This window comes from Lygodium microphyllum, chromosome 16 (genome assembly GCF_053477565.2).
Source record: "Lygodium microphyllum isolate KBCC chromosome 16, Lygodium_microphyllum_v1.1.10, whole genome shotgun sequence".
In the NCBI taxonomy this organism is placed as follows: domain Eukaryota; kingdom Viridiplantae; phylum Streptophyta; class Polypodiopsida; order Schizaeales; family Lygodiaceae; genus Lygodium; species Lygodium microphyllum.
In genome coordinates this window covers 132,875,301-133,163,658 of record NC_141150.1, presented here as the reverse complement: position 1 = coordinate 133,163,658, position 288,358 = coordinate 132,875,301, and the positions used below count along the sequence as shown (strand labels likewise).

At 42.8% G+C, this 288,358-nt stretch overlaps 1 protein-coding gene across 2 annotated transcripts; it reads right to left on the bottom strand.

Annotated features, from left to right (window-relative positions):
* Positions 1 to 52,118: 52,118 nt before the first annotated feature.
* LOC148023454 (uncharacterized) lies at positions 52,119 to 250,775 on the bottom strand. Of its 2 annotated transcripts, none has more exons than XM_087696424.1 (25): positions 250,550 to 250,775; positions 214,223 to 214,346; positions 213,989 to 214,051; positions 158,115 to 158,216; positions 151,777 to 151,945; positions 151,378 to 151,476; positions 107,928 to 108,077; positions 107,770 to 107,809; positions 89,016 to 89,076; positions 88,599 to 88,681; positions 81,929 to 82,027; positions 81,728 to 81,843; positions 59,934 to 60,064; positions 59,788 to 59,855; positions 58,847 to 58,952; positions 58,615 to 58,760; positions 58,133 to 58,291; positions 57,000 to 57,103; positions 54,507 to 54,682; positions 53,951 to 54,137; positions 53,770 to 53,869; positions 53,493 to 53,661; positions 53,192 to 53,274; positions 53,031 to 53,107; positions 52,119 to 52,933 (listed from the first exon to the last, which is right to left on the bottom strand). In XM_087696424.1, the coding sequence occupies exons 1-25, from the start codon at positions 250,619 to 250,621 to the stop codon at positions 52,762 to 52,764; spliced, it is 2,856 nt and encodes a 951-aa protein (XP_087552550.1). In that variant the 5' UTR covers positions 250,622 to 250,775; the 3' UTR covers positions 52,119 to 52,761. The 2 variants fall into 2 exon arrangements, with proteins under 2 accessions (XP_087552550.1, XP_087552549.1); XM_087696423.1 differs by lacking the exon at positions 250,550 to 250,775 and adding an exon at positions 247,145 to 247,251.
* Between the last annotated feature and the right edge of the window lie 37,583 nt (positions 250,776 to 288,358).

Here is a 288,358-nt window from a genome sequence, read left to right as displayed (position 1 = left end):
TAATTTCTATGGCCACCTTTTCCAAAGTGATGCACGACCCTTACCTTCTCTAATCATGCCCTTGCTGCCTCCCATTGCTACTACTACCATCGTCCTAAGAGAGTATGTGGCCTCCTCCTTGAGTCTCCACCAATTCTCTCTGTCGAACCACTCCAACTTTAAGGTGCCAGTCCTGATTGCCTTGCGTGCATCTAATCATCTATGTGGCATGTATGCATGTATAGGGCATGATTGGATGTATATATGACATAATTACACCTGGATCATAAGGACAAATGTGATTTCATTTGGTATATATGTCATATTCCCTAAATGCATGCATTGATACTTACAACATGGAGATAAACATTTTGATATTGAAAGACTAGGAAAGTCATGTCATGTTGATCCAAAAACAACCAAAAGCTAGCATCTAATCAGTTTAATTGTTACAGCGCGTTTGTCAGCGCGTGTAATAAGTATTATCTGCGCATATACATGCGCTTACAAACGCGCTATACAAATATTAATTTTTTTAAAAAAATGTTATGGCTTTCTTTTCAAACCAGTGCTTTCTTGTGTTTTTTGCACGTTTTCTGCAGTTCGAGCTCTACATCACTAATCATGTCTATCTATCACTTCATGAAGACAATGAGGGAAGAAAATAAGAGTAAAAAGAGGACAGGAGGAAGGAAGAGCCAAAGAGTAAAGAACAAGAGCCTAACAGCAAGGAAGAGAAGAAGATTCAAGCAACTTACCAAGGGAAGGGAGAAGGAGGACAAGGAGCTTGCAACCTAGCCGCCACCCATCAGAACAAGCAAAGAAGGTGAGTTCTTCTTCTCTCTCTCAATCTTGTTTGCTTTCTCTGTCTATTTCTCTCTTTCTCTCTCTCTCTCTCTCTCTCTCTCTCTCTCTCTCTCTCTCTCTCTCTCTCTCTCTCTACATGCTATAGACTGTCATTGCGCGTTTTTAAACCAAGTTTGAAAAAAATGGTCTGATTGTGCACGTCTATTAGTACGTCCAAATGACAGTGTAGACGCAGGTATAGACATGAAAATAGACGCGTTGACAGACGAACACAAAGACGTAGATATAGATGCAGCATGTAATATGTTTTATCTGCACAGGGTAATATGATTTTTCTTGTGTAGATATGAAATCCTGGATCTTCCAGCATTGATCCTGAGTTGGAATGCATAAACAACACCTTAGCAGAGTTTTCTAGAGTTGTTAGTAGCTTTTTTGAAGGTTTTCCAAACAAGGAGCAACTCATGGGGGACATGACCAATTATCTTGGTCGCCCTCCCACTGCAGAGGAGGTTTTCAGTGTGATGTCTGGGACATCTATCACATCTTTGCCTACACTGCCGCACAAACACCAAACCTTGGCACACCTCTACTAACAGGTGCTCCACGCACTATGCATACACACAGATAAGCTAATGCACAAGGATCAACTGAGGTACATGGATTGACCGAAGCACATGCATCGGCCGAAGCACGAGCATCTGCAGAAGCACGTGCATCGAGTGAGGTAGAGGGTAGTGCCCGTCGAGGGAGGAGGGAGAGTCGTGCGGGAGGACGAGAAGGTCGAGGGCTTTGTGGGGGTTGCTTAGGAGGTGGCTCTTGATCACCCTCACTGAGAAATGAGAGAGGTGAGCCTCCACAAATGTACTACTCTGTCATCACTGATGTTGGTGGTATCTTGCATGACTCTGAGGGGAGGGAAGTGATAGCCTACTTGAGGAGTGTCGTGCATGCCACATACAAAGATTGCATAATTCCCTTCAAGCACCAAAAAAATGGTTTGTGGCAAGAGGTGCTGCGGGCAGTACATAGAAGGTACTCTAACCCCGAGAATTCACAATTCTTAGATGATTGGGGATAGTCAAAGGTGAGAGATGCGCTTCATAACAAGAGGTCTCACCTTATGACACACACCAAGGAGTCACTGTGGAGACAAGAGCAGAGGCGTCCTGGATATGGACAACCACCCAATTGCCACCACAGGGAGTGGAAAGAGGCCAAGAAGAGAGCAGCAGAGAAAATGACAAGTCGCCAGCATGCAGAGGCATGACATATCCAGATGGCAACCATGGGATCATCGCATTATGGATCAGGTGGCAGGGAGTCATGGGAGGCTGAGTTTGTAATTATTATTTGATTGCTTTTTTAAAATTAAATTGTGTAATTTATTTCACTTCATTATGTAGTGTGTTCTAATACGTTGTATGTTCAAATTATTTTGTAGTATCATATCGTTGGTAGGATGCCTACTCCTAGAGAGGTAGGCTACCATCAAGGTAATAACTGAGCATCCACTTGGCAACATTTCTATGAGCAGGGACTCATCACAGAGGAGCAATATAATCGTGCCATGAGGATTCCACAACTAGAAGAGGTATGTTTTATTTTTTACATGAAAAGTATAGGTAACTCTAATTTATTGTTTGTAATGGTATTTATATACCTTAATCCTTTGTGTAGGCGAACCCTGATGCAATTGAGGATAGAGAAGGGGGGACTAGTAGTAGCGGTGGCGACAACGGCAGCGGCACAAGCAGCGGTGGTGATAGCGATGATGATGCCTCTTTTGAGGAGATGTAGAGGAGCCCCATGTATGCATGTCTCCCCTTGGCTTGTAGTTTTCATTTTTGATATGTATTACTTTCAGCTAGTGCTTGCGACCATGACCATGCTTGAGGTCACAAGCAAGCACTAGAACTCATCATGTAAAAATGTTTCATCTATATATATGAAATTTCGTGTTCTACATACATTGTTTTGTTTTCAATACAAAAATCTTTGAAATAATCTTTCTTTGTTTTTCCTAAGCATACAATTTGATGTTGATGGGGGGAAAAAAACCAGAGAGCATGTGGCTTGCAAAGCCACATGCTCTCTGGTTTTTTTTTCACACCTCTGTTTTGCGCGTCTATCAGCGCATCTAAATTGCAGGATAAATGCGCGTCTATTCTCGTAAAAAACTTGCAGAGTAAACGCTTTTTTAGACACGTAGATACATGCGTGTATAGACGCACAATATGAATATATCCACTTTTTTATAAGTATGATTAAATATTTGCGTAGCGCGTCAATACGTGCGTCTATATGCACGTCTATATGGGTGTGTAACTCTGACTATAAGTGCGCTTTTAGACGCAAAATTTTAGACGCAGCAGTAGACGCGGTAATAAATGTGCCCGACATTTTTTAACACAGTTCAAATATTGCGTCTACAAGTGCGTCTATGGAGCCTTTTTGTTGTAGTGTCTCTTACTCTTCCAATCCCCTTTATTAGTATCTCATAGCCCTTGCTTAGAGTAGCCTTGGACTCTCTTCCTTTTCCTTGCTTAAATATTACATTCCATTTCTCTAGGAGTACAGTCTAAGAGTGTATCTAGATTAGCCACAACTAGACTTTTTCAAATTATTTCACTAGTGTGACAACAAATCCAAGTCCATGTGATTGATTTATTAAAAGTAATAAAAAAAAGTTAACTTTAATACTTAATCCATTATGGAGGATATGATCTTAAAAGCAACCTCATAAATATTTTGATTAGAGCTTGAGGATTATTAGTTTTCTTAACTAGAGGGGCAAGGCCTTGGTACTATGATGAGAGAAAGGGAGGATTTCCTTTCAAAAGTTTTTTTTTTTTGATTATGTTAAGAGTAAGAGCCATAGTTTGAGATGGCTTATAACAATTGGCAATTACTGTAGTGATAACTACTATGGCCCATAATCATGAGTCCCTAGATTCAATGCCTATTCATGTAGTTGTCAGCCACTTTTCTTACAGTTAACAAAAGTTGGAAGCTGCCACTAATGGGTGAGGGCCACATAGCCACATGGCACAAGGTCAATTGACTTAATTCCTTCTAAAATATATTGTTACTAGAAAGGTCACAAATCTATAAGTTGAAAAGTCATCTTTTAGTTTATATTTCTCTTAGTGGTATTAGACTTAAGCATAATTGGTTCACATTTTTAGTCAAACCATAAGTGACCTTCAAGATACTTTAAGGTATGTGCTTATGATCCCTAAAACATAAATCATATTCTCTTTTTATACATTAGAGAGAAAAAAAGGTGATTTTGACAACTTTTGTAAATAGTGTGACTCGATGATGCAAAGTTGATGCACAGTATCAAGATGGATGGAAAATTTACAAAATTTGACACTTTTCAATCCCAAAATGAAAGAAAAGTAAGATCTTGAAAACTAGAAAAAATAGACGTTAAAAAAGCTACTAATAGCATGGATGGTGAAGGAAAATCCTAAGCCGCGAGTGCCAAAGAGGTAATAACAAATGCTATACTACTAATGTATGCCTTGGTAATGGTGGGGGAAGCTTGCATGTTGCCCCTTGTCATGGGCCTAGTCATAGATGCACACATGAGGTCTTCCGTCAGTGCCTTTGAGTTGATGAGGCAACACCCCAACACAGCCACCATGCTCCTCATCCCGAGTTGCTCTCCTCTATACTTTCGCACAACCAACTTTGGTTGGGGTGTCTAGATTGCATGATTGATGGTGTCATTAATGTAGAGTGAGGTAACATGTTTTGTGTCTTCTATGATTTCACCTTAATAGGCAATTTTAAAATTCTAATTGTGAATGAGTTGATCCTAGATGCAACAGTTGGCTCAAACAAACAAGTCAATGCAAATCATTGATGGGCGTGTCAGATATACGAACATGTAGTGGGTGGCATTTTTAATTGTGATGGGCAAGACTGCTTAAGGTTGAGGAGGGATGAGACAATGGGGGTCCAATTCATGTGAGGTTGATAGTAGGGGGCCATGCATGGGGAAACTTTCCAAGATGGGAAAGAGGAATATGGAGGAGATGGCATGGGGGTATATGTTTCGTTTGAGTACAATGCACTAGCACTAGGGCTGTTGCAGGGATTCAAAGCTAAGATGGTGGAGGTTGAGGTGTACTCTGTGAGCAACATAAGAAATTTTCTCCTTGATCACAACTCAAGATAAGCTAAGAGCATTCATTTTAGACCATCAAATCTCTCTCTAGTAACTCATTGAATAAGATTTCCAATGATTCCCACATTTTTTTCAAGTTTTGTATATCTCATAATTTGTGTTTCACACCATCACATCTCCCTCTAGTAAATCATTGGATAAGCTATCCATTGATTATTATATCATTATGATCATAGTTGGCCACTCACATGGTCTATGAATTTATTAGATTAGAGCTCCACATCGAATGCTAGTCACAATCTTTATGTATATTGAGCTCACAACATGCCACATTGTTAAGAGATCATGGAGCATTGTTTTATGGGCTTCAATTGATGCCATACTTCTCCATATTATACAGTCTATTGACTCATGATTACAATAATTCTCCATACAAAGTAGTCTACTAACACATTGCCTCACTAAGTTTGTACTAATATGGGCTACTATGTTAAAATAACATTAGTTTTTGAATTCTACTTTAGTCTGGTACTCTTCAAAATCAAGCTTTACAACTGAATCCAATCATCCATGATCTATTTTATTAGTAAAGCCCTATAAATGCTCCATGATGCAATGTAATATGAAATCATCATAGACCATAGAGTGAAATATCTATGCATGTAGAAAAATCATGCATATCTGATTCATAGATCGAGTTTTACTCCACCATATACCTATTGAAAACATGTGATTGATTCTTACCTCTAGAATACATGCTAGCTTTAGATGCATAACATTGTTAAGCATACTATATGCATTTGAGATCATGGACATGTTCACACTTCGTGCTATAAAATCCTAATTTGTGTATATATATAGTTTCAATGAGTGCCCTGAACATCAACATTTACCATGATTCTTAGAAAACAAAAATCATAAAATTTATATATATCCAAATGCACTTCTAGGTAAAACTTTGCATGTAATGGGAAAAACTTGAGAACATTCTCTTGGACTGCATCAAACTCCCTTGTTCAATTGACACATTTTCTTTATCACTTAATCTAGTCAACCAAATTTCTTTGAATAAATCATGTTTATGGTAGGCTTATGAAATCTTTTAAAATTTTGCATTTGTCTCCATTTCACAACTAGATGTAGTGCATCAAATCTATATAATACATGTAATGATTACATTATGACTTGAAACAGTGCATCAAGTTGTTACAAGAGTTTTATATGTTGCATGACAAGTTTAGCTAGTGCATAAAGTTGGTGAATATGTTCAACATGTCTTATGGCCACAAGACAAAAAATTACTACGGCTTCATGTTGTGCACAAGGTCAGGTCATTAGCTTGGCCAATATGGATTTTGGAAGCAATACGCTTGACAAATAAAGTCTACCATCTCTTCAATGAAAATGGATGTACTCTACTATGATTAATAGCCAATTACTTTAGACTAATGACTTAATAACTAATATCAAATATTTAATAAACCCAAGGAAAGCAAAAGAAATTGTTCTAAAGTTCAAGACTTGCAATAGCATGGTCTACATTTAGATGAAAGCAATGATATTATGGACAATAGTAAGGAGAATTCACATTTATGATTGAATACAAGTTAGTGAATTGCAACTTAAAAGGATGAAAACACAATGTGTGTTGTTATGAAAGAAATAAGTATTTACCATATGTGGAGTTTCCATAGGTCAAAAACCCAATAGATTTTTCATTTACTAACAATTTATCAAACTATCGATAGTTCACATTATGATGCTTTGGTAGGGTTTCACAATATCTTCAAATTTTTCTATACTTAAAAATATTACAACCTTCTACTATGAGTTTTTATATTTCATCTATGAAAACAAGACATTTTTCAAGAAGGGAAAAATCTAAAATTTGAAAAATTATAGGTTTTCATCCTTATTTTTGAAAAGATTGACTCAAATTTTTTTCTGAAAAATCATATGAAAATTTTTAATTTTTGATGGAATCTTTCAAAAGATTCCAAATATTTCTCCTAAGATGAAATATTATCCAAAAGGTTTGCAACTATGTTTTAGCATTGTATAGTAGTTCGAGGACAAACATGAGGATATGTGGAGTTAATATGTGCAATGTTAAATGTGTTGAGATGGGAGCAACTAGGTATCTAATCCCTAATCAGTATATTACACCCGTTTTAGAGGTTGTGGTAGTTAAGATACCAAGAGGAGTCTTGTTGTGATGTGGTGGCATGATCACCAAAGTGTTGGGAAAATCCAAAATGTTAGATTTGGGATTGGTAGTCTCAGTAGATAGTAATTAAGTCGTGCTTATGTGTATATGTGTGCTTATGGCTATACACACACGTGTTTGTGTATAGCCTATGCTTATGTGTATATGTATATGCATGTGCATAGAATATGCATATGGATATGTATATGTGCACACGTATATATACACATAGGCTATGCATACACATATACATATACGTGTGTGTGGCCTATACATATGGATGTGTGTATATACATAGCCTATATATATACACACACATCTACATTTGATAGCTTATTGGTATGTGTATGTATATATGTATATGCATAGCATATACATATAATGTGCATTTGCATAGCGTATGCATATGTGTATGTGTGCTTGTGCATAACATATGCATATATGTTTGTGTATGTGCATACATATATGCCTAGATTGTGCATAAACTATAGAGATTACTTTTTATCCTTCCAAAACCAAGACCCAAATGCATCGCAAGCAACCATTGTTGCAACACATTTGAGATTTGTAGACCATTGGGCTTGAGAAAGGATTAGAAATATATTTTCTAACAAAAGAAAGCCATGGTCAAATACAAGGTAGCAAAAAATAAGAGGATGTTAGAGCACGGCTTGGATCCTAAGCTAAAGTCAATCACTACACATGGTCAAGAGTAGATAGAAGTCCAAAGGAGGATGAAGCATGAGGTCTTTAGCCCATAGTGGAGAGAGACATGAAAAATGCAAATGGAGGGATTTGGTTTGTCACACTTTTGGATCAGGAGGCATTGACACATGGAAAGTAGACTTTGTAACTTTTTTTTCACTTTTTATGTGTGATTATTTAGCATTGATTGTATCTAATACTTGTGGTGTTTTCATTTTATAGTTAAGTCTTATTGGCTAAATGCCCACTAGCCACGAGACCACTTATATGCGTCTTCATAATAAGCTTGACACATGGACGCACTTGTGGCGACAGAGCATCATCACAAAGTAGCAATGGCATGAAATCATAGTATGAAGATTTTGTTAAGTGATTTCTTTTATTAAATGCATTGAAAGTTCTAAGTTATTTTAAGCTTGCATGTTTTACATCTATAGGGACAACAATGCAATGAGGTGGTTGAAGAGGGAGGGAATGGAGCAAGGGATGATGTAAATTAAAGCAAAGAGCACCATAATCAGGAGAGCAATGATGATGAGGATGATGAGAGTGACGATGCAGAGGGAGGGGGTAGTGGTGATAGCTCTTCACAAGACATATCATGAGCTTTGATGTATATAGTAGTATGTTAGATAATAGAAGCTACTATGTTAGATAGTAGAAGCTATACTAGCTAGCTTCAAAATCATGTACACAACTTTAATTTATTTCTGGTAATACCAAATATTCTTGATAATGTTTGTTGTACACATTTAATTGTCTCAATCTATGTTAATGTATGTAATCTTTTCTTGAAATGTACATTCAATTTGTAAAGTTGAGGCTCAACCCAATGAGTACACAACAAGGGTAGGAAAAAACCAAGGAGGTGCTAGTTACCTATAGCCATAGTTCTATTGAAAAAAGTTGTGTTTATATTTTGTGAAATAAATGTAAGTTTAGATGCAGATCTCCCACATAGTTTTTATCATGACTTTAGACACATACATATGTTTTGTTTCTCAATTAAGAAAATGCATTAATTTGGCCTTCTATGAGCCTAATCATTTGTAGAGTAATGCTTAATATCTCCTATCTCTATTATCCATAAGGATTGGATTCAAGATATTTAAGAGAAATACTTGATCGATGAGCATTTTACCACAATGATGCAAAAATTATAGCAAGCTAACACGAGTATTTCGAAACTTCAAGTGGCATAGTCAACTTTGTTATTTCAGAGTTAGAGTCTACTTACTACCTTAAACACTTTCAAGCAAAGAATACTTAAAGAGATTCATTCTTCTCATTTGGTGGGCCATCTTAGAATTTTCAAGACTTTTAATTAGATTCACAAGATTTTTTATTGAAAAAGACATTGGAAGGATGTAAAGATTTATGTTTCTCAATTCTTACCTTGTTAACAAAATAAAGATTTATCCCTTTTACCAAATGCTTTGACTCAACCCTTACCCATTCCTCATGGTAAGTGGACTAACACTAGTATGAATTTTATCACGAGACTTACTACCACCAAGCACATGTGGAATAGAATATTTGTTGGGGTTGGATAGGCTTACCAAATCAGCCCACTTTATTCCAACCAAAGCCTAATTTTCAGCCACATAAGTAGTTTGACCAATTCATGGAAGGAGTCTTTAAGCTTCATGCGTTACCTATGAATATTATATCTGATAGAAATACTAAGCTCATGGGCATTTTTTAAAAGGGTTTTTTTATTAATATGGGAACTAATGTTGACTCCAAGGATCGTTATCATCCTCGAATGGATGGCCAAACCAAAGGAGTCCACAATTGGTTGGAAGTGTATTTGAGGTGCTTTTGTCATGACACACAAGGCTCTTGCTTTCATTTCTTGATTTTCTTTTTGGAATGGAAAAAACCCAAATTGGAATGCCAAAAAAAATTGCAAAATGTTTGCATCTATGTCACATTTATGGAGGTCTTTAAAGTCCATATGAATACGAGTTTGTAGGCATGTTTAAATATAGGTCATGAATTCAAATGTGATAGTAAATGTGCCCCTAGATATGCATCTATTGAACACCCTTATGCTTCCACACACACACACACACACACTCTCTCTCTCTCTCTCTCTCTCTCTCTCTCTCTCTCTCTCTCTCTCTCTCTCTCTCTCTCTCTCTCTCTCTCTCTCTCTCTCTCTCTCTCTCTCTCTCTCTCTCTCTCTCTCTCTCTCTCTCTCTCTCTCTCTCTCTCTCAAACAAGTTTAAAATATTAAAGTCAATCCTTAAAGCCATGGTATTTTCTTTATTATGTGTAAAGAGAATGTATGGGCAATAATGTGTGTCAAAGAGAAGCAAGAAAAAAACCACAAAAACGCATGGAAAGTGGAGAAAGTAACTCTTACCTCAAAGATTTTGCCATCTTTGAGTCCATATGGTACTCTTATAGAATGAGAAGAGAAATGTATTTTTGGACATGGGTATGTTTCAGCAATGTTAGAATGCATGTTGGAATGTGCATTGGAATGTACATTAGAATGTGTCAATATATATTGATGGTCATAACAATGAGCATTTTGATACGCATTTAGAAGTAAATGGTAGCAACATGTATTTTAGCCACAACTCATTGGAAACGAACATTCAAATGCTCTTCATTTATTGCAGCAACACTAGCACGCATAGTATAGCCTAGTGCTCATAGATATGATTACCATATTTTGTTCAAAAATAAAATTATATGGGAGAAGCTCTTTGTTACACTTGGCTAACCATTTATCCACCTTGAAGTCACATAGATTAAGGTGTCCAAGGTACATGTATATTCTAGTTATGGAATTTAACATTCTCCTAACTAGGTCAAGCCCTTCTACTATCACACTCTAATTTGGTCTAGTATTGATAGAATTAGAAACCATGGGCTTCATACCCTAAAAGGATATGCATTTGAATTCTCTATCTTATAGCACCATAGATACTTCATCAAGTACTTTGATGCCTTATTGTATTCATGTGTATCCCTTTGGAGATGAAAAATTAGTGTCTTCGAGATATCATGGCCATCTTTGCTACACATTAAGGAAAAGATATTACTAGAGGTGAATGAGACCCATATGTTTCTCCCAACAAACCATTTCCATTCTCAAAGGCCTTGAAGTTGTAAGAGATATGCACATTATAGCCTATTTTTGCCAAAGGTTTGTCCATTGGCCATGTTCTTGAGCACTTATTAGTAGAGGAATCCTGGACTTTCATCCTTATGTACCCTTGGCCTAAGTTTTATTTGTAACCATATCATGTAAATGAGATATAGTGCCAATGTCGAGTGATAGACAGAGAGTTACAAAGTCCTAGAGAGAGTGATTGAATGAGAGAGAAGCACATGTTTCATATTGGTAATATTGATTAGGCACTCTGCCTAGTTTCCTCCCAATGCTTGGGCTAGCATGACACACCTCTCTCTCTCTCTCTCTCTCTAAATTTTTCAATGTCTTATTCAAAATCTTTTATTTCCTCTTTCTCTCTTTGCCCCCAAACTCTTTAATTCTCTAAATAGAACCACATGTATTCTTTTTGGGGCCCTGAGGGGCGGGGAGGGGGGGGGGGGGGGGAGGGTTGGTTTTGTATTTTGAAAAATGGGATGGGGGGTGTGCATGCAAGTCAAGGAGCATGTGGGTGTGTATGCATGAAATTTACAGGGGCATAGAGTTGGTGGGATTCACATGCATATGTGGGGTGTTTGAGGTGAGCAAGTGTCGACCAAGCGGGGGATGCGATGTTCACACCATGTGGTATTACAAAGTAAGAATGCGAGAGGTGATCTGCATGTGCCACACATGCCTCCCCCCTCAAAAAAAAAAAACCTCTCCTTAATATTTAGTATAGATAGATATTATCTTAATGTTATATAGTTATATATATATACATATATATAATGTATTAGTATATCTTATAACATGTTATTATAATACACACATATATGCATATATTTATATTAATTCATGTATACATGAAGACTATATAATAATATGTTAATATATGTGTATATATTCATCAATATGTTAATTTATATATATTATATATGTATTAATATATTATAGTTATCCTATTAAATAACATATTATAACTATACATATGATATATAATATATATGCATCGTATGTACAATATTTCATGTATATATAACATATTATCTTCATTGTTAATGAATTGCTATTAAACATTAAGCTATACTTTGGCTATAGAAAACTATATAAGCATTTTGAAGAATATTTTTTAGAACCATTGTTTTACATGAGCAATTCATTAAAAATGTGGCCAATATTCTTAAGACTTTGTGTACTTAGTCTAAAATAACTCAAATTCATGTTTCAAATTTTACTTAATTTGTTTGTTTATGACTTTTCTTTGTTATCTTTACTATAATTTATATAATCAAGGTAAGTAGATATCAAAATGCACAATAGTACATACAAAAGTAAAATAAGTAGATAAGCCGAGCGCAAAGCAAATTGCAATAAGGGAAAACATAGCTAGAAGAGATTTATGTGGATAGCATTGAAGCTATTTGGATTGAGAGAGCTGCTTGAAAGTGACTTGATTGTAGTTGCACAAAATACCATTTCTTGGCCCAAGAAATGTTTCTTTTTTTCTTACCACCATTAGGAATGGGAAGCCTATTTTTGTTGTTAAACCTTGGGTAAGTTACTCATGAATATATGTGTGCATCACGTGGGTTCAAAATAAGGTATTTTCAAAATACAATTTTTATACATTTTTTACATATAGAAGGGTGTAATATAAAGGGGTTATTTATATATTGAATAGAAAAGAGTTATGTTTTATTCAAGAAAAATTCACAGATAAGGATATTTATAAATAGGCATTGAACGCACGTGATGTAGAGGATATACATATAATAACTTTCTCAAGTGTTAAACCCCCTTGTGCCTCATTGCATATGCCATTTTTATCTTCATTTGATTTGCCAACATTCTTTGATTTCACATTTGCATGCATGCTACCATCATCATTGTCAATATAATGGTGTCTATTTTCTTCAAGGATGGATGCAATTGCCTTGCCAGCCACTCTTAAATCGACTCTATGATATTTGCACTTTTAGTTCCACTTGTGATGCCCTGGTTCTACATTTGCATCTTGCATTTTAACCCTTTTCTTCTTTCCTCTTAATCCCATTTATTTCTTCATCTTCTTTAACAAACTCCTACATGTTGGAATTGCTTCCTATGTCTTCAAAGATTTCCATGAAACTTCAAAATAATACCCCATCGCCTCTCTCTCTCTCTATTGTTGTTTGTGCACGTGGGCAAAGTGTGTCAACATTGCCAATATAATGGTGTCTATCTTCTTCAAGGATGGATGCAATTGCCTTGCCAGCCACTCTTAAATCGACTCTATGATATTTGCACTTTTAGTTCCACTTGTGATACCCTGGTTCTACATTTGCATCTTGCATTTTAACCCTTTCCTTCTTTCCTCTTAATCTCATTTATTTCTTCATCTTCTTTAACAAACTCCTACATGTTGGAATTGCTTCCTACGTCTTCAAAGATTTCCATGAAACTTCAAAATAATACCCCATCGCCTCTCTCTCTCTACTGTTTTTTATGCACGTGGGCAAAGTGTGTCAACATGCATGTGGGCCAGGGTGTTGGCACTACTCTTTCCTACTAGGTCTTCCTCTTTTACCTTTGCATGACCTAATTGTAGATCCTAGCTTCTCTTTTGATGCACATAGATGGACATTTCTCTCTTACATGGCAAGCATCTCATTATCTTCAATGTAAGTTTAACGATCATTGCATTTGCTGAAGTTATCAAAACAAAGTACTCTATACATGACTATTAGAAGAGGGTGAAATGCCCAAAGAGGCAGCATGTGTATGTTGCACAACAATGGTCTATCTCCGCATGGCCTTCTTCTCTATTGCTTTGCAAGCTTCTGTAGGCCTTCTAGCTCACATTCCTTCACATCAAGCAAGGAATGGAATCCCAAATGCTTATCCTTCCTCCCCTTGAGTGGAAACCTCTTAGAGCTCTTTGTCCCCTGTGTTTTCCCTTATCTCTACCACTCTTTGTCCCTTGCATCTACCAGCAATTTGCACATCTCCAAAGCTTTTGATGGATATCCTCTTGCACGATGTTTGGCAAGCACGACATTGTTGCTATGTTGACTATTGTTTATGAAGAGAGAGAGAGAGAGAGAGAGAGAGAGAGAGAGAGAGAGAGAGAGAGAGAGATTGGATAAAGTGATTGCCACCAACAAAAGGTCCTCCATTGGCTTCATCTTTACAATAGAGATAGAGAGAGAGACACTACAAGATATAGGCCTTATACCGACGTTAAAAGCGACGAAAATGTAAATAAAGAAAATTTACCCCGTCGTCACAAAAAGTGTTGTTATTGGCGACACCACAGAGCAGTCGGTATTAGCGTCGCTATTTGCATCGGTATCAGCATCGCAAATAATGACGCAAATACCGATGCAAATAATGATCCTGATAATGATGCTTTGCGACGCTAATAACGATGCCAATAACAACACATGCAGTAAATTTGCGACGCTAATAGCGACGGTAAAATGGAAAAAAAAAATTATGGCAAGACAGCATACAAAATAGTTTCTACACTATGTACAATGCTCGTGTACATAAAGACAAAGTGTACTTAAATCATAACACTGATACATGAAATAAATACATGATTGTATAATGAAAGCGACTTGTGCAATCATGGCAAGATACCACTACTACATAGAAAATGTCTACATATATCGAGTGACCAAAAAAGAAGGGTGTGTGAGCTCCAGGGATCCAAGGGTGAGCTATAGATCCTTGCCATCCGAAAGCTGGTCCCACCGCAAAGGAGCATCGAACGAACTCTGCAAAAAATGAAACAACTACACATCAGTCCACCATACAATAATGCATTCTAATTAAACATGGTAACTACAGATAAGAAAGATAAGTGACTTACAGGGCCGTTGCGTCCATACAATAAGTCAATCAATGTAGTGAGACCATGCCTCTCTGCATATCGAGTCTCAAGGCCAGTCGGATCGCGATTTGTAATGGAGTGCTGCAAAGGAAACAAAATACTAACTGTTAGAAACACGATTGTCAGTACAAATGATATTGCAAAAAAATAAGCAAGCAAAACAAAAGAAAAACTTACAAAGTCCTCCAGATATGTCCTGTGGCTGCCACTCCCAAGATGATGGATCACTCCGACCTCTAGTCGTACTCTCCCCGCCTCGCGCTGCTGACTCCAACATCCTAGAGAATCTGTAGCCTCCTCCCTCAGTCAGCGCCAATCGTCTGTATCTAGCCACTCGAGCTTTGTATCCCCACTCTTGAGTGCCTTGCGTGCATTCGATCGTCTATGTGATATATATGCACGCATGCACTCCATCATCTAGCCAGTAGAAAACCTATCTGCTGTGGCTGGTACCGGAAGAAACTCTTCATGCAAGGATGCTACTATGTAGTCCTTGCTTCCCTCCGATATATTTTTCCAATGATCCAAGACGTTGTGCCGAAAAACTTATTGGCACAACTCTCTCATGCAAGCCATCACCCTCCTCCCCTCATCATTCATGATGATGGCTCCTGACCTATCATCTACAAGATAGGCATACCCCTTTCGGGTATGCCTAAGATGGGTCCTCTCCCACATGCAACCACGCTCCTAGGTATATCTAGGAGACCCCTATACATCTGGTGTACTAACCGGGGTAGTATCTATCGGAGTAGCACCCATAGGGGTGCCACCTACAGACGGCTGAGCAAAAGCCGGAGTGATTGGAGTAGACCTCCCCACAGGTGTGACAAATACCAGAGGTGACATAACTCCAGCAGAAGGAAGAGACGGAGACACCGCGTCCGTACCTCCACAGCAACCACCTGAGCTATACTCTCTGGAACCGCCACGAGAGCTAGGATTAGCACCTATATCTTGAGCCGACCATGGGCTCACTACATCCGTATCTCTGCAGCATCCCCTTGACCCTGAAGCACTCCCTCCGTCTGGCCCAAGTCTGGAGCGTTGACCTTATCTACTCGAAGCTGAAGCATCTCATTGCGCTGAAGTAGATCTAATAGAGCGGCCTGACGATGTCTGAGATAGCTCCTGGTCCGCCATGTCTCTGAATCTCGCCATCTGATCTAGAGACATGCGTGTGAAGATATCCTGCAACTCCTTATCGCTCATCCCTCTACTCATCCTGATGATCTAAGTATTCATAAAGGTCATCTGCACAGACAAAAAAAGATGTTAGCATAATCAATTTAAATTATACAAAGCATAGTTATATAAATCTTTAAAAAATTATCTTACTTAAAATGCATACCTTATGTATCCTTATAAGCGATTAGTCAACGAATTGAGTAAGTGGATGCTCCAAGTATGAAGCATCCTATGGTTCCATGTCAATCTCCTGATACAACTCGGCATAAACTGAAAGGTCAATAGACATGTCACCACAAAAGGATGAGTCCATCTCATTCTCAAAGAATTCTTGGAATCCTGTATTTCCATCATTGTTACCCAATGCTAGCTCCTCTATATGCTCCAAGCTTTTGGTGGTCTCCACCCCTTGCAATATCAACCCCTCTATTTGCATATTATCCTCATCTATGCTCGGAACATCGCTTTGATCATACACTTTCACACTTCAGGGAGTTGAATTTATAACATACCACTATTGACGTTGTTGGGGGTTTGGATAGAAGATTACATGTTCATAAACACGTACAAGAGAGATTTAACTATTGTGACATGTACCATGCCATGATGCAATTAACAAACAAATGAGTTCATGCACATGTTCACAATGGGCCGGCAACACAAAGGTGTCACGCAAATCCGTCCATTTTTTTTCAGAATCTATTTCAAGAAATCTAGATGGACCTTGCCAAACTGTTCCTCCAGTTCCTTCAAGTACCACTTTGAACCACTGCATATCGAATAGTATCATGGAGAAGCTACGATAATCCACCGTAACAATACTTTATAAGTTCCCAAAATACTCCATCTCATCTATAACCGTGTTTGGATCCATTGCTCGTCGTCGGCTCTCTTGCTCGAACCTTGCCATGATACCACAGTCCGTTGTGGAGCGCATTTTGTCAATACGCTCCACGCGAAAATGCCATCCGCGCGACCATGCTGCACTATACATTTTGTACTATACATTGAAACACTCAATTAGTTGTCGCATATAAAATATAGATACAAAAAATCCTAAACATGTCATCACCTTTGGACTACATCCCCTCGAGAATTCCCACTCCTCGGTTAAGACCTCCGCCCCTTCGCGAGACACTACGGTCAAAGCTCGAAGCAACCATCGCGTTGACATAAATCACAGCATCTCCTCTATGCCCTCGGGATATCGAATAAGTCGATGGTGTGTACTACGTCGAAATTCAGATTGCGCTTCCTCTCGATCTTGCCTAGCTTGTTGGTACCTAGTAAGCCACATCTCCATAGAGGCATGGTGCAACATACAAAAGCGATTCACTTTCTCCTCCATTGCAGTATCCATTCTTTTTTTATCCCATTTTCAACCACATCTCCAGTCTGTCTGTCATCGTCCTTCAACGACCATAGCATACTGTTGTCTGGATCCACCGTTGGTAGCCATTGTGAAATATGCATTAGCGCCTCAGACACCAACCAACCTTTAGCCATGCTACCTTCTGGCCGAGCTCATTGTCGCACAAAGACTTTTAGGGTTTTCATGAAGTGCTCCAAGAAGAACATCCATTGCGTATGGACATGTCCAGCAATCTCCACTTCATCTATAAGATGCACAAGAAGGTGGATTTGTATCGTGAGCATGCTGGTAGGCAAGTATTTCTCAAAGAGATAGACCGTCTCCACTGCTCCCCGCCTCGCGGATTCAATAGAGGACGTCTTAATCTCCTTCTGTGAGATCCATTGCACTAAAGTCGACAATCTGTAAATGGCTCCATATATTTCTAGAGTAAGGCATCCTGCGATCGCGATACGTACTACAAACTGCCACAAATAAGAAAGCATTATGAACAATGACTAAACTCCAAATAGCAAAATGTATAGGCCACTTACAATCCATTCGTAGTACAAACTTGACATATCTTATACCAATCATGGAATTTTAGCCCTGATAATTGATCATCTTTAGAAAACACAGACCTGAGAGAACGCATCATACCTGTCAGAGTGCGGATAGACTTGATTATTTGCTTCACAATGCGTTCTTCTTTAGTGGAAAAAACCCAAGAAGCGCGAGGTAGCTACACGCAACCATCAGCACTCGACTACATCCAAAGCACCTCCATCTTGCCTACCTCCTTCAAATCCATTCGTGCCCCTATACTGTCTCTCTTTCTTGTGATGTGGTCGCATAGCAAGCTGCCGACATTCTTGAAAATATGCATGGAATCCAACAAGTAGTTGATCTATAAGTGGGTCCAATATGGCAACTCGTAGAAAACTAAGAACCATCACATTCTGTTTTGATATGACTTCGCGTGGACCATTTTTAGCTCGTACCAGCTTGCGACATTCATACGTGATGGAGGTCGTCCAAGAAAACCTTCCCTGAGTTCATAACCCTTTGGCAAGAAAGCGGCATGTCCTTGATATACTATCTTCTTCATGGTTCGTGATCTTCAGGAGTCTAATTGTGGCCTGCACAATGGATATGCATGATAATCCGAGGTAACCAGACATGTTCCAACACCTCTATCTAGTGAATACAAACTTGAACGAGATAAAATATAGATATTACCAATGAGAACGGAAGCCTATTTACCTGAACACTCTCCAAATCTCGGAAAGTCATGCATTGTCCACATGAGAATGGCTCGAATATTGGCAGACCGTCGACCATCGCGCTTGCTCATATCTTGCACAGTGATCCCCTCCTCCCACAAAATCTTAAGCTGATCGACTAATGGACGAAGATACACGTCCATATTTTTTATTTTGTAGCGGCTGGGGACGAGTAAGCTAAGGATGAGATGTCCTTTCTTGGTAGAAAGCCATGGATAGATATTGTAGTTGACAAGGACTATAGGCCACACACTGTAAGAAGTTGAGCACAGACCGAATGGGTTCACGCCATTCATTGCAAGACAGAGCCGAAGATTCCTTGGCTCTTGGGCAAAGCCTAGGAAGGTAGAGTCAATGTGGCTCCATGCGCGTGAATCCACTGATATTCATTGAGCTCCATCTGTAGACCTATTCTGTGCATACCACATTGTCAAGCTCGCCATGCCAGACGTATGAAACATGTGGTTTATGCGGGGGCTAAGCGAAAAGTGTCTAAGAACTTTTGAGGGATAGTTTGCTCTTGCAAGTCTTATCGATACCTGTGAGAACCACACTTTGGACATGTCTCCATAGTCTCGTATTATCCTCGAAACAGTATGTCTTCTCTCCCTCTCTCATTTCATTTTCTCTCTTCCTCTCCTCTCTCATTTCCTCTCCCTCTCTTTCTCTCTTTCCCTATTATGTTTAATGTTTTTTCTTTCTCCTCTCCCTCTCTCTTTCCCTATTATGTTTAATGTTTCCCTCTCTTTCCTCTCCCTCCTTGTCCCTCTTCCTCTCCCTCTCTTATTTCCTTTCCCTCCCTCTTCCTCTCCCTCTCTTATTTCCTTTCCCTCCCTCTCCCTCTCCCTCTCTTTTCCTCTTTTCCTATTATGTTTAATGTTTTTCCTCTCTCCTCTCCCTCTCTCATTTCCTTTTCTTTCTTTCTCTCTTTCTCTTATTTCCTCTCCCTCCCTCACCCTCTCCCTCTCTTTCTCTCTTTCCCTATTATGTTTAATGTTTTTTCTCTTTTTCTCTCCCTCTCTCATTTCCTTTTCTCTCTTCCTCTCCCTCTTTCATTTTCTCTCCCTCCCTCTCCCTCTCCCTCTCTTTCTCTCTTTCCCGATTATGTTTAATGTTTCCCTCTCTTTCCTCTCCCTCTTCCTCTCCCTCCCTCTCTCATTTCCTCTCCCTCTCTCTCCCTCTCCCTCTCCCTCTCTTTCTCTTTCTCTTTCTCTTTCTCTTTCTCTCTTTCCCTATTATGTTTAATGTTTTCCTCTCTTCCTCTCCCTCCCTCCCCCTCTCCCTCTCTCATTTCCTCTTTCTCCCTCTCCCTCTCGCATTTCCTCTTCCTCCCTCTCCCTCTCTTTCTCTCTCATTTCCTCTTCCTCCATCTCCCCCTCTCAATACACATGAATTTTAACAAAAACAAGTAAAAGAGAAAGAGAAAACACAAAAACAAAGCAATAAAGAACAATGCACTCACCGTAAAGGCTCAAAGAAGGGTTTGGCAGCTCCTCTTTACAACGGCGGCTCCTCTTTGCCGTCCGTACACTTCCTCCTCTTCTTCCGAATGGCGGCAGCGGTGGTGGTGAGACGCTTTTCTTCTCCCTCTTTCTCTCTTTCTCTCCCTCTCCCTCTCAAATGCAAGATGTTTGCTCTCCCTTTCACTCCCTCTTTCATGTATGCATGCAAAATAACACGCTCGGGTCTCGACTTGCATTTTTTCGTCTGAGTACCATCGTGACGCTGTTATTTTGTGTCGAAACCACCATCGCTATACCTCCATATCCTTGTAGAGAGAGAGAGAGAGAGAGAGAGAGAGAGATTTGCCACTATGAACAAGCAAAGGAAAGGGTTAAGGGTTAATGGTTTGTTGGTTCTCAAATAGCAAGAGAGTTTGATAGAGGAAAAATGGATTGCTTGCATAGTCATCCATGTACAAATCGAGAATCATGCACATTGAGAGAGAGAGAGAGAGAGAGAGAGAGAGAGAGAGAGAGAGAGAGAGAGAGAGCACAATTTCAACATCAATGTATCTTATACTTTATATGTTACAAATATTCGAAGAGAGTCCACCTTTAAGAAATCATCTATATAACATGTGTTCAAAGGATTTTAAGAAATAACCTTTCTTTACATGCTATTAGGCCTTCAAATGACCCCCTTTACTTCATTAAACTTACGATTTTTTTTAATTGTATATAAAATTTTCATTTTGTAAATATAATCCTATAGATTTTACTAAATATAATACCCTTTCTTTTGAGCTCACATGGTATCTTACATGTTTTATAAGGTGGACCCCCAGGGCAAATATTTGTGCTTAGATATCCAATATACATTTTGTTATTTGCCTTGCTACAAAGTCAATTATGCTTGAAAGTTATAGTCATAAATCTTGCAATTAAAAATAAAATTTTCTTGAAAATATGGTAAGTCTATTATAAGAAATATATAGTTTATTTTAAAGCAAAGTAGGCACTTCCAAGTTAAACCAATGCATCATCATCTTTGAAGAATTTACTAACAAAAATGAATTTTCATATTTTTCTTTCAAATATGGCAAGTCCATTATAAGGAACATATACTCTATTTTCAAGCAATCTAGACACTTCAATGCTAAACCAACACTTCATCATCGTTTAGGACTTCATTAAAGAAAAATAAAGATTTAAAAATTCCAAAGTTAGAAATTTAAGCTAGTATCACTTTCATGAGTGCATATGTACAAGGAAGTAAGCATTCTCCATTTAAACTTGAGATGGCAAGGTTCAAGACAAGTTACAAGTATTACTAGTTAGAAAGTTGGAATATTTGAAATCTTGGTTAGTATCACTTTCCTTTTCCACTAACTTCCTTACTACAATTCTCTATGCATGGAAGCATTAGATCTACCTTCTCCTAATTTCACACACACACACACACACACACACACACACACAAGATAATAAACAATATTAGTACATTGAGATACATGTGGCCATGTTGCACTCTGGAATTTGAACTTGTGAATCCATGTGTATGAATGATTATATTAGATATGATATCAATAAATGCATTTTCTTATTTGTCAAACTTGTTACCTTGCACCAAAGAGACATGATGTGACCAAGCACGTACTTTGGAATCTAGCTAGGCATAATTTGAAGAGCATCCATGATATTGATTTCCATAAGAATGATGCAATTTGCTTCTTATATTATAGATACTAACAATGTTTTGGAGTCCCGAATGATGGATAACAAAGACTTAAGGGGCATTGCGAAATCAATATTTTTAGGTGGATAAAACTATACGTTTGAAAGTAAGATTGAAATGGACACTTGAAGGAAGCTTGAAGCATGACGTAGGAGAGGGCAAAGACATGGTCAATCACAACTTGAGCCCTAGAATATTAGGAATAAGGGATCTTTCACCATCAAGGGTCGGCATTTTTTATCCTCATTCTTATATGGAGCTTGTGTGTCATTCTTACATGGATCCGGTAGTAGGGGTGGTACCCATATAAATAATGATACCCCCTCTCAAAGAATCTTGAAATAGAGAATGGAGTTGGCATGAATGAGAATTGTGAGTCGCGACTATCGAGATGTGTCATGTCATCGAGATTGTGATGTAAAGCAATCCTAACTGGACTTGTGTCGTGTTGCATGCAGAGTGTGTGTGAGAGAATTAGATGCCTTCCCAATCAAGTTTGGCGTTCTCGATTGTCCTTGAATAATATACATCATCGGATGGATAGAATGGGCCAGAAAGAAGAGCCAAACCAAAGGCAAGAAGAATAAGCGCACGGTAATGGTCTACCTGTTAATGGCCACGACTCCTACATCCCCTACAAGGTGGGTAGCAAGGCGGACGGTCATGTGTGTCCTTATCCCCTCGCTGTGAATACATCATACCTATAATAAGCAATTATTGCTGTAATTTCTTACAGTCGAGATCCATATTCCATGCTTGCTAGGCTAGGGAGACAAGGACTTGAGTACGTTAAAGTGGATACGAGAGAGAGAGAGAGAGAGAGCGTTTTGTGAGCCCAGTATCCATGGCAGGAGACATTGTCGATAACATGTAAAAAAGCACAATCTTCATATTGGCACACCCCCTTGATGTTACGCGACCAGTGAACCTTTCATACCTTGTGGGTACCCAAATTGGAGAGTTCTTATCCAAACCACCACCGATCAGTAGATTGACTATCTCTCTCAAAGCATCCCTCCGCAATCCAAACCAGGCCACTACAAAGATGGAAAATTTTCGCTATGGGAGGTTGGAATATCATGACTAGAAAGGAAGAAGACCCCATTTGTTTTCGTTTTTGCAAGATGTCATCCATCGCCTACCAAACCAACCAATTCATTAAGGCTTCACATCCAGTCACTATGCAGGCGTCATTTTATGATTATAAAGTCTCTAACAAAACTGGCATGCGTTTTTGTGTAATTGCACTAAAATTTTGTGAAAGTTGCAAGTAGAAGAAATCCTAGCATAAATCGATCATTCTCCGCTATAGAACAAGGTCAAATATTCAATCCCTTCTTGAATCATGTGCCAACATATACACAATAATTTAAAATGAAAGAATAGTACTACAATGATCATTCATAACATCCCTTAAATTGTGATAGCCATGAGTTTCACATGGAGTTGCACTTACACGTGTAGTTGCACTCAATAATGTAATACTTAATACAAGAAGACCATGGTGTGCCTAGAAGCACATAAAGTAGGATGCAAGATATACTTCACCTTCGTACAGAGCAAGGGGAGATGCTACCAATGTTCATTTTGTCAAACACTGCCTTGAAACAACTACCTTGAAATCGACCACATGTTCGACGATGCCCCCTCAAGTACTTATCATATGTTTTAACATGTATCTATCTAAATTTTTATATGCGCTTATACTTTTCCTATATGAAATTGTGGTTTTAGTGACTAGAACCCACATCGTACACCAAATTTTGAAACTTAGGTGCTCATTATGATTTTGGGGGCTCGAAATAGATCCCTTATATCATGTTGCGAAAATTGTCAATGATAATTTGCAGTGTTAATGTCCACATGATTGAACGAATATCTCATTTATGACTCACATAAATTCTAAGCCACACATTTGTTGTCTGAAGTTAGCTTTTCATTCTATGTGAAAAGACTAGTAAATTACTTTGCGTATTACGATGGACTTTGAAAAGGTATTGGATGAGCTATGATGACTATGGTTGATAAATATCACTGTGGTTGATGTGGTTAAGTTCTAATAAATATATTCTAGGGTAGAATTTCACCTAGACTTTTTCCCAATAGATTAGAAAAGGGTTTTCACATACGCCAGAGATTGTCTAATATGAACTGGACAAGAATTATTATCATGGATGTGATAAGAACATGGTTCACTACAAGGAAACTGAAGTACATTGATATAAGTTACTGACATTTTCATCAACATCGCTATAAGGATTGCTAATAGCATTGCTATTAACATCTCTATACAACTTGCTATATTGTATACAACAAAGAAAATGATCAAAATAGTCATGACATTTTGTGAGTGTTTCAAGCTAGAGAGAGAGAGAGAGAGAGAGAGAGAGAGTGTGTGTGTGTGTGTGTGTGTGTGTGTGTGTGCGTGTGTGTGTGTGGATGCGTGTGAGAGTGAAAGTGTAAAGGGAAAGTACAAAGGAGAAGAAGAAGAACAAGAACACTGTGAAGAAGAGCTTCAAGGGAGCGAGTGTGTATATTCAAATGTAGAGCTAATCCCTTTTGTCCTTTACTCCATGTTTTCTTTCTATATTGTGTTTATGGAGAGAGAGAGAGAGAGAGAGAGAGAGAGAGAGAGAGAGAGAGAGAGAGAGAGAGTATGACCATTAAGAAAAAAACAAGAGAGAAAGAAAGAGTTATTTGTTTATTTATTTTTATAGAGAGAGAGAAAAAAGAGAAATGGAGAGAGAGAAAGTGAGATAGTGAGTAAGAGAGAGAGACTTGGATAGCAAGGGTAAGTAGGAGATAAATAAAGAGTAAGTTGAAAATGCACACCTCGTGGGGTGCAACTACAAAAAATCATCTATAAAACATGTGCTGAAAGAATGTTAAGAAATACACTTTCTTTACATTAAGACCACAAAATAACCCCTTCCACTTTACTAAACTTATAGGTTTTTTTAAAATATAATTTAAAAATCTCTTTTGTTAATATAATCTTGTAAATTTTACTAAATAAAATACCATTTCCTTTGAACTTACGTGGTATCTTAAATGTTCTATAAGGTGGAGTCCCTAGGATGCATACTTAAAGAGAGAGAGAATAAGGGATTTATAGAGAGATAGAAAAAGGAAGAGAGAGAGAAAGATAAATAGAGAGAAAGAGTAGGAGAGAGAAATAAAGGATTAACCAAAGTGAAGGAGGTAAATCTCATTAGAGAGAATAAATACGCTAGCTTGTGAATACTACAAATCAACTCATAATGGAAGAGGAAACAAAGTTGTTAGAACTATTAGACAGAGAGTGAATAACAAAGTGATGGAGATTCTGGGTGAGCCTTTCCATATCAAGGGCAAGAAAAAGGAAGTTATATTCAATGAATTTAACAATATTTTCCTTGACTTGCCCACCCTACATTTAATGATTAGATTCTATGACTTCACTAAAAGAAGCACAAGGAGTGGCTAGATTTGTGGTTAAACTTGATGAAATTGAGCTTCTAAAATGTACAAAACTAGAGAGGGTCTCTATTACCTTGATGAATAGAGCACTTTCATCAAATCATTGCACTCACTCAATGTCATTTAGTGCTTAATCAAAGCACAACATCTAGTGGCTAGGAGCATTTGAAGTAGATACAGAGGATTTTGAAATATTGTATTGGGTTTTTCATCGAACAATACCTGATATTATTAAGAGACAACAAGCAGGAGAAGAGCTATTTATTGAAGGATTTGGAAACTATAAGTTTGAGTGGCACATAGCTGGTGACTTAAAGATACTTAAATGTATGTACAATGTATCAAAGAGAGCCAACTCTAGATCTCTTTGCCTATATTACATGTCCCTAGCAATAGAGTTGAGCTCAAGCAATTGGAATAGAGCTCCTTCTAGGCACAACAAGGATCCACAGTTTAAGCTGATCCTAGATATTCCTTCAGTGAATGCCCATATCTATACACTTCATGCGCTTTGTAGGATAATTGAAAAGCTTGTTCATCTTTATATAGGATTTGCATGGAAGCTGAAGCCATTATCAGCTAGAATAGATGTTATAACAAAGATTGTAAAAGTCTTATCTGTAATTGGTTTGCATGGTGGTAATGTCGTTATTGAACCCAATCTTCAAAAGTCTATGGCAATTGTGTCCCCAAAAAGTCATCTGTTGGTGGAGTGAAGGCTAGAAGGTTCCTAGACTTTCATGGGAGAATTGGTAAGATAAACTCTAGGAATGGTGGCTCAACTATTAGATACAATTAGTGGAAATGCTTACATAAAGCCAATATTTGGGAAACATAAGACAAATTATTCTTTTATTGTGAATAAAATTGAGTGGAATGATGATGATCTCAAAGACTTCAAAAACCAATTGAACCTTTTTAAAAAGGTAATGACAGAAGCTTGGGATAATCAACACTTCACTCACTATATGGTAAGAAGTTTGCATATGTATATCTTTTTATTGTCTGACTCATACAGGGTTTTCTAATTGAATTTCTTTATTTGTTAACTATGTAGTATATTTTACACAACCATGCTCCATATTTTATTAAGAAATATGGATCTCTATCTATCTAGTCAACCCAATGTATGGAAAAATCACATTATCAAGCAAGAAAAAAATACTTTAGACACACAAGATATGGAGGTGGAAGATACAAAAAATATAGTTTATTAGATGTCTTTCAATGGTTCTACAAACAAATTTGGCACAAATTCAAGCTCAAAGACACAACCGCATCATGTAATACATCATCTTCGGCATGCAAGGACTATATCCATTGTTACCCAAGGAAGAAAAGAGGATATTTAAACTCTTGTGCAAAGCAAAGATATTTAGAATGGTTGCAAACTAGACAAAGAGATGGAAAAAGATGGATTTCAACAAACCCTTAACAAGGAATCCTTTAGTCTGACTTTGTTTGCAGAAGAGTCTTTAGTTTCAAGCAGTTCACTAGGTCCTCTAAAGGAATGTTTTGTTTCATCCCACTCGATGAGACCTCTACATTGCAGGAACTCTTTTTTCCTCTAGCCTAGAAGGAGCTTCAAATTATTGGCATCTCCTACATGGGAGAGCAAATAAGAGCCAAGAACTCCAAAGTATCATGCCCTAGATCCACTGTATCCAAGCATGAAGCCAAAACCTCTTACAACTTCTTCCTTCTCCACCAAAATTATATTGTCTCAACCTCTATTGAAAGCTTGGGACCCAATCACCTTGGAGATAGGTTTCAAAGCCATTATTGGTAAGCTTGGAAAGCTTGACAACCTGCTATGATAAATTGCAATTGTTCGATTATTTAAGCTTCCAATATAATGACCAAGGCCTTGACTTTTGTCAAGCTTCAATGGCCTTGAGCCCTTGGCTCTTCCAAGAAAGTTGTCTGCATCTTCAATTTCTATATGCACAATAAACCATAATAGTATAAGATGTCAGTAGCTAAATATCCAATAATATTTTTCTATAATGCATAACATACTCTAATATAAATCACAATGGATATCCTAGAATTATCTTTCATACCTTAGGGTTTTCATCTTCTTCAAGAAGACTATCATCTTAAAGATTTATTGAACTTTTTGGTTTCTCCTCTAATGGAGATTTCAGTTTCTCTTCATACCCCGTGTTATCAATACCAAGTCTCTATTGAATTTGTAAAAACTCTTCCTCTATAGGTATCCCCCCCTTTTCATATTCCACGATCTGATTCATACATGAATGCAAGGCTACAGAGTTGTCCTAAAATTTCTCTCCCTCAACATCAAGAGTTGCTAGCAATTCCTCTTCATAACCTATAAAATTCTTATCATTTTAACCCCATGCTGCTGCAAGGATTGCCAAGCAATAATCTTCTTTAAGATCAAAAAGGTGTTGAATATCATTTAGAAATACATAGCTCTTTTTGTTGATGAGATAACTAGGAAATGTTGGGACACATTTAAGAGGACCTGTTTCAATCTCTACACTCAACTCTATCTCCTTTTCTTCCACTTTTATAATTTTTTCACTTTTAAACAAAGCAACATCAAATCCCTACAATAATTGGTTCTCAATATCCGAGTCTTGAAACATGTCCCCTTCTCTTTAAATTATTTATCTTTGCTTGCAATATCCTATATCTTTTTCTCTTGTATTATATCTGAAGAACAACTATCCATATATTGAATATATACAAGAAATCCAACATCCTTTTGTACAAGAAGACATTGATGTTGATTCTGATGAAAAGGAAAATCTACTTTTCACTTCTTGAATTCCTCATCAATAAGGCTAAACCTTAATTGCAAAGTTTTTCTAGCAGCATTGGTAGCTTTCGTTACATCACTATAATGGATAAATCCCTCAATCTCTAGGCCTTCCACATATCTATCATAAAACTCCTTGAAATCCTTTAGTTTATCTTTAATATCCTTCAAGAGATCTTGTAAATCAAAGGGAACATTGAGCATATATCTGATGTAAAAAAATCTAAATAAATTTCCAGTTACATGAAGAAAATCAAAGAGCTTTTCATCACATGTATCCTCGAGATCCTCTTCCTCCATTCCCTCTAAAGAAAACTTACTTTTAGTCATCCTGATTACTCACAAAACCAAATCCAGAAAACAACAAAGTAAATTTAGGGGCATAATATACCAATCCACATTTTCTTATATCTAGAAGACTAAAGAAAGATTGCTAGAAAAATTTAGTCAAACCCTTTATAGAATTTTTGACTACTTGATATTCTATCAAGAACACACTCTTAGCTCCAAAGTTTAGACTTATATATGACATGCTTACTAACAAATTCTAAGAAAATTGTCTTTTCTTCCTCCTCTTAAACCAACAAGCATAGAACAATGTTATCTTCCTCCTCTAAAACCACCAAACACAAAAAATTGTGTAACAATGATAATTCACTTCACTCATCTTGCATGTCTAAATCTCTAACATAACACACACGTTAAATTTATCGAAATACAAAAGCATGCCTTGTAAAAAGTGAAATTTTTCTTTATGCAATAGAGAAAGAATGAAATTTCATGTCTCATCAATCAAATTTTGTTTTATATTCATGACTCATGAAACATGACAACAATGATCCAAACTGCTTCACAGTTCATAAAATCATGTTTTACACATCACTAAATCCTAAAAACTTAATGAAATCATGTATCCAAAAAATTCGTCCAAAATAATGCATCTAAAACATCAAAACCACATTGTTTAACATGTGTACAAGATTAAACCAATATTGATAGAAAAACTAAGTAAAACTCTTTATAGAATTTTGAAGTTCTTGATGTATCTTTCTCCTCTTAAACCAGCAAACACAGATCAATGTTCAACAATAACACCTTATTTCATTCATCTTGCATGTCAAAATCCCTAAGATATTACACATGGTTAATTTATCAAAATACAATACCTTATAAAAAGTGACTTGACTACTTAAGCAGCAGAGGAGGCATGCAGTTTCGCGTTTCATTGATCAAGTTTTATTTGACATTAAGGACTCATGAAATGCGACAACAAACTTTCAAAACCCTTTACAAATGGTAAAATTTTATTTCATATGTTAGTGAATCGTTTCGCAGGAAAGGTTACAAATTTGATCATCTCCAATGCCTCGAAATTTAGAATTGCAGATAAAAAAGGACAAGAAAAAGTTTGATACCTAAGATTTGTAGTCCCTGCTCTGTTGAGAATAAATGGTTTTTTGTTAGGAAGAGCAGAAACAGAGAGAAGGACCATCCATGGGAGATTTGGCCTTCATTGAAGAGTTTCCAGACATCATCAAGTGGGAGATTGTGAAGAAGCTTCAAGAGTCGTGGTTAGTTGGAAGTTCACAATAACAAGAAGGAAAAGAGTTGGAATCTATTCGTAGATGCTCAATAGTAAGATACGTGGGATGCTTGGTGCACTGACAACCTTTTGTTTGTTCAATAAGCAACCCATTGGAAGTTAGTAGACAAAGTGTTATTCACAACATACACTGTTAAAACCATCAGAAAAGCTGGCATTACTATGATGATGGCACCACAATGATGCTCAGAAGGATAAGTTTTGATACCTTCAAAATCAAATATCTTCCCCTCTATAGTGGAATGAAAGCTGAATTCAAAGACTTTGAGAGGAAGAAAGTAGAAGAAATCTTGGCAAGAGAGTCCTCCAGAGATTGAAGCCTCTCTGATTCTACTCAACTGAGTACAGACAAACTAAGTGGAGCTAACTCCCTGATGAATGATATGATCAAGAGGCAAGCACTTGAACAAGTTCAGAGGTACATGAGAAGAGAGAATGCAAAAATCAAAGCTGAGAATGAGCTAGCAACAAAAGCCTTCTTTGACACCCTGGTGGAACTCTTTACAGAAGTCCCTATGGTGACTCAAGGTCCTATATCCGTCGTGGAAATATTGATGATAGGCCATCAAGTGTAGTCTCGTTGCCCATCTTTAAGGGAGAGTATAATGAAGACCCTGATCTTCATGTAATTGAGTTCATGGTAGCGTGTGTAGCCAACAATGCTAGAACCCTTGAGCATTGGTTGGTGATATTTCTTGTCACTTTCAAAGGTATGACGTTTCAATGGTATGAGAGACAAGTAACATGAACTTTTGGCACATGGAATGACGTGAACTTAGCCTGCCTCACTAAGTTCAGGCATGAAGGTTTTGAAGAACAGATGTGAAAAGAGTTCATGAACTTAAGTTAGTTCTCTGGTGAACGGGAGCAAGCACACGTCTTTAGACTAGAATCCATACTGAAGAGATGGCCCAACCATCACTTGGACGAATGCATCCAAAGGGGAGTTTTTCTTAGAGGCCTGCAACTTAAAGTTTGTAATTTTGTGGAATTGACAAGACCAATCAACCTACAAGCTATAGTGGAAGGTGCAAGACTGTATGATGAAGTTGAAGCAAGGTTGTTGATGACCTCAGGAAGAGGAGTCTTATCTCTTCCCATGCCAGGAATGGTATACCCACCAAATGTAGTCCTAGGGATAGTTTCCTACCCCTACCCTCAAATGCAAACAATGCCGTAGTATAGTGCACCAAATCCACAGTGGCCATTGCAAAATGTAGTACCTCAAATGATGGTTGAACCACAACAATAGTAGCCTCAAACAGTTCCCCCAATGGTGATTCAACAACAACAGTGGAACCATGTCAATTGGAACTAACAACCACTATTCTCAACAAGAGCTTTAAATCAGAATCAAAATAGAGGACCCTCTGGATCAACCCAATCAGTCTATGCAGTGATTACAAAAGCTTCCCAAAACCCTACTACAAGTACTCCATGAGGTAAAAATCTGAAGGACTACTTATCCAATTTAATTGTAAAGCATCAAGGAGTAGATGGATGTGATTACAAAATAGTTATAGACATTGAAGGTGAATACTACCAACATATCTAGTCTTGTAGAAGGTGAAAGAGATGTGATGAATACATGGTGAAAAAAGTTCCATTAAGTGAGATATTTAGCCACTGAATGTACCCAAAAACCAACCATCCCTAAAGCCTTATGTTCATACTATTTAAGGAAGAACCATACAAAGGATATCTGCTCTTTGAAGGAGATGCATAAAAGAAGGAAGAAAGATGAAGAAGCAAGATTCAACTTATTGGAATCCAAGATAACCACCCAGGATATCGAACCAAAGCCTAGAGGGTTCAGCCCTAATTTTGGCCCAAGGAGGTTTCCCTCTCAGAGTTACAGAGGATGACAGTCTAGCAATGGCTAGAGATGAGAAGTGGAGTGTTACAGATGTGGAGAAAATGGCCATATCTCACCAAATTATCCCAACCTTAGAAGGTCCATGGACTATAAACCCTTATGTAGTCAATGCAAAGGAGAAGGCCAGACTGCAAAAGACTATCCTAGTCTGACTCCTACGAAAGCTACCATCATTGATACCCAACAAAAGACCTAAGGACTTGCCTCTAACTTGGTGGAATAGGAAGTTGCCGCAATGACGTGTATCAAGAAAAGAGAACCCACAGTTCTAAAAGAGAATATTTCCTTTACCAAAACAGTAAAGTTCAATCTTCCCAAGAAGAAATAGAACAATACATAACAAAATGGTATAGTACAAAGTTGTCTAGCAGTACAGAAGGATATCGAGACAATTATAGAGATAGGACTAGAGGTCCAAAAGTTAGAGAATACCCAAGTATCCCCAATAGTAGAAGAAGCACAAATGTTGCCACTTCTAGAAGATAGAGGGAAGATAAAAGTAGGGGTTTTTCCATTTCCTAGTAGCTGATTGGAGAAGCTCATGGATCCTATCAAAGAGAATGACTTGGTCAAAGACTTAGACACCTTCAAACCAAACCTAACATTACAATAGTTGTTGATAGTGTCTCCTAAATATCGAAAGAAATTCAAAAGCATATTGACCACAAGAAGATGCCTAAGGATTGCTCCTATCATTGTCCCTAAGTCCAACAAGGCCCTAGAGCCTATAAAAGAAGTGGATGTGGCTAATGTCTTTCTAGATCCTGGGTAGCCCAGAGATCGATGTGTGGATTGAAGGATATTTTATAGCAGAAGCGTTGATTGATGGAGGTTCACCAACAAACATAATGGTGGATGTAACAATGAAGGATCTAAGCTTGCAAGGAATGCAACCTACACAGTGGCTTATTAGACTGGTAGACCAAAGTAGAATTAAGAATTTGGGCATTTTTCCATATGTGAAGAACCCTCATAGGAAGAGACTATTGGCTAACCTATTTGGTGGTAATACCAAATTGCTACAGAACTCGTATCCTCTGTTGCTAAGAAAACCATGGATTTTTGAAGCAAGAGTATGGATGAATTGGTTGAAAGGAATAACCCTAGGCATACGACCCAACAAAGTGGTGCTGAAGTTGTATGGTTTACAAAAAGATAATATATCCACTTCCATTGAAGTCTTAACAGAATCTTCCGATGAAATAATAGATGCCACATTAGGAGACAAAGAAGCTGTCAAACAGATCTTTCCCAAGAAAACAAAGGCAGAGTCCCTAACACTGGGTACTACAAGTCAACTCCGAAAGAAGACAAGTCTTTGTCAATGGGTGAATACCTCCTACCTAAACCAAAAATGACTTCTGAAGTCATTGATAGTGAGATAGAGGCATTGATGTATTGTTCTCCGTGTTATATGGCCGTAATAGAGATGGTAGCAGAGACAAGAGCAGAGATAGATGCAAAAGCGCTCAAGGAACAATTGGCTCAATCTCATTCTTCATAGAGTACTTCTGTGTAGCCAATTCCTTCCTTATCCCGTGCGAATTTAGTTGCGCTTCAAATAAATGCCATATTATGCCCTTTATACCAAGCCAAGGTAGAAAGGCTTTAGTCAAGAATGGACTTGTTATGGTCTTCATTTGAGTAGTTCCAGAAGTTTGTTCCTCGAGATCACTCCTTCTTTGTGCATTATCATCAACACATTGTCATTTTATATTAAGCTTTCTATGATAGATTTGCATTTTCCAGAAGATGGTTAGAGTGAAGCTTGGTCTTTTGATTTATTGACTGAAATGGTTAGAATGATTTTTAAGGATTTAGTGACTACAAATACCATGCTTATATCTTACATGTACCTACGAGGTGATTTGTTTATCCCAGATGATGAAGACTTGGCTTGGTATGTGAGGGATCTAATATTACAAGTTATTTTGTATGTTAAATATTTGGAGTTGTAGATAGATAAGATGTTCTAGATATATTCCTCCAAAGTGGTTGATTGTCCCTGATATTTCTTGGCATACGATGATTAATTTTGTGATCTTGAATCAGTGCTAAAACAAAGCTTTTGCTCATGTGCAAAATACTAATCAATTGAGGGTGGATCTCTCAGCCCATCTTTCCAAGAAACCTCCTTTTGATTCATCTTTCTTTGATGCCTATCATCGTAGATCTATCTTAGGTCCACCAGTGCCTTCTTTATCTTATTAGATAGCCCATAAATATGAAACCTATCTTTCACTTTATCAATGTAATCCAATGTTATTTTACCCCTTCTATTTTAACCCCAAGGTGCTTCTCAAATCCCTATTTTCACTCCTTATTCGTTTATTGAGGATCGTCTTTTTTCCCCTTCTCCTTATCCTTCTCCATCGACAACTATTCCTTCTACTTTTCAAGCATACTTGTTAACACCTTTTCCAATTGATTCCCCTAAGTTCTCAGCTAATCCCTCTTTAGCTCATTCTTTATTTTATGCTTTTGCTTACCCATCCCTTCATCCTCTCTTACTTGTTCATCTTCCCTCTCCTACCACTTCTATCCCTCATCCCCCTCAGCTAGTTAGTGGTTATACAAGCCTTGATTAGAAGATTCCTAGACAACGAGGATGGAGTTCAATAGATTCTCTTACAAAACCTCAAATAAATTAGCCATTGATTCCAAGGGAATGGATGACTGCTAGCCAAGATTTTCAAAATTATATGTATTTTGCTCAACAGTACTCTTAATCTTCAGATCCTTCAGTGAGATTGATTGCTCACTTTGCTTGGTATCTTGCATATATGCACGGGCATTTGCATAATGATTAGATGTCAATCCTGAAGTTGTGCACAAATGTGAATGTGAATATTGATCCCCAACAATTGGATATATTGTACTTTTGTGCCATTTTTTTGCCCAGCCAGTATCAATGGATAGAATGTGTTGCCTACAATTTTTCCAAAATCCTCCCACAACTTTTATAGATGAATCTCTATCCATGGATCATTTTCATAATCACCAAGCTTTTAAGAGGGATCATCTTCATTGATACCCATGGATTTATTTTTGATGATTCATAAGGATATCTCTCTTTTGGAGATGCCATTTAGATGGTTGTTTTTTGTTTAGTGTGTGTGTGATGGTTATTTTGTTCTGTGATGGGGTCGTGGTGGTTGGATATTCAACTTGTTCAAGAAGCTATCTTTTTGGAAATTCATGGTGGAGATTATGATAGATAGATAGCTCAAGATAAAGAACCTCTTATATTCTTTATAAGTTTTTCATGCTTTTTTGTTTTTAAGTTGTGTTAATGGATAAAGGTATTTTCCTTTCGTTGCATTCTTTATTAGATACAGGTTATGAGTTGGGGTTGTATTTGGATGATGTTTCCTAAAGATGCTATGAAATATCAAGTTGAGATATATTTTGAACTTCTATTCTCTTTTTCTAAGGTCGCAAAAGGACACTCCTTGATTAAGTATGGGGATATGTTGACTATTGAAATGACTTGATTTTGTGGCTAATTTTTGTTGTTTTTAAAGATTGAATGGTTGGTTTTTGATTGATTTTGTATTATGATTAGTTATTTTGGAATTTTTTGAGAGATTTTTGGATAAGGTTAAATAGGTTTAAGAAGCTCATGATGTTTTTTAGTGGAGATATGATGTGTTGAAAGGTTCTAATAGTGTCTGATTGGTTCTGCTTGAGTTTGTTGAGCTTCTATTTTGTTCTATTTTCTTTCTGTATGAGAGGTTGGAATGATGATTGATGGATTTTGAGAGAGTTTGGAATCTTATTAAATTATTCTTGATGGTTTTAGTTGAGCTAAATGCTTTTTGTGATGACCTTTTGTATGGTATTGTAGACATTTTGTTGAGTTGTTGAGCTTCTATAGAGTCTCTATCTCTGTTCTGTATGCCTCTATAAGTGTTATGTGGGATGAATGTGTATATTGGAAAAAAGTTTTAACCTTGGAAAGAGATGAATATAAGTTCCAAATATCTCAAAGAAGTGGAAAAAGTAGCTGTTGAAGACTCAAGTAAAGATTGAAGTGGCAATGATACTATTGAGCTACAAAAGGACACTGTAGTAGCTCTGGTGACCTTTCATAATTAGATATACCTCTTGGGAAGGGGGTCCATGATCAAAGAGAGTTTATGGATGATTATTCTTCATGATTTCCATGTACTATTGAGAGGGAGCATATATAAGAGAAAGAGTGTGAGAGAGAGATAGCTAAATCTATGTAAAGTAATTATCTATGAGTGAGAGATTATGAGAGAGACTATTAAGACTATGAAACTATTGAAGATGAATAATATGTGATGATTTTCATTCAAAGTGGAGCATTCCTTTGTGTTTTTTTGTTATTTTCATGAATAATATAAAGAATATATTGAAGTTTTGTTGTGATAAATGCATGGGAGAATAAGTTGTGTGAAGATTTTAGGAGATTTTTCTTGTTGTGGTTGATTAAGTTATGAAGAACATGCTTGTTGATGATACAAGATAGATTTTCTTACAATAGATTCCCCGTTTTCTTGGTGTTCCTCTTGGGGCCCCAACAATAGCCCGGGGCTTTATAAAAAGGGGTAGGGAACACTTAGTGTGAATTTTGAGAAAGAGATTTTATGGCCTTAAGTAGGCACCTATGGAATGGTACCATAAGTTTGATGCCTTTATGCATTCACAAGGATAGAATCCAATTATATGAATCTGTGTCTTTACATGAAGAAGGCTCGAGATGACAGCCTTATTATCCTAGTACCTTATATCGATGATATGTTGATTGCTGGAAGAGCTCATGGCGAGCTAGATACTATGAAGGCTCAACTCAAGAAACTTTGTAATGAAGGGCATGGAGCAAGACTTATACGTTCTTGGTATGCACATCATGTGTATTTACTCTAAGGGGGTCCTCTACCTATCAAAGTAGGCATACATATAGAAGGTGCTTGAGCAATTTTATATATAGGATGGTAAGCATATTGCTTATCCTTTTCCCATATGAAGTTGAGTTAGGTTGATTGTCCCCAATTAGATGGGTACAAGATCGATATGGTTAAGATCCATTATGCATCCATAGTGGACAATTTGATATATGCCATGATAGCTACTTATCTTGGCATAGCATTTGTAGTGGGAGTTGTGGCATACTAGGGTGTCGTGTTATGTTGGGAAAAGGGGAAGGGGGAGCATCGTATCGCGTCGTGATGTGTTTGGGGGGGCCTCTACATATTGTCCAACAATATGATCATGGGCCACTAAAACATCAATTGCCTATTTCCTGACTAGCTCTATAGTAATAGGAGGCTCCTAAAAGATCAACTTATGTACCTCGACTACTTGCTCAGGCTACTTATGCATCTTCTTCTCATGGAAAAAAACATCATGGTTATGGATGACCTTCTGAGCCTGTGGACCCATAAGCACTAGTCCATTTCACTTATATCCTTATAACCAAGAAAGATGCATTCCACTAACTTAGGATCCAACTTATGATGTTTATTATTGGGTACATGGTAGAAAGCCTTATATCCAAAGACTCTAAGATGCGCATATCAAGGAGGTTTTTCAGACCATACCTCCTCTATAACCTAACAACCAATAATAGTACATGGAGATATGTTTATCAAGTATATAGTAGTAATAACCACCTCAATCTAAAAATGTTGCAATAAGTATATCTAACTAAGCATATTGCAAATTCTTTCCTAAAAAAACCTCTTCATATGCTCAGTAACACCATTCTAGGGTGGGGTGTATGGGGTTGTAAGTTGACACTTAATACCTCTCTCATACTAAAATTGATCAAATTTACAAATATAGTCACTTCCATTGTCAAACCTTAGGGATTTCAGCCTACACCTAGATTAGTTCTCATAATAAGAGTAAACCAATCATAAAATGTAAATAAGATATCTAATTTCTACTTAATAGGATATGCCCATACCTTATAGAAATAATCATCAATGAATGCAACAAAGTACTTCATGCCACCCAATGATTGACAGGGAATGGACCACATACATCAGAATATACAGGAGTTAGAGGCTCACCCATGTATGTAATGCTAGCCTTCTTATGAGAACTGCATATATGTCTGCCATAAGGACAATGATCATAATAATAAAAACATTTATAATTAAGAGACAAAAGATACTACAAATAAGTATGTATTTTTATTTTCTTTAAGGATATGTGTCCAAGGTGACAGTGCCACAAAGACATATGTAGTATGTCAATTATAGCCAAAAAATGGCCAAGGGATCTAGATATAGATAAAGGATGTATGCTACCAACCTTGGCACCTTGAGCAAAAATAAGATTATGATAAGTAGTCTTCCATATATAATCACCAAAAGATACATAATATCATGCATTATCCAGTTGTCTAGCAGCTAGTAGAAGGCTATTGGTCAAAGCTAGTACATGGCATATATTACATAGAATAAAAGAGCTGCATGAAGGAAATTGTGGTCATACATTCCCAATGCCAATAATATCCAATGCCAGGTCATTTTTCAGGTCTCATAGAATATGTCATTCTGAGATAGGACTAAACCAATCCCTAGGCGGGGTAACATGAAAAGAAGCCCTCGTAGTCAAGCAAACAATACTGAGAATATATAGATGAAGCATCTGTATAACAACTAAGAAGCATTAAGAGAGGAAGTTACTAAGATATACTCATCATTTTACTCAGACTACACTACGTTTATCTCCTCAATCTTTACATTAGACTTATTAGGGACAGTGTTACGATCATTAGACTTTTCCTACACTTTGCCTTTGCCTTTCTTTCTCTTTGTGCTCATCATCGCACATCTTATGGCACTACAACCAAATATGACCCTTCTTCCCACAATAATGATATATGAGAGAGACTCTATGACCACAAGACTTATTCCAAGACCACTCGTGAGATTGAGACCTCTGTGAGTCTCTATCATGGTGATCATTATTGCTATTACCATCATGTTTTCCCCTTATAGTCAATGTATGAGAAATATGGGCTACATCAACATTCTTTCTATTCACGTCCTCAACACCCTCGAGTTTCAAGCTATCCTTAAGCATATTAGCACACATGGCAGTACACTAAGAATCCCATGACTCAAGAAGTGTCACTAGTAAGAACAAGGAAGGCAGATTATCCTTGACCTCAATATCGTGTGAAGTCAACTGATTAAAGATCAAATGAAATTCATTCAAATGCGAGAACACACTAGTCCCTTCTTTCACACAAAGGTCCATGAGTTGTTTTAACCAATACATTTGTGACGTATGAATTCTCTTGTTATAAACATTGCATATCTTTTTCCATAACAACTAGACATCATCCTCAAGTGCCACAACATTGAAATAAACTTGTATAGACAATGACAATATAAGGGAAAATTTATATAGATAATCTAACTCATCCTAGTCATCTTGACCCTTGCCTTTGAGGTTTACATTCTTAGTTTTCAATAGCCTAAATTGCTTCTTTTTCAGAAAAACCCACCATACTTGTGTCTTCCAATAGGTGAAAATAGTGCCACATCAAGCTTTTGAATATTAAAAATAGCATTATTATTCAAAGAACCAGTCATAATGATAGTATGGTATACCAATGCATTAATCCAAGAGAATGGGATACTATAAATGACTATAAATTAGCTCCAAAACTTAGCCAAAACAAGGATAGAATAGGAGGGAATGCCAAAATATAAAGGTGTCCACCAATTGCAAACAATAGATACCAAAGAACAATGTATACTCTGCAAGACAATGTTGAAAATTTTAATTATAACACTATTGTAATAAATGCAATAGGATGACAAAGAACTCCATGGGAAAATAATGTAAAAATAAAAAGTTTCCATTGCTAAGAATATCTAGGTAATAACTGAGATATATAAGAGCAAATAGCAATGAATAGGCATATAACTGATAGTAAAGGCTATCACAAACTCAAGGAAATTAGTAACCAATACATCCCATAGGTATAGACATCGTGTATGTAAGAGATATCAATATCAACTGCAGAGAATAGATGTAAGTGCTAGTATCCAAAGCATGTAAATCAAATCAGCCCACTAGAAGGTGTACCTATATCCAAGGAGTACCCAAGGGATCATGTACATAAGGTAAGAGTCCCACTGTCTCAATAACCAAGCTCAACTATATAGAAAAAATCCAAAGCGCTAATGCATTGTATCCAAGTAAGTGCAAATATCTCAAAAGTGCATCCATTGAAGTGTATTCAGAGTGTAAAAGAGCAATGCAAGACTCAATACATTAAGTACATAACATTTGGGTACCCAATAGACATTAGCCAATACATCTAAAAGCATAAAACCCAATGTGTCTTCAAATTGGTAAAATGACAATCACTAAACCAAGTGAAGCAAGGAGCCAAAGCTCCAAGACATCAAATATAACACAAATATGAGTCCCAAAGCATTCTATAACTATATCTGAGCTCATACATCAATGCTAAACATTAATACATTCAAGTGGTATATCTAAATTACATCCAACCTCAATAGGCATAACCTTCCAAATTGAAAAGCTTGCTATTCAAATAGCATTAAATATTAAAACCATGTACAAATGGATCTATTTGACCTCAAATGAAGCCAATGGCCACAACGATACATTAGCATAACAGCTAGGCATCAATGCTAATCTCTAGAGGTATCATATAAGTAATGAGAAGCTCAAAACTGTAAAAAATTACATGGCGTAGCGAACAGAATCTGAGAAAGAGATAGAGAGTACACAACAGATAAGAGGAGAATCGGTAAATTCTTTAGCTCCAAACAACTGATACAAAGATGGCTTTGTCCACCCGTGCGCTTCCACTATGTGAAGCTTAGATGGCGATCTAGACAGAAGATAGGTGAAGAGCTTAAGGCTAGCTGGAACAACAACTCTGACTGGGTGAAAGATGAATGATGGATGGTTGTGAAGGGGTTTAGCTTTTATAGCATGCGAAGGCCGTTAGGTCGGCCTGACCAACCTACCATATAAGCCTCCACTAGTCGGCTAGGAAATATTCTAGGGAATATTCCCTTTACCATCGGGCGGGGGGTGCTGCCCCCCGGACCCCCCCAGCCAAGGGCCACTTCCGCGGCCCCCGGACCCCAAAATAGAGGCCCCTTTTAACTCCCTTACCCCGCAATTCGATGCAATGCGCCTCGAGTTACTACCAGCTTAACCACTCCGTCTAACCCAAAGATTAGACCCACAACAATCACCTTTTTTCCATCCGGTCACATAGACCTCATCTGATATACAAGTCATGACTCAACCAATGTCCGAGCTCACATTTGGCTTCTCCTCATAATGGGGGCATTACAACTTTGAGCACCATGGATCATTGGTGGCACCTAATGAGGGTGGGGCATTGATCATATCTAACACCCCCCCTCAATGTCTACCCATAGGTGAACTATCTCCTCGGCCCAATGCCGAGTCTCTAAAGATGAACTTGAAGCAAATCCTTCGTAAGTGCTTTGGTGAAGATATCTGCTCCATTCTCCTCTATTGGACAGTAGACCAGTTCCACTATCCCATCCTCCATCAAATCACACACATAGTGATACTGGATCTTTGTATGTTTGGTGTGTGTATGAAACACTGGATTATTGGCAATGGCGATGCAACTATGATTGACACATCTCAGCACAGTTGGTTCTTCATCCTGCACTCCCATATGCCATAGAATCCTTCTCAACCATACTGCTTCACACGTAGCAAAACAAGCTACCTTGTACTCTGCTTTGGTAGAAGAAGGCAATGCCACTGTTGGCTGCTTCTTACTAGTCCAAGAGAAAATTCCTAAACCCAAAGAGAAACAATAACCAAAAACTGACTTCTTGGAATCACTGTCTCCTGCCCAATCTGAGTCACAGTTCCCCACAAGAGAAGTTCCGAAACTGTATGTAATACCATAGTCAAGAGTTTCCTTCAAGTATCTGAGCACCCGCATCCCAGCCTTCCAATGACTCTCATGAGGTTTGTTTGAGAACCTTCTCAAAACACCAACAGCAAAATTAATATCTGGTCTGGTGTTACACAAGTAGATCAGACTACCGACCAACCTCCTATACCTCCCAATGTCTGCTAGTGCTGATGCATCCTCGACGGATAACTTTTCATTCACCTCCATAGGTGTAGCTATCTTCTTGCACTCGGTCATGCCAAATGCCTTCAAGATCTCCCATGCATACTTCTTCTGAGAGATGAAGATCTTTCCTAGCTCTTGCCAGACTTCAATCCCCAAACAATAGTGTAGCAAGCCCAAGTCTATCATTTCAAACTCAGAACTCAAAGCCTTTTAAGTTTGGTTGATCATATCTTCATAGTCACCTGTAATAAGAAGGTCATCCACATATAGGACAATCACTACAGACTTTTTACCATCCCTGTAAACATACAAGTTAGCATCTGAGGCACATCTTTTGAAGTTTAGGTTTAAAAAGAACTTATCTATCCGTTGGTACCATGCTTTGGGAGCTTGTTTCAGCCCATACAATGCCTTCTTCAACTTACACACTTTGTTCTCAGAATGGGGGGCCTCAAACCCTGGTGGCTGAGCCACATACACCTCCTCCTTCATGTCACCATTTAAGAACGCTGACTTAACATCCATTTGGTACACTCGCCACTTCTTGTGGGCAACCACTGCAAGTACCGTACGAATAGTGGTCATTCTGGTAGTTGGGAAAAATGACCTTAAAAATCAAACCCTTCAACTTGTGAAAATCCTTGGGCAACCAGTCTAGCTTTGTACTTTTCTAAGTTACCATCAACCTTGTACTTTACCTTCCAGATCCACTTGGTGCCAATAACCTTCCGCTTTGCTGGTTGATCCACTAGCTCCCAAGTGTCATTCTTCATTATGCTGTCATACTCCGCTTGCATAGCAGCCTTCCATGATGGATCTGCAAGTGCTTCTTCTAAGTCAGTTGGCTCCTTTACTTCTCTCATAATCTCAACCATCAAGGCCATATTGACTATGTGAGCAGAAGCCCTCCTTTGCTCCTCTATTCTCTGAGACCTCCTTGGTCCATCTGCCTTCTCCTCAACAGATGCAGGCATAGGATTATTGTGGTCATAGAGCTACTTCACCCAGCGCGGCAATGGCTTTTCCGGTGGGGTGATGTCAGGTTGGTGAACTTTTTCCTCATCATCTGAAGATGATGCTTCCTTCTCCTTAAGGAAAAGAGGTATGGTTTGAGAAATGGGGTATAGTTAGCAGTGCGAAGGTGAAATGTGTCTAGCCTTTAATGCAAAAGACAATGCATCACAATTTATGTGCAAAACCCCTCTTTGATAGGCTTTCTCTAAAAGGATGTTTTGGTGAGGCAAAGGTAGTTGCTTTGATGAAAATGTTGATGGAGACAATGTCATACTGTCGTAGCAATGTACTGATACACATGGACTTGAAACATAAGAACCTCCTGTTTTGTAGCATAGCTTAGATATATCTTCTATAAACATGAATTCTTGTAAGCCTTCAACAGCACAATTATACTTAGGGAATAAACGGAGTCTAAAAAGTCCAATTTTAAATTTCTTAGTTGACACCATGTTTGCTTGCTCCTCCTCCCCTGTCACTTTAAGGATGGGATAACCAAGGCCATTTTCTTTGGTGTTTCCGCTTGTCATTCACTCTCCTTATGACATTGGAGGTCCATGTGTCCCTTATGGCTACTAATCTACCCAATTTGCATTGTGATATCAAGGGGTGGAGCCCACGATGAATTTTGTTAGCAAATGGAGAAGACATGGCCATAGGTAATGATTGGTATGGCCATTGATGATAATGATGATGGGGTTGATGCATCTCAATAACTTGTCTTAGGGCCATGGAATTTTGTGTATCAAGCGCTAGAACTTGAGAGTGCCTCTCCACCCACACACACATGCACACATAACTACAAGATTGAACGCTTGTATGCAAGTAGCACACCACCTATCATGGCCTCCACAAGCATCTTATTTAACTACTAATACATGTGTGCTATGTGTCTAACTATGAGATTTTCATTCATTCTACAACTTAAGCTTAAGCCTAATACTTACAATTCCTTACAAGGTGCACCATTTGATGTGTATAATTCGAGAGCTTTTGGATGTAAACATATCCTTTTAATGAATATATTTTTGTACAAACGGTTCCTCTTCTCTAGCTCTTTTCTTTACTTGGCTTCACATCAACATCGCAACTATTTATGAAACTTAAGACAATAAATATTGTTAGCTAAGCTAAAAAGTTTGAATGAAAAATAGATATTATGGAGGGAAACACCACCCCTTAATTTGGATTCTATATGCATGTGTTCTCTTAAAAGCAACATAGTAGAACATATTAAAACTTTTATTGAAGATATGGTAGGCAACAAAAAGTACTAGTACATGGGTGCTCATATGAAAATGAACACAAAATTTTAAAAAAATATAAAATAACAACTCATAGTTTAAACCAAATGGTTTGATCATCAAGGCCTACCAATATATTTGGAGCTAGGTTCAAAGGCTTAATGAGGTGAAGGAATTATATACCAATAGGCTAAAGTGAATGTTAGAAGTACTAATTAGATAAAGGGATTTAGATGGTATATCAAATCTTTAAAATGGTACATGATAAAACAATTCAATCCCCACATGCTCCCACTACCAATGCCAAGTGGTTGGTAAACAAACAACTTACCCCATTTGAGCAAATTGGAATACTTCTCGAAGTAATACAAAATACTTCTCTAAGTAGTATTATTAAGGATTTGATGTAGAACTTGAATGGTAATACATTTATTAATGCCCTTCATCTAAGCATTTACTAACATAGAAGTGGTGGGTATATGTTTGTGCATGAACATGAGTGTATACATATGCTTAGGTCTTCACATTTTGTGTGTGCATACTTTATTTTCTAGGATGCAAGCTTATAAATCTATAATTTGATTATATAATTATTTGTAGATAAATATAAGATATAGGTAGGGTAAACACATATCAATGTGTATGTGTAGCCTTGTGTATGTGTATGTGCATGTGTGCGCATGGTCACATGTTTCATGGGTATTAGCAAGTCATCTTTAGGAAACAGATGATGTAGATTGTAGAAGGGTCTATGTTGTTCCTCTTGGTTAGCTATCACAATGGACGCTAAATAAAAGATTAAATGTTGAGTCAAGTGTCAAAGGTGTCGATGCCCCCCCCCCACCCATAGTAAATCAAAAGACTTTGTTGCCAATGGGGTCGTAGCCTGATGGTTTAAGTGTGGGTTAAGTATCATGGGTATGTGACTTCGGACCCTTAGTTCCCCTTCCCATGTAGCTTATATCTATATTCAAAAGACTTTGTTCTTTGTCCAAGCTAATGTTGAAAAACGTATATTAAAATAGATACTATGTCAACAAACTTTGTAAAGATAAGGAAAGGGAACAACTCCTAGTACCAATCTAGAAAAACATATATATTTATTCTATCTAGTATTTACAAGCTTGCCTTAGGGATCCCGAACCAACTAGAAGCTCCCAAGCATATGTGGTACAATGAGAAGTTTGGTATTCAAGAAATAAAGAGGGCTTTATGTTGAAGGGTGAGTGGGAGTTATTTCACACACACACACACACACTCTCTCTCTCTCTCTCTCTCTCTCTCTCTCTCTCTCTCTCTCTCTCTCTCTCTCTCTCTCTCTCTCTCTCTCTCTCTCTCTCTCTCTTAATTGAAAATACATACCCTTTTTCTCTTTTTTAATTAAACATAGGATATGATCATGGAAATGGAAATTGTGAGCCTTTAAAAAACTATATGTGGCTTTCTATCTCTCTCTCCTTTTCTTAAAGAGACAGAGATGAATTTCTTTCTTAAATAGACATATGACATGATATGATATTTTAGTGGTTGAACATGTGCATGCAATGTGTAACGTACTCTAAAACATCCACACATGTACACATACTATAAAAGAATAGTTGAATTTATTTTTTGTTGAACATATAGGATGATGTAATAGTTTTAACGGTTGAGCATGTTCATAAAATGTATCCATCCTCTAAAATCACAAAATGTACATAGAGTATAAAAACACATAAATAATATATATACATATAAGCATGTATACATATGTACAAACACATTTGTATGTATGTATACATGCTCATATAGATGTAAACATATGAGTGAAAAAAACACAGAGAGAGAGAGAGAGGGAATGGATATACACTTAAAAAATACACACAAGCATACATACATGCACATGCATGCAAGCATATACATCCACATGTTGGGGGTTAAAGGTCACATGTGCCTAGTCATCTATATTTACTTATAGTTACTGCCGCATACCTCTATAATGTAAGTGGTGGCTGCTCATCGCTAACACTTTACTCTTTATTCTTTACATGACAATAAGATAAGAAAAGACAAGTCACACATTGTGACTATTGGAGTTCTCATATATCATCTTGCTCTCTATTGCTTAAACCTCCATAGCTCTTGCTTCTACTCTTGCTCCACCTTTCAACTAGTATTAGAGCAAGCATTTGAGGAGCTTCACCGACATTACATTTAGCCCGGGAAGAGAGCTTGAATTACAACTCTCATGGTAGCTCCATTTTAGTCCATTTGAGATATACATTGGTTTCCCTACCTTCAACACTTATTCTAGGCTAGTTGAGGAGCTCCCCATGGCCTAATTGAGCCTTGTTGAGCGCTTACTAAGTTGAGAAGCATCCATTCTATCAATTTTGAATGGATTCAGAGCACATTGTATAAGTCATGGATGGCTATGGTAGGGTAATACCACTTTTATATTTTGGCCATAACTTTTACATATGATATTGGATTAAGGTGCTCTACAGCTCAAAACAAAGAGCACAATGAGAACTAGAGATCTAAGCACTAAAGAGTCTATTCAATTCTCTGTTTTACACAAAATAGAATTGTTCTAGCTTGGATAGCAAGAACTCATAGTTAATGTCTTATGTATTAAATGCCTACATGATATTCAGGTATGCTACATGGTTATGTTGATGCTTGGGATTGTTTTTATGGCCGAATATGCTTATGTTGAGCTCTACAACTTGGACTTGAGCTCAATTGATTGCACTTGGGTAGTGGATATTTGGTTCATCGATTTCCACTTGTGAAATTGAAGACTTATTGAAGGGTTATGCTCTTGGATATATACATGATGTATGTTGGGTACTCAAATTCTATGAGCTATGCATTGAGCTTCCTTTGCTATTTTGGATTCTCTAAATTTACTCCATTGGAAGTACTTGGTATTTTTTGTGCAGATATTGGTCATTTGAGTTAGTGGTGGGAGACTCTCCTATGCTTTATTGGTTTATATATATATATAGTCATTGTAGATGTTTGTGACTATGGGATGATTTGCTTTTGAGCTTGGATATCTTGTGCTTATCATTGTCACTGGGTTTTCAGTGGTGAGTACATTTTGATATGCATTGTTATATGCGTCTATGTAAGTAACACTATGTATGTTTTGATAAATCTTGGTACTTGGTTGCTACACTGCTAGTTGTATTTTATATATCCATGTTGCTACCTATATATTTCTAATAATGGGGGTTTGCTTATTTGGTCATTTACCTACACATATATGGAAATTTATAATAATTTTATTGATAGCAATGTTGAAATTTATTTATGAGAAGTTTCTTTAAAGCAGATGCCTTGTTTGGGCACTCTAGTGTCTATTATTTGTGGATAACTATATACTCTTTTGTTCCCCATTTCTTGCCCTCACTTTTGGCTTAGTCTTGGGGTTTTTTTTATTGTAGTTATAATAACCCATACTCTTATAAATTTTATCCCTTTGCATACATAATGGTAGGTACTTCAAAAGCATCCAATGACAATGCTATTTTCAACATCCAGAAGCTAGATAATAGCAACTTCTAGTATTAGAAGATGCAAATATGGCAGCTATTAGTGCAAAAGAAGCAAGTTAGGCCATTAAAGGCGAAGGACATAAAGCCAACAAATTAGGATAAAGTTTATTGGGATGAGCTTGATAAGTTATGCAAGCCTACAATCATATTGTCTTTCTCTAAGCAAGTGTACTCCAATATTATTTGAGTGATGGTGGTGCATATGATTTATGAAAGAAGATATGTGATCTTTATAACAATCAAAGTCTTGTATCTTAGTTGTATTGGTTGAAGAGGCTTATGGACATTCGTATGAAGGAGGATATCCCTATGTCTACTCATTTGAATGAGTTTCACTCTATTTTTTACCAGCTTATCTCACAGGGTATTCAGTTTGAGGATAACATAAAGTCTTTGTTCTTGCTTATCATAGTATAAGAGTCATAGTGTACATTTTATACTATTATGAGTGCTAATCATCTTGAAGATGGTTTAAAATGTAATAATGTAGACAGTACTTTACATGTAGAAGAAGTGGACAAAAGGAATTTCTTATGCACTTACAATTAGAGATAGAAATTGTGAAAATGGAAATAATATCCATGGTAGAGACTCACAACCCAACAAAGGTAAGTCTCACTCTCATGGAAAATCTCATAGTAAGTCCCATGATCATAAGTTCTCCTTGACATGCCATTATTATGGACAGTAGGGTCACATTAGGCTACAACATTGTAAAATGCACAAAAATAGGCGCAATAAAAAATGCAAAGAAAAGTGTAGAATAATGCAAAATCTTCTAATGATCGTAACATTGTTCCCAAGTATAAAGTGAAGATAGAGGAGAGAAATGCCTTGGATTATAATTCCAATAATTACACACTTGTTGCTTCAGCACTTGGTGCTACTTAGTTGACCAATGCTTCATCCTCTTACTCTTAGTATTGGCTTCTTGATTTAGGGACTTCATTCCATGTTATCTCACATTGTCATTGGTTTCATAGCTATCATACTGTTTATTGGTTCTATTAGACTAGGAGGTGGCACTGCATTGAGTATCATTGGCACAGGTAATGCGATACTGTAGTTTGGTACTAGTGCTCCTTTTATGCTTCATAACGTATGTCATGTCTTGGCTTTGACTAAAAGCCTTATTTTAATTAGATAGTTGGATGATAATAGATACCATGGAGCTTTTGGTAATTTTGTATAAAAGATCACTCGTGGTAGTCTTGTTTTTGCTAGAGGTGCCAAGTTTGGTAGCCTCTATCCTTTGCTCATCTTTGGGTCTATTAACCATGTTTTGTTCGCTATGCTGGATCTTCCATGTGTACATTTATGGAATTGTCGCCTCGGACATACATCTTTGAAAGGAATTAAAGTACTTTCGTTTGCAATATCTTCCGTCTCTTGATTACTTATGTTTTGATTCATGTGATCATTGTCTTTATGGTAAGTAGGCACATAACTTCCATAAGAAGTCTAGTTCTATGCGTATGGGTGAGCCTTTGGCTCTTGTCCATTTAAATGTTTGTGGTCCCATACCATGTTAGTCACTGGGTGGTACGAAGTACTTTGTTACATTCATAAATGATTATTTACATAAGGTTTGGGCCTATTCTATTAAGTAGTAATAGAATGCTTTGCCTATGACTCAAGGCTTTCTTGCTACAGTTGAGAACCAGTGTGGGCATAGGCTGAAATGCCTATAATCTAACAATGGGGGTGAACATGTTTGTAAGACATTTGAGAAACTTTGTGAGACAAGAGTAGAGAGTACATGAATATGACTTTTTTAAAAAAAGTCCATAGCTTAATTATGTAGAATTACAATAATACTTTTGGACTAAGGCAATTATTACTACAGTGCATCTCATTAAAATAGATCCCCATGTACTGCTCTTGGTGGTAGAGTTGCAGAGGAGATATGGTTAGGTAAATCTCTCTCATATATACACTTGCAAGTCTTTGGATGTGAGGCTTTTTGCTATATTCCCAAAGGCAAGCATAGTAAGTTGCATAGGAAGTTCGTGAAATGCATTTTTCTTAGATATGGTGATATTGATAAAATGGGCTATCACCTTTGGGATTTGTAGGCTTAGAGGATTATATACAACTATGATGATATTTTCCATGAGAAAAATATACATATGAGACCAAAGCAAGGAATTGAAGTACACAAGGTGATCTTTCAAGAGCAACCTCTTGTGATGATCCAACCATCCCCACTTAGCCTATCGTTATAGTCTAGCAAATCCCACTTAAACAACCTACTGTAGCTACTAATAATGTAATGGCCCAAGATCCACTTATTGTACAAGATCATGATGTTGGAAAAAGAGTATATGCCATACAGGCCCCAAAGCCAACCTTGAGACGTTCAACTAGAGCTTCATGTCCTGATCGTTATTAGCCCTTTATAGACTATCTCATGGTAACAAACTTTGCTAAGCTAATTACCGATAAAAAGACTACGTGCAAAGGTGATTCCCATTCTTGGGAGAATGCCATATAGTTTGAGTTCAATTCCTTGTAGAAAAATCATACATACACAGGACTTAGTTTCCTTACCTCATGCAAAATGTGCATTGCCACATAAGTGGATATACAAGTTAAAGAATACCCCCAATCACCATTAGCCAACATATATTGCAAGATTGATTGTTAAGGGTTTTAAATAGAAAAATGCCACTTTGTTGAGATATTCTCCCCTATGGTTAAGATGACTACCTTATAGTTGGTATTGATCTTGGTTGCTCAATTGGATTTGCATCTTTATCAAATGGATTTTAAAACGTTTTTTATATAAGGACATATACGAGAATATTTATATCTAACAACCTAAGGATTTTGAGAAAATGACAAAAAAACACCTAGTGTACAAGTTAAGGAAGAGTCTTTATAAAACTTAAAAAGAACTTAAAATAAGATAACATATATTTTCTATTCTATTGTATTTATATGCACACTTTATGCTTTAACTTTTTTAAAAATTTTCTTCAAACTCAAGTACATTTATCTTTAAGTGAAAGATTGTTGAGGATTAAAAACTATCTATGCCTAGCCACCTACCTTTAATTGTACTTACTATCCACAGTGTTATGCCTTTTTTAAAAGATAAACATTTAATGATATTATATATATTTTCCATCTTATTGTACTTATATATATACTTTGTACTTTATCACCCTATATATGACAATAAAATTAAAAAAAACATGTCACATGTTATGATTGTTGAAGTTTTCACATCTTACCCTCTTGAACATCCATAACTTATGCTTCTTTTGTACTTCCACTTATGCTTTTACTTTTACTCCACCTTTCAACACACAAAGTTATACATATACATACATGTGTGTGTGCGTTAAATATATGAAATGATACGATATTTAATGATTGAGCATATGCACACAATATACTCAAAGAACATCCAAAAGTACACTATAAAGAATAATCGATTTTAAAAAAAATAAACATATATGATGAGATAACAATTTTAATGGTCGAACATATTTATGCAACATATATATACTCTAAAACCATACTCAAATGCAAATCATAAAAACACATGAATAATACATGTAAATAAACATGAATGTGTCAATATATATGATATATGTATATATGTATATATACACATTTGTAAATTCATACATGCTCATACAATCAAATATATATAATAAATAATAGAGAAAACAAAGAAAAGAAAATAATACACTTGTAAAAATGCTTTTACAAACATACATATAGACATCCACACAAACATATATATGCAATACAAACACACATGCATACAAATACATATTCATACACAACATGCATACATGAGAGATTAGATACAAGAAAAAGAAAGGGGTAAATAAAAATTATAAAAGAGCACATTTATGAGTCCCCATAAATAGACATACACATTAAACGCATACATGCACAAACACATGCATACACATATATGCATGTGATCATACACAAAGCATAGAAAAAACAAAAAATAGTGCAATGTATCATTTACACATTCGTGTGTATTATTAAATATATATCTTGTTATTAAGTCCCAAGGAAGTCACATTGCAATCTCATCACACAAAATATTAATCCTCTTTTTTTTCTACATTTTTTCCCACCCTCCCCTCAATAAGTAAAAAGGGTACATGCACATAACCCACCCTTCTTTTTCATGTTTTTTAATAGTTTCTTTTAATGTACTTGACTATATGTATAATAATTAGTGAGTATAATAATACAGTAATGTACTTGATTCTACATCAATTATTACTATTAAATTAATGTCAATTATTAATAAAAGATTTGTACTTATATTTTAGTTAGTGTATTATACATATATGTTATTACTTATAATTTATGAGAGAGAAGATGATGATGATGAAATCCTGAATATAATTTATGGATTGTCCTATTTCTATAATGTTATAAGGTCAACATGTAAGGATAATATCTATGTCATGATAGGCTCAATGTGAAAAAAAAATCACCATATATCAATGAGTGAACACAGCATCCTTATATATTTTATTTTCTAACATTCAACATTATATTAGTCTAAGTTACCAAAGTTGTTGAAGTTCAGATTAAGTTTTTCATATCAACTTTCCATGAACCCTCTTGCCACATGAAATGCGCCTTCGAATGCCAAGAGAATCTAGGCAAGGAACACATAATTACTTTCTAATATATGTAAATAGTCAATAAAAAGGACACTATATAATATACTTGATTTTGGGATGTGTGTATAATAAAAAATTTATAATTCGAAATAAAAAGAGGTACAATACATCCATAGACTCGGTAAGGATGAGGCTTGAGGCCAAGGTATAGATTCTATCATTATATAACAAGGTTGAGAAGAAACGGAGAAATTTATAAAACCGTAACAGGTGCTTCGAACAGTCAGTCATCCGGCACCTACCAATACCAGACACCAAGGCCTTCTTCCCTTGGGCAGGCCAGAAACGCAATACTGACATGCAGGCTAGCTCTTGTTAAGTTTGTTGGTGCCACAGTCCAAGCAAGGGAAAGCAGCAACGAGGAAGGCAATGAACTTTTGTTTACGACTAATGGAAACAATAAGTTACATGCCTGTGGGGAGTCTCAGTGACGCCAAAATTCTACTGATATGGGGTTTTCCATATCAGCTTCTAGCCCCTGCCTGCTACTTTTGTCTGTTTGTACTACAACGTGGATCAGAGAAGCCTGTCGAATCTGGCACAAGCTAGTGACGATACCGCTCGCTTCATCGAGTAACAACTCGCCTCACAAATGTCTACATCAAAATCTCTTTCCTTCCTCGAAAGGCAAGGATCACTACCACCTACCCGACAAGTCTTAGTTTATCTTTGGCTTTGCTTGCCTTGGCTTGAACCAAAGAAATACCACGATCAGCACAAACACCAGCCCGACGCCAGTGGTCACCTCGTAGCCCACCTCTACCTTCCGTTGCCGTGTACAGTGGATAGGATGCAGCTCTGTGATTGTGTCGTTTGTAGCCTTCACAAATCTATTCCAAACAGACAAGACCACCTTTGAATGTGCAAACCTATTATCAGCATCAGTCTATAAAAAAGGTTGCTGACAGTTTGTAATGAGATGCATACCGGTTGGTTGCATCCTCCAAGTGGCGGAGTGACCTCAGTGCATCTGCATAACGGAGGTCTTCCATACTGCTAGCAATCTACATCCAGATCCAGTTAAGCATCAGGTATTGTCTGCACAGTAACACTTAAGTTATGTTCAAAAGCTAAATTATTAAATATACCCGCTTCCAGATGCTGACTATTGTATTATAGTTGTTGAGGAGAATGTGCTCCTGCTTTCGGAATGTTTCAAAACCTTCTTTGTCTGCTCTGGTCAAGGACACGTGTACTAAAAGAGTTTAGTCAGCATGAGCGCCAAACAGCCAGTCCATCTCCCAAGCCAGTGTAAGCTTTAGTAGGATGCTCTTGTCATTCACCAACCATAAAGTTTACCCTTATCTTATAACGCTGCCCCATACTTCGACATTCAAAGCAGTTTTTTATTTGATGGAACACAGCATGCACAAACAAGTTAAAGGATACAAGTTGATTCTTTGGCAAGACGTTTGATGGCCTCATTCATTGTGTCGATTGACTCATCCAGCATAGTGACAATGTAGCTTCTTGCAATAGCATCAGACTGAAACAATGAAACTTTTGATCCCAATGATATGCTCGAAAAAACATGAGGGCCTGCGGACCATCTCCAATCCTGAAAAACAAATGATTGCATTTTCTAATATGGATTTTGCAAGCGAAACCTAAATGAGAAGTAGTTTTCCATGCCATGCTTTTACATAAGCTTGAAGTTTCAGTATACCTGATCCCCATTTTCATGAGCTTGATTATAGGTGAAATGCGAAGGCAGCAATCCTGCTAAATGTTCAGCTGTCGCTGCTACTGTGTCTTTCAAAGGGCGGCTGTGGCAAATGAACAAGGATACCAGTAGTCACTCTATGCCCAGAGATTTGCAGGTGAACTAGTGAAAGAAAAATACCTACCTGAGGTCCCACATTATTGTCTTGCCGTTGCACTGCAGATGGCTTGCCCAAGAGGCCTCACCTGATTGAACAACTAGAACCATGTCTGGCATAGCCTTGGCAGTGTAATGTTTGTCAATAAGAAGGGGCTCACCTTCTTGTACAAACCAAAATATTGGGACCTCCAAAGTAGACCTCTCATGTGAACCTGGCCATAAAATCACAAAACATGAAGCCATTTAGATCACCTTTAGAAGACAGCGACTTGAACCACCTTTAGTTAAATCACACACATTTTGCACCATGGAAAGCAGATGAAGAGCATGCAAGGGGGAATAAAAAAAGACTATCTTCAATGCATCAACGGCTTGCTTAGACAAAAAATGTGTGAGAAGAATAAGTTCTAGGAACCAGAATCCTGACTGATCTCATGCTATATTTTGAATAACATTACATGAGACACACTATGCGATGAATGCAGCACAAAATCCATAAGATGCATCAAGTCGTGTAGCTAGTCAGTCAAATTCAATTTCCCAAAATCTAATATATCATCCAACACAACTGAAATACATACTAGTCATTAAACTGGTTTCACTTATATGTTGCAGCTGGTGCTGCAGAATCAAGGAATCAACGTAAAGGCGTGTGGTTGTCCTGTAAGTTCCATTGACCAGAAGAATGGGAACAGCAGCAGCCCGCCTTGCTACTGAGAAGGACATTGACAAAGCACTGTCCTCAGAGAGTGCAAGCCTGCACAAACATGAGCAGAAATCCCTCAGGGAACTTTGCCATGAAACAGATGGTCACATGTACTAATTTAGAAAAAATCAACTTCCAAGGTATAAACTGAAATCACACATAGCTATCACTCACACATAAAATAAATCTATCCAAATATTGGGACCTTCCAAGGATTTACTAAGTATTTGGTGCGTTGAAAAACTGAACCTGAATTATCTAAATGCATTAACAACCACTCTTCTCAGAATCAGCACACCACACACACACAACCACACACACACACCCCACCCCCCTCCCCAAAAAAAACAAAAAACCAAATGCCAAGAAACGGAGGCAGGCCACTAGAGCCAAGATGAGAGATGATAATGAAGATGCCTCCAAAACCCCCCCAAACACAACCCATGGCTACAGACGAAGCAACCCAAGCTTTTGATCCAAGGCCACATCCCATCCCAGCCAACTCAGATCAAAGTAGGAACCAAGTGCACTTCAGCAATGGAGTCTCTGGCTACACCTTTGAACCCGGAGAGGCAAACCCTTATGAGCTTGGACAAAATGAGTCAGAGGACAAAGCCTCAAATAAGGGAGAGCATGAGGGAGTGCTCAGAATATGGTCCAATCAAGGTAACTTAGTGCCATGGAAGGAAACCTTGCTAGTTGAGCTTTGGAGAACTCTCCAACTCACTCTTAAGGTGAATGTCTTTGGACTATGGAACCCATTGGGACCATACTCAATGCTGACAAGGATTGAGATCTTGGCATTCTGGCCGCAAGCAGTGCAAGGAGTTGTCATCTCAATCCTATGGATCCGTGACACACCAAGCACCACACATATGGGCGTCACCCCAAGAACTTCAAGGATACCTCTACTTCCGCAAACGAAAATCCGGTCTAAGTGTGACGACTTAGTCCATTCCCCTCCAAGAACCTCAACTCCAAATGAGACTAAGAAGAGCTAAAGAGGTGCTATGCACCAAGACCGCACCTTCCATGCGAGAAGACAAGCTGAACCAACCGATTTATATAAGTACAAAGCGAGCAAGAAAGATCCGGCAAAGAGGCCAATGAAAATAGCCCAAGTTCTTGACTTGGCGATGAGGGCAAAGCGTCTTGGCAAACGAACCAAGAGACTCAAGTCCCCAAGGCCCAAGGAAACAACACAAAGAAAGGGAGGACGAGTACGAGGAGACACTCAATAGACTGCCTACCTTAAGGCGTGGCATAACATGGCGACAACCGCACCACCACGCCTTGACCCCAACAGCGCGACAACTTGAAATCGTGTTAAGACCCCAAGTCGTAGTGCAGCAGACACTAACCAGCTTGATAGAAAAGGCTGCATTAAGACCCCGCTAACGAGTCACTCCTAGACCGGTGGACACCTAACCAACTTGATAGCATAAGCTGTGCTAAGACCCCAGAATGAGTCAAGAAACCACCCTTAGATTGCTGAGGACAGCAATTCATTAAGCGGGGGTGAGTGTAAGGGTATGGGCTTTGTAGCTATACCATGGCATTGGAGCCAGAAATACCTATATAGGGAGTAGCAATGACTCTGAGCTCAGCTTGGTTTCCACTCTACATGTGATTCCCTATACTCAGTGGTGAACCCTCACATGCGGCGTCATGAGGGTGTAATCCTGAGATGTGCCTCAATGATATCATGAATACAAAGATTCCTTATTGATATATCTTGTGTGCCATTCCGCTGTGCCTTTTTGAGCATATCAGCATGAAAATCATAGAGAGTAGCATGCTTCCTTTTTGCTGCTCTTCTTTACTAGCAGCACTTTCCACGTTTATAACCAGTGACCTCTCTCAAGAATTACTGTCTGCTTTGGTTTTGGGTTCAAGAAATGGGTATGTTGAGCTTGCATTGAACAAAAGATGAAGCAAACCAAACAGCTTCCACCAATGAGGTAGGATGAGTTTTAGGTGACAGCACAAACTCACGCTATTGATTACTCATAAGATGCATACAAGAAAACCCTATTTATTAAGGGCACAGATCCAAAGATTACATAAGGACTTCAACAGCTGTTGATTAGGGCAAATTTCAATGAACCGTTCATGAATTTCCTGCACTTCATTTTTCTTCTCATTACACTATCTCAGATACAACATAATTGTAGCTTGCCAATGAAAAACTGTTAAGAATGTATTAAAGGTCGTTACATTCTAAACTTTTTCCTGTCAGTCAGATGGCAGCAACTAAATAAAACCTACATAGCTATCACTCACACATAAAAATAGAAGATTTGTGATCAACCCATGCTGCTTCTTAATAAAGAACAAATCACAACACTTGGCCTAAAAGTTTTATTACATTCGCACAGTATATTGTACTTTTTGACCGGGTAAAACGACTCCAGCAAGCATGGACTTCAAAGTAGGTACATCCAGAGGTAACAGATCAATGTGCTTTACTTTCTGCAAAATGATTCAGATTCGCAAAAGTAGTCAGTGAATACTACTATCTGAATGTCACCTTTAGTGTTCAGAGAGACTTGAGCCAGGTATGATTCACATTTAATAAGCAGAGTTAATACTAAATAACACCCAGTTCTTACTGCTTATCTTATTAATGCATTAACACATGCTTTTCAACGATTCAGGATGATGAAGTCAGAGGCAACAGGCTGCAGCTCTCTCTTCAGAATCTCTTGGGTGCATACTTCACAGATCATAGAGCAGTTTGCTTCAGGATGTCAGAGAGAATCTCACAAGCCCTTTTGCAGTCACAGAGATACTCTGTCCAATCTTAGGGCCATTCTTATAGCATAAGTCTACCGAAGTCCCAGAGACACTATAGTAAGATATCGTTCAGGGATACCTAAAGCACCCATGCACAGGAGTTGATCTACCAATGTGTAACGAAGCCCTCTGTTGCTGGCAGAACAGTGATGTATCATGTGAAGCAGTGAAGGCAGCTAAAGTAATTAGGCTCAGAAGACACACACTGACTTTATTCCCACTTCATTTCTGACACAGGTTTCAGGTAGGATATCATTGGCAAGGATGTAGCTTGGCATATCTACAAAGCAAGACAGACAGATGATTGAATAGCAGAAGAGCCACCCATTGATAATATCATTCATAGAGCCAGGCATCATGCATTCCTATGAAGCCATTGAGAAATACTGTAAGGACGTCAACAAGGATTCCATGATTCTTAAAAGAAAACAACCTTTCTTTCTTCACAAAGGAGGTTAGGTTCACTGGAGACATGGTGCAGAGCCATTGCAAGCTGATGGAACGAATGCAAGAATTGATAAGAAGACCACGTTCTAGGTCAATGGTAGCTACCTTGCACAACAAACTCCAGGAGGCATGGATTCATACTGACCAGTTAATGTCATCCTCTTTCAGTTTCCGTACCCTTAGGATGCATTATACAACATTTTTACATTACAGCATAAAAGAACCATTTCAAGAAGCATTGCTGCAAAAAGACCATACCTCTTGTGTAATGACATATATCTGGAAATGAACCTTATCATAATAGTGAAATGCCCCATCTGCTGTTGAAGGGGTGACTACATGCTTCATTGAGGACCATAATGTTGCACCAAGATTAGCGAAGAACCAGTCTCGAGCCACAGAAAAGTTATATATATGCTGCAAAACAAATGTCATTTTAGAAACACTCAAACATCATCCTTCCCTAGTTGCCTGTCAGCATACTATCCCAACTATTTTTTGATAGACTCTAATCATGCATGCAATTTTACCTCCTAAATATCAAGTACTGCACTTCGATTTACAGTGAACATAAGTGCACACACCCATGCCGTGTCCCCCAAAACACCCCCCCCCCCCACGTGCACACACCCATGCCGTGCCCCCAAAACACCCCCCGCCCCCCCCCTCCCGGGCCCTTCTTTTCCCCTTTCTGTTTCAACACCATAAGAAACAAAATTCATTGGCTTTGCAGGGAGGACCTTGACATCCTTAGCATCACTAAATAGATTCCAGTGCTCAATTCGCTTTAATGCATCTTCTGCTTTTTTCTGGTAAGTCTCATTGTTATCCTCTTGTTGTAGAGCCATAAGCTCTTCTTTCAAGTCCTCCAATCGTTCTTCCAGCTCTGCACATAGGCTCTAAAAACTGAGCTGAAAAGTTCTCATGAAAGACAACCTTTTCTGAATAATTATACAGTGACATGACTCTCACCTTCACAAAGTGAAACTTTGGATCTTCTCCCCACACAGTGTTTTTGTGCAAAAAGTTCATATATATCGATCTCTGCAAGTAGTGTGTCAACCGCATGTGGATCCTCCTGCATTCAAAATCACAAACCAGCACACTCACACAGTCAGAAAAGATCCTACATATTTCAGTAGATCTAAAAACGAAGTCCAATTTACAAAGCCTTCTAAGCTAAGTGGTGCTATCATTTGCAAGCCAACTGTTAGTAGAATCTCTTCTTTGGCAGGGAATGTTGCACATAAACTGTATCCACAGAAGCTAGTGTTACTTTACAAAAAGACCATATTGCAGATCATAGTAACCAAGCATTTTGCATACACGTGTGTTTCATTAGAGTTAAGCTTATTCCCCAGAGTTTGACCCAAAACTACTGTACTTTGAAGGTGCCCCCGCATGTCACTTACCCTCATACTACTTAGCCAGAAATGTCATACCCTACATATACATATATGAAGTGGCATCTAATGCCTCCAAATTCAATTGTATCACCGTGCCTTCAAACTTCAACTGCACTTCTTTATGTAAAAGCCTATGTCAAAGTTATGAAAAGTCCTTTCTTGGTAGCCAAGAGGACATTGATTGCAGTTGCAGCAATCAACCAACACTCCGAAGGAGGCCTCTTTTGTCATTCCAGATGTTTACCGAAAGGAGATAAGAGGGTTTAAATTCTCTATGAGCTTGGTTTTGTGAAAACTTGAATTTGCTATTGTCATTTGAAGGGCAAAGGCTCATCTTTTGATCTTAAGATAGAACTTTACAGGAGGAAAATCCCTGTAACAGATGTAAAACCTGCAAACCTTTTAAGTAAGCTGCTAAAATAACAGAACCATACATTAAAAAGCAGAGCTATAATTCATTTCTGCAGTAACAAATATAGCTCACCTAAAACAAAGAGCTAAACTTACCTCCTCAAATACAGAAAACCTGTCCTGAACAAGCAGTTGAAGATCCTCTTGAGCATCCTCTTCAGATGCTGCAAGCAAATAAGCAGGAAATATGAGCAGCACATCATCAACTCTACATTCAACTTGCACATGCAATGAAGGTTCACCTTCATCATGAACTGAAAAATTCCCCAGTAACTTATCCACAGAAGGAAGAGTTGCCTCTGTCCTGATACCTACTCCACCTACAGATGGACCCCATGAAAAAGGCCCCGCACTTAAGTCAACAAAAGCCCACCTGACAAGCCATGAGCACTTTCAATGCACATTGAAGCGAAAAAGATCCAGGAAAGGCAACACTTACTTCAATCTGAATTTTTGGAGTAAATCCAAACTAAACATTATGTAGCAGTTTTTTTAAAAATCAACTTTTAGTGTGCTTCTTAATTCTTGATCCTGATTCTTTTTCTTACATCTGAGCCAGTCAGTTTGAGAACAGTTTAAAGGTTAAACGAAAGATCATATAAAAATCATCTACCAATCACGACATGGGTAAAAAGCAAGCATAAACAGTTTTACATGTCTTGGAAAGATTTCTCATAACAAAACTATGTTTAGTACCCTAGAATACCTACGGCACAAACGTACTAGTGTGTGAGTGGTTTTCGTGATACATGTACAATACCTACACGGTATCTTGTACAGTCAATAATGAGGCTACCAGATGGGACGAAAGCATTGATTAAAAAATGTCTATCTTTTTCTTTTTGTAATTAAGTGGATACTCTAGTGGTAAGCCCGTTTCCAGGTTCAAATCTCCCTTTTTAATTCCTATACTAAATGACTGTGCAGATGTAGGAATTGAACTCAAGACCATCTGGTCACCATGCGTTGAACTTAACCAACAGATCTCTCTCTCTCTCTCTCTCCTCTGTAATAGGTAATTGTATTAATTACGAAAAAACACAAGAACAAGATTGCAAGATTACAAGATGCAGGATGGCTCTAGTCCCCATTGTGCATAAAAGATACAAAGCCACGGAAAAGGAACAATGGAGATTGCCGTATGCCAAGGAACTAAATTATCCCTGACCAAGATATCAGGATGCTATAGATGGTCAAGTGGCCAATAAATAAGACCCTTAAGCTTCACAACATGAATGCATTGCGAGTGACTGAAATATTTAGCTCTTCCAAAAACCCAATCAAGCAGACCCATCCTTGTGTCCACCACCACAAGACAAATGTCCAAGAGAAGGGCATGAAAAAAAAATTATCTTGGTTATTTTGGACTAAAGATGACAGAATAAATGTCTGAAGTCTAACTAGCAATGGTATTAAAGTATACAAGATGATTACTTGAGGGTAACATGCCAAAAATTCTATGGTATATGCCTCATGCACAATATGCATTACATTATTTAAGTTACAAGTATATAGATGGGACTGGATACATCATACATAATCATACAAATAAGACAAGTATAGGCTTGAGAAAGGTTGAGAGAGGGAGACTGTGTATGTGAGAGGCTTGATCACGAGAGAGAGAGAGGTTTGAGAGGGAAAGATGTGTGTGTGTGTGTCATGAGGACATGTATTTTTGAAACCTGACTTAACATGTGGATTAATTTTTAATCACATGGTTCAGTAAATATTGCACATGTGAGGTGTAACTGGGATTAGAGTAAACTTACAAGCCCGGGACCCGAAGAAATCACCGGATGTCAAAAGCAAAAGTTGATGTAAGTTATGCGGCATAGGTACTTGGTGGTATCTGGTGCTAGTTGGTTGGCCTAGGTCATTCATTTGGCCATAAGTGTCAATTGGTGACACTAGAGAAGTGGCGTTTAATGGTACCTAACGCCAATTTGATGGTCAAAGATGGCGCAGTGACATTCGGGAATGGAAGTTGCCTACCAATTTAATTATTGGCCAGTTTGATTATTTTTCAGCGCACTATTAGAATAACTTTCAGTATTTAAACACTAAAAATTAATATTTAATTATGGATAATGCTGGAAAAACCATTTGGGAAGGCTGCTACTTGTCCAAAATGCTCATGCAAGACTGAAAAACGTCTTTAGAGACTAGAGAGGCATTTTAGCGTATTTAGCCTTCAAGAGAGAGGGAGGAGATGCTGCTAGTCTGATTTGCAACCATTGGAAAACCTTCAGAGGCAGCAAGGGGCAGGAGAAGACCAATCAATAGCAAGTAATAGCATCTACAACTTGTTGAGACACGGCAACAGTAGTAAACGATCGATTTTCTTCAGTTCTTTGCATCTGCAAGCTGTCAAGATAGGGCAACAGCAGTAACTGTTAGATTTTCTTCAATTCTTTGCGAAGAAAGTATGAATTTTCTCTCTCCTCAGCATTTTCTCTTATCTCCTAGCCTTTCTACAACTTTGCTCCCAAGATTAAAGCATTGATATCACCAAAGGCTGAGAAATTTCAGATTTCTCTCCTATAAACCTTAATCTTCAACAGAAATTACGGTTTAGCAACAGCCTCCGGAAGCGTGCCAAAAATTGGAAGCTCCAAGACTTGGATTCAATAGGATTGAAGCCTTTTTTAGTCAAATTCAAGTGGAGGGACCAATAAATCAATGAATTTGGGAAATTTTCCATCTCCATCAAAGTGGGTGAAGACCAATTGACGACCTGAATCAAGGGACAAATCAGATTGAAGACTTGTTGGTCGTTTTGGACAGCAAAGGGAGTTGGAATACTGAAAGGAATTGGGAGAATCCCATTGTACATCAACTTTTTCTTCAATTAAGTTAAATAAATACCAAAACGGGTGTTAGTTTTGGAACCAACAGGGTGTCTATCGTCCAAGATTGTAAGTTAATTTGCATTTCTCAGTTTTATAATAAATGTTACTGTTGTAACTAAGTTGTAATTAGGGAATTACCACCCATCCACGGAATGAAGGCTAGTTACTTTATGTGTGTGTGTGTGTGTGTGTGTGCACGCGCGCATGTGTGTGTATGTGAGAGAGAGAGAGAGAGAGAATGTTCACCTAGCAAAGCAATGGTTCCTACCCTACATGCCGCCTAACCTGCTAATTGTTCCCCTATTGTCACCTTGTGCTTTGCACGCCACATGCCATCTGTGCATCTGTAGCTTGCTTGCCATGCTTGAGCCAAGGGCCGAGAGCCGGGGGGGGGGGGAGTTATGTCCACTTGGTCTACGCCCCCTCCTAGGGCCTTGTGAGATTGTATTCTACATCGTCAATTGTGAGCACCAACTTGGGTGTCCTATCGTGATTGCCACTTGCCCCTTCTGCACATACAGAGAGAAAGAGATTGAGCATGAGAGCAAGACAGAGAAAGAAACGGGCTGCCTGTAGTCCACCCTTGTTATGCATTAATTGTCTGCCCTGCAGACAAGTGTGTCTTCAGCACAGGACTTGTCTGCTCTACTGTGCCACCTGACAGGCTTGCACTACTCGTGCTGCGACTCGTCTTGCAGCAAATGTCTCATCCCGCTCTTTCATGGCAGACCTGAATTTGATTGATGGTGTTGCAGCCTTGGCTCCAGATATGGATGTGGAAGAGGATGATGTGGAAGAAGACATGGTGCACAGCACTAATGAGATGGTCCCACTCCCTACAAACGCTCAACAATCAATCAAACATAGCATCTCCATGATGATTCTATTGCCGCCCTGGAGACCTATGCCTTGGGGGATTCCCCACCTCACTCTTATGCTCACGTGGCTTCTACTTTGTAGGATTTACCACACCCCAATTGGGAATGGTTACCTGAGTTTGTGAACTCTCTCTTGGAGGAGTATGTTCACCATAATCATCGAGTGATTCCTGCTTGCGGGGAGGAAGAGATTTTGGATGCACAAGTCCATTTCTAAGAGGTCCTTTGCTCCTTCCGTGCTTTTCATGCGCAAGATGTCACTCTCTTTTCCACCAGTTGGATTCCCCTCCTAACTCGGATTCATCAGTGGCTAACATCTCTTCTTCAAACTAATTGTGTCAAGGAGATATTTGCAGGTCTGTGTGATTTCTATAAGGTTGTGCTTCTTTCTACTTCAACATGAGATTTTCTTCTCTATCAGCAACACCTTTTCTTTGATAAACAGTTGGTGCATATTGTCCCATGGCATCCAATGGCGCATTTCCAATGTTTGATTGAGCAAGCATGTCCATTATGGGTGGAAGTGGAGAGTTCCCCGGCTATTTATTGGGCCCTTCTCAAGGATGCAGTGGTTGTAGTAGATCATGTATTGGTGTCCCCCAAGTTTGAAGGCAGCACAGCAACCAACTGTGTATGCTATGGGGTACTGCTAGAAAGAGACCCAATACATTGTGCCTTCATTGTAGCAGTATGCGGCCTCTTTGGTTTCGGCTCAAGTAGGGTACTTTTGCTGGTCACTATTTCTCCTCTGGTCAATTGGGCCAAATGCCCAAATAAAAAGAGTATCATGGTGGGGCAGCCCATGGACAAGGATCACACCACACCTCTACCTTTTGTTGAGCGGCAAATTGTTAAGCTCACTCTATCCAAAAGCAAGCAATCAGCTCCTTTGAATCCAGATTCACAAGCATGGATGGAAGCTCGACACCGTAAGGGAAAAGCCAAAGGAGACTTCCGTGCCCACAACACCCGTGGACCCTTCTTCACAAGAAACAACAGGTAATATCAAAAAGAAAGTTTTCAAATATCCAATTTAAAGTGCTACAGGTAATATCGCAAAAGGTGCAATCTTGTTATCATAAGGTCGAGCATTAGCTTTTTGAGAACAAGAAACTTGATCGTGCACAACACAATTATTCTGATTATGAGAGGCCACTCGACTCCATTAAAGGCAAATGTCAACTTGACCCTGAATATTCCAAAATATGGAATACAATTATGGAAAAGGTGATCGAAATTAAAGGTCCTCCACCTAGAAAGTAGTATGAAGACTCTTGGCATATATATAGGTATCTTCTCTCCACTCTGTCATTCACCTCCATCTTGTTGGTGTTTGGTGGGGTAGCTTGGCAGGGGGGGGAGAGAGAGAGAGAGAGAGAGAGAGAGAGTTCTTGGGTGTTTAAACCTTGCAAAAGGCTTCAGCTAACCACGTTTATCATCTCATGATTAAGAATCATCATTGGTTGGTCGATGAAGGCAATGCGACTTGGGGTATGCATAAATCTAAGGTCTAGTGGAATATGAATATGATGGAGGGCTCGCTAAATAAGACACCCTTTAAATGCAAGGTCTTTCTCTGGTGAGTGATCATTGGTAGGCTGCCTCTCACCTAGGCTCTTTCAAAGCGCCGAGTATTCAATGGCAATTGCTTCTTTTGCACAACCACCGTGGAGTCCTCACGTCATCAATTTATCTCTTGCCCTTTAGCCAAGAAAATTTCGACTTTCTTGTTAAATATTTTGAGAACTATGGCTGTTGGTCCGTTGTTGTACCCCTCTGATTGGGCTTTTTCCTACTTAAAATACCCCACCCCGCTGCAGCAACATATGAAGCTTATGTTTCATTTTCTCAGATTATGCAGTTGTTGGCATAATTGGGCTACCCCGAATGCTTTTCATCTTTGACCCAACAGTAGCTGTTCAAGGAAAAATTGCTAGAATCAAGGGTCTCTTGCATTGGCAGTTAGATCTTATATTCTATATGCTGATCTTCTTCCTTGGGAGAATTTGGTACCTTGGCATACAACAAGCTCCTCTATTCAACTATCCCGACTTTGTATCTTTTTCTACATGATGGCCACGTGCCATCCTGCATATTGTAATCTTGTAATCCTATACTTTTTTCGTAATTAATACAATTGTGCTAGAGAGAGAGAGAGAGAGAGAGAGAGAGAGAGAGAGAGAGAGATTATTTTAATACTTAGAGAGAGAGAGAAGAAGAGAATCGATGGCGTCCGGTATGGCTACTACGACCTGACCCTTCGCGTTGATTCTGTCGGAGCCTGAACGCCTGCGCAATCCCGCTCTGCGTCAGCGTGCAGAGTCGAGGCAGCCACACACACACACACACACACACACACACACACACACACACACACACACACAGAGAGAGAGAGAGAGAGAGAGAGAGAGAGAGAGCAGAACTGTTTTAGGGTTTCTTTTTCATCTGTGCTGCTGTTTTAGGGTTTCGAATTCCTGTACAGACCTGTTTTTAGGGTTTCGAAATCGGCTGCAGAACTGTTCTAGGGTTTCGTTTTCATCTCTGCGTGACAGCAGCTGTGCTGACTCTGTTGAGAGAGAGAGAGAGAGAGATCTTCAGCGAGGCAGTACTGGAATTCTGCGGGTATAGACAGACTGTGGCAGCAGGTTTGTCATTGTAAACGTGACTGCAGACTGAAGACACCTGTGACAAAGGATGACAGCAAACTATTCATCTGTACCTATTTGTAAATACGCATACAGAGAGAGAGAGAGAGAGCGCCCTGCAAATAGCTTCAGATCTCTTGTTAAAGTGGTGATACAACATGGTTCGTCTGGACATGGCCTTTATTGACCAAACGGTGGCAGCCCTTGGTCCGGATTCGGAAACAAAGGAACCAGAGGATATGGTTCCTTGCACAAAGGAGATGCCACCTGGTCCTGACTTCCAACCTGCGGGCAAATGCACCAAGCATACTTCGGAAGATACAATGGATCATCAGGAACGTTCTTATGCTCAGGTTGCTTCTGATTTTGTGGATTCTCAAGATGTTGACTGGGAGCATTTGTTGGAGTTTGCCAACACTTTGCTTGGTGATTATGTTCAACATAATCATGAAGCGTTTTCTGACTCTGAATTTGAAGATGTTCTGGAAGCCCCTGTCGATCCTAAAAATGTTTTGCGCTCATTCTCAGTGTTTTATGAACGAGCTGTTATACTCTTCTTCACTGGTAGGATCCCAGTGATTTCCTATATTCGCCAGTGGCTGCAAAGTCTACTACAAGGGGAGTGTGTTGAAGAGATTTTTGTTGGGCCCCGAGGCTTTTATGAGGTGCTGTTGAAATACGAGAAGCATCGTGCCCATCTGTTGACTAAACTGCTATTGTTCTTTGATCGCCGTTTGGTCCATCTTGTGCCATGGCGCCCAATGGCAGATTTTCAGCGCTTGTTTCAACGCAAATGCCCGGTGTGGGTTGAAGTGGAAAACTGTCCGGCTATCTATTGGCCACTGTTAAAGGATGCCATAGTCGTTGTGGGCACTGTTTTGGTTCCCCCGAGCCTAAGGGCCACGAATCGTAACCGTTTGTGTATGTTATGGGACACTGCTCAGAAAAGGCTTGCTTGGTTACGTCTTAATTGCTTTGGCATGCATCCTTTGCACTTTCGTTTGAAATGGGGTAACTTTGCAGGGCATTGTTTTTCGTGTGGAAAATTGGGGCATTTTATGGCCGAATATCCAGCGAAGCAACAGACTTTAGATGCTGAGCATATTTTGCCTCCCATGGAAGATATGGTACTTGATGCTCCGTCGCAGGATGCGACCCAGCTACCTAAAGTTTTGGATAAAGGCAAACAACATGTTTCGGGTTTGGATTCCCGTGACAATGACTGGGTAGATGTGCGTGCCAAAAAAGGTAAAAGGTTTGATGCTGGCATGGCAGGTACTGTGCCTAATGCTTTACAAGATTCCTTGCGTACTTATATGCGCAGGAAAGACATGTTGTCTTCAGAGCACACTACTCATGCTATGGTTTCTTCTGCTCCTCGCAATCAGCCCACTAGGAAAGTATATACCGATGGTCTAAAGGGTCCATCCTCTAAGTTGGCTTTTGATGCTAGAGGTAAGGTGATTACCCCATGGGATCATCATGATCGGTGTTCCATCCCCAAGACAATGGATACACCGCCTACCTCTAAATCTGGCCGTCAGAACTCTTTTGCCGTGTTAGCTGATTTTTTGGATGAGGGAGTCCTTGGCATTCTAGCAGAAGAGGTTAAATCGATGCAAGCTTTGCCTCGTTCCTGATTTTCTCTTTCGAATACACATGAAGATAGCCACGTGGAATGTGCAAGGCATTTGTTCTCGCAATAAGCAACATGCCATGTGGAGTTTATTACATGAGAATCAGTGGGATGTCTTGTGTGCTATTGAGCAAAAAGTCACGGTGAAGCACGAAAAGTTGTGGATTGCCATGGGTTTCGCTTGTTTTATGCAAGGACACATGTCATGCATTATTCTGGTGTGCTTATGATTGTACATGAGAAATATCAGCCTGTTCTTATTAAAAATGATGTACATGGTCGTTTTGTGGTGATTGAAGTTTTATTTAAAGGAGAGACTTTATGGTTACTTGGGTTCTATGCTCCAAATGACCCTTTATCCCGTCGGGATCTTTGGAATACTTTGCAGACCTCCTTGTCACTTGGCAGACGGGGTTTTTTGATGGGGAATTTTAATATGTGTGTTAATCCTTCACAGTCCACATCAGAGCATTCGGTGATAGACGCTCCGGAAAGCTGTGCGTGGAATGCGTTTGCTCTTACTGTACTTAAGCAAGATCTCTGGTCATGGCTACACCCTTCTTCTATAGGGTTTACTTTTCATTCTGCGCAGTATACAACTACATGGTCACGGTTGGACCGCGTGTACATCATGCAGGATGATGCTTTTCTTCCTGAGATGCTAGAAATAAAAGTGTTGCAGCAATATGCCTTGTCGGACCATTTTCCTCTACAGCTTGAGATGCTTCTACAACCCATTGCACCTTTTAAGCAATTTCTGGATAGACTCCCTTTGCATTTCAACTCGTCTTATTTGAAGCATTCAATCTTTCAAGGTTATATAGAGCAATTGATTGATAGATTTTTATTAGACTTCTCCTCTGAGGGCAATGCTTCTTTTGAACGATTGCTCTCTAATGTGCAATGGGTTGTTCGGCAGTATGGGATCCATCATGCCTCTCTTTGTCGGCGGCATCGACAAGCAGCGGAGGAATTACTGGCTTTGGTTCGTTCTCTACTAGTGGAGACTCCAGATGATGTATTTCTGCTACCACTGGCGATGCGCTTGGCTGATCTTATTAAAGAGTTTCAGTTGAAATCATATCAGCAGGCCAAATTGCAAAATTTGACTACGAATTTGCAAGATAGTGCTTGTCAGTCTCATAAGTTCTTTCGAGCTCTACATGCTTCTCCTGCTCGAGAAAATATGACTAGACTCCAAGATCCAACAGGTCAAATGGTTGTTGATCCTCAAACTATTGTGAATATGTGCAGGAATTATTCTCTCGACCTTCTTGGTTCTTCTCCTTCACCTTCTGACCAAGCTACTCATGCACGTTCAGTTTTCTATGATTTTGGTCCGCAATCAGGTTCCACAAGACATGCAAATTACTTTGGAGACAGATATTCGTGAGGCGGAGGTTATGGATGTTTTGTTATACTTGCCCAAGGATAAAACTCCCGATTGGGATGGTCTCACCAATGAATTCTTTGAGGTTTTTGCTATCCGACTGGTAAAACCATTGACGCCTATGTTTTAGCAAGTTTGGGAAACGGGGTTCATGCATTCCTCATGGAAAAAATGACTTATCTAATTGCTTCCAAAAGTTCCTTCGCCGTCTATGTTGAAACATTGGCGACTAATTTCCTTAATGGGTTTTATGTATAAAATCTTTTCCAAAGTGATGGTGAATCGGCTGCATAAGCATTTTCCTGCCATTGTGCATCCTCTTCAATATGGTTTCATTAAGGGCCGAAACATTCTACATAATGTCTTAAATGTGCAAATGGCTATTGACTATGCAAGGCACTCTAATCAAGAGGTGGTATTGATTCAATTGGACCGGCAAAAGGCTTTTGATTATTTAGACTGGTCTTTCATTGCAAAACTTATGTCTACTATGGGCCTTGGTACTCGGATGTCTTGTTTGATCTACACCATTAGTGCTACGGCTTCATATCGAGTTATGCTGAATGGTGGTGTTACCGAGCCATTTGTCCTTGCACGCTCTGTGAGACAGGGTTGCCCTTTGAGTCCTCTCTTTTTTGCCCTTGCAACTCATCCGGTTCTTTCGATGTTATCTCATATGGCAGCTTCTACTAAGTTGGCAGGATTGTCTCTTCCTTTTGAACAGCACTTCATTAGTCAATCCTTGGTTGATGACAGCTTTATGATTTTGCGTACAGACAAGGATAATCTTCGCAAAGCATTAGATGTTTGGACTCTCTTTGGTCATGCTTCCGGTCTTCATATCAATGCTTTGAAATCAACCATTCTCAGTTGCACGGAGTCAGATTTGCAGTCATTGGACTGGCAGGGAATGGTATTTCCCCGTGGTTCCATTCTCAGGCATCTTGGGTACCCTTTGGGTGTTGATGTTTGGCCGAAGCAACTACTAGAGTGGATTTCACAGAAACTGACAGCTAAGCTTCTGTATTGGAAGTCAAAGGCTTGGCCCTTCCATGTTCGCGTCAAAGTGGCTCAGACAATTATGTTGCCAATGCTCACATATTTCTTGCCATTGTTGCCTTGGACTACTACTACATTGAATGTTGTTACTCAGTACATTCGTTTCATGTTATGGAAGGAGGACTCCTTGTATGCAGGCATTTCATGGATTTCTTAGTCGCATGCATGTACTCCCAAACGCATGGGTGGTGGGGCTATTTTGGATGCCAAAACTCATATGCTAGCACTCCGTCGGTCTCTTTTTCGTGCCATGTGCTTGGATCATCACCCGTGGGTCTTTATAGCCCGTTATTTTCTTGAGGATCACGGGCTTGTGCATGGTAATACCCAAATTCAAAGCTCCTAGTGGCATGTTCTTAATGCACACTCTCGGTTTTCTAATCCTTCATCATCCCTGCTTGCTCATTTGGTATGTTCTTGGAAATTGGTTCTCTAGAAGGCTCAGTGGCATCCAGCGGAGGACCGCTTAGCTACTAACTCTTTTCAACTGGAATTGTTGGCAGCCTCGCAATTACTTTCTTGGGAAGGCAAACATGAGCTCAGACCAAAATTTAACCGCATGGCACGTTTGGGCTTGACTTCAGTTGCAGATACCACCCTTGCCAGTCGCAATGTGTTGATATCGTTTCATACAGCCAGGAGGCTTTTCAGAATCCCTCGTGGATATTGTGATTTATGGGTACAGCTTTTGATGGTGCTCCAGAGCAGACAACCCTTTCCTGCCTTGCTTTGGATCGTCCCTGGCAGGACTAGGACCTTGCAGGCCGGCTGAATTTGGAAAAGGCCTCAGCTAACCAGGTGTATCATCTTTTGATTAAAGATCATCAATGGCTGGTTACTAAAGCTAATACTATATGGGGATTGCGTAAATCTCAGTCATGGTGGAAGGTAACTGTGATGGAGGGCTGGTTGAACAAGACACCTTTCAAATGTAAGGTCTTCCTTTGGAGGGTGATGATTGGTGGTCTTCCTCTTGCTTCACCCCTTTCCAAGCGTTGAATCTCCAACGGCAATTGTTTCTTTTGCACCACCAGTGTGGAATCGGCCCGTCATCGATTTATTTCTTGCCCTCTTGCTAAGATAATCTGGTCACTCTTGTCAGCGGTTTGGCAAGCAGTGGTTGGTTTCTCGCTAAGCCCTTTTGATTGGGTTTTTGTGCGGCCCAAATACCCCACAGCGGCAGAGTCGCATATGAAGATATTGTTTCACTTTCTCAGATACTGGGGCTGTTGGCAGAATTGGACCATTCGGAATGCTTTTCTTTTTGATTCAGCCTCTAATGTTCAAGGACATATTGCTAGGCTTAAAGGTCTCTTGCATTGGCAGATAGATCTCATTCGGCACTCTGACTTACTCCCTTGGGAGGACTTACTTCCCTGGCATATGGCAATTTCCTCTGCGTCTTTGCCATGACTTTTGTAACTCTTTTGCCATTTAGTACTTTATAAATATAACATCCATTACGTTTTATAAAAAAAGAGAGTCATTATTTTAAGAGAGATGGATCTTGCTGTGGGACCTGTCCTGGGTGGCGACCTGCCCTGAGTTGCGACCTGATCTGACCTGTACTGATTGACCTACCTACCTGCGTGCCTCCAAAATTATGGTCTCAGATCTGCGGATTAGGGTTTCGACTATCAGGCGGGATCTCTGTTCCAGCTTCCTCACTAACAAGCACAGGCTTCAGTACTGACGCAGACAGTTTGGGAAACAGCGATCAGTTCATGGCTTGACAGGGCATCTGTCCTGGGCAGAGACATGAGGACAGAAAGAGTGATGGAGAGAACAAGAGAGGGAGAGAGAGACAGCAGAAGATCATAGGTTGCTGCCTGCAAACTGTTGCGCAGAGAGAGAGAGAGAGAGTTTTTTACTGTGTCCCGGGAGGCGGAGGTTTGAGAGAGAGAGAGAGAGAGAGAGTTTTTTACTGTATCCCGGGAGACGGAGGTTTGAGAGAGAGAGAGAGAGAGAGAGAGAGAGAGAGAGTCACCATCAGATGGTGGAGACCAAGAGACAGGTCACTACAAAGGTGAATAAATTATGGCATATTAGGGATGGCAAAAAGAAGTGGCAGGAAAGGTTCCTTCAGCTTTGGAAGTCCAAGGTTCCCTATTAGGGGAAAGTCTTCTTGTGGAGACTGCTGATTGGTGGTCTTCCAACTGGAGAGGTGTTGCGTGCTCGAAGATTTCTGCCGGTCGTTGTGTATTTTGCACTACATGTGATGAAACATAGCTTCATCTTTTTGCCTCTTGTCCAGTTGCGCGACAGATCTGGTGTTTTATTTCCCGTGTGTGGCTCTTGGCTACTCAGCTACGCATAACAGCCCGTTCATGGATTATGGGAAAGCTGCCCTCCATGCCTTCTTTGCATTCTGATTATTCCTGCTTGTTCCAATTTTTGAGATGGACTGCCTTATGGCATATTTGGCGTACTCGGAATGCCTTTATTTTTTATTCGGTCTAGGGCATCCATGGTCATGTGGCCCATATTTGCGGTTTAGTGCTATGGCAGATTTCTTCTATGATATCAGCTGACCTTGTTCTTCCTGACATTGCTACCCCCTGGTTGGCTATCGTTCGCTCTACACTAGCGGTGTGATTTTCTATGTGTTAAAGTCTTGATAGTCTTTCATCACTTTCTTGGAGGACCTGATGGTCTGATGTAATAGAATGTAAGAGATTTAGTGAGAATGCTGACCAGATGGTCTGATGTATATATTCTTTGGAGAGAGAGTTCTAAGCTGACTTGATGGTCTGATATAAAATATTTACTTAATTCAATTACCTTCACGAAAAAGAGAGAGAGAGAGAGAGAGAGAGAGAGAGAGAGAGAGTCATCCCAAAAACAAAGAGAGAGAGAGAGAGAGAGTTGCGTTAGGTGTCAGGCATCAGGCGTCACTCTCGTTAGGCATCAGGCGTCAAGCGTCATTCGCGTCAACATCTCATCACAGCATCCCGTATCGCATCAGGCATCAAGCGTCAGGAGTCAGGCGTCAACATCCCGTCACGCATCAGGCATCAGGTGTCAACATCCCGTCAAGCATCCCATCAAGCGTCAAGCCTCAAACCTGCAGATCAGGGTTTCGACTGTCGGGCGCGATCTCTATTCCAGCTTCCTTACCATGAAGCACAGGCTTCAGTACAAACGCAAATAGTTTAGGGAACAGCGAGCAGTTCATGGCTTGGCAGGGCATCTGACTTGGATAGAGACAGGGACAGAAAGAGTGACGGAGAGGACAACAGAGGGAGAAAGAGATAGCAAAAGATCATAGGGTTTCGATCAGCCGCCGCCTTGTGCGCTTCTATCACCGTTGCATACTTTCTCGGCTCGATATATAATACCTAGCATTAACAGAACTCGATGCCTAGGCTGCACCATTTCTGACACCTCCTGCATCACCTTGGCACTCCCTGCACCTTCCATTTGATTCTGTAAGGAGGACTTCTCCTACCAGCGACGAAATGGAAAGCGACACTCTGGCTCTGCAATCTAATGGCATCGATATGGCCTTTCTCGATTAGTAGATCGGGCAAGGGAATGACAAAGACTTCGCCGATCCCGATGGTGATTCCTCGGCTCATGAACTCGAGCCATTGCAGGATAGTGAAGAGATGGGTAAATGTTGTAGGATGTCGGTCGAAGAACTGGTCTTCGGCCCGAATTTGTCTCAACCAGAGGTTCATGTTTGGTGTTGACAGCCTGATGGATCTTTACAGTTCATGTTGGCCACTAACAATCATTTTATGTCAGATTATGTCCATCTTAATGAGGATAAAGCTAACGCACTATTGGATGGGGATCAAGTAGTTGCAGTCATGGGAACCGACCTAGTTTTACAACAGATAGCTGCTTTTCATGAGAGGGCAGCCATATTTTATTTTATTGGAAGGACTCCTTTGATACCTAGAATTCGTGCTTGGCTACAGTCTATGCTTGCCAGTTTTGAACAGTGCTCCGAAGATGTTTCAGGGCGTATGCAGGTCCCTTTGGTGGAAGAGATTTATGATGGCCGAAAGGGGTTCTTTGAGGTTCTTTTTCGTTTTGCAAAAGTACGAGCTCTTATTATGCAACGCATTCCTTTGTTTATGGATGGGCAACTAGTTCATGTGGTCCCTTGGAGGCCCATGGCAGAGTTTTAGGAGGCGTTGAGACGCGTGGTGGATTTCCCTGCGCATCTCTGGAGACTCCTCCCTCTGGTTTTGAGAACCATTGGGGAGGTTTTGGTGGAACCTTGGTTGGCTTCCCACAATCGGAATAGGACATGTATGCTTTGGAATATATGGAAACCTTGCACGACGAAGATTTGTTTTGAGGTTCCAAGGCTACAAACGTTGGTATATGAGTTGAAATGGGGTACTTTTGCAGGACATTGTTTCAGTTGTGGCCAGTTGGGCCATTTCATTTCAGAATGCAACAAAAATACGGAGGTAGGGCAATGCCCTATGGACCCAGATATGGAAATGCAAGAGCACCTCCCTCAGCAGACGATTCAGAAGCCCGTGGCTCATCCTGAGCAGCTTTCCCAACATGGTTGTAATGAAGGCAAGAAGGACATTTCCCATGGTGATGGGGAGCGTGCTTCGCTTGCGGGTGGGCAAAATTTGCGTCTTCAGAAGGATTCTTGGGTTATAGTGGTTCGTCATAATGCAAGACAGGATTCTCGCTCCACTCTTGCCCATCCTCCGCCACCCCCTATCACTCAAACCTTTCAACGTAGAGGAAGGGGGTTTTATATGAAACCCCAATTTTCGCCTGCTCCAGTAATAGAAGATAAAAGGCCTTCTAATTTTGCTTTGCGCTTCAATGCTCATGGAAGGCTTGTGCCTCCTCGCGATGTTTTCTACTCCCAACAACAACACTTCTCTTTTCGTGCTTCCATTGCTGCCTTGCAGAGGGAAAATCTTGTTGATGTTATTTGAGGTGAAATGGAGAGATTCCAGGCTACCGAGGCTATTCATGTAAAAGGGAAAGGGAAAGCGGCGGTTCAGTAGTTCTTCTTAGTAGTGATTCATTATGAAAATTGCTCTGTGGAATGTGAAAGGTATTTCTTCGAACAAAGCAGTATCGGTTGTGGAAAGTGGCGCTAGCTAGAAAATGGGATGTTTTCTGTGCTGTGGAGCATAAACAGCACGCTTTGACTGGATCTTCATATATATATAAGGATTATGCAGTTTTCTTTAGTGGTCGTCCTCTGTACAGATCGGGAGTTATGTTGGCTGTCAAATTCTCCCCACAACCATCGTTGGTCTCTCAAGACCCTCCTGGGCGATTTTTGATTCTTGAAATAATTTATGAGGGTGAGGTTTTGTGGATTGTAGGGGTGTATGCTCCTTCTAATGCAAGGGAACGTCATCAGCTTTCAGAAGACCTGCACTGCCTTGCCATGGCTCGTCAAGGCTTTGTTATGGGTGATTTTAATGCCTGTATTTCTGCAGATCAGGCGACCTCTCCGCATTCGATTATGGATGGTCCTGAGAGATCAGGTGACCTCTCCGCATCTTTGAAACAGGACATGTGGTCCTAGATGTATCCAGCAGAAGCTGGATACACTTATCGTTCTTTTTAGCATCCAGACACTTGGGCTAGACAGGATAGAATATACATGTGCCAAAGTGAATCTTTTCTTCCTGCGGTCATCGATATGTGCGTGGAAACACAGCATGTTTTGTCAAATCATTACCCTTTGGTCCTAGAAATGAGCCACAGACCTGTTCATGCATTTAAGGCTCTCCTTGCCCATTTGCCTCTTCAGTTTAATCAATCTTTTTTTACAGCAAAATCAGTTTTTGGAAGGTTTTCAGCAATTGATAGCCTCTTTTAGCTCGAGGATCCTATCTACAAGGATGGCAGTATTGGCGGTTTTTAGGGATAATGTGCGAGCGTTATCCCGACAATATGGTATTCAGCATGATTCCTCGTTTCGAGCTGAATTGCAGCATGCTTAATCCTTTTAGCTCATTCCTTGTCTCTATGTGAGACTAGGGATTCCAATGATTACTTCCTCACATGCATTGAATGGCTGAAAGGAAGGGTCCAATCTCTTCAGGAAGAGGAATATGCAAAATACAAACTATTGGCCAGAGCTGATGTTTTATATGATAACAATTATCAAACTCATCAATTTTTTGCTCATCTACATCAGAAATATACCTAGGAAAATATTGTGCTCTTAAAGGATGGGCAAGGTGATATGGTGACCGATCCTACCTCTATTATTCGGATGACTATTGACATTTATAGTGCCCTGTTGGGTCCGCAAGAGATTCTTTCTTATGCTGTCCTCTCTGCTCGAACATATATTTATGACCTGGTTAGTAATTAGGTCAAACCAAAATGGGTGAATCTAATGGAGATTGATATTTCTGAAGATGAAGTGGAAGAAGTGCTATCTCACTTGCCTCGAAGGAAAAAGTCCAGGCTGGGATGGGCTTCCTAATGAGTTGTTTTCAGCCCATGTGCAACTGCTTAAGGACCCATTGACTCGCGTGTGTCACCAGGTGTGGAACTCTAGTATCATCCCTTCGGATTGGAAGATTGCTATCATCAGGTTGTTGCCCAAGGTTTCCTCTCCGACCTCTATGAAACAATGGAGCCCCATTTCTGTTATGGGATCGTTATATAAAATCTTCTCCAAAATTATTGCCAGCGGATTGCAGAAAGTTTTTCCGCACCTCATTCATCCACGTCAATACGGTTTTATTAAAGGTTAGAATATATTGCTCAACATTTTGAATGTTCATCTCGGAATTGACTATGCCAAAGCTTCTAGCCAACAGGTTGTTATGCTTCAGCTGGATATTGAGAAGGCATTTAATCATGTCAGCTCGTCTTTCTTGCAACAATTAACGTCTACAATGGGTTTTGGGCCCCTTATGATTTCTCTAGTCGATACCATCAATCAAGGTGTTGTGGCCCGTATTGCTCTTAATGGAGGGATTACGGAGAAAACTGCCTTATCTCGGTCCCTTCGGCAAGACTCTCCTCTCAGCCCTTTACTCTTTGCTTTGGTAACTCACCCCATGCTCTCATTATTGGATAAGTTGGCAGCCATACGCTTAATTCTACAAGGCCTTTAAAGGTCTCCCAGTTTTTTCTTCTTTATTATTGGATAGCTTCCTGGCAAGAGATGCTTCGTTTTGCAGTTTGGCGTCCCCCGGATATTTGTAAAGAGGAAAATTTGCTGCAAGGAGAAATACTAGCTTTCTCAAGGTTGTTGGATTGGCCATAAAAGGATTTGCAACGAGACAAGTTCAATCGGATGGCTAGGTTGGGGTTGAAGACAATCCGTGATGGTGTTATTCCTGGGCAGCCCCGTCTTTATTCCTTTAGGCGTATTCGTCAGTACTTTAGGGTACCTTGTGGATATAGGGTCATTTGGTCGTCCATACAGGAGAAACTTCAGAGGTTCTTTCCTTTGCCTGCGTTACAGCCATTGGATCCTTGGCGTGACTAGATGTTCGTGCTTCCCGATGACTTTGGGAAAAGGTCAACTAGTCAGATATATCATCAAATGGTGGAAGCCAAGAATTGGGCCATGGGGAAAGTGAATAGGTTATGGCATCGTAGGGACAGTAAAAAGAAGTGGCGGGAAAGATTTATCCAGCTTCGGAAGTCTAAGGTCACGTATCAAGGGAAAGTGTTCATGTGGCGGCTGCTCATTGGGGGTCTTCCAACGGGTGAGTGCTCTGTGCCCGAAAGATCTCTACTGGTCGTGTTATCTGCACTACATGTCATGAGACATTGCTTCACCTCTTTGTCTCTTGCCCCGTAACGTGACAGATCTAGAATTTCATTTCCTGTGTGTGGTTCTCAGTGACTCAGCACCGCCTATCGGTTCGTTCCTGGCTTATGGGAAATATGTCCTCTATGCCCTCTTTGAGTTCAGATTATTCGTGCCTATTTCATTTCCTTAGATGGACAGCCCTGTGGCATATATGGCGTACTTGCAATGCCTTTATTTTTTATGCAGCATCTGGCATCCATGGGCATGTGGCCCATGTGCGTGGAATAGGGTTATGGCAAATCTCCTCTATAATGTTAGCAGACCTAGTTCTTCCGAATATTGCTACTCCTTGCCTGGCGATTGTTCGCTCTACTCCAGTTGTTCCTTCTGTTTGATCTATTAGTACTGTTCATGTAATAGGTTGTTCTGACCTGATAGTCTGATGTAATAGAAAGTAAGAGATACAGAGAGAATGTTGACCTGATGGTCTGATGTAAATATTCACTATCTAATTCAATTATTTTCACGGAAAAAAAAAGGAACAGTTTTAGATTGAGCCTAGCAAGAGAGTGAGAGAGAAAGAGATAGAGAGATTTCTTTTATGGCAAATCTGCAGGTGTCAAATGGTATTGATGTGGCCTTTCTCGACCAGCATATAGGGCATGGGGATGATAAAGATTTGGTGGAACCAGATGGTGACTCGTTGGCTGAGGATTTTGGGCAACTGATGGATGGGAATGAGATGGGTAAACATCATAAGATGTCAGTTGATGAACCAGTTTTATGTGCCCCGAATTTGCCTCAGCAAGATGTTCATGCTTCATGCTCACAAACTGATGGGTCTCTTTAGTTTATGATTGCCACTGCCAACAATCTTATGTCGGATTATGTTCATGCCAATGAGGGTAAAGCGAGCTCTTTACCAAAAGGGGATCATGTGGTTGCTATCATGGAAACTAACCTAGGCTTACAACAGATTGCTACTTTCCATGAGAGGGCAGCCATCTTTTACTTTACGGGAAGGACTCCTTTGATTACTAGGATTCATGCTTGGCTGCAGTCCATGCTTGTCAGTGCTGAGGTGTGTCAAGATGATGCTTCAAGGCAAGTGCAAGCCCCTCTCATTGAAGAGATCTATGATGGACCGAGGGGGTTTTTCGAGGTCCTTTTCTGTTCCCCGGAAGTGCATGCTCACATTATGCAATGTATTCCTTTGTTCATGGATGGTCAGCTAGTACATATGGTCCCATGCACGCCTATGGCTGAGTTTCAAGGGGTAGTTAGGCAGGCATGCCCAATTTGGGTGGAGGTGGTTGATTTTCCTGCACATCTTTGGCAACTTCTAGCTTTGGTTTTGAGAACCCTTGGTGAGGTATTGGTTGAGCCTTGGTTGGCCTACCTCAATAGGAACAGGGACTGTATGCTTTGGGATACATGGAAACCTCGCCCAACCAAAATTCGTTTTGAGGTTCTCGGGTTGTGAATGTTGGTTTATAAGCTTATATGGGGCACGTTTGCTGGACATTGTTTTAGATGTGGCCAATAGGGCGTTCTCTAGATCCTCACATCGCATGGATATGCAAGAGCATCATCCCCAGCAAATGGTTCAGTAGCCAGAAGCTAATCCTATGTCTCTTGTCGAGCATGGACATGGACATGATGATTGAAATAAGGATGGTTCCCAAGCTGGTATTGAGCGTGCATCACTTCCGATTGGTCGGAATTTGCCTCCTCAGGATGATTCTTGGGTCACTATGGTTAGATATATACAAGCCTCTCAAGGCAGTCTAGGGAGAATGGGAGATAGAAGCCACGGAGGAGGAGAGTATTGCCACTTGGGGTTGCCTTCCTGCATCATTAAAAACTAATCATGACCATCCTATATACATAAGAAGTGGTGTCAAAGCTCCTCACGAGCTCGAGTCACCCTGCACATGATCCTAGCGGCTACAGAGGGAGCGGATGATCGAGGCCCAAAGCCCTACCAAAGTCGCATACATAGACAAGCACTTGTTGCCCAAAACCAACTAACAACATGCCTTCCAGATAAAGCCCTCGCTAGGTGCCACTCAATGGAAAATGTGGCATGCTCCTCTTTACACCAACCATGCTGCTTCACAAGACCAAAGGCAATGCTTTGGAGTTTGCAAGTGCTGCAATGGAAAAAGTTTGCAGACTCCCATCCTATTGCATTTGAACTAGCCAACTCCCAACTACCAAGCCTCCATGTGCCAACAACCATAGGAAATAAGACACCCTCCACGGCCTTCAGCTATCCCAAAAGCATCACCAAAAGGTTTGTCACAAGACCTCGGTATTGTTCCATTCTGCCTAATTTCTGATATGCGAGGGCGCCCAATCCATGTCCTCCTACATCAAAACATGCCTACCAATCCGTGTTGTGTAGGCCAAGACGACCTGGCACTTCTTGGCAAACGCAATGGCTAGGAAAGCCACTCCCCAACGTCCCACTCCACCTCATCAAGTGGCTGGCTCTCCCAACTCCATGGGTGCCATTCCCAAAACTCACTCCAAGGTACGTAGGGATCCAACAACCAAGTCTTCAACTGGAGTCCCCCACGAATTCTTCTCCAAGGTATAGCTAGTAGCTCCTCCTCCTATTGGCCTCTATCGAGGGCTAGCCTTCCGCGAGTCTGGACTATGAACAATACCTCATGAGGGGCACTGCCCACTCTACCTGCCACCTATAAGGGGATGCCTACTACTGAGAACCTAGATGTCTACACCTCAACAAGCAGCATTGGCTCCCAAACGAGGGGGTCCAACCAGTCCTGTCAGATTGCTCTATCAATCTCCCTCAACAAGCATCATCAACATCCATTTTCACACTCTTGACAAGCACAACAGTCACAATCGTGGTCATCGCAGCAAAGAAACATGTCTCTTTGCTTTCCAAACAAAAAGACTTCTTTTTTGACAGCCAAACAATCTTTTGCCCCCAAAAAAAGAAAAAAACAAAACAAAACAAAACAAAAAAACTTCCTTTTATCGTGCACATTTTCTTTGTGTGATATGAATGAATCATGATGTTTAAGGTCTGAATCATGGTATAGCTTGTTCAAAAATGAAACTTTGATACAAGTCAATAATGGATCATGGATATGAAACACATTATTCTCAATTGACTCTAGTATGTCATGCTTTATTACTTATGCTCTATTGGACTCTTTCATTTAAGAGAGAGTTCCAGAAGGGTTTAAAACCTCTTTTCCTAGTTTAAAACTATTAAAAAATACTTTATATGAAAATCGTGTTGCTTATTTTACCCCCTCTTGAAAGAAACTTACGGAATGTGTTTCTAACATTTTGTTTCCAAATGTTTCTGACATTTCTGGCTGCTATGCTTGTGGTGGCATGATGTGTTTAGGAAAATCACATGCTCCTCCATTCTTTTCCTCTCTGCCAATCAATCGCTGAGGTGAACTGCTTGTTTCCAGATGTGGTGCTTTCATCCTCTTCATTTCCCTCCAGCCAGAGAGAAGCACATACTAGATATTCAAAAAGGGCATGTTGATGATTTCTTTACAGTAAGAGAGGGCATTTTGCAACCACTCCTCTTACAGTATCTATTGTGGTTCTTGAGTTCACTACCTAGATCTGGCAGTTCATTGGACCTCTTCTATAGTGAGGGTTCACGGCTGAGATCTTGAGTGATGTGTTATCTCCAAGTACATGCATAAGTGTTTTGTATTTCCTGCTACTAATACCACTCAAGTTATGACCTAAAGTAGGAGCTCGACTAGTTTTAAATTCATATGGTTGATCCTACATCATAAAGAAGACATCAAAAATTGGCATAACAAAGACTAATAACCAAGTTCACATAAGCCAGTTGTACCTTTCAACTCCAACCCAAGTATCAACAAGGCAATCTGACTGCAGACCAGCATCTTTTTCCTGTCTCAGCTCTTTTTGAAGTGACAAGGCCATGTCAGAGCCTGTCCTCTGCAAAATCTGCACATAATTTCTTGTGTGCCGTATCAGTACAAACCAGCAAACTCAATAATAACATTGGGCCACAAGACACCTTACTTCATACCTCTTTGGCCTTTGCAACTATAATTTCCGCATGCGTTTTTCCCTGCAATGACTTGTCAAGCTCATTTAAAGCATCTGTGCAGATGTCAACCCAAGAATCCTGACATACAACACACATTAAAGAGCCATTATGAGCTTCATAAAAGGCCGAAATTACTCAGCCCTGGATAAAGCTACTTAGAAGATTAATTTTTCTCAAAAACCTTTGTTGGCAAATGAATCTATTGGAAATTTTTGTGTTCACTGTACCAAACATTACTTAGATTTCAAGAGCCCTTCAACCAATAATTCAAGACCACTAACAATAAAGAGCCCTTCGACCAATATTTCAGTGCTCAAAAACCTCTGTTGGCAAATGAATCTATTGGAAATTATAGTGCTCAGCACAGGACTAAGCAGGGATTTTACAGTAGTGTTTTGTGGTAAACAATGTTTAATTTTTCAGTGTGACATTTTACTGGTGTAGGCAGGTCTCTTGTAGCAGAAAGTATTTATTGGAGTAAGCATTTCCCAAGTCTCGCCACTAAATATGTCTGATCTTGTTGTTGCCTCTTGACATCCCACATGAGGCCTTGTGTTGGATTGGTATCAATCCTGCTTCTACTCAAGTGAGAATCATTCTAGGATCCCATACTCTTACTACCTCTACTCCTTTCCCTATGGAGGTCATTGATTCTAGTAGCTTTGTCTAGCATGTCATTAATGCTGGATTGATTTAGACCCAAATTTCCACTCATGGTTTCGAAGATATTTTCATCACAAATTCCCTTGATGAAAGCCTTAGTGACCGCCTTGGTAGTGGGTCTACCCACACTGGGAATTCTTTTGCACAAGCTCCTGCCCTTGGAGATATAATCTCTCATACTTTCCTCTTCTTGTTGCTTTGTGTTCATAAGCCAAAAGACAATCAAGTAGAGGTAATGATACTATGAATGCTCTACCTATATGAGTTAAACTTCCTACTAGCTATCATATAAGTTGAGACGAGAAGGATGCATCAAAAAACAAAATTGTATCTCATCATTATCCACCACAAACAACAACTAATCATTCTCCTAGCCAAAAATGGCTACGAATAGAAGATGGGGACCGGAAAGGCCAAGCCCATGGAACAGGGTCAGGGGGCAAAAATGGCATTCAAAAACATACAAATTGCAATTTATAACTATTGATACATTTTTAAATGTGGTGTATAAGGGACAGTATTTTGAAGTTTAAAAAGCCTCAATATGTTTTGTGTGTGTGTGTGTGTGTGTGTGAGAGAGAGAGAGAGATGATGGGGGATTTTAATGTGTGTTGATTCTTCACAGTCCACATCAGAGCATTCGGTGATGGACGCTCCGGAAAGTCGTGTGTGGAATGTGTTTGCTCTGCCGTACTTAAGCAAGATCTCTGGTCTTGGCCACACCCTTCTTCTACAGGGTTTACTTTCCATTTTGCGTAGTATGCAACTACATGGTCGCGGTTGGACCGCATGTACATCATGCAAAATGATGATTTTCTTCCTAAGATACTCCAAATGAAAGTGTTGCAACAATATGCCTTGTCGGATCATTTCCCTCTACAGCTTGAGATGCTTGCACAACCCATTGCACCTTTTAAGCAATTTTTGGATAGACTACCTTTGTGTTTCAACTCATCTTATTTGAAGCATTCAATCTTTCAAGGCTATATGCAGCAATTGATTGATAGATTCTTATTGGACTTCCCCTCTGAGAGCAATGCTTTGTTTGAACCATTGCTCTCTAATGTGCAACGGGTTGTTCGGCAGTATGGGATCCATCATGCCTCTCTTTGTCGACGGCATCGACAAGCAGCGGAGGAATTACTGGCTTTGGTTCGTTCTCTACTAGTGGAGACTCCAGATGATGTATTTCTGCTACCACTGGCGATGCGCTTGGCTGATCTTATTAAAGAGTTTCAGTTGAAATCATATCAGCAGGTCAAATTGCAAAATTTGACTGCGAATTTGCAAGATAGTGCTTGTCAGTCTCATAAGTTCTTTCGAGCTCTACATGCTTCTCCTGCTCGAGAAAATATGACTAGACTCCAAGATCCAGAAGGTCAAATGGTTGTTGATCCTCAGACTATTGTGAATATGTGCAGGAATTATTCTCTCGACCTTCTTGGTTCTTCTCCTTCACCTTCTGACCAAGCTACTCATGCACGTTCAGTTTTCTATGATTTGGTCCGCAATCAGGTTCCACAAGACATGCAAACTACTTTGGAGACAGATATTTGTGAGGCGGAAATTATGGATGTTTTGTTACACCTACCCAAGGATAAAAGTTCCACTTGGAATGGTCTCACCAATGAATTCTTTGAGGTTTTTGCTACTCAACTGGTGAAACCATTGACGACTATGTTTCAGCAGGTTTGGGAAACAGGGTTCATGCCTTCCTCATGGAAAGAAGGTCTTATCAAATTGCTTCTAAAAGTTCCTTCGCCGTCAATGTTGAACCATGGGAGACCAATATCTTTGATGGGTTCGATGTATAAAATCTTTTCCAAAGTGATGGTGAATCGGCTGCATAAGCATTTTCCTGCCATTGTGCATCCTCTTCAATATGGTTTCATTAAGGGCCGAAACATTCTACATAATGTCTTAAATGTGCAAATGGCTATTGACTATGCAAGGCACTCTAATCAAGAGGTGGTATTGATTCAATTGGACCGGCAAAAGGCTTTTGATTATTTAGACTGGTCTTTCATTGCAAAACTTATGTCTACTATGGGCCTTGGTACTCGGATGTCTTGTTTGATCTACACCATTAGTGCTACGGCTTCATATCGAGTTATGCTGAATGGTGGTATTACCGAGCCATTTGTCCTTGCACGCTCTGTGAGACAGGGTTGCCCTTTGAGTCCTCTCTTCTTTGCCCTTGCGACTCATCCGGTTCTTTCAATGTTATCTTCTATGGCAGCTTCAACTCAGTTGGCTGGATTGTTGCTTCCTTTTGGACAGCACTTCATTAGTCAATCTTTGGCTGATGATAGTTTTATGATTTTGCATGCGGACAAGGATAATCTTCGCAAAGCATTCAATGTTTGGACGCTCTTTGGTCAGGCGCCTGGTCTTCATATTAATGCTTTCAAATCAGCCATTCTCAGTTGCACGGAGTGAGATGTACAGTCATTGGGCTGGCAGGGAATGGTTATTCCCCGTGGTTCCATTGTCAGGCATCTTGGGTACCCTTTGGGTGTTGATGTTCGGCCAAAGCAACTACTAGACTGGATTTCACAAAAACTGGCAGCCAAGTTTCTATATTGGAAGTCGCAGGCTTGGCCCTTCCATGTTCGTCTCAAAGTGGCTCAAACAATTATGTTGCCAATGCTCACATATTTCTTGCCATTGCTGCCTTGAACTCCTACTACTTTGAATGCTCTTACTCAGTCAATTCGTTTCATGTTATGGAAGAAGGACTCCTTGCATGCCGGTATTTCATGGATTTCTTGGTCGCATGCATGTACCCCCAAACGCATAGGTGGTGGGGCTGTTTTGGATGCCGAAACTCATATGTTGGCTCTTCGTTGGTATCTCTTTCGTGCCATGTGCTTGGATCATCACCCGTGGGTATTTCTAGCCCGTTATTTTCTAGAGGATCACGGGCTAGTGCATGGTAATACCCAAATTCGGAGATCTTGGTGGCATGTTCTTAATGCGGACTCTCGGTTTTCTAGTCCTTCCTCATCCCTGCTTGCTCAGTTGGTATGCTCCTGGAAATTGGTCCTCCAAAAGGCTTGGTGGCATCCAGCGGAGGACCGCTTAGCTACTAACTCTTTTCAACTGGAATTGTTGGCAGCCTGGTGTTGCTATCGTTTTGTACAACTAGTAGGCTTTTCAGAATCCCCTGTGGATACCGTGATTTATGGGAACAGCTTTTGCTAGTGCTCCAGAGCAGACAACCATTTCCTACCCTTACTTTGGATCGTCGCTTGAATTTGGAAAAGGTCTCAGCTAACCAGGTGTATCATCTCCTAATTAAAGATCATCACTGGTTGGTTACTAAAGCTAATATTGTATGGGGATTGCGTAAATCTCAATCATGGTGGAAGGCAACTGTGATGGAGAGCTGGTTGAACAAGACACCTTTCAAATGCAACGTCTTTCTTTGGAGGGTGATGATTGGTGGTCTTCCGCTTGCTTCCGCCCTTTCCAAGCGCCGAATCTCTAACGGCAATTGTTTATTTTGCACCACCAGTGTGGAATTGGCCCGCCATCGATTTATTTCTTGCCCTCTCGCTAAGAATATCTGGTAACTCTTGTCAGCGGTTTGGCGAGCAGTGGTTGGTTTCTCCCTAAGCCCTTTTGATTGGATTTTTGCACGGCCCAATTATCCCACACCGGCATAGTCGCATATGAAGATCTTGTTTCACTTTCTTAGATACTGGGACTGCTGGCACAATTGGACTATGCGGAATGCCTTTCTTTTTAATTCGGCCTCTAATGTTCCGGGACATATTGCGAGGCTTAGAGGTCTCCTGCATTGGCAGTTAGATCTCATTCGGCACTCTGACTTACTCCCTCGGGAGAACTTACTTCCTTGGTATATGGCAATCTCCTCTGCGTCTTTGTCATGACCTTTGTAACTTGATGGTTTAGAGCCATCATGTATCTTGTAATCATGTGAACTTGTACCTTTTTTCGTAATTAATACAATTACCCTTTACGAAAAAAAAAAGAGAGAGAGAGAGTATTGGAAATCCCAGAGTTGGCCACTACATGTTAGACTAAAAGTGGCTCAATGCATTATGATTAGTATGATCTCATTCTTTCTGCCATTGCTTCCTTGGACTAAGAACTCCATTTTGGATTTGGTTCAGCCTATTAGATTTCTGCTCTGGGAAAAGAAAGGAAATCCTTTGGGGCAGGTATGGCTCTCTTGGGAGAATGTGACCACTCCGAAAAAGGATGGGGGGTGCAGCTTTGCTAGATGTCAATTTGCATATGGCCGCTTTGAGGCTATCCCTATTGCAGAGTCTATGTACTCAATGTCATCCTTGGTTAGACATTGCCAAATTCTTCATAGAAAAGACTGGCATCTCTCATGGTAGCACGGTTATTCATGCCTCCTGGTGGCATGCGCTTAATTCTACAAGGCCTTTAAAGGACTCCCTGTCCTTTCTCCTTTCTCCTTTGATAGCTTCCTGGCAAGAGACGCTTCGTTTTGCAGTTTGGCATCCCCCACATATTCATAAAGGGGAAAATTCGTTGCAAGAAGAAATACTGGCTTCTTCGAGGTTATTGGATTGGCCACTAAAAGATTTGCAACGAGACAAATTCAATCGGATGGGTAGGTTGGAGTTGAAGACAGTCCGTGATGGTGTTATTCCTGGGCAGCCCCGTCTTTATTCCTTTAGGCGTATTCATCAATACTTTAGGGTGCCTCGTCGATATAGGGACATTTGGTCGTCCATACAGGACAATCTTCAGAGGTTCTTTCCTTTGCCTGTGTTACAGCCATTGGATCCTTGGCGTGACTAGATGTTCGTGCTTCCCGATGACTTTGGGAAAAGGTCAACTAGTCAGATATATCATCAGATGGTGGAAGCCAAGAATTGGGCCATGGGGAAAGTGAATAGGTTATGGCATCGTAGGGACAGTAAAAAGAAGTGGCGGGAAAGATTTATCCAGCTTTGGAAGCCTAAGGTCCCGTATCAGGGAAAAGTGTTCATGTGGCAGCTGCTCATTGGGGGTCTTCCAACGGGTGAAGTGCTCCGTGCCCGAAAGATCTCTGCTGGTCGTTGTGTTTTCTGCACTACGTGTGATGAGACATTGCTTCACCTCTTTGTCTCTTGCCCTGTGATGCGACAGATCTGGAATTTCATTTCCTGTGTGTGGTTCTCAGTGACTCAGCACCGCCTATTGGTTCGTTCCTGGCTTATGGGAAATATGTCCTCTATGCCCTCTTTGAGTTCAGATTGTTCCTGCCTATTTCATTTCCTCAGATGGACAGCCCTGTGGCATATATGGCGTACTTGCAATGCCTTTATTTTTTATGCAGCATCGGGCATCCATGGGCATGTGGTCCGTGTGCGCGGAATAGGGTTATGGCAAATCTCCTCTATGATGTCAGCGGACCTGGTTCTTCCGGATATTGCTGCTCCCTAGCTGGCGATTGTTCGCTCTACTCCAGTAGTTCCTTCTGTTTGATCTATTAGTACTGTTCATGTAATAGGTTGTTCTGGTTGTTCTGAGAGCCTGCAGACCTCATGTATATATTAGTTACACAAAGAGAGAGAGAGACAGAGTATGCTGACCTGATGGTCTGTTGTAATAGAAAGTAAGAGTTACAAAGAGAATGTGATCTGATGGTCTGATGTAAATATTCACTATCTAATTCAATTATCTTCACAAAAAAAAAAAAAGATATGAGAGTCAATATGTATCTGTGAGAGAAAGTGTCCATGATTTCTTATCCCTGACGGGGGAGTTGCATCCCCCACCTGCCCCTGGGCCCCCATCCTCTAGCCAGGGACCATCTCCCAGTCCCCCCAATTTGGGACAACCTGAGTTCCAGACAGCGTCCCAGCATCCCAGGGGGCTGGCCCCTATCAGTGGCATCCATTATTTGTGTGTAAAGTATTGTGTAACTTTTTCTTGAAGGTTAAAAGGAAGGTTTGCAATATCATGAAATGCCTAGACAAGAATGAATTACAAACTAGATTACCATGTCCACAGTATCCACTGTTGTCCATGCAAACCGAAGCATAGGATGGCGTTGATAAAGTGGTCTGCGCCTCTTCTCCATGTCTAGCAAACCACAGCTCAGCCTCAGAAAATATAAAGATTCCCTTCACATAAGCAAGTCAACAATGTGACAGAAACTCACGCACCACTAGCTGTGTTTCAAGTTTGTTCACTTTATCTTATATAAGAGGAAGATCAATTTTAGATTTACGCAAAGAAGTCTCTTAGTTAATGCAGCTGAGATGACAATTTCAAATATGGAAGGTCCCTTGAATAAAGTAATTGCTTCAAACTACAGAGTGATTTCCAAAACTGGAAATGTAAAGCTTTTCAAGATGTCCATCAACACACATCATTCAGCTTAAAACGAAGTTCTCTCGCTTATTTGCATGTATACCAAGAGGATTTGGGGATTTCCTGGCCTTGAATTTTATCAAACTCATCCTAGCCTCTGCATCCTGTAAAAATGTAAGCATGACATAGTTTAATAAACCAGACACAGTTATGTTAAGAATGTTAAGACGTCACAACTTTCTGGCCCATTATCAGCAGCATTTCTTAGTGAAAAAATCTGTGAATCTTAATCAATAGATGACCTGAATTTTTGGCCCTAACATTACCTACTATGCACTTCCAGAGACACTTCTGATTGTTTAGCAGATATGATAAGCCCTTACTTTGCCTCTTTCCATGTATGAAAAAGATTTTCAGCTCTACAGACAATTAGCAGCAATCACAGGAGTTTTAAAAACCTCTCAGATTGTCACGTGCTATTACTCCTATCAATCTTTGTTTCAATCAGAAGCTGATGTTCCCCCTATTAACACCTACATGGTGTCACATTTACTAGGTGAAACATATTCCGCATTTGACCATGACCATATGAACAAAGACAGCCAACAAAGGACCCCAATCAAGGCTTCACTTTGCCTGACAAAAGCCCCCTTCCCCCAATCCCCAACAATGCCTGTGTAGGCAACCAAGCTCCCCAGGAAAGGGAAAGCAGAAGAAAGAGAAAACACTTATCTACACTTCTGAGCAGTTCACAAACGCTGCTTCAGGTCTCCAACAACCTTTAGAAGGTTCCTGAGTGCTGCATCTAGGCTCCATGAACCACGCGCCAAAAGACAAAAAGAGGTCCTCTACTGATACCAGATCTCCCACAATCCCCTCCAATGGTAACAGTTGAAGTGCTTCATGTACTGTAGACCTGCAATGCAGCCAATTCTCCCTGCATAACTGCAGGGTGTGTGGGTTTCATAATGTGGAGTGTTGTATACCATGAGATGACTAGAAAGTCAAACCTAACACTGCTGAATGGAAACCAAAGCACCAACAGCCTCAAATCACACCCCAACGAATACAAGTGGCACTGAACACTGTCTCCTGCACCTAATCTCCAGCCATATAAGGGAGCTGCAAAGGTGGACAGAAATACATCTGCAGCACAGCGATGATCAGTCTGCAGTGGACAGACCTGAGGGAGAGAGAGAGGCAGACAGACAGCAGGCTGCTGGAAAATTAGACAGGCAGAGTAGAGTCTGTACTTCGGTCTAGCCTGTGGGAATTACAGGCCTGCAGACATGTGACCAAGCTTCTGTGAGAGAGACAGTAACTGAGACTGATGGAGACCTGTGGCATCAATATGGATTTTCTGGATCAGTACTTGGCTGGGGTAGAAGGTAAAGACAATTTGGATTCGGATGAGGAGTCTCAGGCTGAGAACATCCCTGATGATGCTGAAAACAACGAAGAGGGAAAACGTTGTACGATAGAGAATAAACCTACAAATATGACTGTTCTGGAACCCCCGCAGCAGGGCAGTTACCCTCTTTTGCTGGAGCAAGGGGACAAGTACCAAGGTGACATGTCTCAGCAGGCCGTGTGTACCCCTTCCTCACAGAATTAGCAGACTCTTCAGTATATGCTTGCTAGCGCAAATAATCTCATGCATGATTATGCACATGCAAATGACAAAAAAGCAAGCTCTTTGCCAGATGGTGATCTTGTGGTAGCAGTCATGGGGACAGAAATTGTATTGCCCCAGATTGCTGCCATCCATGAGAGGGCAGCCATCTTTTATTTTACGGGCAGGGTTCCTTTGATTCCCAAAATTAGAGCATGGTTGCAATCCATGCTTCTGACTGATGATGCAAGTCAAATTGATGATTTGGGGCAACTGCAAACCCCTTTTGTAGAGGACATTTATGATGGTCCTAAGGGGTTTTTTGAGATTCTCTTTCATTCTTCAGATGCTCGGACATGCATAATGCAGCGTATCCCTCTGTTTCCGGATGGTCAGTTGGTCATGCCATCCCATGGAGGCCCATGGAGGAATTTTAGGATATCGTTAGACAAGCATGCCCAATCTGGGTGAAAGTGGTTAATTTCCCTTCTCAACTTTGGCGGCTTCTTCCTATTGTATTGAGATCTCTAGGTCAAGTCTTGGTGGAGCCTAGTTGGGCCTCTCAGAATAGAAATAGAGATTTTCATGCTTTGGGATACACACAAACCTTGGCCCAAAAAACTTCGTGTTGAGGTGCCAAGATTGCATATGTTGGTCTTCGAGCTAAAGCAAGGAACTTTTGGAGGACATTGTTTCAAATGTGGCTAGTTGGGTCATTTCGCCTTTGAATGTGATCATGCTCTAGAGGGTTTGCAGCGTGGTTTAGATGATGAGGTGGATATGCAAGAGTGTAAACCCCAAGCTGTGCTGCAACACTCCACTCCTCCCCCTACACCTCTGAGGAAACACAAATGCTAATACAAGTTCGCTTCATGTGGGGATTGTTCCTGAGTCACGTTCTACGTGTTAGGATCAAGTGCCTAAGGATGGTCCTTGGGTTTCTATGGTCAAATGACATGCTCGACAAGAAGCTCGCTCAGTTCCTATCCATTTGGCTTATGACAATATCACTCTGACCCTTCAACATAGGGGTAAAGGATTCTTCTCGAGTACCTACAACTCAAGTGGTTGGTAAAGATGTTATAAACTGTACTTTGAGGTTTGATACTTGTGGAAGGTTATTGCCCTCCCAAGATGCATACTGTGCTCAGCAATATTAGTTTCCCCCAAATTAGGGGATGCAAAAGGGAAAGTAGTGATCCAATAGATCTTCCCCTCTTTGTTCATCATGAAACTTGCCTTATGGAATGTCCAAAGGGGCTTTGTCACCTAGTAAGCAATACAAATGGTGGAGGACAATTTTTGCTAGCAATTGGGATGTTTTTTGTGTGGTGGATCATAAGAAACACTCATTGGCCGGTTCCACCTTTATGTGTATAAGGACTTTACGATTTTCTTTAGTAGCTAGGTTCCTTGTAAATCTAGAGTGATGTTGGTTGTTCGGTCTTCACTACAGCCTTCCTTGGTTCGCTAGAATGTGTCGAGTAAATTCTTAGTGATGGAGATTATGCATAAGAGGGAGGCCATGTGGTTGCTAGGTGCTTATGCACCTAGTACAACCCGAGACCACAGTTAGCTTTGGGAGGATTTGCAGTCTCTTTCCATGGCTCTTGTTATGGGTGATTTTAATGTTAGTGTAGCTATGGAAGAGGTGACTTCGCCTCACTCTATTATGGATGGCCCTAAGTATCAAGCATGGGATGCTATGGCCGCCTTGGCTTTCAAACAAGACATGCGATCGTGGTTACATTCTCATGAGTCAATTTTTACATACCAATGTCTTCAACACTCACAAACCTGGTCCCAACTAGATAGAATGTATATATGCTAGAGTGATTTCTTCCTTCCAACAGAGATTGACATATAGGTGGAGAGGCACCATGTTCTTTCCAACCATTACCCCTTGGTTCTAGACATGACTCATTGGCCGATGCATGCCTTCAAGGCTCTTCTCACCCGCTTGCCTTTGCATTTCAATTGATCTTTTCGTTTGAATGATCAATTTTTTGGGTACATGCAACAGATGATTGGTTAGTTTAGCATGCAGGTTCAGTTTGGGGGCATTAATGCATGGCCTATTTTTAGGAATAATCCACGTGCCTTGTCCAGACAATAGGGTATTCAGCATATCTCTACTTTTTGTGCTGCATTATGGTATTTCAACTCTTTGTTGGGACATTCGCTCAATTTGCAACAAGCTGGGGACAACTCTGATGATTTGGCCACATATTACAAATGGCTGAAAGGTAGAGTTCAAGCTCTATAAAAGGAAGAATAGGCTAAGTTCAAATTGCTAGTTTGTCTGAATGCTTTGCCAGACTCATCACTTTTTTGCTTGTTTGCGTCAGACAGAAAAATATTGCTTTGCATGATAACAATTGCCAGACTCCACACTTTTTTGCTTGTTTGCGTCAGACAAAAAAATATTGTGTGATTGCTAAATGAGCAAGGGAAAATGGTTGTTGAACCCTCATCCATACTTTAGATGTGCCTTGAATACTCTAGATCCTTTTTAGGTCCATAGGAAGTTCTTTTTGGTTTGGTTCTTTTTGCTCGAAGATACATTTGTGACTTGGTTTGAAATCAAGCCGGAATGGAGGGATTTTATGGAAACAAATATCACAAAGGAAGAAGTGGAGGAAATATTGTGCCATTTAACCTGTAGGAAAATTCCGGGTGTTGGGATGGTCTCCCTAATAAGCTTTTTTCAGCCAATGTGGAACAGCTTAAAGACCCTTTGACTCATCTTTGCCACCAAGTTTGGTGATCCAGATTGATGCCTGCAGATTGGAAACTTGCAGTTATTCGTTTGCTGCCCAAGGTTCCTTTCCCATCCACTCTAAAGCAGTGGAGGTCTATTTCAGTTATGGGTTCATTATGCAAAATCTTTTCCAAAGCCATTGCCAACACACTGTAGAAATGTTTCCAAAAATGATTCATCCCTGTCAATATGGGTTCATTAAAGAACCGAAAATCATGCATAATATTTTGAATGTTCAAATGGGATTGATTATGCCAAAGCCTCTAGCCAATAGGTAATTATGATCTAATTAGATATTGAAAAGGCTTTTGATCATGTCAATTGGTCCTTCATGCACCAACTGATACCTAGCATGGGCTTTAGTCCCTGCATGAGTTCTCTATTTGACATTATTAGTCAGGATGCAATGGCACATGTTGCACTTAATGGGGGATTCACAAAAGAGATTGCTTTATCTCCTCTTTGTGAAGGATGCCCTCTCAATTCGTTATTGTTTGCATTGGTCACTCACCCCATGCTTTCTTTGTTGGATCTTCTGGCTAAGAATGGGAACGTTGTCGGTTTTATCTCTTCCTAGTGGCTCTCAACTTTTAGGTCAATCTTTGGCAGATGATTCCTTTATCTTTCTCAAAATTGATCGAACTAATGTCAATCATGCAATGGAAGCTTGGAGTTTGTTTGGTTTGGCCTCAAGCCTTCATATTAATGCTCAAAAATCAACATTGATCTTTTGTACGAAGACAAATTTCCAAGAATTGGGATGACAAGGAGCTACTGTTTCCAAAGAAGATATTATGTGGAACTTGGGATATCCCATCGGTATGGAAGTCCCTCCCCGAGCACTACTTCATTGGATATCCTCTAGAATTCATGATAGCTTTATGCGTTGGAAATCTTAAGGCTGGCCTCTACATGTGTGGCTCAAAATCGCACAATCTATCATGATTGGTATGGTCTCTTATTTCCTACCCCCTCTTCCTTGGACTAGGACATTTCTCTTGGAATTGGTGTAACATATCTGTTTTATGTTATGGAAAAAGAAAGCCAATCATTTGGGCCAGGTGTAGATATCATGGCAACATACTACTACAATGGTTGGGTAGAGCTGCTCTATTGGATGTTAATCTTCATGTGACAACTCTAAGAATGGCAATTTTGCAAGCCCTTTGCATGTAAGTAAAATTCTTTATTAAGGACACTAGTATCTCCCAAGGTTGCACAGTTTTCCAAGCATCTTGGTGGCACGTGCTGAATTCTATAAGACCTCTTAAACTATCATAATCTTTTCTTTTGTGCCATTCGATTGCCCCTTGGCAAGAGATACTTCGCCTTAGAATTTGTGGCGTCCTCCAGATCTTCGAAAGGAGGCTAATTCATTATAGGCAAAAGTGTTGGCCACATCCAGGCTGCTTCATTGGCCAAACAAAGATTTGCAGCGAGGTAAATTTAATCGGATGGCTCAATTGGGGCTGCAATCAATATAGGATGCTTCCATTCCTAGGCAATCCCATCTTTATTCTTTCCGTCACATACACCAACACTTTCGGGTGCCTAGAGGCTATAGCCAAATCTGGTCAACCTTGCAAGACCTGCTTCTGCTCTTCAACTTACTCCACCATGGCAGGGTTGGATGTTTGTGAAACCTGATGCTTTTCAAAAAAGATCGGCCAATCAGATCTACCATAATATGGTAGAGGACAAGCAATGGATCATGGAGAAAGTAAAAAGCCTGGCATGCCTATCATAGCAGAGAGAAGTGGCGCGATAGACTTCTTCAATTATGAAGGTCCAAGATTCCTTATCAGGGGAAGGTCTTTGTGTGGAGATTGCTTATCGGTGGTGGTCCTACTAGGAATGTCTTGCATGCCGGCAAGATCTTGCGGGGCCGTTGTTTCTTTTGCACTACTTGCGATGACACACCTCTTTATCTCTCGCCCTCTGGCGAGATAGATTTGGAGCTTTGCTTCCCGTGTGTGGACCTGGACAACTCATCAGCAGTAGCAGAGGCACGTCTGTTCTTGGGTCTTGGGCAAGATGCCTTCATTGTCTTCTTTGCTTTGGAATTATGCCTGCCATTTCCAGTTCCTTAGATGGACAGCTCTCTAGCACATTTGGCATACACATAATGCCTTTATTTTTTACTCCATCTCAAGTATTCATGGTCATGTAGCCCGTGCTCAAGGATTACTATTATGGAAGATTTCTTCCATGATTGCAGTAGATGTTGTCCTCCCTAATGTGGCTGCTCCTTGGCTACATATTGTTCGCTCTACTCTAATTATTCCACAACTAGCATGATATTTGTGTTATTTTGTAGTAGCCTTGTGGTTTTGACTTGTGCTCAATAGGATTTTCTTGGCTGATGTGAGATTTATTCCAACTTTTATATACACTTTTTTTTTTGCAAGTAAAATGTGGCTGATTATATTACTCAAAAAAACTGATTACAACAGAGTGCTCATGCTAAACAGACTAGCTGGAGCTAATGCAAAGTCACCAATACATCATGTATACAAGCCTCTCATAGCAGTCTAGGGGGGATGGGGGCAAGAAGCCATTTGTGTGTGTGTGTGTGTGTGTGTGTGTGTGTGTGTGTGTGGGGGGGGGGGGGGCGGGGGGGGGGTTTATATCGCCAAATGGGGCTGGCTGGCTGCATCACAAAGAACAGACCCTGGCCGCCCCAGGTGCGCATGAAGTGACTGCAAAGCTCCTGACGAGCCCTGCACCTGATCCCATCGGCCACGGAGGGAGTGGATGATGGAGGTCCATAGGTCTGCTAAAGTTGCATGTACTGAAAGTCTCACTCCGCCGAAAGCCTCCTAGCACCACGCCTTTCATATATGCCATCTAGTAAGACTCCCTATGATCTCCCATACCTCTGAGTGGTCTGTTGTGGGCTCCAGTACCTGGCGGATGGGTAGAGCCTCTAGACCGACCACTGCGCATGACCCTGCTTCGATCATGAATATCGTGTCCTGCATCTCGGCCTCATACAGAAGGTGACAGCCCTGGCTAACTCCCTCCCAACAGAAAGCTCCCCATGATATACACCCAAGGCTGGGTGCTGTACATCGAAGGATACGGCATGCTCCTCTCCACACGGGTTGTGCCTCCTCACATGACCAAAGGCAATGCTTTGGGGTTTCCAAAGGCTGCTCGGTGCAGCGCTTACAGCCTCCCTCCTCCATCTGGGCAAGCCAGCTTCCCACTGCCAAACCTCCATGTGCCACCAGCCATAAGAAGTACGACACCCTCCTCGGCCTCCAACTATCCCATAGGCGGCGCCAGAAGGTCCGTCGGAAGGGCTTCGTTATGCTGTGCTCCGCCCAATGCCTGCTGCGTGATGGCGCCCAGTCCATATCCTCCTGCATCAGTACATACCTGTCGATCCTGACAGTGTACTCTAGGAACCTAGGTGGCTTTTTGGCGACCGCACAGGCCGGCCATAGCCACTCTCCTCGATCCCACTCCAACTCATCAAGTGGTCTGCCCTCCTAGATCCAAAGGTGCCACTCCCTAAGCTCCTTCTAGAAAACACACGGGTCCAGTCGCCATGCCTTCCCCTGAAGACCCACCACCCGAATCCTCCTCCATGAAAGGGTGGCAATCCCCTCATCCTGCTGCCCTCTATCAAGGGCCAGATGTCCCCCCTCCTGAACGGCGAAGAAAGTCCGCTGCGGGGCGCCACCCATGCCTGCTGGTGAAAACCTAGTTGCCCATGCCTCCCCGGGCTCTATCGGCTCTCATATCGGGGGAGCAAGCCATTCCGGAGGTATTGCTGCATCTATCTCTCTTCTTCTCAATTCAAATCCTCTCTGGCAGCCTGATACTCGCTGTAACAGCTCGTCCGCCATCCTGTACACCTCCCACCATGTCCTGATGGTACGAGCCGGGCCGGCCTCCCACCCAACCCACTGTATGTGGAAGCGATCACCTATCTGTGCCCCTTCCTGATCTTTGACCTGGAGATTCCAGATCACCGGCTGATGATCTATTTCCTCCTTGCAACCTGGGGGCTCCGGATTGGGCCCTTGCCGAGGCCCTACCACACGCGGAGTAGGCTGCGAAGGAAAGGTGATCTCGGCTGACGTGAAGATCCATCTCAGGGATGGTCTCCACTCACCACCAAGCATCGGTTTGCAATCCTGAAGGCCCTCTTGCAATAGGACCTTCCAGGTCTGCGCGCCTGGTGTGAGACGGCAAACAACTAGCTTTCCCAAGAGGGCCATACTCTGATACTTTGGGTCTATGATCCCAAGCCCTCCCTCTGACCTATGTCGTATGATGGTTACCTACCCCACCTTGGCCCTAGAATCTCTGGAGCCATCAGACCCAGACCAAAGGAAATTCCCCACTAGGCGGCGAAGCTGCACTACGTACGATGAGGAGAAACACCAACACGAGGCGATGTACCAGGCCGTCGCTAGGAGGACCTGGTTAACCACCAGGGCTCGACCGGCTGGTGAGAGGCGAACCGTGCTCCAATAGGTCAGTTTCCTCCGAATAGAATCGAGGACATGAAGAAACTGCTGGGCAGGAGTGATGTCAATTCCCACCTCGAACCCTAGGTATCGGACGGTCTGCCCTCTCCTCACCCATCTAAATCCCAGGTGGATGCCCCACTCCATGCTGGAGTCTAGGTCTGTGAGGAAACCAATCGACTTTCGCCAGTTGATTTTTGCTCCCGGTGCAACGCAGAACACGTCAAGAGCCAACCTCATTCTCTCCAGCATCACCTTATCATCCTCTATGTAGAGGCATGTGTCATCTGCGTACTCTGAGTCTTACAACTCAGTCTCCTCTCTCACTGGAAGTCGGAGGCCTCGTAATCCGCTCACACGTAACCTGAGGAGGTGAGACATCCCCTCTGCGAAGAGTAGAAACAGGTATGGGGCCACAGGACAGCCCTGTCGAACGGATCTCTCCAGCCGAAACTCCTCCCCTCGTCTTCCACCTATGAGAACCCTGCCGGTAGCCGGTCTGTACAGGCCGGAGACCCCACGAATCCAAGCGTGGGGGAATCCAACTTCACCATGGTGCCCTCTAGGAATAAGCTTGTCATAAGCTTTCTCGAAATCCAAGAGTAATACTGCCAGTCTCTGCCCACTGTGCTGAGCCCACTCTGTATTGTCTAGGATGCACCTATCCTGGACAAAGTCTCTCTGTGTGTTATGAATGATATCTGGAAGCACCGGGTGTAATCGCCTACCAATCATCTTTGCCAGTGCCTTATAGGCCACTAATATCTGTGACGAGGGATGGGATGTGATCCATACCAACTGTATACATCTTTGTCCTCTAGCTGAAGCTGTCTCCAGCTAGAAAAGGAGCGTATAATAGTCGGTGGCAATCTCCATCACCTCATCTGGGCTAGAACGGGTCCTCCCATACCGATCCCGAAGGCTGCGTATCTGCTCTCCCGCGGTGCGGGGCTGTTGCACCTAGAAGAACTCCCTGCACATCGTGTCCCCCTTCCGCGCCCAAAAGGCTGCAAAGGTGCGGAAAGAGAACTCCGAGGGCCTGTCCTCTAGGCCAGCAATGGCTGCACACGCGCACACCTCCTGTGCGCGGAGGGTGGGATCCCCTGGTGCCTCCTGCAATAATCTCTGCATGGCTGCAAGGTCCTGTCGGAGTGCTCTCTCCTCCTCCCAACACTGCTACCTGGCCAGTATGGCTGCCTCTTGGCAGATTTTGCTTGACTCGGCTAGGACCTCTGCAACCTCCTCTACTATCTGGTCCTCCTGTCCCACTCTCTGGTCCAAATCTGCTCTATCTATCTCGACACCTCCTCCCTCCTATAGATCGAGTCAGGGATCCGACAGGATCGTGTATCTAGGGCGAATGCTGGGGGGTTAAGTGTCAAGAGAACCGGGCAATGATTGGATAATGTGGTGCCTGCCAACTGCTCAATCTCGCCTCCACGAGAGCCTCCCCACTCTCCCACATAAAACCTGTCCAACCACTCTAGCAGGACTCCACCTAGCCGCCTGTATCCCCAGGAAAAGTCCAAGGACCTCTCCCTCCTGTGGAAGGTAGGGTCTTTCTAAGCATCACATGCTCCGACTGCAAGCAAAAAGACCTCCCATGCCTCTTGCTCCTCCCCAGCCATGCCCTGGTAGTTTCTTCCTCTGCCCTACTGGTCCTCCAAAGCCTCCAGGTTGTTGAAGTCTCCTCCAAAAATCCAGGAGTCCACCTCTGGGAGTCGAGCTGCAATCTCCACCCAGAACCTGCTGCGTGCCCTAACCTCCATAGGGGCAATAGACATTGAGGACTCCAATACACGAGTCCCCAATATCCAGTCTGATCCATAGAACCCTTCCTGCCAGTATCGTCCCGTGGTCTCGTAAACAAGTGGTGAGACTCTGGCCAATAGAGGTGCATACACCTCCACTCCTGCAGTAGGCAGCTATGGCGTGCTCCCAGTGAGTGCGAGCTGCCTAGAAGTACCTTCCCAACCCGCTAAGCCTGGGTGAGGGTGAGCTTGTGCTCCAGCAAAAGCAAGATATCGATCCGTCCGGCAAGGGCAGGCTGCAACTCCTACCGAACAATCAACTTGCTGGAGCCACGTGCCCCACTGTAGTGGAGACTTCACATTCCAGGATGCAAGATGTAAGCTCATGGGGAAACCTGTGACTGACCGAACAGGCATCTGTTCAGTGTGGATGCTGCAGATGAGGAGGTGAGACTATGAGGTATGCAAGTGCGCTTTGCCGCCGGTCTGGATGGTGAACTCCAGTCCCCCACCGTGGCCCTCGGCCGGACCATAGGGGTGATAGATGCTCCAAGTGGTACTATCAATGCATCTATCAGCCATGCTGAAAATCGTGACTCTGTACACTAGTAGAAGCGGGCCGCCTGTGCTGGGGGCCACTCGATCACATCCCTCGAAGCTCTCCACTGTGGAGGGGCTCGAAAGATAATGCTCAAGTGTGGGACCTCGGCACCAGCCCACCAATTAATGTCCATCATGCAACCTCGCCACTGTTGTGCAAACAGTGCTAATCCTTCATCTCCCATCCACTGGGACATGTGATCCGCCACCTGACTCTTCAACTCCTCCTCAGTCTGTGTAGTCGTCCAATCCTCTAAGTAAGAAGACTGAAGAAAAAAGGCATAGTTTGGTCTGAGGAGGTGGCTGCGCCCCCCCTTGCCGTCTCCCTCTCTGTTGTCTCTGGACCCGTGTGAAACCGTCAGTGTCCACCTGCGGACCTGTGGACGGAACTGCCTTGGCTCCAAAACGCATACAAACTGCTGCCTGCTGATGCCCAAAGTCGTGGCAGCGCAAGCACTACCCTAATTGCCTAGTCACAATGACCTGCTGCCTAAAGGAGTGCCCGCCTGCCTCAATGTCTAGGAACTGTGGGATATTCTATACCTCTTTCACTGCCACCCGTAGCTTTGGGACTCCTGCTGCTATCACTGCATCCGCGAAAGACACGGGAAGGACAATGTGAAAGAGCCGTCCAAAGTCTTTTACCAACTGGCGATACTCAATCGCCAGGCCGGGGAAAAGAAGGGTGACCGCGTGCCGAAGAAACCTGTTGTGGAGTGAAAACGCCTCGACAGTAAAGCCACTGTACCAAGGGACCATGTATATGACCCCCTTCGTGGATGCATATGGTGAACTAGCGAGTAGCTCGCGAGCTGCGTCTGCCGAGCTGAGCCGGACCGTGAAGATTCCTTGGCCCAATAGGACCGCCTCCATGATCTGCACTGTGCCGATGTGCAGCGTGGAGTGAAGCCAGTCCCGAAGCTGGGCCCTGGCTGGGGAATGTCCTACTACCTAACCATAAATCGTTGTTTCCATTAGCTCCAGCTCTTTAGCTCGGACGGGTAAGAGCTGCTCCTTGCGCGTCCCTTCTAGGAGAACCTATCTATTACGATGTTGTGCTATTAAATGGGGAGTTGCTGCACGGGGAGGGAGCAACTGGATGTTTGGGGGAGGGGGGGGCGGGGGGGGGGGAGGGGGGGGTGTTTTGATGGCGAAGGGGGAGATTTCTGTTTTCGATGGCGGTGGTGTGAAAGTCTGACAAAGGGCCACGCCTCCAGGCAAGACAGCACGTGGGGGGTTGGAGGGGAGGAAAAGATAGGCGGGGGCAGGGGCGACGGTAAGGGGGGAAAAACGTGGGTTGGGGGGGGGGGGGGGGGGGGGGGCGGCATAGGCGGCGCGGAAGACAAAGACAGTGGCGCAGGGAGCTGGCGAAGGTGAGGGGGATGGGGCGCAAGCGATGACGAGGGGAGTGGTGATGGTCCTGCCGATAGCGAGGGGGGTTGATGATGGCGATGGCGCTGATCCATCCCGCGACGTGACGGGCAGGAGAGCTTAGTTCTGAACTCGACCAAGCATGATTAAGCTAAACATTTATATACGCTTATTCACGAGAGAGAGAGAACATAGAGAAAGAGAGAGAGATTGATGGCGGATCGTAGTCGCAACCTGCTGCTTGCCCTGCTTCGTCATCTGTCGGCTGCTCCCACAGTCGTACTGACGGGGTAAGCGTCGCACGTCACTCGTTTGGCCTGGGCGCGGGGATTCCTCCCGTCACCCTTCAGTAACGTGGGCCCACGTCTCTTACATCTCGGGCCGTGAGCGCCGCTTTGTTTTGTCCCGCCGTCTGTCCCGCCTTGTCTACTGCCCACTCGCGCCACCACGTCTGCAATCGCCCCGTCTCCTTCACCTGTGGAGCTGTTCGAGGCTCCGCCTGTTTGTGATTCTCCTTTCCTGCAAATGCGCCCAGCTCCTGTAAACCCTAAACCTGACCGTCGTCAGAGAGGCAACGTCGCGGACAGCGTGCCCACTAATCTGTACAAAGAGAGAGAGAGAGAGATAGAGCAGAGAAAGAGAGAGAGAGAGAGAGAGAGAGAGAGAGAGAGAGCAAGGCCGGTGCCATTTCTGCTCCCCGTGAGCTCCTGGTTCGACTGCTGACCGGTACACGTAGTGATACAGCATGGCTGGTCTGGATATGGCTTTTATAGACCAAACGGTGGCAGCTCTTGGTCCGGATTCTGATACAGAGGAACCCGAAGATATGGTTCCGTGCACAGAGGAGATGCCCCCTGGTCCTGACTTCCAATCTGCGGGCAAACGCACCAAGCATACATTGGATGAAACACTGGATCAGCAGGATCATTCTTATGCGCAGGTTGCCTCGAATTCTGTGGACTCTCAGGATGTTGACTGGGAGCATCTCTTGGAGTTTGCCAACACTCTGCTTGGCGATTATGTGCAACATAATCAGGAAGCGTTTTCTGACTCTGGAACTGAAGATGTTCTCGAAGCCACTGTGGACCCGAAACATGTCTTGCGTTCATTTTTTGTGTTTTATGAACGTGTTATTATACTCTTCTTCACTGGCAGGATCCCAGTGCTTTCCCGTATTCGTCAGTGGCTGCACAGTCTGCTACAAGGGGAGTGTGTTGAAGAGATTTTTGTTGGGCCCAGAGGGTTTTTATGAGGTGTTGTTGAAATCTGAGAAGCATCGTGCTGATCTCCTGTTCAAACTGCCATTGTTCTTTGATCGCCGTTTGGTCCATGTTGTGCCATGGCGTCCAATGGCACATTTTCAGCGCCTACTTCAACGTGAATGCCCGGTGTGGGTTGAAGTGGAAAATTGCCCGGCTGTCTATTGGCCCCTGTTAAAGGATGCCATGGCCATTCTGGGAACTCTTTTGGTCTCCCCAAGCCTCAAGGCCATGAATCGTAATCGTTTATGTATGTTATGGGACACTACTAGGAAAAGGCCTGCGTGGTTACATCTTAATTGCTCAGGCATGCACCCTTTGCACTTTCGGTTGAAATGGGGCAACTTTGCAGGGCACTGCTTTTCGTGTGGGAAATTGGGGCATTTAATGGCTGAATGCCCAAAGAAGCCACTGACTTCAGATACTGAGCATGTTGTGCTGCCCATGGATGATATGGCGCTTGATGCTCCATTGCAGGATGCAACCCAGCCTCCTAGAGTTCTGGACAAAGGTAAACAACAGGTTTTGGGTTTGGATTCCCGTGGCAATGAATGGGTTGATGTACGTACAAAAAAAGGTAAAAGGTTTGATGTTGGCATGGCGGATACTCTGCCTACCGCCCCACAAGATTCCATGCGCACTTATATACGCAGGAAAGAAATGTTGTCTTCAGAGCACACTGCTCCTGCTATGGCTTCCTCTGCTCCCCGTCATCAGCCTACCAGGAAAGTATATATGGACGGTCCAAAGGGTCCACCTGCTAAATTGGCTTTTGATACGAGAGGCAATGTGATTACCCCACGGGATTGTCGTTATCCCCGTTCCATCCCCAAGACAGCAGATATACCGTCCACCTCCAAATCTGGCCGTCAAAACTCTTTTACTGTGTTAGCTGATTTTTTGGATGAGGGAGTCCTTGACATTCTGGCAGAAAAGGTTAAATAGCGGCAAGTTGTGCCTCGTACCTGATTTTCCTTTTGAACACACATGAAGATAACCACGTGGAATGTGCGGGGCATTTGTTCTCGCCATAACCAACATGCCATGTGGACTGTATTACATGAGAATCAGTGGGATGTCCTGTGTGCTGTTGAGCACAAGAGTCACCGCGAAGCAACAAAAGTTGTGGATTGCCATGGCTTTCGTTTGTTTTATGCAGGGACACATGCCATGCATTATTCTGGGGTACTTATGATTGTGCATGAAAAATATCAGCCGGTTCTTATTAAAAATGATGTGCATGGCCGTTTTGTGGTGATTGAAATTGTATTTGAAGGAGAGATCTTAGGGCTACTGGGCCTCTATGCTCCAAATGATCCTTTATCCCGCCGGGGTCTTTGGAATACTTTGCGGGCCTCCTTGTCACTCGGCAGAAGGGGTTTCTTGATGGCGGAATTTAATATGTGTGTGGATTCTTCGCAGTCCACATCGGAGCATTCGGTAATGGACGCTCCGGAAAGTCGTATGTGGAATGTGTTGGCTCGTAACGTTCTTAAGCAAGACCTTTGGTCTTGGCTACACCCTTCTTCTACAGGGTTTACTTTCCACTCTGCGCAGTATGTGACTACATGGTCGTGGTTGGACCACATGTACGTCATGCAGACAGATGATTTTCTTCCTGGGATGCTCGAAATGAAAGTGTTGCAGCAATATGCCTTGTCGGACCATTTCCCTCTACAGCTTGAGATGCTTGCACAACCCATTGCACCTTTTAAGGAATTTCTGGATAGACTCCCTTTGCATTTCAACTCCTCTTATCTGAAGCATTCCATCTTTTAGGGCTATATGCAACAATTGATTGATAGATTCTTATTGGACTTCTCTTCTGAGGGCAATGCTTCGTTTCAATGATTGCTCTCTAATGCGCAGCGGGTTGCCCGGCAGTATGGGATCCATCATGCCTCTCTTTGTCGATCGCGTCGACAGGCAACGGAGGACTTACTGGATTTGGTTCGTTCTCTGCAGGTGGACACTCCAGATGATGTTTTTCTGCTCTCACTAGAAATTCGTTTGGCTGCTCTTATTAGAGAGTTTCAGTTGAAATCTTATCAACAGGCCAAATTGCAAAATCTGACGGAGAAATTGCAAGACAGTGCTTGTCAGACGCATAAGTTCTTTCGAGCTCTCCATGCCTCTCCTACTCGTGAGAATATGACTAGACTCCAAGATGCAGAAGGTCAAAATGGTCCTTGATCCGCAGACTATTGTGAATATGTGTAGGAATTATTTCCTCGGCCTTCTTGGTTCCACTTCTCCACCTTCAGACCATATTACCCATGCCCGCTCAGTTTTCTATGATCTGGTCCGCAATCAAGTTCCCCAAGACATGCAAGCCACGTTGGAGGCAGACATTTGTGAGGCGGAGGTTATGGATGTTTTGTTACATTTGCCCAAGGATAAAAGTCCTGGCTGGGATGGTCTCACCAATGAGTTCTTTGAGGTCTTTGCTACCTAATTGGCGAAACCATTGACGGCTATGTTTCAGCAGGTGTGGGAAACAAGGTTCATGCCTTCCTCATGGAAAGGACTTATTAAACTGCTTTCAAAAGTTCCTTCGCCGTCTATGTTGAAACATTGGCGACCAATTACTTTGACGGGTTCTATGTATAAAATCTTTTCCAAACTAATGGCAAATCGGCTCCATAAGCATCTTCCTACCCTGGTGCATCCTCTCCAATATGGTTTCATTAAGGGCCGCAACATTCTACATAATGTATTGAATGCGCAACTAGCTATTGATAATGCAAGGCATTCTAATTAGGAGGTGGTGCTGATTCAATTGGACCTCGAAAAGGCTTTTGATTATATGGACTGGTCTTTCGTTGCGGAGCTTATGTCTACTATGGGCTTTGGTGCTCGGATGTCTCGTCTGATCTACACCATTAGTGCTGCGGCTTCTTCGCGAGTCATGCTGAATGGAGGTGTTACCCAACCTTTTGTCCTTGCCCGCTCTGTGAGATAGGGTTGCCCTTTGAGTCCCCTCTTTTTTGCCCTTGCGACTCATCCAGTTCTTTCGATGTTATCTCATCTGGCAGCTTCTTCGCAATTAGCTGGATTGGCTCTTCCTTCTGGACAGCACTTCATTGGTCAGTCCTTGGCTGATGACAGCTTTATGATTCTGCATGCGGACAAGGATAATCTTCGTAAAGCATTAGATGTTTGAGCTCTCTTTGATCAGGCCTCTGGTCTTCGCATCAATGCTTTGAAATCAGCTATTCTCAGCTGCACGGAGTCGGATTTGCAGTCATTGGACTGGCAGGGAATGGTTGTTCCTCCTGGTTCCATTGTGAAGTATCTTGGGTACCCTTTGGGAGTTGATGTTCAGCCAAAGCAACTCCTAGAGTGGATTTCACAGAAACTGGCAGCGAAATTTCTGTATTGGAAGTCACAGGCTTGGCCCTTCCATGTTCGCCTCAAATTGGCTCAGACAATTATGTTGCCAATGCTCACATATTTCTTGCCATTGCTGCCTTGGACTACTACTACATTGAATGCTCTTACGCAGTATATTTGTTTCATGTTATGGAAGAAGGATTCCTTGCATGCAGGTATTTCATGGATTTCTTGGTCGTATGCATGTACCCTAAAACGCATGGGTGGTGGAGCTATCTTAGATACCAAAACTCATATGCTGGCACTCCGTTGGTCTCTTTTTCGCGCCATGTGCTTGGATCATCACCCATGGGTTGTTATAGCCCGTTATTTTCTTGAGGATCACGGGCTGCTGCATGGTAATACCCAAATTCGGGGTTCTTGGTGGCATGTTCTTAATGCAGATGCTCCGTTCTCTACTCCTTCATCATCTCTGCTTGCCCATTTGGTATGTTCCTGGAGACTGGTCCTCCAGAAGGCTCATTGCCATCCAGCGGAGGACCGTTTAGCCACTAATTCCTTCCAACTGGAATTGTTGGCAGTCTCGCGGTTACTTTCTTGGGAAGGGAAACATGAGCTTAGACCAAAATTTAACCGCATGGCACGTTTGGGCTTGACTTTAGTCGCAGATGCCACCCTTGCCAGTCGCAATCTGTTGATAGCGTTTCGTACAGCCAGGAGACTTTTCAGGATCCCTCGTGGATACAGGGATTTATGGGGACAGCTTTTGATGATGCTACAGAACAAACAACCCTTTCCTTCCCTTGCTTCGGATCGTCCCTGGCAGGACTGGGACTTTGCAGGCCGGCTGAATTTGGAAAAGGCTTCATGGAATCGGCTCGTCATCGATTTATTTCTTGCCCTCTTGCTAAGAAAATATGGTCCTTCTTGTCGGCAGTTTGGCGCGCGGTGGTCGGTTTCTCGCTACGCCCGTTTGATTGGGTTTTTGGGCAGTCCAAATAACCCACACCGACACAGCCACATATGAAGATCTTGTTTCACTTTCTTAGATATTGGGGCTGTTGGCATAATTGGACCATTCGGAATGCTTTTATTTTTTATTCCGCCTCTAATGTTCAGGAACACATGGCCAGGCTTAAAGGTCTCTTACTCTAGCAGATAGATCTTATTCGGCTCTCTGACTTGCTCCCTCCGGAGGACTTACTTCCCTGGCATATGGCAATTTCTGCTGCGTCTTTCCCATGACTTTTTGTAACTCTTGGGTTGTTTACTTCTTGTAGCCAGAGAGAGAGTTCTTGCACGCGATGGCGTAGAGCCACTGTGTATCTTGTAATCATGTAAACTTGTACTTTTTTTTGTAATTAATACAATTACCTTTTATGAAAAAAAAAGAGAGAGAGAACATTTAGATAACACCATCTTCACCACCTCACCACAACCTGCTATGTGATGGTCAGAAAAGAACCTAAAAAAAGGGAGTACATGTGTGAAAGGCAATAATAAAGTCATACAGACATAAACAGGTCAGTTGCTCCGGCAGTGCCGTGCTATACATCAGTCTTTTGTTCACAAACCGTCCTTTTTTCATTCAATGAAAAGTCTTCATAACCTATACATCACTCAATATGGTGGGGGGGCGGGGCATGACGGAGAGAGAGAGAGAGAGAGAGAGAGAGAGAGAGAGAGAACCTCCTTCAAATATTGAATTTCTGCAGAAGACAACCCTTGCCTGCCAAAAACAATTCTCTGCTTAAAATTAAGTAGTCCATCATCAGGTAATGCCATAAGATTACTTAGGACATGGTCCTATGAATTCTGACACAATTTGAAACTTCCACAGAGCTCACCTATAGCCATAGTGACTACGATTTGGATCACGCTTTGGATTAAGAATAAAAATGTTGTACGCATTTTCAAGTTGCAAATAATGTACCAGACTTGTGAAGATGTATGAAACATCATCCACATCAACTTGCCACTGAACCTCAGAGTCAACCCTGTAAAGTCATATTTTCATCAACTTGCACTTTATAAGATGACCAAATTTGCATATAGACAAATTTCTTGAACAATGTAATACAGTTCATGATAGTGAATGATCTTTGTGTGGAAGAAGCATAAAGAGAGAGGCTGTGTTCAGAGGCAGATCAAACTAATGACAACAGCACAAGTTATGGGAATCACATTGAAAGTTGAAACATTTGATGAAACCTAGATCACACCATATATTCCAGAATATAAAAGCTTCTCAAGTCTCAGTCCTCTTAAAAGCTGTAGCTCTTTCACATTGTTCAACTAACAACTTCCTTTAGGCAGGTAACAAAGCAAGCCCATGCTCCAGATTTTATGAAAGGCTCAGTCAAAATCATAGAGAAATCACCACACCCTTTTTTCTAAATGAAGGGAACAAATTAAGCACAACCATACAAGCCAAGGAAGACACAAAGCATTTTCCAAGAACACAGTCACACTTGTACTACATACAGACTCGTCCATTCCATATGGTCCGTACCATATCGTAGAGTACGTATATGTACCAGTTTGCCTCTCTCTCTCTCTTTCTCTCTCTCTCTCTCTCTCTCTCTCTCTCTCTCTCTCTCTCTCTCTCTCTCCCCCCTTCGTAATGGGTAATTGTATTAATTATGAAAAAAGTACAAGACTACATCATTACAAGATGCAGGATGGCTCTATGCCATCATGCATAAACTTGCTGCACATAAGATTCAATAACTAAAGGAGTACAAAACTCATGGCAAAGAAGCAATAGAGATTTCTGTATGCCAAGGAGCTAAATCGGCCCTAGGGAGAAGATCAGCATGCTGTGCAAGATCTAACTGCCGATGTAGAAGACCCTTGAATTTGGCGATGTGTCCTTGGACACCCGTGGCAAAGTCAAAGAAAAAAGCATTCCAAATGATTCAATTATGCCAAAATCCCCAAAATCAGAAAAAATAGAACAAGACCTTCATATGTGGCTGCACTGGGGTGGGATATTTGGCCCTAGCAAAAACCCAATCAAAAGGGCACAGGGATAGACCAACAAGCACTTGCCAAATATTTGTCAAAAGAGTCCAAATTTTCCTAGCCAAAGGGCAAGAAATAAATCTTTTTTTTCTTTTTGCAAATACTCAAAAAAAACTAATTACAACAGAGTGCTCATGCTCAACAGACTAGGTGGAGCTGATGCAAAGTCACAAACACATCATGTATACAAGCCTCTCTAGGTAGTTTGAGGGGGATGGGGGAAAGAAGCCATGGAGGAGGGGGTATATCGCCATCTAGGGCTGCTTGCCTGCATCACGAAAAACAGGTCCTAGCCGCCCCAAGTACGCATGAAATGGCAACGGAGCTCCTAATGAGCCCTGCACCTGATCCCATCAGCCGCAGATGGAGTGGATGATGGAGGTCCAGAGCTTTGCTAAGGTCGCATGTACTGAAAGTCTCTCTCCGCCCAAAGCCTCCTCACAACGCGCCTTCCATATATGCCATCCAGTAAGACTCCCCATGATCTCCCATACCTCAGAGCGGTCTGCTGTGGGCTCCAGTACCTGGCAGATGGGTAGAGCCTTCAAAGCGACCACTGCGCATGACCCTGCCTCAATAATGAATATCATGTCCTGCATCCTAGCCTCATACAGAAGGTGACAGCCCTGGCTGACTGCATGCCAGCAGAAAGCTCCCCATGAGATACATCCAAGGTTAGGTGCTATACAGCGAAGGATGCGGCATACTCCTCTCCACACGAGCTGCGCTAGCTCACATGACCAAAGGCAGTGCTTTGGGGTTTCCAGAGGCTACTATGTGCAGCACTTACAACCTCCCTCCTTCTGGATCTGGGCAAGCCAACTTCCCACTGCCAAGCCTCCATGTGCCACCAGCCATAAGAAATATGATACCCTCCTCGGTCTCCAACTATCCAATGGGCAGCGCCAAAAGGTCCGTCGGAAAGGCTCTGTGATGTTGTGCTCCGCCCAGTGTCTGCTACGTGACAGCGCCCAATGCATATCCTCCTGCATCAGTACGTGTCTGCCAATCCTGGCAGCATACTCCAGGAACCTCGATGGCTTCTTGGCGACTGCAGTGGCCGGCCATAGCCACTCTCCTAGATCCCACTCTAGCTCATCAAGTGGTCTGCCCTCCCAGATCCAAAGGTGCCACTCCCTGAACTCCTCCTAGAAAACATAGGGATCCAATCGCCATGTCTTCAACTAAAGGCCCACAACCAGAATCCTCCTCCACGAAAGGGCAGCTATCCCCTCATCCTGTTGCCCTTTGTTACAGGCCAAATCCCCCCCTCCTGACAGGTGTAGAAAGTCCCATGCAGGGTGCCGCCCACTCTACCAGCCACCCGTAGAGGTATGCATGCTGGTGAGAACCTAGCGGCCCATACCTCCTCGGGCTCTATCGGCTCCAATATCAAGGGAGCAAGCCATTCCAGAGGTATTGTTGCGTTTATCTCCCTTCTCCTCAACTCCACTCCTCTCTGGTAGCCTGATACTCATGTCAGCACCTCCTCGTCTGCCATCCTGTACACCTCCCGCCATGTCCTGACGGTACGAGCTAGGCCAGCCTCCCAACTAGCCCATTGGATGTGGGGGCGCTCGCCGATTTGTGCCCCTTCCGGATCTCTGACCTAGGGGCTTTAGATCATTGGTTGACGGTCTATGTGCTCGTGGCAGCCTGGGGGGCTCTAGATTAGGGCCTTATGAAGGCCCTACCACACGTGGAGTAAGCTGCGTAGGAAAGGTGATATGGGCTGACGTGAAGATCCATCTTAGGGACGGCCTTCACTCATTGCCAGCCCTTGTTCTACAATCCTGAAGACCCTCCTGCAATAAGACCTTGTAGGTCTGGCCGCCTGGTATGAGGCCTCGGACAACTAGCTTTCCCAAGAAGGCCATACTCTGATACTCTGGGTCTGATCCCAAGCCCTCCCTCTCTGACCGATGATGTATGATGGTCGCCCACGCCACCTTGGCCCTGGAATCCCTGGAGCCATCTAACCCTGACTAAAGGAAGTTCCGCACTAGGCGGCGAAGCTGCACTACGCAAGATGAGGAGAAGCACCAACGCGAGGCAATGTGCCAAGCCGTCGCTAGGAAAACCTGGTTAACCACTAGGGCTCAGTTGGCTAGTGAAAGGCGAAGCCGTGCTCCAGTAGGTCAGCTTCCTCCAAATAGAATCAAGGACAAGAAGAAACTGCTAGGCAGGAGTGATGTCAAGTCCCATCTAGAACCCTAGGTACCGGGCGGTCTGCCCTCTGCTCACCCATCTAAATCCCAGGTGGACGCTCCACTCTGTGCTAGAGTCTGGGTCTGTGAGGAAACCAACCGACTTTCACCAATTGATTTTTGCTTCCACTGCAGAACAAAACACCTCAAGAGCCAGCCTTACTCTCTCCAGCATCAACTCATCATCCTCTATGTAGAGTGTTGTATCATCTGCATACTCTGAGTTTAACAGCTCAGTCTCCTCTCTCACTGGAAGTCCAAGGCCGCATAATCCACTCACACGTGACCTGAGGAAGTGAGACATTGCCTCTGCAAAGAGTAGCAACAAGTACCGGGCAAGGAGGCAGCCCTGTCGAATCGATCTCTCCAGCCGAAACTCCTCCCCTCGCCTACCACCTATGAGAACCCTGCTGGTGGCTGATCTATAAAGTGCGAAGCCCTCGCAAATCCAAGCCTAGGGGAAACCCAACCTCACCATGGTACCCTCTAGGAAATCCCAATCCATCCTGTCATAAGCTTTCTCAAAATCCAAGGGAAGTACAGCCAGTCTCTGCCCACTGTTCTGAGCCCACTCTGTCGCCTCAAAGAAGGTGAATACATTGTCTAGGATACTCCTATCTTGGACAAAGTCTGTCTGTGTGTCATGGATGATGTCTGGAAGCATGGGGCATAGTCTCCTACCAATCATCTTTGCCAATGCCTTATAGGCCACTAACAATAAGGTGATTGGTCTTCACTAGGAAGGCTCCAACCGGTCTCTCCCTTTGGGGAGGAGACTAATAAGGCCTGCCAAAAGATTACCTGGCATCTGTGCTGAAGTGAAAATCTCCTGGAAGGCCATCACTAGGGGGTCCTTCACCACTTCCCAGTAAGTAGTGAAGAAGGCCTTAGAGAGGCCATCCTCTCCCAAGCATTTTTGCCCGTCCTGTGTATGAAAAGCCTCCTCTAGCTCCTTCTTTATGAAGGGGCCTAGGAGGGATCGTCCCATCTCTGTGACGAGGGATGGGATGTGATCACAGACCTCCTATCTACATTGCTCTCCTCTAGCTGAGGATGTCTCTTGCTGGGAAAGGTGTCTATAGTAGTCAGTGGCAATCTCCATCACCTCATCTGGACTAGAACGAGTCCTTCCATACTAATCTCGAAGGCTGCATATCTGGCTCTCCTGAGGTGTGAGGCTGGTGCACCTGGGAAAACTCCTTGCACATCGTGTCTCCCTTCCGCGCCCAAAAAGCTGCTGTGGTACGGAAAGAGAACTCCGAGCGCCTGTCCTCTAGGCTAGCAAGGGCTGCTCACGCACGCACCTCTTGTGCGTGGAGGGTGGGATCCCCTAGTGCCTCCTATAATAATCTCTGTGTGGCTGCAAGGTCCCGCCGGAGTGCTCTCTCCTCCTCCCAGCAATGCTGCCTGGCTTTTCTGGCTACCTCTAGACACTATTTGATTCGGCTAGGACCTCTACAACCTCCTCTTCGATCCGGTCTCTCCTGGCCCACTCCCTGTCCAAATCTGCTCACTCTGTCTCGTCACCTCCTCCCTCCTGTAAAACAAGTCAAGGATCCAACAGGATCATGTATCTAGGGTGGATGCTGGGGGTTCAAGTGTCAGGAGAACCGGGCAATGATCGAACAACGTGGTGCCCGCCAACTGCCCAATCTGGCCTCCACGAGAGCCTCCCCACTCTCCCACATAAAACTTGTCCAACCGCTCTAGCAGGACTCCACCTACCCGCCTGTATCCCCAAGAGAAGTCCAGCGACCTCTCCCTCCTGTGGAAGGCAGGGTCTCTCCAGGCATCGCCATACCCTAGTAGTTTCTACCTCTACCCTATTGGTCCTCCATAGCCTCCAGGTTGTTGAAGTCTCCTCCAACGATCCAGGAGTCCACCTTTGGGAGTCCATCCACGATCTCCACCCAGAACCTGCTATGTGCCCTAACCTTCGTAGGGACATAGGCATTGAGGACTCCAAGGCATGAGTCCCCAATATCCAATCTAATCCATAGAACCCTCCCAGCCACTATCGTCCCATGGTCTCATACACAGGCGGTGAGACTTGGGCCAATAGAGGTGCATACGTCTCCACTCCTGCCGTGGGCACCTATGGCATGCTACCAGGCAGTGTGCGAGCTGCCACGGAGTACCTTTCCTACCCGCTGGGCTTAGGTGGGGGTGAGCTTGTGCTCCTATAGAAGTAAGATGTAGATCCGTCCGGCAAGGGCAGGCTGCAGCTCCTACCAAACAATCAACTTCCTGGAACCACATACCCCACTGTAGTGGAGACTATTCACATTTCAAGATGCAAGGTGTAAGCTCATGAAAAAACATGTGACTGACCGAACAGGCATCTGTTCGGCGTGGAGGTCGCTGATGAGAAGGATAACCTATGGGGCATGCAAGTACGCTTTGCCGCGGGTCTGAATGGCGAACTCCAATCACCCATGGTGGCCCTCGGCCGGATCATAAGGGTGATAGATGCTCCAAGTGGTACTATCAATACATCTATCAGCCACCACTATGGGGGGGCTCGAAAGATAATGCTCAAGTATGGAACCTCGGCACAAGCCCACCAGTTGATGTCTATCATGCAACCAGGCCACTGTTGTGCAAACGCTGCTAGTCCTTCTTCTCCCATCCACTAGGAGGTATGGTCCGCCACCTAACTCTTCAACTCCTCTATCTATGTCGACGTCCAATCCCCTGAGTGAGAGGACTGAAGAAAAAAGGTATAGTTTGGTCCATCCAGCGGTGCTAGTAGATGGACCTTGCCCCTCCTTGACTTACGAACCACGAAGATCCCCACCTCTAGAGGTAGTGGGAACTCTCTACACTCCGCAACTCTCAAGTAGGACGCGAAAAAACACCTATGGCAACAGGTGTGCCTGTCTCGAGAAAGTGTGATGGGTGGCAGGGGCAGATAAGCTGGTGGCTGTGTGGGAGGGAAAAGATTGCTGGTGCGAGGAAAATGTAGGTGTGTGTGGCTCATCACCTCCTGTGGGAGGAGGAGGGGGGGGAGGGGGGGGCTATAGGATCTCAGGTGAGGTAGTCTATGGCGCGGGTGGTGGATGTGGGGGACTGCGGTCCTGTCGGGTGGGATGGGCGGGGGAGGCTGGGCTGTGGAGTGCTCTATCGAGGGGGCATCGCTCGCCCTCGTGCTCCATGCTGCCGAGGCTAGGTCTAAGGAGCTAGCTGCTCCCCCCTGCTATCTCCCTCTCTGGACCCGTGTGAAGCCCTCAGCATCCACCTGTGGGCCTATATGCGGAGCCGCCTTGGCTCCGAAACGCATACACACTGCTATTGATACCCAACGTCATGGCAGTGCAAGCACTGCCTTAGTTGCCCAGTCACAATGATCTGTTGCCTAAAGGAGAGACCTCCTGCCTCAATCTCTAGGAACTGTGGTATACTCTTTGTGTCTTTCATGGCCACTCGTATCTTTGGGACTCCTGGAGCTGTCATTCCATCCACAAAGGAGGCAAGAAGAACTGTGCCGAAGAGCCATCCAAAGTCCTCCACTAACTCGCGGTACTCTACTGCCAATCCGGGGAAAAGTAAGATGGCTGGATGTCTAAGAAATCTGTTATGGAGCGCAAATGTCTCCACTGTGAAGCCACTATACCAGGGAACCATGTAAATGACCCCCTTCAAGGAGGCATAGGATGCACTCTCCACTAGCTCACGAGCTGCATTCGCAAAGGTGAGTCGAACCATGAAGATACCTTGGCCCATAAGGACTACCTCCGCGATCTGCGTTGTGCCAATACGTAGCATGGAGTGGAGCGAGTCCCGCAGATGGGCCCTCGATGGGGAGTGTCCAACGACCTGACCAAAGATTGCTGTTTGTTTCAACTCCAGCTCTACGGCATGGAGGCCTAAGAGTTGTTCCTTAGAGAGCATGATACGCAAGGTGTTTGATCAAACATGTGTTCCGGTGAGCAGAAGATCATCTACATAAAAACAAATGAGCAAGGATCCCTCCTCTTTGCACTAAAGAGTAGTCTCTAGTGAACTGCTAATGAATCCTTGGTTGAGTAAAAAGGTATCAATTTTTGCATTCTAAGCTCATGGATCTTGCTTCAAACCATACAAAGCCTTTTTCAGCTTGTATACCAAGTGTTCGAATCCTTCAACTACAAAACCCATGGGCTACTAAACATACATTTCTTCTTGAAGTTTTGTAGTTGCCCTTCAGCATATGAGGAGACATTTGCTCCTACTAAACATGCCCTCCTACTAAACATACATACGGGTTGTAGGAGCAAATGTCTCCTCATAATCAATGACCTTCTTTTGCGCATAGCCTTTTGCCACAAGCCTCGCTTTGTACTTATAATGGATCCATTTGCTTTTCTTTTCAACTTATAGACCCATTTAGTACCAATGGCTTTCTTTCCAACAGGTAATGTTGCTAAATCCCATGTCTGATTCTTCATGATAGAATCAAATTCAACTTGCATTGCTACCATCCAATGCACACTCTATTGTGCATCCTCCAAACAATCAGGCTCTTCATCATCGAGTGTATGTACTGCCATAACAAACTCCATTGTATTAGCATGATCATGCAAACGTGCTCAGTCTTCTAGTACGACCAACAAGAGGAGCATCCAAATTATTGTCTTTTAAAGTCTACAAGTACCATCTAGGCATATGTCTGGCCTCCTGATTATGTACATGCTCTTGATAAGCCTCAAGTTCAGTATCTTGCTAAATATTCAGATCAGCCATAGGCTGAATTTCTGCATTGTTTAATGTAGCAACTGACTGAACATTTTGTTCATTTAATGAGGCTCTAGCTATATCACCAAAAGAAATAGGCAGCATCCCTTCAAACGCATCATTTGCAGCCTCATATGTGTCAAATCCAATAGGAGCTAATTCTGATTTATCATCAAAAATCACATTCCTACAGACAAAGACTTTCTTGGAAACAGGATCATACAGTCTATACCCTTTGCTCTCACTGCTATACCCCACAAATATGCACTTAACAACCTTGTTGTCCAATTTTTTTCTCAATACTTTGGAAATATGAGCATATGCAAGACACCCAAAAGTACGAAAGTGGACAACCGACGGTTTACGACTATTCCAAGCCTCAAAAGATGTGACATTTTTCAATGCCTTGGTAGGGCACCTGATCAAAACATGACAAGCACACACAACTCCTTCCATCCAAAAACCATGTGGCAAATTTTAGCTTTCAGCATGCATCTAGCCATCTCCATAAACGACCAATTCTTCCTCTCTACAACCCCATTCTACTATGGCGTATATGCAATAGTATACTAATGGGCAATGCCTTTTTGCTTCAAAATTTTATTTTCAGCAAAGAAGACATGTATCCCCCCTCCCCCCCAAGTCCAAATTGAGAGTTTTCACCCGACAGCCGAATTGATTTTTCACAAGTGCAATAAAAGCAAAAAATACATCATATACCTCTGACTTGTTCATCAATGAATATACCCAGCAAAAGCGAGTAAAGTCATCTATGAAAGTGACGAAATAATATCATCCACCAATGACTTTGTCTACATAGGTCCACATACATCCGAATGCACAATCTGCAACCTGGCTGTTGCCTTAAAAGCAACATCACGAGAAAAAGAGAACCGATGCATTTTTTCCAAAATGCATCCCTCATAAATATGCTCAAGAGGTCTCTCCAAGAGAGGTAAACCATCTAACATCTGAGTACGCAGCATAAGCATGAAACTACCATAGTTAACATGCCCCATGCGAGCATGCCCTAACTCTGCTTGTGACATGGCAAGACTAATAGTAGATGCCAAATAGACTGACTAATCAATCGAATGAGCATCTAACTCATAGAGTCTATGACATAATATGCCAGTAAGTACCAAAGTCAAAAATTCTTTATCTCCAACCATGCATTTGTCATCATTAAATGTGACATGCATCCCACATTTTGCTAAAGAAGAAATAGACAACAAATTCTTATTTATCCCTAGCACATATAATGCATCTTGCAAACGGAGAGTAGAGCCATCAATGGCTTTCAAGACAATTCTCCAACACCTCTAACAAGGTAAAATGCATCGTTGGCACATTGCACAGATTTACCAACAAGAGCTGCAATAACAAAGATAAAAAAATCCATGCGGGATGTAATGTGCTTAGAAGCACCACTATCAAAGAACCAAGTGCTAGCATCCTCTATAGAGTTGAATGCTCTATTTGCCCAAGAAGAATCATAACTGCAAGTGTAGAAACAGTAGTCACAATCAACAACAAAAGATGCTTAAACTCTGTAGCAGCAGAAGGTGGATCAGAAATAGACATCCCAGACTCCTTGGCAATGCATTTCTTACAAAGCCTTCCTTAGATTAAATTTTCTCCTTTTTACCACCATCGTCTTCATTTCTCAGCATGATATGCCTTTATCCTATTTGCAGCTTATGATAAGGCTAATTCTGACTATGCATAATATCTCAAAAGCAGCTGAAATATCCAGTTAGAACAAGTCCAAATCTAAGTTTATGCATCATTCACAATTAGGATTATTGTCTAGTCATCATTAAAACCATAACCTTGGACAGCAAAAAACATGCCCATGTTGCAAAGATAACACACAAAAGGAAAGATCAAGCATCTCGTAAATTTCCCCTTCAGGAGCTCTAGTGTCTCATTGTTTAAGTCAAATCCCTTAAACCTGGAGAATCTCCTCCACAACATAGGTTCAATCCTGGAGTCCCTAGTCCTATGGATCCACCTGTCATGTATTAAATCGAAACCACTAAAATATTAGATATGTAGGTCCAATCAATATAATTTTCTTTGTCGATTCCCATTCTTTGGTCTTTCACGCATATATTTGATATTTGCTTAAGTAAGATTTCTTGGAGCAGCAAGAACCAACCTACTATTTTTTGGCTATGCATTTCACATCATGTTAACAACACAGTTAGACCTAGCCGGTATTGACAGGCCCGTACACTAGGTAGGAGGCCACCATCATGATTCTTCCCTCCCTCTCTCCGTTTCCCCCCCCCCCCCTCTCTCTCTCTCTCTCTCCCCAGGAAGTGTGAGAGGCAAATGGGAGGGAAAAAAAGCAAAGGACCAAGCATGCCAACTTATTGATAATTCTCTTTTTTTTCGTGAATAAGTGTATATTAATATTGAAAATATTTACATCCGGCCTTCAAACAAACCATACCGGAAGAAACAAGTCACATTTTTACATCAGACCATCAGATCAGCAATACAACTAAAATTCTACCACAGCTCTAACACAAAAATATCACCCAGAAAGAACAGTTGGAGTGGAGCGAATAATATCCAGCCACGGAGCAGCGATTTCAGGAAGAACCACATCAACTGAGACCATAGAGGAGAATTGCCATAACAGTAAACCACAAATACACGCCACATGACCAAGGATACCCGATACGGAATCAAAAATTAAGGCATTCCGGGTGCACCAAATATGCCACAAGGCTGTCCATCTAAGGGAATGGAAAAGGCAAGAGTAATCAGAATGCACAGCAGACGAGGAATGCATCTTTCCCATAATCCATGAACGAACGGATATTCGGTGCTTAGTTGTCGCAGACCACACACAGGAAACAAAGCTCCAAATTTGTCTAGCAACAGGGCAAGAGACAAAGAGATGAAGCACTGTTTCATCGCATGTAGTACAAAGCACACAATGACTAGTAGAGATCTTGCGGGCACGCAACACATCACTAGTTGGAAGACCCCCAATGAGTAGCCTCCATATAAACACTTTCCCTGATACAATACCTTAGACTTCTAGAGCTGGATGAATCTTTCCTGCCACTTGTGTTCGCTATCCCGAATATGCCATACTTTATTAGCCTTTTCCGTGACCCATCTCTTGGCCCACACCATTTGATGATAAATCTGATTGGCTAACCTTTTCTCAAAATCATTAGGAATCACGAACTTCCAATCACCCCAAGGAGACAACAATTCTAAGGCTGACAAAGGGACAAACCTCAAAAGCCTTTCCTGTATAGATGACCAAATATCATGATAACCTCAACGTACCCAAAAGTGCTTATTGATATACCGAAAATAATAAAGACGGGCCTCTCCAAGAATGACACCATCAAGAATTGTCTGCCCAAACGAGCCATCCGATTAAACTTATCTCTCTGCAAGTCTTTATGTGGCCAATCCAACAATCTGGAAGTAGCTAGCACTTCTCGCAACCAATTCTCCTCCTTGCGAGAATCACGAGGGCACCAAATTGCGAACCGTAAGATTGCCTGCCAAGAGACGATCGAATGAGAAAGGAGAAAAGACTGAGAGACCTTTACAAGTCTTGTGGAATTAAGCACATGCCACCAAGAAGCTTGAATAACCGTGCTGCCGTGAGAGATTCCAGTTTTTTCTATGAAAATTTTTGCAATCTCTGACTAGGGGTGAGTCTCTCTACATAATGCCTGCAAAAGTGGTAGCCTCAAGGCTGCCATATGCAAGTTAGCATCCAACAAAGTTGCTCCCCCCATCCTTTTAGGAGTAGTAATATGCTGCCACCAAAACCACACCTAACCCAAGCGATTTCCTTTCTTTTTCCACAGCATAAATCAGATAGGTTGAACCAATTCGAGAAGAGACTTCTCGGTCCAAGCAAGAAGAGGCAAGAAAAAGGAAATCACGATGATCATGATGCATTGAGCAACCTTAAGTCGCACATGAAGAGGCCAGCCTTGAGACTTCCAGTACATGAAACAATCATGAATACGGGATCACATCCAATCCAGCAATTTACGGGGAGCTACATCCACACCAATAGGATAGCCCAACTGTCTAGTTATGTTTCCCTTAGAAATGACAATTCCATGCCAACCCAAGGCCTGGAAATCATTCTCTTTGCAGGAAAGTAGTGTAGATTTGTGAGTGTTAATATGAAGCCCTGATGCGATAGCAAAAATATTCCATGCAACCATTGCACGATTGACATTCGAGTGATCAGCCTTAAGAAACATGAATGAATCATCTGCCAAAGATTGCCCAAAAGTTGGGCCCCACTAGAAAGAGTCAGACCACAATCTCCCCTTGATCGGTCAACTTGTCCAACAATGAAAGCATTAGGTGAGCAAGGCGAACAGCAAAGGGCTGGGAGGGCAGCCTTGTCGAAAAGACCGAGACAAGGCAATCTCTCCACGATGCCTCCATTAAGTGCAATGCGAGCTACAGCACCCTGACTAATAGATCCACAAGAGAAATCATGCGAGGCCCGAATCTCATAGTGGTCATTAGCTGTCGCAAAAAAGACAAGCTGACATGATCAAAAGCCTTTTCAATATCCAACTGAAGCATAACCACCTGTTAGGTTGAAGCTTTAGCATAGTCAATTCCCATTTGAACATTCAAAATATTGTGCATTATATTCCGGCCCTTAATGAAACCATATTGGCATGGATGAATTAACTGCAGATATACTTTCTGCAACCTGTCGGCGATGATTTTAGAAAAGATTTTATATAAAGAACCCATTACAGAAATGGGTCTCCATTGTTTCAAGGAAGATGGAGAGGGAACCTTGGGCAATCACCGAATGATAGCAATCTTCCAGTCTGAAGGCACCTCACCAGAATTCCACACTTGCTGACACAGACGAGACAATGGGTCCTTAAGTTACTCCACATGGGCAAAAAACAGTTTATTAGGAAGCCCATCCCAGCAAAGGCTGTTTCTTCGAGGCAAATGAGGCAGGACCTCTTCCATCTCCTCCTCTGAAATATCGGCCTCCATCAAATCGACCCATTCTGACTTAACCTGATTACCAACCAGATTGCAAATATATCTGCGAGTAGAAAGAACCGCATCTGATAGAGTCTCTTGTGGGCCCAACAGTGATTTATAAAAGTCAACACACATGTGAATAATGGAAGTAAGTTCAGCGACCATAACAACTTGCTCATCCATCAAACGCACAATATTTTCACAAGCATATTTCTAATGCAAGCGAGCAAAGAATTTATGGGATTGACATTCATTCATTCATTCTCTCTCTCTCTCTCTCTCTCTCTCTCTCTCTCTCTCTCTCTCTCTCTCTCTCTCTCTCTCCTTCCTTTTCATGAAAATAATTGAATTAGATAGTGAATATTTACATCAGACCATCAGGTCAACATTCTCTCTGTATCTCTTACTTTCTATTACATCAGATCATTAAGTCAGCATACTCTCTCTCTTCTTTTTTTTCGTAATGGATGTTATATTTATAAACTACTAAACGACAAAAGAGTTACAAAAGTCATGGCAAAGACGCAAAGGAAATTGCCATATGCCAGGGAAGTAAATCCTTCCGAGGGAGTAAGTCAGAGTACCGAATGAGATCTAGCTACCAATGCAAGAGACCTTTAAGCCTAGCAATATGTCCCTGAACATTAGAGGCTGAATCAAAAAGAAAAGCATTCCGAATGGTCCAATTGTGCCAACAGCCCCAGTATCTAAGAAAGTGAAACAAGATCTTCATATCTGGCTGTGCCGATGTGGGGTATTTGGGCCGCACAAAAACCCAATCAAAAGGGCTTAGCGAGAAGCCAACCACTGCTCGCCAAACCGCTAACAAGAGTGACCAGATTTTCTTAGCGAGAGGGCAAGAAATAAATCGATGACGGGCCGATTCCACACTGGTGGTGCAAAAGAAACAATTGCCATTGGAGATTCGACGCCTGGAAAGGGCAGAAGCAAGAGGAAGACCACAAATCATCACCCTCCAAAGAAAGGCCTTGCATTTGAAAGGTGTCTTGTTCAACCAGCCCTCCATCACAGTTACTTTCCACCATGACTGAGATTTACGCAATCCCCATACAGTATTAGCTTTAGTAACAGCCATTGATGATCTTTAATCAAAAGATGATACACCTCGTTAGCTGAGGCCTTTTCCAAATTCAGGCGGCTTGCAAGGTCCCAGTCTTGCTAGGGACGATCCGAAGCAAGGGCAGCAAAGGGTTGTCTGCTCTGGAGCACCATCAAAAGCTGTACCCATAAATCACAGTATCCACGAGGGATTCTGAAAAGCCTCCTGGCTGTACGAAACGATATCAACACATTGCGACTGGCAAGGGTGGCATCTGCACAACTGAAGTCAATCCCAAACGTGCCATGCGGTTAAATTTTGGTCTGAGCTCATGTTTGCCTTCCCAAGAAAGTAATTGCGAGGCTGCCAACAATTCCAGTTGAAAAGAGTTAGTAGCTAAGCAGTCCTCCGCTGGAAGCCACTGAGCCTTTTGGAGAACCAATTTCCAGGAACATACCAACTGAGCAACCAGGGATGATGAAGGACTAGAAAACCGAGAGTTTGCATTAAAAACATGCCACCAAGAGCTTCGAATTTGGGTATTACCATACACAAGCCTGTGATCCTCAAGAAAATAACCGGCTATAAAGACCCACGGGTAATGATCCAAGCACATGGCACAAAAAAGAGACCAACGGAGTGCTAGCATATGAGTTTCGACATCCAAAATAGCCCCACCACCCATGCGTTTGGGGATACATGCATGCGACCAAGAAATCCATGAAATGCTTGCATGCAAGGAGTCCTTCCATAACATGAAACGAATGTACTGAGTAACAGCATTCAATGTAGTACTAGTTCAAGGCAACAATGGCAAGAAATATGTGAGCATTAGCAACATAATTGCCTGAGCCACTTTGACACGAACATGGAAGGGCCAAGCCTTTGACTTCCAATACAGAAACTTAGCTGTCAGTTTCTGTGAAATCCACTCTAGTAGTTGCTTCGGCCGAACATCAACACCCAAAGGGTACCCAAGATGCTTGACAATGGAACCACGGGGAACAACCATTCCCTGCCAGTCCAATGACTACAAATCTGACTCCGTGCAACTGAGAATGGCTGATTTCAAAGCATTGATATGAAGACCAGAAGCATGACCAAAGAGAGTCCAAACATCTAATGCTTTGCGAAGATTATCCTTGTCCGCACGCAAAATCATAAAGCTATCATCAACCAAGGATTGACTCATGAAGTGCTGTTCAAAAGGAAGAGACAATCCTGCCAACTTAATAAAAGCTGCCATATGAGATAACATCGAAAGAACCGGATGAATCGCAAGGGCAAAAAAGAGAGGACTCAAAGGGCAGCCCCGTCTCACAGAGCGTGCAAGGACAAATGGCTCCGCAACACCACCATTCAGCATAACTCGCGAAGAAGCCGCAACACTAATGGTGTAGATCAAACGAGACATCCGAGTACGAAAGCCCATAGTAGACATAAGTTCTGCAATGAAAGACTAGTCTAAATAATCAAAAGCCTTTTCCAGGTCCAATTGAATCAATACCACCTCCTGATTAGAGTGCCCTGCATAGTCAATAGCCATTTGCACATTTAAGACATCATGCAGAATGTTTCGGCCCTTAATGAAACCATATTGAAGAGGATGCACAATGGCAAGAAGATGCTTATGGAGCCAATTCACCATTACGATAAGATTTCAACTGAAACTCTTTAATAAGATCAGCCAAATGCATAGCCAATGGTAGAAGAAATACATCACCTGGAGTCCCCACCAATAGAGAACGAACCAAAGCCAGTAATTGCTCTGCTGCTTGTCGACGCCGCCGACAAAGAGGGGCATGATGGATCCCATACTGCAGAACCACCCGCTGCACGTTGGAGAGCAATCGTTCAAAAGAAGCATTGCCCTCAGAGGAGAACTCCAATAAAAATCTATCAATCAATTGCTGCATATAACCCTGAAAGATTGAATGCTTCAAATAAGACGAGTTGAAACGCAACGAGAGTCTACCAGAAATTGCTTAAAAGGTGCAATGGGTTGAACAAGCATCTCAAGCTGTAGAGAAAAATGGTCCGACAAGGCATATTGCTGCAACACTTTCATTTCCAGCATCTCAGGAAGAAAAGCAACATCCTGCATGATATACATGCGGTCCAACCGTGACCATGTAGTTGTATACTGCGCAGAATGAGAAGTAAACCCTGTAAATCCCCCATCAAAAAACCCCGTCTGCCAAGTGACAAGGAGGTCTGCAAAGTATTCCAAAGATCCCAGTGGGATAAAGGATCATTTGGAGCATAGAGCCCAAGTAACCATAAGATCTCTCCTTCAAATAAAACTTCAATCACCACAAAACGACCATGTACATTTTTTTAATAAGAACAGGCTGATATTTCTCATGTACAATCCTAAGCACACCAGAATAATGCATGGCATGTGTCCCTGCATAAAACAAGCGAAACCCATGGCAATCCACAACTTTTCCTGCTTCACCATGACTCTTGTCTCAAGAGCACATAAGACATCCCACTGATTCTCATGCAATAAACTCCACATGGCATGTTGCTTATTGCGAGAACAAATGCCTCGCACATTCCACGTGGCTATCTCCTTGTGTATTTAAAAAAGAAAATCAGGAACGAGGCAAAGCTTGCCTCGATTTAACCTTTTCTGCTAGAATGTCAAGGACTCCCTCATCCAAAAAATCAGCTAAGATGGCGAAAGAGTTTTGACGGCCAGATTTAGAGGTAGACGGTGTATCCACTGTCTTGGGGATGGAACAAGGATAACGAAGATCCCATGGGGTAATCACATTACCTCTAGCATCAAAAGCCAACTTAGCAGGTGGGCCCTTCGGACCATCCGTATATACTTTCCAAGTGGGCTGATTGCGAGGAGCACAAGAAACCGTAGCATGAGTAGTGTGCTCTGAAGACAACATGTCTTTCCTGCGCATATAAGTACGCAAGGAATCTTGTGAAGCATTAGGCACAGTATCTACCATGCCAGCATCAAACCTTTTACCTTTTTTGGCACGTACATCTACCCAGTCATTGTCACGGGAATCCAAACCCGAAACATGTTGTTTGTCTTTATCCAAAACGTTAGGTGGCTAGGTCGCATCCTGCGACGGAGCATCAAGCACCATATCTTCCATGGGAGGCAAAACATGCTCAGCATCTGAAGTCGGTTGCTTCGCTAGACATTCAGACATAAAATGCCCCAATTTTCCACACGAATAACAATGACCTGCAAAGTTACCCCATTTCAAATAAAAGTGCAAAGGATGCATGCCAAAGCAATTAAGACGTAACCAAGTAGGCCTTTTCCGAGCAGTGTCCCTTAACATACACAAACGGTTACGATTCGTGGCCCTTAGGCTCGGGGGAACCAAAGCAGTGCCCACAACGGCCATGGCATCCTTTAACAGTGGCCAATAGACAGCCGGACAGTTTTCCACTTCAACCCACGCCGGGCATTCCTGTTGAAGCAAGCACTGAAAATCTGCCATTGGGCGCCATGGCACAACATGGACCAAACGGCGTTCAAAGAATAATGGCAGTTTAGTCAGCAGATCGGCACGATGCTTCTTGGATTTCAACAGCACCTCATAAAAGCCTCGGAGCCCAACAAAAATCTCTTCAACACACTCCCCTTGTAGTAGACTTTGTAGCCGCTGGCGAATATAGCAAAGCACTGGGATCCTACCAGTGAAGAAGAGTATAACAGCACGTTCATTAAACACTGAGAATGAGCGCAAAACATTTTTAGGATCCACAGTGGCTTCCAGAACATCTTCAATTTCAGAGTCAGAAAACGCTTCATGATTATGTTAAACATAATCACCAAGCAAAGTGTTGGCAAACTCCAACAAATGCTCCCAGTCAACATGTTGAGAATCCACAGAATCAGAAGCAACCTGAGCATAAGAACGTTCCTGATGATCCATTGTATCTTCTAAAGTATGCTTGGTGTGTTTGCCAGCAGGCTGGAAGTCAAGACCAGGTGGCATCTCCTCTGTGCAAGGAATCATATCCTCTGGTTCCTCTATTTCAGAATCTGGACCAAGGGCTGCCTGCCACCGTTTGGTCAATAAAAGCCATGTCCAGACCAGCCATGTTGTATTACCTCTTTAACTCCTCTCTCTCTCTTTTTTCAAAAAGGTAATTGTATTAATTACGAAAAAAATACAAGATTACTTGATTACAAGATACATGACGACAATCCAAGCCATCATGTGAAGAGGTTCTAAGTACTACAAGTTACAATGTCATGGCAAGGATGCAGAGGAAATTGCCATATGCCAGGGACGGAAATCCTCCGTAGAGGGCAAATCAGAACGATGGAGAAGAGCTAACTGCCAATACAAGAGGCCCTTAAGCCTTACAATATGCCGCTGAACATTATAGGCAGAGTCAAACAGAAAAGCATTCCGAATGGTCCAATTATGCCAACAGCCCCAGTATCGAAGAAAGTGAAACATGAGCTTCATATGTGGCTGTGCGGGAGTGGGGTATTTGGGCTGTCCAAAAACCCAATCAAAGGGGCGCAGGGCGATACCAACCACCCCGCGCCAAACAGCCGACAAAAGTAACCAGACTTTCTTTGCGACGGGGCATGAAATAAATCGGTGGCGGGCGGATTCCATAGTAGTGGTGCAAAAGAAACAGGTGCCATTGGAGATCCGTCGCTTAGAAAGAGCCGAAGCAAGCGGAAGACCCCCAATCATCACTCTCCAAAGAAAGACTTTATATTTAAAGGGTGTCTTGTTCAACCAGCCCTGCATCACAGTTGCCTTCCACCAAGACTGGGATTTACGCAATCCCCATAAAGCATTTGCTTTAGGAACTAGCCATTGATGATCTTTAATCAGGAGATGATACACTTGGTTTGTAGAAGCTTTGCTCAAATTCAGCCGGCCTTGTAGGTCCCAATCCTGCCAGGGATGTTCCGAAGCAAGAGCAGGAAAGGGTTGTCTGCTCTGGAGTACCGTCAAAAGCTGTTCCCATAAAGGCCTATATCCACGAGGGATTCTGAAAAGCCTCCTAGCTGTACGAAACGATGTAAGCACATTGCGACTGGCAAGGGTGGCATCCGCAACCGAAGACAAGCCCAAACGTGCCATCCGGTTGAATTGTGGTCTAAGCTCATGTTTACCTTCCCACGAAAGTAAACGCGAGACTGCCAGTAATTCCAATTGAAAAGAGTTAGTTGCCAAGCGATCCTCCGTTGGATGCCACTGAGCCTTTTGAAGGACATGTTGCCAGAAACACACCAAATGAGTAAGCAACGATGAAGAAGAACTGGAGAACCGCGAATCAGCATTAAGAACATGCCACCAAGAACTCCGGATTTGGGTATTGCCATGCAGAAGCCCATGGCCCTCAAGGAAATAACGGGCTATAGCGACCCACGGATGATGATCCGAGCACATGGCACGGAAATGAGACCAACGAAGTGCCTGCATGTGAGTTTGGGCATCTAAAATAGCTCCGCCACCCATGCGTTTGGGGGTGCACGCATGCGACCACGAGATCCAGGAAATACCTACATGCAATGAGTCCTTCTTCCATAGCATGAAGCGAATAGACTGGGTAAGAGCATTCAGAGTCGTAGTAGTCCAGGGCAACAGCGGCAAGAAATATGTGAGCATTGGCAACATAATTATCTGGGCTACTTTGAGGCGAACATGGAAGGGCCAGGCCTAAGACTTCCAATACATAAACTTAGCCACCATTTTCTGAGAAATCCACTGCAGAAGCTGCTTTGGGGGAACATCAACACCCAACGGGTATCCAAGATGCCTGACAATGGAGCCACGAGGAACAACCAGACCCTGCCAGTCCAAGGACTGCAAATCCGACTCCGTGCAGCTTAGAATGGCTGATTTGAGCGCATTGATACGAAGGTCTGACGCCTGACCAAAAAGACCCCAAACATCCAATGCTTTTCGAAGGTTATCCTTGTCCGCCCGCAAAATCATAAAGGTATCATCCGCCAGGGATTGGCTAATGAAGTGCTGTCCTGTAGGAAGCGACAGTCCGGCCAACTGAGAAGAGGCGGCCATATGTGATAACATGGAAAGAACTGGATGTGTCGCAAGGGCAAAGAATAAAGGGCTCAAAGGGCACCCCTGTCTGACAGAACGAACAAGGACAAATGGCTCAGTAACGCCTCCGTTCAGCATGACTCGCGAAGACGCCGCCTCACTAATGGTGTAGATCAGACGAGACATCCGAGCACCAAAGCCCATAGCAGACATAAGTTCAGCAACGAAAGACCAGTCCAGATAGTCAAACGCCTTTTCCAGGTCCAGTTGAATCAGTACTACCTCCTGATTAGAATGCCTGGCATAATCAATGGCCAGTTGGGCATTCAAAACATTGCGTAGAATATTGCGGCCCTTAATGAAACCATACTGGAGAGGGTGCACAAGGGCAGGGAGATGCTTATGGAGCCGATTCGCCATTACTTTGGAAAAGATTTTGTACATTGAACCCATCAAAGAAATTGGGCGCCACTATGTCAACTTAGATGGCGAAGGAACTTTTGGAAGCAGTTTAATAAGTCCTTGTTTCCATGAGGGAGGCATGATCCCCGTGTCCCACACCTGCTGAAACAAAACCTGCAATGGTTTCGCCAGTTGGGAAGCGAAGGCTTCAAAGAACTCGTTGGTGAGACCATCCCAACCCGGACTTTTATCTTTGGGCAAGTGTAGCAATACATCCATAACCTCTGCCTCACCAATATCTGACTCCATAGTAGCTTGCATGTCCTGCGGAAGCTGATTACGGACCAGGTCATAAAAAACCGAACGGGCCTGAGTAATTTGGGCTGAAGGTGGAGAAGGGGAACCGAGAAGGTCACGGAAATAATTCCTACACATATGCACAATAGTCTGTGGATCCAGGATAAGGTGGCCTTCTACATCCTCGAGTCTGGTCATATTCTCTCGAGCAGGAGAGGCATGGAGAGCTCGAAAGAACTTATGGGTCTGACGTGCACTATCTTGCAAAGTCTCTGTGAGATGTTGCAATTTGGCCTGCTGATACGATTTTAACTGGAATTCTTTAATAAGATCGGCCACCCCCATGGCCAGTGCAAGCAGAAATGCATCATCCGGAGTGTCCATCAGCAGGGAGCGAACCAAAACCAGCAGGTCCTTCGCTGCCTGTCGACGGCGCCGACAAAGAGAGGCATGATAGATCCCATACTGGCGAGCAACCCGCTGCACATTAGTGAGCAATCTTTCAAAGGACGCAGTGCCCTGAGAGGAAAAGTCCAAGAAGAATCTGTCAAGCAATTGCTACATATAGCCCTGGAAAATTGCATGCTTCAAGTATGACGAGTTGAAACGCAAAGGGAGTCTCCCCAAAAATTGCTTGAAAGGTGCAATAGGTTGTGCAAGCAACTCGAACTGCAGAGGGAAATGGTCTGACAAGGCATATTGCCGCAACACTTTTATTTCGAGCATTTCAGGCAGAAAATCATCATTGTGCATGATATATATACGGTCCAACCACGACCATGTTGTTGCGTACTGGGCCGAATGGAAAGTAAAGCCTATAGAAGATGGGTGTAACCAAGACCAGAGATCTTGCTTAAGAATAGCCAGAGCCAACTCCTGCCACATACGACTTTCCGGCACATCCATTACCGAGTGCTCCGATGTGGACTGGGAAGAATCAACACACATATTGAAATCCCCCATGAAGAAGCCCCGTCTGCGAAGTGCCAAGGAAGTCTGCAAAGTCTGCCAAAGCTCCCGGCGAGATAACGAATCATTCGGAGCATAGAGGCCAAGTAACCATAAGATTTCTCCTTCGAATAAAATTTCAACCACCAAAAAGCGGCCATGAACATCATTTTTAATAAGAACAGGCTGATATTTGGCATGTACAATCATGAGCACCCCCGAATAATGCATGGCCTGTGTTCCTGCATAGAACAAACGAAAGCCATGGCAATCCTCAACTTTTCCGGCGTCGCCGTGACTCTTGTGCTCAACAGCGCACAGGGCATCCCACTGATTCTCATACAATGCAAACCACATGGCATGTTGCTTGTGTCGAGAACAAATTCCTCGCACATTCCACGTGGCTATTTTCATGTATATGCAAAACACAATCAGGTACGAGGCACAGCTTGCCTCGATTTGACTTTGTCGGCGAGAATGTCCAGGACTCCCTCATCCAAGAAATCCGCCAACACCGCAAAAGAGTTCTGAGGACCAGACTTGGAAGTAGACGGCATATCTGCTTGCTTGGGGGTGGAACGTGGATAACGACGGTCCCACGGGGTAATGACGTTGCCTCTGGTATCAAAAGCCAGCTTTGCAAGTGGAGCCTTTAGACGATCCGAATACATTTTCCTGGCGGGCTGAGGACGTGGGGCGGAGGAAACCATAGCATAAGCAGCGCGCTCGGAAGGCAACATTTCCTTCCTGCGCATATATGTACGCATGGAATCTTGTGAGGTAGAAGGCACGGTACTCTCCATGCCAGCAACAATCCTGTTGCCTTTTTTTGCACGTACTTCAACCCAATCAGTGACACGGGAATCCGGACCCGAAACCTGTTGTTTACCTTTGGCCAGAACTTGGGGCGGGTGGATAGTATCCCGCGACGGAGCATCACATACCATATCATCCATGGGCGGAGCAACATGGCCCGCATCTGAAATGTGTTGCTGCTCTGGGCATTCTGCCATAAAATGCCCCAACTGTCCACCACAGGAAAAGCAATGGCCTGCAAAATTGCCCCATTTCAAACGAAAGTGTAACGGATGCATGCCAGAGCAATTGAGGCGTAATCAAGCAGGCCTTTTCCCTGCAGTATCCCATAACATGCACAAGCGGTTGCGATTCACAGCCCTGAGACTGGGTGGGACCAGAACCGTGCCCACAGCGGCCATGGCGTCCTTCAATAGCGGCCAATAAACAGCCGGACAATTTTCCACTTCTACCCACACAAGGCATTCACGTTGCAGGAGGCGCTGAAAATCTGCCATTGGGCACCAGGGAACCACATGAACCAATCGACGATCAAAAAACAAAGGTAGCTTAGACAGGAGAGCAGCACGGTGCGTCTCAGTTTTCAAAAGGACCTCAAAAAAACCTCGGGACCCAACAAAAATCTCTTCAACACAGTCCCCTTGTAGCAGACTCTGCAGCCATTGGCGAATACGGGAAAGCAGCGGGATTCGACCAGTGAAGAAGAGTATCACAGCTCGATCGTAAAACACCGAGAAGGAGCGTAGGACAGTTTCTGGATCGACGGAAGCTTCCAGAACATCTTCAGGTGCAGAGTCAGAGAAGGCTTCTTGATTATGTTGAACATATTCGCCAAGCAAAGTGTTGGCAAATTCCAGCAAATGCTCCCAGTCCACCTCCTGAGATTCCACAGAATCCGAAGCAACCTGCGCATAGGAGCGATCTTGAATAACACCTATCTCTTCCGAGGTATGCTTGGTACGTTTACCCGCAGGCTGGATGTCAGGGCCCAGGGGCATCTCTTCAGTGCACGGAACCATATCCTCCGGTTCCTCAGCATCAGAATCTGGGCCAAGTGCTGCCACCGTTTGGTCAATGAAATCCAGATCTAAACCAGCCATCTTGTATGAGGAAAAAAACTGATCTCGAAGGAGGACTGACCACAGTGCAGATCACTGTTGGCTTTTCTCTCTCTCTCTCTCTCTCTCTCTCTCTCTCTCTCTCTCTCTCTCTCTCTCTCTACAGATCAGTGGGCAGGCTGTCCGGGACGCTGCCTCTCTGACGACAGTCAGGTTTACGGTTTACAGGAGCTGGACGGCGTTCTTCAGGCCCTATGTGAAAACTCTCTGCACAGGTGCAGTAGCTGTGAACCATCTTCTGGCTGTCGCAGTCGTTCAGTGAGACGCCATAGGAAGGAAGGAGAGCAAACTGCAAGTCGACCAGTAGTATATTCAGGGACAGCAGGGGCAGGTCGCGTTTGACAGGCAGGGCAGGTGTGACTCTCCGCAGGACTGAAACGAGGAAGAAAGACTGTGCACGACCCCCCTCAGGCACTGTCGCTCCTGGTCTGTGACTGCCGCAGCCTGGTGCAAACACAGATCCCACACGACTGCAGGACGGCTAGGGTTGTGCAGCGCGAGGACAGGCAGAACACGATGGCGCACTGGCAGGCACGGGCGTCGACGGCGAGTTCTGCGCCTCCACAGGAAGACGCCCGCGTGCAGGAGGACGCCCGCGTGCAGGACGCGACGAAACAGGCGATTTAGGTCTTCGGCGGACGGCGCAGACACAGCACGCTAACGACCGCCATCTCCACGCCCGCTCTTCCCTCTCCCGTCGCGTCGATCTCTCTCTCTCTCTTTTTTTCGTAAAAGGTAATTGTATTAATTACGAAAAAAAGTACAAGATGACTTGATTACAAGATACATGACAACAATCTAAGCCATCATGTGAAAAGGTTCCTAAGTACTACAAGTTACAATGTTATGGCAAGGATGCAGATGAAATTGCCATATGCCAGGGACGTAAGTCCTCCCTAGAGAGCAAATCAGAATGCTGGAGAAGATCCAACTGCCAATACAAGAGGCCCTTAAGCCTCGCAATATGCCGCCGAACATTATGGGCGGAGTAAAAAAGAAAGGCATTCCTAATGGTCCAGTTATGCCAACAGCCCCAATATCGAAGAAAATGATACATGAGCTTCATATGTGGTTGTGCAAGAGTGGGGTATTTGGGCTGGCCGAAAACCCAATCAAAGGGGCGCAGGGTGAATCCAACCACTCCTTGCCAAACAGCCGACAAAAATAACCAGACTTTCTTTGTGATGGGGCAAGAAATAAATCGGTGGCGGGCTGATTCCACAGCAGTGGTACAAAAGCAACATTTGCCATTGGAGATTCGTCGCTTGGAAAGAGCCGACGCAAGCGGAAGACCACCAATCATCACTCTCCAAAGAAAGACTTTACATTTGAAGGGTGTCTTGTTCAACCAGCCCTCCATCACTGTTGCCCTCCACCATGACCGGGATTTACGTAATCCCCATAAAGCATTCGCTTTGGTAACTAGCTATTGATGATCTTTAATCAGAATATGATAAACTTGGTTAGCAGAAGCTTTGCTTAAAGTCAGCCGGCCTTGTAGGTCCCAATCCTGCCAGGGACGATCTGAAGCAGGGGCAGGAAAGGGTTGTCTGCTCTGGAGCATCTGCAAAAGCTGTTCCCATAAAGGCCTATATCCCTGAGAGATCCTGAAAAGCCTCCGAGCCGTACGAAAAGATATAAGCACATTGCGACTGGCAAGGGTGGCATCCACAACTGAAGACAAGCCCAAACGGGCCATCCGGTTGATCTCTCTCTCTCTCTCTCTCTCTCTCTCTCTCTCTCTCTCTCTCTCTCTCTCTCTCTCTCTCTCGCACAAGCTCTCTCTCTCTCTCTCTCTCTCTCTCTCTCTCTCTCTCTCTCTCTCTCTCTCTCTCTCTCTCTCTCTCTCTCTCTCTCTCTCTCTCTCTTTTTCGTAAAAGATAGTTGCATTAATTACGAAAAAATGTACAAGTTTACATGATTACAAGATACACGATGGCTCTAAGCCATCGTGTGTAAAAACTCAGTATGAAACCACAAAAGAGTTACACAAGTCATGGCAAAGACACAGAGGAAATTGCCATATGCCAGGGAAGTAAGTCCTCCCAAGGGAGCAAGTCAGAGTGCCGAATGAGATCTATCTGCCAATGGAAGAGACCTTTAAGCCTCGCAATGTGTCCCGAAACATTAGAGGCCGAATCAAAAAGAAAGGCATTCCGAGTGATCCAATTGTGCTGGCATCCCCAGTATCTAAGAAAGTGGAACAAGATCTTCATATGCAACTGTGCCGGTGTGGGGTATTTTGGCCGTGCAAAAACCCAATCAAAAGGGCTTAGCGAGAAACCGACCACAGCTCGCCAAACCGTTGATAAGAGCGACCAGATATTCTCAGCGAGAGGGCAAGAAATAAATCGATAACGGGCCAATTCCATAGTAGTGGTGAAGAAGAAACAATTGCCGTTAGAGATTTAACGCTTGGAAAGGGCCGAGGTAAGAGGAAGACCACCAATCATCACCCTCCAAAGAAAGACCTTGCATTTGAAAGGTGTTTTGTTCAACCAGCCCTCCATCACACTTGCCTTCCACCATGACTGAGATTTCCGCAATCCCCATGCAGTATTAGCTTTAGTAACCAGCCACTGATGATCTTTAATCAGAAGATGGTACACCTGGTTAGCTAAGGCCTTTTCCAAATTTAACCGACCTGCAAGGTCCCAGTCCTACCAAGGATGATCCGAAGCAAGGGCAAGAAAGGGTTGCCTGCTCTCGAGCACTAAAAAAAGCTGTTCCCATCAATCACAGTATCCACGAGGGATTCGGAAACGCCTCCTGGCTGTACGAAACGATATCAAGACATTACAACTGGCAAGGGTGGCATCTGCAAACTGAAGTCAAGCCCATACGGGCCATACAGTTAAATTTTGGTCTGAGCTCATGTTTGCCTTCCCACGAAAGTAATCTCAAGACTGCCAACAATTCCAATTGAAAAGAGTTAGTATGTAAGCGGTCCTCCACTGGATGCCAACACGCCTTCTGGAGAACCAATTTCCAAGAGCGGACCAAATGCACAAGCAGGGATAAGGAAGGACTAGAAAACCGAGAGTCAGCATTAAGAACATGCCACCAGGAGCTCCAAATTTGTGTATTACCATGCAGAACTCCGCGGTCCTCAAGAAAATAACCGGCTATAACGGCCCACGCGTGATGATCCACGCACACGGCACGAAAAAGAGACCAACGAAGTGCCAGCATATGGGTTTCGACATCCAAAATAGCCCCACCATCCATGCGTTTGGGGGTACATGTATGTGACCAAGAAATCCATGGAATGCCTGCATGTAATGAATCCTTCTTCCATAACATGAAGCGAATGGGCCGAGTAAGAGCATTCAAAGTAGTAGTAGTCCAAGGCAGCAATGGCAAGAAATATGTGAGCATTGGTAGTATGATTGTCTGAGCCACTTTGAGGTGAACATGGAAGGGCCAAGCTTGCGACTTCCAATACAGAAACTTAGCTGCCAGTTTCTGTGAAATCCACTCTAGTAGTTGCTTTGGCCGAACATCGACACCCAAAGGGTACCCAAGATGCTTGACAATGGAACCACAGGGAACAACCATTCCCTGCCAGCCCAATGACTGCAAATCAGACTCCGTGCAATTGAGAATGGCTGATTTAAAAGCATTGATACGAAGACCAGAAGCATGACCAAAGAGCGTCCAAACATCTAATGCCTTGAAAATATTGTCCTTGTCCGCACGCAAAATCATAAAGCTCTCATCAGCCAAAGATTGATAATGAAGTGCTGTCCAAAAGGAAGACACAATCCAACCAACTGAGTAGAAGCTGCCATAGAAGATAACATCGAAAGAACCGGATGAGTCGCAAGGGCAAAGAAGAGAAGACTCAAAGGGCAACCCTGTCTCACAGAGCGTGCAAGGACAAATGGCTCTGTAACACCATCATTTAGCATAACTCGCGAAGAAGCCGCAGCACTAATGGTGTAAATCAAACGGGACATCCGAGTACTAAAGCCCATAGTAGACATAAGTTCTGCAATGAAAAACCAGTCTAAATAATCAAAAGCCTTTTCTAGATCCAATTGAATCAATACCACTTCCTGACTAGAGTCTCTTGCATAGTCAATAGCCAGTTGCACATTTAAGATATTATGCAAAATGTTTCGGCCATTAATGAAACCATATTGAAGAGGATGCACAATGGCCGGAAGATGCTTGTGGAGCCGATTCGGCAGCACTTTCGAAAAGATTTTATACATCGAACCCATCAAAGAAATTGGTCTCCAATGTTGCAACATTGACGGACAACTTTTGAAAGCAATTTGATAAGACCTTTCCATGAGGAAGGCATAATCCCTATTTCCCAAACCTGCTGAAACATAGTCATCAATGGCTTCACCAGTTGGGTAGCAAAACTCTCAAAGAATTCATTAGTGAGACCATCCCAACCAAGACTTTTATCCTTAGGCAGGCGTAACAAAACATCCATAACCTCCTCCTCACAAATATCTGTCTCCAAAGTAGTTTGCATATCAAGTGGAACCTGATGGCGGACCAGATCATAGAAGGCTGAGCGTGCATGCGTAACCTGGTCAAAAGGTGAATGTGAAGAACCAAGAGGTTCTAGAAAATAATTCCTGCACATATTGACAATAGTCTGAGGATTAGTGACCATTCGACCTTCAGAATCCTGGAGTCGAGTCGTATTTTCTCGGGCAGGAGATGCATGCAGAGTGCGGAAGAACTTATGAGACTGACAAGCACTATCTTGCAAATTCTCAGTCAATTTTTGCAATTCGGCCTACTGATAAGATTTCAACTGAAACTCTTCAATAAGATCAGCCAAACGCATCGCCAATGAGAACAGAAATACATCATCTGGACTGTCCACCAGCAGAGAACGAACCAAAGCCAGTAAGTCCTCCGCTGCTTGTCGACGCCGCCGACAAAGAGAGGCATGATGGATCCCATACTGCTGGGCGACCCGCTGCACATTAGAGAGCAATCGTTCAAAAGAAGTAGTGCCCTCAGAGGTGAAGTCCAATAAGAATCTATCAATCAATTGCTGCATATAGCGCTGAAAGATTGAATGCTTCAAATAAGACGAGTTGAAACGGAAAGGGAGTCTATCCAGCAATTGCATAAAAGGTGCAATGGGTTGTGCAACTATCTCAAGCTGGAGAGGGAAGTGGTCCGACAAGGCATATTGCTGCAACACTTGCATTTCCAACATCTCAGGAAGAAAATCATCATCCTGCATGATGTACATGCGGTCCAACTGCGACCATGTAGTTGCATATTGCGCCGAATGGAAAGTAAACCCTGTAGAAGAAGGGTGTAGCCAAGACCAGAGATCTTGCTTAAATACAACAAGAGAAAACGCATTCCATACCCGGCTTGGAGCGTCCATCACCGAATGCCCTGATGTGGACTGGGAAGAATCAACACACATATTAAAATCCCCCATCAAAAAACCCCGTCTGCCAAGTGACAAGGAGGTCTGCAAAGTATTCCAAAGATCCCGGTGGGATAAAGGGTCATTCGGAGCATAAAGGCCCAGCAACCATAAGATCTCTCCTTCAAATAAAACTTCAATTACCACAAAGCGGCCATGTACATCATTTTTAATAAGAACAGGCTGATATTTCTCATGTACAATCATAAGCACACCAGAATAATGCATGGCATGTGTCCCTGTATCAAACAAGCGAAACCCATGGCAATCCACAACTTTTCCAGCTTCACCGTGACTCTTGTGCTCAACAGCACACAAGACATCCCACTGATTCTCATGCAATACAGTCCACATGGCATGTTGCTTATGGCGAGAACAAATGCCTCGCACATTCCACGTGGCTATCTTCATGTGTATTCAAAAAGAAAATCAGGAACGAGGCACCGCTTGCCTCGATTTAACATTTTCTGCTAGAATGTCCAGGACACTCTCATCCAAAAAATCAGCTAACACGGCAAAAGAGTTCTGACGACCAGCTTTAGAGGTAGACGGAATATCCACTGTCTTGGGGATGGAACGGGGATAACGACGATCCCATGGTGTAATCACATTACCTCTCGTATCAAAAGCCAACTTAGCGGGTGGGCCCTTTGGACCGTCTGTATATACTTTCCTAATAGACTGATTACGGGGAGTAGAAGAAACCATAGTACGTGCAGTGTGCTCTGAAGACAACATTTCTTTCATGCGCATATATGTGCGCATGGAATCTTATGAAGTATTAGGCCCAGTATCCGCCAAGCCAACATCAAACTTTTTACCTTTTTTTGGACGTGCCTCTACCCAGTCATTACCACGGGAATCCAAACCCGAAACCTTTTATTTACCTTTGTCCAAAACTTTAGGTGGTTGGGTCGCATCCTGCGACAGAGCATCAAGCACCACATCTTCCATGGAGGCAAAACATGCTCAGCATCTGAAGTCGGTTGCTTCGCTAGACATTCGGCCATAAAATGCCCCAATTTTCCACACGAAAAACAATGCCCTGCAAAGTTACCCCATTTTAAACGAAAGTGCAAAGGATGCATGCTAGAGTAATTAAGACGTAATCAAGCAGGCATTTTCCGAGCAGTGTCCCATAACATATACAAACAGTTACGATTCGTGGCCCTTAGGCTCGGGGGGACCAGAATAGTGCCCACAACGGCCATGGCAACCTTTAACAGTGGCCAATAGACAGCCGGGCAATTTTCCACTTCAACCCACACCGGGCATTCACGTTGAAGGAGGCGCTGAAAGTCTGCCATAGGGCGCCATGGCACAACATGGACCAAACGGTGATCAAAGAACAATGGCGGTTTAGACAGGAGATCCGCACGATGCTTCTCAGATTTCAACAGCACCTCATAGAAACCTCGGGGCCCCACAAAAATCTCCTCAACATAGTCCCCTTGTAGCAGATTGTGCAGCCACTGGCGAATATGGGAAAGCACTGGGATCCTGCCAGTGAAGAAGAGTATAACCGCACGGTCATAAAACACTGAAAATGAGCACAGGACATTTTTCGGGTCCACCGTAGCTTCCAGAACATCGTCGGTGCTAGAGTCAGGAAAAGCTTCATGATTATGTTGGACATAATCGCCAAGCAGAGTGTTGGCAAACTCCAACAAATGCTCCCAGTCAATATCTTGAGAATCCACCAAATCAGAGGCAACCCGAGCATAAGAACGTTCCTGATGACCCATTGTCTCTTCTGAAGTATGCTTGGAGCGTTAGCCCGCAAGCTGAAAGTCAAGACCAGGAGGCATCTCCTCTCTGCAAGGAACCATATCCTCTGGTTCCTCTATATCAGAATCCGGACCAAGGGCTGCCACCATTTGGTCGATAAAATCCAGATTCAAACCAGCCATGCTTCTCTCTTCTCTCTCTCTCTCACGCTCTCTCCCTCACTCTCTCTCACTCTCTCTCTCGCTCACTGTACAGGGGCAGATCAGCTCTGTGAGCTGTGTAGAGTCACAGTCGCGTGCTCCCCGACTCTCTCTCTCTCTCTCTCTCTCTCTCTCTCTCTCTCGCATGGACCAGCGGAAGGTCGCACGTGGGAAGGCAGCACGAGTCGCGAGGATTGGCAAGGGCAGGGCAGAACAGGCTGTGCACGCGTCAGAGGGGAGACGTCAGGCAGGACGCCGCGCAGTAGGGCACAGTCGCACAGCAGGGGGAGTCCAGATCGGAGGAAGGTCGCACGCGGGGAGGCAGCACGAGTGGAGAGGATAGGCAAGGGCAGGGCAAAACGGGCTGGGTACGCGTCAGAGGGCGACGTCGGGCAAGACGCCGCACAGTAGGGCACAGTCGCACAGCAGGGGGAGTACGGATCGCGACCTGATGGCCAAGGCAGAAGACGAGAAGGCAGCAAGCGAAACAGGAACGAGGCAAACCTTGCAGGCACGGATGTCCTCGGCGAATTTCGAGCCTCCACAGGTAGGCACCCGCGTGCAGGTTGACGTCCGCAAGTAGGGAACGACCACGCAGGCAATTCAGGGACAGGGCTTCCGCAGGCGACTCAGGGACAGGACACGATCGACCGCCATCTCGCCTCTCTCTCTCTCTCTCTCTCTCTCTCTCTCTCTCTCTCTCTTTTTTTTCGTAAATCTCTCTCTCTCTCTCTCTCTCTCTCTCTCTCTCGGAACAGCAACATGCACATTGCAGGCACCCACGGGCAGCAGACGCAGTGCTGATGGCTAGCGGGGCAGCAGATGAAGTATACCACTCCAGATTTGGACGAGAAACTGAGGCGTGTACGATTAAGATTGCAGCGGGACAGTCGAATCTGGTGGGTTGAGTCTGCAGCGTGGCAATGCGTTATGGGGTAGGAGGTCGGTGCTTCAAGACCTAGCTCTGTCTGACAGCCTACGCAGGTCCACGCGACGACAGAGAAGGTGACATGCAGATCAGATGTGCGGTGCTAGGGCCTGGCGCACAGGCGACGACATCTCCTCCATCCACTCTTTGTCTTGTGTTTTCCTTCTCCCTCCCTCCCTCCCTCCCTCCCTCCCTCCCTCCCTCTCTCTCTCTCTCTCTCCGTAAACAAGAGTATATTAATGTATGGAGATATTTACATCAGGCCTTCAAGCCAACCAAACAGGATCAAAACCACCATAATGAAGCCAGCAGGCTATCAGAACAACCTACTACATGAGTAGCACTAATAAATCACACAGAAAGGACAGCTGGAGTAGAACGAACAATAGTCTGTTAGGGAGCAGCAATATCAGGAAGAGCCAGGTCAGCTAACATCATAGAAGAGATTTGCCATAGCACTAAACCATGAATACGAGCCACATGCCCATGGATGCCTAATGGTGAATTAAAAATAAAGGCATTCTGAGTATGCCAAATATGCCACAGGGCTGTCCATGTAAGGAAATGAAAAAGGCAGAAATACTCTGAATGCAAAGAAGACACAAAGGACATATTTCCAATAATCCACGAACAAGCTGGTATGCGGTGCTGAGTCACCAAGGACCACACTCGGGAAATAAAACTCCAGATCTGTCGAGCAACAAGGCAAGAGACAAAGAGGTCAAGCAATGTCTCATCACATGTAGTGCAGAATACACAACGACCAGCAGAGATCTTTCAGGCACGTAGCACATCTCCCGTTGGAAGACCCCGAATAAGCAGCCTCCACAGGAACACTTTACCCTCATACAGAATCTTAGACTTCCAAAGCTGGACAAATCTTTCCCTCCACTTCTTTTTTCTGTCCCGAAGATGCCATAATTTATTAACTTTTCCAGTGACCCATCTCTTGGCTTCCACCATCTAATGATATATCTGATTAGCTTACCTTTTCTCAAAATCATCAAGAAGCACAAACATCTAGTCACGCCATGGATACAATGGCTGTAACCCAGGCAAAGGAGAGAACTCTCTCTCTCTCTCTCTCTCTCTCGTAAAAGGTAATTGTATTAATTACGAAAAAAAAGTACAAGATTACATGATTACATGAGTACAAGAGACACGAGGGCCCTAGGCCAACGTGGGGGAAATCCCCGGACTAGTATACTAAAAAGGTTACACCAATCATGGCAAGGACCCAGAGGCAATTGCCAAATGCCAGGAAAGCAAATCCTCCCGAGGGAGCAAGTCAGAGTGCCTGATGAGATCTAGCTGCCAATGCAAGAGCCCTTTAAGCCTTGCAATATGTCGCGGTACATTAGAAGCCGAATCAAAGAGAAAAGCATTTCGGGTGGTCCAAATGTGCCAGCATCCCCAGTATCTGAAAAAGTGAAATAAGATCTTCATATGTAACGGTGGCGGTGTGGGATACTTTCGGCGTACAAAAACCCAATCGAAAGGAGTCAGTGAGGACCCCACCACTGCGCGCCAGATTTGCGACAAAAGTGACCAGATATTCTTGGCGAGCGGGTAAGAAAGAAAACGATGTCGGGCCGATTCCGCCGTAGTGGTGCAGAAGAAACAATTGCCATTCGAGATTCGACGCTTGGAAAGGGCCGAGGCAAGAGGAAGACCACCAATCATTACCCGCCACAAAAAGACCTTGCATTTGAAAGGAGCCTTATTCTGCCATCCCTCCATCAACGTTGCCTGCCACCATGACAGTGATTTCCGCAAGCCCCAAACAGTATTAGCTTTCACACCCAGCCATTGGTGATCTTTTATGAGAAGATGATACACCTGATTAGTAGAGGCCTTTTCCACACTCAACCGGCCTGCAAGGTCCCAGTCCTGCCAAGGGCGATCCATAGCCAGGGCAGGAAAGGGTTGCCTACCCTGAAGTTCCGACGAAAGCTTCCCCCATAAATCACGATATCCGCGCGGGATCTTGAAAAGTCTCCTAGCAGTCCGACACGATGCGAGGACATTGCGAGTAGCAAGGGTAGCATCCGCAATCGAAGTCACACCCAAACGGGCCATGCGGTTAAATCTTGGTCTGAGCTGATGTTTATCTTCCCATGAAAGTAATCTGGACACCGCCAACAATTCCAGCTGAAAAGAATTAGTCTGCAAGCGGTCCCCTACAGGATGCCAACGGGCCTTTTGGAGCACCACTTTCCAAGAGCCGACCAAGTGCAGTAACAAAGAGGAAGAGGAACTGGAAAATCGAGAGTCAGCATTAAGGACATGCCACCATGAGGCCCGAAGCCGTGTGTTACCCTGGCGGAGCCCGCTGTCCTCAAGAAAATAACGGGCTATGATGGTCCACGGGTGATGATCCACACACATGGCACGAAAAAGAGACCAACGAAGAGCCAGCATATGAGTTTCCGCGTCCAAAATAGCTCCACCACCCATGCGCTTAGGGGTACATGCATGTGACCATGAAATCCAGGAAATGCCTGCCTGCAGTGAATCTTTCTTCCATAGCATGAAACGAATGGGATGAGTGAGAGCCTTCAAAGTAGTGGGCGTCCATGGCAGTAGTGGCAGGAAATACGTCAGCATTGGTAGCATAATTGTCTGAGCCACTTTGAGGCGGACATGGAATGGCCACGCTTGCGACTTCCAATACATAAACTTCGCCGCCAGTTTTTGTGAAATCCACTCCAGCAGGTCCTTTGGCCGTACATCCACCCCCAATGGGTATCCAAGATGCCTGACAATGGAGCCACGGGAAACCACCTGGCCCTGCCAGCCTAATGACTGTAAATCAGGCTCCGTGCAACTGAGAATGGCTGACTTAAAGGCATTGATGCGAAGACCAGAAGCTTGACCAAAGAGCGTCCAAACATCTAATGCCTTGCGAATGTTGTCCCTGTCCGCCTGCAAAATCATAAAGGAGTCATCAGCCAAAGATTGGCTAATGAAGTGCTGCCCCAAAGGAAGAGACAACCCTGCCAGCTGGGCAGAAGCCGCCATGGAGGATAACATTGAAAGGACCTGGTGAGTCGCCAAGGCAAAGAAGAGAGGACTCAAAGGGAAACCCTGTCGGACCGAGCGTGCAAGGACAAAGGGCTCTGTAACCCCACCATTAAGCATAACTCTTGAAGAAGCCTCAGTACTAATGGTGTAGATCAATCGGGACATCCGGATACCAAAGCCCATAGCAGACATGAGATCTGCAAGGAAAGACCAGGCCACACAGTCAAACGCCTTTTCCAAGTCCAATTGAATCAAGACCACTTGCTGATTGGAGTGCCGCACATAGTCAATAGCCATTTGCACATTTAAGATATTATGCAAAATGTTGCGGCCCTTAATGAAACCATATTGGAGAGGGTGCACAATAGCTGAAAGGTGCTTGTGGAGCCGATTTGCCAGCACTTTGGAGAAGATTTTATACATTGCGCCCATCAACGAAATTGGTCTCCAGTGTTGCAGCTTTGACAGCGAAGGGACCTTGGGAATCAGTTTGATAAGGCCGTCTTTCCAAGAAGAAGGCATGACCCCTGTTTCCCAGACCTGCTGAAACATGACCACCAATGGCTTTACCAACTGCGTGGCCGAGTGCTCAAAAAATTCATTAGTGAGACCATCCCAACCAGGACTTTTATCCTTAGGCAGGTGCAACAAAACATCCATAACCTCCTCTTCGCAAATATCCGCCTCCAAAGTGGCTTGCATATCAGATGGAACCTGCTGGCGGACCAGATCATAGAAGACCGAGCGGGCATGCATAACCTGGCTAGAAGGCAAGGGAGAAGAACCAAAAAGATCCATAAAATAATTTCTGCACATATTGATAATGGTCTGCGGATCAGTGACCATGCGACCTCCGAATCCTGGAGCCGAGTCATTTTCGCGAGCCGGAGAAGCATACAAGGCGCGAAAGAACTTATGAGACTGGCAGGCACTATCTTGCAATGTGTCAGTCAAGTTATGCAGCTTGGCCTGCTGATAAGATTTCAAGCTAAATACTTGAATAAGATGGGCCAAACGCCGCTCCAGTGACAGCAGAAAATCATCATCTGGAGAGTCCAGGAGCAAGGAACGGACCAAGGCCAATAAGTCCTCTGCTGCATGTCAATGTAGGCGACAAAGAGAGGCCCAGCAACCATAAAATCTCTCCTTCAAATAAGACTTCGATTACCAGAAAGCGGCCCTGCACATCATTTTTAACAAGAACAGGCTGGTATTTCTCATGGACAATCATCAGCACGCCCGAATAGTGCTTAGCATGTGTCCCTGCATAAAACAGACAGAATCCATGACAATCCACAACTTTTCCTGCCTCACCGTGACTTTTGTGCTCCACTACACACAATACATCCCACTAGTTCTCATGCAAAACAGTCCACATGCTATGTTGCTTATGGCGAGAGCAAATGCCTCGCACATTCCACGTGGCAATCTTCATATATTTTCAAAAAAGGAAGTCAGGAACGAGGCGCCTGTTGCCTCGATTGCACCTTTTCCGCGAGAGCATCCAAGACACCCTCATCCAAAAAGTCAACCAATACTGCAAACGAATTCGAGCGACCTGCTTTAGAGGTAGAAGGGAAATCCACTGCCTTGGGAGTGAGGCGGGGATAACGCCTATCCCAAGGTGTAATCACATTACCTTTTGCATCAAACGCCAGCTTAGCAGGTGGGCCCTTAGGGCCCTCTGAATAGACTTTTCTTGAAGACGGATTACGGGGGGCGGACGGGGCCCTAGTACACGCAGCCTGCTATGAGGTGACCGTGTCTTTCCTGCGCGTGTACGTGCGCACAAAATCCGGGGAAGCATTAGGCCCAGGATCTGCCAGGCCTGCATCCAACTTTTTACCTTTTTTTTGTCGTGCCTCAATCCAGTCAGTGCTAGGGGAATCCAAACCCCGGACCTGTTGTTTGCCTTTATCCATGACAGTAGGTGGCTGAAGGGTCTCCTGTGTCGGGGCATCAAGCACCATGTCATCCTTGGGCTGCACAACCTGCGCCTCCTCAAAAGACGGTTGCCGTTCCGGCCATTCGGCCATAAAATGCCCTAATTTACCACATGAAAAGCAGTGTCCGGCAAAATTGCCCCATTTCAGGCGAAAATGCAAAGGATGCATGCTAGAACAATTGAGGCGAAGCCACGCAGGCCTTTTCCTGGCCGTATCCCATAACATGCATAAACAGTTTCGGTTCATAGCCCTGAGGCTTGGGGGAACCAGCACTGTGCCCACAACCGCCATCGCGTCCTTCAACAATGGCCAATAGACCGCTGGACAATTTTCCACTTCCACCCACACCGGGCATTCTCGTTGAAGCAGACGCTGGAAGTCAGCCATAGGGCGCCATGGTACCACATGGACCAAGCGGCGATCAAAGAATAGTGGCAACCTGGACAGGAGCTCAGCTCGATGCGATTCCGATTTCAACAGCACCTCATAAAAGCCGCGAGGTCCAAGGAAGATCTCCTCAACACACTCCCCTTGCAATAAATGGTGCATCCACTGGTGAATATGTGAGAGCACTGGGATCCTGCCAGTGAAAAAAAGTATAACTGCACGGTCATAAAACACCGAGAAGGACCGCAAGACTGATTTTGGGTCCACCGTGGCTTCCAGCACATCATCCGCAGCCGCATCAAAGAAAGTTTCATTATTATGCTGGACATAATCGCCAAGCAGAGTATTGGCAAAGTCCAGCAAATGCTCCCAGTCAATTTCCTGCGAATCCACAGGATCAGAGGCAACCTGCGCATAGGAACGTTCCTGAGGACCCATTGGCTCGTCTGAAGTATGCTTGGAGCGTTTGCCTGCAGGCGGCAGTTCAGAACCCGGAGGCGGCTCCTCCGTGCATGGCACCATATCCTCCGGCTCCTCTGTATCGGAATCAGGGCCAAGGGCTGCCACCGTCCGGTCTAGAAAATCCATATCCAGGCCAGCCATACTGCTGTCTTTTCGCTTTCGCTCGCTCCCTAACCCCACCATTAAGCATAACTCTGGAGAAAGCCGCATCACTAATGGTGTAGATCAATCGGGACATCCGGGTCCCAAAGCCCATAGCAAACATGAGATCTGCAATGAAAGACCAGTCCACATAATCAAACGCCTTTTCCAAGTCCAATTGAATCAATACCACTTCCTGACTGGAGTGCCGCGCATAGTCAATAGCCATTTGCACATTTAAGATATTATGCAGAATGTTACGGCCCTTAATGAAACCATATTGGAGAGGATGCACAATAGCTGGAAGGTGCTTGTGAAGCCGATTCGCCAACACTTTGGAGTAGATTTTATACATGGAGCCCATCAAAGAGATTGGTCGCCAGTGTTGCAGCTTTGACGGCGAAGGAACCTTTGGAATTAGTTTGATAAGGCCTTTTTTTCCATGAGGAGTGCATGACCCCTTTTCCCAAACTTCCTGAAACATGACCACCAATGGCTTCACCAACTGCGTGGCCGAGGTCTGAAAGAATTCATTAGTGAGACCATCCCAGCCAGGACTTTTATCCTGCGGCAGGTGCAACAAAACATCCATAACCTCTTCCTCGCAAATATCCGCCTCCAGAGTGGCTTGCATATAAACTGGAACCTGCTAGCGGACCAGATTATAGAAGACCGAGCGGGCATGCATAACCTGGCTAGAAGGCGAGGAAGAAGAACCAAGAAGTTCCATAAAATAATTTCTGCACATAGTGACAATTGTCTGCGAATCAGTGACCATGCGACCTTCCGAATCCTGGAGTCTGGTCATATTTTCGCGAGCCGGAGACGCATGCAAGGCGCGAAAAAACTTATGAGACTGGCAAGCACTATCTTGCAATGTGTCAGTCAAGTTGTGCAGCTTGGCCTGTTGATAAGATTTCAACTGAAACACTTGAATAAGATGGGCCAACCGCCTCTCCAGTGACAGCAGAAAATCATCATCTGGGGAATCCAGAAGCAAGGAACGGACCAAAGCCAGTAAGTCTTCTGCTGCATGTTGACGTCGGCGACAAAGCGAGGCATGATGGATCCCATACTGTCGAGCAACCCGCTGCACATTAGAGAGCAGCCGTGCAAATGAAGGCAAGCCCTCAAAGGCGAAGTCCAATAAGAACCGCTCAATCAACTGCTGCATATAGCCCTGGAAAATTGAATGCTTCAAATAAGAGGCGTTGAAACGTAAAGGGAGCCTATCCAGCAATTGCACAAAAGGTGCAATAGATTGTGCCCGCATCTCAAGCTGGAGGGGGAAATGGTCCGATAACGCATATTGCTGCAAGACCTTCATTTCCAGCATCTCGGGAAGAAAATCATCCCCCTGCATGATATACATTCTATCCAGTCGCGACCAGGTAGTTGCATATTGTGCGGAATGAAAAGTAAACCCTGAAACAGAAGGGTGAAGCCACGACCAAAGATCTTGCTTGAGTACGTGCAAAGCAAAGGAACTCCACACCCGGCTTTCCGGCATATCCATTACCGAATGGCCTGAAGTGGACTGAGAAGAGTCTAGACACATATTGAAATCTCCCATCAAAAACCCCCTTCGGCCGAGTGACATGGAGCCCTGCAAAGCGAACCAAAGATCCCGTCGGGATGCGGGATCATTCGGAGCATAGAGGCCCAATAGCCATAAAATCTCTCCTTCAAATAAGACTTCGATCACCAGAAAGCAGCCCTGCACATCATTTTTAACAAGGACAGGCTGATATTTCTCATGGACAATCATCAGCACGCCCGAATAGTACGTAGCATGGGTCCCTGCATAAAAGAGACGGAATCCATGACAATCTATCACTTTTCCTGCTTCACCATGACTTTTGTGCTCAACTGCACACAATACATCCCACTGGTTCTCATGCAAGACGGTCCACATGGCATGTTGCTTATGGCGAGAGCAAATGCCTCGCACATTCCACGTGGCTATCTTCATGTATCCTTAAAGAAGGAAGTCAGGAACGAGGCGCTTGCTGCCTCGATTTCGCCTTTTCCGCGAGAGCATCCAGGACACCCTCATCCAGAAAATCAGCCAATACTGCAAAAGAATTCTGGCGACCTGCTTTAGAGGTAGAAGGGAAATCCACTACCTTGGGAGAGGGGCGGGGATAACGCCGATCCCAGGGTGTAATAACATTACCTTTGGCATCAAACGCCAGCTTAGCAGGCGAGCCTTTGGGGCCATCGGTATAGACTCTCCTTGGAGACTATTTACGGGGGGCAGACGGGGCCGTAGGACGCACAGCCTGCTGTGAAGTGGCCATTTCTTTCCGGCGCGTATACGTGCGCACGGAATCCTGGGAAGCAGTAGGCCCAGGATCCGCCAGGCCTGCATCCACCTTTTTACCTTTTTTGGGACGTGCCTCAAGCCAGTCAGTGCGACGGAAATCCACACTCAGGACCTGTTGCTTGCCTTTATCCATGGCATGAGGAGACTGAAGGGCTTCCTGGGGCGTGGCATCAAGCACCATATCATCCTTGGGCAGCACAACCTGCGCATCCTCCGAAGTCGGTTGCCTTTCAAGGCATTCGGCCATGAAATGCCCCAATTTACCACATGAAAAGCAGTGTCCCGCAAAGTTGCCCCATTTCAGGCGAAAATACAAAGGATGCATGCCCGAACAATTGAGGCGAAGCCACGCGGGCCTTTTCCTGGCCGTATCCCATAGCATGCATAAACGGTTTCGGTTCATCGCCTTGAGGCTTGGGGGAACCAGCACTGTTCCCACAACTGCCATCGCATCCTTCAACATGGGCCAATAGACCGCCGGGCAATTTTCCACCTCCACCCACACCGGGCATTCGCATTGAAGCAGACGCTGGAAGTCGGCCATGGGGCGCCATGGCACAACATGGACCAAGCGGCGATCAAAGAATAGTGGCAACTTGGAGAGGAGCTCAGCTCGATGCATTTCCGATTTCAACAGCACCTCATAAAAGCCGCGAGGTCCAAGGAAGATCTCCTCAACAGACTCCCCTTGCAATAAATGGTGCAACCACTGGCGAATATGCGAAAGCACTGGGATCCTGCCAGTGAAGAAAAGTATAACTGCACGGTCATAAAACACCGAGAAGGATCGCAAGACTGATTTGGGGTCCACCGTGGCTTCGAGCACATCATCCGTTCCCACAACAGAAAAAGATTCATTATTATGCTGGACATAATCGCCAAGCAGAGTATTGGCAAAGTCCAGCAAATGCTCCCAGTCAATTTCCTGCGAATTCACAGGATCAGAGGCCACTTGCGCATAGGAGCATTCCGGAGGGCTCATTGGCTCATCAGAAGTATGCTTGGAGCGTTTGCCGGCAGGCGGCAGTTCAGAACTCGGCGGCAACTCCTCCGTGCATGGCACCATATCTTCCCTCACTCTCTCTCTCTCTCTCTCTCTCTCTCTCTCTCTGTGCAGGTCCCGAAGACCTGCAGAATCAGGGAACCACCCGGCTGCAGCAACAGGACTGCAACAGGGCTCCTGTGGAGAACAGGACAGACACGCGCAGATGAACCCCTGACGAACAGGGCGTGTGAAGGCAGGCGAGTAGCTGAGAGCGCAAAACCAGGTGACTATGGAACGTCCGAGGGGGGATGTGAGGCAGGACTGCGTGCAGTGGGGCACCGTCGCACAGCAGGGGGCGAGCAGGTCGCAACCTGAAGACCACAGCAGACGACTCGACGGCAGCAAGAGACAGGGACGAAGCAGACCTGGCCAACACGGGCGTCGGCGGCGAAACCTGCGCCTCCAAAGGTAGGCGCCCGCGCGCAGGCGGACGTTTGCAGGCAGGAAGCGAGGACGACGGGCCAGACGGCGGCTGCAAACGGCTACGAACAGGCGCTGACGACGGCGGACTTCAGAGGCAGGCGACGGGCCTGCGGGCGACGGCGGCTTCAGAGGCAGGCGACGGGCCTGCGGGCGACGGCCAGACGGCGGTAGATAGCAGCAGAACAGGTACAGGGGCGAGGCGGCGTCAGATCGAGCTCCTCCATAGCCTTCCGCGACCTCTCTCTCTCTCTCTCTCTCTCTCTCTCTCTCTCTCTCTCTCTCTCTACACCCCTGGTTGGGAGGTGGTTAACCGCCAGTCATGGAAGGCCGTCCCTCGAACACTTGGTAGCCTGCCTGATCTTGTCCAGAACCTCCTTATTAGCCAATGTTGTGTGGTGGTCCATCAAACAAGACTTTCAAAGCGGTTGGCTGGTGCTTGTCACCCAGCATCTCCACCTCGACAACCTCTCTACAGCCCTCGCATGGATTCATAACCAGCATTGTTTATCAGAAGACACCACAGGCTCCTTCTCTAACTCAACCACATGCCATCAGGCCCTCGTAATGCCCAAGGATACTGCCCTCCAATTGGCAACATCTGTCCCTTGCCATCACTAGTATAGACTTTCATTTTCGGACTCTTCTTTGCAACTGCATTTTAGCTCCCTGTCTCATTGTTGGCCCAGAGGCCTCTGCCAGCTGTCTAACCTTCACATTGCCATGTAAGTTGTTCATCATTGGATTAGGTTGGGCCCAATTGTAGTCTATTGGCCCACCACAAGCCGGAGGCCTCCATCAGGAGTCGCCCACCAGCTCCAGTAGGTTCACATCATTAAGGTCACATTTGTGAATAGATTATAGACCCGTCATCCAAATGGTCCCACCCTGGCCTATAGTGTGTAATCAGACTCGTGTAATGTTCAAGACAACTTTCTCCACAAAAAAGTTTTTTGTTTTTCTCTTTCTCAAGTCTGTTCTAGGGCTGACACACCTTCTACCCTTTTACACACTTGTATTGCAATATGTGCCTTCTTCTTAGCAACCAATCACTACAAGATGTGTGTTCTCTTTGTGACAAATTTGGCATTCACAATATAGTGTCTGACACCTTTGGACATGGAGCCTCCTTGAGTCCTAACAACTTGTTGACTAAGCTGATTCCCAGCACTATATTTACGTTCACCAAATCTGTCCCTCACAGGGATGATGGATCCATGATACTATAATATTCCAATGCACAGGGATGACCAAAGGTATGATAGCATACTCAATCTACACACAAGACACATTTATGCATTATCCAAACAGCCACAAAGAGGTGAAAACAAACCAAGGATTCGATCCTGACTTGTACAAACAACAAGAAAAACTGAGCTCCTAGATAAATTCCCAAGCACTCAAACTGTATACAGCACAATGCTGCCTGACTAAAAGTCTGATACTGCTGAGCAGGCAACAGTGCACCTGTATATGCACAATGGCATGTATACCTGCATATCAAATTAGACTTTTTATTCGACCTAAATTGACCTCTGCAAAACTCAAATAGCTGCTTTTAAAACAAACTTATATCTGGCATTCCAAAAAAGCAGATTTTACAGACCAGAAACTCATGGCTTGAACTATGGATGTCTGAAAATGTAAAAAGTGAGGACTGACCTGGTGTCTTTGAGATCATCTTTCCGAGATAGAACTTTCAAAGCATGTTCAAACACAGCTTTAACCTTCTCTGACATCTCAATGGCATGCACAGAATAACTGCAAGGAGGTATAAACAATAATTGTGCATATGCCAAGATCATAGATCATAATATTAGACTAAAATTACTGCAAAAATACAGAAGACCAAATTTTCAGTTTCACAAATGAAATTTGTATAACTTTTTATGAATGAAGCATAATCAAAGGGGGTCTCTGACTATGTTTGCAGGAATCAAGCTTATGTTTATGCTTAGACTTTTTACATTTGTAGGCCATTACAGCCTTTTCACCTTTCAGAAACAAATTTCTACTATGGTTTAACTACATGGAAGCCACATCAAGTAAAATTTTATTTACTTGTAGTGAGAGTAGCTGATAAGTGGAAGATGGTGCCGCTGTTCTCCATCAGAGCTCTGTCTATAAAATGGTGTAAGAGACTCTCCAACTTGTGGAACTCGAGTGTGCTCCAAGACATGATCTATTTGTGTGAACCACCGCTCCAGCTCTTCCTGTCCCAACTTTAAATCTTTTCATCCAACCAAGGCCAGTTATCATGAAAGCTTGGTCAGCCACTGATCAACAATCTGATATCCAACAAGAAAAATATCTACTAGTAACAGGCTATAGTACAAGTTCCTCATAATAGACAAATATTTCTAGAAAGTGCCACAAGCATGTTGCAATGGAGATGTTTTGATTTACTCATTTACATAGGCAAGAAAGACTCCATTCATTGCACTCATTCATGATTTTAAAACCATGTTCCATATATGTGGGTGTTAGTTGTCACTACCCATGTTTCTGGGTAGAGAATTAGAGCATGTAAGATTCAAATAATACATTTGCTTTTAGAAAAAGAGACTGGAAGATTCCAATACTGCGCACCCAAAAGAACACACTTCAGTATTACAGAATCCCAATAACCATGTCAAAGATACAGATATCATGCTACCTTAATATGATATGTAAAGCTATAGTTAGTACTCCCTCCCAAAAAGGCCAAAAGAGTGAGGAAAGATGCTTATATTCACACTCTTAGGAGAGCAAGGAAAGATGCATGCAACATAGTAATTACTCTCAAAATGTTTCATCAATGCTTTTTAGAGGAGAAATTCCGTTCATCAGAGAAACAATTTTCATTGGTTAAGAATTTCAGCAAGCAATTGTCAGCCCTCCTGTAGTAAATACTTGAAGATATTTTTCCTTCAATTACAGATGGGCCCGTTCCCCCAATTTTTATGTTCTCATATCAATACTTTCCCACATTTTTTTCCTTTTCATTATTCTGTTAAACTGATAAAGTGGGATTAGGAGTATTGAACTATCTGCCATACAGCCACTGCAAACACCCCCAGCAGAGCTTAAGCTTTCTTCCTTATCAGAGGGAAGCAAGGGATATGAAAAAGACAACTAGAATACACTGCATCACAAGTTTACAGGTTTTAATTTTCACCTTTCCCTCTCCTAAACATCCAGACATAACTTGAATTTACATAGAAATGCTCTTTAGAGATACAGTTAAAAGAACAAGAGCACTGATGAAAAGTTACGCATTTAAGAAACCATTTTAAGTAAGAAAATCACTCTCTAAAGCCAAAAGAGCCTAGACCCCATAGAAGGTATCATCCTTATTCGAACCATGTAAAGATCGGTACAAGAAAGGTCCCATAATATAAAAAAGTTCCCAATGTTGTAGGGACTGCTAATGTACAAGACCCCACACCAAGAAGACACGAGATACCAAGAAAATAGGAAGAAAAGCAAGCACCACCACTTGTTGTAGGTTCATCATGTTGGGTATTTGACTCACGCCTCACTTACGCCTACGCTCATATGGGAGTGTCGATGATCAGTAGGACACTGGGGCACTTTTGCCTCTCGGTAGGAGAGGTTTTTTTCCCCAGACTTATAGTCTTATTGTCGTATGTGCTTATGTGCTTATGTTACACACTTATGGGCACTTAGTGTGTGTCGGGTGTGAACACCCCCTACAACCCTAAGGTTTAAGGGTTGTACTTTGTACTTTCTTGTTACACTCTTTCAGTATATTCTCTTGGGTGTCGTGCTTCACTCTGTCTCTCACTCTCACACTGTCTACTGAATCTCAGCTGCACCTCGATCCGTCCATCTCACATTTGGTATCAGAGCAGTCTTCAGTCTGCTGTCTGCAGCCCCCGTCAGTCTCGCCCTGTACCTGCGTGCTGCCGCTGCACCTGCAGGCACCACCATCTCAGCCAAGCGCCACTCTCTGCCCTGCGCCTGCACAGCGTGCAGCTTCTCTCGCCAGCGCGCAGCTCCAGCGCAACTTGTGGCACGCCGCTTGCCTGTGACACGTAAGTCGTCAGCACGGTCAATCGACAGCGCCCGCCTGTCAATTTGCCGCCAGTTGCAGACGTCACGACACACGTCCGCTCGCCAGTTGCAGCCGTCCTGTTCGTCAGTTTGCCGCCTGTTTGCCACTAGTTGCAGACGTCCTGTTCATCAGTGCCAAACGGCCCAAATGGCTGCCCGACTGCCCCGTCAGACTGTGACCCGTCGTGTCACCGTCTGCCCAGTCCACGTCAGCCACGGCCACCCATTTTCCTGTGCCGTCTGTCTAAAGCGACGCCAGCACCATCACGTCCTGTCCGCCCGCTGCAGTCCACGTCAGGTGTGTTTTTTTTAAAACAAAAATTTTTAATTTTAGCCCAGAACAAAGTTCTGGAAGAGGAGGTTCATATGCGGCAGGCACAGCACAGGATACATGCGATAAATTTGATGCAAATTTCTGGACTGGATCATCAGAAATTTTGGGGCTTTTGTGTATTTTGAGGACAGTTGCATATGAACTGCTAATACAGTCACAAAAAGACTGTTTTGACAGAAATTTTGGCAGAAATTTTGGGGATTTTGATATAACAATGTTGCTTAGCACTATTTGCACCTTGGGAAGCGTGCATTAAAAGACAGTTTTATGACAGAGTACGCCCTTTCACATTAATTGCAGAAGTGTGTTTGCTGCAATTTCTGGAAATTTGCAGATTTGCAATCCATACTGCTTTGGCATTGCTCATTTTGTCTTTGGAAATTTGTCATCATGGCAAATCAGGGAGGTGATGTCTTTACGTATGTATCCAAGGAAGACAGATTGGACGGAAACAATTATTCGCTATGGTCATTCATGATGAAGAATGTGTTAGTGCCCAAGAATTTATGGGATTATGTCAGTGGAGAGGAAACTGGACCGGGAGTTGTAGCTCCTGTTACTCCTCCCCATGGCGCACGTTGACAACGGGGACCTCAGCCCGCTCCACCTCAGCCACTTCCTCCAAGAACTGCAGCTCAAAAAGCTTGGGATACGCGTGATGCACAGGCCTTGTCGCTGATTGCTCTGGCAGTTCAGCAGTCCATTATACCTCACATCCGTTCGGCATCTTCTTCACGAGATGCATGGTTGACTTTGGAGCATATGTTTGCAGGAAAGAATGAGACTCGGATCTCTTTCTTGAAGAAAGAGTTGGAAACTTTGAAGGTGCATGAGGGTGATTCTATGCAGGATCACTTAAATAAGATTCAGGACTTGAGAGAGCAGCTCATGAATGTAGATGAGTATTTTTCGGATGCACAGTTGATATCCACCACCTTGAATTCCTTACCTCCTTCCTACTTGTCTTTTCATACTGCATTGAACCTCACCATGAGGATTGCTGACCACCCACTCACTTTTATTCAACTGGTTAGTTTGCTTCTAGAGGAGGAGCAAACAAGAAAAAATAGTAGTGTGGATGCTATAGTCTCTGAACAGGCTTTTGTGGCAAGTCAGAAAGGCAAAAACAGCAAGGTGAAAAATGCTCCACAGAGTTCTGGCACTTCGGGCACATCGCAGAATCAGACACAAGGGGGGACGCAAGCTAAAAAAGGAAAATGTCACTATTGTAAGAAGCCCGGCCACTATATCACTGAATGCAGGAAGCGCATTGCCAAAGAGAAGAAGAAGGAGTCAGGAATGTCTGTTTCTACTACTCCTTCCACTGCTAGTGAGTCCACGTCCTTTGTTGTGGACAGGGACTATTGTTTTTACACTTGCAGCTATGACATCTCTTGGGCCGATAGAGCACTTAGCTCTACAGAGGATGCTGACACTTGGTTCTTTGACAGTGGTGCTGGTTGGCTAACCAAGCGATCTTATAGCAAGTATCTGGCTACCAACCTAGAGGTTGCGTCCCCCCCCCCCCCCCCCCTTCAAAATCCAATGTTGTCTGGCAAGGTATGGGCAACTAGGTTCTCACTAGTAGGCATCCCCTTACAAGTAGCAAGTAGGGTGGGCAGTTACCCCCATGGATACTATTCACAATCAAAACTAGGAAAAGGCTAGCCCTCAATAGAGGTTAGCAAGAGGAGCAGCTACTACCTATACCCTTGAGGAGGATTCATGTCATTTGACTTGAGCAAAAGACTTGGCTACTAGACCCCTGCATACCCTCGAGCGAGTTCCGAGAATGGCACCTCTAGATTTGAGAAAGCCAGCCCCTTGATGAGGTGGAGTGGGACCCCAAAGACTGGCCGGCTACTATGGTTGCCAAGAAGCCCCAAGGCTTCTTGGCCTACACAAAACGGATAGACAGGCATGTCTTGACAAAAGAGGACATGGATTGGGCACCCTCACGCAGCAGGCACCGGGTAGAACATAGCAATACTGAGGCCTTCTAATGGACCTTTTGGCAACACCTGTGGGACAGCTAGAGGCCACAGAGGGTGTCGAATTTCCTATGGCTATTGGAACATGGAGGCTTGGCAATCAGGAGTTGGCTAGTTCACATGTAGCGGGATGGAATCTACAAGTGTTGTCCACTACAGTGCTTGGAAACTCCAAAGCATTGCCTCCGGTCTTGTGAGGCAATATAGTTGGTGTGGTGAGGAGTATGCCGCATCCTTCGTCAAGTGGCACCTAGCCTCGGTTTTCTCTCTCGGGGGACTGTCTTTGCAGGCAAGCAGTTAGCCAACCAGCCACCACCTACTGTATGAGGCTGAGATGCATGATAACATTCTTCTAATCAAGGCACATTCCTATACCCGTGGTCAGCTTGGAGGCACTACCCATCCTGCAGGTATTAGACCAAAGTGGCCGGAGGAATGGGCTGTTATTGGGAGCCTCATAATTTGGCACATCTGGAAGGCACGTTGTTAGTTCGTTTTGGGCAGCAAGTGCTTGTCAACATATGAGACTTTGGCAGAGCTCTAGATCTCAATCATCCACTCCCTCTACAACCATTGGGATCAAGTGCACGTGACTCTCAAGCTCGTGAGGGACTCCAACACCACTTCTTACGTACCTGGGGTATCCATGATCCGTTCTTCACGATAGGCGTAGGCAACGCGAGGTAGCGTTAGTCTCCTCCTACGTGGATTCTACCCCCAAACCGCCGTGAGAGCTTGTATATATGATTCCAGAATGACTTTATATCACCTCCAACTCGGCTATTGAGCACATGTACTTCATTGCAAAGTCTTCTAAGTAATATAACTAGCCACTTTTTTTGTGCGAAAAAAAACATGTGAAAGTATATGCAAAGCTACTATTTGTAGGGTTGGAGTATATCCTCCCGAATTCTTCCACCAAGACACAAGAGGAGCTAGAAAAAAAAAATTTACCTACCTTGCAACATGGATGATGCATACCATGTGATTCTATACACTGTCTCTCAATAACATGAGTCCATCTAGATATGAGTGTAGAACTTGTTTGCTAAAGCTCGAGAGTCCCTTCTCCACATGGGGTGTAAAATGTGTGCAAGGAAATGGATGGAGCAAAAATTTCATCTACACTCGACTATCCAAGACAATGGAAACTAGGTACAATTGAAAGAGTCCAGTCATGAATCGTGAATCAATTATTACAATTTTAGAGAGATTTAATTATCATGATTCATGCTGCATGCATCCCCATCAATTTCATGAATAAAACACAATGAACTCTGTCACATGTGAAAGACAGACTGAAATCTCCAAAAAAAGATTATTGAATCATAAAAGAGTGGAGCTCTGGTAATCAACCAGCACAAGCTTTTCTCCTCATAGCGACTTCAGTAGCAGGGATTTCTCAAAGTTGTGATGCAACCCTTGCTACAAGAACATGAGGCTTAATAAATCCAAGACCCATGCTAGTACAAACCATATGTTCAGTGCCAGCAACGCTAAACAGTAAAAATGGAACATCGTAGCACACAGCATCAGCTACTGATATGCATGTGCTCAGAATAAGGTTGGAGGTTATAAACCGATTCAGTTGTAAGGATTCTTTCTATGTGTGTGTGCTGTGCATGTCATTCCTCTTTGTAAGTTTCCAGGTAATTGTAACGATAGTAGAGTCAGCTGCATTTGTCCCACATATGCGAATTGGCAACTTTAAACTTGAGAGAACTGCTTTTTTTTCTAGCTTATGATTGAAAGACAATTCAATATCCATTGGTAGAATTTATTTTCTCAGATCAACAAGGCCAGAAAGGTATTTTGGCATCAAAGTTGCTCATGACAAAATGAGGAACACCTCTCCTAAACATCCACAGGCTTTCTAGCTCTATCATAGGATATCATGTTCACCCAAAAAAAACAAACAGACTACAAACATCATTTTGCCATTTACATTTCAAAGACTCTTCCTTGCTGGAAGACAACATACTACCTAATATGAACCCAAGAGTAGTGCAAGAACAAACCTTGGTCTCCCTTTCCTCCAAATCCAACAAAGATAAAGTTGACTGGAATAGGAAGATAGATGGACTCCACTGGAATTAATTTCAAGTAATCTGCCACAGATGCTGCAAACATTTACAACTGAAAGTTATAATCCACATTCTTCACATTTGGAGACAAAGCCAATGTCAACAGTCCAATAAATTAGCTCTTCTACTGGTAGTGTAAGCATTGTACATACTTCCATAAAATGAGACCCATTAACCATATGATATACACTGTTTGACTGTATTTATGGCCAGCTTTTAGCCTATCTTTATTCAGTAACAGAACTGAAGACAATCTTCAGACGCGTTCACCATAAATGGCATACATGCAGTGAAAGGAATTCAAATGTGAGGTTTCGTCAAATTCCAAATTGCTATGAGATATATCATCCACTAATGCATTGTAATGGTTGAGGAAATCAAAAGGAAGCTGCTAAGCCTTGTATGTACCATTTACAGAAACTTTATATAGTTGTCATCTCAGCACCACCAGTTGGGTCAATAAAACAACACATACTGTGCAGTCACTATCTTAAGTGCTAGTTAGACACATTGATTGCATGACTACCACACAGTGATGCAACACACAGTGATGCATGGCTGCTATTTATCACACTAGAAAGTGACACAGTCAGTTTAGGCTCCTTCAGCACATTAATGAAAACAGGTCAATAGAAAAAGGAAAATAAATGGGTAACATTTCCCCATTCGCAATACATCAAGTTCCCAAGAAAATCAAAGTTTTAGATCCAAAAAGGTATAGAAATTACTAAGTTTTGGACAGCATTAACTGCATTAGGTTTTGAGATTTCCCATATACTGCTTAACCTATAATAGTATCAGCAAAGAGTACCTATTCATTAGTGATAGGACAAAGAGGAGAAATGAGATGTTAAAGGTCACGAGAAAACAAAGTAGGAGCTTTAAGTGTCGGATGTGAAGAGAGCCTTTTTGAATGGTGAGTTGCATGAAGAGGATTATGTCACACTAGGCTTTGTTCAAAAAGGGTCAAAAGGAAAGGTGTGCCATTGCATAAGGCCTCGTATGGTCTGAAGCAAGGACCTCAAGCGTGGTATGAGAAGATCCATACTTACTTGATTGCTCTTGGTCTTTGCAACTCATCCACAAAAGTACACTACATGCTCGCAAAGATGGTGAGGATCTGTTTGTTAAGAAGACTGCTAGGGTTTGCACTGAGGACACACAGAGTGTACGACCATGACAGAAACACAAAGACACAGACACACACACAGAGGGCAAAACTCAAACCCTAAACGCAAAACTCAAAACTCAAACACAAACAGAAGAAGGGAGAGAGAGAACACAACTCTGAGGTGAATGAATGCTGTAAATGAATGTAAGAGTGTACAGTGTGCTCAAGGGCAAAGCAATGTCAGAGTGTGACGTCCACCGAAGATGGATCCCAAGTCTGTGACCACCAGTCGGAGTGTAGGAGTGTTGAATAGTGAATGGCAGCAGGCTGGTCACCAAAACGCAGTAGTCTGGAGGCTGGAAACTGGTAAACGCTGCAGTGTACCACCGATCAAGGGCTGGAAACTGTGCACAGTCTACTGTAAACAGCAGGCTGAAACAGTGTCTGAGAGTGTCAGGGCCTACAATGCTGAAAACGCAGGCTAGCTGACCCTGGAGATGATGGTCAGCAGGCTGAACAGCAGTCTGGGACAGATTGGAGCAGTTGCCAGTAGCTGAGAGCTGTCACCTACAGTAATGGACAGGCTGAAGATGATGTGGCTGCAGTCGATGATGGCTGGACAGTAGATGGAGGCGGGCTGCAGGCTAGAAACTGGGTGCCAACAGCAATAGAGGATGTGTGGGCTGGTGTAACCTGCAAAACAAGGATAATAGCTGAATGGGGGCAGCCTGTCTATTTATAGATGTGGAAGGACACCCCAAAAATTAGGGTTTCCACTAAACTTTCTTGAACCGCTCCGTGTTTTAGGGTTTTACTCTAAAAGAGCATTTTTAGTGTGTTTTGGGGCTGTTTAAGAGGTTAATCAGCAAGTAATGCATATTTTAGCTCAACACTATTGATCCTTAGTCCTTATGTGGACGACATGCTATTGACTTGACCGAATGAGTCACGCATTGCAACCTTAACTTGATTTGCACCAATCCTCTAATGTCACTGACTTTGGTCTCTTGCACTACTATCTTGGCATCAGTTTGCTTCAATTGAGGAGGAACTTGTCATGCATCAGTCTAAGTAAATTGTCAATTACACTTCATGATTTTTAGATGGAGGATTAAAAGCCCATCTCTAAACCCATTGAGAGAGGCCATAGATTTACACTTGAGGATGCAAGGAAACCAGTTGATGTTTCTCTTTATCAACAAGCTATTGGATGCCTATTGTACTTATGTAATACATGGCCAGATATTCAGCTTGGTATCTCCTAGTCAGCATGTTTCATGCACAACCCGAGCACAAAGCATTGGCACACAACCAAAAGTGTCTTTGGATATCTCAAAGGCACTCAAACATTGGGACTATATAGGTATAGATCAAAGTTTTCATGCTTACTTATACCCATGGCTTGGACATCAGACAAAGTAAGCAAAGGACTAATAGAATCATAAATATGTGTACCTTGCACAATTTCTTGTGGGATTGGATTGATTGGATTTGCAATAGCTTCCATGTCAATACATCCACTTCAAACTATAGGTTCTAGATCCTCTACAGCTTCAACTTCACACTATTGTTTATCTTACTCCGAGATGTAAACATGGTCATTCCAATGATACACCGGAGGAATTAAAGTCAGACCACAAGGGATTTTAAGGTGGAAGATTACTTGGCCCTTCTTCTTTTCACTATCTCTACTCCCTCCACCTCAAGGTCTCCCTGTGCTCTCAAGAGAGAGAATAGGAACCCTTCTCTTCAAGATATTCCCTTGTGTTTTTGGATAGATATTCATAGTACCACTCCCTTAAAGCCTGCAATGAGGGGAATATCAGCACCAATCCTTGGGTGAACAAAGAGAAATGTAGAATGTACAACAACACAAGAAACAAAGACCATAGAATGCTTAGTGATCATGAATGATATAAAGATGTAAATGATACAATGTAGACCTCAAACCTCCAGGCTCCATGTCTCAAGGAGCTAAGATGACATGATGTAAGAGTGGCGACAGAGACCCGAGAAGAACTCGGAGAGAGTCTTGTACTCATAAGCAAATCCTAAAATGAAGCAATAGTAGGCCATCAGTGGTAAGGATGTCATGGGCAATAGTAGAGGAAGCAAAACACAGTCCTCTGGACAGCAAGATGTTGTAGAAGACTCCAAGCAGCAAAAATGCAGGTATCCTGGCTGACATGGTAGCTCCACAAGCAGTCCAAATGATAATGATACCAGGCTGGCCACCCGGAGTGTACATGGCTAAAACTACAAAATGCAGCAGCAACAATGATGGCAACATGCTATGCAAATCCTTCTAAGTGCTGGCAATGCAATATGTGTTGAGGTAAAGATGCATTGCATGCTAAGCAGCTCTTTATTACAGCCCCAAAACATACTTATTACCAAAGCTTCACTAAATGACCACTTTCCTAGGGAGTGTCCATGTCCTATAAGCCAAACCCTAATTCCTTGTTGAGTACAACTAAAGTTTCACAACAATGGCTGCCAAATGTGTACTTGTAGGTGCAGCAATATGAAAAAGCAAGAAGAAGCTCAAAAAACTTACAAATTTGCATGCAATTGACAATGTCAAAGAAAAAGTTGCAGCTGAGAAGGCTACAACATCCCCGAATGTCAATGTAGAAGATGAAATTGGCCTAGGTGTCGATTTGGACAAATTTCACAAAAGCCCCAAAAATTTTTGATGGACTTTGGTGAAATTTGGGCTCAAATGTGAAAATGCCCAAATTTTTTATGTGAAATTTGGGCGATATTGCTCATCCAACACAAAGTCCCCAAATTTTTGGCAAAATTCAAGGCTTTTGGACAAAATCCCAATTTTCTCAAAGAAATTGAGGGAAATTTGTTGTCTGTTGCAAAAATCTCCTAATTTTGTGCTTCTAGAGAGGCTGCAAGCAAAAAGGGTTTTGTGGGACTGGCTGCTGATGAAATGACAAAAACAGCACACAGGCTGCCAGCTATGGGATGCAAAGAGTTGCCTACATGCACAAAAGCCATTCATCACACTTGTGGAGCAAGCTACAAGCAGATATGATCAGTCCAACAGAAGGAAGACCAAATGCAGCAGGCAGAAGACCAAGACACATAGATGCAGCTGTCAGGGCAGGCTGACGATAGGCAGTAGCAGCATCAGATCTGGAATGGGCAGGCAAGTTCACAAACAGGTAACATGGCTGCAGCCAGTGTTCAAAACAGAGCAGAATTTAGTCAAGTGACGAGCAGGCTGAGATGATCTATTTGATGAGAGGTTCTTCACAGCCAGTGTTCAAAACAGAGCAGAATTTAGTCAAGTGACGAGCAGGCTGAGATGATCTATTTGATGAGAGGTTCTTCACAGCCAAGCAGGGCTGAAGATGCCCCCGAGACTGAGGGGAAGAACTAGAACAAATATATTTGAGTTTAAGACTCAATGGTGGATGAGGCGGTACTGGCTTGTGAGCTGAGTGGTGGCTGGAAAGAGGCATGGCTTTGATACCACTGTTAGGTTGGGATTCAACAACATGCACACACTCACAGTGAACAAGTGAGCAGCAAGAGAGAGGAGAGTTGCTGGAAGGTCACATCCACTATGTGAGAATGAAAATGAAAGTACAATCCTTGAGGCACTAAAGTACCACACCCATTGACAGGTGTTCACATGGGATACCCTTCTCCAGCTAGAAGGTAAAAATTGCCCATGGATAAGGGAGTGTTCACACCATAATTACAAGAGGAACACAATAAGTGTAGCAGAGGCAGCCTCTCCTCTTAGCCTATCTTGTATTTTCAGGCTCTCCTTCAACAGGCGTCTACATCTCCACTAATGTCTACACCCCTCCATGGCGGATACCTCAATTCAGGAAGGTAATCAGCCTGCATCAACTCCTACCGATCACTCTCTAGCCCTCCTGACCTTGTGTTTGCTGCAACAGCAACTTTCCAACCTGTCCACACTATTTCCAGCCATCGTAATCAAGTATAGAGTCGCCAAACACTTGCCTTTTCTGCTGCCACTGTTAGATTTATTCCCGTGTGTGAAGCCGCATTATTGTGTGTGAAACGGCATGTTTAGGTGAGAACATCTTTTACACCACTTAGCATTTAATAAGGGTCGAACGTGTAGGTGGATACCTTAGCCTATATATTCAGGCCCTATCACTTGTACTTTCATCACAAACTTTCCCATCAATCAATTTAGCTTGTTGTGTACTTACAAGAGTTCTCTCTTTTTTTTTTTCGTAAAAGGTAATTATATTAATTACGAAAAAAATACACGATTACTGGATTACAAGATACATGATGACACAAAGCCATCATGTGAAGAGGTTTTCTCTTTCTCTCTCTCTCTCTTTTTTCTGATTACAAGATACACGAGGGCCCTCGGCCAACATGTGGGGAAGCCCCGGAGTAATGCACTGAAAAAGTTACACCAATCATGGCAACGACCCAGAGGCAATTGCCATATGCCACGGATGCAAATCCTCTCGAGGGAGCAAGTCGGAGTGTCGGATGATATCCAGCTGCCAATGCAAGAGCCCTTTAAGCCTGGCAATATGTCGGGGTACATTAGAGGCCGAATCAAAGAGAAAAGCATTGCGCGTGGTCCAAATGTGCCAGCATCCCCAATATCTGAAAAAGTGAAATAAGATCTTCTCATGCAACTGTGGCGGTGCGGAATACTTCGGGCGCACAAAAACCCAATCGAAAGGAGTTAGCGAGGATCCCACCACCGCGCGCCAAATGAGCGACAAGAGTGACCAGATATTCTTGGCGAGCGAGCAAGAGAGAAAACGATGTCGGGCCGATTCCGCCGGTGTGGTACAGAAGAAACAATTGCCATTCGAGATGCGACGCTTGGCAAGGGCCGAGGCCAGAGGAAGACCACCAATCATTACCCGCCAAAGAAAAACCTTGCATTTGAAAGGTGTCTTATTTTGCCAGCCCTCCATCAGCGTTTTGTGCCACCATGACAGCGATTTCCGCAGTCCCCAAACAGTGTTAGCTTTCTCTCCCAGCCATTGGTGATCTTGAACAAGAAGATGATACACCTGATTAGTGGAGGCCTTTTCCAGACTCAGGCGGCCTGCAAGATCCCAGTCCTGCCAAGGGCGATCCACCGTCAAGGCAGGAAAGGGTTGCCGACCCTGAAGCTTCGACGAAAGCTGCTCCCACAAATCACGGTATCCACGCGGGATCTTAAAGAGTCGCCGAGCAGTCCGAAATGAGACGAGGACATTGCGAGTAGCAAGGGTAGCATCCGCAACCGACATCACACCTAAACGGGCCATGCGATTAAATCTTGGTCTGAGTTGATGTTTATCTTCCCATGAAAGGAGTCTCGATACTGCCAACAATTCCAGCTGAAAGGAGTTAGTCTGCAAGCGGTCCCCCACTGGGTGCCAGCGGGCCTTTTGGAGCACCACTTTCCAAGAGCCGACCAAGTGCAGTAACAAAGAGGACGAGGGACTAGAAACACGAGAGTCAGCATTAAGGACATGCCACCAGGAGGCCCGAAGCCGTGTGTTGCCATGGCGGAGCCCGCTGTCCTCAAGAAAATAACGGGCTATGATGGACCAAGGGTGGTGATCCACACACATGGCACGAAAAAGGGACCAACGGAGAGCTAACATATGAGTGTGTGCATCCAAAATCGCTCCGCCACCCATGCACTTAGGGGTACATGCGTGTGACCAAGAAATCCAGGAAATGCCGGCCTGCAGTGAGTCCTTCTTCCATAGCATGAAACGGATGGGACGAGTGAGGGCCTTCAAAGTAGTAGGAGTCCATGGCAACAATGGCAGGAAATACGTTAGCATTGGAAGCATGATTGTCTGGGCCACTTTGAGGCGGACATGGAATGGCCACGCTTGCGACTTCCAATACATAAACTTTGCTGCCAATTTTTGTGAAATCCACTCCAGCAGGGCTTTTGGCCGTACATCCACCCCCAATGGGTATCCAAGATGCCTGACAATGGAGCCACGGGAAACCACCTGGCCTTGCCAGCCTAAGGACTGCAAATCAGGCTCCGTACAATTGAGAAGGGCTGACTTAAGGGCATTGATGCGAAGCCCAGAGGCCTGACCAAAGAGTGTCCAAACATCTAATGCCCTTCGAATGTTGTCCCTGTCCGCCTGCAAAATCATAAAGGTGTCATCCGCCAAGGATTGGCTAACGAAGTGTTGACCCAACGGAAGAGACAGACCGGCCAGCTGGGCAGAGGCTGCCATGGAGGATAACATTGAAAGGACCGGGTGAGTCGCCAGGGCAAAGAAGAGGGGGCTCAAAGGACAACCCTGTCGGACCGAGCGTGCAAGGACAAATGGCTCTGTAACTCCACCATTAAGCATAACTCTGGAGGAAGCCTCAGCACTGATGGTGTAGATCAATCGGGACATTCGGGTACCAAAGCCCATGGCCGACATGAGGTCTGCAATGAAAGACCAGTCCACATAATCAAATGCCTTTTCCAAGTCCAATTGGATCAATACCACTTCCTGACCGGAGTGCCGCGCATAGTCAATGGCCATTTGCACATTTAAGATATTATGCAGAATGTTGCGGCCCTTAATGAAACCATATTGGAGAGGATGCACAATAGCTGGAAGGTGCTTGTGGAGCCGATTCGCCAGCACTTTGGAGTAGATTTTATACATGGAGCCCATCAAAGAGATTGGTCGCCAGTGTTGCAACTTTGACGGCGAAGGGACCTTTGGAATTAGTTTGATAAGGCCTTCTTTCCATGAGGAGGGCATGACCCCCGTTTCCCACACCTGCTGAAACATGGCCACCAATGGCTTCGCCAACTGCGTGGCCGAGGTCTGAAAGAATTCATTAGTGAGACCATCCCAGCCAGGGCTTTTATCATTCGGCAGGTGCAACAAAACGTCCATAACCTCGTCCTCGCAAATATCCGTCTCCAAAGCGGCTTGCATATCAACTGGAACCTGCTGGCGGACCAGATGATAGAAGACCGCACGGGCATGCGTAACCTGGCTAGAAGGCGAGGAAGAGGAACCAAGAAGATCCATAAAATAGTTTCTGCACATAGTGACAATGGTCTGCGAATCCGTGACCATGCGACCTTCCGAATCCTGGAGTCTGGTCATATTTTCGTGGGGCGGAGATGCATGCAAGGCGCGAAAGAACTTATGAGACTGGCAGGTGCTATCTTGCATTGTGTCCATCAAGTTGTGCAGCTTGGCCTGTTGATAAGATTTCAACTGAAACACTTGAATAAGATGGGCCAACCACCTCTCCAGAGACAGCAGAAAATCATCATCAGGGGAATCCAGGAGCAAGGAACGGACCAAGGCCAGTAAGTCTTCTGCTGCATGTCGACGCCGGCGGCAAAGAGAGGCATGATGGATCCCATACTGGCGAGCAACCCGCTGCACATTAGAGAGCAGCCTTGCAAATGAAGGCCAGCCCTCAGAGGCGAAGTCCAATAAGAACCTCTCAATCAACTGCTGCATATAGCCCTGGAAAACTGAATGCTTCAGATAAGAGGAGTTGAAGCGTAAAGGGAGCCTATCCAGGAATTGCACAAAAGGTGCAATAGAGTGTGCCCGCATCTCAAGCTGGAGGGGGAAATGGTCCGACAACGCATATTGCCGCAAGACCTTCATTTCCAGCATGTCAGGAAGAAAGTCATCGCCCTGCATGATATACATTCTGTCCAGCCGCGACCAGGTAGTTGCATATTGTGCGGAATGAAAAGTAAATCCTGAAAAAGAAGGGTGAAGCCACGACCAAAGATCTTGCTTGAGCACGTGCAAAGCAAAAGAACTCCACACCCGGCTTTCCGGCGTATCCATTACCGAATGCCCTGAAGTGGACTGAGAAGAGTCGACACACATATTGAAATCTCCCATCAAGAATCCCCTTCGGCCGAGTGACATGGAGCCCTACAAAGTGGACCAAAGATCCTGCCGGGATGCGGGATCATTCGGAGCATAGAGGCCCAACAGCCATAAAATCTCGCCTTCAAATAAGACTTCGATCACCAGAAAGCGGCCCTGCACATCATTTTTAACAAGGACAGGCTGATATTTCTCATGGACAATCATCAGCACGCCCGAATAGTGCGTAGCATGGGTCCCTGCATAAAACAGGCGGAATCCATGACAATCCATCACTTTTCCTGCTTCACCGTGACTTTTGTGCTCAACTGCACACAATACATCCCACTGGTTCTCGTGCAAGACGGTCCACATGGCATGTTGCTTATGGCGAGAGCAAATGCCTCGCACATTCCACGTGGCTATCTTCATGTATCCTCAAAGACGGAAATCAGGAACGAGGCACCTGCTGCCTCGATTTCACCTTTTCCGCGAGAGCATCCAGGACACCCTCATCCAGAAAATCAGCCAATACTGCAAAAGAATTCTGGCGACCTGCGTTGGAGGTAGAAGGGCAATCCACTGCCTTGGGAGAGGGGCGGGGATAACGCCGATCCCAGGGTGTAATAACATTTCCTTTGGCATCGAACGCCAGCTTGGCAGGTGGGCCTCTGGGGCCGTCGGTATAGGCTCTCCTTGGAGACTGATTGCGGGGGCCCGACGGGGCCCTAGGACGCGGAACCTGCTGTGAAGTGGCCATTTCTTTCCGGCGCGTATACGTGCGCACGGAATCCTGGGAAGCGGGAGGCCCAAGATCCGCCAAGCCTGTATCCAACTTTTTACCTTTTTGAGGACGTGCCTCAATCCAGTCAGTACGACGGGAATCCACACTTCGGACCTGTTGTTTGCCTTTGTCCATGACATGAGGAGACTGAAGGGCTTCCTAGGGCGTGGCATCAAGCACCATGTCGTCCTTGGGCAGCACAACCTGCGCATCATCCGAAGACGAGTGCTTTTCAGGGCATTCGGCCATGAAATGCCCCAATTTTCCACATGAAAAGCAGTGGCCCGCAAAGTTGCCCCATTTTAAGCGAAAATACAAAGAATGCATGCCCGAATAATTGAGGCGAAGCCACGCGGGCCTTTTCCTGGCCGTGTCCCATAGCATGCATAAACGGTTGCGGTTCATCGCCCTGAGGCTTGGGGGAACCAGCACTGTTCCCACAACTGCCATCGCATCCTTCAACATAGGCCAATAGACCGCCGGGCAGTTTTCCACCTCTACCCACACCGGGCATTCGCGTTGAAGCAGACGCTGGAAGTCGGCCATGGGGCGCCATGGCACAACATGAACCAGGCGGCGATCAAAGAATAGCGGCAACTTGGACAGGAGCTCAGCGCGATGCGTTTCCGATTTCAGCAGGACCTCATAAAACCCGCGAGGTCCAAGGAAAATCTCCTCAACCGACTCCCCTTGCAATAGATGGTGCAGCCACTGGCGAATATGCGAAAGCATTGGGATCCTGCCAGTGAAGAAAAGAATAACTGCACGGTCATAGAACACCGAGAAAGATCGCAAGACTGATTTGGGGTCCACCGTGGCTTCCAGCACATCATCCGTTCCCGCAACAGAAAAAGATTCGGTATTATGCTGGACATAATCGCCAAGCAGAGTATTGGCGAAGTCCAGCAAATGCTCCCAGTCGATTTCCTGCGAATCCACCGGATCAGAGGCCACTTGCGCATAGGAGCGTTCCGGAGGACTCATTGGCTCATCAGGCGTAGGCTTGGAGCGTTTGCCGGCAGGTGGCTGTTCAGAACTCGGCGGCAACTCCTCCGTGCATGGCACCATATCTTCCGGCTCCTCTGCATCGGAATCAGGGCCAAGGGCTGCCACCGTCCGGTCAAGAAAGTCCAAATCCAGGCCAGCCATACTGCTGTCTTCACACAGAGGACGAACTCTCTCTCTCTCTCTCTCTCTCTCCCTCTCGTTGTCTCTCTCTCTCTCACGCGCTGTGCAAGTCCCGCAGTCCTGCAAAATCAGTGCACCACCCGGCTGCAGCAACAGGACTGCAACGACGAACAGGACAGACACGCGCCGATGAACCGGGGCGCCGTGTAACGGGTCAAACACAGGAGGCGTAAACGGGGCTGCGTCAGCCCTGTACGCTGACGCAGAGCGGTCAACCACAGGCGGCGCACTCTGCACAGGTCAGACGTCGACAGGGCAGGTGCCACGGGGTCAGGCCCAGGGCAGGCGTCGATGGTGCAGCAGGGTAGACGTCAGACGTCGACGAAGGTGGGCACACCCAGGCACAGCCGACGTCCGGCGAGCAGGCGTGAGACGTGGATGAAGGCGGGCGCAGGTCCAGACGACGGGCAGAGACTGACCGGCGCAGGTACCAACGGGCGGGCGTACCTGCGATAGGCGTGGCGACGGCTGGAACAGGTGGGCGCAGCCGCGGCAGGTACCGACGGGCGCAGCAGCGGCAGGCACGGACAGGTATCGACGGGCGCAGCACGGCAGGCAGCGGCAGGCACGGACAGGTCCCGACGGGCGCAGCACGGCAGGCAGCGACAGGCGCGACAGTCGCTAGGTCACGGGGGTTGCAGGCCCGCCATCGATCATCTCGTCTCGCGTTTCTCTCTCTCTCTCTCTCTCTCTCTCTCTCTCTCTCTCTCTCTCTCTCTCTCTCTCTCTCTCTCTCTCTCTCTCTCTCTCTCTCTCTCTCTCTCTCTCTCTCTCTCTCTCTCTCTCTCTCTCTCTCTCTCTCTCTCTCTCTCTCTCTCTCTCTCTCTCTCTCTCTCTCTCTCTCTCTCTCACATGCAACTTCACCCTCCATAGCCTGATGCTCCATCTTCATGAGCTCCGTACCCAACAATGGTATCAAAGCACAAAGGTACCTCTCGTCGCTTCCGCCTCAACTAATTGACACCAATGCTAGCCTCGTAGCTCTACCATTCACACCTAAACACACACTTTCACACACAATCATGTGTTCACACATGGCAATAAATCTAACAAATCCCCCCTTCGGACCATGGGTGGTTGAATCCGTGACACGAAACATATGAAAAAGAAAAAAGGAAGGTCTTGCCTCAAAGAGGTAGTGTCTAATCCCGTTCAATGGTTCTAGAAAGGAGATATATAAGTGAGAGAACTGCGACATGAGGATGGTCGTGACATGGTCTAGCGAAAAGCTCCAGGACCCGAAGTAAGACATGGTTCATAGGTACAATGTGGCTCAAAGGCACTGGACACATGCCCATAGGTCAAATACATGGGTACACCTTTTGGGATCAACTCAGAGGTCATGCAATAAGTGGTCACCATCCCCCCTAAAATATAGCTCCTAAGAGAATCATAAAAGAAAAGTACAAATCTTTTTGGATAAAAATCCGGGCAAAGTACCCCACAGAGTAAGTGGATGTATTTGGAAAGGTCTTAACAAATGCATCGGCATGGTCAGTGTCTACTTTCAAAACACATTATTTATTTATTTATTTATTTATTTATTTATTTATTTATTTAGAATTTGATTTAAAAAGCATACTGATAGGGTTCAGCATTGTCAAGAGATAATGATTAAACAAAGGGCCTTATCAAAGGTGGTAGATGGCTCATAAGAGTCACTATCAAATAAGGTATTAGCAGCGACATATTGGACATATTACTTATCTTGCTACTTGTCTTTCTTATTGTAGCATTGGTCAACAATGTAACCAACACACTTGCAATATATGTAATTAGAAAATAAGAAAAGTTATTCATAATTCTTTCTATCTTTTGCATCTGATTCCACTACATGGTACTATCACATATGTGACAAAAACCACCGATGAATATCCAAGACTTAAAGATAGCACTACCAAAAACTTTCCTAAAAATCTCAAGTCCCAAAAGTCCCTGGATAGCAATTGATTAGAATATCAAGCTATCAAGATCGTTTGAGAGACTCCAATAAGAGACAAAGACATCAAATACCCATCCACAATGTGGTCCTCAATTTCTTCAAGGAAGACATCCATTGACTACAACATGTAATGGTCATCTATTTCCTTAGGAAAAGTCATAATTCCTTCATCAACACTACAACTCTTCACTAACCACTAGTGGCACTTGCGCAATTGTTTCTTGGTGTAGAGGGCTACTTGTGCTGTGTCAACAACTTTCTTGCACCTTTCGTCATCCAAAAGGATGGTGATCATTTCTTCATATTTCCTCTCTCAAGCCACCTTGAGAGCTATCAAACAATTTCATGGAATTGTGTTTCTTCCCTTAAGCTAATAAAAAGTACAACCTTTTTATCATTATCATCTAGACGGCTATTGAGAGTAGTCAATTGTTGATAAAGAAAACTTAAATGATCGAGATGGTGCTTAAGAGTCTTCCGACAATTTTAGGAGATACTCAACAATTGCATCTTCACAAATAATTTGGAATTATTAATATCTCCCCCAATTGTGGTTTGAAGGTCGTCCGATCTTTTGCCGTTTTTGTAAGTTCAAGGTGATGAAGAAGGTTGTCAATGAGGCCAAGCCCAATGATGGCAAGTGCAGATTCATTCTTCTTGAGCTATTCTTGATGAAGTTGTGCGTTGCCCTTAACATGCTCTGGCTTGTTAGTAGAGATAACTCTCCATGCACCCTCCCGCATAAGTATGAGTTGAATCTTCGTCTTCCAAATGGAGAAGCCAACGCTCAAGATTTCTTCGATAGTGATGCCGTATCTTGACATGCCTATGATGGATGCCACGGATTTCGTATCACCAGTTCAACCACCACCCATGACCCGAAGAGGGGATTTGTTAGATTTATTCTCGTGTGCCAACACACATTATTGTGTGTGAAAGTGCATGTTTAGGTATAAACACCTTTTACATCATTTAGCATTTAATTAGGATCAAAGGTGTAGGTGGATACGTCAGCCTATATATTGGGACCCTATCACTTGTACTTTCATCACAAACTATCACATCAATCTATTTAACTTGTCGTGTACTTGCAAGAGTGCTCTCTCTCTCTCTCTCTCTCTCTCTCTCTCTCTCTCTCTCCCTCTTCATGGAGCTTCACCCTCCATAGCTTGTCGATCCATCTTCATGAGCTCCATACCTAGCAGTCAGCTCACTTGCCACCTTCTTTTGCAGCTCACAAAAGTCGCCTTCACATCCAAGGGCAGCTAATAGCTGGGTTTTGCGGCCAGCTGCTGTCACCTTCATCTTGCAGATCATCTCCAACTTGCTGCCCACTATTCAAAGCTGTCATTGCGTGTTCACTACATTCCAGAATTTGTGGATCTGCATTTACTGCTGCTGATCACATCTGGAGGCTATCTAATACATTTCCAAACCTGTAGAGAGTACAACACACTCTCCAATTGATACTCTCTACTACAGTCCTTCAAAGACACAGGAGTTCAAGGTTCTGTATTCACTCTGCACAGTGTGTTTACTACATTGAGAATTGTGTCTATTCATTCATTCATTTATTATTGAAGTCAATTTCTGATCAATTTCAGCTCAATTTTTGATTGGTTAGAGATCAGATTATGGTCACTTTTGGATCAGTTTCCAATCAATTTTTGCGCTCAGTTTGTGATCAACTTGGGATCACATTTGCAACAGGTTGTGACCAGTGTTCAAATCAGTTTATTTTCAGTTTTCAATGGGTTACAGCTGGCTCCATGGACATCAGCATGTTAGTGAATGTCATTGACAATTTTAGCCATGGTTTATGCAGAGTTTATACTTTACTATGGTTGAGAAGTCAAAACTGTTGGGAAGCATGAGTTATGAATGCATCATCCAATGGGGTTTTAGCAATAGTTTTGGACCATTTTTCAGTTTAATGTCACGTTAATGCTGGCTGGAAATTTTCAGCAAATTTTGGGCATATAGAATGGTTAGACAACAATGGTCAACGTTGTGACTATGATGCATTTTGCACATTCTAGTGCAGTATGCTTTTCCTTTGGCACAGTGCAGTGCAAGGATTTCAAGGGGGAGGTTTGTCATGGGGATATGAAATTTTTCAAGATGCTTGAATCTTGCTAGTAATATTTGATTAATTCAATAATCAAATGTGCAAGGTAAAGTTTCCAAGAGATATTTGGTGAAGTTTTAGAACTATTCACCAAAGGATGCAAAGTGGATGGAAAAGGATGACTTGGTGGTAGACTATATTCAATTGTTGTAGCTTTACCTAGATGCCTCTCAATTAGATCCAACTTTGGATCGAGCTCAATCAAGTTCAGCAAAACAGGGGTCCAAATCAGTACCTGATGCTCAAGGAGAAAGTAGCACTTCCACTCCACCAATTATGGACAACTCTCATACATAGTGGATTCCATGAGGTCATTGCTCAATGTACTAGTCACTGTGAGATGGATGCAGATGAGTATGGGTTTCACCCGAGCACTGAAACGATACATTTACATCAGTTTGACATGAGTTTTTGTGTCAATTCGTGGTTGAAGTCAATTTCTAATCAGCTTCAACTCAGTTTTTTATTGATTGTTGTAGATCAGATTATGGTCACTTTTGGATCAGTTTTCGCACTCAATTTGGGATCACATTTGCAGCAGTTTGTGACCACTTTTCAAATCAGTTTTCAATGATTTACAGTTGGTTCCATGGATAGTAGCATGTTAATGAAGGGCATTGATAGTTTCAGCCATAGTTTATGCCGAGTTTATGCTTTACTATGGTTGAGAAGTCTGAACAATTGAGAAGCATGAATTATGGATGCATCCAATGTGTTTCTAGCAACAATTCTAGATTATTTTTCAGTTTTATGTCATGTTTATGCTGGCTGGAAATTTTCAGCAAATTTTGGACATATGGCATGGTTAGACAAAAGGAGCAGCTGCTAGTCTCGTTTTCAGCCATTGGACAACCTTCTAGGGCAGAAAACAGCATGAGAAGACTGAGCAATGGGTAGGCGACTACACATTTAAAGCTCCCTGGCGCAAGCGTCAACAATTAGGGACTAGTGACAGCATTTGGTGCTGATCAAAGCAGGCAGCAGCGACTTTCCGGGTTTTTCCATGAAGGAAATAGGGATTTCTCTCTCTCCAGCATTCTTTCACCTTCTCTAACCTATTCTCAAGTTATCTCAACATTTTCCAACCATTTGGAGAAGATCACAAGCAGTTTTGGTAGACAACAAGAGAATATATGCTATAAACCCTAAATTTCTTTAAAAATTAGGGTTTAGCACCCGTGGTATCAGTCAAGGACATCGTACATTGAAATCAACACTTGAAATTCGAGGAATTGTCAAGGTTTTCAAATACCACCTCATCCATTGTGAATTGAGGCAGCATTTGGCCAATTGTGGATCCCATTTGTGCAAGTCTTAAGTGAAAATCAAGGGGCAATTGACCCAAATTGCTTGCTAATTGTTTGTATAACAGGGGGCTTTTGGATCAGTAAAGGAGATTGTGAAACCTCAACTTATAATCAATCCATTGCCAATTCAAGTTAAAGAAATACCGAAAGGGGCACCAATTTTGGGGGCCAACAGGGTGTCCAATGTCAATGATTGATAAGGTAAAATGTGTGTTTATGTTTATGCTCTTTAATGAATAGTTGTAATTAAGTGCTTGATCAAGTTGTACCACCCTATCCAAGAAGGAAGGTTGGTTTCAACAAGCCATCGAAGATAAATATGACCCTTTTCCTTTAGATGTTGTGCATAAATCTAAAGATGTTCTAGGATCATTTGAGCCCTACAAAACCTATTTCTTTTTAGGCAAGAAGTGCAAGAAGAGTCCTTGTGAGGGTGTGAGTATACTACTTTCTTTTTCCTTCAAAGATGGAGATTGACTATTGACATTGAACCATGGTCCATGTTTAGGGCCGTGCTGATAGTATGTGGATATTAGGGCTCTATATAACTTTTCCAAGGTTAAAACAAGCCTCACTCTCATGTCCATTAGGTAAAATGTGCATACATGTGGAATTTAGGATAACCTTGATTCATCCACTCCGCATTCAAGAACAAGATGAGGTTGTTCTATCATATGCAAATCATAGGATTGTAAATACGAACTTCTTAATATAGGGTGAGAAGAAATTCATAAGGCTCGTTATAAATTTCTAGAGGTAGCTACATTTTGCAGGGCCTTAATATGGGAAAGGCAAAATTGAATCTATTTTGCAGGGCCTTAATACGGAAAAGGCGGAATAGAATCTAAATGTGCAGGTGATTCCTTTCCACTCCTTGTTTCCTTTAAAGAAGAAGGTGATTCATCAGCATTAGATGGGGATTCCTGCATTTGAGCAACCAAGAAGGGCAGTGCAAAATGCAAGACAGAGATTCCCTACACAATAGGACCAAAGGATAGTAACACACTTATGGGTGTGTGTAAGGCATAGTGTTAAAGGGTGGCATTCTTGCTAATGATGTACCAGGGTGCAAAGTGATATACTTCTGAGTCTCTAGTGATGACCTAAAACCTTTATATGCATCAAAGACAATGTGCGCTAAGATTGGATAACCTATTGTAGATCTTAAGTAAGAATCTAGATTGAAAAAAGAGGAATCTAAAGGTGAAGTGAATGTGGAAGGGAAGGGTAGGCAATGTAAAGGTGAATGGGAAGCACCAAACTCATACTCAAATGAAACAAAGGATGAAGGATTACCTTGTGAAATATCTTTGACATAGAGTTTTCTCCAAAACCATACCTATATCAATATGGTTCTCCATGGTATGTTACAGTTGATTCTTACATAACAAGAGTAGCATACAAAAAATCAAAATTGCACAAAGATGGATTGTATGAACCTACCACTAGGCCTGATTGTGAGGAGTTTGAACCTTTGGCTTTGTCCCAAGTGGATAGTTTTTCCTCAACTAAGAGATAATCAGTCTCATCAAGAGAAAGCTCCAATTGAGATGCACCTTGTGAAGTAGTATGAGACGAAGAAGTGTTGAGCCTCAATGAGTGATCCCTATAAGAAAGGTTAGTAGAAGGAGCGTTCTCCCCCAAATCAAGACCATAATGCTCCTCAAGGCCTTCTTTGAAGAAGTAGCTCGAGAAAGCCTCAAAGAATCTAAAGATGGAGTCCTTTGAGCCATCGTGAATCAATTACATATCATTCGTATATCTTGTAGAAAACCAAGTTCTCCGTGACAACCACATGATACTATTTACAAGAATACTACCTCTAATACCATATGAAGATAACCCCACCAGTCGTAGAAAAGTTTGATGAAAAAAAGTCTTGAAAACACAAAAACGACCTAGTATAGATGCAAACACAAATCAGGTCGATGTTGGAAATGAAAACTAAAACGAAGCATTCTCCACGGCTGGAATTGGTGAATGCAACAATATAACCACCCAAAGATGCAGTTGATCACCAATAGTAGTGGAAGGCTACTTGACTGCTATAGACCACGTAGTGCAACACTCATTGAGGGCTAGATAGCTAGTGAAAGAGGGCTGATGGTTAAAACCTGCAAGACAAGGATGGGCTGAATGAGTGTTCAACCTTTCTATTTATAGATGCAAAAGAATCCTTCCAAATTGGAGTTTTGTTTATGCGACACATAAACTATCTAGGACCGCATACCTTTCAATGGAACTTGTGGTAATTTACATGTTTTGGGGATCAGTTTGTAATGCATTTTTAGCTTAACAAGGCACACCTCGATGGATGGGATTGCTTTCTATTTTATGATGTGTTGGATCTGACCCTCTCTTTTATTTCCCCTTGGCCCACAAATACACAATAGGATTAAACCACACTCCCAAAAAAAAAGGTCAAAGTGATTTCATCGCCTTTGCATATCCTAATAGGCCACCAGCAACGAATGAGCATCCTTTATTTGATGCCTTGGCTCTCTAGGGCTACCCATTGGCCTCTCTTGGTAAGATAACCTTTACCTCCGTAGTCTTGGTAGATCCTTGGACAATCAACATGTACCCTTGGCCCAATGCCTTGGCTACTTTCGGGTGGGATGCCTTGAAATGATTATGGACTGAGATATACTTGTAGTTCCTTCCTAGTTCTAGTTTTGGGCCTAAGGGGGGAAGTTGAGCTAAAAATGCACCATACATTGATTAGCTATTTAGTACAGCCCCAAAACATACTTACTATCAAAAGCTTCATTAAACATTCGCTTTCCTAGAGAGTGTCTATGTCCCGTAAGCCAAACCCTAATTTGGGATCCACTCATCTATAAATAGCGAACAGCCTATTCACTCAGCTTATCTCGTATTTTCAAGTTCTCCTTCACATGGCACCTACATCTCCATTGCTTTCTACATCCCTCTATGGTCGATACATCAGTTCATGTGGTGGTGACCAGCCTACATCAAATCTTATCAATCAGTCTCTAGCCATCCTAACCTTGTGTTTGCTGCAGCACGTCCACACTCTTTCTAGCCATTGCAATCAATTAGAGAGTCATTAGACTTGCATTTATTGTTGCCAACTCACCTGCAACTTACGCTTGCAGCCTATAGCGGTTGGCTTCACCTCCAAGGGCAGCTGACATCTATGTTTCACAACCAGCTGTTGTCGCCTTCATCTTCTAGATCATCTTGATAAAGAAATACTCATCTACGAATAACAAACACAATCGTGCAACAAAGCAAAGACCGATAAAGAACACTGTTAAGGTTAGGGTAACTCAAAGACAATGAACACTAAAGAGATAAATAATATGAATGCTGAAGATATACAATGCTCAATGCAACAAACACACTATGCAAAGTGGATACTGACCACCCAACTACCATGCCTCTATGGCTATTGCCAGATCCTAAAACACAATAAACAACCTCTAGAGATGTCTGACAGCAGCAAACACAGCAGCGTGAGAGTGCATCAATGTCAGACAGACAGCCAAACAATGTGAAACGGTCTAGAATAGTCAAGCAACAGCTGCTGCAGCAAAACATATGTGTACAAATGACGTCAACAGGCCGATTTGACCAGACTGGACAGTACTCGCAGCAATAGAAGATGACATCAGCACTGGACAGCAGTTAACATGGGTCAAATGCAGGCTAATAAATGATCTGCAGCAGTAAACACAACCAGCTAACTGATGTAGACAGGCTGTGAACAGTCACCGACAGGTGAAGAGGGCTGGACAGCAGGCACTAGGTGTAGATCAGCAATGGACAGCAGCTCAAACTAAGATATCCTACACGAACAGGGTATGGACAGCAAAGAGACAGACAGGCGCCACCAACCTACAAAACAGGATCAAGGCTAAGTGGTGGGCAGAATATCTATTTACAGATGGATGGGTCCTCCCAAATTAGGGTGTCTCGCTTACGGGACACTCTCTCTCTAGGAACACATTTCTTTTTTAATGGAATTTTGATCATTTGAGTTTTAGGGTTGTCATGAAGAGCAAAGCAATTTATAATGCATTTTTTAGTTCAACACCCCCTCTTGAGCCCAGCTGAAACCAAGAAGGGATTGTCAAGATATCTGAAGCCCAATTTTCTTTTACTCCAAGGCAAGGCGTCCCACCCCAAAGCAACCACGACATCGAGCAAAGATGGGTGCTTGTCAAATGCCCAATGACCTACCAAGACTATAGAGACGATGGTTATCTTAACAAGAGAGACCAAGTGATCACTCTAGAGAGGCCAAGGCATCAAGCGAAGGGTGCTGCCCAGTGGCCTACCAGAACCTACAAAGGAAAATGGAACCACAATGGGCTTTCTTCTCTCCTTTTCTTATTTTTTGAGTGTTTGATTAATGGTTATAGTCCTATTAAGTAATATATGTCCTAGAGGGAGAATAAAAGGGATGATTAGACCCAACGCATCACAAAACGGACAAGCCATCTTGACCACCCATGGCTGTAAATGATGAAAAAAAGGTGTTGGGAGTATATGGTGAATGAAAGCAAGAAGACGGCCCTAGGAGTCTACCATGGGAGCTGCCATGAATATGGTGAATCCAAAGCCAACCACTCTCTCGTCGAAAAGGGATTAATGCGTACAAATATATGTTTAGAGAAACAGAATGCCAATGCATAAACGTCATGCCCTTGCAAAATACAATGGACAATGCCCTCACCAAAAAGGGATTAATGCACACAAATATAAGTTTAGAAGAACCAAATGCCAATATATAAACGTCATGCCCATGCAAAATGCAATGGACAATTCCCTCACCAAAAGGAATTGTTCACTTGCCCAAGCACCCTTTCAACAATCATAGTCATCCTAATGATGCGAATGGTAATACAATATAAAATAAAAATAATATCCATGAAATGAAGGTATTATCAAATCGTGTCATCTCCAAAAGAAGAAAGCTTCCCCCTCTCAAAGTGGAAGGAAAAGCGAGAGAGAACCTCCTCTCCCCCTCAATCTAAAGTAGAAGGGGAGGGAGCACCCATACTGATCCATGGTAAAAGGTACTGTAGAATTGCCAACTTGGTCAATATGTCTGCAAAACTATCCAATGAAGGCACAAACTCTAGGCAGATGGTGCCTGGCTCAACCAAGTTGGTGAGGTGGTAGTGCACACCAACATGCCTCGTCCGCGAATTAATGATGGGGTTAGCACTCTACTTATCGCAAAAGATGATGGTTGAAGTGACACATGGGAGTTGATGTGCCACCAACAAGCTTGTCAAGTACACAACCCCTACGCTGCCATCGAAGAGGGCTCCATACTCTACCACGGCCATGGAAGTAGCCGCCAGGTGTTGCAATCACCTACCCAATCGGAATCAGTATAACCTTGCAAGTGAATAGCCACACCAAACATATCTCAACACGCGCAAACAAGCTATCCAATGTAATAATTTAGGTGCATTAAAATATTGACTAAGCCATGACACTGGGTATGCTAAACATGGCTTACTGTGAATCAACCAAACTAATGTTTCCACAACATACCTATATATGTGCTCATCAAAGGGTTGAACATGGAAATCACTAGATAATTTGACAATGGGATTGAGAGGCATGGCTAGGCTCTATCTAATCAAAGAAAAATTGCTCAACTAGCTGAAGAGCATACTTATGCTGTGAAACAAAAATGGTATCCCTAGTTCTAACTACTGTCACACCCCAAAAAATAAGATATTTGGCCAAGATAAATCATCTCTAATGTAGAGCTAAGTTAGGCCTTAATATCTACAAGGATAGTAACATCTGAGCATGTACTAAGTAAATCATCTATGTACAACAAGATATAGCCGACCGCCTCGGAAATGAGTTTGGCATACAAGTTCGAGTCATAAGGGGTAGGATGGAAAAAAGAACTCATCCATCTTATGAAACCATGATCTCGATGCTTGCTTTATCCCATAAAGAGCTTTCCACAAATGAAATACCATATGTCTATGGTCTGCAAGAGAGAATCTAGGAGGCTACTCCACATAGACTTCCTCCTCCAAGCAACCATTCAAAAAGGCACACTTAACATCGAAGGTCTCTTTATAGTTCATGCCATGTTTCTATTGAAAATATCGCACTACAAGGCAAGCCTTGTAGTATCCTCAGCCTACTTCATAAGAGATAGTGCCATCTAAGCCAGACTCTTGGCCCACCTGTAGAGTCTTCCACTCCTAGGCCCCCTCCCAAGGACACATTACTTGCTAATACTAGTAAACCATGCAAGATTTAAAGATCCTTCCATCAGATTCCATATCGAAGGGCCCTGGAAGATCTGTCCAGCTTGTAAAAACTGCTACATTTGCATGTGTCTTTACAGCAGATTACATAGCACACTCTAAGCCGGAGAGTTGGTACAAGGCTCTAAAGTATCCACAATGGCATGAGGCCATAGAAAAGGAGCTTGAGAGCATTGACGAGAATGGAACCTAGACCTTGTTGTACCTTCTACCATGGATCCATGTGGATGCTCCCTCCCCTTCTTCTTCGGATTGATGGGGGGAGGGGTTTTTGGCTTTCCCTTTCACTTTGAGAGGGGGCGGCTTTATTTTCTTGGTGGTAACAAGATTTTTCTACATTTTGCTTTAGAGACCTTATTACTTTCTTATATTGTGTCATCATCCGCATCATCAAGACGACTATTATTGTAAAAGGGTGCTTGGGCAAGTGAACAATTCCTCTATGAGGACACTATCCAAGTAGCACCATTGCACAGCATTTTGCATTACTCCATGCATTGGCATTCTATCGTTGTAAACACGCATCTGTGCACATTGATCCCTTTTCAGTAAGAGAGTAGTTGGCTGTAGATCCACCATATTTACAACAGCTCCAACAACAATCCCCTAGGGCCATCTTCTTGCTTTCATTCACCATATACCCCCCATACCTTTTCTTCTTCATTGACATCCGTGAGTGTTTGGGATAGCTTATCTATCTTGTGATGTGTTGGGTCTAACCGTTCCTTTGATTCTCCCTCTAGGATGCAAATTACTTAATAGGACAACAACCATCAATTTAACACTCAACATACGAAAAAAGCAAAAAAAAATCCATTGTGGTTCCATATGTCTTTGTAGGTCCTAGTAGACTATTGGGCAAATGATAAGCACCCTTTGTCTAATGCCTTGGCCTCTCTAGGGTGATCACTTTGGCTCTCTTAAGAAAACCATTGCCTCTATAGTCTTGGTAGGTCACCGTGCAGCCAAGAAGCACCCTTTGCCCGATGTGGCATGCCCTAGTTGCTTTGGGGTGGGATGCCTTGGGGCAAAAAAATTTGAGCTTAAGCTATCTTGAGAGTCCCTTCTTGGTGGTTCCCGGTTAGGGTCCAGAGGGGGTGTTGAGCTAAAAATTACACTATAAACTACTTAGCTCTTATTATGACAGCTTCAAAACTCAAATTGTCAAACTTTCATTAAAAAATAAATGTGTTTCTAGAGAGCATCTATATCCCATAAGCCAACCCCTAATTTGGGAGGACCCATCCATCTATAAAATAGACACACTACCCCCCACTCAGCCTTAACCCTGTTTTGCAAATTGTTGGTGCCTATCTTTGCTGTCCACACCCCATTTGTGGAGGATATCTCAATTCGAGCTGCTGTCCATTTGCTGATCTATACCTGGTGCATGCTATCCAACCCTCTCCACCTATTGGCAACTATTCACAAACTATCTACATCAGTCAATTGGCTGTGTTTACTATTGCAAATCATCTATCAGCTAATATCATCTTCTATTGCTCCATTATGTGTGGTCTGCTAAGGGAATGGCATCCAATGTTTCCCTAGCTGACAAGCTTGACAAACATCCCTGGTCAATTTTAGGCGTTGAAGGCCTTCAACCATCTAACGACACAACCACCTACAGAGAGAGTCATACCCAAGGTGTCGTAAGCAGAAATGCCAAAGACGCTCATCATTCATAGACTCTTGTGTGGTGGTGGCCAAAGCCCCAAAGTAGTGGAACTCATAATTCTCAGTAGTGGTTGGGAAAGAAACTAAGTCATCATATAGAGATCACTAGGTTGTGCCTCGCCATAAGCAATCACTAAACTAGTCTGAGATTCTATGACCTTGATTGTGGTCATAGTAAAGAAGACTGCTTGCATCAATCGACAAAGTTGTTGAACGGATTAAAGATTTAACCCCAAGTTCAGGGATATGGTACACATCTTCCAATGAAGCGAGATCCTAACCCTTGTCAGTATCAAACTTGATGCAACATAGACCATGGATCTTGACCAAGGAGTTGTTCCCACATCAATCATAGGTTCCTAGCTAGACGGGCTCACAAGAAAAAAATGTCGTGGATGGGGATCATGTGATGTGTGGCTCCACTATCCACAATCCAAACACATAAAGATATGCTCGATCAAGTAGAGTGGGCCTTTGCAGTTGCCTCATTAAGAGGTAACTCGTGAATACGGACTAAGCTCACAACCGCTCACATTCTATGATATCTCACTAGAGACGAGGTGGGCATGTGGTCTAGTAGACCAGTTAGACATGCCCTCTGGAGTTGAGAATGAAACTAGATGTGATGGTTGATCGATGACAGTATGGGTCTGAGTCCTCTACTACCCCTAATTTTGGTTGCCACCACTCTACCTCCCCTACGAAGGCTACCCGACTAAGGAGCAGGGGTATGATTCTTAGGTTTAGGTTGTGCCCCTCTTGCCTTTGATCAACACTCATCATCAAAATGGCAACCTTTTTGACAATGTTGGCAACACCTATTTTTCTTAGATACATTCTGCCACCCAAGTTTAAAAGTAGACTAGGAGTTCCCTTGTGATTCACTTGATTAATTTTGATTTTGATTTTGATTGTGTGCCTTTTTCTCCTCTCCTTTTCTCTCATGTTCATGATTCTCTTCCGTTCTGCACTCTCACATGGTATCATTGCCTACATAAGGACATGGATTTTCCAGCCGTCAACAAAGGATAATAAGCCCAAGTTCCCCCACTGTGAGAAGGATACACATCTGGAGGAGAAGTGTTGACAAAAGTCCCCCCATTTGAAGCCCAAGGAGGGATTAAGGATTCAAAGGCTACCGCAGACACCACAAAGTCCATCTTTATATGTGTGTTTGAGGAGGAAAATACCACTCTTACTTCTTCGACTACGAAGAAGCCTTGGCTCGTGGATAGTCGAGCTTCTTTTCACATGACCTATCCACAAGATTAGCTTCACGACATAAGCTCTAGAGGGAGGTCCATCACCATTGATGAAATTCTTCCACACCCATTTGTGGTGTGGGGACCATTTCCCTATTGCCGAATTAGCAACATTCTTCCACCAAAGTTCTTTATGTACCAACTTTGGGTTTTAACCTACTGTCTATTCATGGTCTTACACAACTAGGTACCCAAGTTGTTTTTACCCAAGATACAGTGACTGTAGAGGATGCTTCTACAAGAGCGCTTCATTGGACACGTACATAAGAGGGTGGGCTTTATACGCTCACAACCCTTGCTGCGAGCACTTCCCATAAGCTAGGACTGCTTTGGCATACCCGATATGAGCACCTCAACTTTGATGTTATAAGGCAGCTTCTCAAAAGAAGATGGTGGAGGGACTTCCCAATTTTTCTCCCATTCACACTCTATACCCTAGCTGTTTGAGCGACAAGCAACATAGACAACCCCATCCACATGTTGCCTCTCACAGGGCTTCTACACCGTTGGAGTTGGTCCACCCCAACCTATGCAGTCCTATGGCCACGGCTTCCATTGGGAAGGCCAAGTACTTGATGCTAATTGTTGACGACTTTAACCGTTATGTGTGGCCTTATTTTCTGGAGACTTGGGAGTTGATTCTGTGTCCAAAAAAGGAGATGGTGACTGGTGTGAAGTGGAGACCAAATACCTAGCCAATGGATCCTCCAACAAGTATAAGGCTAGGCTTGCTACAGAGGGATTTTCCCAAAGGGGAGGGTTGGATTACTCAAAGACCTTCGCACCTACAACTCAGATGTCTACTAGTTGAGCTATCTTCGCTCTTGCAGCCCATCATCGCTCACCTATCTTTCAGATGGATGTAAAGTTTGCCTTTCTCAATGACGTCCTAGAGAAAGAGAGAGAATTGATTGCTTTTTCTTACAGAGTGGCTTCCATCGATCAAATCATGACCCCAACCTTCATTATAAGGTTGAGGGTGGCACGTGTGTGCCCATCATCTTGTATGTGACTGCCTTGATTATCATAGTGACTCATGCACAAGAGGTTGATTGGACTCGGAAGATCTTGAGACAAGAGTTCGACATGACAGATCTAGGGATCCTACACTTCTTCCTTGGCTTGGAGATCTATCAAATGGCATGAGGCATCTTCATATCCCAACACAAGCACATCTCCAAATTACTTTTGGAGTTTGGTATGGCCGAGTGTCCACCTAATTCTTGCCCCATGGACCCAGAATTCAAGCATTTGACTACAAGAGATCCCCCTTCAAATGCTACCCCTTACAAGTGCCTTGTTGATCTATTGATCTAGCTTATTCACTCTTGCCTTGCATATTTCCTTGTGGCGGCATTGTTATCTTCTTTTATGGAGACTCTACACACGCTCACTAGAGAGCTGCTTTGCACATTCTGTGTTATTTAAAGGAAACTCAATCCTACGGGATCATGTACGGAGAGGGGGCCACACTTTCTAAATGGAGTGACTAAGATTAGGCAAGTGATGTGGATTCAATATGATCCACTACAGGTTATGCTTTCTCCCTTGGATCAAGAGCAACCTCATGGAGTAATAGAAGCAGGCTACTCTGGCACTTTCTTCTACACAGGCTCAATATTGCGCCCTTTCTTCCGCAACTATCAAGGCAATTTGGCTCCACTGCATGTTGGCAAAGATTGGCTTTCTGCAAACAAGGTTGTTGGGATAAAGGCCCTTTATTCACCTTCGTGTATAATACACATGTTCTACATGTGAATGCACCCTTATGTGCCCTCAGTATAAATGCATTTTATTCTCTGTGTACCAACACATTATTTGTACACCCAAAATCGAATCAGACTTTCTTTCTCTCTCTGTCACTCTTACTCACCTGCTCACTCCAACTACTAACTTCTCCAACAACTAGTATCAAAGCATCAAGTTCTGCATGCTTCCCGAGACCAAGGGCAGCTGACAATGCACGCAGCTTGCGAATAGGCCGACGGCTGCACGAAGTCAAGGTGACCATCAGGAGCGTGGACCAGTCGGTAGGTACTCGTGACTGGGCAGCGGGTGTGGACTAGGCGGCAGGTGCTACGCGCAAGATAGGAGTTCGTGGCGGCCAGCAAAACCAAGTCAATGCAAGGAACCAATGTGGCCGACGGAGTCGTGGCGCAACCAGGTAACAACAATGCGCACGTGGGCAGCATAGTCCAACGGTCGCATGACACGCGACGAGCAAGCAACGCCAACGACCAAGTGACATGACGGGGCAAGGTCTAAAGACCCCCCTGTCATTTTCTTTAAAATCAAAAATTTTTATCCTTTTCCAATCTCTTTTACCCCTTTCCTTTGACACGGTTCACGCATGGAAGCACAGGTCACAGATTTGTGCATATCTGGCCCGAAAATTTTGGGGCTTTTCCCATATTTGATCCCATTTGTGTCTGGCAGTGACACATTAGGTAATGCAATTTTCCACAATTCCATTCCATGTACTTCCTATCTAATCCCCACCATCCCATGTTATTGAATATTGCACTTGAGATTCAACCAACATTTTTTAATTCCATTCGACATTGAAATGCCCAAATTGCCACTTTCTCACATGTAGGAAATTTTGGTCGAAGTAGGGCCGAGCTTAACAAGGCCAATGGAGCATAGTCAAGTTCTAGATACTAGATGACTGTGTGCCCGGTTGTGGGGCTAAAGGTGATGTAGCTTGAACGGTCTCGATAGAATTGGTGATTTGGAAAGCATGTGTGCCCCGTCAAGGGGCCCAAGTGGTTCGATGAGAATGCTGGTATTAGTTTATTCATTATGTTAGAAATTGCAGACATTGTGCATGTTGACCTCAATCAAATTGGGGATTTTGTCAAATTTGTCGGAATTTTGCTTATTCAAGTAAATTTTTCTGACATTGGACCCGGAAAATTTGGGGCTTTTCATGTTTTGCTGAAGTTTTGCTCAGCTCGGTCAGATTGACTGACATTTATGCACTGTTGGACCTGGAATTGCAACATTTTGTGCAGAATTTGATAAATTTCTGCAGTATTTACCTGTGTCGTGGCTGGTTTATGTTAAAAAAGTAGAGATTTATTACTGTTTGGGGAAGAACAGCAATATATTTGCTGGTTCAACTTGTGCTTCTACAGTTCAGTGCATTTACTCGTGTTCGTGATAAAAATGCCTGCAACTTCTTCCAGTTCTGACATTAAGAGTTTGAAGGAAATCAAACGGTTTGATGGTCAAGGCTTTGACCTTTAGAAAGACTGTATGCATGGCATATTGTTCTTAAAGGATTGTGAGGATGCTTTGCAGGAAGATAAACCCACACAAATGTCTGATGTAGATTGGGCCAAAGTTAGCAAAAAGGTTGTCGCTTACATAAAGATAGGTGTCACTGATGACATTTTGACAGACATAAAGCTTTAGATACTAATTATGCAATATGGGAGAAGCTGAAAAACTACCTATGAGATTACCACACCTGTTAATCAGGTGCATTTCATGCGCAAGTTGGTGAATATGTGATTGGATGAGTCCAAGCCTGCAACTGAGCACTTGAGTGCATTTACTGGCATTTTAAATCAGTTGAAGGATGTAAATTTGGACTTTCATGATAAGTTGAGGGCGATCTTTTTTATCATGACACTGCCTGATTCTTGGGAGACCTTGGTGGTTTCACTTAACAATAGCCCCAATCTCTCATATGATGGTGTGAGGGGTTCAATCTTGAATGAAGGAATTAGACATAAGTCTAGTGGAGAAAACAGCAACTCAGCTTATAATGTTAGAGCCAGGGATGAAAAGAAAAATGCAAATGCTGGACAAAGAAATAGAAGCAAGAGCAAAGGAAAGGAAAAGAGTGATATTACTTGCTATCAGTGTGGTCGGAAGGGCCACAAGAAGCCTAATTGCATGTATTACAAGAAGGAACAAGAGAGAAAGAAGCATGCAGAAGACAAAAAGAAGAAAGAGAATAAGACAAATACAACTAAGGCAGCCAAAGGCAAGGAAAAGGACAATGTGATCTCCAATATAGTCATACAGGAGCTTTCGGATACAGAGGCTGATGTATTATATGCAGTTGATTATGATGCCCTTGTATGTCACACGCAGGATATACAGATTACCAAGGCTGATGTGATTGATGCACTTTTGTCAGTTAATGATGGTGTCACTCAAACCTGGATTGTAGACTCTGGTGTCTATTTCCATGTAACTCCTTGCTTGAAGTGTTTCGCTATGTTCAATGCAGGTAGTTATGGAAAAGTATACCTTGGAAATAACCATGCTTGCAGCATTGATGGGATTGGCACTGTACACTTGTCTTTAGATAATGCGCAAGAGCTAGTACTGAAAGATGTCAAATATGTGCTTGATATCAAAAAGAGTTTACTATATCTGGTGGTTAGCTTGACTTGCATGATTACACTACATTGTTTGGTAGTGGTTTGTGGAAATTGAAAAAGGGTTCCATGCTGATTGCAAAAGGAACCAAGAAGGGCACTTTGTATTGTTTGCACTATAAAGCTTTGAATGGCAAGTTTCTCGCAATTACTGAAGTTGATTGTCATTTGAAGTTGTGGCATAAGAGATTAGGCCATATGAGCCTGAAAGGACTTGATGTCCTTACCTCTTTGAAAAGGGTTGATGGAAAAGGCTCTAAACTTGACTTTTGTAATGAATGTCAGTTTGGAAAGCAAATAAAAATTTCATTTCACTCTAGTGTCTCCCGTAAGTCCAATGTCTTGAACTTAGTGCATTCTGATGTATGTAGTATGCCCATAAAATCGTTGGGTAGTGCTGCATATTTTGTTTCTTTTATCGATGACTGTTCCAAGAAGATTTGGGTTTATTTGTTGAAAAAGAAAAGTGAAGTGTTTGCTGTTTTTAAAGCTTTTCATGCATTTGTGACCACTCACACAGGTAGAAAACAGAAATGCTTGAGAACTGATAATGGGGGTGAGTTCACATCTACTGAGTTTAAGTCCTTTTTTGACTTGCATGGAATTAAGAGGAAGCTTACAACTCCTTATAGCCCTTCCTCAAATGGGGTGGTTGAAAGATATAATAGGACTTTATGTGAAAGAGTGTGGTGCATGCTGTCCATTGCTAATCTCCATCATGAATTTTAGGGAGAGGCACTTAAAACCACGGTTCACATTTGCAACCGCTCTACAAACAGGTCCTTAAATCATGGCATCACTGAGGAGGTTTGGTTTGGCAAATCGGCCTCATATGACCATTTACACATATTTGGTTGTGATGCTTTTGTGCATCTTACAGATGAGCTCAGAAACAAATGAAACCGGTCTATGACTTACTTAAAGCGATAGTCCCTTCACTTAATACCTCGTATTTTTACATACACAAACCAATAGAGACCTCACTCCCTCGCTCAGCCCCAGATTGGCCCCAAAGACCGGCGCCCCTCTCGATATTTCTTTATCAATTAAAATATGGAAGGTTACAAAAAAAAAAAATTTCAAATGTTCCAAAGTACAAAACCTGTGAACAATTGGCTTTCATCTTTTCTAAGTAGATTTCAGCTGCATAAGGACATTACAACATATCCAGAACAACATCCGAAGTAGGAAAACACTTTCTGTGAGCATAACTCAATAATTCAAATGTAGAATTGCAATCTGCAGAACTCGGTATTTACTGTTTTTCACCTGTTTCTTGACCTGTTCTCAGCCTTTTTCCATTCCAGATCTATTCTATACCAATTAAACTGCAAACCCTTTGACCCTAGCATCATTCCAGTACTAAAATTTTACCGTAACAATTTTACCGTTTAAACCTTCCGGTCTAAAATTCTCTATGATTGGTGCAAAAGTTGACCTCGGCACAAACTAGAGAATTATTCCTCGTGCAAAAACGAAGATAATGACGCGAACAAATTCTAGGGTCCAAAAATAGTAACTCCCTAAATTTTAGGGATGGTGACCCCCCCCTGCATTCCTCAAGTTGTTCTAAGCAGCTTTTATCATTGCGACCACATCAAAAAGTGTAATGTGACTCAATTACGATGACTTTTATTCCGTGGGCATTCTCACATGTGCATCTTCTATCTTGGCCATGCTCATTGTGCTACAACATCTCCAATGGCTAAGCACATAGTCCCAAACCCTTGGTATTCTATTCTTTAGTGCCTTTTCAATCCGGTCCCAAGGCTCAGACAAACCATTAGTCCAATTTGTCCAAATGGCTGCCTCTTTTGGCCACACAAAGATCCCGACTTAATCCAAGAGGGGGTAAAAAGCAACAGCAACTAAAGAAAAGAAAAATAAAATATTTATGTAAGTAAATAAGGAAAGCAACTGCAAAAAGTATCACCACATGGTAATATATTCCCCTCTTGAAAGAAGCAAGTGACCTCCATTACATGCCACACATGCTAACGGATGGCACAGGACGATAACAAGATTCTCCATGTTATTAGTGTCATCGCATGTATCACTTGCTAACAGATGACACGGGGCCATGGTAGGAGTTTTCCCCACTACCATTTGTGCCATTGCAAGTTCAAGTCTCACATAGGTGAAGAATCACATCTTGTATCCAACTATCGTTACTAGGAGCCTTTCTAATATACATGTTTCTGGATGCAACATAGGGCGATAGCACACATCCCTGAACTATTAGTATCACAGTATGTTTAATCATTCAACTACAAATACAACTTCAAAGCACTAAGATTTCATTCAATGATACACATGCTAATGCTAAGTCTAAACCATACATTGTGCATTATTCAATGAGATGCCATATTCAACTGTACAAGAGAGCATGTACATTGCTTCAAAAAGCATTCTAAATCACTATAGGTTCCAGCAATAAAGCTTCTCGCTAAAGTTGCAATAATTGAGGTGAATCTGCCAATTCAACCTCTTCCATCCATTTGGTATTCGTTGGTGAATAGTTCTTGAACTTCAGCAAAAATCTTCTTATAACTCTACCTTTCACTTTCCTATCCTTATGTGCCAGGATCTGCTCAGGAACTAGAATCTCATCTAATTCTTCTACTTCAGGCTATTCCTCTTGAACCATATCTTCTGGCACTTCACCAATAAAAGGCCTCAATAGACTCACATGGAATGCATTATCAATTTTCCAATTCTCTAGCAAATTCAGCCTACCTGGCACGTCATTGATCTTCTCTAAGACTTGAAAAGTGCCATAGTACCGCATAATCAGCTTTGGAAACAAGCGTTCCTTGCCCTTCTGTTTTCTCAAACGTGCCCTTTCAAAACGCAATAAGACCCAATCATCCTCTTTGAACAAGAGTTTCCAACGATGACTATCAGTAGCTCTTTTCTGTTTAGCTTGTGACTTTCCTAAGGCATACTTGACCTTTCATATGCTTCTTCCCAATCTTTTACAAAACGATCTGCTTCAAAAATGTTATCTTTTGTCTGCAAAATGGGAGGTAGTTTCCTTCCACCTTCCATAATCTCAAAAGGTGCTTTGCCAGTAGATGAGTGCAGTGTATTATTGTATGCATACTCAACCAATGGTAAGCAGTGTTCCCAAGAAGTCTTATGATCTAAAACATAACACTTCAATAGATCTAAAACAGTCGAATTTGCTTCTTCAGACTATCCATCAGTTTGTGGATGGAAAGAAGATGAATATTTCAGCATAATGCCCATGTTTTCAAACAATGCTTTGCAAAACAAGCTAGTCATTCTTGAGTCTCTATCACTGACAATTGACTGTGGCATTCCATGGTACTTGAAGATATTATGCATTGTGAGAGTGGAGGTAGGATCGAAGTTCAGCATAGAAAACAATAGACAGTAGAGAGTGAAGCACGACACCCAATGCAATAGTCTGAAAGTACAAGGTACAACCCTTAAACCTTAGGGTTGTAGGGGGGTGTTCACACCCGAACACGGTAAGTGCCCGTAAGTGTGTGTTATAAGCACATACAAAATAATATCATAAGTCTGGGGGAAAAAACCTCTCCTACGGAGAGTAATAAGTGCCCCAGTGTCCTACTGATCACCACACTCCGATGTGAGCGTAGCCGTAAGTGAGGCGTGAGTGAAATACCCAACAAACCCCCCTGGAGTGAAGAGTAATTAAGTGTACAAGGATCATCCGCCACCAAAGGAGATCAAATTTAAAGCATAGCGAAATGCTTCAAATTTCTCACGAGAAAGAGCTTTGGTGAAGATATCTGCCACATTACTGGTGGTAAGACAATAGACAAGGCTAATATCACATGCATGTAGCCTCTCTCTGACAAAGTGATAATGTATCTCAATGTGTTTCCTCCGTGCATGAAACACTGGGTTCCGTGCCACTGCAATGGCACTCTGACTGTCAGTGAACAAAGGAGTAGGCTCCGTAACAGATACATCCAGATCAGCAAGCAAGCGTCTAATCCATACGCATTCAACTGTGGTAGTGAAAGCTGCCTTGTATTCAACTTCACATGACGATATGGCAACAGTGGACTGTTACTTGCTAAGCCAAGATATGCAAGACGAGCCAAGAAAGAAACAATTGCCACTAGTAGAGTGACGTGAATCATAATCACCAGCCTAATCAGAATCACTGTAAGCATGTAACTGCAGTGGTCCCCCCTTGGCATAAAGCAATCCAAGAGATCTGGTACCTTGCAAGTAACGGAAGACACGCTTAACAGCTTGCCAATGTGACATGCGTGGCTGATGCATATATCTGCTCAGGGCTGAAACTCCAAACTATATGTCTGGCCTAGTGTTGCATAATTAAATAAGACATCCAACTGCTGGAGCATATGTGTGTATATCAAACAAATCACTGTCATCATGTAATGACAGTTTAAGTCCAGGTTCCATTGATGTACAAACTGGCTTGCAATCCTGTGAGCCAAACTTCTCAAGAAGTTTACCAATGTATCTTGACTATGATAACCCAATACCTCTAGCAGCATGTATGAACTGAATGCCCAAATAATAATGCAAAGACCCCAAGTCTGACATGTCAAAAGTTTGCTGCAAATTTTGTTTAAATGCTAAAATCTGATCAGCATGTATCCCTGTGAGCAAGAGATCATCAACATAAAGACAAATGATCAGCATGGATCCCCCCTCTTTATATACATAAAGGGTGGACTCAGATGAGCTGTTTATGAACCCTTGGCTGAGCAACAAAGCATCTATCTTTGCATACCAAGCTCTAGGAGCTTGTTTCAAACCATACAAAGCTTTTTTCAGCTTGCATACCAAGTGTTCCAAGCCCTCAACTGCAAAACCAATGGGTTGATGTACATATACTTCCTCATGAAGTTCCCCATGTAAAAATGCAGTTTTAATATCCAACTGATGCACAGTCCATCCATAATGAGCAGCCAAAGCAACCATAGACCTGCTGGTCCTCATACGGGAGGTAGGAGCAAATGTCTCCTCATAGTCAATGCCTTTTTTCTGTGCATAGCCTTTAGCTACAAGCCTTGCCTTGTATTTGTCAATGGATCCATCTGCATTCCATTTCAGCTTGCAGACCCATTTTGTTCCAATAGCTTTCTTCCCAAATGGCAAAGACACCAAATCCCATGTTTGATTTTTAGTGATAGAATCCAATTCAGCTTTCATTGCTGCCATCCAATGCACACTCTGTTGTGCATCCTCAAAACTTTCAAGCTCCTCTTCATCAAGGGTGCGTGCTGCCATAACAAACTCCATGGTATGTGCAATATCATGCATACGAGCTTGCCTTCTAGTACAACCAGCCATGGGTGCATCCAGATGACCATCTTTCATAGTCTGTAAATACCATCTAGGCATTTGTCTTGCCTCCTAACTGTGCATAAGCTCTTGCTGAATTTCAGTTTCAGCACTTTGTTGAATATTCAGATCAGCCAATGACTGATTTTCTGCATTTTCCAAAGGAGTAGCTGGCTGAACATTGAGTTCACTTGCTGAAACTCCAACTGAATCACCAAATGTAATGGGCAGCAGCCCTTCAAATACATCACGGGCAGCCTGATATGTATCTAAACCAGGCAGGGACAATTCTGATTTTTCATCAAATAGTACATCCCTACTGACAAACACCTTTTTAGAAACAGGATCATAGTTTGTAGCCTTTGCTCTCACTGCTATATCCCATAAAAATGCATTTAACAGCCTTGTTATCCAACTTTTTCCTAAGTACCTTTGGAATACGTGCATATGCAAGGCACCCAAAGGTACAAAAATGTCCAATAGAAGATTTCCAGCTGTTCCAAGCTTCAAAAGGTGTAATTTTCTTCAATGCTTTGGTGGGGCATCTGTTCAAAACATGGCAAGCACACATGACGGCTTCCATCCAAAAACTGTGAGACAAGCTCTTTGCCTTCAGCATACATCTGGCCATCTCCATGAGTGACCGATTTTTTCTCTCTGCAACCCCATTCTGCTGTGGAGTATAAGCAGTAGTGTACTAATGAACAATGCCCTTCTACCTCAAAAAAGAATTCAGCATAGAGGACATGTATTCCCCCCCTCGGTCCGAACGGAGATTCTTAATTTTACAACCAAACTGGTTTTCAACAAGTGCAATAAAAGCCAAGAATGCATCATACACTTCTGACTTTTTGACCAAAGAGTAGACCCAGCAAAAGCGAGTAAAGTCATCAATAAAAGTCACAAAATAGTAACATCCTCCCAATGACTTTGTCTGCATAGGCCCACGTACATCTGAATGCACTAACTGCAACCTGGTTGTTGCTCTAAAAGCAACATCACAGGGAAACGAAAAACGATGCATTTTTCCCAAAATACATCATTTGCACAAGTACTCAAGTACTCAAGAGGTCTCTCCAGTAGAGGTAATCCATCTAGCATATGCGTACGCTGTAAGAGCATCAAGCTATCAAAGTTCACATGCCCCATCCTAGCATGCCATAACTCTGCTTGTATCATAGCAGGAGTCAGAGTGGATGTCAAATACACTGACTGATCTACTGAAAGAGCATCCAACTCATATAATCCATGATATAAAGTATCTGTCAAGACCAAAGTCGTATGTTCTTTGTCTCTCACCATGCATCTGTCATCATCAAATGTGACCTGCAATCCACAACGTACCAAAGAAGAGATAGAGAGCAAATTCTTCTTTATGCCTGGCACAAATAAAGTATCCTGTAGGTGGAGAATAGAGCCATCAATGGCTGTGAGCACAATCTCCCCAATACCTCTAACAGGGTATGATGTATTGTTGGCACACTGTACAGACTTGCCAACTGGAGCTGCATGAACAGATGCAAATAAATCTCTGCGAGATGTAATATGCCTAGAAGCACCACTATCAAAAAACCAAGTGCCTGCATCCTTGGTAGAGCTAAATGCTCGATCTGCCCAAGAGGTGTCATAACTGCATGTGTAAAAACAATAGTCCCTGTCTCCAACAAAGAGCTTAGCACATGCATGTATATGGCCAGTGTCTAATTTTGATCATCTAATTTTTTAAAAAAATAATTTTAAAGTGATTTTTAAATTATTTTTATTTTTTACAAATATTAATGGGATTAAAATCCCCCCTTGATGTTGATGTCGAGAACATCATGATCATTATCGTGTTAGCAGATATGTCAATGCATGGCTGAGTCTGTGCATGTCAGTGGACTAGGGTATCAGGATATTATCATGATTATTAAGGTATTTTTCCTGGCATTTTATGATAGTCATTTTAGTATTTATTGCTGACCAACCTGACATGATTTAAGGCATCATTTTTGCCTATTTATTCAAGCTTCTCCTTCACATTATGATCATTCATTACCTAACTGATTCAAATGGAGGGAGAGGACCAAGTGTCAGTGCCTTCACAACCGGTGACCCACATTGGTTCTATACTATCTCATATCTTGGTATATGGATTCCATTTTCCAAGTATCTCTTTGCTTCTAAGTTCCTTGTACAGTGTTTTTTTCTTTTGCAGTCATTCTCTTTCTCTTTTCTTTGTGTCTTGTATACAATAGTCTATTACCGCAATTTTCCACACGCTTCCATCACTGCATTCTCTTCTAACATGTCGGTTGCTTGCAACGGTGATATTTATAGCCACCAAGGATCAGCCCTACAGCAAGTGACAATAGTTTGAAGCCCCCCAAGAGCAGATGGCAGCAGCCCAAAGTCCTTCTGGTGCAGATGATAGCATATAGGATGAGATAGCAATCTTTCTAATGGTCCTAAGCTGTAGGTGGACGCTTCCATGGCTGTTTGAGCAAGGCAACAATTGCTTTTCAGCGTTTCTCACGATAAAACTCTGAAATTTTTCTCTACAGCATTCTCTTTCATCCCCCTGCCATCTCTCAAGTTATCTCAGCATTTTCCAACAATATCAACCATCAAAGAAAAAGATTTGATCAATCTCTACTATAAACCCTAATTTACAGTAAAAACTAGGGTTTTGACAGCTGTCTCAAGATGCGTGCTCAAAATTGAGAACGTAGGACTTGAATTTCAATAGCTAAATTTGAGGAATTTCAAGGAGATTCAAGAGGCTAGCCAACCAACATTAAATTTGCGACTGAATTTGTCTTTAAAGAAGCAGAGTGAAGGCTAATCCCCAAGTAAACCAACGGGCAAATTGGCTTAGAGGCTTTTTGGTCAGTTTTGACAGCAAGAGGCACTTGGATTAGCAAAGGAGATCAAAGGATCTTAATTGTACTTCTTCCATTTGCAATATGAGAGAAAGAAATACCACAAGGGACACCGATTTTGGAGCCAATAGAGTGTTCAATGTCCAAGATTAAAGTGGTAACATTTGCATTTTCAGTTTATGTGAATTTATGCTTGTTGTAATTAGTATTAAATCTGGTTATTTACAACTCTATCCGAGAAAGAAGGTTGGTTTTATGGTTCCATTGCTGAGATACCACTCAATCCCTTGATTTGGTGGGCCTGAGGCACTTGATTGCAAGCCAAAGCTTTGTATTAGCGCTGATTTTTGCTCTCAACTGAAAAATTACAGTAATATGACTTCATACAATGAGATACAATCAAGCAGTGATGATGCCTCTCAGTATGGGTACTCACATGGGAAAGAAGAAAATGTAATGTCTAATCTTGGACACAGCTCAAACCATGGACAGCAAGCTGAAAATGTTTTTGTTGGGCAAGGATGTAAGGCCTTCAAGGCATAATGAGACTGATGACCAACAAAGTGGAGAGGAATTTGATGACCAATTTAAAGATCAACTAAGAACAACAACTGAAATGTTTATGCAATTGGCAAGTAATCCTTGGTTCATGCACTTTTTGACCCCCTTAAAGAAAAGCAATAAAGGCAGCTTCGAGACAACAAGATGCATCAAAGGAAGATCCAATAGAATAGCATGATGTTTCGAATGTAAATAGTGAGCATAAGCAAATGATGCCAATGGGGCAATTGATACATATGCAAGGCCAACTTGGAAGTGCCAACCCAATGTTTTTTTCGGGCAGCAAGGCATGCATGCAATGATGGGGCAGCCAGGTTACTTTAGTGGTGGTACTAGTTTTCATACTATGGTAGGTCAAGGACCGCATACAAGGATGTATGACACTACTCCTTATGGTATGTAGCAACCAATGCATGGTAGAATGGCTGGTAATGTGCATAACCCCATGTATAACAATGTTGGCATGATGTCAAGGCACAAAGTGGCAAGTTTGGCAATGCATATATGTAGTCCACTGTGTTTGGGACTCATGGTATTAACGTTGGTCATGCAAATGCTCCGTATAGTGTTAGTCATGCGGAAAAATGCAGATACTAATATATGCAATATATGGGAAAATGTATCTTGGTATAGTTGCTAGTATGCAAATTCCCATGCACGGTCAGATTGCAATGGTCCAAAGTATGGAAACAATAATGTTTCCTAATGCATTTGGTGCTCCTAGCATGTTAGATATACATGAAGGGCTAGTCAACTAGATGCAATGTTGCATATTAGTTTGAGTTGGCATTGCAGCAATGTGAAAGTACAAAGCATCACAATGCTTAAGGGGAAGAAAGGCCTACAATCTAGTGGAGGTTTCAAGGCAAGTAAAGTTAGAGGTAAAGTTTCCATATGCTTCTTGGTGAAACTTCAACATTGTTTCACCAATAGATGCATAGTGGATGGAAGAGGATGGCTTGATAGACCATCCTCAATTGTTGCAACTTTACCAAGATGTCTTTCAATTAGAGCCAACTTTGGTTCGAGCTCAGTTAGTGTTGGGTGTAAAGTCCCTTCATCTCCGTGTAAAGTTATACGAGTGAGAACACACCCTAATTTGTACCCTTACATATAAATACATTTTATTCTTTGTGCACCGTAACTAATCCAGTACACTCATGTTGGGATTCACTCTCTCTCACACTCAACATTGCTGCTCCACTCCTGACTCGCACTTTCATTGAACACTTATCCCTTCAAACTTGCATCAGAGTTGCGGCTAAAGTGTACACACTTCTGGAAGTCTGTGCCAATCAGAATTCAACTTGTTCGCACGAAGAAACGTCAGCTTCAGTCACGTGTGTATCCTGACAAACAAGCAACAAGTTAGAAACCCTAAATCTGTGCAGGCGACAATTCCCAAGTTGCAAGTGATTGTTTCCAGGTCAGGGTGGACCAAGCAACATCTCACAGCAGCTGGAGGCCATCAATTTTGATGCCCAACAATCAACAGGACCCAATCGACAGCTCGTGACAATGCCCGCCAGTGTGAGGGGGACCCAGGCAGCAATTTGTAACAACGCCCGACAGTCAGGCGATAGCTCATTTGACTTTCTTATGTGACTTGGCACACTTATATAGGCCCCGGTTCACGCATGGAAGAACAGCTAAGAATTTTTCAAAAATTTCATGGTTGAAATTTGGGGCTTTTTCCAAATTTGATGTTGTTCATCCATAACAATGAAATTTGACTCGGACATTGCAAAAACAGTGTACATTGGCTCTGAAAATTTTGGGGCTTTTCATGTATCAGTGAAATTTTGCTCAATTGAGTTAAATTTATTAACATTGGTGCACATTTGGAGCTAAGAAATTGGAGCTTTTGCAAAATTTTGTGAAATTTTGCTAAATTTGCTCGTTTTATGCTCTCGGGAACATATATTAATGCAATTGGGGCAAATTGGTCAATGAAATTTTAGGGCTCTTACTGAAATTTGTGGCTTTTGGCAAAATTGATGTGTACAATGCATTTTGGGGACATTGCTAAAGCAATCTTTGTGATATAAGCAGTGAAATTTGAGTCTTTTATCTCTCACTTGTGAAATTCTGGAGAAATTGCAAAGAATTCTTGGTGTTTTTTTTTTGTGAATACATCACAAGTTGATTTGAGCAAATATATATGCAATAAACATGTCATGCAGCTCCTATTGAGTTAAAGTATTACTGAATATTCATGGTGCAGCAATCTTAGAGATCATTTGCAGATCTGGGATTGTTGCAGAAGCATTTTTGGCGGCATTGCTGAAGTGGGAGTCACCTAGCAATGATGTATGCATTGTCATGTATGCTGAAATTTCAGTTATGTTGCTGAAAGTCATTCCCTCTACTGCTGTACTTATATTTGGGCATTGTCGGTAATACAGTGACATGAAATCTTCCTCTTATTTCCTGAAATTTTGGGCTGAAATTAGCTCAGTATTCAGCCTAGTATCTGCTGTCATAAATTACAGCATTGGTACTTGGCACTTTTTGCTGAAAAATGGCCACTAATGCTTCTAGCAGCAGTGATACTAAATCCCTCCTTGAATCAAGAGGTTTGATAGCACTGGTTTTGATCTATAGAAGGATAGGATACAAGGCATTTTGTTTCTCAAAAACTGTGGTGATGCTCTCTTGGAAACTAAGCCTGCAGCTATGGTAGATGAGGATTGGGCTGGACTCAACGAGAAGGCCATTGCATACATTAAAATGATTGTATCTGATGATGTACTTAGAAACATTCAGTGTCTTGATACAACTTATGCTGTAGGGGAAAAGTTAATGGATACTTATGAAAATACAACCCCAGTAAATCAAGTGCATCTCATGCACAAACTTATGGGCATGGAGTTGGATGAGTCTAAGCCCGCCTCTGAGCATTTGAGTGCTTCCATAGGGACTTTGAGTTAGTTGCAAGACTCTGGTCTACAACCCTTCAATGATAAACTAAAAGCTAATTTCTTATTGATGACTTTACCTGATAGTTGGGAGGCTTTGATTGTTTCACTTGGCAACAACACTGCTTTAACCTTTGATGGTGTTAGAGACTCTATCCTCGATGAGGAGATCAGAAGAAAGTCCAATGGAGAAAGCAATGGTTCAGCCTATCGTCTTAGAGGTAGGTCAAAGAAAAGAGGTGATGCAGCAAATAAAGGTAAAAGTAGAAGTAAAAGCAAGGGCAAACAGCAGGATGTTACTTGCTATCAGTGTGGATGTAAAGGGTACAAAAAGCCGAAGTGCTGATACTACAAGCAAGAGCAAGAAAGAAAGAAACAGTAGGGAAAGAAAAAGATGATGACAACTCTCCCTCAAAAGAAGTTGCAAAGACAAATGTTGCATCTAGTGTGGCCATTGAAGAGCTCTCTGACACTAGAGAGATACTTGTTGCAGTCCCATGCAATGTAGATACTATGGCAACAGCAAGTGATATACACATCACCAAAAAGCACGTAATTGATGCCTTGCTTTCAGCTCATGATGGGTTGTCCCAATCTTGGATAGTGGACAGCGGTGCCTCTTTTCATGTTACTTCCTCTCTGGAGTCATTTTCTGAATACACTGCAGGTTGCCTATGCAATGTTTACTTGGATAACAACTATGTATGTGAGATAGAGGGTGTAGGTACCATTCACTTCGTCCTTGAAAATGGCCAAGAGTTGATTCTACACGATGTCAGATATGTACCTGGCATAAAGAAAAGTCTACTGTTAGTTGGGTAGCTTGATACAAGAGGGTATTTTAATACCTTTGGTGGTGGATCTTGGAAGGTCCACAAAGGCTCTATGCTGATTATTAAAGGCAGCAAAAAGGGGTCTTTATACTATTTGCATTGTAAAGCATTACCTAAGTTCTTGGCTATTGCTGAAATTCATTCACACATGGAACTTTGGCACAAAACACTTAGCCATATGAGCCAAAAGGATCTTCAGATTCTCTCCTCTTTGGGGAGATTTGATGTAAAAGGCTCTAGTCTCGAATTTAGTAATAATTGCATATATGGAAAACATGTGAAGTCTCCTTATTACTCTGGTATCATTAAGAAGTCCAATGCTCTTGATTTAGTACACTCTGATGTGTGCACTATGCTTGTTATTTCATATGGGTTCACTTTTATTGATGATTTCAGTAGAAAGTCATGGGTATATGTGTTAAAGAGCAAAAAGAAAGTCATGGATACCTTTAAAAGGTTTCATGCTTTTGTTACCATACAAAGAGGACTTAAGTCAAAAGCTATAAGAATGGATAATGGGGGTGAGTATGTTTCTAATGAGTTCAAAAAGTTTAGTGAGATGCATGGCATTAAAAGGGAGATGACAACTCCTTACAATCTTGCATCAAATGGCATGGCTGAAAGATATAATTGCACACACTATGAGAGAGTCCAATGCAAGGTGTCCACAGCTAATCTCTCATAGTAGTTCTCAGGAGAGGCGAGGCTCTTAAAACTGCTGTTCATATATGCAATCGCTCTCCAAATCGTGCATTGAAAAATGGCATTCCTAAAGAGGTTTGGTCTAGCAAACCTACTTCATATGACCATTTGCATGTCTTTGGTTGTGATGCCTTTGTGTATGTACCTTTAGAACAAAGGACCAAACTAGACATGAAATCCATTAAGAGCATCTTCATGGGATATGGAGATGAAGGAGAGATGGGTTATAGAGTTTGGCTTCCTCATAACAAGAAGATTGTACGTAGCCGAGACGTAGTATTTAATGAACCAAAGTTGCTAAAACATGCTACATAATGTGATCTTGATAAAAAGAATGTCAAATTTCAACATAAACAACCAGCCATCCAACAACCATTAGCTGAAGATTCTATTCCTTTTGATACTGAAAATGAGCAACAACCCATTGTGCTACAGCCAAAAGATAAAGGACAACAAATAGATGCACATGATGGAATAGAACAACAAGAAAAACATACTGAAAATAGGTTGCAGTAGCAAGAAAATACTAAAAATCAGCAACCTGCTAATGATGTGCACGTACCTAAGGATGTACACCCATTGCCTAACAATGCAGATCATTGGGTAAGAAGGTCTACACATGTCAAAAGATAGCCACAGAGGTTTCAACCATCTTTGGATTGCATTTTGTTGACTGATGAGGGTGATCCTCTAACATTTAGAGAGGCACAGTCACATGAAAACAAGAGAAAGTGGGAGCTGGCTATGCACGAAGAGATGAAGTCTCTATATGCAAATAACACTTGGAAGCTTGTACCTTTGCCCAAGGATAGGAAAGCTATCCCTAATAAATGGGTTTACAAAGTGAAATGTATTGATGGGAAGCCCAAGTACAAGGCACGGTTGGTTGCTAAGGGCCATACACAAAATGAATGTATAGACTTCCAAGAGGTTTTTTCACCAATGGTAAAGATGACTACACTCCATGTTTTGTTTGCTCTCACCGTATCCTTGGATTTAGAGTTGGATCAGATCGATGTGAAGACTGTTTTTCTTTACGGTAATCTGGATGAAGAGCTGTACATGAAACAACCGGAAGGCTTTGCCATCCCAAGGAAAGAGCATTTAGTTTGTAAACTAAAATGCAGCTTATATGGGCTGAAACAAGCCCCTAGACAATGGTACAAAAAGTTTGATACATTCATGCTCAACCATGAATTTAAACGCAGTCATACAGATCACTACTTATATACTAAAAAGGCTGATGATGGAAGTCTTACTGTGCTGGCCTTATACATGGATGACATGCTAATTGCAAGAAAGCATGAGTTGAATGCTCTTAAAAGGTAGCTAAGTTCAACCTTCTCTATGAAAGATTTGGAGACAGCTAAACACATTTTGGGCATGTACATTAAAAGAGATAGAGAACAGCACTTGTTTCTCTCACAAGACAAGTACATTAGTAAAGTACTTGACAGGTTTAATATGGCTGATGCTAAGCTTCTTAGTGTGCCTTTACCACCACATACAAAGCTTAGCAAAGTTGATTGCCCAAAGGATGATGCAGCTAATGCTATGAAGGGCATACCTTATGCATCAGCTTGTGGATCTTTTATGTATGCTATGGTTGCAACTCGACCTAACATTGCTCATGCAATGGAAGTTGTTAGCAGATTCATATCTAACCCTAGCAAGCCACATGGAAAGCGGTGAAATGTATTTTTAGATACTTAAAAGAGACACAAGAGAAGTGTATAGGGAAGTGTATATGCTATGGAAAGGGTACACTAGAGTTGCAAGTATTCTATGAATTTGGACATGGCAAGAGATCTTGACACTAGGAAATCTACCAGTGGGTATGTCTTTACTTTGGCTGGTGGGGGCTATCTCTTGGTGTTCAAGGTTGCAGAAAATTGTGGCATTGCATACTACAAAGGCTGAATATATTTCAGCCACATAAGCTTCTAAGCAAGCTATTTGGCTTCGCCATCTAGTCAAGGACTTTGGTCTTTCTTCACGTACTACAATGCTTGGTTGTTGATGCCAAGAGACATATTCCACGGTGGATTCTGTGATTATATTTATTTGCTGAGACTCATACACAAGGAGGATTCCTTGTGCAAGAAGTTGCGGGGACGCCTATTCTTTTTGAGCGTCAGATTAATTGAATGTGCACGTGGGTGATTCCGTAAAATACATATTAAATTAATGGACGTTTACAAGTTTAGAGTATGCACTCAAATTAAATTAAGGTTCGGACAGAGTTCCAACCTATTTAATTATTTTGTAGCTAAAGATTGCTAGGTATTCACTTTTGTTGGGTTTTATTTAATTATTTTCTAACAATTGTGAATGCTTCAGTTGATGTGTAGAGCAGGCCACGATGGTGTTGGGTAGCACCAAGCAATGACGTGAATCCAAATGACTAGAAGAATTACTATTTTTGATGGGTGTATGTCTTATCACTAAAGGCATGGCGCCAATATTTATTCAAGAGCGATTATTTATTAAAGCGCTTAACAAAACATTTATTATCTTGTATGCGCATAGGCGCTCGGTTAAATATTTCATTATTTGATATTTGTATTTGGGCATAGCCCGACTTTTGGACACCCAAACACCTTACTCTATATTTGGGCAAAAGCAAACACAAAAACAAAAGCATGCTATTTGTAAAGTGGGCTATTTTTTAGCTTAAAGATAAATAAATCTATAAATACATGCCTTGTGAAGTGCTCACACAAGGCATAGAGAGAGATTGCACCCAATTTGTCTTTTTGTCTCATGTCGTACAAATTCCCTTTTACTTTTTACTTGCAATTATGAAGATTTGTAGAGTTCTTTATTCTTGGGGATCTTCCGACATTCACTACGTACGCATACAGCATCTGATTTGCGCACCTGTTGTGATAGCCAGAGCGCAGTATGTCTAGCTAAGAATGCTAGGTTCCATGCACGTACCAAACACATAGATGTTCAATACCACTTTATTCGACAGATCTTGGAAGATGGTCTTGTCACTCTGACTAAGATCAAAATCCAAGATAACCCTACACATGTTCTCACTAAGAGTCTTACAAAGACTCAACATGAGTATTGCATCCAATTAGTGGAAGTTGGTTAGCTTAAAGGTACCACTTCAGGCCTTTAAGTAGGAGGTTGTTGGGTATAAAGTCCCTTCGTCTCCGTGTAAAGTTATAAGGGTGTGAACACACCCTTATTTGTACCCTAACATACAAATACATTTTATTCTTTGTCTACCATAACAAATTTGGTACACTCATATTGGGATTCACTCTCTCTCACACTCAACATTGTTGCTCCAATTTTGACTCGCACTTCCATTGCACACTCATCCCTTCAGTTAGGTTCAACAAAGTAGGGGTCTAGAGCATTGCCTGATGCTCAAGGGGAAGATAGCACTTCCACTCCTCTAGTTGTGGACAGCTCTTATATGTAGTGAACCTTAGACGTATTCAACAGGCATCCAAAGTACTATGTTGACAGTATGTTTGCCATGAGGTTACTACTCAATGTACTAGTCACTATGAGATGTATGCAGATGAGTATGGTTGTTACCGCGGCTCTAAGACTATACTTTTGCATCAATTTGGGATCAGTTCATAATTGGTTGGGGATGAGCTTTTGCCTCTGTTTGAGATTAAATTCTAATCAGTTTCTGCTCAATTTCTTATCACTTTGAGAGCCATTTATGGTCACTTTTGGGATCAGTTTTACATTGATTTGTGTATCAGTTTCTAATTAGATTTTGTGATCAGTTTGAGGTCATATTTGTAGAATTTTGTGATCAGTTTCCAGATCAGCAAGCAATCAATTTATGCTCGGTTTTCAATGGTTTACAGTTGGTTCCATGGACAGCAGCATGTTAGTAGATGCCATTGACAATTTCAACCATGGTTTAGCTCAGTTTTCAATGGTTTACAGCTAGTTCCAAGGACAAAAGCATATTAATAAATGCCATTGACAGTTTCAACCATGGTTTATGCTAAGAATATCCTTTACTGTGGTTCTAAAGTCAGAACTATTGAGAAACATGAGTTATGGATGAAGGGGTTACTAGCAACAATTCTAGACTAATTTTCAGTTTTATATTATGTGTATGCTAGCTGGAAATTTTTAGCAAATTTGGACCATATGGCATGGTTGGACAGCAGTGGTCAATGTTGTGATTGTGATGCCTTATGGAAATTCTAGTGCAATATGCTTTTCCTTGCACAATGCAGTGCAATTGAGAACGATTGCAAAGATTTCAAGAAGGTGGTATGTCATGAGGACATCAAACTTTATTGCTTTGCTTGGCATTTGATTAAAAGTTAATCAAGTGTGCTAATATCACTCGCACATGTGCAGTGCAAGCTAATTATTTCACGGTGTGGGACCTAAGACCCCAAGATATCAATTGGCGCTGAAAGCAAAAGTGGTAATAAGTTATGCCTGACATGTATTAGGTGGTATATAGTGTCAAATTTGGGCCTATACCAATTTATTGGCTACTAATGTTAGTGGTAACATTAGAGACTAGGCATTAATTGATTAATTAATGCCAATTTAAAGGTCAATAACTACTCACGGATACTTGGAAGACAAATTGGCCTAGTCAATTTAATTATTAGCTAGTGAAATTAATTTTTTGAGCACTAGAATAATTACTTAATTAATTTTCAGAATTAATATTTTGAAAATTAATTTGCTAAGTTGGATAATATTGGAAAATGAAATTAAAAAACTGCCACTTGGCAAAACTTGCCCATGTAAGTGGAAGAAACATTTTTTGGGGATGGTGGAGTCTATTTTACCCATTGTGAGAGAAAGAGGCTATTAGAGACTAAGGAGAGGCTGTTGATGTGATTTGCAGCCACCAAGGACCAGTCCTACAACAAGTGACAACAGTTTGGATCCCTCTAGGAGTAAGTGACAACAGCCCAAGGTCCTTCTGGTGCAGATGACAACATATAGGATGGGGCAACAGTCTTCCTGGTGGTCCTAAGTTGTAGATGACTGCTTCCATGGCTGTTTGAGCAACGTTTCTCACAATGAAACTCTAAAACTTCTCTCTCTACAACATTCTATCTCATCCCCCAACCATCTCTCGAGTTATCTCAACATTTTCCAGCAGTTTGAGTCATCAAAGGAAGAGATCAATCTCTTCTGTAACCCCTAATTTTAAGCAAAAATTAGGGTTTTGACAGCCGCCTCAAGATGCATGCTCAAATTTGAGGGCCTAGGACTTAAATTCCAGCTGCTGAAATTAAGGAATTTCAAGGAGATTCAAGAGGCCAGCCAGTAAACATCAGATTTGGAGCTGAATTTGTCTTTAAAGGAGCAGAGTGAAGGCCAATCCCCAAGCAAACCAACGGGCAAATTGTTTTGGAAACTTGTTGGTCAATTTTGACAACAAGAGGCACTTGGATTAGCAAAGGAGATCAAAGGATCTCAGTTGTGCTCCTTCCATTTGCAATATAAGATAAAGAACACAAGAAGCGCCAATTTTGGAGCCAATAAGGTGTCCAATTTCCAAGATTAAAGTGGTAATATTTGCATTTTTAGTTTACGTGAATTTTATGCTTGCTGTAATTAGTGTTAAATCTGATTATCTACCACCCTATCCGAGAAGGAAGGCTGGTTTCACGTGACGTGGCTTGTACGTGTCTTGAGAGTCCTCGATAGTCATGCGTGAGGCAGCGTCAAATTTGATGACGTGGTAAACCTGGCAGCAAGTTGAAGACATGGCTGTCAGAGTGCAATGATGCGGAAGCGTAGGACAAAGACTGAGAGAGACTGAACACAAAGAGAAGAGAGAGAGAGAAAAGGAGACGGTGTAAACGCAGAAAATCTGCAATGTAGTATGCTGTATAAGAGTGCAGAAATATACACGGGGGCATAGGATATATCTGCGTGTGTCTCCGACTTGATGACCTCGATCTCCGTCAGCCCGAGCACAGTCTGTCTCAGCCGACATATCTCAAGATCAAAATCTGAATAATGAATATCCTGGAGTGTGCCACAAACTGGCTATAAATAGCCAAAAAATAGGAAATCCCAAGCACCAGGTTGGCTGCATTAAATGCAGCCGATTGCAGTAAAATTGTCCGACTGCAGCAGCTGACGTGGCGTCAGTACTGTACTGACATGGCACTGCCATACCCTGCTGACGTGTTCAACTGCCTCTCCAGGGGATGACTCTACCTCTAACACCCCCTCTTAGATCCTGGACGAGACATCAGACGAAGGGATCTGGAATGCTGACAAAGGAAAGCCTAGGGAAGCGCCTTTGTGAACAAATCTGCAAGATTATCCTCCGTCTTGCAGTACTCCATATCAATGGTCCCATCCAAAAGCTTCTCCCGAATGAAGTGATATTGGATCTCAATGTGCTTCGCCCGGGCATGGAATACAGGATTCCGCACCAAGGCAATGCAACTCTCATTGCCGCACCGCAGATGAGTAGGATGAGTCTGGGGGTAGCCAACCTCCTCCAACAATCTCCGAAGCCACACAACCTCACATGTGGTGGAAAACGCAGCCCGATACTCCGCCTCAATAGAAGAAAGGGCTACCGTGGGCTGCTTCTTGCTACTCCGAGAGATAACACCTGTACCCAAGGTAAAACAATAGCCTGTAGTAGACCGTCCGTGGTCCCCATCGCCAGCCCAATCTATGTCACTCCAACCTGCAATAACCAAATCTGAAGCATCTGTACCTGCTAGATAAGAAATCCCTAAGTCAGAGGTCCCCCTCAAATACCGAAGAATCCTTAGGGCAGCCTGCCAATGCACCTCTTTGGGTTTAGTCATGAACCCCGCCAAAAGACCCACATCAAAACAAAGGTCAACACGAGTGTTGAGAAGCCAAAGCAAGGACCCAATCAATTGACAATAGCAGAAAGCATCCGTCACGGGAGAATCTGAGTGTGAAGTGGCCTTCCAATTCGGATCCATAGTAGTAATGGGCCTACAAGTCTCCATCTCAAAAGTCACCAAAAGCTCCTCAATGTACCTCTACTAAGAGATGAAAATCCCCCTCTGAGACTAATAAATCTCGTGACCCAAGAAGAAATGAAGAAGCCCCAAATCCGTCATCTCGAACGTCTAATGTAAAGCTATCTTAGTCTCTCGAACCTTCTATACATGATCCCCTGTTAGAATCAAATCATCAACATACAACACAAACAACATACGACCAACCGCGGAAGTGTGCACATAAAGTTGCGGATCGGCCTTGGAGCGCCCATATCCCAACTTCGAATGAAGAAACGAGTTGATCTTCTCGTTCCATGCACGCGGAGCCTGCTTGAGACCGTACAAGGCCTTCTTCAACCTGTAAACTTTCCCAACCGAGGATCCAAAGCCAGGAGGCTACTCAACATAGATCTCCTCTTGCAATTCACCATTCAAAAAGGCCGACTTCACATCCAACTGATAGACAGGCCATCTCCTATAGCCAGCCAAGGCAAGAACAACTCGAATAGTCACCATACGAGCAGTGGGGGCAAAAGTATCATGGAAACCAATGCCTAGGCACTGAGCAAAACCTTTAGCAACAAGGCGAGCCTTGTGCTTGTCCAAAGAGCCATCGCTAAGGTACTTAGTCTTGAAGACCCACTTGACACCAATCACCTTCTTATGAGAGGGACGAGGCACGAGACCAAGTGTCATTCCTCTCAATAGCCTCCAACTCGACTTTCATAGCCTTCCGTCAATGGTCAAACTGCAAAGCCTCCTTCACTGAAGTGGGCTCATGATCCTCCATAACACAGGTCATCAAACAATAGTTAGAGCAAACAAGCTCCGTAGAATGTGCATGGTTCCTCTGTGACCTCCGCGGTCCATCCTGCAATTCCCACTCCTCAAGGGCACCCTCGATCCTTGAATCGCGAAGTGTGTCACGGGCCCAACGAGGAGGAGGCCGTGCCTCTCCCCACTCTTCCCGTCACTCTCCATCTACTGAAGACTCGGGAACATCCACCGGCGGAAGCTTTTCAGGGGTGGCCGGTGGAAGTGAAGACTCAAAATCAGAAGAATAATCCCTATCAAAAGACTCTAGCTCCAAAGGAACTCTCTTGAGAGCCCAACTCTCCCTTGGATCTCCAAGAACGGGGTGCTCCTCACCCCCCTCTGTGGCCAGAACTTCCACGAACCACACATCTCGTCTCGTATAGACATCCCGCTTGACGGGATCAAATAGGCGATAACCTTGGAACTAGGAGCTGTAGCCAATAAAAACTTGTCGTCGAGAAGCCGCCTCGAACTTGTCACGCTACGTCTTCGAGATGTGCACATAAGCATCACACCCAAAGATCCTGAATAAGAGACATCAGGCTTAGTCCCAAAGTAAGCCTCAAAAGGAGTCATCCTGTCAGCGGCCAAAGTGGGAGATCGATTGAGGATATGAACTACAGTAGCCACTGCCTCGACCCACAGAAACTGAGATGTCTGTCAGTGCTCCATCATGGTGCGTGCTATCTCAATTACACTTCTATTCTTCCGCTTCAAAAATGCCATTCTCTTGAGGAGTATTGGTATTAGCAAACTCCTGGTGAATGCCCCTATTTGTACAAAAACTAGCAGACTCATTAGACATAAATTCACCGCCCTTGTCTGACGCAAAGTCTTCACTTGCCGGCCAGATCAGTTCTCCTCAAAGAGAAGCCAATCCTTAAAGTGAGAGAAAGCCTCCGACTTCAAAGTCAAGAAATAGGCCCAAGTCATCCTGCCGTAGTCATCTACGATCAACATGAAGTACAAGCTCCCCTTCATGGACTCGGTCCTCGTCGGGCCACAAAGATCCGTAGATACAAGCTCCATGGGTAAAGTAGACCGCCTTGAAGCTTTGTTGGGAATTGCATCCCGATACAATTTCCCACAAATGCAGGAGACACATGGCTGATGGCTCACCACTCGAAGAAGACTTATTCACGGACAAGGTCCGCATTTGCACCTCCAAAGAAACCCTCTTCATCAGGGTCATCCGGTTATACATCTGGTCAAGCTCCAGCCATATCTCTCGAGCCACCGTCAAGTGCTCGATGTAAGCTATCACGGCTGTAGTGCAAGACAAAAAAAAAAGAAAGAATCCTAGCATTTAATTTGTCCCAAAGAGACTGTTGGTCAACTTCGCACGAGCATTGGAAGAGAGTTTGGACTCATCTACCACCGAGGGTCGGTTGATCTCCTCCAACACAAGCTCCTCCAAATCATAAGACTCCAAGATGGCCAACATCATCACCCGCCAGATGCGGTAATTGTCACCATCAAGCTTCTGATCTGATGGAAGAGTGGGTAGGACAGGCACCTTCCTGTCCATGATCGCCTGGAAAACTCCAAATCAGCCTCTGTAGACATGTTAACCTACAATGCCTCCACAAATGCAAAATCAGTCCGCCTCTGACTGTGTAAACATAGCCTTCTAGGGTTGTTGCCTCCGCTGCCCAAACCTTCTTCACCCACCGGAGACGATGAAAAAGTAAAATCTGCAATGGAAGGCCTAAAACGCAGTCTTTCTGCCCTTCAAACAGCAATAACCTGTAGCAAATTCACCAATTAGACTCCTTTCCTACACGCCCACACTCGCTTCAACCTTAATCCAATGCAAAACCCTCCCACTCGCCCTCGAATGCTGGAAACGCAGCCTTGTGTCGCGCTGAAATTTCCTTCAGATAGGTTCAGCACTCAATCAATCCGTCTTCACCGCTTCGACACCATGTCAGAGTGCAGCGATGCGGAAGCGCAGGACAAAGACTAAGAGAGAGTGAACACAAAGAGACGAGAGAGAGAGAGAGAGAAAAGGAGATAGTGTAAACGCAGAAAATCTGCAGTATAGTATGTTGTATAAGAGTGCAGAAATATACACGGGGGCAGAGGATATATCTGTGTGTGTCTTCGACTTGATGACCTCGATCTCCGTCAGCCTGAGCACAGTCTGTCTCAACCAACAGATCTCAAGATCAAAATCTGAATAATGAATACCCTGGAGTGTGCCACAAACTTGCTATAAATAGCCAAAAAATAGGAAATCCCCAGCACCAGGTCGGCTGCATTAAATGCAGCCAATTGCAGTAAACATGTCCAACTACAGCAGATGACGCAACGTTCGTACTGTGCTAACGTGGCACTGCCGTACTGTGCTAGCGTGGCACTGCAGTACCCTGCTGACGTGTCCGACTACCTGTCCAGGGGATGACTCTATCTCTAACAGTGGTGTGTAGCTGGGCAATACCGTAGGCCAGTGATGATGACGGGCCTAGTGTGGCGACAAGGCTAGTCAATGATAGAGGGCAACACAATAGGCTAGTGAGGATGACAAGTTTGGTGTGGTGATAGGGCTTGACCGATAATAGTGGAAGCTAGTCGCCTCCCTCTTCTTCTTCTTCTTCTTCTTGAGCTAGGCAAAGAGTACTAACAACCACCAGCACTCACAACAGTGACTGGAGAGAACACAAACAAAGAGGTTGCAACTGCAATTGGGTGCTAAATACAAGGCATGCTACGAGTAGTTGTGAACTCTTGTTGCAGAGACAATAAAGAAGACTATACTCAAAAGATATCAGATCTATTGCTCTGATACCACTGTTGGATATGGAGTTCGCGTGTGTGACCTGTAGGCTATTCCTGATGGAACCCCAAAGGGGAGAGAGAGAGAGAGACACTATTGCAAGTACACACAAACTGAAAGATAGATTAATAGTAATAAGTGAGATATGAGATATGATAGTACCAACGAATAGAGCATCAATATATAGGCCAAGGTATCCACCTACACCTTTGAACCTCATTTAATACTAAGAGGTGTAAAAGGTGTTTGCACCTAAACACGCACTTTTACATACAATAATGTGTTTTCACATACGAGGATAAATAAATCTAACGTCTTCATTGTATTCAGCTTTCCTTCATTGTTCAGTCAGATTTCTCTTATCTTCTTGCTTTTTCTTCTCCTCTCCTTTTCTCTCCATGTTTGTGATTCTCTTCCGTTGCGCAATCTCACAAACATAACCTACCATTGCCGTTTCTTTAGTAGGCCTACAAGCTACTTGTGTGGTTGCCCAAGAGTTAATATAGTTGAGCAAATGGCTTCCACAAGTTCATTTTCCACAAAGACAAATGACTATGCTTTGTGTGACAACCAAAGCTGCTCAGCTATTACCAAGAACCCAATGTTTCTCCTCACACGAAGGCACATCAAGGTCTCATATCATCTTGTTCAAGAGTGCATCCTTCATAGTGAGCTGAAGCAATACATGCACTACAAACAATACATGCACATCTCTTCACAAAGGCTCTTCCATCCCTTTGATTCTTACAAGCTTAGACTCCTCGGGCATTCAAACACGTCTAAGCTCTGAAGTGAATGTTAGCAACATAATCAAGAGGATGGTTGAGTATGTCTCAGCACATGTGTCTTCAAGTAGAGTACCTACAAAAGAGCAACTCCACCTATAAGACTCTATTGAACATAAAGAATCTTAGATCACTCCATTTTCCAAATGAAGGCAAGGTCACTATCCATCTTCACCCAAGTGTTGACAAGATTCTCATCCCACTTGATGTTGAACTTCTAAATAATAAGTTTCTTTGCCATCACCACTTGTTCCTTCATGGTAAGGGAGATTTGAAAACATATTGAGCCTGCAGTGTAGGCCCCCCAAACCCCTATTACTAGCACTAAGTGAGAGCACCTTCACTTTGAAGGCTCAAGATGCTTGTAAGAGGGAATATGGGATGCTCATACATCTCACAACTCCCACTTGTTGAGGACAAGATGGAGAAAGAAGAAAAGAGTATGAAACATGCCAAGGGGAAGTAAGCACTTCCATTTGCCATGGAACGATCCTCCATGCACCAGAGTGATGAGAAATAGGAAAACAAAAAGAGAAACAAAAACCGGAACAAATGAAAACAACAAAATTTTGGAGTTTTGAAGAATTTCAAGTGACGATATGGATGAGAGAGTTTAAAAAACGAAAATGGCAATATTGAAACCACAAAGAAAATGAAGTTTCAGGGAGTTTGTAGTAACTATGCCATGCACATAAAGAAGGGAGGGAACCTCTTAAACTGTGTTGCATGTCTCTAACTGCTAGGTGTTCATGAGCCGATACCCAACCTTCACTCCACACTCCTGATGTCAAGTGACCTCCGTGTGAAGTTAGGAGACCATCAAATGTGAAGAAGTCATTTGGCTTTGTAGAAGAATGAGCTATTAACAACGGACCACCTCCTCCATGCATGTCTTCACTTGCAACACAAGCCTTTCATAGCAAGCCATTCCACTCTTAGGAATCATTTATCAATCATCCTAAACCTAAATGCAAGTAAAGGAGAGAATGAAGCTATGGTGAGTTAAGACGCGACAAAGTTATGAAGACATGGTTAATGTAATCAAGGCTGGATCAAAATAGAGTGTTGGAGATGAAAGACTGGATGATTGAGAAGCACAAAAGCCTAGCTCTTTTATTCACATTGTCTGCCTTCTATAGGCTTTATACAAAACATAAGTTCAAGAAAGATTCCACCTAGAATACCTCCACCTCAGAGTTGGCAAAACATTGCAGTCCTCACATCAAAGAAAGATGCTGAACAAAACTATGACTTTCATTTCCAAAATAGTCGCAAGAAACTGGCAAGCTGACATGTAAACTGGAGCAACGTTTCCATCTACAATTAACTACAGCATTTGCCTATGCCATCATCTCCAGTCTTTCAATGATATCATAGACCTCAATACCTGCCATTGTGAAATTCGTCAATGCAGCCTTGCTAGATCCTGTCCGCTCCAAGTCTTCAAGACCTACACAAGTTTAAATGCTTTCAGTTGCAGAGACAAGTTGTGATGCGCAGGTGGCATATACAACTGTGAAATTAAGTTTTCCTTACAATAAAGATAAACCAGAAACTTTAAGTGATGCTGCTAATGTATCCAGGATCAAAAAACAGATAAGCAAACATTGTCCAGCCTTACCACTATGAAGAACTGTCTCACTCCAAAATTTGCTCTTTCCTTTCAGATTGAACAACGATAGAACAGATGATGACCAAGATTTGGCCCGCCTTCCTCCTTTATCCCCAGAATCAGCATTGATGACCTTAATTTAACAAAGAAAGAAACATAAAAATATAGGAAGGCACCACCTGATGTGACAGGTCTTGGGATGGTATGTTTATGGTATATCAATACTGAACAACATACTCATGGAAGCAGCAAAACATATATGATTGATATAGGGGAAAGGGACTAAACTTTTCTCGCTAGAATCTTGTTCGTGCAACCACCAATTCAATCTCTTCGATTGCATCAATTTGTGTAAGTATTGATCACAAAGCAAGTAAATGAGTTAAACTTGAGAAAAAGGCTCAAACACTAGCACAAACTTGTTCGACGTTGAGAGAATGAATGTCCATTATTTTCTGAAATGCATTGTCTACTGCATCTAACATCAAGCTTGACTAGTAAGAGCATGGTCATTGTGAAACACATTTCAATAGCCACAGCTCACCATTATTCACAGTGACAGTCAGAGCTGCCTGGCCATAGACAGCAGGAATCCCAAGTTTCATGCACACACGAAGCACATTGGCATTCAATATCACTATGTTTGGGAGCACATACAAGATGAGGAGCTAGTTTATTGTCCCACAACAGACAATGTGGCAGACACCTTCACAAAGGCTCTTCCATTGCCTCCACTTCTTCATCATATACGTCCTTGGGAGTATATGCACACCAAAGATCAAAGAGGGGGTGTTTAAGGCCATGGTCATATCCTGGTGGTGGCTTGTGAACTCTACAATGAATCAGTGAAGGACATCAACAGATCAGCCCGGGTGCAGTTATTTCATTCACTTTTGGCCATTTTTTTCTTTGTCCCTATTTTTGGGCCCCATCCATCTTTTTAGTCTGGTTTACTTTCCTAGAGCATTTGATCATTGTCCTAGAGGATGCAATGTCAATCTTACCTATTTATAAGCTCACTAATCAGTTGGTCAATATCACTTCAATCATTGGCGTCTTTTGTCTCCCTCCCACCTTCTCTCTCTCGACACCCTTGCTGCAGCTATACTATAAGCACATGCAAGGGCTGGGCCTTGTATCACTTTCATTCATTATTCAGCTTCTCTTCTCTTCTTGCCTTTAGTGTTTCTCACTCTACCTGTGTTCATCCTCTTTGGCCGAAACTCTCACACTACCTTCTCACTTCTCTCTAGCATTTGGGTCCAATATTGCTGCCCTACACTCTTTCCCATTAGTTTGTGTTTCCACTAGGTGTTGCTGCCCAACTCCTCTACATCTGTGTTTTGGATTCTTGTTGCCTATCCAAAAGCAAGACTAAAAGTAAATGATGATTTACCAACATTCCACAAAAGGTGCCATGCACTCTTCACATGTGCATTTGGGTCAAGCTGCTACTGCCTTGCTGCATTTGGATCAACCTCCTCATCACCAACCCCACATTGCTACGTTTGGATCATCTTCTCCATCCCAAACTGAAAGCAGCCTTCCTTCTTGGCAAGGGTGGTATAAACCTGATTTAACTCAAATTATAGCAAGCATTAAATACACAAATCCGAAATACACACTTTAGCACTTAATCTTGGACAATTGACGCCTAATTGGCCCAAACGATTGGTGCCCTTGCGGTATTTCTTTAATTGTATTGCTCTGATTTGAAGCACAAAGAGAAAAAGCTGATCCCTCTTCAAATTCAATACAATGGGATGTCATAAATGACTAGCAACACTTGGACACAATTTGACCCTTGATGGTACAACGATCTAGACACAGATTGGGTCACAATCTCTTACATGTGGGCCACAATAATTTTAGAATGTGCTACCCCTTGGTTCAACTGGAAATATATTGCCTTGGGCTTCTACTACAAGTTGTGGTCTTCCGTAATTGGGCATCGATCCCGAGGTGGTTCTCGAGACCCCTATTGCTGCTGTAAATTAAGGTTTCAGCAGCAATTTCTGCAATTGCTCTTCGCCCCAAGCAGCTGAGAACTGTTGAGGGTTGATTGGTAGGCAAGAGAGAAAATCAGCTAAAAGGAGTATCTTTTGATTGGTATCTTTGATGGCAATTGTAATGGCACCAACAGCTTCAAAAGGGGGGTAAAACCCTACTGCAGCTGGCGAGCCCTCCTCTGCCACCACCTCTCACTGATGTGGAGAGGGAAACCTGCTACCCGTATTTTGTCATGCTACATAATCAAGTGTTGCCTCTCTCAAAGCTCATCCAAAACCCCCTCCTCCTCTCAATCTTGAAATACTGAAATGACCATCAGCCAGTCCCCCAAACAAACCTCCTCCACTTCTGCATGGGAAGTTTTAAAAAGTGACCACCTATTTCACCACTTGGTAGCTTTTCAAAAGTAATTTCCAGCTTTAATCAATTAATTTTCAAAATTTGATTTCTAAAAAATAATTAATTAACTATTTGACCCTATCAATGACTATCTAGTGCCCATTCACAAGAATTGTGCTAACCCCGACTAGACATTCAATTGTTCCACACATTAAATTGGCCTAGGACTAGCATTATTAAAAAATTAGCAAGTATCCATAAGTACCTATCTAGCATAACTTTGTACAACTTTTGCCAACTAAGGTACTCGCAATCACTTAATTGACTTTGCACTTCACATGTGCACCTCACATGCACATAATTGAATAATGCCAAAGCTAAGCATTAAAAATACATGTCCTTGTGACATACCTCCCCCTCCATAGTATAGCATAAATTGAGCATAAACCACGGCTAAACTATCAATGGCATGCATGAAACACATGGCTATCCATAAAAGAACAAGCTAAATACCACTGATAACTAATGATCATACATTGAAAACCAACAACTGATAATCAATCTCTAATGATCATAATCTAATGAAATGTACAGTTCAAAGCTGCAGTAAAAATCATACCAATTAAGTGACTAGTACACTGAATAGTGACCTCCTAGCAAACATATTAACAACAAACAATACCCTAGATGCATGCTGAATACACCCAAGATCCACTATATACTAGAGTTGTCCATCAGTAGATAAGTAGAAGTGCTACCTCCCCCTTGAACATCAGGCAATGCTCTGGACCTTCTAAGCTCTATTGAGCCTGACTAACCCCGGCTCTAACTAAAAGGCTTCTAGGCAAAGCTACAACACCTAAAACTAGTCTGCCAAGTCATCCTCTTCCATCCATTTGGCATCCATTGGTGAATAATTCTAAAATTTCACCAAGCATCTCCTAGAAAATTTGCCTCTAATCTTCCTTATCTTCAATTTGCTGCCTATTGCAACAATCCCTTGCCATGTGCCCCTCTTGATCACATACAAAACATTTATTTGCAGCCATTAACTCCTTGCATTATGCAAGTGATTTCCAAGTGTTTCCTTGCTGTTTTTGCCTCTTTTCAGCCCTATTTTCAGATCTGTCCCTGTTTTAAGCCTTTGAAAACTTCTTGAACAGCTCCTTGTCATCATCTTGGATTCCCAAATCCTTTCCATGCAGCAAAACATTGGCTGTACTTGCCATTTCTATGGCTGTGAGATGCTGATCACAATGGTCTTTCTGCAAAAATCCCAAATTTCTCTAGGCAGCCCACAACAATACTTCTCGATTTGCTCATGAAGCGGCATAGCACAATAAGAAGTAACTGGCAACAATGCATCCCAAAACTTCTTATTATATTGCTCCAAATTTTTGCATTGTGATACATCCAACTTATTCCAAGCAACCATAATATCCACTTCAAAGGTGCTTGTAAACCAATTAGAAGCAAGCATTTGTTTAAATTACATTCGAAGTGCAAACCACCACTACAATGCATTTCCCTTCAAAGAAGTGGTTGCTTTTTGAACCCTAGAGAATTCGGTGAAGTTGCCTCACTAGTAAGCCACATCAAACTATTGAATGAAAGTCAAGCCTCTCAATCTAGCTTTTGCACCACTAAAGGCCTCAAACTTCACCCTTTTATCACCCTCATCATAGCCCTTTGCTAGCCCTTTTGGAGTCAAGTTATTATGAATTGGCAGCTACAAAAAGGATGCATTGGCTGTATTTGCATTGTCACCAGCACCATATGAAGCGTTTCCATGACCAGCATTCATTCCTTGAGTTCAGTGCATACCAAGAGGTGCAAATGCACTGCCATACATGCCACTTTGTGCCCCAAGTATCACGCCAATGCTACCATACATGAGGTTTTGCACTCCACTTGCCATACCCACATACATCCTTGCATTCCATGCATTGGTTGCTACATACCATAAGGATTTGTACCATACATCCCCATATGCCGTCCTTGAATAACTATAGCTTGGAATATTGTACCATCACCAAAGTACCCAAGGTGCCCCATGTTTGCATGCGTGCCTTGCTATCCAAAATCCATTGGATTGGCACTACCAAGATGTCCTTGCATTTGCATGTCTTGTTCCACTGGCACTAGTCGCTTTTGCTCATTGACAACACTGGAAGGAGCATCTTGAGATTGGTTTAGCATTTCATTCGGTACATCCTACTGTCTCGAAGCTCTACAAGATCACTTCATCTTTTTTCTCTTGTTGTCCTTCTTGGAAGAATTCAAAAGCCAACTAAAGTGAGGATCCTTTGCCAATTGTGCAAGCATATCTAGTAATGTCCTCCATCAAGCTTTAAACTCATCACACTCTTCACCTTCTTGCTGGTCATTATCATCAAGAGGCCTAGAAGGACCCGCATTTTGGTCAAAACCAACATTACCTGCTGGTTGTCCATGCTACATAGCCTATCCCAAGATTAGGCATTGCTTTTCCCCTCTTACTTTGTGTACCTTATGATGGTGAAGTATCACCATGACTTCAACCCAGATCATTGTAGGATGGCATGGTTGCTATAGATGCACTCAGTTGATCATAATTCTAGTGACTTGCACATAAGTGTTGCGGCCCATCTACTCGCTGGGAGTTAATGTATCCCACCAATGGAACCATGAAACCAACCTTTCTTCTTGGCAAGGGTGGTTAAAACCTGATTTAACTCAAATTCCAACAAGTATCAAGAGTGTATTTACACCCGAGCACATATAAAAGGCACGAGGGCCCTTTATTCCCAACAACCTCCCACCTAAAGGCAATGTGCCTTAAGAGAAGAAAAGAATCAACTAAGTCTAGGTATATACAAAGCTGAAATATATATATCTATCCAACTCCCATCATATGTCAACAATGAGCAAACCGCTCTGCTGAAAAACCCTTTGTAAGGTCTGCATGATTATCATCTGTATGCACTTTGACAAGCTCAATGCTCTTGTTGTCAAGTACATCTCTAATGAAGTGGTACTTCATCTGTATGTGCTTCGTCTTTGCATGGAAGACGGGATTCTGTGCTAGCATGATAGCGCTCTAACTATCACAATAGAGAACAGGTAACTCTGTAATTCCAAGCTCTCCCACCAAACGTGAAAGCCATAAAGCCTCCTTGCATGCCTCAATGGCAGCCACATACTCTGCCTCTGTAATAGACAATGCAACAAACTTTTGTAGCCTGGAGATCCAAGTGACTGCTCCTCCTATGAAGATAAACACATTTCTGCAATCCGCATGACCAGCATAGTCTGTATCCGTAAAGCCAACGACAGATGCCTTCTGCTTTCCAAAGCAAATGCACAAATCCTTTGTGCCTTTGAGGTATCTCATAATACCTTTCACTCCTTCCCAATGCTTTTTACCAAGGTTTGCCATATATCTACTAACCACTCCCACTGCAAAGGCAATGTCAAGATGTGTAGCAACCATAGCATAAATCAAACTGCCAACAGCTGAAGCATATGGTATCTTGGCCATTTCAGCCTTCTCATCATCAGATGTAGGGCTGTCCTCTGCACTGAGTTTCACATATGGAGGCAATGGAACCCCAATTGTTTTCCCTCCCTCCATATTGAAACACTGCAAAACCTTGGAGATATACTCCTACTGAGATAGATAGAGTAATTCTTTTGACCTATCTCTGAGTATTCGCATGCCAAGAATGTGATTTGCATCACCAAGATCCTTCATATCAAAGCTGCCATGAAGACTTTGCTTCAGTGAGTCCAAGGCATGAGTATCCCTACCAGCGATGAGCATGTCATCAATATACAGAACCAAGATAATCAAGCTACCATCTGCTGCCTTCTTGGTGTACAAGCAGTGATCCACTTGGCTTCTATGAAAACCTTGAGACTGCATAAATGTATCAAACTTATGATACCATTATCTTGGTATTTCTTTCAACCAATACAAACTCTTTTTGAGTTTACATACCATCTTCTCTTTCCCTTTTTCCACAAACCCTTCAGATTGCTGCATATATATTCATGCAGATCACCATGTAAGAATGTAATCTTTACATCCATCTGTATAAGCTCCATTTCTTCAGTTGCAACCAAGCCCAAAATGGTTCTCAATGTAGTCATCTTGACTAAAGGAGAGAAGATCTCATCAAAGTCAACTCCATGTTCCTGCTCGTACTCTTTCACAACCAATCTTGCTTTTACTTTGGCGAGAAACCAAAAGTGACCTTCATCTTGTAAACCCATTTACATGGAAAGGGTTTTTTGCCCCTTTAGGCAACTGCACCAAGTCCCAAGTGCCATTTTTCTCAATAGATTCCATCTCTGACAACATGGCTTTATACCATTTCTTACTATCCTGTCTGTCCATTGCTTCCTTGAAGCAAGACGGTTCACCACAGTTTGTCAACATGACATAATCAGCCACATTGTTTGCACCAAGAACAAATCTATCAGGCTGTCTAGTTATAGGGGCAAGGTTAGACACGGAGATAGAGGCAAATAGTCATTACGCGCAGTGAGAGAGACAGAGAGAGTGTGAGGGAGCAAAGTAGAGAGTGAACACGTTTTTCGGTACAATGACGAGTGTATCACTTTAGGTTTTCAGATAAATATATGTATGAAAGTACAATGTGCTAAGGGTGTGTTCACACCCGTGCACATATAAAAGGCACGATGGCCCTTTATTCCCAACAACCTCCCACCTAAAGGCAATGTGCCTTAAGAGGAGAAAAGAATCAGCTAAGTCTAGGTATGTACAAAGCTGAAATAAATATATCTATTCAACTCCCATCATCTGTCGGCAATGAGCAAACCGCTTTGCTAGAAGACCTTCGTGAGAAGTTCTGCAGGGTTATCATCTGTATGCACTTTGACAAGCTCAATACTCTTGCTGTCAAGTACATCTCTAATGAAGTGGTACTTCACCTGTATATGCTGTCTTTGCACGAAAGACAGGATTCCGTGCTAGCATAATAGCACTCTCACTATCACAATGGAGAACAAGTAACTCTGTGATGCCAAGCTCTCCCACCAGACATGAAAGCCATAAAGCCTCCTTGCATGCCTCAGTGGCAGCCACATACTCTGCCTCTGTAGTAGACAATGCAACACACTTTTGCAGCCTGGAGATCCAAGAGACTGCTCCTCCTATGAAAGTAAACACATACCCAAAAGTGGACTTCCTGCAGTCCGCATGACTAGCATACTCTGCATTCGTGAAGCCAACAACAGATGGAGATCCAAGAGACTGCTCCTCCTATGAAAGTAAACACATACCCAGAAGTGGACTTCCTGCAGTCCGCATGACCAGCATAGTCTGCATTCGTAAAGCCTCCTTGCATGCCTCAGTGGCAGCCACATACTCTGCCTCTGTAGTAGACAATGCAACACACTTTTGTAGCCTGGAGATCCAAGAGACTGCTCCTCCTATGAAAGTAAACACATACCCAGAAGTGGACTTCCTGCAGTCCGCATGATCGGCATAGTCTGCATTCGTAAAGCCAACAACAGATGCCTTATGCTTTCCAAAGCAGATGCACAACTCCTCTGTGCCTTTGAGGTATCTCATAATACCTTTCACTGCATCCCAATGCTTCTTGCCAAGGGTTGCCATGTATCTGCTAACCACTCCCACTGCAAAAGCAATGTCAAGACGTGTAGCAACCATAGTATACATCAAATTGCCAACAGCTGAAGCATATGGTATCTTGGCCATTTCAGCCTTCTCATCATCAGATGTAGGGTTGTCCTCTGCACTGAGTTTCACATATGGAGGCAATGGAACTCCAATTGTTTTCCCCCCCTCCATATTGAAACGCTGCAAAACTTTGGAGATATACTCTTGCTGAGATAGATAGAGTAAGCCTTTAGATCTATCTCTGAGTATTCGCATGTCAAGAATGTGATTTGCATCAACCAGATCCTTCATGTCAAAGCTGCCATGAAGGCTTTGCTTCAATGAATCCAAGGCATGAGTATCCCTACCAACAATCAGCATGTCATCTACATACAAAACCAAGATGATCAGGCTACCATCGGCTGTCTTCTTGGTATACAAGCAGTGATCCACTTGACTTCTATGAAAGCCTTGTGACTGCATGAATGTATCAAACTTATGATACCATTCTCATGGTGCTTGTTTCAGCCCATACAAAATCCTTTTGAGTTTATATACCATTTTTTCTTTCCCTTGTTCAACAAACCCTTCAGGCTACTACATATAGATGTCTTCATGCAGATCACCATGTAAAAACGTACTCTTTACATCCATCTGTATGAGCTCCATATCCTCAACTGCAACCAAATCCAAAATGGTTCTCAATGTAATCATCTTGACTACATGAGAGAAAATCTCATCAAAGTCAATTCCATGCTCCTCCTTGTACCCCTTTGCAACCAATCTTGCTTTATACTTAGGGTGAGGAACCGGAAGTGACCTTCATCTTGTAAAACCATTTGCATGGAAGGGTTTTCTGCCCTTTAGGCAACTGCACCAAGTCCCAAGTGCCATTCTTTTCAAGAGATTTCATCTCTGACAGCATGGCTTTATATCATTTCTTATTGTCCTGTCTGTCCATTGCTTCCTTGAAGCAAGACAGTTCACCACACTCCGTCAACATGACATACTCAGCCACATTAATTGCACTAGGAGCAAATCTGTCAAGTTGTCTAGTAGCCCTAGACGATCTCCTAACCAAATGGTCATTGTTTGTTGCCTGTTCCTGCAAATTTCCATTTTCAGCATGCTGTCATGGCATTTCAGCCTACAAATCAGCATTAACAGCTTGCTGTCCTGGCTATTCTTGCACATGTAATGGCTCATTTTCATGGGCAATAGCTGGCTGATCATTTCCAGCATCATTTCCTACATTTACAGGTTCATTTACAGCAGGTATTTGCTGCTGTACAGCGGGGACATTTTGCTGTCCAAAGGTATTTCTTCTCGGAATACAACCCTACGGACCTCCTCAATCTTTTCGAGCTGTTTGTGCATGCGATCTTCCCGGAAAATAACATCATTGTTGCGTACTATTTTCCTTTTCTCGGGATCCCATAATTTATACCCCATTTCACCCTCGTCGCCATATCCTAGGAAAATACATTTACAGGACTTTGGCTCAAGTTTGCTGGGTTTTTCTTTACGAATGTGCACAAAAGCCTCGCAGTCAAACACTTTCAAATGAGCATATGAAGGTGGCTTGCCCGACCACGCTTCTTGGGGAACCTCCCCCCTCCCCCAAAGACCCGTTTGGTGACCGATTAATCAAATGAACGGCTGTCATAACAGCCTCTGCCCAAAAACCATGGGGTAATGCAGCATGAGACAGCATTGTACGGACATTATCCTGTATGGTCCGATTCATACGCTTTGCAACTCCATTTTGGGGTGGATTATGAGGGGCAGTGAGCTCCCTCTTTATTCCCTTTGCTGTCACAAAATGTCTGAAAGGCTTTGGACACATATTCCCCACCATTGTCAAAGCGAAGACACTTAAGTGTCTTATCTATCTAATTTTCAGTCAATGCCAAGATTTTTTTTAACTTGTCAAGCACTTCATCCTTGCTATGAATAGGGTAAACCCATACTTTCCGTGTAGCATCATCGACAAAGGTGACAATATATTTCTTTTCCCCTAAAGATAACCCTGGCATACATCAGAATGTACTAACTCTAGAGGAGAAGATTTCAGTGAAAGAGACTTCTTATGAGACTTCTGTGCATGTTTACCATAAGCACAATGATCACAATGCTCAAAATCAACATAACAAAGACAAGGCAAGTAACCCAAACGAGAAAGCACTTTCATTCTAGTTTCACTCATGTGTCCCAACCGGCCATTCCACAAAGAAACACTTGGCTGCTCGATCATAGCAACAACATGGTCACACACACTAAATACATGAAGCGGATACAATGTATCACTCTTGCAATCTCTGGTAATAACCCTAGATCCCTTACAGATCTTCCATTTTCCATCACCAAAGGTGGTATGAAAACCATCATCATCTAGCTGCCCTGTGCTAATCAAGCTCTTCTTGAGCTGAGGTATATGCCGTACATACTGAAGTGTAAAGACAGAGCCATGCTGAAACTGTAACTGCACACTGTCAATACATGCAATCTCACATGCATAGTTGTCCCCAAGATGGACAACACCATGTCGACCCCCTGTATAGGCGGAAAACTACTCACGATGAGAGGTGACATGAAAGAAAGCACCTGAATCAAGAATCCAGATATGCATGTCATCATCTATATCTGTAAGTAGAGCATGTGCACCAAAATGTGAAGAGACAAAGAGTATATCACTCCCACTGTCACTGTCACAAGTGACTACATTCACCTCTTTAATTTTTACAGTGCTCTTCTTAGGCTGACTGCCCTTTTTCTCTTCCTTGCAATCATCTATCTTCTTGCCTTTTCCTTTCTCTTTCTTCCATTTGTAGCAGTCACGTTTAAAGTGACCCTTCTTGCCACAATGATAGCATTCAACATCTTTGCCACGTGATTTACTGCGTCCCTTGCCATCATATTTGCCCTTTTGCTGTGATCTGTCCCTAGTATGCAAAGCACTGGAAGACTTACTGGATGCATTGTTCTACTGACTCATCTCTTCCATAAGTAAAGCACTCTCTACATCAGCATACAAAAGGATCACATTAAAATTGCTCATAGCAGTCCTGAATGTATCCCAACTCTCTGGTAGAGTGTAAAGTAAGAAAGTAGCCTTAAATTCCTCATCAATCATGAACTTCAAGGCAACCAGCTGGCTGAAAATGGAGTTAAACTCATTCAAGTGAGTAGACATTGCTGTACCTTCTTTCATACGCAAATCCATAAGCTTTTTCAGCCAATACACTTTACTTGCAGCACTCTTCTGTGCATACAATTCTTCCAGACTAGTCCAATAGCATATACAGAATCCAAACCTTCAATGTTGAAGAGCAAGGCATCAGAAATCGATAGCTCTATGGTTGAGCATGCAAACTCATTCAACTCATCCCAATCGTCCTGATCCATGTCCGCAGGCTTTGCCCCTTTAGTTTTGATCGGCTTGCCTGCTTCTTTTGTAACAGGATATTGTAGCACTGTTTTTGTCACACTGCAAAATTATGTGCGCCTTCAAGCTTCTTTATATGCATCAAATTACTGCTGTCATTGCTGCCAGCCATGGTTTTCAGCCCAAATGTGACCAAAAAACCAGTAAATGCAGGCCCAAACTGTCACCCAAGTGACCAAGGTACAAACAAGTACCAATCAGCAATAAATGACCACGCAGAAGTACAGATTTCAGATCTGTAATTAAGTTTTCAGAAGCACCAAACCAAGTGCTACAGCATTATCCAACAGATTTCAGATCTGTAATTAAGTTTTCAGAAGCACCAAACCAAGTGCTACAGCATTATCCAACTGATTACAGCTGTTCCAAAGGGCATGTGCATCACATTACATGAGAAAACCCAAAATTTCAACTGCAATTTCTATTGTACATGTACCCACGGGCATAAAATTCGACATGAATGGTCAAAAGCCCCAAAATTTTGTGCTCAAAGTATCAAACACACATCTGCATTTCCTTTTCATGCATAGGACTGTCCAGTTTTGCCAAAATAAAGTAATTTCGGCAAAACCCCCAAATTTTGCCAAGTGTTGATGTCCAAATTGCGCGGAATTCAACCTGCATGTACATAAAATGACCAAATGCTGCACAAATTTTGCCCAAATCGCAAAAGCCCAAAATTGCACGAGGTCCAATGTGCCTCAATGTCGAGAAATTGGGTCAATTTCGGCCCAATTTGTGCATGTACATGAAAAGCCCCAAATGTCAAGGACAAAATGTCACAAATTCCTACAATTTTTGAGACAAATATCACTGTTGCATCTTGCTCCTGCCAAATCTGGACAAATCCCCAAATTTTCCGAGTCCTACGTGCACTAATTTCAGTGAAATTGAAAGAATTTCACTAAAATGTGAAAAGCCCCAAAATTCCCAGGCAAATGTGCACCGACTTTGCAATTTCTAAGTCAAATTGTCCAATTCTGTGTTGAGATCCCCAAATTCCAGAAAAGCCCCAAATTTTTTAGCCGATTTTGCACAGATCTGAGATCTTGTGCTTACGCGCACGAAACCCCGTCAGTGGGTGAAGAAAATTTCAAAAAAAAGATTGAATTTTTTGAAAAAAAAATCTGACGGGTCAACGGACCCGTCAGTCGTGCGCTGTGACGCCCGCCTTTCGCCATTACGCGCTGGTCGCCGTGCCTGCCGTGCAATTGCCTGAAGCGCGTCGCCTATCCGTCACGGGCTGGTCGCAGCTCGTCAGCGCCCGCTCGCTGCTCCCCTCCAGTCCGTCCGCTGCAGTCATCGTCACGGGCTCGCTACTCCCCAATCGTCGTCAGCAGCTGTTGATCGCCCGTCAGCTGGTCGTCCGCAATGCCTGCAGCAACAGTCGCCTACTCTCCAACATCCAGGACTCGTCGTGTGCCCTGCAGTGACCACTGCAAACTGTCATCTGCTACTCGTCGGACTCCTGCAACACACGAGCCTGCCTACAACCTGCCCGTTGCTCCTACAGCACCTTGGTTGTCTCTTGCCAGCTCTAATACCAGTTTGTAATGGTAAGGTTAGACACAGTGATAGAGGCAGACAGTCATTATGCACAGTGAGAGAGATAGAGAGTGCGAGGGAGCAGAGTAGAGAGTGAACACGTTTTTCGGTACAATGACGAGTGTACCACTTCAGGTTTTTAGATAGATATATGTATGAAAGTACAATGTGCTAAGGGTATGTTCCCACCCATGCACATATAAAAGGCACGATGGCCCTTTATTCCCAACACTAGTAGCCCCAGACGATCTCCTAACCCAATGATCATTGTTTGCTGGCTATTCCTACAAATTTCCATTTTCAGCTTGCTGTCCTTGCATTTCAGCCTACAAATCAGCATTAACAGCTTGATGTCCTGATCGTTCCTGCATATCCAATGGCTCATTATTATGGGCAATAGCTGGCTGATCATTTCCAGCATTATTTTCTGCATTTGCAGGTTCATTTATAGCAAGTATTTGCTGTTGTACAGCAGGCACATTTTGCTATCCAAAATGTATTTCTTCCCAGAATACAACCCTATGGACCTCCTCAGTCTTTTCGGGTTGTTTATGCATGTGATCTTTCCAGAAGATAACATCATTGCTGCATACTACTTCCCTTTTCTCGGGATCCCGTAATCTATACCCCATTTCACCCTCCTCACCATATCCTAGGAAAATGCATTTATAGGACTTTGGCTCAAGTTTGCTGCGTTTTTCTTTACGAATGTGCACAAATGTTTCGCAACCAAACACTATCAAGTGTGCATACAAAGGTGGCTTGCCTGACCACGCTTCTTGGGGAACTCCCCCCCCCCCTCCCAAGATCTATTTGGTGACCGATTAATCAAGTGTACGGCTGTCATAACAGCCTCTGCCCAACAACCATGGGGTAATGTAGCATGAGACAACATCGTACGGACCTTATCCTGTATGGTCCAATTCATACGCTCTGCAACTCCATTTTGGGGTGGATTATGAGGGGCAGTAAGCTCCCTCTTTATCCCTTTACTGTCACAAAATGCCTGAAAGGTCTTGGACACATATTCCCCACCATTGTCAAAGCGAAGACACTTAAGTGTCTTATCAATCTGATTTTCAGTCAATGCCAAGAATTTTTTTAACTTGTCAAGCACTTCATCCTTGCTACGAATAGGGTAAACCCATACCTTCCGTGTAGCATCATCGACAAAGGTGACAAAATATTTCTTTCCCCCTAAAGATAACCCTGGCATACATTAGAATGTACTAACTCTAGAGGAGAAGATTTCAATGAAAGAGACTTCTTATGAGACATCTATGCATGTTTACCATAACCACAATGATCACAATGCTCAAAATCAGCATAACAAAGACAAGGCAAGTAACCCAAACGAGAAAGCACTTTCATTCCAGTTTGACTCATGTGTCCCAACCAACCATGCCACAAAGAAACACTTGGCTGCTCGGTCACTCCAACAACATGGTCACGCACACTAGATACATGGAGAGAATACAAGGTATCACTTTTACAACCTCTGGCAAATCACTCGAGATCCCTTACAGATCTTCCATTTCCCATCTCCAAAGGTGGTATAAAATCCATCATCATCTAGCTGCCCTGTGCTAATCAAGCTCTTCTTGAGCTGAGGTACATGCCATACATATTGAAGTGTGAAGACAGAAAAATGCTGAAACTGCAACTGCACACTGCCAATACTTGCAATGTCACATGCATAGTTGTCCCCAAGATGAACAACACCATGTCGACCCCCTGTATAGTCAGAAAACCACTCACGATGAAGGGTGACATGAAAAGAAGTACCTAAATCTAGAATCCAAGTATGCATGTCATCATTCGTACCTGCAAGTAAAGCATGTGTACTAAAGTGTGAAGAGACCAAGAGTACGCAGTTCCCACTGTCACTGTCATGAGTGACTACATTCACCTCTTCAATTTTGACACTGCCCTTATTAGACTGACTCTCTTTCTTCTCTTCCTTGCTATCATCTGTCTTCTTGCCCTTTCCTATTTCTTTCTTCCATTTGTAGCAGTCACGTTTAAAGTGACCCTTCTTGCCACAATGATGGCATTCAATATCCTTGCTACGTGATTTATTGTGTCCCTTGCTATTAGATTTGCCTTTCTAATGAGATTTGCCCCGAGTATGCAAAGCACTAGAAGACTTACTGGATGCATTATTCTGCCGATTCATTTCTTCCACGAGTAGAGTACTCTCTACATCAGCATACAAAAGAATCACATTAGAATTGCTCATAGCAATCCTGAATGTATCCCAACTCTCTGGCAGAGTGTAAAGCAAGAACGTAGCCTTAAATTCTTCATCAATCAAGAACTTCAAGGCAACCAGCTGGCTGAAAATGAAGTTAAACTCACTCAAGTGAGTAGACATTGCTGTACCCTCTTTCATACGCAAATCCATAAGCTTTTTCAGCCAATATACTTTGCTTGCAACACTCTTTTGTACATACATTCTTCCAGTCGAGTCCAAAAAGCATAGGTAGAATCCAAACCTACAATGTTAAACAGCAAGGCATCAAAAATCAATAGCTCGATGGTTGAGCATGTAAGCTCATTTAACTCATCCCAATCTTCCTGTTCCATATCTGCAAGCTTTGCCCCTTTGGTCTTAATCAGCTTTGCCTGCTTCTTCTGCAACAGGATGTTATAGCACTGTTTTTGCTAGATTGAAAAGTTATGTGCTCCTTCGAGCTTCTTAATGTGCATGAGATTACTGCTGTCACTGCTGCTAGCCATAATTTTCAGCCCAAATGTGACCCAAAAATTCAGCAAATGCAGGCCCAAACTGTCACACAAGTGACCAAGGTACAAACAAGTGCCAACCAGCAATAAATAACCATGTAAATGCAGAAATTTCAGGTATACAAATAAATTTTCAGAAGCACTAAACCTTGTGCTACAGCACTCCACAACTGACTACAACTGTTCCAAGGACAAATACATCACATCACATGAGAAGTCCCAAATTTTGGCTGCAATTTCTATTGTACATGCACCCACATGCACAAAATTTGGCACGCACTGTCAAAAGGCCCAAAATTTTTGTGCTCAAAGTATCAACCACACATCTACACTATCTCTAACATGTATAGAACAGGCCAATTTTGTCAAAATAGAGCGATTTCAGCAAAACCCCCAAATTTTTCCAAGTGCTAGATGTCCAAATTGCATGGAATTAAGCCTACATGTACATAAAATGACCAAATGGCGCACAAATTTTGCCCAAATAGCAAAAACCCCAAATTGCACAGGGTCCAATGTGCATCAATGTCGAGAAATTAGGTAAATTCAGCCCAATTTTTGCATGTACATGAAAAGCCCCAAATGTCTAAGGCAAAATGTCACAAATTCCTACAATTTTTGAGACAAATGGTCTTGCTCTACATCACAATCCCCAAATCCGAGAGAAGCCCCAAATTTTCGGGCCAAGATTGCACAAATCTGCACTCTGTGATTATGCGCGCGAACCCCCATCAAGAAAGAGGGGTAGAAACTGATTTTTTTTTAAGAAAAAAGGAAAAGAAAAAAAAATCTTTGCGTGACCTAACGTGGGTCCGTTGACCCGTCAAGTTCATGACGTGACAACCCGCTGAAGCCCATCCCATACGTCGCGCGCCATGGCCCGTCAAGCTTGCGTGACCTAGAACCCCGTCGACTACCCATCTGTGACTCGCATGACATAGGAACCCCCCAATCGACCTGTCGCTACAGCTGTTGCAGGTCGTGCTGTCCTCTGTTGCTTGCCCTATCAACGCTCCCCTACAGAAAACCTGCCCGCTGGTCCAACCTCCTCGTTGGACCCTCATCTGGCGCCTATCCACTGCCCGCGATGCCTACAGCCTAACTCACGCCACCTAGTCAATTGCCCTCTTGCGCCTGCTGCTAAGCCTACACACGCCTGTCAATTGTCTTAAGACGTGTGCACATTTGAGCTATCTCTTGCCCGCTCTGATACCACTTTGTTATGCCCTATGGTGCAAGGATCGAGACACACACTGCTTACACACAGCAATGAGACAGAGAGACAGAGAGTGTGTGTGTGTGCAGAGTAGAGAGGAGAGTGAGCACGATTTGTGGGTACAATGATAAATGTACCTCTTTAGGTTTTTAGATATATATATATAGATATATATATATATATATATATATATATATATATATATATATATATATATATGAAAGTACAAGTGTGCTAAGGGAGGTGTGTTCACACCCGAGCACATATAAAAGGCACGAGGGCCCTTTATTCCCAACAGTTTGTTTGCTACATGAGTATCGTATTATAATTATTCATTCATTCAAATCTTCATTGTGTTCATTGTCTCTGAGTTGCCCTAACCCTAACTGTGTTCTATTGAGTTTATGCTTTGTCATACGCTTTCACTTATATTTCTGCGTTAGGGTATTTCTTCACAATATCTATCAAGTACAACTTGATATCCATTAGTCAATTCCTAAATCTGGCTTCTTACAGAATCCACACATATGCCTTAACGGCTGCTCTAAATGCTACTTGTATAGGGCACTCTAAGAGTACCTAATAACCTACAAGAAATAGCATCACATTAAAATACAGTACAACTTGTTACAACATTTTTCTTTAGCACCAACAACTAATACCTCAGGATACTGGGTCCCACATTGTGAAATAACTAACATGCACCTCTCATGTGCAAGTCACATTCACACTTGTTTCACTTTTAAGCAAAGCATCAAAATTTTACGTCCTCGTGACAATCTCCGCGATCATAAAGCCTCAAACTTCAAGCCTATCTCCATAGGAGTAGCAATTGTTGAGCTAAGAATGTATTAGCTTTATTAAAATTGCTCCAAAACTCAATTAATTAATGTACTAAACCTTTTATTAAACAAAAATGTGTTCCTAAAGAGTGTTTGTATCCCATAAGCACAAACCCTAATTGGGAGGACCAAACTTTCTATAAATAGGCATGCTAACCTCCACTCAGACACAATCTTGTTTTTGCAACTTGCCGATGCAAGAGCTTTGTTGTCCACACCTTGTATGCGGAGGATATCTCAACCGAAGCTGTCCACGATTGTCTTCTACCATTAGGAGCCTGCTATCAAGCCTTCTCCCATAGATTTCTTCAGTTTCCAGCCATTGTTCAGCTGCTGATCAGCCAGCCGTTGTTGCTATCCACTGTTTACTTGTCATCGCTTGCATCCAGCCAGCCCAAAAGGCTGCATAGCTTGATGTTCTTCCCTTTCCAGCAAGAGTTGTCGCCTACAGCTAGTAACTTCCAAATAGGCTACGTTTTGACCAGTCTACTACCCCAACCTTAAACATCATCCTGGAGCTTGCGTTTTGGATCATCTGCTGCCACTCAGCTTGACTCACTCTAGCCTATGCTGCGTTTTGCTAATTGCAGCCCTCAACCAGCTATAACATCATCATTATCAGCTGCGTTTGCTGATTCCACCTTGTCTTTTGCCTGTCAGACACTGATCCCACCCATCACTACTGTATTTGCTACTGCCAAACACCTTCAAAGCTGCCTTGCTGCATCAAAGAACAACACTCTCTCCAGCTCATACTCTCTGCCCTAGTCCTCGAGACACGAGTTCAAGGGTCAGTATCCTCCATTTCATAGTGTGTTTGCTGCATTGAGCATTGCATTCTATTCAATATTCATTCTTCATTATTCACTATGTTCATTGTCTCTGTGTTATCCTGACCCTATTTGTGCTCTTTATCAATCTATGCGTTTGTCATATGATTGTTTTTGGTTTCCCATAATAGAGCATTTCTTTACATGGTATTAGAGCTAGGTACTCATCATTGAAGAAACTCGGGCCCTCGATCATAAAGCTCACCTTGAAACTAAGAACTACAAAAGGGAATATGGCATTGAACACTTTCACACCTACTCAATTCCCAAAGGAGCATGTGCCAAGAACTAAGCAAGAGTGGCATCCACTGCTAACTCTGCAAGGTTCCGACATGGCCAAAGGTCCTTCTAACTACATCGGAAACACGCATCATTATTCCATCATAGATGAGGAGTTGCAGCTGATCTTGGCTCACAGAGCTAGGAAGTCTGAAGAGCTTCATCAACAAGCCTTTTAACAAAAGCTGCACAAAGAAGGTATACTTGACTTTTTCTCATCAACTATTAAATTTGATGATGTTGCAAGGCCGACAGGACCTCCATTAGGGATGGGCCCCCTCTTGAAGTAAGAGATCCAAAATATGTTCCTTACTTTCAACCAATCTCTCCTACTTCGGTGCAAGGTACAAAAGTTCCTACTTTTGCTCTTCTTCTATTTCTTTTTCTTCATCATCTTTGTAGAATTTTGGTAAAGATCAAGATGAAGGTTCTTCAAACATAGGCACAACCTTAGGATCTCTACACTTTCAGTCCCGAGTTGTGCTCATACACCTTTGGGGGAGGCTCCACCTCCATCCTACACACCTTTGGGTTACACCTAGCATGGGGTCCCTATCCCTGCTTTCCCAAGTCTCAACCAATTTATAAGATAGTATGCCTTCATGGCAAATTCTAGTGGGCCTTTTGGTTATGCTACTCTGCGATAGCCAACAGTTGCATAGAATTTGAGAGTCCTCCTACACCACACGTACTTGTGGATCCCTCTCTGACTTTTTCTGCCTATCCACCATATCCCCCTCCCTATCCTCATTATTCTCCTTACACTCAGACATCTAACAATTCTTTATCCTCATCCGCCAATCATGCTATTACTGACAAGACTCGTTTTAACAGGTCTAACTATACAACTTGGTCAAAATCTAATGAGGCATGTTCTTGACTCACAAAACTTGTCGGATCTTGTCCAAGGGCCAGAACCCCAATCAAACCCACGACTCGTTCCACCACATGTTATCCACTCATGGAAGGCTAGAAGTGCCTCCACTATCATCAAGCTGATGTAAGACCTTTTACCAAATTCCACTCACAACTATAAGACCTTGACCTAGCATCATAGTGATTTGAACACTTAATTGATTCTATGCAACTCAAGAGAGGACCCATCAATAGATCTCAACCATGAGCTTCCTTTAAAATCACTAACTAGGATGACCTTAAGGTCAAGTTGGCCGAGTATAGGCAAATTCTTGCCGAATTCTCCACTGTAGGGGCTCCTAAGTCCCTTGATGACTAGGTCACATTCTCTCTAAACAAACTACCTAGAAGATACTTCTATTTTCTGCAATAGGTGATCTGACAACCTACTATGCCTACATTCTATGAATTTGAAAGAGAGCAACAAGAACGAGGTAAGAAAAATCAAAACCAAAGTCAGAGACAAATCAAAACCAAAACTCAAATCAAACTCAAAACCGAAACCAAGCTAGTGAGACCCAAGGAAACTCTCAATTATCCTTAACATCCAAGTGGTAAATGTAGCCAAGAAAAACCAAAACATTATCAAAAGGTATGCCATTTTGATGACAAGTGTCAATGAAAGGCTAGAGAAACACAACCCAAAAAGACTCAAACCCTTGCCCCTTAGCCACATAAACCCAGCAAGGGAGGCAAGATGGTGGCAACCAAATTTAGGGAGAGTAGTGAGACCAGATCCACACTGCCACCGGTCAACCATCACAATTAGTCTCGTTCTCAACGCCAAAGGGCATATTTGACAGGTCTAGTAGATATGAGGCTCACCTCATCTCCATGGACACATTAGAGGCTTTGAGCTTAGTCCACATTCGTGAACTGCCTCCCAATGAGGCGGCTGCAGTGGCCCACTCTACCCCATTGAGCACATCATCTCCTATTTGGATCGTAGATAGTGATTCACATCAACTCATACGGCGGTCTCCTCGAGTAATCTCCCTTCCTTGCTTTGCTTACTCAACTTGCTTAGCTTGTTTCCACCCCATCTTTTTTGCTTCCCTCACATACCTTCCATAGATTTCTGCCATCAATACCCAATGGTGGTTGGGATAGCTTGTTTGTTTCGCAAAGATCTTGGGTCTGACCCTCCCTTTATTCTCCCCAAAAGTGCACAAATTACTCAATAGGATGAAAACCATTTGGAAACCCTCATTTAATGCTAAAGCTATTCAAAACAATCAGAAGCTCTCCAAAAAAAAGAGGGGACAAAGCCCATTGTGGTTCCATCTTCCTTTGTAAGTCCTGGTGAGCCATTAGGCAACCAACAAGCACCCTTTGACTAATGCTTGGCCTCTCTGGGGTGATCACTTAGGCTCCCTTTAGCAAGATAACTTCCACGTCCGTAGTCTTGGTGTAGGTCATTGGGCAACCAGCACGCACCCTTTTCCCAATGCCCTTGTTGGTTTGGGGTGGGACACCTTGGGGAAAAGGAAAAGGAAAGAAAATCTAAGCTTGGGCTAGTACAATTCCTTTCTCATTCTAGTTTTGAACCTGAGAGATGGTGCTGAGGTAAAAGTGCATTTTCTTCATTAAAACATTCCCAAATCTCAATTAATTAATGAATTAAACCTTCTATTAAAAAGAAATGTGTTCCTAGAGAGGGTATGTGTCCCATAAGCATAGACCCAAACTTTCTATAAATAGGCATGCTGCCCTCCACTTAGACACAATCTCATTTTTGCAGCTTGCAGGTGCCAGAGCCTTGTTGTCCACACTACATACGCGAAGAATATGTCAACCAAAGCTGTCCACCATTGTCTTCTACCATCAGGTGACTATTGTCCAGCCTTCTCCCCTACAGATTTCTTTAGTTTCCAGCCACTGTTCAGCTGCTCTTCAGTCAAGCGCTGCTGCTATCCACTCTTTTCCTATTTTTGCCTGCATCCAGCCAGCCTAAAATACTGTGTTTACTGCCATTCTTCACCTTCCAGCCTGTGTTAACCAGCCAAGAGCTGTCACCTACAGCTGGTGACTGCCTAACAGGCTGCGTTTTGACCAGCCTGCTGCCGCCAAGCCTCAAACGTCATCCTAGAGCTTGCATTTTGGATCATCTGCTGCCACCCAACCTGACTCACACTCTCTTGTGCTGCATTTTGCTGATTGCAGCCCTCTACCAGCTGCCACGTCATCATCATCAACTGCGTTTGCTGATTGCACCTTGTCTTCTACCTGTTTACATTAATCCGGCACACCACAGCTGCATTTACTTGTTGCCAACACCCTCAAAGGCTGCCTTGCTGCATTTCGGGATTTGTCATAGTACGACACACTCTCCACCTCATGCTCTTTACCTCGTGAAGGGAAGTGAGCCCTAAAGTGGAAGCACGAACAAAAGCAAGAGCTATGGTGGAAGGAGCAAGAGCAAGAAAGAGAGACTCCAAATGTGGGAACTCCAACAGTCACAATGTGTGACCGGCCTTCCCTTTACTTAAATGTCATTGAAAGAATAAAAAATGAAGTGACAGTGATGAGCGAGCACCACTTGTAATGTGCAGGCGTGGGTACTGTCAGTGTAGTAATACACAAGCAGCTAGGCACACGCACCTTTACCCCCAACAACCTCCAATTTAAAGGCGAATCTGCCTCAGTGAGAAGGGAAAAAAGAAAAAAAAAAGTACAAGTGTACATAGGTTCAACAGGACGAGAAAAGACGTCATCTCATCCTATGCCCATCATCTACCTAAAGAAGGCAAAACGCTCCATTGAGAGACTTTCGTGAGCAAGTCTGTAGGATTCTGGTCAGTCGAGATCTTGACAAGATCGACAATCCTGTCCTCAACAACCTCACGAATGAAGTGATACATCACCTCAATGTGTTTCATCTTCGCATGGAAGACCGGATTCTTGGCTAACTGGATAGCACTCAGAGAATCTGAATGCAGTGTAAGGATAGCATCTGTCATACCAAGGTCAGCAACCCAATGGCCTAACCAGATGGCCTCCTTGCAAGCCTCAGTGGCTGAAACATACTCGGCCTCTATAGTGAAGAGGGCCGAGCAATTATGCACCCTAGACATCCATGAAACAACACCTCTAGCAAAAGGGAACATATGTCATACCAAGGTCAGCAACCAAACGGCCTAACCAGATGGCCTCCTTGCAAGCCTCAGTGGCTGCAACACACTCGGCCTCTATAGTGGAGAGGGCCGAGCATTTATGCACCCTGGACATCCATGAAACAGCACCTCTAGCAAAAGGGAACACATAGCCAAAAGTGGACTTTCTACTATCTGCATGTCCTGCATAGTTAGAGTCAGTGTACCCCACGACTCCTATATTCTGGCTACCATGACAAATGCACATATCAGTAGTATCCTTCAGATACCTCATGATACCTTTCACGACATCCCAATGCCTCTTGCCAGATGTAGCCATATAATGTGCCACAACACCAACTGCAAAAGCAATATCTAGATGGGTGGATATCATAGCATACATCTGCTAGGTCATAGAACTGATCTTGCTTAAGATCCTCAAATTTAGCAAGCACACCCACAGTTGGTTCCTCAATTTCTTCCTCATCAATATCTTCAAGCATAATCATGTTGTAATATTTAGCTTTGGTATTCTTGTAGGCACATTTGGATGCATGGTCAGCCATGTACTTTTGACCGCACTTGAAGATAGACCATTCTCTTTCCACTCTCTAAAGAGATTCATAGGTATGACTCTCCCACCATGGGCTAAATTATTCTTGGGTCTACTGTTACCTTGTTTAGACTCAATTTTATGGCTGATTGTTGGCTTTGAAGTATTAAATGTGGGATATGTGGGGACTTTGGGGCTACACACGAAGTGCTAGATCTACCAAAGCTATCATTAAAACTATGATACCTTCACATGAGAAGCAATGGACAAACAATAGGCTTCACATCTTGCATACGGAAGCGCTCAAGGACTTTATGGATATACTCCTTTTGCGGCATATATAGTAGTCCCTGAGATCTATCAATGCGCATACCAGGTACATGAGAGGCTTGTCCTAGATCTTTCATCTCAAACCTCTTTTTGAGCTAAGCCTTTTAAGAGCATCTAGCTCATCATGAGCTTTACCTGCCAAAAGCATATCATCCATATAGAGTACCAAAATCAATAATGAACCATCACGGGCTTTGTTCGTGTACAAGCATAGATCCATAGCACTATGATTGTAGCCCTGTGATTGCATAAAAGCATCGAACTCGCAGTACCATTCCCTAGGTGCCTACTTTAGACCATAAAGACTCTTCCTCAATCTGCACACTAGGTGTTCCTTAGCAGGCTCTGTAAAACCCTTAGGCTGCTCCATGTATATCTCATCATGCAAGTCCCCATGTAAGAAAGCTATATTAACATCCAATTGATAAAAATCCAAGTCAAGCTGGGCAGCCAAAGCCAGGACTAAGCGCAGGATGTTGAGAAACCCTTCACCCACAGTTTGCGTTTTTACGTTTCTGCGTTTTGCGTTTAGGGTCTGCCGCCCCAAAAAGGGGCACCATCCTAGACTGACTATGCCTATTTATAGGCCACTCTCTAATTCATTCCTCACGGCTAATTCATTCAGTCCGTCACCTCTTCTATCCAGCCTCTCTACTACCCTCACACCCCTTCAGGAGGACATTGCGGTTCAAGGCTGTATTCATCATCTTCCTTGTGCTACGGCATCCTTGTTCCCTTGTATCACACTCACTCTATGATTCAGAACTTCATCATTCCATTCATCAGAGTCTCTTCTCTTCTCCATGTTTGTCGAGTTCACTCCGTGTTCCTCCCTGCCAACCCTACTGTCTCGCTGGTACGTCATCTTTTGGCATGGTATCAGAGCTGGATCTGCTCAAACAACAGCAAAGATCCTCCACTCCAGTGACGGCAAAGACCGGTGACGAGTTCGGCATCCACTTCTCTTCTTCTTCCGCTGCATCAACATCTTGTCTTTGCATATTTCAGGTGTTTCAGCTTGCTACCCACAACCCGTTCACGGAGAACATCTCAGCCGAAGCTGTCCATTGCTGTCTCCATCAATTGGCGCCTGATTTCCAGCCCTCTTCACGCAGTTTGGAGCTGATTCCAGCCAGGCGACTGCTGTTCTTGTGCAGACTTGCTGCCGTACAGTGTGCCACGTCATCACAGTCCTGTTGCCTGCGTTTTTAGTCTTTCTCTCTCCTACAGGCTGTCCTGCCTGCGTTTTTAGTCTCTCTCCTACAGGCTGTCCTGTCTACGTTTATAGTCTTTCTCTCACCTACTGCCTACGTTTTTAGTCTTTCTCTCTCCTCACCTGCGTTTTTCTACTAGTTGCAACCTCTTACTGCTGGTCACGTCCTCCTCCCAATGGCAGCTCATTTCCAACCCTTCCACTGCCCTCCCACCCCTTGAGGCGGACATTGCAGTTCGTGGTTCATGCTGGCTGACCTCTTCTATTTCAACAAGGCACACAGGTATCCATGGCTTCTTTACCAACAAATGTCCAGACTACTGGGTGCTCCTACTGTGGCATCACCAGACACACCACCAATGCTTGCCGACTTCAACCTTTGCTTCCCACCCCTCCGGAGTACATGCGTCTTCCACCAGGTGCTCCTTGTGCCACCTCTCCTTTCTCGGCCATAGAGATTATTCAGCATCGGCTATCAGAGTACTATGCTCAAGGCAATAAGACGCATCCAATGCGCACTAAGTCCTGTAGAGCACAAGGAGGATCGATTGGCACTACGACCTCCTGGAGATCGTCACAATGCCAGTGACAATCTTCTCCTACTTATTTTCAAGTACAATGGCTTCCACGACCTACGGATCTACAATCCACTCCATCGAGAGAGAGTGATTGTTTGATACCGTCTCCTCGTCAATTTGCTCCTTCAAGAGACAGTGGCTACTCGACTCCTTCCTCTTCTTCGGCTACCCAGTCTGCTCCACTGAGAGACAGTGACTGTTGCCCACCTCTTATTCATTCTGAGCCCCACCCTTCCCTACCCTTAACTACTCAAGTTCGAGAGACTACCTCTAGGAGCTCTTCCGCACACCAAATACCTTCTTCAGCCCGACCGGCGGCACTTCCTTCGTCATCAAACATTTCAAAGTCCGTGATCCATGAGTTTTTGGATTCCCTATCTACTTCAGAGGGGGATTCAGAGGGGAATGTTATTTCTTTGCCCTTAGAGGGGGCATCTACTTCTTCTTTGACTTCAGCGGGGGCCCCTCCACCTCCCACCTCAAAGGGGAAACCTACTCCACATGAAGCTTTTCACCCATCCTCTACTTTCTTAGGGTGGCTGTCTTCGACCAGTCATCTATTCTACTGATACCCAAGATCTTCACGTACCATCTAGATCGGGACCTCGGAGGTTCAGCCACGACTTGGTGATGAGGCCTTCATATTCCTTCCAGCATGGATGCACGGAGCTAGTGGGTTGTCTCCCGAGGTTGTGTTTCGGATTCTCCAATTCACTCTATCTACTAGTCTTTATTGCAGGTTCCCTTTCCGATGGAAATCTTGGATCTTAGGGATCCTCTACAGCTTATTTTCTCCTCTTCTCTTCTTGCCTTGGTCACTTGGTCAACATGGAGCCACCTCCCGAGATTGAGTACGGGCATATCTTTATGGTTCTCGGCACCACACAAAGTCCGACATTCCTCCTATGCATTGCATGTTTTCATCATCTTTGTACTAGGGCGCTTAGGGAAGTGAACAATTTCCCTACGAGGGACATTGTCCAAGTGGCACCTACTGCATAAGCATTGCATCTCCACCTCACTCCTCTTCTTCCCCTTTTTGGGCCTGAGAGGGGGTGTCAACTTATACACCCACTTGCAAGGCAAAGCCTTCTTGCCACTAAGCAAAGAAACCAGATCCCACGTATGATTCTTATGCAATGAGTCGATCTCAAACTACATAGCCCTCTCCCAAAAGTGACAGTCACCTCTGCGCATAGCCTCATCATACGTGAGAGGCTCTCCTGCATCTGTAACCAAGACATAATCCATGAAGGGTGTATAGCGGTCAGGAGGTCGTCTATCTCTAGTAAAACAACTCAAGGCAGGTTGTGTTGCCTATCCAACATCCTATCTAACATCCTAGCCATGAGCATCGGTTGCTCGTGTATGCTGTCTAGTTGGTTGTGCGGGAGCGATGGGCTCCTCCTGAAAGATAACCCTACACATCTCAAATACTTTCTTAGACTACCTATGCGTCTTATCTTCGCGAAAGACTACATCATGGCTACAAATGACTTTCAGCACCTACGGATCCCAAAGACTGCTGTAACCCATCTCACCTACATCTCCATAGCCAAGAAAAATGCATTTTACACTTTTCAAATTTAGCTTATTGCGTTGGTCTTCGGGCATGGTCCTCAGACACATGGCAGAAGGCCTCGCATCCAAAGACACACAAATGAGCATATAAGGAAGGTTTTCCTGTCCATACCTCCTCTGCAACAACCTAGCAGTCAACAACACGTCAAGGTGACCTGTTAATGAGATGCATGGCAGTAGAGAATGCCTCAACCCAAAAAAGTTGTGGTAAGCCTACCTCGCTAAGCATACTGCGGACCCTCTCCGGGATAGTCCTATTCATGCACTCAGCCATACCATTCTGGGGAGGGATGTAAGAGGCGGTCAACTGACGCTTAATACCCTACTCATCACAAAATTGCTCAAAGACACGTGAGACATACATCCTCCCATTATCTATCCTTAGGCGTTTCAGTCAATGCCCAAACCGATTCTCTACGACAGCAAGCCAACGTTGAAAGACGGCTAAGACATCAGATTTCTGCTTTATGGGATAAGCCCAAACCTTACGTGAATAATCATCAATAAATGTGACAAAGTACTTCGCACCCTCTAATGACTTACAAGGCAAGGGTCCACATACATCTGAATGCACTTGAGCCAAAGGCTCAACCATGCGTGGAATATCAAACTTTTTATGCAAATTCCTAGTCTCCCTGTCATATAAACAGTGATAACACGACTCAAAATGCAAGTAGTCAAAAGGCGGAAAATACTGCAAAGCACTAAGCATTTTCATTTCCTTAAGCGACATATGCCCAAGATGAGCATGCTAGATACATGTAGAATAGAACCCACTGACAAAACATGGTCAATAGTACTAGATACAACCAAGGGATAGAGGCTGCCAGACTTGGTACCTCTTGCAAGAACAAGCCTGCTACGAGTTATCTTCCATGCAGAATCACCAAAGCATATATAATAACCTACATCATCAAGCTTCCCAGCAAACATAAGGCTTTTAGTTAGTGCGGATATATGGCATACATTATGCATAACAAAAGTGCTACCAAAGAAAAACTATAGAGTGACATCACCAATACCAACAATAGCAAGAGACCGATATCACCTCAGTACACAAAACTAGATACACTGCGATAGATATGAAACCACTCACGATAGGGGGGTCACATGAAAAGAAGCACTCGAATCCAAGAGCCAACACTGTGCATACATAGATTGAGCCTCGCTCAGCTGAGAGGCATCACATGAAGAGGCTGCTAATATGTAGTCACCATTGTACTCCTCAAGTTGCATGACATTTATCTCCTCAATCTTTACGCTAGACTTCACACGTATAATACTGCGATCATTTGATTTCTCTTGCACTTTCTCTTTCCCCTTTTCTTTACCCTTGTCATCGCACATCTTATGGCACTACAGCCATATATGTCCTGCTTTCCCGCAATAATGGCATGTAAGATCAGACTTACGTCCACGGTACTTGCTGCATCCACATGACTTCGCATGTAAGATCAGACCGGACATCTGAGAGTCCTTCCCATAACAATCATTATCTTTCTTGCCACCTCTAACATATAAAGCATGTAAACTACAAGAAGCATCATTGCTTTTCCTATTAATTTCTTCAATCAAAAGAGCACTCTCTACATCTTTCAATTTCAGCCCATCAAGTTTATAGGTATAAATCGCAATGTGAAATACATTCCAAGACTCAGGTAAAGTGCCAAGCAAAAACAAAGAATGCTGATTACCCTGAAACTCAATACCCTGTTAAAACATATTCTTCATGATAAAATGGAACTCGCTAAAGTGAGCAGACAATGGGTCCCCTCCTTCGTGCAGAGATCCATCAACTGTTTAAGCCAATACATCTGTGAAACAGGGCTCTATTTTGCATAAAGTTCCTGAATCTTTTCCTATAGATTCCATACACGCTGATCTTCATCTTCGACAACATTATTGTGGACCTCTTGAAAGAGTGATAAAATGATAGTGGACTTGCATAGAGCATCTAAATCAGCCCAATCATCATCATCCATGTTCTCAGGTTTAATACCCTTATTTCTTAGTGGCTTAATCTACAATTTCTACACCAAAAGCTACCATATTTGAGACTTCCAGTAGCCATAGTTCATGCCATCCAACTGGCAATGTAAAACAAAGCCATATCTTTTAGATGACCAGCCATAATGAGTCAAACAGAGGCAGACTATGTAGAAAACAGGTTGCTGTAATTAGCAGTAAACCGACCAAAACCATTGCCAAAACAAGCTGAAAATAAGAGAAACTGCGAAAATGACCAGCTGTCCACCAAATATAACCAAAAGGGTGTCAAATAGTAATGATTTCCCTCAATAAATGCTCACAATCTGCAATTTACAACTTGCTGTAATAAATCACAGCAATAGATAAAAGAAGCCAAAAGCAAAGCTATCACTGATACATAACCAACTACAACTGCCAGGAAGTAAATAGATCTAACAGTGAGTGAATTTTGAAAAAGAGCAATGGGCACCAAGAACTGTCAACCAAGCAAGGTGTTAGACGAGATACATCTCATAGACATAAAAGTCATGCATGTAACAAGTCTCGAGCTAACAAAAGAGACCAAGCACAGGTACAACTAATAGAGCAGTGTAAGTAAAGCTCAATACAGAGACGTTCAAGATGCATACATAACTGACAACACCATGATAAAGATAGGTGCTTGCCCAAGAGTAGGGTTAGATCAGCCCACTAAGCATGAACTGCATACATGAAGCACAAAGAGAGCAGATATTTGTCAATGTCCCACGATCTCAAGTGCAACTACAAAGTCAAAGATTCAACAAAAGTATCTCGTTGATTATGAAGAAACCTTGCACCCACAGCAACCTACCACCACAATTAGCCTATCCATCAAATGGACATCAAAAAGTGCCTTCCTCAATGGTTATTTGGAGGAGGTCTATATGGAGCAACCTCCTAGATTCTCTCTTCTAGACCATCAAGACAAGGTCTTGAGAAAAGCTCTTTATGGGTTGAACCAAGCACCCCATTCCTAGTTCCATAAAAATGGATGAGTTTCTTAGATGTCATGATTACCATTCTACCCCTTATGTCTCGAACTTATACCTAAAAACCACTTTAGAGAGGATCAACTATATCTTAATACATGTTGATGATCTTTTGATCATGGGCTTAGGTTCTATCACCATAGCAACTATGAAAACCAAACTCTGCTCCACATTTAAAATGACCAACCTTAATCAACTGTCTTATTTCTTGGGTATGGAGGTTGTTCAACATGAAAATAGAACCTTCATATCTCAACCAAAATATGCCCTTCAATTAGTGGATCAATATTGCACTAATTAGACATGGCCCTTAGCCACACCTCTTAATCCTACTATGAAGCTTTCTAAGAATCCTCATGTATAATCTTTTGATGAGCATGCCTACCAATCTGTGGTGGAAAAGCTTTCATGGTTCATTAGTACTAGGCCAAATTTAGCTTACTCAATTTCATTGCTCAATTAGTATTTCAGTGCGCCTAAGCTTGGACATTGGATTGCATGTTTGCATGTTTTTAGATATGTCAAGTATACTTATTCTTATGGCTTGCATTTTGGTAAGGGACACCAACTCTATTGGGGTGGAAGGTCCTGACACCAACATTTGCATTTACCCTTTCATAAAATCATGCATTGGCATTGTGTTTTTGTGAACGGGGTGCTTTGGATTAGGGAAAAGCCTATCTTTTCGCAGGCGCCCATCCAAGGTTGAGAATATTCTTGCATATGTGCATACATTCTCTTTTCCTGAATCAAGGAGTGGTTGACTTGGGATCCATCATATTCACTGCAACTCATATGCAAGTCTCTATAGCAATACCTCTATGGCAACATCGAACATAAACCTCTATATCTTTCCTCTTCGCCAATACCCGGATGGGTGGTTGGGATAGTCTTTTGTTTTGTGATGTTAGATCTAACCCTCCTTTCTTTTTCCCCATGGTAGGCACATTTCTTTTTTTTTAAGAGAAAAATCACAAAGAAAAAGAACAAGATAATTTAAAGTAGTTTCATCACCTTTGAAGGTCTTGGTAGGCTAATGGGCAACAAAGGAGCATTGGCCTCTCTAAGGCGGCCCTTTGGGCTCCCAAGGTAAGATAACCATCACATAGTCTTGATAGGCTCTTAGGCAGCCATTGTGCAATGTGCACCCCTAGACTTATGTCCTAGCTGGTTTGCGGTGGGAACATCTCATAGTATTATGGGTTGAGCTATGCCAGTAGTCCCTCCTAGGTTCCAATTTTGGGCCTGAGAGGGGGTGCTAAGCTAAAAAACGTCAATTACCAATTCAACCTTAATTAGCTCTTTAAAACAGCCCCAAAACTCAAACTACCAAAGTTTGTGTGTCGCACCTAGTGACTGCACTAGAGGCTGCGTTTACTGCTCAACCCTTCCATACCACTGCTGATGTTGTCATTTCTTCTATCGCTTGATCAGCTGCAGCCTGCATTTGCTACCTGCACCTGCCACCCTGCATCTACATTTTGTCCACGAGCTACTGCACACTTCGTCAGATCAGTCCACATCAGGCTCAGCCCTACACTTTGGGACAAAGCAAGCTGCAATGCTGTTTTTCAATCATTTACAGCAGCTGGTCACTTTGCTAGAGGCTGCCTGCAGCAGCCAGCTGCTGCATTTTCTGATCACAACCTGTTCCCACCTGTTCAGAGCTGCACACAGCCTAGCAACTGCACTAGAGGCTGCATTTATAGCTCAGAGCAAGCTGCACTACTGTTTTTCAATCATTTACAACAGCTGGTCACTTTGCCAAAGGGTTCCTGCTGTAATTCAGGATCTGTTCAGAGTACAACGCGCTCTCCAGTTCATCTCTGCCCCAGTCCATTCTGGGACATGGAGGTTCAGGGTTTTGTCCTCACACTACTGCATAGTGTGTATTCAGCATTCATTCTAAATTACTCTTCACTTTTGAGTTCTATTGTTCTATCGTTGTGTTTTGTTGTACACTTTGTATTTATCTTGTTTGCTGGAGTGTTCCTTTACAGCAAGGGGCACCAATCTTTGAGGCCAATCCGTCTTTTGTCTCTGTGCAAGAGCATTTTGGCTCTCCTCACATGAAGTGCTTTATTATTTAGCTTTGGTTAAGTGCTTTACAAGTTAATACTAATTACTACCCTTTGCAACTGTGAAGGCCAATTTCAACTTGTATGCAGCCAAAGACTAAACCCAACATCAACCTTGAGTCTACGCACAGAAACAGTGTGAGATGTGATATCAAATGCCAACACTTGTGACATTAGTGTGACCCCTATGTTGTTGGTCCCAAGCTCAGGGCTGAGCCCATTTGACTCCCAATCTTGGAGGTGAGCTATATGTCCATTCCTCTATATTCCATTTCTACGTGAGTATGGCTTGGGGTGTCTCTCGTGCTATAGATTGTATCTAAGAGGGTATTTCTTTTCGTTTCTTGGAAAACAAAAACCATGAATGTCTAAAGTTGAATAAGATTTAAAAGCAGTCCCGATGCTCAACATATGCAAAAGGCCCATCCATTGCCTAAAGTGGAAGAAATGAGGATGTTATGACTACAAATTAGCACCGCATGGCCTTTTCCCCAAACCTAAATGCATATGGTTGTACATAGATGTGTTGCAAGAGTCCACACTCGTGAGATAAATCCCCACACTTGTCTAATCACTTGACATAAAATGAAAAGATGAGGAGAAGTCATATCACATATGGTACAAAAAACACAATAACCACGAGCAATTTTATGGCATTGCAACATACTACAAGTCAGAGACCACCTATGAGAACCCTCCAAACAATGACTTTTACCATAGTAAGGAGTTGTGGATTTCTAGACTTCAAAAAATTTGTCCAATCCCTTATCATCCTTGCATGACCATCCTTTGTTAGCTTTTCAACAAACCAATCCATGCATATTGGGGTCATATTTGTCAGAAGTGGAGCAGCGGTGGAAGCATAAACATGTGCTGAAATAAACTACTGAAACACGAGACAAAAAGAAAAGGACACGATACAGATGAGAACTCAAACGTATGCACAGGAAATGGAATCCATATATCTGAACACGAGACAGTCGCATACAACAGTGAGTCACTGGCTGCGTGGGCACTGACACTGGCACTGGCTCCTCTCTCCACAGAGTCTGCAGATGGTGAAGATGATGATACTAACTGAGAAGGAGCACTGAGTATAAATAGGCTGAAAAAGTGGGGAGCAATAATGCTGGTCGGACAGCATTAATGCTGGCCAACTGGTGCATAAAATGTCCCACTGGCATAAAATGCCACACCAGAAAAATACCTAAAATACCTAATAAAAATGCCCAGCCCACATCAAGCTCAGACTCACACATGAGCTGACAAATACTCTGCTAACACCCTCTCTCAGATCATGGGTGATCTGATACAATACAATAGTACAATGAAAAGGGATCAGAAACTATACAACATAGAACCACCAAGTAGAACCATGGATACCCAAGCAGTGGGTGATCAAGCCACCACCAAGGTGCCTCGGAGAGAACCTGATGTCGATGTCGATCGTACCAAACACCTGAAAATAGAGAAGATCATAGCATGTCTCTGTGTCCATCACCAATGTCTTGCAGTAGCATACAAGACCATCCTGTCAAAAATGCCGCTGAACATAGGTGACCATGGATTCTCCGCCTTTGGCCAGACCACCAAAGTGTCCCCTCATGTGAGCTCCAGACGAAAGCCTCCCACTCTCTGTCAGATAACCAGCTCAGCATGAACCTGGATGTCAATCCCAGCTCCAGGATTTGATTCCGCCAGATTGAAGTCGATGCGTCAGGGACGTCCCTCTCTGGAACCTGTGCACCTGTATAAAAATATAGATGAGGCGCGGCTGCCCCATCTGAACACCCGCTCACACTCCCTCTCTGGCACAAGAGAGTCGTGAGGGATGACCTCATCATCACCACTAGAAAGCAGCCGAGGAAGGGGCCACCAAGCCCTTCCCGCGATCCGAAGAAGAGGATCCCTTCCGCGCCTTGGACTTCACCTTGGCCGGAGGATCGGAGTCGGAGTCTGATGAAGGAGAGGACTCATCGGTAGAGTCAGCATCCCGCTTCGTCTTCTGCTCCTCCTTCCTGGAAGCCACTAACTTCTTGCAGTCCTTCCGCAAATGTCCCTTCTTGCCACAGTGGTAACACTGGGCCTTCGACTTCTTCTTCCCGTCACCCCTCTCTGAAGCTATATAAGCCTCGCCTCCATAATGTGCCGGAAGCCGCCCCTGTAATCTCAAGGATGTCTCATGCAACTTATCATCAGGGGAAGTGCATGGAGGAGCCATATGGAGAGGAGAAGAAGAGAAGTATAGAAGAGATGGAATTTAGAGAGGAAACACAGCCAAAACACAAGCACAGACTACAGAAAATGAGAGTTCACATGCAATATAACCCAAAATCTAATCAATAGAAGACAAAATCTGCTGCAGAAAGTCAAAAAATCAGTCAGAAACTGCCAAAAACAGTAAAAACGGCCTATAGTAACAGTCACCCAGCCACGAGAGATGCTGAAGCAGCAAAATGCAGGCTGTAAACTGGAGAAAAACAGGTAGAAAACTGTCGCCAGCAGCTGCAGATGAAAAACGCAGGCAACAGAGGGTGCGTAGGCAGCAGAGGGTGCGGAGACAGCAGGCGATGGCAAAACTGCAAAAAACGCAGGCTGAAAACAGCCCCAAAACAGGTCGCCTGGCTGCAACAGCAGTCGTGTAATCAGCAAGGGTACAAAACAGTCCTGAAATCAGCAAGAAACACAAATCCTGAAAACTGATACCATGTCAGAAGTGGAGCAGCGGTGGAAGCATAGACATGTGCTGAAATAAACTGCTGAAACACGAGACAAAAAGAAAAGGACACGATACAAATGAGAACTCAAATGTATGCACAGGAAATGGAATCCATATATCTGAACACGAGACAGTCGCATACAACAGTGAGTCACTGGCTGCATGGGCACTGACACTGGCACTGGCTCCTCTCTCCACAGAGTCTGCAGATGGTGAAGATGATGATACTAACTGAGAACGAGCACTGAGTATAAATAGGCTGAAAAAGTGGGGAGCAATAATGCTGGTCGGACAGCATTAATGCTGGCCAACTGGTGCATAAAATGTCCCACTAGCATAAAATGCCACACCAGAAAAATACCTAAAATACCTAATAAAAATGCCCAGCCCACATCAAGCTGAGACTCACACATGAGCTGACAAATACTCTGCTAACAATATTTTGTCCTCCAACCTTTTCAAATCAATATAAACTGTTAGGTATCCTAAAATACTGGCAGATCCCTCTCAAAATGCCAATGCTCAATCTATGTTTCCAATGTGCAAGGGATCACTTTTGTTAAAAAGACATCATGTTTTCCAAAATATATATGTCCACCCATTTTGTATTAGATGCAATTCCACAAGTTCTCCAAAATGGCAGCCTAATGTTAACGGCTCTTACCTTGTAACCAATAGATAGTGGATTGCCATCATCATCACTACCAAGGGCAAGAGATTTCCTCCTAATGAGGGTTTCCTAGGTTTTGTTAATTAAACTCATTTTTGGATTAGAGGGTTTTGTGACGCCAACCAACTTCCAAAAAGACTTCTAATGCAATACTCCAATTCCCTCAGCAAGTTGCATTCATCATCATAATCGTGGGTACTAACCTCAACCCACCATGGTGAATCTTGCTCATGGTTTCAGGCTGTGGTCTGCATGAGTACTGGGCCCCATATAGTTCCACTTTGAGCAAATATGTCTATTTGTCTTCTACTTGTCAAACGGGGCATTTTAATGGTTCATACAAACGAATTGCCATTTAACCTGTTCAAACAGGGACTAATGGAATTTCTCTTGCTTAGTCGTTGCTCCTAGACAACAATTACGTTTAAGCAGATGAATCGATCAATATTTAAAACATGGAAAGATCCGTGCAATTTCATATTGGTGGAATCCACGGTGATTTAAGCCGATGTGCAAAAGATTTTCCTGGACGTTTAGACACAATATCCTACTGAATATTAGATGAGATGCAATGACCAGACGAATTGCACAGGTGACGATCTAGCTGGTAGATGCCTGATGAGTGTCTCTAGTGTAATTCCGACGTCGACATCAGCAATCCTTTTCTGTCGATGAGCCTTACATTGAAAAATCCACAACAAAAACAAAACTAAGAATGCATTAAGCCAAACCTGCGGGACGATGGCGGCGATCAAGACAAAGGCGATGATGTAAACCTTCCAGCTGAGCATTCGGGCCACCATTGCGCATGCCACCTGCAGAGACTGCTGGTCCAGAACAGTACCTCGACGGCAGACCTTGTGTCTAAATCTACACGAGCGATTGGACGGACGTAATTTTTCACACACGTGCAACTTTCGCTTAAATGATGCGTAACGTTGTGGAGGTGAGTGTGTTGGTGGGCCAATGAAAACCTCATTCCTGGAGGCATTATACACATGGACTAAGCTCCCATTGGCTTCCGCAAGTGTAGTTACTACATTTCCTACATATGAGTTCCCCTTTACACCTATGGCGAAGCTTACATACTCCACCAAAATGAATAAGAGGAAGGCCTAGAGCATACAGCTCACCGCTATTGTAAAGACTACCGGGGTCCGGACCCTCTCACAATTTTAACACATGTAAAGTGTAGTGATCATGATGCCTGCCTGCCACCTATCGATGTGTGCCTACCAAAAAGGTGTCCACTCAAGTGCGATGGCAATGTGTAACTAGCCTGAGGATGTTGAACCATATAGAAATATTATATGGAGTAGAGTTCATCACTATATTAAAAAGTTTGGAAAAATCCCCTTCTCATGTCCTTGCATACTTCACAAGCAAGAACTAGGTTGACATGCTCACCTAAGTAAAGGAGTATGAAGTTCTATATGCAATTCTTGCATGTTTGTTATATAGCAGTTTTACTGATGGTGTTTAGACATGTAACGTGTTTTAAAGTGAAGTGCATTTGTAGATACAATGTAGCATTATTTAAATACATGGAGAATCTTGAAACGAGAATATGTATACCTATATAGTTCGAGTTAATGATCGTGAGTTTGAACGTTCACTTTTTTTTTGTTATGTTAAATGAGGTTTCTTCTCTTCACAAAATAATACCTTCCACATCTTGTTGGGTGTTTGTATAGGTTGTTGTACCATGTCATGGTTGCATTTTTATTATGGATAGTGGCCTACTCAAAACTCCTAGCCTTATCTATACTATCAACTATTGCTTATATGTTAACCTTGAAGTTATCCTCAAACGGCTAGAATGTTTCTATGTCTTTCTTCATTTTTTTAACGAGATTTCTTCGATGTTGTTGGATTCTTTTTTCGATGTTGGTCATGTGTCCTATGTACTCCTTGCCATTTTTCTTACATCTTATGTTGTAGATTAAATAATTGCTTTTGTGTCTCTACATTGGCGATGTCAAAAGACACGGGATCTAGAGCATGGCTATCACGGTTGGAATACAAAGAGAATGTTCATGATAACATAGACTGAAGACTTGACCTAATACTCAAGTGAATTAGGTTCCAAGATGAAAGCTTGGACTCATAAACACAATCTTGAGTGTAAGACTGACAATGACCAAGACACTAGCTGAGAGAGGAAAAGCATTATAATATTGTATTCATCATATATAAAAGTGACATCCAAGTACAATGTTATATAGAGATGGAGTCTTTCTCTCTATGCATATGGGATTCATGCAGCCTGAATGTCTCCAGCCCATCTGCTTTTACAAAGGGGGAGCATGGATGTGATTGCAAATCTCAACACCCCTCCTCAATCACAACTGGAAGTACAAAGTGTGTAGAGGGTTTAGTGAAAGCAACACATGCAAAGTGTGGGCACACCATAAATACGGCTAAATACAAGAGGCTATTGCAGAAAAGGCTAAGTGTGGGTACCACAAAAATGGTGGACCTCCAGAGGCTATAATAGGGGCCTCGCAAAGTGTACAGAGGCTGTAGTACAAGGCTACATGAGAAGTTTACAAGATTATGTCAGAAACATTAGGGCTAGGCATTACAAGGCTAAAGAAGTCTAGTAAAAAATTGGGTCAAGGACCGATAAGCCCTTGCAGTTTTCAGTATTTCTTTTCGCATGGATCTTCAATTTATTATAGGTCTTCTTATCAATGTAGTCCAGCTTGCTCTTTTTGATCTTGTACTTGTTCTTCACTTTGCTTGCAGTAGTTGCATCAATCTTCATGTTTACGTCCCCCTCAAGCAAAGGTATCATCTTTGAGGCAGCGGAAATGACTTCAAACTCTTGCACTATCTCCAAGGTAGCAGACATGTCTTCAAGTTCTTCAAATGAATAGATAAGCAACACAAGTCATGTTACTTTTCATGAAGTGTATCCACATAGAGATCTTTTTGTTTGTCATTGACATCAGCATCAAGTAAGTGAGATCAGACCAATAATGAGTTGATTCTTGAATATGTCAAAGGACACAAGACAGTAGTGTGAAGGCACAATGTAGTATCGAGAGATACTAGAGTTGAAGATGATGATTCTTGATGTTGATCTTTTGCTTGATGAAGGTCTTTAAATCTTTCAAGGTCTCCCCTCCACACTCATTTGATGGGCAATCAGTGGATTTGAGTGGCGATAGTTTGGTCTAAGTGGCAGGAATGAGAGAATGAAGTAAACTTGAAGCTTTGGTGCTTGCGGCTATGGAAGTGAACTATGGATGCTTGATCTTCAAGTCTTCCAAAAACACTTCCCCTCCTTGATGATTAGAGTGGTGATTCTTGCTTGAAACTTCAGAAAATCAATGGATTAGTGTGGCCTTATTTGGGTAGGAGAGAGAGAATAAAGATGAGGTAAACTAGAAGCTTGAAATTGAAAAGCTATGGCTTCCCATCCTAGGGTTTACTGTAGGCGACTGGTTTCTAGCTCTGTGTGGGTTGTAGGCTGAATCATTTTCAAAACTTTTTATATGGGAAGAAAGCTTGTGACATGGGCTTCCAAAACCCTATGATCCTAGGCAAGATCGTGGGTTGCACGTAGCGCGCCAGCAATACAAACAACAACGGGCGCAATTCTGAATAGTGCATTGAATTTTGTCAATGCTGAAGCATATGGTGGCCAATGTTGCACTTTGAGATGCTAGGGAGGAGCGCCCTAAGTAGAGAATGATGTTTACATAAGGAATCGTGAGCTGTAATGGCCTGTAGAGTAAGATATAGAGGCTCCAAGTGTTGTAGATCTTGTTTGGCTATGGCTTCCAAACAGTGACTATGGGGTTCAAGTGAGGAATTGGAGTCATACACTCACACTGAGCTGGAGTGAGATGAAGAGGAGCTGAGAGGAGTGAAAGGAGAGATGGGCCATGCTCAAGTGAGCTCTGATACCATGTCAAAAGACACGGGATTAGAGCATGGCTATGGCAGACGGAACACAAAGAGAATGTTCATGATGACATAGACTGAAGACTCGACCTGTTACTCAAGTGAATTAGGTTCCAAGATGAAAGCTTGGACTCATAAACAAGATCTTGAGTGTGAGACTAACAATGACCAAGATACTAATTGAGAGAGGAAAAGCATCATGATATTTGTATTCATTATATATAAAAGTGACATCCAATTACAATATTATATAGAGATGGGCAGGTGCCAGTCTTCCTCTCTATGCATATGGGATTCATGCAGCCTCCATGTCTTCAGCCCATCTACTCTTACAAAGGGGCAGCATGGATGTGATTGCAAATCTCAACAGGCACTTTTGGACTGGCTCATGGGTTTTGGTTGCAAATGGTGCCAGATGATATGGAAGTACTTGAGCTAGTGGCAAGACTTGATGTGGTTGAGGTTGCAAGTTTGATGATGGCAAAAGTTTGGTTTCTTTTGTGTTTGCTTCTGTCTACATTTCTGCCAAGAAAAGTTGATATTGTTGATTTTGTTTTTTAATATAAAAATGTATGGGAAGAAGTCGTGTTTGAGAACTTACTTGTTACGTAGTTTATATTACTAAATGGATCGGAGTCGAAACCATGTTTCTGGGTCTATACCTCTCAATTCAATAGGTATGTGACCTAATCATTATTCCGGGATCGTCACAACTATGATTGTAGTGGTTTTTTTTCATGTTATCTTCTAGTATGTCCTTGCCTTCTTTTTTCGTGACTTCCACCAACTAGGTGAGCGAGATGTTAATTTCGTAGTACAACAGCTCAATTGGGTATGTTCCAATGCCATTTGTTCTTGAAGTGATTGGATCATGCTTGTTTGTAGTGGATTGTCAATCGAGTCTTCGTACTCAAGTTCGAGTCTATCAAGTATGCCTTTGAGGATTCCTACATGTTAAGTGCATATGAGTTAGCATTGTTGTTTCAAGTAAAAATGAAGGTTGTGAAGTTTGTAGGAGGTAGTATACCAATTGCGATCTTGTCATCTAATGTAAGTCGCAGTTTGTTGTTGAGAAATTGAGTGGATGTGGCCATCAGTTTTTTGAGGTCGTTCTTTATTTTGTGAAGCCATTGACATATGTTGATGGCTTTTGCCCAACAACGTTTGCCATTCTCATTTGTGTTGGGGGTAAAGGCGCCTCCGCCGTGCCGCCCCGTGTATTACTACACTGACAGTACCCGCCACTGCACACTGCAGGTGGCGGGCGCCCGTCACGTCACTTTATTCTTTATTCTTTTAGTGACAGTTTGAATAAAGGAAGGCCCGGTCACACATTGTGACTGTTGGAGTTCCCATTTCTTGTCTCTCTCTTTCTTGCTCTTGCTCTCCCGCCATAGCTCGCGTGCAAGCTTCGATCCTTCTCACCTTTCAACTAGTATCAGAGCTTGGCATTCTCTTGCTCGAGCTCGACTCGGTGCTTCCCGACCTTCGCATCGACTCGCTTCACGCATTGGGTCTCCATCCCGGCAGCCATAGCCGACCTCTTGAGCTCCCGACTCTCCCCGGCTTCCCGAGCTCCATCCTGGCCTTCTTGAGCTTCATCAGGGCCTTGCCCTTGAGGTATTGCTTCAGCATTTGCAGGCATTTGAGTGTATTCTCAGATTGAAACAGGGCAGGAACAAAGGGCAGCCACTCTTCTTGAGCTCCATAGCTCATATCTTCCCTCCCCTTTGCATTGGGCCTTCATGGCTTGGTATGTGCCTACCTTGGGCCATCATTGAGCCCCCCATTACCCCCTTTTCAGCCCATGTGGAGCAACAGCAAGTTCAGCACCAACAGGGCAGATTGCATCATTTTTTCCAGGCTGTTGAGCACTCATCTACTTCAGCTCCACACTTGGCCATTGCTTCTTGCTCTCTACCTTGATCAAGAGGGCTATAGACTTCATGTTTGATGTCGTTCAAGCTTTGGGTATTGGTCTTGATCTTTCGGGGCTGATTTCTTCAGATTTGGGACTGTCATAAACTGTCATAACAGGCTGAAAACAGGGCAGCACCATTGGCATTAGCATTTGTTGCTTATACTCCATTCCGGTTGTGCTATTTGATGCCCGTATGCGGTCTACATGATGCCTAGTGCCTTGGGAATGTATGCACATGATTATGCCATGATTTTGGCTTGAAATATTGGCTGATTTGGGACTGTTATTTACTGTTATATAGTGCTGGAAACAGGGCAGCCACACTTGGCATTGGCATTTAATGCTTATACTCTACTCTGGTTACCTTGTTTGATGCCCGTATGCGGTCTACTTCCTACCCGGATGTATTGGGGATGTATGCATTTGGTTTGACCATGATTTTGGCTTGAATTTGGGGCTGAAATCTACTGTTTAGAACAGTAAATACATGCTGGAATAACAGTGGGCTGAAGGTACTTTACATGCTTTGGCACTTACCTACCGATACCGGATGTATGCTTTGAGCTTTGGCATGATATCTCTGACATTTGGGGACGACTTGGAGCATATGTATGAGATTATGGGATGCTTTTGAGCTTCGCATTAGCTCCGTCTTCACTGGCATTTGGACCGACTCGGCATGCTCGTGGACCGCCTATGCCTCATGTCTCTGCTTGACAGTTAGGCTTTTGCATTACATGCTTTGGTTCGTGACATATGCTATTTGGTTCGTGTATGCCATACCGACATTTGGAGCTTGGATTTGGATGTATTTGAGCATTCCCGGCTTACTTGATCACTAATCTTGGTTGCTATTTGGATGTCATTGAGTTGACCGAGAGCTTATTTGGGCTTATGTATTGCTTCATGGTTAATACGACCGGTGCTTCATGTATGTCATGCTCTCTCGGATGCGCTTGATGCATTGACAGGGTCACTTATCACTGGTGCTTTCTCTTGGGTTGTTTGAGCTTCTGAGCTCGCTTTGTACGCCTTTTGTGCCAGTGGGAGCATTTTACATGCTTTCTTGACCTTTGACAGTTGCATGCTATTGGAGCACTTACATGTATTTGGAGCAGTTTATGTCTTGAGCAGCTACATACACATTGAGACTTTGGGATCATACTCCGATCTTTATGGATATGCATTGATGTACTCTTGGTTCACAGGATGCTTATGAGCTGAGTCTCATATTTGGATCTTTCTCTTTGAGCAGATACCTATTTGTGTTAGGTTTTGGCAGTTACAGGAACACTTTGCCTAGAGTGTCTGGGGGTGTGCCTTTCACTGGCAGATGTTATTTTGACATGCTTGGTGTTGAGCTCATGTTCTTTTCACTGTCATTGGCCTTGCTTATGTCCATTTCATGCCGGCTTTGGACCTAGCATTGTTTGCTTGACATTGGATCCTATTTTGGGACAGTTTGCTCTCTAGACTGCATACCTGCAATTTATTACAGCAAGCAGTTATTGGTGGACTGAGGTGTACTTTTCATGCTGAAATATCCTGATTTGGTGTACCGCACCTAGTACTAAGTGGGCAACCACTTTTAACACACTTTGCTCGCCCTTTGGACCCCGTTTTGGTCATTTTTGGGCAGTTTCTGCAGTAAAACAGCAAGCAGTTTTGGACTGTTTGGGCATTTCCAGCCTGCATAATGGCGTCATCTTCGCATGATAGTGCCATCTTTAATATTACAAAGTTGGATGGTACCAACTACTCTTACTGGAAGAGTCAAATATGGCAGGTTTTGGTGCAGAAATCTCAGATTAAGCCACTTCGGTTGAGTGGGGAGCAGCCTGAAACTATGGACATTGACGACTGGCTTGAACTTGATGAGCTATGCAAGTCCACGATTGTATTGTCTCTCACTGAACAGGTACATTATAATGTATTTGAGGAAGCACAGAGTGCATGGGATCTATGGAATAAGATCAAGAATCTTTATGATAAGAAAAGTCCGGCGAGTCAGATGTACTGGTTGAAGCAGCTTATGGATCTGCGCATGAAGGATAATGCGACTATGTCTGCTCACTTGAGCCAGTTCCATGCTATACTGAAGAACCTGACTTCGCAGGATATCACCTTTGGAGAGGAAGTAACTCCTCTTTTCTTGCTTGGAACTCTGAATGAGTCATGGGATGTATTCCGCACTGCTCTTTGTGCCTCTAGTGCTACTCTAAAATTGGCAGATGTTGAGAGTGCTCTTCTTCAGGAAGAGGTGAATCGCAAAAACTTGGATGCCTCTCGTGGTAGTCATGCTTTGACAGTTAGAGGCAGGAATGACAGGTATGACCGTGGTAATGGCCGAGGCCGTGACTCGCAGAAGGGTCGGTCTAAATCTCGTGGTGGCAAGTCGCGTAGTAAGTCGCGTGGACGCAATGCAAATGTCACTTGTCATCATTGTGGGAAAAAGGGCCATATTAGACCACAGTGTCATGAGTTGCGCAATGAGAAGCGCAAGGATAAGGGGAAAGATAAAGTGCAGGAGAAGTCCTCTGATCGCAGCATAGTACCTACGAAGTCCAACGTCAAGATTGAGGAAATTAATGTCACGCAGACTGAAGAGTCCGATGGTGGTGATGAGTTTATACTTGCAGCTAGTTCTTCTGATGCTTCACACTTGACAGAGACACCTAGTATGTATGCACAGTGCTGGTTATTGGATTCAGGTGCGTCCTTCCATGTGACGCCTTACCGTGAGTGGTTTCACTCTTACCGTACTGTATCTGGATCAGTCAGACTTGGAGATGACAGGTCTCTTGATATTGTGGGCTGTGGAGATATTCAGTTGCAGTTTTCCACTGGCAGTTCCTTTTTGCTCAGGGATGTACGTCATGTACCTGCGCTTACGCGTAGTCTTATGTCTGCAGGACAGTTGGATGATGCAGGATTTCATGTCTGTTTTGGGGATTCTGCCTGGAAGATTACCAAAGGCAGACTTGTGCTTGCTAGAGGCGCCAAGGCTGGCAGCCTCTATCCTCTTGTTGTATCTGGGTCTTCTGTAGACCATGTTTTGGCAGTGGGCTCTATCCCACATGTATCACTTTGGCATGCCCGTTTGGGGCATATGTCTTTGAAAGGAATGAAAATGTTATCTGGTTTGCAGTATCTTCCGCCTTTGGATTATGCATGTTTTGACTCGTGTGATCATTGTCTTTATGGTAAGCAGAATAGGTCTACGCATAAGAAATCGGGTAGGCCACGCATGAGTGAGCCCTTGGCATTGGTGCATTCCGATGTTTGTGGGCCTATGCCTTGCATGTCTATGGGTGGCGCGAAGTACTTCATTACCTTCATTGATGATTTTTCTAGGAAAGTGTGGGCTTATCCCATAAAGCAGAAGTCCAATGTCTTGGCAGTTTTTCAGAGATGGCTTGCTCTTGTTGAGAACCAGACTGGGTATAGGCTGAAATGCCTTAGGACAGATAATGGGGGAGAATATGTCTCGCATGCTTTTGAGCAGTTTTGTGATGACAGGGGTATTAAGCGTCAGTTGACCGCCCCTTACACCCCACCCCAGAATGGTTTGGCTGAGCGCATGAACATGACTATTCAGGAGCGTGTGCGCTCTATGCTTAGCCATGCAGGCCTACCCCCGAGTTTTTGGGCTGAGGCAGTTAGTACGTCAGTGCATGTCATAAACCGATCGCCTTCCAGTGGATTGGATTTCTAGGTTGCAGAGGAAGTTTGGGCTGGTAAGCCACCCTCTTATGCGCATCTCCGTGTCTTTGGATGTGAGGCATTCTGCCATGTGCCCAAGGACAAGAGGAGTAAATTGGATCCAAAGAGCATTAAATGCATATTCCTTGGCTATGGTGAGTCAGGAGAGATGGGCTATCGCCTATGGGATCCGCAGGCGCGGAAAATAGTACGCAGCCATGATGTCGTCTTCCATGAAGACAAGATGCACAGGCAGCCTGAGAAGGTGGTTGAGATCCGCAGAGTGATCTTTCAGGAGGAGCCTAAAGCTCCAGCACAGCCAGTAGTACAGCCTGCAGCAGTTTCTCCACAGGGCCAAGATGTTGGACAGGTAGTTAGACAGGCGGCAGAGCCTGCGGTGAGACGGTCTGCTAGAGATAGACGTCCACCTGACAGATTTCAGCCCTCTATGCATTATGTTTTGGTTACAGATGCAGGAGAGCCTTTCACTTATGATGAGGCTATGCGCAGGGGTGACAGTCACTCCTGGGAGAGGGCTATGCAGTCTGAGATAGACTCCCTGCATAAGAATGAGACTTGGGATTTGGTTGCCTTGCCTAAGGGCAAGAAGGCTTTGCCATGCAAGTGGGTGTACAAGCTGAAAAGTACCCCTGGACACCCCAAGCCGGCATACAAGGCTAGATTGGTAGCAAAGGGTTTTAAGCAGGAACATGGTGTGGACTTTGATGAGGTCTTCTCTCCTGTGGTTAAGATGACCATCCTGCGCTTAGTCTTGGCTTTGGTTGCACAGCTTGACTTAGATCTATATCAGATGGATGTCAAGACGGCTTTTCTACATGGGGACTTGCATGATGAGATCTATATGGATCAGCCTAAGGGCTTTGCAGAACCTGGCAGGGAGCACCTAGTGTGCAAGTTGAAGAAGAGCTTGTATGGCTTGAAGCAGGCACCTAGGGAATGGTATCATAAGTTTGATGCCTTTATGCAGTCACAGGGCTACAGCAGGAGTGCTATGGATCCGTGTCTTTACACGAAGAAAGCCCGTGATGGCAGTTTGCTTATCTTGGTACTCTATGTTGATGATATGCTGATAGTAGGGAAAGCTCATGATGAGCTAGATGCTCTTAAATCTCAGCTAAAGAAGAGCTTTGAGATGAAGGATTTGGGACAGGCCTCACATATACTTGGGACGCGCATTAAGCGCGATAGGCATCAGGGACTTTTGTATCTCTCACAGCGGGAGTACATTCATAAAGTCCTTGAGCGCTTCCGCATGCAGGACGTAAAGCCTATTGGCTGTCCATTACCTTCTTATGTGCAGGTATCACAGGCCGATTGTCCGCAGACAGATGAGCAGAGGGCCGAGATGGCCAAGATCCCTTATGCATCAGCCGTGGGCAGTTTGATGTATGCCATGATAGCCACTCGTCCAGATATTGCACATGCAGTTGGTGTTGTGGCACGCTATATGGCTACACCTGGCAGCAGACATTGGGATGCCGTGAAGGGTATCATGAGGTACCTAAAGGGCACAACAGATATGTGTATTTGCTATGGCAGCCAGGATACAGGGGTCGTGGGGTACACTGACTCCGATTATGCAGGACATGCAGATAGTAGGAAGTCCACTTCTGGCTATGTATTCACCTATGCTGGAGGGGCTATCTCTTGGATGTCCAGGGTTCAGAAGTGTACGGCTTTGTCTACCACTGAGGCCGAGTATGTTGCAGCCACTGAGGCTTGCAAGGAGGCCATATGGTTAGGCCGTCTAGTTGCTGACCTTGGGATTGATGCTACACCTACACTGCATTCGGATTCTATGAGTGCCATTCAGTTGGCTAAGAATCCGGTCTTCCATGCGAAGACGAAACACATTGAGGTGAGGTATCACTTCATACGTGGTGTCGTGGAGGACAGGTCTGTTGACCTTGTCAAGATCTCCACTGACGAGAATCCTGCAGATTTGCTCACGAAGAGCCTCACTACTGAGCGCTTTGCCTTCCTCAGGAGGTTGATGGGCGTTGGATGAGATGTCACCTTTCCTCATCCCTTGTACCTATGTACATTTGTACTGTCTTTTCTTTTTCTTTTCTCTCTCACTAGGGCAGATTCGCCTTTAAGTGGGAGGTTGTTGGGGGTAAAGGCGCCTCCGCCGTGCCGCCCCGTGTATTACTACACTGACAGTACCCGCCACTGCACACTGCAGGTGGCGGGCGCCCGTCACGTCACTTTATTCTTTATTCTTTTAGTGACAGTTTGAATAAAGGAAGGCCCGGTCACACATTGTGACTGTTGGAGTTCCCATTTCTTGTCTCTCTCTTTCTTGCTCTTGCTCTCCCGCCATAGCTCGCGTGGAAGCTTCGATCCTTCTCACCTTTCAATTTGGTTTGTCATTACGTACTTGCAAATATGTGTATTTGCAAGATGATTCTCGATCTAACGTTAGGTGTTCCTGTGGTTTTGAATGTGGTTTAGGGTTTAGGGTTTAGGGTTAAGTGAAGTAATATATTTATACTTTTATATATACTAAGTATCAATTGGATTGTGTGTACCTCGTCTAGAATCGTCTTTGCCTTGATGAGTGATGTGTATTTGTAAAGGAGAAAATGAGGAAAGCACATTAGTATGTTAATAAATATATTAGTAGGAGAATAAAATTAGGAAAACACATTAGTATACTTACAAACAACGTTTGAAAAAAGGTTTGGAAAATTGCTTTATTACTTGCTACAAGAAGCATATTAGATTGTCGTGTGATAGAATGTATTGTGTTTAATCTTCTTCTTCTTCTTTTTGTTGAGCTGTGTTGTTTCTCTACTTGAGACATGTTATCAGTAAAGGTATCGTAGCAAAGGAAAATTTATTCCTTTGATTATGTGAGAGAGCATTACATAGATTAGTTCGGGCGCATACACACCTCTTATGTGTAGAAGTGTTGTTTGTCAAGAATTGTGTGGTGGGGGGACTTGCTTGAGCTGCTGTGCTAAACACATACCGTACACACAAGAGGAAGCTCACTTAAGAACACAGGAAGAGAGATGGAGGCCAAAACGTTTTCTTACTGGTTTCTTCTTCTTCTTTTACACACTATACAATATACACAAAGCATAGATAAGTCACAATATAAAGGAAAGTGGCCTACTAAGTCAAATAGTGCATAACTGACTACACTAGTCAACTGGCGCTATATCTATGCCAACCGTAGGTAGGTGTAACAAACTAAATATAATAAGTGATAATGAAATGGCCATTTGAGTATCATAATGACCACCGACGTGCTAAGTGTAGACCTGCAAACCCATCTAGCCAAGTGGTCCATCATTAATGTCCACACGTGTTGAGCTTGCCATCTCAACACTTCCCCTCAAGCTCAACTCTATCTTTGAAACTCCAAGTAAGCTTCGGAACTTCCAAAGCTTCTCTACACCCAATGCCTTTATGAAAATGTCAACTATCTGATCCTATGTGCTGACATATGTCAAGTCAATCTCTCCTATAAGTACCTTCTCTCTCACAAAGTGGTAGTGCACCTCAATGTGGTTTTGTCCTAGCATGGAACACTAGGTTCCTAGCTAGTCACAATGAATGACAACTGGACCATCTCTTTGCACATCCAAATCACCTAATTACTTTTGCAACCATACCACCTTACATGATGCCATAGCAATACCCCTATACTTAGCCTCTATACTCGATAAAGCAACTGTAGGTTGCTTTTTACTACTTCATGTAACTACTACACTACCAAGGAAAAACATGAATCCACTAGTAGATCTTCTATCTGACATGCTACGAGCCCAATCTACATCTGTGTATCCAAACACCTACACATCCTTACCTACCTCGTAAAAAAGTCCATAATGTAAATTGAACTTCACATACCTCAATATACATCTAATTGCATCCAAATGAGGCTTTCTAGGCATTTTCATAAACTAATTGACAAGGCCAACATCATAGCTCAAGTCTGGCCTTGTGATAGTCATGTAAATTAGACTCCCGACTATCCTCCTGAACATATCAGGGTCTTCTATCTCATCCCCAATGTCAACACTCAACTTCACATTTTGCTCCAATGGTACTAAAAGAGGCTTACATGCTATCATACCATACTTGGATAACATATCCAAGCCATATTGCCTTTGGGATAGCCATATATCATCATGACATCTAATCACCTCAATACCAAGAAAGTATCTTAGCTCACCCAAATCCTTCATCTCAAACTTCTTCTTCAAGAAGTCCTTAACTTCAACAATCCCATTGTCACTATCACACCTGTAATAATCCAGTCATCCACATAGATGACTATGATGACCAAACCTGCATCTCTCTTTCTTACATAAAGTGAGTGATCAACATTAGAAATATAAAAGCCAATATTGACAAGATACTCTCTGATCTTATCAAACCATGCTCTAGGTGTTTGCTTCAGCCCATAGAGTGCCTTCTTTAACCTGCACACATATGTGGAATGCTCTAAATCCTCATAACTTGTTGGTTGCTCCATATACACCTCTTCTTGCAATTCACCATGCAAGAAGGCATTCTTAACATCCATTTGCTTCAAGATCCAACCTTTGGATGCTGCTAGGGCAATCATGTATCTGATAGTTGCCATTTTAGCAACTGGACTGAATGTCTCTTCATAATCTATGCCATATGTTTGAGCATAGCCTTTTGCAACCAACCTAGACTTATACCTGCTAACTGAACCATGTGCATTATGCTTGACTTTGTAAACCCACTTATTTACAACCAACAACTTTCTTGCCCTTAGGCAAGGGTACAAAATCCCAAGTCTTATTGGCTTCTAATGTAGCCATCTCCTCATCCATTGCTACATCCCAATGAGCATGACCAACAACATCCTTAAAACAAGTGGGCTCAACATCCTTGACTACGGTCACCATATAAGCATAATGGTGACTTGCATAACCTTCAAAACCAAATCTTTTAACAAGGCATCTGACCTTGCTAGACCTGCATACCACTAGATCACTCAGTGGAGCCTTTATATTACTATGTGCTCTCTATACACCTGGTATTCTGACTGAAGGAATAGTAAGCTCGTCATCCAAACTCTCAGAACCACTAGAATCTCCATCAAATCCCAAATGACTAGTAGATGCATCATTACCATCCAACACTTTCTTCTTTCCTTTGTCTTTGCCTGCAACACTTGTAGATCCACCAAAAGATGTGGGGCTACTCCTTAGTCTCCCAAACCAAGGGTTCACTGTAGGTGTAGTACCAGATAATGTCTATGGTCCACTAAGACTCCATGATTCTTACTTCTCTTTCTGCACATAACGATATTGATTATTTTTTCATCATCTAATACATCACCAGTAGGTGCATACCAACTGCTCATCTCATAAAAAATAACATCCATGCTCACTCTGAACTCACCTATGAGACAAGGTTATAGCAATGATACCCTTTCTACTCTAAAGAGTAACTAATAAAAATACATTGTTTAGCCTTTGGATCAAGCTTCTTTTGTAGCTCATTTAGCACATGAACATATACAATACATCCAAATACTTTCAAGTGTGATACATTGGGCTTCTTGCCTGTAAAGCATTATTCGGGGGTTATCCCATGAACTGCAGCTATGGGAGTTATGTTCCTATAATGTAGATAGTAGTATGAACAGCTTCAGACCAAACATATTTTGGCATATTCTTTTCAACCATCAATTCCTGTGTAACTTTTGCCATATGCCTATTATTTCTTTCTGCAACCCCATTTTGCTATGGGATATACAAGTACATTGCCTCTTTACCTCATGAGACCTCAAGAAGCCACTAAACTCATTTGAGAGGTACTCTCCCCCTCCATCTGATGTTAAGCGCTTAACTTTCAAGCTTGTTTCTGTTTCAACAACTGCCTTGAAAGATTTGAAGTGCTCAAATACATCACTCTTTTCCTTCATGAAGTATACCCATAGCTTCCTTGAACAATCATCAATAAATGTGACAAAGTATTTACTGCCACCAAGAGATACATTCTGTGTAGGCCCCCAAACATCTATATGCATCACATATATTTATGCTCACTTCTCTGTCTTGTGAAAAGGGTTGTCTTGCCTACTTACCAAACTGACATGCTTCAAATACTTTATAAACTTTTGCAACTCTGAAAGAAGGCAACCTTGTAACCAATCCTTTGGACTGCGTTAATTTCAGCCTTTACACATTTGCATGTCCAATAAGTTTATGCCGTAATTCAATGTTTGCACCACTTCTTTTCTTTTAGCATACATAGCAGCATCCATTGCAAGAATTCCAACATCTAAAGTGAACATGTGGCCAACTCTACTTCCTTTTGCGACCAACCTACACTTATCTTAAAGTGTTCTACAAAACAACCTTTTGCATTGAATCGAATGTGCAACTCTTGCTCTACCATTTGGCCAACAGACACTAGATTCTTTGTGATTAATGGCACATGTAATACATTTGTTAAACTCTTTGTCTGCCATCATGCAAGGACAAGGGAACCTTTCCAATGTGTAAAAGTGGGTGCATGAATCATCATCCGTCTGCACATAACCTAGATTTTGTAAGTCTTGCATCTCTTGAAACCATTCAACATGACTAGTCATATGATTAGATGCACTTGAATCGACATACCGTATATAATCATGTGTCCCCTTTCCTATAACTTCATTTATCATATGCTACGTAACACAAACAAATGCTCATTTTTGTATTCATTCTGTCTGAAGATGATGCATAGTTTTCTTGTTGCAATTTACCACTGTGAATATCATTCTTCTTAGTATAATAATGAGCTGCAATATGACCTGTTTTGCCACAATAATGACAAAAAATAGTAGAATCTCCAGAACCTCTGTTATGCCATCCACTTCTAAAGTTTCCTCGGCCTCTTGAAACCTACATTTCACCAAATTGCTGATTTAACATGTTTTTTCGGTTATCGCCAACGCGTGTTCCAAACCACGGCCTCTCGAAGAGGATCTACCATGTCCCCTTCCTGAACTTGAGCAAAATGCTTGGACATATTCACCATTTATTTCACATGAGTCACCCTGCATATTGATCTCTTCAGTAATCATGAGAGAGACCAGCTCATCAAAATCTGAAAATGGCTTCTGTACGTATACAGAAGTGACAAATGATTTCTAAGCCTTCTCATTATTAAAGCCACTCAAAGTGGATAAAACCAAATCATCATCATCAGGCATTGCATCAATCACTACCAAAGCATCTGCAATGCTCCTCACTTTCAAAACATACTCATTGATAGTCATTTTCCCTTTCTTCAAGGTATTCAACTCTTGCTTGAGTTGAATCTTTCGTGTCTTTATACTTATTGAAAACACGTTCTCAAAAATTGTCCAAGTTGCATGTGAAGTTTTTGCATTTCTAATATGTTCCAGCATAGTATTATCAATGATTGCAAATAGCCAATACATCACCTTTTTGTCTTTTGCATTCCATTCTTTCCATGCCTTCAATTCATCTGTAGTCAAAGGGATACTCAACTATGACTCCTTTTCTTCACTTGAAACAAAATCATAAAGGCCCTTTCCAATGAGGAAGTTCGTCACACGGAACTTCCATGAAGGGTAGTTGTTCTTGTCGAGCTTCTCAATAATGGGATTTCCACTATTCTTTGTCATTATTACAAAAAAGATATAAAACAGCTACCCTGTTTCGGTGCCTTCATAGGCACTATCCAAGAGAAAGAGTGGAAGAATGGGAGTGCTTCTTACCTGTTGCTTGCTTGCTCAAACCCTGCTTCTTCTCTTTCACTTTAGCCCTCAAAACCAGCCTCTCTCAGTGGCACTGCTTTGATACCATATCAAGAATCGTGTGGTGGGGGGACTCGCTTGAGCTACTGTGCTAAACACACACCATACATACAAGAGGAGGCTCACTCAAGAACGCAAGAAGAGAGATGGAAGCCAAAATGTTTTCTTGGTGGTTTCTTCTTCTTCTTTCACACACTATACAATGTACACAAAGTATAGATAAGATACAATATAAAGAAAAGTGGCCTACTAAGTCAAGCAATGCATAATTGACTACACTAGTCGATTGCCAATTGTAGGTAGATTTTAGGTAGGTGTAACAAACTAAATATAATAAGTGATAAGTCAATGGCCACGTGAGTATCATAATGACCACCAACGTGCTAAGTCTAGATGTGCATACCCATTTAACCAGGCGGTCCATGATCAATGTCTGCACGTGTTGAGATTGCCATCTCAACACTATTTGGTTAACTATGGCTACTTGCGCTTTGTGACTAGTGATCACGTATGCGAGTGTTAATGAGAACGTGGATTTATGGTACCACTTGCTATTCAGTGCCTTGCATTGGTGCTTACTACTTTATAGGGTGAGCTGTTGGTTTGTTGATTGGATTGTGACCTAAATTCCTGATATCATTTTGTTGTTTGATGTGTCATTACGGTTGATCTTACACATTATACCATTTGCTACACCTATGGTGAAGTCAATGTTCTCAATGCAAGTATGAATTTCTATATGCCTCATGTGACGATCCGGAACAAAAAATAGACCTAAAACTCAATGATATATCTACTACTGTCCTAGAGATGAGTATCGAAATGTTGTATCATATCACCCCAATGCTGCTACTCCTCTGGGGAGCACACGTGAATATTCAATGAGTAACAAACTCTTCCATCTCTTACTACCTGCTCAAGTACGCAATGAAGGTGGAGCTAATTGGGAAATTAAACATCCAGATAGAAGATGCCAAGAGACTAGGACTACATGACTTGGACTCAAACAAACAAAAAGTAATTTCCACCGCAATATTATGCAAGCCAGTGTCACCCAACCGAAGCGACGTTAAATTGCATGCAAATCCCAATACTCACATGAAGCAAGTATGTTGAGTACATCGATCCGTTGCATAAATACGACAATGGGAGCTCATAAGGACAAGGAATATCATCATGCATCCTATAGATCTTTATTGTGCCTAGTCATCAAGCTTAGAGCATGCAACATTCTAGCAAGTAGCATGATCCCCAAATAGACATGCATTAAAATCTCCCATGACAAAACCTTGACGGGCCATGGAAAGGCAGTGCAAGTCATCCCAAAGTAGACGATGTTCCCTTGCTGTGGAAGGAGCATACACGCTCACCAACCACAAAACCTCTCCCTCATAAAGTATCTCCAGAATCACAAATCCACCTCAAGGGTCTTGAGAAACCAATGATGGTTGCAGGCAGGATTTAACAACTAACATAACCCCAGATTTATATGGAGCTTGACCATTGAAAAAAACAACATAATCCCACAGTGGTCGTTACTTTTACTTATATAGCAAGCATGACGACACCTATAAAATTCATTTGCCATGATGAGGGCTTTTAGTTTTCTTGTCAAACTACATCGATCATCATTGGGATGGAATGTACGTGCATATTTCATTTGTCGCATTTGCAACGTCTACCTCATGTAGCCATAGGATCACATGTGCATGTAAGAAGCCCCTATGTTGGATCTCATACCTAATGACATGGTGTTGGACGTGCCCAACACAAGTAGCTCTACCAAGAATGTATTGGTTTAAGAAAAGGTGGAACCTAGTGTGGAAGAGAATGGCACACTATTAACTACTACAAATACCACTGATACTACATAAATTTAAGTAATTAACTAATAATACTACAGCTAATAATTAACTATTAACTACTACAAATACTACTACACATGAAGATTAAGAAGAAGAATAATATGTAGGAGAATAAATAAGCATACACATGAGCATACCTTCGATGTCTCAATTGTCGAATCTCTCTCTTGCATCTCTTGCTTTGTCAAGGATATCTCTCTTATTTATTTGCTATTACTTTATTATATTTAGTGTTTTGTCAGCTAGTAGTCAAGTTGGTCAACATCATGTTCATCATTCGTTGAAGTACCCACAAGCATATATGTCGTAGCACCACACAGACATACTCATCACACATTGTGTCGCACACGACGCTCGTGCAATAGTTTCATGTCAAGCATCACTCATTGAACACATACGTGTCTCCATACACTTTTGTTTGACCTTCCTTTGTCCTCACATGAGAGACAAATTTCGTAATCAAGGGAATGGCGCATACTACTTAACTCTCGTCCCTTTATATAGGCTTAAGACTTCCTAACATTCAAAGCTTTCCATTAAGCATTTTAAGGATTTTATAGTTTAGAAACGTGAAAAGCCCAAAGGCTTTTAAACATTTAAGCTTTTGAGTTTAATGTGAAAATTGTGGAAAAACCACAACATAGATCATTAAAAAGTCATCATTAGTTGCACATGTAACAACACTGATAACATTAATTGCTAACACTTTGCACCATTGACTTAATCGCATCGAATTGACACACATCATTGTGAACTCAATCAATTGCAATCAAAATAATCAATCACAAACTCATTGCAATCTCAATCAAATCAAACTAAAAATTAATCAATCACGAACTCCAATCGAAACTCCGATCAACAAACTCATCATGAACTCAATCAATCACAATCAAACTAAAAACTAATTAATCACAAACTCCAATTGACATCATCTAATCGATAAACTTGAATGATCGATTGAATGGCCTGGATGATGGATCCACGAGCTAAACAAAGAAGAAGAAAATGAAAAGCTATCAACAACGAACTTGGATGATAGATCGATTGGCCTAGATGATGGATCCACGGGATAAACAAAGAAGAAGAAAATGAAAAGCAAACATGGATGATAGATTTTATGGCCTAGACGATGGAGGAAGGATGATGGATCCATGGGCTAAGTAAAGAAGAAGAAAATGAAAAGCTTAAATGCACTTAAAAAGACTTGACTTGATGGCATAGCCTTTAGATAGCCTGCTGACCCTATTTATGCCTTGCTTTTCTACTTTGGTGCCTTTAGTAGGAGTCTGACGCCACTTTTGCCTTCCTTATCTGCTCTAGCTTGAGCATTCACAAATTCGTGCTATTGATTTTTTATAAAAAAAACCACAAAAAAGATAAATCGGAAGTCTCCTATAGTTGAGCATGTAAACACTAAGCAGCTTCGAAGCTGTCGGGAAGCAATGTGGTGAGGGAAAGGGAAACTTGATCCTCTCTCTCTCTCTCTCTCTCTCTCTCTCTCTCTCTCTCTGTGAAGTTGATGTGAAGCAATGTGATGAGGGAAAGGGAAACTCAGTCCTCTCTCTCTCTCTCTCTCTCTCTCTCTCTCATGATGGCTCTAAAGCAATCAATTAGGTAGCATGATCTCACCTCCACTTTGATTTGATACTCCCATCATGCAACCACCAACACCACAAATGCAAATTCATCATTCACCAACATGATTAACACTCTTCAAATGCTAAGGACAAACTTTATGGCTTTCCCTATTGTTGGCCATGTTGCATACAACTTCAACATGTGTGGTTGGATGGGGTCCTTGTCATGGGTGACTGTTTGGTAGTTTGTCTATTAAATTAGAAGACCCTAATGGGTGATCATTTCTACCTCCCAAAGTGCTACTATGGCCTCATCTTAACCATCCTTAGCCAATTTCACTATCACTATGAAGGTATTCCTTGCAAATGCTGCATCTATATACATTTTTATATTTTTTGTTTTTACTGGCACATAAAATTGTAGTTAAAGCATGTTTAAATTTTCATTTAATTTGCCTGAAACTTGTTGTCTAGTGACATGTAAAAGTGTGTTTAAAATCATGCTATTCACAAAATACACAAAATTCAGACGTGTTTCACTTGTCACACTCATAAGCTCACCTATATACATTCTTGTAAGTCTATTTTTTAAGTTCTATTAAATCATCTATTTGGCCATCTATTATATCATGCATATGCTAAGGATCCCTCAAACTCATCTCGTGAATTGCTAGACACTTAAGTTCACCTCAAGTTCACTCATGGGAATGGATGGATATAGTTTAGAAATTGCCTTTTTAATCCTCTACTTAAGCTAATGAGGTTTATCAATTATTCAAATTACTTAGAAAGGACTAGTTTTCTAGGACTAAGAATTGGTTGTTAGTTGTTACCACAAGAAGTTATTTTGACTAGCATCTATATATTCAAGTTGAACAATGTAATTGAAGTGAATAGATGACATTTGATCTCTCTTACATCCTTTGCTATAGCACATGCCTAAGAACATCATATGGAACATTTGGACTTTGAGTTTTAAATATTTCTCTTGTATAGCTACTAGTCACAATCCATCTTGATTCAATGTTGGAGGGTGTCCCATCTTAAGGTGATTTCCATAGCCTTATGATGCTTGTTATATGACTTACTCTTTCTCTTAATTCCCACCGCATCCTCCAATTTCTACATGTTAGTATTGCCAAATGCTCCACCAGTCCTTCCTAAGGGGTTTTACTATTTACAATTATAGTATTGGTCAATATTTCATAAGGATTCAAAGATTCAATTCACATATTTGATCAATCTCACTCTCCAAAAGTCTCATGTAGCAAAATAAATTGTACTCCTTTATGAATTGCTTGGTTGTCAAGTTTCTATCCATTATATGATCTTGCTTTTTTGATTGCTAGAACTTAGGCTCCTTAAACTTTATGGTTTGGGTACTCATTACATAGCTTATTCTTCATTCGTGAATGGGATTTGAGAGTACCCTTGGTCTCTTTGATAATTCCATCCTCTCCAACCATCTACATGATAAATAATAGATTCAGGCTAAGGCATTTGACTTGCACCTCATTGATTATCTAGCAAACTTTGCTTTTTTAAAAAATTGAAAAGAAATTTCTAGCCCCATTAAGTGCTTTTAATTTTGGTCATGGCCTTTGTTGGTATCCTCGCAATACTTCCTAGTGTTGTGTGGTATTGTAGGAATTAGATATATGATTTTCTTATGAGCACGTGCTTTAGAGTTAAGAGTTTATTTATTTAGAGGTAAATGAATGGGTTTTTCTTTATTTACACAAAGATTAAGGTCATTGTAATACAAGGCCACTTTGTTATGAAACAAGCCAATTGTAGAAGCTTGGATTGCATCAAAGCGAAGCATACATACCAAGTATGTGTGGAGTGCAAACCAAGAATGAGATGTAGACAATCATGTTTGAGCTCACATCATCTTGGCCTAGTCAACTAGCGATAGGCAACTCCTCCTCTGTTAGTACATTATCAAGTAAGGTTATTGTTAGAGTTTGCAATGTGCCTAGTATACTATAATGACTAAGACATTTTTTTCTCAGAATTTTTAAAACCATAGTTTGATGAAAATTAGTAGTTTTTTTGGTCCAAGAAACTTTATGACTGAAGCCCATAATTTCAAGAAGAAGAACTCTCAAATTTTCCACCATGAGAAGTTGAGAGTGATCCCTTGAAAACAAGCTCCTCATCAAAATCAGATAGAAATTTGACAGCATATCCCCCTCACACACACACACACACACACATGCACACGCACACACACACACACACACATGCTCTCTCTCTCTCTCTCTCTCTCTCTCTCTCTCTCTCTCTCTCTCTCTCTCTCTCTCTCTCTCTCTCTCTCTCTCTCTCTCTCTCTCTCTCTCTTTGAGATGGCAACAAGGTGATGTTACATGTAATTGTAATAGTGGTTCAATTGTGTACTACGGGTGTCTTATAAACTGGCCATCCCTTTGTGGGAGGCATATCATCCTCTCATTGTTGGGTAAGAAATCAACATGAAAAGAGTCTTTGTAAATTAGTTAGATTAGAAGCTAGGGGAGGGAGATGCTTCTCTATTAATCTTGAGGTAGAAAATTATCCCTTTTTAGCAATTCCAAGGCAAAAAGAGGGTGCTATTGTTTACAAGGTGGGAGGCTATTTAATGTAATGTAGCACCATGGCTAGATCTCATGAACTCATTTTACTAGTTTACAAAACACTTCCCAATACCATAATGCTTTGGAAGTAGTTTCATGCCAAGTTAATTGCTTACTTTTTCCATTGAAAAGCAAACTGGTCCTTGCTTCCCAAATTGAATGCAATGTAAAAATACTAATGCTTTGTGCCACCAAGGATATCCTTATGAAAGTTGAGTGAGGGGTACTTATTTTAAGGTGGAAAGAGACATAAATTGAGCTATCTCCTCCTATCTTGAACTCGAGTAAAGATGATAATGGTAAGTTGAAGAAAATGGATTTGGGGTTTACATGCCATTGGTAAAATATGAGAGTTAATGGCAACTGTTATAATGATGCCTACAATGGCTATAAGCCTCGGTTTTAGCTACCATAGTCATCATCTCATTATTGGTCACAAAAATGGGCCTTTTTTTGGGATTCAAGGTTATTGTGGTGGCTACCATGGCCTCATGAGTTGGTGGATCCCAAGGCTCTTGATGGTCATCAAGATGATGATTAGGAGAATATGAATCTAAGTGGCAAGTGGCTCCTCCCTTTAGAACAATGGTTTATGTGAGCACCTAGCCAAGGTCTCGTTAAAAGAATGGTGTGAAAAATATGAAGATGATGAGAGTACTTAAGTGGTCTTAAAGTCATATCAAAGAAAGATACATAAGACCCATGAGACTATAAAGATGAATGAATTGTTTTAGGTGAAGCAAGAATATCTAACTTTATAGTTTTAATATTGAAAAATTTGTAATATATAGAAGTGCACTTCAGATATATCCACTATGCAATTAGTTAGCCACTTTGTTTAGGCTCAAATATGCACTAAAAAGTATATTGGAGGAAAATAGGCCTTCTTCACTAATACAAGGTGTTGTTGCCCAAGTCTAACCACTTAAGACAAGGTAGGGAACTAGGGAAACTCGAGGAAAATGTAAATAGAAGGTTAAGGGAATAAATTCTTATACAGACCTTATGTAATGAAGGAGACAAGAGAGAGAGAGAGAGAGAGAGAGAGAGAGAGAGAGAGAGAGAGAGAGAGAGAGAGAGAGAGAGAGAGAGAGAGAGAGAGAGAGAGAGAGAGAGAAGAAGGAGAGAGAGAGAGAGAGTGCAAAAGAGAGAGAAAGAGAGTGACGAGGAGAGAGAAAGACTAGAAAAAGAGAGAGAAAGACAGAAAGAGAGAGAAAGAAGCCATGAGAGCTTGGAGAAGGAGATGAAGATGAAAGGAGACTCGTATTAAAATCTGATAATGAAAAATCAAGTCTCTAACACCTTATATACTAGCCAGTGTAGCTAGTATTTCCCCATTATTAAATTCCCCTCTCTTACATTCCATCCCCACCCGAAGGTTTTTGCCCTCAAAAACAATTTGGGCACTTATGCTAACTAGGTAGGAGCAGATCATAGTACGACTCTGCTACATTATTACAGGGGTTTACAAATGAATGAAGAGGTATTATTACATATATCAGGTCATTGGGGTGTGTGTGTTACATGGGTATTGTTGGAAAATTATAAAAATGAAATTTGACCCAAGTATCTTGAGTGAATGTGAGTTGCAGACAGTGGACATCAAGCTATTTACTACAGGACCCTGCTGTAGTAAATCTGTCATAACTTTCTGTAGGAGACTTCGATCGGGGTGGGCCATATGTCAAAACGGATCTCTCGAAGAGTACTTTCAGCCCATGTATGATGTCTGTTGCTGTCCATAGTGCAGGGTAAAATCTGTTTTGAAATAGAGAGATGTCTGCAATCATTTTGGGAGAAAAATAGGGCCATAGTTAGTTAGATTCAGCCAAATCTGCTTCTAATAGATATGGGAACTCTTCCAAAACTGAAGTTGGCCTCCAAGAAGCTTCCTCAAGTGGTAAACCTTGCCACTTAATCAAGTATTCCATGATGGAATGAGAGCGAAGCTTCTTTTCCCTTTGTCCAATGATTTGCTGGGGTATGTATTGAATGATGCCTTCTTCATTTATTGGTGGTAGCTCCTCAACATAATCCACTGATGATCCAATGAAGGGCTTCAATTGGCTCACATGGAAGACATTATGAATTTTTGTGGATGGTGGTAGTTCCAACTGATATGCCAAGTCTCCCACTCTTTTGATAATCCGATATGGCCCATAGAACCTGTGTGCCAACTTATTGCTAGATCCATCCTTAAGGGTGGCATATCTGGACTTGGGCACCTTCAAGAGCACCAAATCCCCTTCTTGGAATTCAACATCCCTTCTTTTGTCATCAGCATAAAGCTTCATTTGATCCTGAGCTTTCTTCAAGTTGACTTTGCATTGCTGAAGTAAGGCCTGCATTTTATCCAATTCCTCCTTGCTTTGTGGGTGTATTTTATCATTGAAGATAACCGTGGGGAGGGGTACCTTATATCCATACAATGCCTCGAATGGTGAAACTCCAATGCTAGAGTGTATAGAGTTGTTATAGGCAAACTCAGCCAGATGCAACCACGAGTCCCAAGTGTTTTGCACATCATAACATAAATGCCTCAAGTAAGTTTCCAGCCACTTGTTAACCCTCTCTCTTTGGCCATCAGTTTGTGGATGATAAGTAGTGGAAGGAGCTAACTGGGTGCCCATAGAGTTGAAAACTGCCTGCCAAAAATTGCTCATGAATTTAGTATCCCGGTCATGCACAATGACCTGTGGTAAGCCATGTAATTTGAAAACATGTTCCATGAATTGGCTAGCTACTTGAGAAGCACTATATTGAATCTTTGTAGGAATGAAATGGGCTGCTGTGGTGAGTTTGTCCACAACTACATAGATGTTGTTCCACCCCTTCTTGGTCACCGGTAAGTCGGTTATGAAGTCCATAGTGATATGTGTCCATTTGCCTTCAGGCATAGGCAATGGCTGTAGTAAACCATCTAGTTTTAAGGTGCTGTCTTTGTTTTGTTGACATGACACACAGCTCAAAACAAAATCGTTTACATCCTTCCATAGGCCCTTTCAATGGAAGCTTTTAGCAATTTTGTCATAAGTTTTAAAAATGCCCAAGTGACCAGCTGTAGGTGAAGAATGCATCTCTTGCATGATCTTTTGCTTGAATGGGAAAGTGTATGGGATGGCAATCCTACCCTGAAACCATAAGAGACCATTCTTAAGGTGATATGGAGAGTTCTCTTCTACATGCCCTTGTTGTAATTTCTGGAAAATGTGGCTGAAATCAGCATCTAACAAATAGGCCTCCTGAAGCTCTTCTATCCAATCACTATGAAGTTCCGTAATGGCTGAAACTTTACAAGCCCACATTCTTGATAATGAATCAGCAACTACATTATATTTTCCCCGTGTATGTGTAATGTCAAAGTCATAGTTCTGCAATGTAGCTACCCATCTGCGTTGTTTGGGGGTAAGATTAGATTGGGAGAGGAAGTATTTGAGGACCCTATGGTCGCTCTTGACCCTAAATCTGCTGCCATACAAGTAGTGGTGCCATTTCATGATGGCATGAAGGATGGCCATCATTTCTTGGTTGTATACATTCATGGTCATCTCATTTTCAGCAAGTTTGCAGCTCTCAAATGCTATAACCCCATGCTCTTGTAACAATACAACCCCTATGCCTCTGCCACTGGCATCACACTGAATGGTGAATTCTTTCGAAAAATCTGGGCAAACCAAGATGGGTGCCGAGGTAAACAATTCTTTGAGCTGATTCTTATCAGCTATGGCATCCCAGGAGAAGGCCTCTTTCTTAAGTCTATCCGTCAGGGGAGCTGCAATAGTGGCATAATGCCTAATGAATCTACGATAGAATGATGAGAGACCAAGAAATCCTCTAAGTGAAGTGGTATTTGCAGGTGTGGGCCAGTCTTTAATACATTGCACTTTCTTAGGATCAGCCCTAATTCCATCTTCAGTAACGATGTGCCCCAAGTATTCCACCTCCGTCTGCATGAAAGAACATTTTGTTTCCTTGGCAACGAGCCTGTGCTGCCTCAATACATCAAACACCTGCCTCATGTGCCAAAGGTGATCCTTTAGTGATCTACTATAGATGAGGATGTCATCAAAGAAGACCAACACAAATCTGAAAAGAAAGGGCTGAAGTATTTTGTTCATTAAGCTCTGAAAGGTGGCCAGTGCATTAGTTAACCCAAAAGGCATGAGCAAGAAATGGTAAAGCCCCTTATTAGTCCAAAATGCTATTTTGACTTCATCCCCTGCCCTCATGTAGATCTGGTGATGGCTTGACCTCAAATCTATCTTTGTAAAGTACTTAGTCCCCTTGAGCTCATCCAGCAAGTCATCTATGTGTGGAATAGGGTGCCTGTCCTTCACGGTGATCTTATTAAGATCCCTGTAATCTATGCACATCCTGAAAGATCCATCCTTCTTTTTGACCAATAACACAGGGGAAGCATACGGTGAAGAGTTGGGCTCAATGAATCCCATGTCCAGTAATTCTTTTACTTGTCTGGCAGCTTCTTCTCTTTCACACTTAGACAATCTGTAAGGTGGCTTGTTCACAGGCTTTGAATGAGGCTCCAGATCTATGAGATGATCAATCGCCCTATTAGGGGGTAGTGTTGTGGGCACTTGGAAGAGGTCCTTGTACTCTTCTAAAAGAGTTTTCAACGATGAATTCTTTACTCTTTTAGTGGACTGATCTGAATTTTCCTTATTTAACTGCAATACGAAGATTTGGGACCGTTTCTTGAACTCCTTCTTGAGTTGTTTGCTACTAGTAATGAGCTGAAATTCACTATCATTTTGAATTCCCTGCAAGTAAATGAGCTGTCCCGCACTGACAAACTCCATATACAGCAATGAAAATTCCATGGTTATACTGCCCAAAGTTTTCAGCCAATCACAACCTAAAACAATGTCTATAGGCCCCATTTCTAATGCAATTAAATTCACTTGCTGTCCAAAATTTTCAGCAAACTGAATATGAACAACAGGGCATACTTGTGTGCTAATTTCTTCATCCCCATTGGCAACTTGCACCTTTAGTGGTTGCTGTAAATCAGTGGGAAAATACTTCAGCCTATCCATGACTGCTCTATTAATGAAACTATGAGTGCTACCACTGCCCACGAGTATAAACACATCCTTCCCATGAATTTGGCCCTTAATACACAATGTATTAGGGCTTCTGGATCCTGTCCAAGCATCCATTGATATGGTATAAGCAGTGGCAGCATGTGTTTCAGCATGTGGTTCAATCTTTCTATCCATACTCCATGATAAATGGCCACCGGGGTCAAAAGGAAACGAATCAACAGGGTTAAAGAATTATTCTTGAACAAACTCTTCATCAGTATCATCTATTTCAGCAGTCATCATGAAAGCATGTGTATCTTCATGGTCCTCCTCTGAGTCCTCAAATACCAACATGTTGTGAACCCGTGCCTTAGTATTTCTAAAAGCACATTTTGAAGCATGATCAGCTGTATACTTCTTGGAGCCCCAAGAGGAACACCAAGGAAAAGGGAATTCTCTTGCAAGAAAATCTATCTTGTAACATCAACAAGATTTTTTTATTAGGTTTTATATGATCACAATGAAGAAAAGAACACCAGGCACAACAAATCTTCATGCAGCATCATGTAGATCTCCCACGGATTTGATAGAATCAACCATATTCTTCAATATCTTCATAAAATCCATCAATATAACAAAGAAAGCAAAGGAATACACCATCTTTGAATGAAAATACATCACATAGTATTCATCTTCAATATCTTCATAGTCTTCTCTCTCAATCCCTCATATACAATCACTTTGTTTTAATAGAATTGGCTATCTCTGACTCTCTCTCTCTCTCTCTCTCTCTCTCTCTCTCTCTCTCTCTCTCTCTCTCTCTCTCTATCAATAATACATCATATCCTCACTACAATCTCTCATAATCACTCACAATAATCCTTCTTAGGTCGTGGATACCTCTCCCAAGAGGTATGTCTGATATGAAGAGTCACCAGAACCACTACAGTGTTCTTTCACATCTCACTACTGTCACTTCACTCCAGTCTTTACTTGAGTCTTCAACAGCTACTTCTTTCACTTCTTTTAGCTCTTTTGCGCTTGTATTCATCTCTTTCCAAGGCTAGAAAACTTTCCCAAGCTACACTCTCATCCAATAGAACACATACAGAAGCATACAGAACAGTCACAATACAGTACCAGAACAGCTACAGAACAGTTACAGTACAAAGACAAAAGCTCTACAGAAGACTTACAGAAGGTTATAGAAGGTCATCAAAACCTCATAACTCATACTAAAACCATTCCAAACTATCAAAAACCACTCAATAAGCTTTCACAAGATCTCAATCTTCATCAATCATCAATCCATGCTTCATACAGAAGACAATCAGAACAAAACAGAAGCTATATAGAACCAATCAGAACCTATTAGAACTTCACATCTCTACTAATAAACATCATGAACTTCCAAAACATAATCAATATCATCCAAAACACTCTCAAACCACTTCCAAACCAATCAATCATCTCATAAAATCAACCATTCAGCTCTCAAAAACAACAAAAATCAGCCAAAAAACAGATCATTTCAACACTCAACATATCTCCACACTTAATAAGGAAGCGTCCTCGCGACCCAGGAAAAAGGGAATACAAGTTCATTCAAGAGCTCAACTTTGATATTCAATATATCTTCAAAAACAATCCATCCAACCACGACCCCAACTTATCACCTGTATCTGATATAAAAATACAATCAAAGGAAAACCCTTTATATATTAACACTTCTTATCAAACTAGAAATCACAACAAACTTATAAAGGATATAAGAGGTTTCTTTTTCTTCTTCTGCATCAGCATCTTCAACTATCCAACCACGACCCCATCACCACAATTCTCCAAAATGTAGCTCACACGAAAGCCAATCGAATAGGCAACCACCACAATCTTATTACATCAATTAACCCACAACACAAACACTACACACAACACAACCATTTAAATGACTCCTCCAAAAAGAGAGATTTTATCATTAAAAATCATCCACCATACATGGCAAAGGTATCAATGAAGATGATCCCTCTTGAAAGATTGGTGATTTCGGAAACGATCCATAGATAAAGATTGGTCTACAAATGTCTTGGGAGGATTTTGAAAAAATTGAAGGCAGCACATCCTTTCCAACAGGACAAGGTATCTGTTAGGCAAACACAGGGCATGAAAGTACAATATATCCAATTGCGGGGAATCAATGCTCACATTGACATTCATGCACAACTTTGGAATAGGCTTTGAATCATTATGAGAATGCCTATGCATATACGCCAAATACCAAGTAAAATGAGCTGTCAAGCGCATAGAAGGATCCAGAGATTGTGAATACTGATGAGCAAAATGAATATAGTTCTGGTATGCTTGACTGACAGCTGTCCATTCTCCTGGAATTACTGGTTAGTTTATCTGAGGTCCTGTAAGGGAATCATTCGAGCTCCATCCCCTTCTTCTGGAAATCTGATGATCAAACCCATCATAGTCACTAACTAACTGAGGTGGTTTCGATATAGAAGTGGCAGGAGATGGAAGTGGAATAAGGAAAAGTGGATGAAGAGATGGGTAGGTAAAATCATAAAAGGAGGAATAATTTAAAGAAGGAGTGGCTGAAAATTGTAGGGAATCACTTAAGAAGGGTGTTAACTGATAAAGAGGAAAGGTAGAAGGTACATGAATGGATGGAGAAGGACATGGTGGAGAAGGGAAAAATACTCTATCCTTGATAAAAGAGTAGTATGTAAATATGGGAATTTGAGGAAAAGATTGAGGTTGGAAAAGAAGGGGTAAGATGGTTGTGGAATTGGTTTGATAGAAGGAAAGATATATATCATAACAGTGAGCCATTTGTTGGTAATACAGTAGGGTAGAAACATAAGGACCTAAGATAGATCTTCTCTGATAGGCATGAAAAAAGGTAGAATCAAATGGATTATGTTTTGAAAGATAAGCTAAGAGATCCACCCTCAGTTGATTAGTGCTCTGGACATAGGTAGGGGTTGTGTTCTGTCTTTGATTTAGGACCACAGAATCAATCATGGTATGCCAGGAATTATCAGGGCAAGTAGCCACTTTGGAGGAGTAACTCTGGAACATGTCATCTATGCGCAACTCCAAATGGTTGACATACAAAACAGCTTGTAGAACCACGTCTCCCACATACCAAGCCATATCCACCTCATCTGGAATTAACAAGTCTCCTCGTAGATACATATATGACATCAACATGGTATCTGGCGTGACAGAATCTTCAAACACCATACGGACCACCACTGTCAGCAACTCAGGAGACCAAGCCCCACTCCAACCATCCTCTGGAAGAGGAAGATCCATCGTGGAAAGCTTCATGTAAAAGGCCAACTTCTGTAATTGATAGTGGACAAAGAAAGAATGGTCTGGAGGAACATATTCCTGGAACTGCTCAAATGAAGTCCATAGCAAGTCCATCCGAGATTGCAATCTTTCCACTTTATCCTGGAAGACAGGACACAAGGTAGCCTGTCTCTGAAGAGCTGCCAAGTCCTGCTGTGAGAGAGAAGGGATCAAGGGAACATGAGGGCTTGGAGGAATAGACCGTGACTTTGCCAGTTGATCTTGCAAATGCTTGATTTGGGAAGCTTGTGATTCCACTGTGTCATTAGCAGTATGTAAGGCTGAAAGTTTGACATCTAAAAGAGTTTGGAACTCGTACACTTCTTTGGACATCCTCTTCTTCTCCTCTGAAAGGCTAGTAACCTCTGATTGAGCCTCTGTTAACTGAATCTTCAAAGAAGATATCTCAATTTTGCAGATAAACCTTATGTTTGCTTCCTAGAAAACACCTCAAAAATTACAGATTCAAAATCTATAACCTATGCGCCCACTTTTGGTCAATACAGCCAAAATCACAGTACACCCTAAAACTAATGTTCGCAACCTTGCAGCTCAAAAATTGGGCCTAAAATGGCCTTAGATTCCTAAAAGCTCTGGCCGCACACCAAATCTCACAGCAATCTGAGATTTTCACTCTACCTTGCTTCTGGTGCCTCCACATGCACTATCCAAGAGAAAGAGTGAAAGAATGGGAAAGCTTCTTACCCGTTGCTTCCTTGGTGTGTTTAGCGCGAGCGCGCGTGCCATGGTGGTGTTTAGGGTTCATTTTAAAAATTAATCGTGGATTTTGGGGTAGCGAAAAAAAATAAAAATATAAAAGGAAAAAATACCTGGTAGTGGGTGTATGTGAATGCAATGAATGCGCTCTTCTCAATCCAAAAGGTACATCAGCAATCCAAAAAGAACCAAGGAATCTGGATTTTTTTTCTAGAATTTTCAGTTGGTATTTTGAATGAAAGAGAATTTTGTTAATTTTTTTTGTTAATAAATTTAGGTGTTTAATGAAGTATTTTTACAGATTAGAAAGTAGTCCATAGTAAGTAAAAATGTGAATTGAATTTTTAGGAATTTTTCGATAATTAATTTGGAATTTTTGAGCATTTTAATGATTTTTTTTTGCATTTTTAAGGTATTGTTAAAAGAATTTTTAAATTTTAAAATGGTATGAATTTTTTTGTTATTGAAATTTGCAGGTTAGAAAAATATGGCAATTTGCTGCAGAAATAGTGGGAATGTTTTTAGATTTTTCTGTAATTTTTTTTTGTGAGGTTTAAGTGTTTTTAAATGATTTTTTTTAAATTTTCAATGTTTTTCTTTTTGAAGGTTTGTGGGTTTTTGGAATTAAAAATCCGGGAAAATACCCAGAAATAGGCTGTGTGGCAGTTGCGTGTCAGCAACCAGCTAACGATCTCCTGCACCCGCACACGAGCAATCACGAACAATCACCCACACACGCGTGTCAAAGAACGAAAAATGGTATCTGAGGGTGAGAACAGTGGTTTATGGAGGGTGGTCGCCTACGGTTCTCGGCGTGTGAACAGTGGTTAGAGGGGGGTGGTTGCTGCTGGTGTGCTTGTGGGGGGAAAAGGGGCTTAGATAGGGTAAGGGGGTTTGATAGTAGGACCGGGGGCTTGGGTGGGGGTGGTGGGTTTGAGTGATTATGGGGGGAAACAAGGGTGTGCAGAGGGGTTGGGGGGGGGGGGGGGGGTTGTGTATTTGTGGGGGGAAAGGGGGCTTAGATAGGGTAATGGGGGGGTTAGGTGTGTAATGGGGGGGAAGGGGGGTTTAGATGGGGGGATTTAGGGAGTGTGTGTGATGGGGGGCTTGGGTGGGGGTGGGGTGTTTGGGCTAGAGGGAGAACGCGGGTCAACGGTGGATGGCGGGGGCTCAAGTGATGTCGGCGGCGGGGTGTAGGGAGCAGGTGGCGGGGGAGGTGGGCACGGAGGCGCTGTCAGGCGGCACGTCAGCGCCACGTGGCCAGAGGCAGCGCTTCAGAGGCGGCTCGGGGCTGGAGGCGGGCGCAGACACAGTCGGGGCGACGCGGTGGCTTCACGGCGGGTACAAGGCGTCGTCAGTGGGCACACGGCGACAAAGGCGGCACGGCAGGTGGCAAGGAGGGGCAGGCAGGCTGGCACAGGGCAGGGCACAGCGAGGCACCAAAGACAGTGGGGCAGGTAGGCTGGTGCAGGACAGAGCACAAGGCCATGGGCGTGGAGGAGGGAGGGGAGGAGAGGAGCAGGCAGGGCGGGAGAGTAGGGAGGGAGGAGAAGATGGAGGGCAAGAAGAAGAAGATGGAGGGGAGGAAGGAGCAGAGGAGGAGGAGGGGAGGGGAGGGAACACGTAGGGAAGGGAGAGGGAGAGGTAGTTGGGGGAGGGAAGGGGTCGGGGTAGGGGGGGATAGGGAAGGGTGTGGGGGGGGGGGGGGGGGGGGGGGTGGAAAGGGTGGGAGGGTATGGGCAGGGACCCATGGGATGGGGGTTGGTAAAGGGAACCCATGGGGTGGTGCCCAAAGGAGGGGATGGGCAGGAGGCCCATGGGGGAAGGGTAGGGGTAGGGGGGTCATGGGGTGGGGTGCCCAAGGGGAAAGAATGGGTGGGGGCCCATGAGAGAAAGGCGTACCCCCGTCTCGTGTGCGTGTGCGGGGCGGGGTAAAAAAATTTGCCGTGATGCCAGGATGATGGGACGCGGCACGCGGACGCGATCGGGGCGTGTTAAGACGCGTAAAATCGAAAACATGCGCGTTCATGCGCGGAACGAGTCGCGTGAAAACACGTAAAAATAAAGAAAAATGAATAACTCCCAATCCGATCATCAAAACGAAATGTCGTAAAAACAAAAATTGGGCAGGACGGCAGGGAAAAGACAGGGAAAATGTGCAACGGGCGTTCCAGGGGAAAGACAGGGTGTTCACATGCAAAAAACAGATCAAAAAATGCAATTAAAAATTAATATCGGAAGATCCGTGCATCGGGACGAGGTTCAGGAAAAAGAAAAAATGTGTAGAAAGACGTGCCCGATAATTCTATCACATCAAAACATAGTTCCGACTGAGATAAGACGTGTTCATGTGGGAAAAACCCAAAAAACAAACCCGAAAATGGGATTGGAAATTAATATTGGACGAATTGCTGGCCGGAATGACATGCAGGAAAAAGGAAAAATGGTCGCAGGAAGGGAGGTACAAGGTTGTCACGTCAAAACGCAGTTCCGGCGGAAGTAAGAGGGGTTCACATATGAAAAACACAAAAAATACACCAAAAAACACATTGAAAAATTAATAATTAAAAATCCAAAAGTCAAAAGAGGGTGGAGGAAAAAGGAAAAAGGTGGGGGAAGGCGCGACGGACACGGCTGTCAAATCAAATTGGAATTTCGATGCAAACAGGGCAGGTTCACATGGAAAAATGTCAAAAAGACGCACGAAAAAGTTGTAAAAAACCATAAAATTAATATTGGACAAACCATGCATCGAAATGACACGGAGTAAAAAGAAAAAATGTAAGGGGAAAAGTGATTGTCAGGGCTATGACGTCAGATCACGGTTCCAAAGCAAGCAAAGTGCGTTCACATGGGAAACCGGCTAATGTGTGCAAAATGCTTCAAAAATTAATAACTCAAAAACTGTGGACCGGAATAGGGGTAGGTAAAAAGGAAAAATAGTCAATTCAAGGGGATGAACAGGGCTATAAGGTTGGATGTGGATTGCGGGGAACGTAGGGTACGTTCACATAAAAACACAGTAAAATAAGGGAAAAATAGAAATGGAGGAGGAGCAGCCCCAAGGGAGGGGTGAAAAATGGACGGGTGGGTAGGAAGGGACCTAATCAGGGTAAAAGCAAGTCATGGAATACATGCATGAGCATGTTGAGGCATATGCAAAAGGGTATGCAATGTAGACGCGCAGGGACGCGTCCCCACACTTAAGACCTGAACGGACAGGGTGAACCGAGCAACAGGGACCTAAGACCACACAACAGACCATCCACTAACGTCCCCCCACTTAAAACATGAACGTCATTGAGAAACAGAAGGGGTAGGGTTAGAAAATTTGGCCCATGTTGTTGAGGATCAAGGTTGATTGTTGATGGCACTTTTTGTATTGTTGTCGGCTACTAGAGGTACCAAGGCATCTTCTTGACACACATCCGTCATGGCAGGGACCACGCGGCAGCACCTAGGGAGGTAGCTGGTTGAAGGAATCGCAGGAAATTCGCCGATGATGAGGAATATTGCACTCAACTCACAATCACTCAAAGGGAATGAAAGAACTGTCACTCGCCCCATGACTAATATCACTCGAGGAAGAATGATTGAAACCCATATCTCGTACCCGGTTGAGGAATCGACAGGGGAATGGTGCAGAGGGAGTATGCCAGGGTGCACAGTTGATGGTGCATCAGTGCGTCCAACCCATCTGGCATAGGTGCAAGGAGGAAGGCAAGGGAGCCTTATAGTGCAGTGTACAGAACAGGGTGATGTGTCTTGTGATGACGGTAGAGACCCACCCCGTGGGTGCATAGGAAAAGAGAACATACCTTGCGCCAAAGGTCGTAACGTCCCTCAATCTCACCTCTCGGTAATTGATTGAAGAAACTCCAGTCACACTCAGCCCACCCTCTGTCTCACTCTCCGTTGAAAGATACAGAGGGGCAACCATGTCCTGAAACCCGTTGATGTAATCCTCACGGTCACTTGTGCAAAGGTTGTATGCCTTGTACGCATTTGATGGTGCAACTGTGCATCCCGCCCTGTGCCGGCATACGGTGCGAGAAGGAAGGCCAGGGAGCCTTATAGTGCAGTGCACAAAAACAAATTGTGCTTTGTGCATTGAGAGGCCCATCTTGTGCGTGCAACACTTCATTCACACTTCTCACCTCTCATTGGATTTGAAGGGAAAAGACTGGTCTCTCGCCCCACCCTCTGTCTCACACTCTGTTGATAGTTACAGAGGGTAACCATACTCACTTCCCCATCCGGTTAGGATGAAAGCTCACATCACTCAATTGTTTGTCGATGAAGATCGCGTCATCAGTTGTTGAAGAGGCGTACCCAGGGAGGTAGCCATCAAATCGAACATTGTGTTACATAGGACCATGGCGTCTGCTAGAGGACAGTTAGACACTTTGCAGAGAGACCCAGGATATAGCGTACCAAGGGAGGTAGCTTCGGAACTGGATCTTGGGGATATCAACTGATGAATCCACTTTTTGGACTGCGGGGTGTTGCCACCTTTTCCATAGCTAGTTTCCCGCCCAAGGGTGTTGAACACCTTTTCTTGGAGCGAGGCCTGCTATGACAGGGAATTGCTTCCTTTTCTCCCATAACAGTTTTGTTTTTTTTTTTGTTTTTTCTTTCTCTTTTTTTTCTTGTTTTCCCCTATTCCTGAGGGCGTTTCCACCTTTTCTCGAAGAATAGGTCGGCATGACAGGGACCGAAGTCCTTTTCTCCCATGACCGATATGTTTTTTTTTTTTTTTTTTTGGTTTTTTGATTTAAGCAAGGGAATGGTAGAAATACCATTTGTCAGAACCCACCTCGCCATTGTCGCTGGTTGAAAATAGAGGATAAGAGATCAAGGCTGGAAGGTGGGGTTGAGGGGATAGAAGATTGCGTCCACTTCATCAGGAGTGGCTGAAGAACGGCTATCAGAAGTAGCATCATAAGAGTTACAGTGCCATGCCAACAAGGGAAAGGATTAGGTAGCCGTGATTGTCAAGATCCCCAAGGAGGGAAGTACTTCTTCAGACGATATCCATTGATTAGGAAGGGATCATCAGAGGCATCAACGGTCTGCACTTGGACAGAGCCATTAGGGTTGATGGCAAGTACATTATATGGACCCATCCACCGCTATTGGAGCTTGCCAGAAAACTTGCCAAATCGTGAATCATAGGCTAGGACCAAATCACCTTCTTTGAACTCCTTGTGCTTGTTGAAGCTGTCATGGTAAGTCTTACGTCGAGCTTGCGTGGCTTCCATGCACTGTAGAGCCATCCTGCGAGTTTCGTCCAAACATTCCAAGTGCAAGAGACGACGTTGCAGTGAATCATCGTCCCCCAAACGCTCTTTGATAGCCACTCTCAAAGAGGGCGATTCCAGTTCAACAGGGAAAACAACTTCTGTACCATACACCAGCTGGAAGGGTATCTGTCCTATTGCTGCTTTATGGGAGGTTCTGTACGCCTAGAGGGCCTCTGTAAGTCGATCATCCCAATTACGACGATGTGCGGCAATCGTCCTTGTCAAGATCAAGTAGAGGATGCGATTGGTGACTTCGACTTGGCCATTGGCTCTAGGGTAATAAGGAGTGGACTTGCGATGGCAGATCTTATACAGCTCTGTCAACTCTTCCATGACTTTATTAATGAAATGAGTGCCTCTGTCACTTACAAGCTCTAGGGGACTGCCAAAACGGGTGATGATATTCTCGTACATGAACAGGGCCACGCTGTTACCATCGTCATGCTTTAGGGCTTTAGCTTCACACCACTTTGTGACATAATCCGTACATACGAGGATGTATCGGTTCTATTTCCTTCTGGTGGGAGGATCAATCGGACCTACGAAGTCGATGCCCCACTTCTCAAATGGCTTCAAGGGAAGGATAGGTTGCAGTGGCATGGCACTTGTCTTGGTAGGTTTCCCCATTTGCTGACAAGCATCACATCTTTTACAGTAATCATAGGCATCCTTGTGAATGGTAGGCCACCAGTATCCTGCTAGCAGAGCCTTCCTGGCTGTGGCTTCTCTTGCAAAGTGGC

Bases quoted from the DNA above. Each gene is read 5' to 3' on its own strand.
- LOC148023454 (XM_087696423.1), bottom strand. From the start codon at position 247,246: ATGGATTGGTTTGTTGAAAAGCTAACAAAGGATGGTCATGCAAGGATG. The intron at 58,292-58,614 runs GTCCTCCCTGCA...TTTGTTTTGCAG, and splicing joins GTGATGCTAAGGATGTCAAG to CATATATATAACTTTTCTGT. The intron at 53,275-53,492 runs GTATCCTTTAAC...TGACCAGAGCAG, and splicing joins TCTTGCCAAAGAATCAACTT to ACAAAGAAGGTTTTGAAACA.